General features: G+C 39.5%; 5 protein-coding genes and 1 long non-coding RNA gene across 14 annotated transcripts; 2 read left to right on the top strand and 4 right to left on the bottom strand.

The window, feature by feature from the left end:
* Positions 1 to 30162: 30162 nt before the first annotated feature.
* MKKS (MKKS centrosomal shuttling protein) lies at positions 30163 to 34832 on the bottom strand. The gene is made up of 4 exons (XM_010311527.2): positions 33842 to 34832; positions 33152 to 33327; positions 32342 to 32452; positions 30163 to 31885 (listed from the first exon to the last, which is right to left on the bottom strand). Exons 1-4 carry the CDS (start codon positions 34830 to 34832, stop codon positions 31445 to 31447), a joined length of 1719 nt encoding a protein of 572 aa, XP_010309829.2. The 3' UTR covers positions 30163 to 31444.
* On the bottom strand, positions 34832 to 35212 carry LOC142601176 (uncharacterized). The gene has a single exon (XM_075749781.1). It carries the CDS (start codon positions 35210 to 35212, stop codon positions 35063 to 35065), a length of 150 nt encoding a protein of 49 aa, XP_075605896.1. The 3' UTR covers positions 34832 to 35062.
* On the bottom strand, positions 34832 to 38230 carry LOC142601175 (uncharacterized). 7 transcript variants are annotated; one of them, XM_075749774.1, is made up of 3 exons: positions 38107 to 38230; positions 36206 to 36435; positions 34832 to 35259 (listed from the first exon to the last, which is right to left on the bottom strand). In XM_075749774.1, exon 2 carries the CDS (start codon positions 36416 to 36418, stop codon positions 36227 to 36229), a length of 192 nt encoding a protein of 63 aa, XP_075605889.1. In that variant the 5' UTR covers positions 36419 to 36435; positions 38107 to 38230; the 3' UTR covers positions 34832 to 35259; positions 36206 to 36226. The 7 variants fall into 7 exon arrangements, with proteins under 7 accessions (XP_075605889.1, XP_075605891.1, XP_075605895.1 ...); XM_075749776.1 differs by lacking the exon at positions 38107 to 38230 and adding an exon at positions 37814 to 37840 and having other exon boundaries at positions 36206 to 36431; XM_075749780.1 differs by lacking the exon at positions 38107 to 38230 and adding an exon at positions 37454 to 37583.
* On the top strand, positions 38054 to 115882 carry SLX4IP (SLX4 interacting protein). 3 transcript variants are annotated; one of them, XM_075749770.1, is made up of 9 exons: positions 38054 to 38161; positions 39399 to 39562; positions 43541 to 43589; positions 75383 to 75472; positions 78960 to 79080; positions 96157 to 96234; positions 98970 to 99058; positions 112437 to 112546; positions 114056 to 115882. In XM_075749770.1, the coding sequence occupies exons 3-9, from the start codon at positions 43563 to 43565 to the stop codon at positions 114870 to 114872; spliced, it is 1332 nt and encodes a 443-aa protein (XP_075605885.1). In that variant the 5' UTR covers positions 38054 to 38161; positions 39399 to 39562; positions 43541 to 43562; the 3' UTR covers positions 114873 to 115882. The 3 variants fall into 3 exon arrangements, with proteins under 3 accessions (XP_075605885.1, XP_075605887.1, XP_075605886.1); XM_075749771.1 differs by lacking the exon at positions 38054 to 38161 and adding an exon at positions 38288 to 38401; XM_075749772.1 differs by lacking the exon at positions 75383 to 75472.
* Positions 115883 to 116196: 314 nt separating this feature from the next.
* On the top strand, positions 116197 to 141458 carry LOC142601177 (uncharacterized). The gene is made up of 3 exons (XR_012834809.1): positions 116197 to 116315; positions 139657 to 139762; positions 140669 to 141458. It is a non-coding gene; the product is annotated as an uncharacterized LOC142601177 (long non-coding RNA).
* JAG1 (jagged canonical Notch ligand 1) lies at positions 122725 to 159803 on the bottom strand. The gene is made up of 26 exons (XM_075749769.1): positions 159168 to 159803; positions 157915 to 158220; positions 146989 to 147040; positions 141347 to 141601; positions 140294 to 140354; positions 136265 to 136395; positions 135833 to 135952; positions 135272 to 135385; positions 134624 to 134737; positions 133681 to 133794; positions 133231 to 133277; positions 132481 to 132654; positions 131821 to 131971; positions 131113 to 131277; positions 130502 to 130615; positions 129755 to 129868; positions 129536 to 129649; positions 129295 to 129411; positions 128745 to 128772; positions 128542 to 128627; positions 127609 to 127722; positions 127263 to 127372; positions 126945 to 127181; positions 126467 to 126598; positions 125847 to 125997; positions 122725 to 124689 (listed from the first exon to the last, which is right to left on the bottom strand). The coding sequence occupies exons 1-26, from the start codon at positions 159243 to 159245 to the stop codon at positions 124232 to 124234; spliced, it is 3657 nt and encodes a 1218-aa protein (XP_075605884.1). The 5' UTR covers positions 159246 to 159803; the 3' UTR covers positions 122725 to 124231.
* Between the last annotated feature and the right edge of the window lie 78882 nt (positions 159804 to 238685).

The following is a 238685-nucleotide window of genomic DNA, read 5'->3' as shown; positions in this document are numbered from 1 at the left end:
CTTTTCAGGGAACACTTTGAACTACAGAGTTTGTACAGTCTGCTAAGAATAATTTTATCAAATGACTAACAACAACTAGTGTTTGCTGCCAATGAAAAGTGTTATCATATTTTCCCAGGGTTTTTCTTCCCTATATGGACAAATTATAATTAACTCTGCATGAGTGACAGTTCACTCGTGTCTCACATGGCCCTAAGTCAAAATACACAAAGAATATAAAAGCTTGCATAATTAAAATCACATGATAATGTAGACAAGCTATATTTTCTTTAGCAGCTTTTTATTTTTAGTATCTATTAAAAATTCATTTATGCAAACATTTTCCCCTCTACTGCAAACCAAAGAGTAAATTTCAAGGGAACATTTTTAATCTGCTGACCATTTCCAATCTTGTTCGTTCAGGGATTCTAGTATTTGTGACAGCACTATCATTCTGCAATGTCAAAGCCTACTGAAGGAAGGCAATAATCATACTGGAAAATGCGTCAGTATGGGAACATACAAATACAAGAATATGTGAGAAGGGCAAGAAATGTGTAAGACAGTAACAAAGACGTTAATGGAGGTATTATTGCCATCTGTTTGACAAGAATGCACCCTATCTGAAGATCATACATCCAAAAGTCATTATAGCTGATCAAAACTATAAACCCATTGCTGTGAAGGAAACCACTACGTTTTGACATCAGTTTTTGTCTTGAACAAAGATCAAAACTCAAATTATTGGAACTTTGTGCCAAATGGAAAGTTTAAAAGACAGAAAAATTGAAACGTTTCATTGCATTTGTCTTTGTATCCTTCTCCACTGTATGCAGGGTCTCTTAGGAGCTGGCTGAAAATGACTTAAACTTATTTACTTAATATACGATGTTTTTGAAAATTGCCTTTTTTTAGGATTAATTAATCTCAAAATAATTCAAAGAAAGGCTTGATCTCACGCAGTTTGTTATTAGAACAATCCACTTCTCTTCATTGAGTTTTGCGCACACCAAATCCCCGATGTAGCAGCTGACTCGATAGAAAAAGTTAAACAGAACATTGCCTCAAATGTGGCATTTCTCTTTTTTCTGCCTTTTCTCTCTGGCTGGCCCTGTTTCCCATGATAAGCTGCAGGCTTTCCCTGAGGCCGAACAAGCACAGCACACAGTTACCCTCTCAAGGCTCACTAGAAGGAAAGGGACACAGCAGAGAGCTGGAATTACAACTCCCGCAAGATACGATGGTCATACTGACTGTGGAAACAAAAACCACCTAGACTTTTCTGAAGGAAAAGACTACGTTACATTTTCCAATCAGTAGTTTCTTCCATTGTTGTACCAATGTCATGTGGAAATCCAGGTTTGAGATAAAAAAATAAAAATGAGGGTACCCAAAGACATGAAGCTTCATGAAATATCACTTATTTCTAGACTTTCAATGTGATTTCACCAGCAGTTTGTAACATAGCAAGATCCTCACATTGGTGTTGGCTTGAGGTGGTCGTAGGGAAAAAGGTTTTTTCATATTCTCAAGTGCTGTAACTGAATGAACTACCCAGCTGCATTACTTAAAATTTTGCTTAAAAACTGAAGTCCAACTAAAAGACTAACTTCTGTTGAGCTCTACAAATCCACAATTAGTGACTACTTTAACATTATACATGCTCCTCCTTTCCTTGTCTAGACTGGAAATCGAAATATCAAGATAATCCCAAAGAAGGATATTTGAATGTTATTCCTCAACAGAACAAAATTCATCAGTGTAATATCTCATGCAAAAACCCCCACCTTCATTAAATACCTGGGCTGATTTCAGCAGTGAGAAGCTAATAGAAAACTGGAAAAGGTAAGTAAAATCAAGGTGGCTTATCTAAAACAAACCTTAAAACTTTTAGGTTGTTGATGATTCCTAACATTAGCGTAAACACACAGCCTCTAAACTCAGAAGAGACTGTAACAGCTTTCTAGATTGACACAAATGCAAGAAAAGAAAATATGGATCATACACCGCACTGTGCAGTTTGATAGAGCACATCTTATAAAAAGCAGATGGACTTGATGTAAAGGTACAGAGTGAAAAATATTTGATGAATATTCCTTAAAGATTTGGTGGTATTAATGTATATAACAGAAAATGATAACTCTAAAAACCATGCTGAGTATTTTTAATATTTTTTTAAGAAATGTAAATTTTATTAGCTTACATAAGTTAAATATGATGCATCCTTCATTTCTGAAGAAAACTAAATATGCTGGAGTTTGCATGGCAAACTGTAAAGCAGCACTTCCTTAGAGAGATGCCTGTGCCACATGACACACCTATTACAGATATACCTTAAATCCTCCAGAAATATAGATGAGAATTATTTCCAAAATACTCTGCATGCCACACTAGTAACTGATAACCTCCACAGGCTTTGGATTTGGACCTGAATCTGGAGAGACTGCTCAAGACTTATTCGAGGGATCTAGAGGCAGACAAATCAACTCTCACACTTTTTTTCCCCCTCCCTCTTTCTTCTACTGTGTGTACATATGCACATATAAATCTTTTATTTTAAAGGCATTGAAAAGGGAAGAGACGAGTACTTATTTATAAGGAAAATTATGTGTGTTAGAGACAGCTTAAGTATATGCACTGCTGCTGTGTGCGCCTGTGGGCGTAGGTGCGCAGGATGTGACTGCTGTCTTCTGAGCCATTTTGTTGCCTTTCTAGAGAGAGATGAGGACAGTTTGTTTGGAATTTAGTAGAACATAAATAGAGTATTTTTAAACCTGCAAATAGCTACACGAAATACAGACATGGGAGATAAACCCTGCTGAGAAGTTAGGGTGTTGGGCTGGTTCGATGGGGATGAGGGGGGCAGGTTCTAGCTGATCTATTTTGCCAAATACCGTTAGAGCCTCTCTGTAACAGTACTCAGAGATTATGTTTGTGTCGTCAAGTACGAAGCAGTTTTAATGTGGTTAGTTTCAAATATTATTTTGTAATGTAAAAAACCCCCAAACTAAAAACAAAACCAAAAAAAAACTCCACACAAGATGGCAGTGAGGGAAATCAAAATAAATCATTATGTGGGACCATGTTGATTCCCACACACGCAGGATCTATTCTGAGATCACTGCTGCCCATGCAAAAACTGCACGTAACAGGATAAACCATTTAGTCAAGCAGTGGTCAGCCGATGGAGGGGATGCTCATTTGCCTGGTAGGCTTCACAGCTGCTTGCTGAAAGGGAAGAGTCACAACTAGGGTATCAGGGATCAGCTACTGCCTTGGTTAAAAGCAGTGCCGGGGGGAGGGTGTGTGTCTTTCATGGGAGAGTCCCAGCCTTGACCTGTCTTTTCTCCCCACCTACCAGACCACAGCTCCCTCCACACTGCTCCTACTCTAGTGCACCCTGCACCTCTGTCCCCTTCTCTCAGCTCTCCTCACTCCCTCCTACATCCCCCAGCACCTACCCAACGGCCTGTTCCATTCCCATTTTTTTGTGTCGAACTAGCCTGCCATCAGTCCTGTCCCTCATTTCACTTTCTTCCCAGCCCTCCACCTGCATATTTTTCACCCCCAGGCTTTCAAGTCAGGCTCTCCCCTCCATTATTTTAGAAGGAGAAGCACTGAAGAAACAAACAGCATCCTGCTTTCCAGTCCACAGCTAAGCACCATGCCAGTGTCACCCAGAGGGACACCTGCAAGAAAGTCTTGCTCAGCCCTGACAGTCCCAGAAGGCAGCACATGTGCTGCCAGGGGAATTTCTATCCAAAAGGATCTAAAAAGCCTCCGTAGGTTGATGCAACCAAAGATGTTTGGACAGCTGAGGACAGACAGGCAAGCACGAGACCGGTATTTCACAGGAAAGCACTAACTGAGAGGCCCTCCAGCCTGCTAAATTTAATGTCTCTGGTCCCCAGCCCTAGCGGATAGTAGTGCTTCACCAGACAGCTGGAGAATCTTTTATAACACAGACAAAACAACTCTCCTTCCCTTCTTCCCCAAATTTCATTCATTAATACTACCAAGATTTTTTTTTTTTTTTTTAACTGAAGCTTTTAAAGCCTGTGCTTTTAAAAAGCAGGTAGAGGATGTACATTTCCCTCACCCCACCTAGGATAACTATCTAGTGCTGGGTTATTTAATCCAAAATCCAGAACAGCTCAAGTTGGCATAAGGACGTTAAAATCAAATACTATATCAGAAATGCTTGGGTAAACTTCGCTATAGGCAGTCCTAAGTTAATTTGCTAAGTGTTAACTTAAATACAGGCAAGCTGTAGGTTCCACTTGCAGCACAGTAGGTTTTCCATCTAACTTTGGATCAAAAGTTTATTAAAAGGAACAAAATGGTTCTTTTCCACATTCATGGGGGGTTGATTATACCTCAAAAGCATGAATATGCATAAATCTCACTGCACTAAGGGCATTCTTGGGTATCAAACCCAAGAGTTTGCAAACATGAGCGAAATGTCTTTAGGAAACCCTACCTATTTTGACTTTACCATACAGTACTCCTAGACCTTATGAACAACAATAAAACCAGCTGATGACAGTACTTTAACTACTTCTGATGCTCTGCAGGACCCCTAAAAGCCTAGGTGGCTCTAGAGTCAGTTTTTAAACTCCATGAAAACACATGCTGAAAAGTTAATTTTGAAGAAACAGCACCTATAATTCCGACGTTCAGCCTTAAGCCCTTACCTTAAAACATATTTACAGTGTCCACTGCACATTACTCTTTCTTGGATTAAATTAGAATACGCAGGGAAACTAACCAGAAACATAAAATTTAATGAACTGCTTCTTTCAGGCAATCCTTACAGCCTAACCCTCAGAAGTCAACCCACATTCACTGCCTCTTGCTGGGCCTCGAGGTGAAAGACAGAAAGCCTATTTGCCCTCAGACTAAAGTATAATTAGGTTTGAAACTCCTAAACACACACCAGAAGCACTGGTAAGTCAGACAGCAGGAGAAGAGGAAAGGGCTGGGGCCAGAGGAGGGTGCAGAGGACAAGAAATCAAAGCGGCAAGTGGACACACTAAAAACACACGCTGCAAAGTGGAGCTGCTGCGGTGGATGTGGGGACACAGTGGGGACTCAAGCCACAGCCCTGAGATAGCATTCTGCTCCACGGTGACCTCATTTAAAGACACAGAAAGCAAACAGAGGGTAAGGACGTGATGGTAGAGACCACTGTAAACACGGACGGCTACTTGAGTGAGCAAACACTTGAGTAAGATCACAGGCTCAGTTGATACTAAGTTAGAAATCTGTAGACTGCATATTACTCAATTATGAAATTATTCTAGAATACTTCTGATTATGCTCAATAGTAAAAGTTAAACCAAGAAGAGCAACCTGGGGGAGGGAGAAAACTCTACCAAAGTATCTTGGTAACTTATTCAAAATATTTGCTCATAATTTCCTTTAAAATATTTCTGTTTAAAGCTAATTGGGAGGACTAAAAAAAACACCCCTTAGTTCAACTTCAATCAGTAGCAGTTTATTACAGGAAAGGGTCTGACTCATTACGGATTAGGTGCCAGCTGGATGTTCTCCCTGCCCATCAAATGCTCTGCACCAACAGCGCTTGTGTCACAGCAGCACCTCAAGGCTCTTCCTGAGGTCAGCATCCCTTCGGTACACGCGCACACAGCCCGGCGCTGCCCCAACAACCTTACAGTCTAAGCAGACAAGACAGGCAAAGGTGCAGTTATAGAAAAGGAACTGTACGTAGGCAGTTTGCTCAAAAGTCCGTATCCATATGACAGAGGGAGAAACTGAACTTGCACAGGCCTATCTTCTTTTCTTTCAGTCCTATCTACCGATAAAGGTTCATCTTAGTTGAGTCTGGCAAATATGTTGACAGTGCAGAAGTCAGAGTGAACACAGTTCTTTTTCATGGCTATCTAGAGACTCTGCGAGGATGCAAGTCGTCCTACGCTAATCAAAATCCACGTGCTCTTCATGTTCCAACACATACAGCACATTTCTGCAGAGTTTTAAAAGTGAGAATGCCTGCTGAGAACTGATCTCATTATTAAAGGAGTAATATATATTAAAAATATCATTGCTATGTACCAGTTTCAATTTTCACCCCTTTAACTAATACAACTAAGCAAGTTATTAGTCATTTAGAGTTCCAGTCCAACAAAACACTAAGGAAAACCTGAGAAATGAGTGGGGTTGCAGCCACCACAGGAACCTTTAAGCTGTACTTAAAGCTATGCTCTTCCCAGCCCCTGTTCAATACTGCCTGGAAATGCTCAGTTCAATAGGTCTTGCCTAAGACAAACCCCTGAGGCTCTGAATACCGTGAGGGGTAGGAAACACTTTAACATAGTTTCAAAATTATTTCCACAAATCCTTTGAAATATAGAAAATCTTTTGAATGTAGAGAAAGTGTAAGATGAGGGTGTCAGGACTAGAGATTTTATGGGGGTTTTTTATGAAATCATGATGAAATGCTAAGCAGAGCATTTATTCTCCTTTATTTCCCAAGTCTCCTGACAGTGACTGCTACTCAAGCGTTCAAACCTGAGCCAGTGTGGCAAACTAGTTAGTTTCAATACTAAGTCTGAAATGGGATGGCTCAATCCTATTTTACTTAAAGGCTAACTAACTAGGACACATGACTTCAGTCAATGAAGTGACACAGGCAACTGCAAAATTAATCTGAAAAAATCAAAGAAGGTGCAGGTCCATACCAGCTCTGTAACAGAAGCATCTTCTCAAACAAAAATACTCTGAATGACTGTCACCGTCCCATGAAAACTCTCTAAGATTAAGAATCCACTGTATCTGTTGTACAACATTGTGATACAATCAGCTTTTTATGAAGTTAGTGATTCACAAAGCATCCAAAAATCAACATATCATGGCAGTTACAAGAATTAAATATGATGGAAATGTACAAGTGAATGGTTGCATGACACACAAGGACACTGACTTCCTGCCAGTGAGTCACACAAACAGAAAGTGTTATTAACTGAGGCAGGGGGAAGAAGAAAAAAAAAGTAGAAAGCAAGGTGAAGAAGGGACAGCTCTCTAAACAAGCATCATCGATCCTTTCACTGGGGAGTGGCTGGCAGAACTTCAGTCTACATTGAACACTTAAGAGAACACAAAAATCTCAAACCTCTTGGGTCTGGTATAGTTTTTCATTTTGGCCCATCTCTTACAGAATATCCTTGCAGATATTTTTTCCTCCTATGGGTGGTACTTTCTATAACATCTCTTTCTACTTACTTGAATGACCAGCCACATTAAATTTATTTTTACACTAAAGAAATGAAGTCTTTTGAGCATTTTTTTTTTCTTGTAAGAAGTGCTTCCCCACAAAGAATTTTCATTGTTCTATTAAAAAAAATACAAACCAACAAAACCAACAATAAAACCCCAACGCTTTGTTTAGGCAAGCCTAAAACAAAGTCTAGTAATTTCAAAACTTAAAAGTACCACCACTGATTCTTGTTCTTTTGTCTGAGCTGAATTTCAGTGCTGGCAGGGGAAATAACACACTGTTGGTAATTATAATCATAAGTAATAACAACTACTGTGAGACAAGGAAGATGGGGGGATAGGAGAATGGTGGTGTGAGGAATAAAAAAACCTCCCCCTTCCCCTCAAAAAACCCAAACTAAACCCCCAAAACCCCAACAAACCCCCCAAACCAGAAAGTGCATGGAAGACCTGGACCGCAACTTCCATGGACCAAAAGGGCAGCATTTCTGTGTCAAACACTGTTGTGGTTTTTGTTTTTTTTCCCCTGTATATTTTATCTTGGTTTCTAAGTAACTGACACCTTTTTTTTGTTTTAAATTCAAATTTTTGGTAGGAAAAGAATAAATGTTTTCCAATGTCCCTCTTTCTCAACCATCTCTCAAGAAACACCCAACACCTGCAAAGGCATACACTGCAGTATCTGATTTTGACAGCTGAGAGTAACTTTAGCAAAAAGGTTATTTTGCAGCTCTGAGAGTAAAGAAAATATGCTGTCAAGACAAACTACAGCTGTTTAAATCATTCCTCTGTGAAGCAATGGTTTCCCGCAGGGAGAAGTCCCAGAAGTGTATTTTTGCATCTGCAAATGCCTTAGCACAGCACAGCATGGAGAAAATCGAGAAGATGAAGTCATGCTTTCACGGCTTGCGGTTTGAGTTGTTGTTGCTGTTTTTTGAACAAATATTTCAGAAGAGGAGAGGACATTTCTCCCAGTCTCAAGCAGCCCCACTAAAATCAGCGTGGCTGTACAAGCAGTATTAAGTGTTAAACAGAGCACGTACTCTGGTTATCAATGGGTTTCTGATGTTGAATCCCACATGCTACAGCGTATCACAACCATATGGATGTAAGGATAGCTAACAGCAACACTGAGAAAACACTTAGGGATATTCCATCCACTTTTGCTCCAAGGGACTTAAGTGCCTGGACAGGGGACACCTTTGGGAGATCCCTATGGCTCTGGGACAAATGCTATTCAGAAATGCACCAAATGAAGCTGGAGTTGCTCCTGACAGCCCATAGCGTAGGGTAGTGATTTCTTCTGCACATCCATATCCGTGGCACAGCTTTCTGCCAGGCTGTGCTCTCTTGACTCTGGAGACAGAAAATTGTGCCATCATCTCCATCAGAGCAGTCTCAGGACCAAAATCAGACCTAAACATCTGTATTTGCCAAAAAAAAAATTAGTAAATAATAAGCTCCATTTTTCTTTCCAGGCAGGGCCCAGATATACAGAGCCCATACCACGGAAGTAGGGCCATATAAATACATAGGTAGAAAGGAAAAATTAAGTCAGAAACAAAGACTTACAGGTAAATTAAGAAAGAAAACAGCTTCAAGCCTGTCATTTTCAACAAAGAGGCGCTAAGATCTGTCATAGTGAAAGAAGGGGCTCTGAAGCAGCAGCCTGAAATTCAACAATTTCTGTGGGAGTACAGCCTGAGCTCTTAGCTCTTGCTGGCTCCGCTTGAGGAGCGTATGTTCAGGCGTTCATTGCCATTTAGGAGAGCTCCCTTTCCCCAAATACCAGGAGGCATCCCCTGACAGCAGAGAGATTAAAAAAACCCAAAAAGCAAACAAAAATTCCCTCAGTCTTCACCCCCTACCACCCCCCCAAACTATATTCTTGCAACGTGCAGAAATTCCTGTGACTCCCTGCTCACCCTCAGGGAAACAAACAGGATCTCTGGATAGGCACTGGATTTGGCCGTGCAGGGATGCAAGGACATACCACACACCGCAATCCGCGCTTCCCCAGAGACGTGCTCATCAGGATTTGTTTTAGAAGTCACTCATACAGACTAGGGGCTCTGTTTGTCTTGGCACGTCAGCTCTTTGCTTTCGGTGCTGGCTCTCCCAGGCACCACGTCTACTTGTGTCGCTGTAGCCTCTGCAGACAGAAGGCTGAAGAGCAAGTCCAGCAGTGCACCCCACGGCTTTCTGCTGCTGCCTTTTCCTGGAGGGCTGCGGTCATCAGATATGAACGGAGACTGGTGGCTCTGCACACCCTGGCTCGACCTCCTCTGAACTCTGTGCACCACATGCCATCCAGTGGACCGCTAACCATTAAGGGCTAAGCTGAAAATGCTGAAGCAAGATTTGTTAATGCAGCTCTTCAGGGAAGTGCTGGATTAGCCCGGATTAGCAGCTGAGATTGTGGTTGCACATAATGAATTATGTAAAATGGTCATCTTGTTGTAAATCTGATGTACTACCACATGACTACAGCTGCAGGCACAGCTAGGAATAAAACAGAGTGGATTCAGTTAGAGGGAGGATAAAAAACCCCACAACAAACAAAAAAAGAATTTCATATTCTTCCCAACATGCACTGTATAATATTGCTTATTCCAATGATATTTAAAACAAAACAATACAGCAATTTCAGTGTGGGAAGCAAAACAGTTCACCACTTACAAATAGGGGAAACCATTTTCCTTTGCCTTTCTGTTCACAGTTACACAACTCAGGAAACACCATATGAGCCTCCAGGAACAGCAATCAGCTATAGCCACCCTTGAAGAGATACTGAAGATACAGTCTAATCATTTTCCATTTAAACAAAAATGCTTTCAGCTAATAAGATTAGTCTATGCATTTTGATAACATGCTTCCTTTCAGACTTAGGTCTCCTATCAACTTAAATGAACCCAACTGCCAATTAAACAACCAGCACAGACGTTCATCAGCCAGCAAGAATAAATATGGGAAAATTAACCACTAGGAAAAGGAAAGACAGGACAGCTAATGTTTTCAAAACAAACATAAATGAGATTAATTTAGATTGAAATGTGGTCAACATCCTCTTTAGCTATTACACATAGAACCGTTAATACTTGGAGAATATGAACCCACAGTCCAGTGATATCAGACATTGCTTACCATAGGCAAACTTCACACGAGCAAGTGCTAACTGATGTAAAAATACATGAGGAATAAGGTGTCTAGGTTGACCAGATAAAATGGCAAAGGCATCTAGATACTCTGCAGAGTCAGTGAAGGTAAAAATCGTGTGACTTCAGTGTTCATTCAGAGAAGAGCCCCTCCTTTCTACTCACAGTTTTGCTAGACAAATCAGTTGCAGGGAGCTCCCCAGTTGCTGATCACTACCAAGATTTCCATTCCTGAGCAACCTCATAAAGGATCTTGCCAAACCACAGCCACCAGTTCCTCTACAGTGTACGCTTTAGGTCTGCTGCTGTCTGGGTTTAGGTTGAGACACAGAACTGAAAAATACATTAATATCACTTATGCATTATGTGTTGTCAAAGGAGAGAAGATAGACATCCATCTTCATCTTCTGTGATGCTGCTGCACCATTCGGCAGCAAGAAAAGTGAGAACCTGCTGTGTGTTTGCCAGACGTAAGTGGCAAGGCTTTAGGGAAGGTACTAAAAGGGTTCTAGCCCTTCTGGAGAGAGATTCCTCTCTGTGAAAAGGATGCATGCCCTCCACCAGGAAATTCACTTACTGATCTCACCTGACTCAAACCTTTTCCTGCTCTTTCAGCACTTATATTCAGCCCCTAGATGAGATACAGACTGAGACTCCACTGCCAGCCACATGCGCACATCATTCTTCTATTCCTTTGCGTTATACAATTCACTACTAACACTAGTCATTTAGATAAGATCAGTTTGTGGATGAAGAACAGCCAAAATATCTGAGGCTGGTGGGAAGAATATAGAAATAAAAAGACTTGGGGCGCTTCATGCTAATGGGAGATATCAGTGGAGAATCCAAGAGAGACTCTAGAGATTTCATCCCAGCCAATGATTTAGACTTGATCCCATACTTTGCAGTGTGTTTATACACATTACCTGGCACAGTACTATGACAAAGTATGACTTGATAGAAACAAACTAATGGCTAACTAGCATGGGGAACACTGCCAGCATCAACACGGCAGTTGTTAAGCAGCCAGGAGGCTGGTTCAACGGCAACAAACCAACAATCCTATATTGCCATCTCACATCTGTGATAGTTTTGGCACATGCAAGGCACTACCAAAAATCCCCAAAACAACGACAAAAAAAAAAAAAATCAAAGGGAAAAGAAAATGCTGAACAGTCCGAGCAAAAGAAAGTCTTCATATCTAAGTAAATTGTGACACTACACTGGTTTCCCCCACTCCTTCAAAACCACAATTTGTTTTTTGCCTTTTAAATTGGCTGATTTCAGAAGAACATAATTTATATTTTCAAAGTAAGCATCATCCCCTCTATGGGTATGGAAGAGGAAATAGAAAGTATTATTAATGCTGCTCAGTTCAGAACCTAGATATTCATCTGAAAAAAAGAATAGTACTTTGATTGAGAAAAGATTTATGAACAAGCAAATCAAATGGCACGGAAGTTGCCTAGAAATGTATGCTGCAGCATTTTATATTGCAGCATTCTGAGCTGCCTGTGAGCTCTGTACATTTGGGTGATTTTCATTGAAATTCAGTGCACTACATTGCAGGCAGGGAAGGCTGCCAACGATTTTATTTTTAAGATGCAGCAGCTACGTGACCCATTTATGCCTTCGACAACTAGCAACTTCTCCCTCAAAAGAAAAAAAAATAAAATCAAAACCAGTCCAGATTTGAGTACCTGTCCTGTGTTTTGTTTTCTACCCTTGCCACATAGATGATATGCAAAAGCAGCAAGGATTGACAGCGGACAGCTATTGAGATCTGGCTGTTTTCCTTCTTCGTTCTTATGTTTTTAATCTCCTCATGTCCAGAGGAAAAAGTGAGAAGACTATGAAAGAATCTACTTTGTTAATTGCCAAATAAATTAGCACGTGCCTATTATTTGATAAGGCCCTAACAAAACCAGAGATCTTGTCAGACAGCATCAGGATAACAATGGCATTCACCATCCCCTCCGAAACGGCAGGATCCTCTTCTACCCCTGTACCTCCCAGTTACTGCTTTGGCTGCACGTCAGTCAGCTGGTCTTCTCACTGCAGAGATGGCAGAGGTCTCAGGAGCCTGTTATTTGTATAACGCTACAGTGGAGGAGAACAGACTGTTCCTCAGGCTTGCTCTGGCTCACACTTCCAGGAAGAATTGTACTTACTGCCCACGGGAAAGAAAAAAGGTGGCTTGTCCAATTCCTCAAGCTGGGATGGACATGGCAAAGTCAGAAAACGCAAGGGCTGGGGGTGGAAAAAAAAAATTAACCCCCTTCAGCTACATGACCAACTGTGCTATGGGAAAGTATGTCTCACTATGCACGTCAATAGGGAAAGCAAGTTCTCCTTATGCACCTCTGGGACAAAATTCATCATGACTCCCCACTTGAGTCCTCTAGCACATACACTAATCTAACCCACATTTTTAAAACCAGTATTAGTCATGTCAAACCTTTACTCGCCCTCCAATGCCCACACACTCCCCTCTCTTATAACAAGGTAGACCAAAAGACCTTTTTTCTAGTTACTTTTTCACCCGCTTGGAAACTGTCAGATATATATTTTCAAGCTCCTCTGCACTGCAAGCAGTAAACATGGATTATTTTTATTATTACAACTACTTTTTAATTTTTTTTAAACTTAAAACTGGGACTCCAAGTATTTGTAACTGCAGGAAGAAGCAAAGCTCACAAAAGTTTTTTGTGGGAAGCGCAGGTATGCATATTTCTACTACTTCAAGACAGAAATCTCAAGAGTTAAACTTTGTGTGTCTGCCAAGTTAAAGCATTCTATCTGATTATTTAACACTGCAGTGGAGAAGTACTCCAAGTCTTCCTAGACAAGAAGAGTGGACACTTGCACCATGCTTTACAAGGAATTAAACAGATATACAGTAAAATTCCTGCTGCCAGAGGTGGAACGGCTTGTGGCTATTTATGCACGCTCTAAAACCCGAGAAGACACTCTCGATCAGTAAATGGGCATGAATGTAAGAGCATCTTAGCAGAAATTAAGGTTACAGATTATCCCAAAACTAGGTATTTGTGTCAGTTTTCTTGCTGCACAACACAGAGCTAAGCCTTATTTATGACCAAATATGTCAAAAGTAATATCACATTTTGGACCAGGTTAACAAGAGAGTACTTATTTGATTTTCTACTGTACTCTACTTCTGTTGAGATTATTTGGACTCAAGTTGAGATTAATACTTCATGATTGCTGCTTCTCTTGACTAGAGCTCCAAGCAAAAAACATTTATGTACATACATATATGAAAGCATATTAAAACATATAAATTAGGAAGGCCATTGCAGTGTCTGACTCCCCAGGAATACATTTGGCTGATGTTGTGAAAACTGACAGGACAACATGAAAAAAGTAAAGGGTAAAGTAAAGCAGTCCAACAGAAACAGAGGGAACCCTCCTAGCTAAAAAGAATCTGACTTAATTCACTTGTTAATTCTTGGAGGTTACTTTGGATCTTTACCATTAGTTCCTATCATTTAAGCAACCAGGCTTGCTTGCCTTTTTTTTTTTTTTTTTAAATCTGAGAGTACAGGAACTATGATTTTTTTGTTTGTTTGATTCCAAGAGGCAACTTTCTTAAGAAATAGTAAAACATCTCATCCAAACTCACAAATTTCCCAGTGTCCTGATACAGATCTCAGAGACTCAGTGTTCATTCTCTATCCTTACTCCCAGGGCAGTCTTATGCTCAGAGGCCTTCTGGTCCACACTCTACAGTTGCAGATGTGAAAAGCCCCTTACTGCCTCAGACGTTGCTATGTACGAAATGAAAACTGCCTGTATGCTATTTCCCTATCAGACTTTTCCAGCAACTTTCTACTGTGTTTGCCACTGCAATGGTTCAGAAGCAGCCTTCCTAGGAGCAACAATATACATGCACGATGGGCATCTGAGAATCCAGATAGACTGAACATGACTTGAAGCAGTTCCTTAAAAAGATCAAGGGACATAAAGGTCAGTACAACAGGGCTTGGACTAATAATAGTCAATCCACTACTGGGACAAAGTGAATCAGATCTTCAGAGAGCTTTAAATTTTTTCAGGCTTTCTATACTGCTGAACGTCTTTCACAAAGTCAGAACAATGCAAGGAGAAAAAGGAGGACACTGACTTTGGATTCAGGATAGGAACTACTGAAGTCCCAAAATACAGACAAAATACCTTAATCACTTTAGAGGAAAAAAACCAAAAACCTATAGGATGTAAAAATACGTGCCTAAATTCACAAGGTCACTGACAAAGAGGAGTACTTTAAGCCTTTCAAGTAAAATTTTCCAATCTGGACAGAAAGCAGAAGCAACATAGGCAACCACTTGTAAGAAATAGACTGAAGAATACTCAACAGCCATTTCCCCCAAAAATCAGTAGGCCTGAAATCCTGGTAATTTATTACGATTGCCCATGAGTTTTTGTGTTCCTGGGGATGCAAGCCAAGGAATTTTGGGGTCTTTGTGCATAGCAACCTGAAAAAGCATTCCCCCTCTGTTTGTAAGACAGTGCTTGCTCTTCTTATTTGCTGTTTTGAGATGGAAGAAGGCAAAGAAAGTTAATGGCATAGACTGCGGCACAAATTATTTTGGTATAGTCTCCAGCAAACAAAACCATCCTTGTTTCGGCTGGCTAAGCCTAGAAATCTCTTGATCAACTGCTGGACCAAACACACTAAGGAGTCCTGTGAACAGCAAAACTAAGACAATTCTGTGTCCTGTGATCTCTATTCCTTCTATTTCTGTTCTCCACAAGTTTCTTGCTTGCCTTTCAAACAGAATTATACCAAGACTTTCCATTAACTTCAAATATACCTATGAAGTATGCTTTAAAAAAAAGAAAAAACCTTGTAATTGCTATACAACAACTTAAGGCAGCCACTTAATACTCTCATATTGAGTAACCTTTAATTTAATGAGCCCATTTCAAGTATCTAAATACTGAAATTACAGAGCACCGGTTCTTTTCCTCAAAAACCCCGCAGTAATCCTATTTTCATCATATCCTTGGGTGATCAAATAATGTTTCATTATATCTTAACCTAAAACACACTCTGAAAAGGGAAAGATCACAAAGCAATAGTCTCAAATGGATTCAATCAAGTTCCTGCAGTGAAACTAGTTTAGTTAATGATTACTTTAATCTTATCCATGTTTCCTTCCATGTTAAACATTTATTTGCTCTATGCTACTAAAACAACAACAAAAAGGGCTTTGGCATTTTTACTTTTTCTTTTCCTGTTTGTGCAAAACTCCCCTATTTTCATTACAAGAACTCTTCAGCAACAAAAATACACTTTATTCCTGAGAAGGCTTTCTTTTAGAAAGTAGATTATACACTATAGCATTGAATTCTGAAAGCTGGTTGAATAGGTTACCTCTATAAATTATGCCTTTAAGATTCCTATATTCAATTAACCAAGCAGGTGGAATGAGATAGCCAGGTAAAATGTAAAGACACCTCTTTTTTTTGTAAAGAAAAACTGCTGACACATTACACCAATACAGAAGACATCCAAGCACTGGATCAGCCACAGAGATAAGATGTCCTGGGATCACTGGAAAATATGAAGTGCATACAGAGAATGCATGCACAAAATTGGAGTGCTTATTTTTTTTAGAGGAAACTCTGTTGTCTGGTCCAGCTAGCTGTAAGAGAACTGATAAAAAGCAGCAGGGACAGCCCATCAGGAAGCAAAGAGGCTGGGAGAACACAGGAAGCCAACTAACTACTAATAGCCAACACCTTCCCATTCCCAGTAAACTGAGGACAAGCACTAGCTTGTGCAGAGCTCAGAGCTCACATCATGTAATCAAAATATATCAGAACCAAGAGGACTGCCTAGACGTGAATTACAAAAATACAATGACTAGCATAGCCCTGGGCCAGCCACAGAAGTGCAGAAACACCCCTGCTGTTGAGTCACAGCACCAGGCAGTTGTGAGTAGGTGTGAAGCAGATAGAAAACCACAAAACTACCACAGGATGACGATTTTCAGAAATGACTAGTGATTTTTGCTATTAAACAGTTTATAAGTGACCAGTAAAAAAAAAAAATCTGAATGCTGCCATTTCTTTTAAAAAGATAATGCTTGGCACCTTTTGGAGATCAGGTCCCTTTGGCTGCAGTAGGTGACTAAAATCTCAGTCACTCTACCTGTGCAATACAGGAGGTCAAGATGACTCAACATGAGGTGTCTTACAGGACTTACAGCTCATGACCAGCCACTTCCTTTGTGAGATGCAAATTTCAGTGTTGAACCACAGTAGCAAGTACCTATCGAAGTGATTCCAGTCTTTTTGTACCATTGAAGGATCCATTTTAAAACAGAAAACAAATTATGGGTTAGATGGAGAGGATTTGCTTGAGTCATGGCAATGCCAAGTAGCAAGACACTGCTTGCTGCATGTTACACGGCCCTGCTCCAAGACTACACGATTACCTTTCACACGACAGAGGCATTGAACGCCCATGTAACTTAGTCTTCTGAAGGCCACGACACTCTTAACTGTGCAATGAAAATAAGTACCAACAGGGAACCTGAAAAAAGTAGTTTTCTCAATTTCTCCAAGTACACAAACCACACCTATGGCTTTTTGCTGCCAGAGATGACTCCTGCTAATCCCACCAAAATTAGGACAGACCAATAGGTGAATCTAGCAAATATATCAGAAAATAAAATAATTTGATCAGGACATTTTCAGACATAGTTCACAATGCATTTGCTTGGATAAGGAAAATGAGTTTAAAATTTTGTCTTAAAAATAGAAATCCTGAGACAGTCATGGCCAGACATGAAGGGGAAACTGATGCTTCTGGTAGAAGATGATTTATATATTGCTTCTTTTTTTTTAAGTTGAACTCATTAGATACTCATTTTAGATTTAAAACTTACTGTACAGACCAAAAGAAATAGTTCCTGGCATCCCAAAGCAATAGACTAGCTTGAAGTTTTTAATAAAGATGCTACTCATACCACACTCAGTCATTATGCAAAAAGCTATTTGCATTTATCCTGAACGCATTGGTACAGTGGAAAATTCAAACCAACCTGGCTCTCGAGCTTTTCTGCCTTTAAAATTACAGAAAAAGGTTGTGTTTTGATAGGTCTCAGAAGAACAGTAGCATCTGGATACACTGTGCATGACTTCGTATATTACTTTTACCCACTGAAAAGAAAATGCAAAAAGACTAGACATTTCATATAATGCTTTTCAGCCATCAAGACTTGTTTGGTACTAGGATCGTTGAAACATATGGCATAACAGTACCTCCTAAACAGAGGTATTTATTAAAGAAAATGGTTATAAATATAGATCCAAATAAACAGCTTTCAGTGTGAAAACCCCTCCTGCTTTAGCTCATTTGTTTACCCCATCTAGCTCTTCCTTAGAGCACAGTGTACCACACAGACAGCTAATGGCTGAATATTAATGCAGATTATTACAGAGCACCAATATTGTTAGCTTAAGACTGACTTTATACTTTCCCCTATTGCTGACTGCTCTGGCTTCCCTTTTCTGAGAACAATCCTTGGCCGTCATCTCCTGCCCCCAATGTTACTTTTAGCGTGCTGGCTGCTTTTCTCTAACTTAATCCATTCCACATAAAAAAAACCCAAGCAAAGCAAAAAAACCCACCAGGGATCCCCAAACCCAAACCATTGTTTATTCCAAAGGGGATAATGAGAAAGAGGAAGGATAGATCAACTGCTGGCATGAACAACAGCTTAAAGATACCTTTTCAATGAGCAGACATAGCACAGTGGCTAAGGTTAGCACCCCCAACTGGCTGACCCACATCTACTATACCATGGACTGAAACATCTATGAATTACCTATTGAAATCCTCAATTTATAGCGCAGTATTGTGTTAGCGTCAATGGCTGATGGGTATTAAAAGGCAGCGGGTTAAATGGCTGGAGTTCAGAAATGAAAGCACAGGCACAGGACAGACCACTAGGGGTTTTGCTATTCCCACCCATCCACCAGAACCAAAACATATAGAGAATCCAAGTTCAACAGCTTGGGTTTGTTTTTTTTTTGTTTTGTTTTTGGTTTTTTTTTTTTTAAAAGATTTGCCACAAGTCTTGCATATCTCACTTGCCAGTTTTGTGAACTAATATAAGCAACATTGCAGTGTTTCACTGGTGTATTGCGAGTGGGGGAGGAATACTGCTAAGGCCTGAGCTGCTCTGGAAATAGACACGTCCAATACCAAAAGAAATGTAAAATGTACATTTGCAACCCAACTTTACCACCATTCCAAATTTTACAAGCATTTTGTGCAAATTAAACCAAAGGATTCGAAGTGTCTGCCTTATCACAGCAAGAGGCCTGACTGCAGTCCCGTGACAGTACTGCAGCAAGCCAGAGTAATTGATGACTTAGACTTATCATAGCAACCAATTTTTTTTTTTTTTTATTTTATTTTGCTAAAATGGGATTGGGTTTGGAAGGATTGGACACCTGCCACTTTCTCTGTCCTTCACTTACTGCCCATCTGCAGCCGACAAAAGTGTTAAAGTATACAAATAACAGAGGGAAGAAAAGCAGCAAAGCAGAGAAGCAGATCTTTTCTTCGATTTGCATAGTTACTCCAGACAAAAATTCAGCAAAAGGCACAGATTTCCTCTCTCATGCTTCTTTCCCTCATCCAACAATTTGCCAAAAAGCTACTTCTAGCAGAATGGAGCTTCTCATCCTTTATATCAAGGACATCTCAAAGGTTTCAATCTTTAGTGCAACATGAACTTCAGTATTAACTTCACACTCAGGTACAGGAGAACTGCTACGCGTAGAGCTGCAAAATCCCAAACATCCAGATCGGATGAATTCTTTTTAATTTATAAGGATGTGGATGTAAAGCAGAACATCTTGGGCCCTCTGTTGACAAGACATGAGTTTAGGACTCATGAGACAAATGATCAAATACCACCTCTTCTGACCTAAGGTGTGACCAACTGCATCTTAGATTGGGCCTCCTCTTCTAATCTATCTGGAAGCTGCACCTCTCTACACTCGCTCTGTTGTAAGGAATATCTAATAAAGTCAGCTTAACTCTGCCCTTCATTTTATATACAGGCAGTTCTGACTGAAGAACAAGTGTGTTTGTTTTAAACAGAAACAGGAAATATACATGGGGTTTTTTCTTCTCAAAATACTCAGCCTGGTAGTTAAGGCACTTCCATGGACTATGGGATGCTGCTACACAGCACAAGGATTTTAATTAGATTCTGAGGTGAATGTCCTCATCAGTAAATTAATGACTACACCCAAGTGGGTCTCTCCTAACTTCCTTCATCCCCATTTAAAAAACACCCAACCACCAAATAGGGCTTATTTTACTGTATTTACCATAACTTTGGACTTACTTCCTGTAGTGAGGTCCCCACTGTATATTCAAAGATCTGTTAAATTCACCTTGTGGTCTCTTACTACTAGCACTTACATTAGGAATAATTCAAGGCTGCTCCTGCTGCAGAGGACAGTACTCCACCACGGGTGGTTTGTTTTGCAGGTGTATTTTTGAAGCTGTGTTTTGCATGCTTGTAACAAGTTAGCACATTGATTTACACAGAGCAATGTGACCATTTTGGCATGAGGAACCTAAACCATCTTAAATACTTGCTATTGCAGAATAGCTAACCAGTCCAGCGTACATTTACTACAAAATAAATTTTCTAGGCAACTTCACCTGTAAATCTTTTGCATTCGGCACTATGACTGTTATCATCCGATTCCGTGAGCTACAGAAGAGACGGCATTCAGCATGGGTGGGCAGAACAACAAGGACACCTAGAGAATTTAAGAATTCAACATGCGCATCTCTCAAATTTCTTTCCCTGCTGTCACACGCTAAGGCTGTTTCGATCATAAGCTCAGCCTTCCTGCTCCGTCCCCAAAGTGGGTAAAAGTGACCTCCGTGACCTCATGGTTCTTATGACCAAAGCAGAGCCTGAAAATCTCTCACTAAAACATGACCCAGGGCCTCAGCGACAGTTCATATAAACACTTTTGTATGTCAGCCTACCATTTCAGTATTTTCACTGTGGCTTTTAGGTACTGGTATTAGTCAGAACTAGCCCAAGCAAGGCTCAGCCCTGCACATACTCCTTCGCAGATCTGAAGTCTTAGTTGAGCACTTGCTTGCTTTGTCCGCTTATTTTCTTTTGAGCCAGAATTTTAAATAGTTGCTCCAAATATAGACACACCTAAAGAAACACATATTTAGGCATAACTGAGAAATAGTCCTGATAGCATCTATTAAAACTGACAATCCAGATGCAGCCTGACCCAGAAAGCCCTTAAATTGCTGATTGCTAGAAACTAAGAGGTCAGTCCAGAAGAATTCTTGCTATTCTTCCCTCAGCACTTAAAAGGCACTGTAAAGAATAAAGATAATTGTATCTCATCTGAGAGTGTGCTTACTTTGTCTCATCTCCAGTCATACCTTTTGAGGACAGGGACTATCTTTTTGGTCTGTACCTTGCTTTGTGCCTTCTGAACCCAAATAGCGTCAAGGAACAGACCACATGGTGATAAGGAAGTGTCAGACTTTTCCACACTCCCAGGACAAAGAACAGACAAAAATCTCCTTGACATTCCTAAGATCTGGGCCAAATTTTGAGTATTTCTCTTTTTAAAAGTTGGAATAAAATCAGATTTACAGTTTTACCATACAAGTCACTGTAATCCCCCAATTAAAAAAAAAAAGGAAGCAAAAAAAGCTTAATCAAAGGAAAAAACAAACACAGTTTTCCAAAAGACCAGAATCTCAGCAACTCCAGCTCTTGCAAGCTAAGCTGAGCACACAGCACTATGACAATATCCTCCTGGCACATTGTTTAAGGCCAAAAGAAACCAGTGTGTGTTTGTGCAAGCTCTGGGAACACAGCAGTTCCTACATCTACCATCTGGCTGAAACTGAGAATCTCTTTGGAAGATACTTTTCAAAAAATCTCTAGGTTCCCCATCAAGGTCTGCACAGAGAGCACAGTCTGCCGTACTCTGATGATAACTAGAACCACACAGAACTACGACTGTCTTCAGATTCATCACATGAAGAAGATTCTGTTGAGATAATTTCTTAAACACGATTTATTATCAAACTGCCCCCAAGGATTCTGCCAGGAAGAGGCTGAAGCACAGAGTTTCAGCTTCTGGATGTTTCCTCATGGCAAAAACTTCATTATCTGACTTGCACACAAAGATAAACATCACGTTCAGCTGGTCTTCTACTGATAGCCAGATCCCTGGGCAGGACCAATCATTTTTTTCTTAACTATGACAGCTATAAAGAGTACGCCTGCGTAGGAATTTAGACCAGTTCTTGATTAAACATTACCAAATGTGACAAGCATATTGGACACAGTTTGCCACTCTTTACCAAATAAAGTTTAAGCTTATATATGCAACACACTGATTTTCTGTTCAGCTTTTCTTTCCACTAAATACACAGTTAAGACCATAGTGTACTTGTGTCACAAACTATTCTATGTCTTTATTACCTGGAAATATCTATCTAATTCTCTATTCAGTAGCCTTTCTACACAATTATGATAAAATTGAGTGTGTTCTTTCCCCTTGTACAGAAATAATCTTTTGGCCTGTGGCTCCAAATCCACTCGCTCCTCTACATTTCTTGGCTGTTTTTAAAATTGTGGCTATTACAGCTATGGAATTGATTTTGTGCCTTACAGTTACGGCTAGGTTTGCCAGTCACTATGCCTAGTCATCATTTAGGCTGGCAAATATTCTCTATCCGGAGCTACAAATACAGATAAGGAAGAAAGACTTGCAATTCTAGCAGCAGCAAGCCAGTGATGAATTGAAAGCAAAACTCATAGTAAACCAGGCAGCCTTGCCACAAGGTGTCACAGCAGAACAAAGAAATATATGACTTCCAAAGCAGATTTGCACATTTATTTTGAATCCTTTAGTATCACCTGCCTGGTACCTTGCAACAAACTTACCAAATCATCCTGGCAAATAAACCCCTATTTCCTAAAAATACAAGTAGTCCTTCTAAGGTTGGTAGGTATATTTAAGAGAGGTTAATATTAACCTGTTAGAAACGTAATTACCTGTGACATCTTTTAGTACGCAAAACTTCAGACAAAATGTCTGTCAGCAAAACGTAAACTCACCTCTGCTTTATCTCAGAGGTGGAACTATTCCTAGCAAAGCTCGATGAAGTGTTAAGGCTTGGTTTGTTTGTTCAGTTCACATGGACACCTCTTGGAGACTCAGCATTTCATAGCTAAAATTATGCCCCCAAAATTTTCAGATACTGCTCACAGGCACGTCAAGGAAGTGTGAAGAACCACTCAAGGAATTCCCCCTCCCCCAAAAAATCACGTCTAATGCCCAAGAGTAATTTTCTTACAATTTTTTTTTTTTTAAATGGTAAGTTCAGGTCTTTTCAATCACTTCATGTTGTTGTGGATTTAAACGAGGAAACAAAAAAGGGAAAAGACAATTGAGTTCTTTCCTTCCCACCCCTCTCAAAATAATCACAAAACTTTAAAAAAATAAAGTTTAAGGGTAGAAGAGAAAAATCAGTTATTTAAAATATGAAGAACTAGTAACAGAATTCAGGTTGTGCACTTACCACAGCAGAGGCTGTACGTGCTTGCAAAGCTTTTAAAACAGCAGAACTTTTAATATTACTAAAATTCAATTCTCAGGAGAAAAACTAGTAACTGAGGATTGAACTTACAGGTAAACAGAAAAATTTATACTTTTGTGTGGTGCCAAAGATATCTACAATTCCTCAGCTTTTGTCTTGTGTAACAGCACAGGCTCATTATGTCTAGTTTTCTTAAAACAGAATGATGTGGGGCTATAGTGTTATTAAAAAAAGCCAAAAAAACCCAAACCCCACCACAATTCTTTTCCTGTAAAGTACATTTTGATATTGTAAAATTTTTTTTTCCTTCCCCCAACGTAAGTACGACTCCATCTTCCTTCCCCTAACTCAAGCACTAGATTCAGATGTAGTCCTGGGTGACATTATACCTAAAAGTGTTTTAAGCAACAAAGAATGACCTGTAAAACAGAAAAAACTTGGGTTTTACTCTGGTATCTTTAGAGCCATTAGTAAAGCAGGCTTTAGATCTCTACCAGCTTACAAAATCAAACCAACCAAACTAGCCACGTGCTGAAAACCTCATTGTCAAGATTACACTGAGCACTCACAGCATCTACTATGGAATTTGCAGACGCTTGTGATCCTCTAACTTTGTGATGCAGGGAACTTTATTTTGCCAGCTCACCATGAGATTTTTGGCCTATATTTCGCAGCACACGCTACATATCAAGTCATACAAGATGTGCATACTTAAATCAGCACTACTTCAAGAAACTCAAGACTTTCATTCTGGGCTTCTATACATACAAATTTATTATAAAGTTAGCAATTGTAATGACCAAACTAAGAACACTGAAACAAACTACTCATTCAAACTATTTGCTGTAGTTTACTTAAAGTTAACTTCATCCTGAACTTAAGAACTGTAATAATGCAATATTAAGGCAATTGCTTAAAACAATTCATCCATGCAACTGTATGTTTTTCTCAGTTAATAACTCTATTGTCTTAAACATAAGCCATGCATTAGAGAAAGGTATGCGTTGCTACTCCTTGCCCATATCTCCTCGTAAATTGGTTCCACTCCATGCCAACATGGAGACAGTCCAGAAACACAGTGTTTCTCTAGTGGATAAAACAGCAATCCATGGTTAACCTCAGAAATTCTGTAATGTATTGTATCTATTCCCTAACATGCGCTACATTAAACATAAGAAATAGTGTCAGGCACAAGCTATTCATGTACAGGAGCAAATTCTTCTCTGGCCCACATAGAGAAAGACTGGAGTGACATCTGCTGTTTCGCATGCAGTTTTTAGAACAAGATTTTTCATTTAGCAGCCATTTTGATTAAACAGATGTGATGGATCTCCTTAACACCTAAAACCAGGACACATGTGCACTCATGCTTCTCTCAGAATGCTTCTATTCTGTTGAACACTGACATAAAGAAGTCCTTGAGGAGATTTTACATTCAGATAGACATCAAGTGCATGCAGCTTTTCTTATTTGACACTATAATATTTCAGTGCTCAAAGGAGGATTTTACACAGCAATTTTCATTATTAAAAATCTAAAATAATTTCTCTGCTGCTTTTATTTGGAGATGAATACTTTATTTGGAAAGGCCTGCACCGTACTGATTAAAAAAAAGATGACTGGATTATTCAATGCAGGGTTTGAATATTCTACTTTCTCAGCATTTTGTATTATATTCTTCTAATTGCTAACACATATAAAACAGTTTATTTCAAAGGTAAGAGACAACAGGGACATCTTCAACTGTCTCAGCTACTGCCTGATTAATCATGTTTCAGCTGAGAGCAACTTCTAATTAGAAATGTTCCCAGCTGGGGAACATTAACACATTTGAGTGGCCAGACCAAACACTTCAGTGCCTGTGTATAACACTGAAAAAAGCATAATTTACAGACAAATCCACGTTTACAACTAAAACATCATGACAGGACAGTACAATACCCGACTCAGCAAAGGTATCTAGGCTAAACACAAAGCATGGAAGTCAGTGCAACGCTGGTCACAGAACTACATGATGCTGAAGCAATACAGGGACAGACTGTTTCAGGAGACACTTTCTAGAATAATGATTTGAAATACCCCAAAAGAACTCAGGTACAAATTAAAAATCCAATTTTCCTTTTCTGACCCCAACAAAGAAGAAAAACGGGACACCAGGATTAAGACACGTAAAACCAAGTGAATAATTTGTCCTACCTTTGTTAGTTACAGAAGAAATATTTGCTTGTTTGCTTAAAAATGAAGCAATGGAAAGCAAAAAAGAGAAAAAAGGCTGGCTTAGACAGCCATGCCACACACATCTCCCTTCTGAGTAGGTACAGTGCTGGTGCAAAGTAAATATAGAAAACTCACTTTTTTGAGTCACCTCAAGGATTGCAACACTCACATGATGGCATAAATGCCGGGGGTCGATCCTCTGTCTGTACCACATACACACACATCCTCAGACCACGCTTAGGGAGGCTTTTATGGGCACAGTGGTCTTCCCATCTGAACTCCAACCAGGCAGCCTCACATGAAGCAGCTCTTAGGCCATTCCCCTCCTCAAAGATACTGGGACACCATCTCAGCCTTCCCAGAAAGTGCTTGTTTCAGGAAGCTCCTCAGTCCTTAAGCACACCTTCAAAGCCTACTTTCTCCACAGGTAGGTCCCCGTGATCTGCCTCTTAAGGGAGCATGGCACCCTCTCACACCTGTCTCAGATAACAGCCATCAGCAACCACACCTTTACACCATCTGCATCCAAGAGAAGCTGGGCTTTTCTTCACCCTTGTTGCCTGTTTTTTTGAAGTCAGCCCTCTTGGCTGGTTGATCTCTAGAAGTGGCACACATCCCTCCCAAAGCACTCACCCCACAAGCAAAATCTCTTTTTCCCAGCACCTCCTCTAGGATTAGGCTTTGCTAACATCTCCTCGGCTCTTTCTACCTCTCCAAATTGCTTTAAAATCAACAGTTTTCCCACATCCTTCAACAACTAAGAAAGGGCTCCCAAGATGGCACCCTGTGAGGTATTTCAGAGGTGGCAGCAGGAGTGGCTGTGGGGAGAGGCCGGTTCTAGCTGGTTCCAGCCAGTTCTGGCAGCTGCACCTCAGCCATGCCAGCAGCATCTCTGGATAAACAGATTTAAAAGGTCAAAACACTACTCAGCAGCAAGGAGTGAGGGAGGGAAAGTGAGAGAAACACAGGAAAAAGAGGTTTATCTCAACCCAGGATGTTTTTCATCTTGTTTTCTCCCTCTATCCTGTTGAGGCAAGGAGGGGGCGAGCAGCTGGGTAGGTGCCTGGCAGCAGGCCATGGGCAAACCCACAGAGATTCACCTCCAAAAGTGCACTTGGAATCTAATAAAACATACCAGAAACCCTAAGACAAACCCTGCTAGAGCTTAGGGTCCTGGCACATGACCAAGGGGTAATAAACGAGGGTGTAATAGCTTTGCTTCTGCCTCTCAGTGACAAAGTCTTTCAAGAACTGGAATTACCAGAATTACCAGAATCCCTACAATTCCCTGAGAATCGCTCAGCCGTCACCCTCGAGTACACACCATCCAGCAGCAGAAAATCCTGCGTAGCCCTCACACAAGTGATGACTCAGAGTCTTTCCGAGCCATCGCTACAGACTGGGGAACTCATTTTTCCCTCCAACCTCCCATTTTTATTTTTTTTTTTCCCCCAATACAGATCAGACAAACAATATCATAACCCTTAAGGGAGAAGATCCTAAGGGTGGCTTTTAAAGATTAGAGGGAGGTGATTCAGCTTCTCCACCTGTAAAAAAACTTAATGTTTTATAAAAAGAAAGTTATTGGTAAGGAATAGCTGTTGATGTTGTGGTATGCCACCACACAAATGCTTAACAGACAACACATAATTGCATTATAATAACAAGCAGCTAGTATTTAATGTGTATTTAATGTGTACCTGAAGAGAGCTGATGTTGTCAGGACAGAAAATAACAGACACCAGTAATCAGTTCACAGAAGGCAGACAGTACTCAGCCGAGGCCTTCAAGGCACACACTGAAAGCTTAAATAAAAGGTTTTCATGTGTAAGCAGATTTTAAAGTTCAAGTTTATAAAGATGTTTGTAGTGAGGTGTGAAAATGAAATTCTCCAGGAGGTATATCTACAAGATATTTATATATGTTTAATGTAAAACTAGGTCAAGAATAATGGAGGTCAGCACAGTTAAAGATACAAAGTGCCCAGACCAATCCTGGAACCTATTCTGCAATTAATTTTATTATTTTATTGGTGTCTGGACTAATGACACAGTGGCTCTATCTACACATGCAGTGACTACACTTCTGCTCCCAGCATAAAGAATAAATCTGTATATACTTTTGAGCTTATAATAAGCATGACTAATTTATACAGTGCAATGTATACAGACAAAAAGTGAAAGTTTTTAACTGAAAATTTAATATCGTGGTGTTACTGGCCAAAAAATTATTTATTAGCACTGTGCAGCTTGTCTCTGCTGACAAACAGGTAGAAATAACTCATATTTACATTTCTGGATAAAAGCTGCTAATTTCTTGAAATAAACATTGGAATGTGACTAGCAACTGACTTCTCAAAAAGCCTGTCTGCACAGATTTGGACTCAGCCTCTTTGCAATAAAACCAGACCGTTTCTGCATCTTCAGAACAGCAGTAAATGCAAATCCAGTTAAAGTTCCTCCTATGACATTGACTGACTCACGGGTATTGATTTTTCTAAGACTGAAGAGTGTAGTACTTACATGACTCAGTTCACGCAGCACTGCTGAAAATGTGACAAATACTACATTTTGCTACTCAGCACACCAAAATAAGGGCACAAGTAAAATTCGAAAGTTCAGGTTTTGGGTAACATGAATTGTTTTGTACATGGTCTACTGTGCTTGTGATATTCCAAACAGTGTTTTTCTTACAAGCTTTGACACCAATAAATACTCTCTTCCCTTACTGGAACAGATCTAACACTATAACATCTGGTTAGCCTAATAATACCCACTTCTGAGAAAAATCAGTGTGATGCTACCAATACAGTAAGGTTAGGTTTCCCCAACTCATAAATCTGTTTCTACCCCATATTCAAGGATTAGCATTGTACGAACATCTGGTCTGAAACACATGCAGAACACAGGCTCTGAAGACACAGATGACAGTAAGGATTGCTGAGGTGCCTGAAGTTCAACCATTCCTGGGCAGGGCTTTACGGTCACGTTCCTCTGGGTGCGCGTACTGAAAATGTGAGGCAATAAATTAGGTTATAATTTAGGTTAACATTTCAGAGGAAAACAAAATGCATCCAGGTTCAATATGCAGGGAGAACTGGGGAGTTCTCTAGCAGACTTAAGGACTCTACATAAATCCTGGCCAAAGTTCCCTTAATGAAATGCCTGTAATATTTTAGCAAGGATTTGAGTTTGTTTTGAATTATCTATTTCTTTGTTCCTGCGCAGCAAGTAGTTCTTCACCTTACGTCTGGATCTTACTTAGATCTCTTCACCCACAAATCTCCATGCCTTAAGAAGAGTTACCATCTTTTGTTCCCATTTTATAGATAGGGAAATAGACAGAAAAAGACTTCAGATATGGCTCAGAGTGACTACAAATCCACAAATCAGTAACCGAATCAGTGAAAAGCAGGTATTCTGCACTCTTTGCCAGTGTCAAAACAGTAACATTTAATGATGTGTCTACTTGAAATAGGATGCAATAATAGAAATACTAGAGATCCTTAAATTAATCAGCATTTTCAGGTCTTTTTCACTTTGAAGTTTTAAATACCAAATGGGAACTGAAATACCAAATGAAAAACTGAAATGCTGAACTGAGAAGCAACTATATTAAAGTGGCATCTTACTTAAATATGCTGACCTGAGTGATTATACTATCAGCACTTTTTTTTGCTCCTGCTAGGCCTGGAGCACTAACACAGCTGAGAAGGCTGGAGACGAACATTCTTGCTTCTTGTGCATTACCAGTAGAATTATTAAAATTTAAATTAATAGCCTCTAAGCAATCTGTGGAAGTCAACAGACATGACTGAGGTCATGATCAGAAAACACTTGTCTCTTAATACTTGTGTCATGCTAATTTTTCCTACTGAACAAACTTTAAATTCCAAGGGGAATAGGAATAAAACCAAAGCGGCTTCTCAGAGGACTTACAACTGAGGATATTTCATTTTGTCAATTTCAAAACACAGGGGGGAAAAAACTCACCATTTTTGCACCAAAAATTATCAGGAAACATGAAAGTTCAAAATTAGTTTTATGTTGCTCTTGGATTGACAGTCAAAATTTTATTTACTTGCATTTTAAACAGTATCCAAAACTGTATTCCTCCTACATTACCCACTACAGGTAACACTAACCACTAAAGGTTCAGGAACTGTAGCACCACTGAGAACTGAACCCCAACTGCCCACAGACAGCAGTGCCAGCTGCTTGCTTATCCTTTTCAGTCACACTAGGAGACCAAAAAATCATTCTTATTAAAACTATCTATATATGAAACAATCTTTGGTTCAGGTAGAAATTAATTTTTATCTACTCACCAAAAATTAATATATTTTTTCCACAATTTTCTAACGTGTGATTTTCTTAAAACTGTGAGGAGGGGGAAGAATAGAATCAGAGCTAACAAAGGTTTTATAGGAGCTGTGAACCGACCTCCAGATTCCAAGACAAAAGAACACCAGCAACTACTTCTACTTAAGTATTGTTTTAATTTTCACTTCACAGCTGTAATCACTAAACTCAACATTTTTGCACTGCATAACAAGCTGCTATTATAGGAAGTAAAATACTCTAATTCAACACTCTGAGTTAGAGACTCATAATTAGATGAAGCATTACCCAGGGTCTTCTGTGCCACCATCATTTGGCTTCATTATTCCTGATGTTTTCATATGGTTCATGGTATTTGGGAGGATCAAGCTATGAAAGCAGCCTTTTTAGTAACCAACTTTGAACAGCCTCCATCTCAACCCTTGTAACATTCTTCCACAAATTCCCAAAGGATGCCTCATAGCGCTGGAGCAATCATTTCAGGTCATAAAAAGATAAAGAACTTTAAATAACTTTTCATTTTTTCCAGTAAGAGAATTATTATTTATGTTCTTAAAATGAAAAAGACTTTGTACAAAAAAAGTCTGGAAAGATCTGTTTTTAATTACATATTTCAAAACAGTTATACAAGACAATTCCACTGCTCATACTCAGTAAATATATTAAAAACTTAAGAGACAAGGAAACAAATAAGCACACTAGTCTAACTCGGATGTTTTCTGGAAAAGCATGCCAAACAATCTGTCCCTTGTGACTGAAAACAAAGGGGGAGAAGAAAAGGGAGAAAGAAAATGAGTTTAAGCAAGAAACTGTAACACCCCTTTTGATCTTGCATGCAAACTGAAAATGAGAAGAAGTTTCGATCATTCAGTCAACAGCCTTATTTAAAGATCAAAACAAGCCTGAGCAGCTTAAAACCTTACTTCATTAAAAGAGAAGCCACACACAGTCAAAGAGTTAATTGAATGGTAAGTGGGATGTTTTCTTGCAGCTTTGCTGAAATGATAGAAACATCATTATTTATGAACTGTCCTGTATTCTACAGAAGATAATCGAGGTGCACTTTAGAGAATTTTCCACAGTCTGCCATTTATTTTCAAATCTTCCATTACCTACCCTCCTACCTTAAGATCTCCAGGCTGAGTTTTAATAATTTGCTAAATAAATTATGTAGGAATTAAAATCTTCCAGTCATTTAGAAACAGAAAGCGCATATAGTATATGGTGACAAGATCTTCAAAACAGAATTTGAAAACACATGGCTCAAGATATTTGCTAAGGAAAGCCTTCTGTTTACCTACAAAATTAAAAATACCAGTGATGAAGTTCTGCTGCAATACAAAAGTCTGTTAGAATGTGTAGAGCTTTTGCTGAGACTATACAAATTCTAATCTTTAACATATGTTTTCTCAGCAAGTGAATCCATTTTCCCCTTCCTTTGAAGATGCCACAAGAGCTAACAGAAACATCCAAAACTTTGCTTAATGAAGAAGGAATATCATCCAGGGTTCCTTAAATTCCACACTCATTTACTGAAGGAGAACATTCAAATCTCCCAGGATACAAGAAACAAGTTTTGAAGTGTCATTCACTCGTTTGAATACGCTAATTTGAATACTCGTATGTTACTATGATTCACTGTATAATTGGCTAATCATTTAACCGTCCTAACAAATGCTAAATATTTGAAAATGCAGGAGGGCACAGTAGATTAACAATCAGAAGGGTATTTAATGGTCAACTGTTTGATTTAAAATTTCTGCCTGTTGTCCATTTTCTAACCATTTAAAATATCTTAACATTTTATATTAGCCTGCTTTCAATTAACTATCTTGCCGTGCAACACAATTCACATAAGATCAGAGCTAATTTTGATCTTCAATTACATATGAGAGATCCAAAATCAGATTGGCTGTCTCCAGAGCTACCTGGAGGCCACTACACTTTGCAGCAAAACAGTCCAATGTCAGAAAGTCAGCAACCTTAACTGAGGGCGCTTCAGGGCAGCCCTGTATAACAGGGGAGCCAAACTGGCCTTGCAAAAGCCTCCAGTTGAGATTCTCATTGTTACCATTAATTCCACAGCCACATTTTGAAACTAAATCTGACCAATTAGAGACAGAGGGAAAACCTGATGGAACAAGCCAACAGTGTCCATAAACCATGTCTGTAAGTATTTCTCCACCATCGTGATTCAGAGAGCAAGCTACAGACTCCAGGGAACGGCAAAAACCATCAGCAACCAATTGGTATTGTGTCCGAGAACAATCCATGTCTTTAAAACTGGTGGTGGACAAACTACAACTCTAAAAAAAAAAACCAAAATCAGAACATTAGAACCCTTACAGAAGTAATTTTATACATACATAGTACCGTTTTTTTTTTTAAACAGATGATTCAAACTTAACTAAAAAAATTGTTCATGTGATTATTCCATAATAGGAAAGATTTCTATGGAAGTCAAAGCTGAGTTCTCAATGGTTATTTTTCAGCATAAAAATTCTATACTTTTTAAGTGTTAAAATAAAAATGTAAGCATTTACTATAATATCTAAAGAAAGATTAACAAGTACACATACAGTATTAACAAGTCTGAAAGATGTAATTAGCACCGAGTCCTTCAAACAGACCCTTTGTTTTATATTAGTAGACATCAAATATGCAACATTAATCTAGAAATGTGTTTTAACTGTAGCAGTGATTCTACATAGTCTCGTTTCCTAAGCATACCAAGCAGCTTTAAAAAACCTTGTGTTACATACCTTGTGTCTTACATATGAAGCCAAGTGAGTTTCTGTACAGCCACCTCCTAACAATGCCAAAGGTTCCTTGATTGTTAACTGCAGCACATGTTCTGCAGTTTCACAGGTGCGCTGAAAACCATATGAATTTATCATTAGACCTACCATGATTAATAGGATTTGCCCCCATTGAAAAAGCTACTGGAATAAGATTCTCCGTAGTTTCTGGCACAGACTTCATAAACTTGAATTACATGTGGATATAAAGCTGCTGACTGACTTCTAAAACCATGTTTACTTAATGAGAAATTGTCTTTATTTGTCCACACTCAGCACAGAAAAGCAGAAATTAAAAAAAGCTATACTTTATTCCTTCTTTTTGCAAGAGAGGGTTATCTATAAAAAGTCAATTAGTATCAATGACATTTCTAGAGCAACTATTCAATGCAAAACTCTGCTTGACTACAATTGCAGGTATTGCTGCTGGCCTTCTAGTAGGCAATTTTTTCTTTATGCTCTCATAGACTAAGTAATGAGAAGGGAAATGTTTATCCAGCACTGGCCTCAAGAACAGGTAAAAAATGTTTCTGTCTCTAAACAACTTCCCATATTAAAACAGAGGCATTAAATGAACCTGAGCACTGCAAGGATTTTGAAATTCTGGAAACAAGGGTTTTCTGAATTGCTTTCTTGAAACTGTGTATCTAAACTCTAAACTCCATTTATGTACTGAAAAATCACTTCTCTAAACTCACCGTATCTTTATTTCTCATTACTTTTTTCCACTCGAAATACGACTTTTCAAGAAAGATTTCAAGAAAATTTGCCTACCTTCAATTCATCCCATGCTGTTTCATTTCTGTTACAGAGTATCAAGCTGCAGACAACTGCATCCTTAGGAATTAGATGCACAAAATGTTTTGAAGCAAAACTCTCAATGCTTACATCTTTCAAACTGCCATAACAACTAGGAGACAACAAGTGTATGGAAGCTATAGGCTTTGAACCTGTACAATTAAGAAAAGCAGACAACAGTATGTATTAGCATCATCAGAACAGGTATCTGTTGCATTTCATAAAGCATGAACTTTTTTCCTCTTGGCTTTTTACATTAGATATATTCTTCAATACCTAACATTTCAATCTACACAGGAAATCACAAACAAGAACCAATACATTTTCAAAGTGCAAGACTTAGTGGTAGTTTAAGATAAAAAAGTAATTGGCTTATTCTCATTAAAGAGTTTGAAAATAATCTACATTTGCAAAGTTACTCTAATTGGATAGTCCTCATACAGTAATCAGTTATCACATGTGCAGTATATCATTAGAGCCTGCAAAAGACCAATCTTACCTTAAAAAATGGTTTTCAGACTAGAAAAGAACAACTCTTGCTCAGCTGCAAAGGCAGGATACAGCCAGAAATAAAAGAATCCTTACTTTGCAATGACACCAACCTAGGTAGGTTATCATTAGGAGATGAACGTTAAGGACAATTGTTTAGTACAGAAAACTCGTTACCTGTCATCTGACTCAGGGGTTCCATCAGAGATAGCCCAGCTCTGTCCAGAGCGATGACATGGTTCTCTTTCAGATACTGTTTCAGAGATGGATGGATAACTTTCTGGCACACTACAAGGCCAACCTCATCATTAACCAGCTGCTTTCCTATATTAAGCAACTGATTCAGCTCCGACATTTCTAGAGAAATTCCATGATGGACTGTTATAGTTCCTTCCTCAGGGCTGGACAGGTCTCCTGCCATGGACACACAGAAGAGGGCTACCTTGACCAGGTCCGAACAGGTTCTTTTGACAGTAAGTGGTTTTGCCAAATGAATTTCTGGTGTTTCTATCAGTAGTCCGGGAAGAACTGTAGAATCTGCAACTCTTCTACCTTTCACAGGTACTATTACACACTTTCCTAAAACAGCATTAGTCTCAACATGACATGGAACAGTAAACAGAAAAGCCTTTAAAATCAGCGCAGTGAGATGATCAACTTCTGGTTTATTAAGCATGCAAGCAGGCTTACTTGTTAATACGCTTCGTACCAAACAAAGAAGAGTCTCAACACTGCTAAAATCCACGGAAACTCGGCAACCACAGGCCTCAGATTTGAGGTAGTCCATACACAAACTCAGAAGATGCTTGCTTATTTTAATGACAGTGCAAGGTGCCACATTTAGGCTTTTAAAGTTTTCAATCAAACTACAGCAAAGAATGGCAGTAAATAAGCCACAGTCACTGAAGCGGGATATATGGTTCTGTACGGAGGCCATCAAAACACTTAACACAGGATGACTGACAGACAGACGACCGAGTATAGCTGAGGATTGTGAAGTTGTGCAAACATAGCCTCCCATGCCGTTGTGGAGCTGTTTGAGTCTACCAGCAGGACCATAGCAAGATTTTAATATCCCACTCAGCAGAGACAGTGACTGACTAACTGCATCTTTAGTTAAAGGTTCACGAATAAATAACGGAGGCTTTTTAGCTTCAAGACGAGACATTTTCAGAGTAAGATTTTAATTCTGGCCAACAAAACAGATTTCATTTTGACTTGGATCTATAATTCATAGCACTTCTTAAATTTAAAGTAGTACATTTTAATTCTTTGCAGCTAAGGATTATTACTTTAAATGTGAAACAGTGCATTCCTGTGACAGCTCACAATCTAGCTCTTAACATGAGGCTTGCATCCTATTATGAAATTGATACAGGACAACAGCAGTAAGCTATTTCATTCATGATGATCTTTTTTAGCTTCTGAATGTGATCGAACAGATTTTTTTGCAACAAAGTTGACAAGCATGCTTCCAAAATGGACACCTATAAGTGACAGTCCTGCCACAAGCAGAAAGTTCTTTCTACTCCAGCTAGCTTTCCTCATCTCTTCTGTCAACAGCCACAGATGAAAAGCTTCAAAGCTAGTTATACCTGCAATAAAAACCAGAAAGGTATTAGGATAATCTTATAACAACGTTGCATAGCTTGAACTGCTATTTTATTTTCACAAAAAAGTCACATAAGGACAAATACCAAACTATAATGCTTTTTAATTGAGAAAACCTATATTACATATACAAGCACACAGCACACAAATTATACATATTTGTTAATAACTTCAATTCTGACCATCAGTTTATATACTGTTTTACTTGTAGGTCTAAGTAACAGGCTGTTACAAACTGCACTGAAATGTATGAAATTGTTAAAACTATAGTGATGTTAACCTCTTTTTACTCACGAACACAAGAACTGAACTACTCAGTGCTGCTTCCCAGGGAACCACTTCAGCAACAAAAGCTCTTCATGTTCAAACAACTTTAAGAAATCTCTGCCTCTTAAAGAAAGGTTTCTCACTTCAAGATGCTCAACATCGAAATTTTTTTCAGTTCTTAAACACTTCAAAACTTAAAGGGATATTCATTTACATTTCTATGTAATCTCTAAGGTATTTAGACTTCTCATACTTAATTTTGTTTGTTTTCTATTCCAATTACAATCCCTACTAACAACACAGAATAGGTTACAATGTAAAGCCACAATTATTTCTGCACAGCTCTGAACCTGAAAGGATGTTCTACAGACCCAGTCACAAGAGTTTGACTGTTGCCTTGATGTTATTGGAGTTTGTCATTAAATATCTTTAAGACCCATCATATCATCACTTCATTGCTCCTATCACATGGGATTTAGCAGTAGCTTTTGAGATGTATGATGCATTTTTTGGGTCCATGTAACTACCAGGTTAACTCAGTTACAAAATGAAACTCTGGAAGACTAAAGTTAGAGCACGAATACTGCATCTGTTAGAAAATTCTCATTTAATTGACTCATCTCCTGCCTCAAAGATACAGATACAACTAATTAGGCAACTTACCCACAATACACAGCACTAATGCTATTTTTCTTTATTTTTGTGATCACTTTGCATCACGTATGTCACAATCCCAGGTTCTGGAACAAAGTCCTGTGTCTTCACTTGGAAAATAGGACTGGACTTGATGTGAAACCACCCCCAGTGCACCAGCCCAAGGCTAGTTCCCATAACAATCAGAACTTTGTAGTCCTTCCAGATGGTTTTAAGACCCATTGCAAACTGGCATCTACCTAGGTAAAGACAATTTATTATTTTAAATGTATTCTAGAAATCCTTTCTTTTTTTGCTCTATAATAATAGCACAGAACAGATGAACCTGAATGTTAATATATTTAATTACAGTGCAGCAGATGATTAAAACACAAAATGACACAAAAAATTCTTACATTGTGAACTTCAAATAAAAAAGGCTATAAAAATAACCTCAATTCAGACATCTTGAAATGCTAATTGCTGCATTTACTTCAAGCTTTGGCATGCTAAATCTTAAAGCTTTGTTAGTTTGTTATGTTTATCTAATTACAAATGTTACTGCTTCGGATGGTAAATATTTGAAGTCTAAACCAAAGCAGTTTCAAAATACACCTTTTTTTCCCCCACATAGTTAATAAAATTCAATGACTAACCGAGCTCCTAACAGAATATGGAACTTTTCACTTGCAGGCCAAACAAGCTGCAGTGCTTCTGACACGGTTTTATGTTGCCCAGAGCAGCAGCTATGTCTCAATACCTTAGCTCTCTTAGCCCTTGATGTTCAGAAACTACAAAGCATCAGTACAAACATAATAAATACATCCTTCTCTAAAAAGAACGTGTAAGCCCCTACTTTCTGTGGAATTTCACTAAGTTACCAACTACAGCAGAGAAAAAGATAGGTATACTTTTGTATCAAAACGACTTCTCGTTTTAAACAGCTACAAAGATACAACTCAAAGACTAAGTGTTCTTACACCTGACGGGACGAACTACTAACCACCCTCCAACTCGTAGTATCCTCCTAACCCCCACCCATCACGCTGAGGAGATTCCACAGCTTCACACCACTCGGCACACAGGGCACCGCAACTCAGCAGCCCCACAGCCGGCCGGTACAGGCGTGAGGCAGCTGCGCTCCGCCAGGAAGCTGCTGAGGAGAAGCTGTAGCCATCGGCCGCGGCCCGGCCCAAGCAGCTCGTCCCCTGACGGCAGGGACCCCACCGACCTCGGTCACGCCGCGACACGTTCCCCAGACGACTCCCCCACACCTACCCCCGCGTCCCAGCGACCTTGCAGCGCGGACGCCTGAGGGGGAAGGCGCTCTCCTCGGGCCAGAGGAGGCTGAGGGGGACCGGCACGGCGGGAGGGAGCGGGGTGAGGAAGAGGGACGGGGCACTGGAGGCTCCTCTCCCCTTTCCTCACGCAGCAGGAGGGAGCGGGTAGGGAAGGGGCTGCCCGGCCACCCCAGCAGCCCTCCCGGCGCTCACCTCGGCTCTCGCCCCGGGGAGGCGAGGGGAAGGGAGAAGGGAGGCGAGGGGAAGGGAAGGGCAGACTGGGCTGCCCGACCACCGGCACCTCAGCAGGACGGGCACAGGGGTCGCGCGCCCTCCCCCGCGCCTTTGAACCTCCCACCGGCAGGAAGCGGCCTCGCGCAGCCCGGAAGTGCACCTCAAGCCCCGCCTCCCCGCTCGCACGGGGCTGAGGCTAGCTCAGGGGACGTTCTTCCTCTCGCTCGCCATTGGCTTAGCCCCGCGCCACGTGACAACGAGGTGCGCGCTCTCGCGGGGCCCGAGTACGCTTCAGCCACTCGCGCGCGATTGCCCCGGCGGCCATTTTTCATTCAGGCAGAGTAGGGCTGGCGGCGGCTACAGCCGGCGGCCATTTTGGATAGGGGAGAAGAAGCTCGTGCTCGGCAGCCATCTTACTTGGGGGCAGAGGAGCCGTTAGAACCGTTGGAGGCAGGCGCGGCGCGGGGAGGAGGTACGGCTCGACTATGGCGGCAGCCCTGTAGCAGCCCGGCTGGCACCGGGACGCTCCTGGGGGCAGCGGCCGCTCTTCGGTCTTCAGTCTCGCTTTTTTCTCTAGATAAACGTGTGAGGCGGTGTCCCGGGGGCAGCTACTGCTGCCGGCCGGCTCCCGTCGTGCCTCCCTCAGGCGCTGCCTCGGCTGGTTCCCTCCTGCGCCGCCCCTCGCGTCAGCACCCCCTCCCGGCCCGCTGAGGTGCGAGCCTCTGAAGCACCCGCCAAACTTAAAAATACACGTTTATCACTCTGATTTTTCTTCCTTGCTTAGCTCCTGCTGCGGTCACTCCGCGTTACTTCTGCTCGCACCTGTCTGTGGCTTCCTGCAGGCGGACAGCGTTGCCCTGACCAAGAAAACTTCTCTGCCTGACCTTCTAAACGTTTTTCTTAGCTCTTACGCTATTCTGCACCTTTTCTGTATTCCCTCTTCTCTCCTCCCACTCTGCAGTCGCTGCCAAGAATATCTTGTATTATATTCATGTGTTAACGCATGGGTTTCTTTTTAATTTTGTGTGTAGTTGCAGAGTTTACAACTGTAGCCAAGAGACAAGTTTTAAATGCCTAATCTTCATACAGAAAATATAACAACTTTTTTTTTTTTTTAAGTTGGGTGGAACAGCTGAACATGACATTCAGCTGTTCCACCCAACTTAAAAAAAAAAGGTATTTAGCAATGCCAGCACCTATCTGTAATAAGCATACTGATGTTCCTCAGTCTCTCATTTCTCTAGTTCTATGCAGTTGTGTGGTGAATGGGTAACATTTTTGAAAGTGAATTGTGGAACTTTAAAGGGGAATTGGCAGTTTGTGAATGAAGGAGTGTAGATAACACTCAAGTGGACTTGTGGGAAGAGTAGTTTCCAAAGGTTAGGTGGAGAATTTGGGAACAGTGGGCCTAAAAATCCTGAAATTGCAAAATGTGAAGATTCTGCTATGTCTTTTCAGAACTAGAAATACTTTACTAAATATGTGAGGAGCTAAGTATTACACCGCTTATCCCAAGCGTAGAATCAGCTCTCGGAAACTGACTACAAGAGCGCTGAGTCTGGGCTGGACAGCATTTGATAGCTAAGGACTGGAAAGTTCAGAAAAAAAATTTCTTTTGTGTTGTGATAGTTATTTTTGAACTACAAAACTAGTTGATATTAACTTATTCTAGACAATTCCTTAATCAGCATTTGTGTTGCCTTTTTCAGGTGCCCACCTCTCCCCGCATGCAGTAAAGGCACCCAAAGATGGGCAGAGTGTGAATAGTTTGCAGCTGTTGTGTTAGAAGCTGTTGTACCTTCAAGTGGGCATGTGTGGCAGGAGCTTTCAGTTTCTCATTCCTGAAGTAAAAGGAAACTGCTACTTTGCTAAGGTAAGATGCTGCTCATCAGCTGGCAGAAAATACTTTAGCTCACTCTCGGGGAGGCCATGTTTCCTGGTTTCTCCTCAGTGTCTACCATTTCACTTAACATCAAATTTAGGAAAGAAAGATACTCTGCCACATTATTTTTGAAGTGTGTCTCACGCTAGCTACAGGAAATCTATGCGTTTAATTGTAAATCATGTTTACATGTACAGTCTCTGTATTAAACATGTAGATGTTGCAATACTACAAATACCATATCAAAGCTCTCTCTTTTTTAAAATATGTGATATATATAGTTTCTGAGACAATTTTTTTCTGCCTTCTCTTCACACTTCCTTATGTACAATTTCCTGTAGAGATTCACATTAGTTTGCAAGAGATACTGTATTCCATAAACCAGATTCTTGTTACCAAATAGTCGCAATTGTAATAGGTCTGTATTTCTTGTGTTGGTTTTTTTCAACGCAGAAAATGGCAAAGTATTTTGGCTTTTTTCTTGTACAATTGATTGGTGTTTTCCCTCATTTTCTGATGTCTTAGTGTTGGGTATCTTTTCATACGTGATAGTTCAGTGACTTTCCTGATGGTTCACATGTGAGATGTATTCTTTTTTGCTTTGTAAGGATTTGCTTACATTTCTTGTTTGCTGTATTTCCTTTGTCATGCCTGTATGGTCAGTGTAAAGGATGGGGTAGTCTGTGAACTCCCAAAGTCCTCTTATTCCCACGAAGAGCAAATTGAACCAAAGGTAACTTTTCATTTGTGTCCGTCCCCCCCCCCCCCCCATTATTTTATAATTTGGATTTGGAGAGGACTTCTGTCTGCCAGCAGTCCTCCTCACATCAGTAGTAGCAGACGTGTTGCAACAGTAGTATTCTGGATGCAGATTGTTACGAAAATGAGGTTGGTGATGCTGGAATTAGTTCAGTTGATTCATCCCTGTGCTTTGTTCTGAAGCAGGACATGAGCATTTGGAGAAGAGATGATGCTCTGACATGTTTTGTTGCAACTTTTATTCATATTATTGCTACTGTAAGCATTAATGATAAAACAGTAGCAAATATTGTTCTTCAGCTCACAGGCCTGCAGCACCATTGTGAATTGTATGCCATACTGAGCTCAAGAATTACGGGCACTCACTTTAGGTAAACTATGTTCTGGAAGCATGAGGCCAAGTGTTCTACCCTATCCCAAGGTACAGGTAATTCTGTGTAAGTGTTAGGTTTGTTTGTTATTGTCGTTGCTGTTGTAGGAGCTGTTAGTTGATGGTGCACTCCACAGCAAATTGTGTTTGCAGTTTCCTAACTTGAGGTTATGATTCTAGCTGCTTGGTGAAGAGACTACGGGATTTAACACACTCCTACTTTTTGCTGTTTCTTGCCTACTGTTTTTTCTAATTTTTTTTTTTTTTTGGTTGGGGGAAGGAGGTGGAGGTCATTAGTAAAGCTCTAGATACTAGCCTTTCATTAAAATTAAAAACCCAATCCTGAAATGCTGCTGAGAACTTTTTTTTTTTAAAAAAGAGAATCATGTAAGTCGTACGTGTACAGGTTCTGTGGTGTTTTGAAAGGGCTGTGATATATCTTATTATTTGCCTTTTGTTTTTGCATGGTGGGGTGGGTAGTCCTTCCTTGGAGTTCTTGAACACCAAGAATATAATCTTGTACACTGTTATAAGGAACTGAGAAGCCCAGTTGGTTTTCACTTGGTGGCTGCCATTTCCCTTTAGCATCTCTTCTGACCTAGTTCTAGCAACTGCTGTTTCAAGAATTTCTGAGTTTTATCTCCTACTTCTTCTTCTTGTAGTTGTTCTACTATGTTTACTTCTATAGAGTAGCACCTTACTACCAGAGCACTGTTCTTACATTGTGTTTCTCAAAATTGCTATCGGTAAAGTTGACAAAACTTAGTCCGATAAGAGAAAAAAGTTTCTAGCGCTGTTTTGTGCCAGGGAGAATGATAGTCGTGTGGTGCAAGGCATGGTATTCCAGCTTCCATCTGCATGACTGTTACTTGAAAATTCTATTTGCTCTGTATAACTTTCTGCTTACTATTACTGCGCAGCTGATGAAGGCTCTAACTTTGAGCTTTTTCAGAACATAGTTGAAACATTTTATTAACTATATTAGAGTTTATTTTCAGTAGCTACTTGCAGAATGGTTCTTAGTTGAAACTAATTTTAACCTGGTTACAGTAACAACTGTTTTACTTCTCACTGTTTACAATCCTTTTTCCTATTCCTGTTTCTTACTGCTTGGATATTGATATGATATGTAGGAAAAAAAATAATTGAACTAACTGGGAGTTTTCCTTGAGGTGGTGTATGGAATTATGCCCTTGTTACTTTCACATTTTCTCATAGTTGTTTTAAAATCCTAGGTCTCAGCATTTGGATATTTGGAATGGAAGCACTGTGTAAAAGTGTTTATTTAGTTCAAAATGATTACTGTTGAATCTTAAGATCAAAATTATCTGTGCTATGATGTGTAGTTGTAAAGCGGGTCTTTATCTTGTTTTGCACTGTTTTGATGTTAAATAAGGATAACGACTGCATTTTGAAATGTGTAAGCGTAGGGCCTGACAGAGGCACACATCATCAACTTGACTTGTATCCTGAAATTTTGACAGCTCTATCGCAGTACTTTACAATAACTTGAAGTAGGCAGTGAGAAATGGGTATGTGTTCCTGCATTCTTGCTATTTTCCTATACCATCTCTTACAAAATTGACCAGATTTGTCCATTATTAATCCTTTAGGAAACTTTAGAGTGTAGAATGCAGCTCTGTTCTCAGTGGAGTTTCTGGTATAGTTCGTGTATTGCAGGCACCAGCTACTGACACTTGTTTTCTTTCTTAATTTTGAAGCTTGAACTGTCTTGTTTGGGTACTTTATCTTCTGCCAGTATGCTGAGACCCTTGCTCACCTGGTTTTCTGTCCAGTTCAAGTCTCTTTCTATCCTGTGTGATAACAGAATATATCTTAATTTTTTTTACTCCTGGATTTTTGTAGATATTAATTTGGTACCATAGGGCCTATTCCATGTATCTTCTGAATCCCAGCATTTTGGGCTTAGCTGGAAAGACTTTCATGAATTTATCCTAATTTTCTGCCTTTTGCCAAGTGCATGTTTAGCTCCCATTTATGTGGAGAATGATGAACTTTCTCAGTAGTTTCAGTGATGTGACCGTAATTGTTGTCAGTTTGGGGGAAAAAACCCCAAATGGTTAAAAACCTGAAATCATTGTGGAAGGTGACAAGACTTGTGGTTTGGCTTGCAAGCCAACTTGAAGCTTGTAGTCATATGAATGTTCTTCTAAGGGGGTGGGGGGGAAATCCTAGCAATTAATTGAAGGTTTCTTCTTGGACCCAAGGGAGAGTGTGTTTAACTTCCAGCATGAATTAATGATTCCTGAGTTACTTGGAATGGTCTGAGGCAGGGTTGGGGTCTGTGCAGCTAAATGTACTTCACTCAATATCCCAAATTAAGCAATCTAAATCCTGTTTGGGGTAAATAAGAGGATGTCAAAATTTCACTTCTGTGCAACCACAGTAATGCTTTATGTGAAGCTATTATTTTGAAAGAGAAACTAGGCCAGGAGCCGTATACATAGGGACCAGTGGTTGAGACAATAGTAAAGGAGTATTCCAGGCTTAGTTTGCTGCTCCTTGAAAGGCTTCTTGAGGATAAGTTAGGTGGGTTTGTCTCTTTCTTGGTACTGGTCTGAAAAATAGTTCTAATTTTGTATTTCACATGTTGGATGCTAAGTGCTTGAACAGTTATGAGGTTCACTAAAAGAAACCAACACAGGTAGATAAGTAATTCTCCTTTAAATAAGAGTTTTCCTTGGTTTTCTTAGAGTATAGAGTTTGAAGAACAGCAGTAATGAAAAAACTGAGTAATAGATTTTAAAAATCCTTCTCAGTTGGCGTAGAGATCTGAGTTTTTCTCTAGTGCTGATCACTTTTAATTTATATTTTTATAGGACCAGCTTATACTGACCTATCATGGCATCCAACAAATTTGTTATTAAGGTAAGTAGAATGTCATAGCTTTTCTCTCTCTTTGGAGTAAACTTCTTGAATTGCTGCTGTGTCATGGTAGTATGTGTCTGAGGTCAGCTGAAGATTAAATGTGTAACTAAAAGCAATTAGTTGTGTAGTTAGAATTAGAAACTACATGAATTCCCAGTAAAACAGTATTTGCTACCTGAAATAAAATTCAGGGTTGATTCTTCTCTTAGTGTAATCTTGCGATATTATTTGTGTACTTCCCAGATAATCTATCAGTTCCTGGTTTGGGGCGTGGCAATGTTCTTAAACTATTTATCATGCTTGACTCTTTATTTGCATCTTTTTGGTCTCTTTTTGTGTTTTCAGGGATTAGTTGACTTACATCCAATAAAATGCTATTGCAGTTTATTTTGCAAACAGTCTTTGACTTTTGGTTATGTATCGGAAGAGTAAAAGAGTAATGTTTTTCAAAACATTCTGTAATAAACATAGCACTTCATAATTCCTCTACCGTAACTATATCAGCTTATCAATGAATAAAAGTAGTTGTTCAGTAAAAATTGTGAAACCTTCTCTTTTGGACCCTCTCTCTTGTTTCTGTGTTCTTGTATGTCATGGGTAGTTTAAGTAATGTATACATTTCAAAGTGGTTAGCGCAATATATTATTCTGTTGGAAATGTGTTTTTTTTCCAGGAATTTTCTTAACAGAAGAGACTTTTTTCCTCTGTGGATAAGCTTGGGTTTTTTGGAAGGCAGCTACAAAAACCTTCCTGACTGATCAGGCTGTGGAAGCTGTTGAAACTTGGTTTTGTGGGTAACCAACCTGTTCAACAAGCAGACCAAACACTTATTTTTTGTGTGCTGTGTGTTCTTTTCCAAGGAAAATTGCTGTCATTTAGTTGGCTTTAATTTTTTTGCTGTTTAACATGATTGTAAGCCTTAAATTGACAGTGTCTCTACTATTCACTGCTTCTGAATTGATATAGGAGTTAGGAGAAATACCTTTGATTTTGAGCACATTTTAGCTCATAGTCTGAGTCTATATGTCACTGATGTGGGTAGCAACAGGAGCTGAGGCTGAAGGCATTGTTTTTCTCAGCTGAGAAATCTTGATATCATCAATAATGTAAGAAAACAAGTGGTGTAAGTTGAAGTATCTTCACTAGATAAAAAGCCTTAAGATACTTGATTCCTGGTCTGCATTATTACAGCTTGCTGATTCAGCATGGATACTTCACATTCAGCACGTACCCTGGCAATCACCAAGTAGTTTAATCACTGACTGACATAATTTTTTCAAGGAAGATGCCTGTGCAGAAGATTCTCCATTAAAAGGCAGAAAATATTCTCTCTCCTCTCTGCAGGGGGAGTATAGAAAATAATATATTCTCACTTTTAGGTTCCTCATTTTTGAAGTTGATGGGAGTATTTTACTGTGTCTGCAAGTATTCCATGCGTGCCTCATCTATATTCTTTTAAGTTTTTAGATTTTGTGTATGTTAATCTTTTTGGTTATAGAGCAAAAAGTACAGCTTATCAGTCTTTCAAGTCTTATCTGACTGGAACGTAATTAAAAGGAAAACACCTATAATGTGTTTAATGACTTTGTTTCTTAACACATATTTTATACGAGAATCTCTGTACCTCCCATGTAATGGTCAGTTATTTTCAGTAGAGGGAGTAGTTGGCCTATTTTTGAAAGGCGAGCCCAGGCTTGGTTTTATGGGCAATTAAGAGCGATTGAAATAAAATAATTGATGCAGTAAAATAGCTTTAAACCTTAATACAAAAACTACAGTTAGGTCCTAAACACACTTTCTTCACTTGCCAAGTGACTGGATGCCATAGTGTTGCGATGTGCAATAGATAATATTTTATGCAAGTTAATTTGATCAGCAATTTTCAATTTTAGGAAGTATTGATACTTCATAAAGCATTGCATGTTAAAATGTCCCCAAATCTGGAAAATAAGACATATGAATTTAATTAAACTTTCTCTGTGTGTTGCTAAAATATTTTACTGCTGTTCTGAGAAATAAATCTTCACTTTAATTGGTGAGGCTTAAAGCAAAATCATGAACTCTATATGGATTTGCAAAAATATCACTAGGGCCTTGTTTAAAATTTTGGACAAACTAGAAAGAATTGCTCTTCCAGAGTTGTGTAAATTGACTTTATTCGTACCAAACTACAGAACTAAATATAGTAATTTTTATGGCTGTAATAGAAAAATTTCATTTACTGTTTTCTGCAATTTGTTCATTTTCCAGACACTGAAGACTTTGAGCTATTGAAATGTAGTAACAACTTAACTCAAAGGGAAGCTTTTTTTACTTAGCTGTTTCCTACTTTGAGAAATTAAGAGCTTTGTTCTGTCTCAGATTTGTAGGCCTTTGCTAGCGCATATCTTAGATTAAGATAATTATAGTTTCAGTGTTCCCTCTGGTCATCCAGCACACTCTGCAATAGATTTTTCAGCAGTGTTCCTTGCTATCAATTTAAATTTTTTATTGCATGCTGGAAGTGTATAGGAAACTTTTTGGTCTTTCCTACTTCAAACTTTTTTCTTGCTTTAAATTGCAAGTTCCTTTGAAGCAGCAAGCATATTTTCCTGTGTTGTATTGGGAACAAAGATAGAACTACCGGAAATGATTGGACAGAAAAATGACAGTATGACTGTAATGTGGTCAGTTTTCCCCTTCATTTTGCTTACATACGTATCCTTTTTTATGTTGATGTATCTTCATGTAATCATTAAGATACTGATTTATAACCAAAGACACCTTAACATCTGTCTTTGTATACTTTAGAAGTGCTCTATGAAAGAAAGTGAGCATAGAAAGAATGTTGATTATAGGTCCTAACAGAGGTAGAAGGAAATGGAAAGATGTCTTCCTCAGACAATGTACTAGTACGTACTTACAGCGCTGCACAGGACACTTTAGGATCTCTCACAGACCTGTAGAAGGTCCTACTGTCTCTGGTCTGGAATAAGAAGATAAGCAGCTTATTTTTGAATGGGTCTTTTTTGATATTTCCATGTGTGTTTAAATATGTTACTGGATTTCTAATGCTAAAGCTTCACCGTATCTCTGGCCTTTCCAGAGCTTTCTATTTTTTAACTACCATTTGAAATGTAATACAGTGATAGGATGTTGACAAAGATTTCTGTATCAGATATGTCTGGATGATTCGTGGGTGACATCTAAGTGGGCTAGACAGATTAAAGTTCACATTTCTGTGAAGTGTGTCCATTGAATTCGCTCATCAATATTTCTGTAAATATTTCGTTCTGTGAGAAAGTGGTGTGTTTGCTGCTTCTTGTGAGTTGTTTGTAGAGAAAAAAACTAGGGAGATGAGTAGGTTTTCTTATTTTTTCGTTTTCTCTGATTGCATGTAATGAGTAATGGAGGATAGTAAATGCATTTTGCTGCTATATAAAGTCCATAGGTACATAAATGCAGTGCATAGATACATGAAAGCGAGAATAAGGAATACTGTTTGGTTTAATTTTTTTTTGTATGTTGTGACTGCTCAGAGTTATTAGACTGATACCACAAATGCTTTTTTTTACATACATAGTTTTGAACTTGTTAGCATACTGATTTCTAGTTTGAAAGCTAGAGTGCTTAATTAACTAAAATACAATGTTTTCTGATGTCCATTTCTCTTCCCCGTTGGAAAACTAAGACATTTGTATGTGAAATTCCTGTAGTTGGAGTACTTACAAATGTTTCAATATAAATGTGCTAAGATGAGGTTTTCAGTGACTAGATAGAATTTGTAAAAGTATTTTAAATCTTAAAGCAAGATACTGGTGTCCTCCAAACTGATTAAAGGTGGTTGAATTTTACGTGTATTGTGTGTTCTTATATTTGCTTGTTGGGTCTTAAATTAAGAAATAGCTATATTAACCATTAAGTAGTGGTTTTCTAGAGATGGAGTTCTAAAGCGGCATTGCTCAGAACAACAATAAATATAGGTGGTTGAAATTGTTGTTATCAAATAGCATCATACCTTTCACTCAGCTGTGATGTTCATTTCTATATTAATGTATAAAATATGATACTTGTTTAAAAGGGCTTGAAAGTCTTAAGAAGATAAAAGGAGACCGGGGGGGAATATGATTTAAATTGAAAGTAGAATCATAGATGGAGGGACATCTATTTAGTTCTCTTTCTTAACTCTGTCTTTAATTCCCAATTTCATGGGACCAGATATGGAATGACTAAAGTGATGAGTAAATAAGTTCCAGAAGAAAGAAAAGAGGAAGTTGGGAGGTAGAGGGGGGGAGGAAAATTAAGTGTGCGATCTAATTCTAAACCTCCTGGAGTCAATGGAAGTTTCCTCACTGACCTTGGAGGATTAATTTTCAAGCCTAGGGAAATGATGAGTGGATGAAGAGTTGAGAGATTAAAGTGTTAGCAGAAGGAGAAAGGAATAGGAAGCCAGAGGGATAAACATCAATAGTGGAAACCCTGCTTTCACAGGGATCACTTCAAATAAGGAATTAAAGAATGGTTAAACTTGCATTACTTTTTTTTTTTTTTCGTAATTCAAATAAATCTGATTAGTTTTAAAAGTACTAGTTGTGCCAGAAAGTTAGGTTTTTTCTAATTGTGAACATTATACTACTGTGGCAGTGATACAGGATTCTAAATGCACACCGTACTAAGTGATACTAATCTTTTTTTAGACGTAATTAATTCAAAGATGTAATCTCCATGATATTTGCTATATGCCTTATTTCTGACCAGTGCTACCAGATCTTACACCTCCACTGTTCTGCCTCTTGGAGATCTTGGTGGTACTGCCTGCTTGACCCCAGAGTCCAGCAGTAAAGGAGGGATGGGAAACTTAGAAGCAGACTTCAATCTCTCTGAGTCCAGCAAAACATCAGGGCTTAGCAGAGATGCTGCATGGGGTCACTGAATGTCTTTAGGTCCTGGGAGAGGCTTCAGCTTGCGCTGTAGGTGAAATTCTTCAATTCTTTCCACTGAGTTCAGATGGAGGTTAGTAGACTAGGAGGTAAAGGGATCCACGTTTCATGTAGTACCTGGTAATGTGATGTGCAAACGGTTTAATGATACAGTGATGCAGATTTTGCCCTTTGCGTTAATATCCTGAAAATTTAATATAAAAATTATTGTATTGTTTCACGTGGCCTCTCCCCACCCTGGGTAATGTAGATGGATTCTAGTATGTGGAAATCTGAGTATTTGATATATGAAGAGTGTTCTGGACTGTGGAGTAAAAGGGAGAAGAGAGACTGACGGCACATTTTTATTCTTTTCTTATGTTTCATCCATGTGGTTCACAACTTCCTTAAAAGGTGTCTATTTTAAAAAGCGAAATTATTGCTTAGTTTCAATTCTCAAATAAAAGCTTCGTTTCTGGACGTTTTGTGTTCACTGCAGCACTTATTCAACCATGACTTTGCAGTATTTTTCTTGACTCAATAGCCAAACTCTTCCTTAAATAATGGTACCACAGGACATGGCGCCCTATTTCAGTATTCTGCTACAGTCATTGCTAAGCATGAGCACTGATGATGCTCAACTATTGTGAAAACCCGTTAAACTGCTGATAAAATGATGACTCATGGTCACCTGATGAAAACAGCTTCATTACCATGACTCCAGAAACTTTAGATCCCATGTAAGTGTTTCACTTCCCACACTAGTTCTTCTAAAAGAGATGATGATGCAGTTATTTTCTAACAGTTGACAGCTGCTCAATTAAGCTGTGACAATGTGGTTGGCAAAAACTATAAATTCCAGACTTTCTTAATAATAGTTTAAGGAACTAAAAATCTGTATGAGCTGTGAAGAAGTCACCAACATTATTCGCAGTGTTACTTGGAGTGTTTTCTAATCAGATTATACATCTTAGATTTCATTTACCACTACTGAATTAAGATCTTTTTGTAGTGGATCTAACCCAAACCTCACTGAAGTCAACGGGCTTTGGATCAGAGCCTGTAGGAGTATATTGGCAGCACGCTGTAGCTTAACTAAGGACATACTAATTTATTTCATCAACAGCCTTCCTCAGTTCAATTTATTTGTCTTTTAAAAATGCAGTCTGTCTATAATGTCACTGTCTAAAGGAGTTAGGTTGGAAAAATACTGAAAAGTGACACAGCCAAATAATAAACTATAAATCAGTTTTAATTTCGATATAAAAAGAGTGAAATGAAAACCCCGGTGTGCCAACTTGTGATTATCCAGGCACTGTGAAAAGATGGATAAAGTGAAAATAGAATTGTGAAAAGACATGAAATTGGACTTAAGGTCTGTATGATTCTATGTTACAAAGCAGAGAAAGGTGCTCAACAAGTTACTGAATGTAAGGCAGTCAGAAATGGTACATTCATTCTTAAATAATGATCAGGAGTTCCACAGATGATTTTTGCCTTACACTAGTTTCCCTCTTTTGACTGGAAATATTTCTGTTTCTATCTTGAAATGTTGAGAGACGCCATTCTTAAGAAAATCAAAATATTAAGTGATTTCAAATGTGTACGATTTAAACTTTTGCTAGAACGAATAATGTTGGTGTGTGTATGGAACCAATATAAAAATACTCTTCTCTCTCTCTTTTTAAACAGATGTTGACTAAGTAAAATTCATGCTTGAAAATGTAACATGCAGATTCCTATAAGTTTTTTTTTTTTAGTTATCTTCATTTCTGTTTTTTTTTTCCATTTATTTTCCAGCTGCCTCATTTCAAACTTAGATGATGAACATTAGCTATTTATTCTGTGCTAAAAACTGAACCGTATCTAGTTGAAAAAGAATGATCTGGTCAGAATTGAATATTAACTTCAGATATTAAGAAAAAGTAGAAACAAGATAAATTTCTGAGATGCTATAATTTCAATTATACAAACTATGTCAAGTTACATAAGGGAAAGTCATGGCTCATTTGTTGTTTTAGTCTCTGAATCCCTCTTCACCATTTTCATTAGCACAAGCAGTGTGATAATGAAGGGGCAAAAAGTTGCAGACTGAATAAAGAAATTTAGTAATAATGTCAGAAATACATTTGGAAAATGAACTACAATATGAATTGGTATCTTAATTGACAAAAAAGAATTTTTACTACTGAGGGCGAGTTCTGTAGAGTTTGTCCATATTCTAGTTCTTCTGCTGTTGTGTATTGTACTAAGCTGTTTTTTAACAGACTGTCTACTTCTGCCTTCGTGTGATATTGCTTGGCCAAATGAACAGAAAGAATAAACGTCGTTATATAATGAATAAAAATTAGATTAGCTGTATAGGTTCATTTACTCATACAAAGAAATGGAAAATGAACATGGATCTTGCCAAGCTATGGTGTCTGTACCTTTGCATATCAAGCTAACCTATTTTTTATTTTATGTAGCATTTTCAATGAGGTTTACACAAACGACAACTCTACCTTTGTATTACAAAACACTGTTTGTGGTTGAGAGATTTTCACTTGGGGAAAACGGGAAGAGAATAGTTTGTGGTCTAGATCATGTGCAGACAGTTTTGAACCAAAATCTTAACTTCAGTGATTCGGGTGCTTCAAGATGATCTTTTCCTCTTGGCTGTGTACGCTTTGCTAGGGAAGTATGGTCCATTTATGAATCTTCAAGAGCGAGTGTCATCTTTCTTGGTTTTGTACTTGCTTCTCTTTTTAACTTCTTTTATTGAGGCTTCTTTGCTGTTTCGGCTAGCTGTGTGTTTTACAGACGCATGCCCTTGCTTGAAATCCTGAGTCTACAAGCTTCAACAAAAGAAAGATTTTATTCTTATCTTTGTGGCACTTGCCATGTGCATGTTAAACAGCATTCAAGTGGAGAATGGCTATAAAGATATTACATCAAATGCACATTGAAGAATAGTTAGTTGTTAGTCTTGAGGGAGAGTGAGGAAAAGACCAGAGGTAAGGAAGAATGACATAATATCACTGGTTTCCTCCCAACAAAATGTGACTCAGCCACAGAACATTTTCTTAGTGTTTTCGTCTTGTTGGTGACTTTATCCTCATTTTGCTCTAAAAACCTGTGCAATAACTAAACTAAGTTCTGTCCTACGTGCAAGGTTCACTTTGCATGGCCCTGCTTAGTTTCCAGGAAGTAGTAAGGTGCCTGGCAATATCTGACACCGCTCAGCTGGTGAAACAGTAGTTTATATGCGATACAGTTAAATACAGCCCTTCAAGTTCAAGCCAATATTCTCCTATTTTAAACTCAGAGGGTTGTCTTTGTTCATTGAATATACCAGTGATTTAATAGCACTCATAATTAACCAAATATACACAGTTGTGGTTCATCCTGCTTTGTATCATACAGATAAAGGCAGATAGAAGTGTATAGCTCCGAACGTAAAATATTTCCCGAACTAAAGAGTCAGGAAAGAACTAAGTCTTGGGCCATTAAAGAGGACCTGTTCAATGCCAAGATCCTAGGATTTGACAGTTGGTAAGGTCATGCAGCATATAACTTTCCTTTCTTTATTTTGACATTCCTATAGTACAAAAATAGGAAGGAGAGTAATACAAGTAGCACTACTGTAGTGCCATAATAAGGTAATCTTCAGTAACAGAAAACAAGCTTATAAAGAGTTATTCCCTTTGCGATATTGCCTGTAAGTCTCTGGTTCTTATTTTGCTGGGTGTTAAACTGTCACGTAGTCACAATCCATGTCTCGGCGAATTTACAATTTAGATGATAGGAGTAAGTCTGACGCACCAAAAGTTAAAAATGAAGCCCACAATTTAAAAAAAGCAATCGACAAGAACATATTCTCACCTCAAGTGCTGAATACTGAGTGTTTGTAGTATCATATGTAATAGACTGAATAGCAGTGACTGGTGATTAAATCATCGTTGGCCGCCATGGGCGTCCCAGCAGAGAGAAATCTTACAGGAGGATTTGGAATAAACCAACAGCATTGGTTTATAGATTTCTTCAGAAAATTGTTAAATTTGACATTAGTTTTAAATCTTTATATGTCAATGTACGTGTCTTTCAGAAAATGGAATCGAATATTTTATTTTGCTTTTATTGTTTGGTGAAAACAGGGTGTGTTTAGAGGTGACCTTGAAAGACTTCAGGAAAATGTTAAGGAAAATGTTTCTTTGCCTATATCCCTTCTTCAGCCTGATAATTGGCAGGAATTGTCATTTGATTTGCAGAGCGTTTGGAGAATCCAACTAGGGGTATTTGCTGATTACGGACTGAAAAGAGATGTAATAACAGATGCCCAGCATATTCTACATAGTTCAGAAAACTCTTGACTAATTTGAAGCCGTTTTCTGTAGGGCTATTAGAGATGGTTCATATGTTGTTGCCATCATTGTTTTACAGAGGCCTACATTAAGCATGTAGGAACTGTTAGGATTTAGTCTGGTTTTGTAAACTCCTATTTGAACTATGATACAAATTTTGGGAGGGAAAAATCCAGTGATGAAGAATACAGTTAAAAATATTGTAAGTTCAGTAGTGAAATGATATTCAGGTATCGTTAGAACCTACCTTTTTATTAGAGTATCATTTGCAAGCATTAAGAAATCTCACACTGCTTCAAGCTGTACACGTAGAAAGTCACTGAAAGCTCTGTTGTGGGGAGCTAAACTCTTTGTTAGAGAGTCCGGTCCTGGTGGGGTACGATTCTGGCACTCTTCCTTTGGTGCAAGATGACGTTTGGTGCAGCTGGCCGACGGTATAAAAGCAGCAGGCGCTACGAATAAGGTGGTGATAACGTTAGCGATGGAGGAAGCTGCTCTCGGGCCCGGAGTAGAACGGCCGGGGCCCCCCGCTGGGGCGGGGGGAGCCTTCAGCACCAGGCCCGGCTCGGACAGCGGCTCCCCGAGCTGCGCCTCCCGCCCCGCCGGGGCCTGCGTGCCAGGCTTCATCCCGGCCGGCGTCTCTGGCCGCTGTGGATGGACCTGGGAATCGAGCGATGCTGCTGGCTTTCTGCTCAGCTAACTAGTCCGCCTCTTGAAAGATCCCCTCAAAAAAGCGGCGTTAGTTCGCTTCAGTTCTGCCTAGTTACAGAGCCATACTGCTTCCTTTGAGGAAACTCAGAAGAACCCCTTTCAAGGGTCATTTACTGTTTGTTTTTATAGTGAATTACCCCTCATACATATTTCTTTTCTAATGACTTCTTGATCATTTCTCCAATTTGGGAAGTATACTTTTAAAGACTTTTGGTGACGTGTTTATTTTTCTTAAATGCTTATGGAACAGAAACACAACCTCCTGAGGCATGTGTGTCCCAAATGGAATTAGAATGGTCCCATAGTGTTAATTCTGTTCATCCATTATATCTCTGACTTTTTATCTTCTAGCTTTAATCCTGTAATTTTAGAGAAGAAACTGTTTTGAAGAACCTTGCTTTCCATGCATGCATTAAAAATATCAATAGGGTATAAGCATATGGAAAACTTAATAGGAAATTTCTCCTTCTCCCTTCACCTTCCCACATATACAAATGAACATTAGGGTGAGGGGGGCGGTAAGGCAAATAGAACTAGAAATGTGTCTCTGACCTTTTTACACCCATATCCTTGATTATAACTTTGTACTTTCAATTTGTCTTTTTTTTTTTTTCAATGAGATCTTAGAAATTTCAGCTATGGGTAGTGGGGTGCACAGATGGATGCTGCAAAGATGATGGCCTCTGCTTTTTATTACTACTGTGGAAGGAAATATCAATTAGTGTGAAAAATGTTGAGAATTCTTGTATTGAGTGATTGGAGAAAATAGTTTTTATTTATACTCTATACTTGCCTTTTAAAATTGTATGTTTTATTGCTAGACCTAGAATGGGAAGATGGGGCAGTTTGATACGCTTTAGCTATGTCAGTCTTTAGATGTGTGTGTGAATTGTAAAGCTGCTAATTGATCTCTCTGTGTTGCAGATAGCTTGCATCTGCTTTTCCCTAATGGTTTCACAGTGCTCTCCTTGGTAAACCATGAGAGCAGTAGAGCTTTGTTTTTTATTTTAAAAACCCAAAATAACCAAAACAGTTACTGGTAGTTGTAGAAGGCTTTCCAGTGATTTCTAAGTAAATTAGCAACAGCAATTTACAGAAGAAAATTGCTGAAAATCAACAAATTAGAGATTTAAGACATTCATGTACTAGAACTGTGCTATAATAGTTACAGTTGTAGTAATAATAGAGTAATTTACTACCTCTTACATGCTAAGAGAACATGAGTGAAGTTACCATAGCTTCAGAATGTCTTGGTTTTTAACAATGATGTTTGTTATTTTTAATTTCTTGATTTTTTTCCAAATTCTTTTCCTTTCTAAACAATGTAAAGGGATGAAAAATTAACTTTTGTGAAATACGAGTCCTCTGTTTATTTTTAGGAAAGCTTTGCTTCAGTGTATTTATTAATTACTTTTATAAAAGGGGATAAAGATGTAGGTATATGTATGTTATAATGCTCATTTTAAGAAACTTAAATCTCAGTGCTTCTAATATTGGCAGTCTGGCATTCACTGTAAGTATAATAGGTTATTTCATGCTGTTTCTCTTTATATGCATGGTTATGATACTGAAATGTTAAGACCACACACAGACAACAAGGTCTCTAGCCACTTACGCATGTAAACAGTCTGGCTTTTTACAAAGTGGAAAAATATTTCTTGTGCAGTATTTTAACATGATCAGCATGTTAAAGCTCAATCTGCAACTGTGTCAACATTTCTTTGGCTGTAACCATTAATTCTGTAGCCGCTTGATAATATGTAAAATGTGAAACTGGTTTGTTTACTACTGGGATTTGTCAGCAATTACTGTCTGCATTTAGCTTAGTTCTTTCAAATAGATAATAGATCAAAGAATTATTTTGCATCATCACTCTGGTTTTAGTAAAACAAAGGATTTTTTTTTTTTTTTCCAGCTGGCTTTAGGCTCTTTAAAGGGACATTGGAGCAATAAATTTCATAAATATTGTTCTTGTACCTGTTTGATCTTAGCAGGCAGAGGTACAATACATTAAATAAGAATCTGAACTACTATTTGACATGAATTTAGCTATAGGACAGGAACGTACATTTCTTTCAGGCCTCAGTTATTGTAAGACCTGGCATGGCTTCAACACAGCTTTTTGTTTTGTCTGTTTTGTTTATTTTTTGTAATTAACACATGTTTTCAGCATTCTTATTACTGTGAGGACCTGCAAGTGCATTAGTCATGTGTAATATTATTTAAGCACCATAGCATCTTCATCACAAAGAATTGTGAAGACTACAAGTTCTGATAGACTGTTCTTCATTTGTTTATCGTATGGAGCTGATAAGAATAAGATGGCCTTAGAAGCATTTTTATGGACATCACATCCAGTCAAATAATAATAGAGTTTATATAGTGTCTTCTGTGTCTGTTCTCGAAGTCTTTATTAATATATTTATGAATTTAGTTTCAGTGTATCTCTGAGGTTTTACAGGTAACAAAAAAACCCCAAAACTTACTAAGCATATATACAGAACTTTGGTAAAGGATTTGTCTTGTTTACTAAGAAGTAGACTGTATAATTACTAACTGAAACTTGCCACTGCTCCTGAGAAGATTGCCATTAATTCCATGATCTCAGGGACACTTTGTTAAAATATTTCACCTGAGCTTCTCTTATAAGTTTGTACAAATCTAAAGTATTTGTTTTCCTATTTCAGAGATAAAAATAACAGCATAGTATAGAATGCATACCGCTTTAAAAATCTCAAAACACAGATAGAATTGCAATATGAATGAGCTAAATTAATGAGGGGAAACTGAGTTTTAGGAATAGTCAGCTGATAGAATAAGCTATTATCTGAAACTCTTAAAACCTGTATTTTTAAAGTCACTATTATAAAGTGACTTTAATAAAAATGTCACTATTATTATAGGAGGTTGGTAAAGCTTTCAGTTTGTAGATCACTATCTTTTCATTTTTAAGACTTAAATGCTCTCTGCTACTTAAATTCTCTTACCATTACTGAATACCTCTCAGGCCAAATGTTTTGTATGTGCTAAAAATTGAACAAATCTTTTGCCCAGTAAAAACCAAACATACCATTCTCCCAAACAGCATATGAACAAAGAAAATCAAAGTGTTTCATCATTCATGTTCAGTTGTCTGGACTGGCTTCGTTTCCTTTCATGGAGAAATGATAAATATAAATTACAAAGTGAGGCAGCACATGATCTTTATCTGTTAGTTAAAACTAAATTCTTGAATACCAGTTTTGTTGTCCAAGATTTTAAGCATTTAACTTAAATTGTGAATTCTGTGCAAATAATTTTAGTACAGTAATTGGAACAGAATATTTTTCCAGAACCAGTAGATCACCTTCTAGGTGCATATTATGGCATAGCAAAGGAGCTCCTCTAAAACTGTTCCTAACCATTTTGGGTTTTTTTTCCCCCCAGTGTCAACTGACTACGTGTTTGGCCTCTTCAATATATATATGCATACTGTATAGTGTTTATATAACGTTTCTATATTAATGTATATATTAATACATATATTAAATAAGTTAATTTTTTCTTGCTTTTTCCCTGCAAACGGTAAATTTTGGACATACCTACCAGATATGTATTGTAGTCTTTTGAATGGTAACAAATCACAGGCATTAAGAAGTGACAGTAATTGTAAGTTGAGTTTTGTGATGAGTCCTTTGCTATTGCTTTGGAAATCTCCCCACAAGTTATACACATCTGGGAAAATCAGTTTACATTTATTCAGTAGATTCAATTTTTCATTAAGAAAACCTTCTACTGAGAGTGAGTCTCCTTTGACCTTAGTGGCCCCTGCTGTACTGGAGGTTAGAAGGGTGAAGATGCAGTCTGACTAATTTGAAAGCAAAGAGGAGAAAGGGTGGGATGATTGACTTAAAACAAAAAAACCCAATAACAACAAAAGGCAAACAAACCAAAAATGGCTGCAGATCCTTATTATTTATGGAGCAGAGACTGGGGTGTGGCTGGCATGAGAATGGGCTACAGGGATTCAGTAGCTTAGGTGAAGAACAGAGACTGACTGTTATGAGAGCAGTGGAGCAGGAATGAGGAGAAAATTAATGACGGACATCAACATTGGAGCAGGGATGTCGAACTAAAAGGCTGAATGGAGAGAAGATTAGGAACAGGGCAATAGTCTCCTGCTTGCTTTTTCTTTTTCCAAAGTATGGAGCAGGGGGAGTCAAACACGAATTGGTCATGGCTTGATGATGAAATGAGGATTAAGAGTAGTAAAGAATGTTCAAACTGATGGAAAATCTTGAGCGGCAGGATTAATTGGTTGAAAGACTGGGTTTGGCAGCTTGAAATAGGGAAGAGATTAGGAATATCCAGATGCTGGAAAGTGTCTTTTTTGGGGGATGATGGCACAATTGTTTGCTTTATAGTCTGTGATCTTTGCATGCTGGAAAGAGACCCTAAGGCTCCTGGAGTGAAAAAAAGTTGCAAAATGTTTTATCCTTCTCCAGTACTAATCCAGAGAAAGGATGATAGTTTACTGTACGTTAATTGTATTGGTTCAATTGGCGGAGACTTCTGTGGTGCTTCCAATCCTGCTAATTTCCTTGTGGGAGTCAACGTGTCACTGTATAGCAGATTTTACTTAATCAGTTTTCTGTCTGCCCTTACCAAAGTCATATTCAGAAACTGTTTAACAAATCTACCTGTGGTCATCTAGGAGCATGTATGATGTCCTTGGCCTTTTTTGAAATCTTTCTGTAGTATATTTTGATTGTGTTTTTCATGTATCACTGTTTCACCGTATGCATTTTTCTTACAAGGAGATGAACAGTATCTGAGTAAAGCTGGAAAAATAAAGTTCACTTCAGTGTGGCATTCTTACTGAAGCATATCTTTAAAGGTATACTTAACTGGCATATAGGTAAGCTATTCCAGGAGTCCATTTTTCAAGACTTTGTTAGAAAGATCAGTCCTGTTCTTGAACATTTATCTCCTTGCTATTCCTACTTTTAATCAGTTAATGGAGGATAAAATAAATGTGGATAATCTCCACACCCTCAGTAAAATAGAAAGATATTGCTGCTTTACAAAACAAATCAAGCCACTTTTAAAATAGAATATCTGTATGAATAGATTTTTAAATTTTGATTTTATTATGGTTTTGTCATCTACCGTTATGTAAAAGGTCTAACATTTTATCTAAAAAGTGTATATTTCTCTTAATGGCTTTTAAACACTTGTATATTTGCCTAAATGTTTGAAAAAGACTCAACTGATACAATTGAAGATTTTTGTAGGCGGTTATTTTTCATTGTTTTTCTGTAGTATCAAATACGAATTTTTGGTCTGTGAAGGCTTTTTACTGAATACAATCTATTAATGACCTTTTTTTCTAGTCACGCTTATTCAGTTATTCATGATGTGTTGTATGATGTCAAGAAGATGTAACTGTTGTTAAGCTCAGGATGACTTTTTATCTATTAATTTTTAGTGTAACTATTTCAGAGTAAGCTTCAGCCTAATGAAGGAAGGTTGAAGGCCACATTGAAAACCTTTAAAGCCAGGGCGATTTGGAGCATCTAGCACTTTTGTCATTATAATAATCATTAATATTAATGAATTAAAATGTTTACACACCCTGGTCTCTAGTGTTCTCTTTGATGTTAATTACTTTACAGTAGATCACACAAATTCATTCTTGGTGTCAGACAAGTAAGGAAATATTTCCTCTTCATATAACTGTGTCCCATAGCAACATAGTAGGACCTATTAGTTGATTTATAACATGTATTTTTGCTGTGTTTGTTATATACAAATGCTTGTGTCTCTGTCTTTTTAAAAAGCTCTGAGTGGACCTTTGTTACTAAGGTCAAGCAAAAAATAATATAAAGACGTAAATACATGGCTATATGTAAGTATAACGAAGCTTAACAACATTCTTGAACATGTTAAAGCAAAGTTCTTTCTTTTTTTGTCCTCCTCTTACTAATGCGAATCAGATAAAACGGACAGTGCGTTCACTTGTTCCTGTCTCTGTGGTACTCTGCGTTCCTGATATCCAGGAACTGTAATCTGTCATGTGCTGTCATCTCTGTTTCTTCATTCCTTTTAACAAAGACAGTTGTGAGGCTAGCATACTATCAAGTTTTTTAATCAAAAAATATGTTCTGTTGCTTTGCAAGGGGTAATTCCCTCTCAATCTCTAATGTAGGGGTTTTTTTCCGTTGAAATCCATGGAAAAAAATTAGGGTTTTTTATTTAATTTATAAAGTGTATTCTTTCCTGCATTGGCTCTTTAAAAAGATGCAGATATGTAGGAAGTGAAAACTCAGCCATAGCAGTCCAGCTCTGCAGGTATCGTTGAAGATCCTTATTTGGCAAAGTTTTATCAGCCATTGTCTTTGGGAGGTGCTTTTTGCAGCATGTGAGTGTTCATCCTTTGGTTTTGCTCGTCTGACTTTCACACTTAAAATTGTATGACAGCTGTAGCTTTTTTTAAAGCAATAAAATCATGTTATATTAGCAGCATCTATCATCATGTGTTTTAATATAAAGTTTCTGACTACTGGTTGGCATTGCTTAAGTTCTGTCAGAAATGTTACTGCTGTATACAAAGAGGCCTTTCCATCTTGTCAGCCTGTCTTTTTGAACTTTTTGGGTTTCCGATAACATGGGTACAGGTGAATATTGTAACAGGAAGAAAAGAAACTTTCTGACCTGTAATATGATCTATTGGAAGAATGCTTCATACTCTGTTTATCTACTGCCCACCTTTACACAGGATACTACTGTTGCACTGCCTTTTGAAGAAAGGGGAAGTGTATTCCCTAAAAATGACCCTGAAATTCATGGCTCAATGTCTTGATGCAAGTGGATTTATGCTATTGAAGCTGACTGCAAAGCTTTAAAATGTTAGTTACATGTTTTCTGGGGTTATTATTCATCTTATTCAACTTTTCTAAAAAGTTAATCAGGAATGTGCAACTTTTACTGGATCTGTTTATTTTTACGTATGGGCAAGTTTAAAGATCCCGAAGGGTATGTTTTGTCCTCAAGTGCAACGAATTGTCTCTAAACGTGTGTCTGTAAACCTTTTCTGCACCTATGCAGAGATGTTACAATGTCAGAATTTGGCCTTGTCTTTTAAAATTTGTGCTTTTCTATTGCTGGTACTATTGTTGGTATCCTTTGTTTCTGTAGCTGAGATGGACTTTTTGAATGATAATTTAAATTTTTTTTTTTTCTTAAGCAGCTGTAAACAGAAATACATATAGGAATCTTTATTTGTTAAAAGGGATGGTGAAAACAACGTAATTAACCATTAAGACTGTAGTCTTAAACTGCTTCTGTATTATGCCAAATTGATCGTTAGTTCTACTGTTTCTATATAAGTAAAACTGCCATTGGCAGATATGGTTTACGTGTAGATTCATGGAGAATTTCTAAAATGTCCAACATTTTCTTGTAATACTAAACTGTAAGGATATTTAAAGCAGTTACTATTTCATTTCCCATGCATATTGAGTGAGAGTGCTTTTTAAAAATCCCTGGATAGCAGACCTAAATACAAATCTTGAAGCATTAAAATGTCAATGGAAAAGACTCTGGCAGGTTACATTTCTTTCATACTTTTGTGTTTCCTTTGAAAGAAAAACTTTCCTAGATGGTCACTGCAGACTACTGCATGTGACCAGTAATTTTATGTAAGCATTTAAGTTCATAGCCCCTGTCAGAATTCCTTATTTAGGTTTTGGATTCTTTGCAAAGGGTTTTTCATTTTTTTTACCACTATCTTTACACCACTAAATGAATGCAAGTTGAGGGTAAGATTAGCAAGGTCATAGTGAAACTTAAAGCATGATGGACAAAGTATACTTACCGAGGTTGGAACTAGAAATAAACACACAAAGGAAAGTATATGACCATACTGATAGTTATAAATTAAGTGTCAAGGTTTCAAATCTGGGAAAGTATCATCAGAATTTATAAAGTTCTATTTAAATAGTCCATTCTCCTCACTTCAGACATCTGTTACTGGTTATTGTTTGAGTGACCACCATCTACATTATACAAAAAGGAATGTGTTTTTTGTAAGATCTCTGCTAATGTGGCAGAAAAAATCCCAGTGTTTGATAGCGGTGCCAAAGGGCAAAGAGGTGCTGAACAATATTCCTCATCTTTACCATAACTTTGCTTCCTGGAAAAACACTCTTTGACAGTGGGAAAATGAAGACTGAGATAAGGAGAGGTGGAAAGAGGCTTGGGAACTGAGAGTGATACAGACCAGAACTGTACTTCAGCAAGCAGGGAAAAAAGTCTTCTCCTATGCTGATGCACCAATAGTTATTTTTTTTGTTGATTGCAAATTTGAGTTATATCTCCTTGATACGGTAATAAATTAAAAGGACTAGCAAGTTAAGAAACAGTTGTTTATGTTGTCACGTAGTGTGAACTGGGCCTAGTTTTTACAGCTCTGGCAACTCATCATTGACTTTTTTAAAGAAAAATGCACTGGTTTTATTATTGCAAAATGCTGTATTGCTCTAAGAATTTCATTTTTCAGAGGAGCAAAATCAAAACTGATGAAAATGATTCACCCCTTGTGGGATATGAAGCAGTTGACAGTGATGGTTTTCCTGGTTTTATCGATTCTGAGCATCAAATTGCAATGCAGCAGGTAGGGATTTGTTGCATGTACACTGTATTTCTTTCCCCCTTACAGAGGTAAGCAGGTAGATACAGGTTATGCAAAATTCGGTGCAGACATGTTAAGTAATTCAGCTTTAGTTTTCCATTTTAACATACTGCTGGATAAACATAAACATTGCAGTTAAGCAGGATTTCATTCAGCTAGGTGACTTCTGAGATGCTTGTTATTGGATGGCATACCTTACTTCACTGAACTACTTCTGTCAGTTTTACTATAGCACTTACTCATTTAGAAGATGCATTAAGGAGGAATTGTGACCTTGGCAGGCACAGAGAAGGTCTTGAATGATGAACTTAAATTCATGAAAAATGTCATGAAGCATGAGGAGACCTATGGCAATTTTTTACGATAGGCTTACTCATAGACCAAGGAGAAAAAGAATATGATAAATGTAGAAATATATGTATTTTTGTCTAGAAAATGATTAAAAAATGTTAAGGGACTGTTTTACACAAGATTATGATCTTACAGAAGGTGGGTTGTTTTTTTTTTCCCCAGCAGTTTGGCTCAGTATGGGGGGAATCTGGGAGACGAGTGAAGGAGAATTCATTTTCTGCTGAGGGAAAAAGCACTACCTTGAGCATGATTCTCTCTCTGTTTGTACACAACAGGAGAGGGTATTAAGATGCATTTGTAGAGTTTTTCTATTTACTAAGATGTCATTAAAAAGCCAACATTTTTGAAACAGACACATTAACTTTGAAAACTAATTTTCCAGTTTCATTGTGTTCTTAGCTGCAAAAGAAACAATGGGTTTTAATATAGTTGTCTATTTTAGTTAATTGGTACTCTGCACTGGAATAAGTACACAGAAAGCCAGATTTTAGCATATGTGTGAATAATAAACTTTGGTAAATCTTGTTCTTTTTTAAACTGCCCTAGTTCCATGTGTTTGAGAATGCCTTGTGTGATAGGACTAGAAAGTTGTCAGATCAATGTCTAACACCTGGCAGGCAAATTAGCACAAACTACATTAAGGCAGAATGAATGATGTACAGATTTGTGTAGTACATTAGGAAAAGGTCAAAACACCCATTGTAAGGAGAAGTCATGCATCACAGCCTCCTGGCTTCTTTACAGGAACCGGTGAGTATAAGGGACAGGGAAATCTGGTTGCTATAGCCCATTTAGATTCTCTAGAAGTGATTGACAGGGTGTCTCACCAAAGTTGGTTTTAGTGAGCTGAAAAAGAAGGTCCTTACATAGGTTACCTGACTAAAGGATAAAGGGAGATGGAGGCAGTACTGGAGTCAAACAGGGTACTCTGGGGCAGACACCATTTGTATTAGCAAATGACCTGGGAAAGGAGCTGAATAACAAAGGCTTACAATGAAGTATTGCAAAAAAATCTCAGACCGTTGACTGACAGTTCAATAAAATGACAGATGACTAGGTAAATGCCATATATGTGGGGGTAAGGGAGAACAATTCCAAACTTAGATGCAGGTGATGGGTCCTGAACACAGGACTACCACACAGGGGTGACTTCGTAAAGTTTGTATTTTCTGAAAGCATCAGCTTAATTCACAGCAGTGTTTTAAAAAGGCAGGTCAGTTTGGGGAATTAGTAGAAACGTAAGTAATACCATCACTGCACCATGGTACAAATTAAGGGCACATCTACTTTTTAAACACTACGTATGCTTGTAATTCTCCTTAGTGGAACTAAGGCAGTTAGTGAGAGGTGTGGAACTTCTTCAGTGTAAGGAACAATTTAACACAGCCTGGAAGAGAGAAAGCTGGAGGTGGGTGGGGAATAATAGTGGTCTATTAAATCGTGGATGGCGGGAAGAGATAAATAAGAAATGACTGTTTGTTCTAATTTAACAACCGAGGGTATTTAATTAAACCAACATGATAATTTGAAATGAACGGGACGATACGATTCCTCATGTGCGTGTGATTAGTTTGTAGAACTGCTTGTCACAGGATATTGTGGATACAAAAATTCATGCAGTTTTATGAACCAGTTTAACAAATTCTGGGAGAAAACGATCACCGATGACTTCTAAATACAGATACAGTCTATGGGATAGAAATCCCCGGAATGTCACACTGCCGAATGTCTGATACATCTACTAAGGAAAGTATTATAATTTGCTTATCTTTTTTAACCTTTTCCTGTAAACATCTACTACTAGTTGCTGTCAGAGCATATGGGTCATTGTGGACCTTTGGATTGACCCAATATAACTTTTTATGTATTTAACATGTACATTTTGTTACATAAAATCAACACTATTTATCATTTTAAATTATTTTAATGATTTCCACGTGTGTTAGGATTGCTGCTAATTATTGCTGGAACTTGACTTTTATAAACATAATTGTGGGAAATATTTCCCACATATTCCCAATTAGTAACATAATCCACGGGAAATTTGAAAAAATTGGCTTTGAAATTTAAAGCTTCAACTTATTTTAAATGCATTTCCAAATATCAGTTGAAATACTAGGTACTGATAGTCCTTTTTAACATTACTAAAATTATGTCTTTTTTTCTTTGAGGCAACAGCTTTTTTGATCTCAGTGAAATATATAAATATTTTTTGAGAACAATTCAGTCCTCCTTGCCATTCCCCCTCTCCCAGCTTTAAAATAGGACTTCCCTGAAATCTTGGGAGCATGTTGTTTCTATTATACTTCATAATAGGTGAAAATGAGCAATGTGTTACCCATACTGTCTGTACATTTTATTAAAAAGAAGTGTTTTCCCTTGGGTTTTCATTACTTGATTGATGACATTGATAATACCTATCAATGCACTTAGTGTGAAAAAGAATTACAGAAACTGACAGAACCGATTATAGATTAAACTATGTTTGTTTAAAGTATACACAGGTTGTTTCTTTCTGTGTCCATTCAGTGTTTGTTTTCATGTTAAAAACAATCGCACTTAGTTTGGATTTTCTTTTCCCCTAGTGGATGAGACCTGAGTTGATTAACTCATTTTTACAAATCGTTAGAAGAAAAATGGTAGGCAACCCTACCCCCCTCCACCAAAAAAATGAGTTGCAGAAAGAGGAATATTTGCAGAAGGATTCACCTTTTTTTTGGTTACAAATCTTTGATGTGGCTGTTAGGTGCATGTAAATCCTGATTAACGTGTGTACAATCTAATGCTGTATGCACCTATGTTCCTTATAGATGGGTGATGTGTTACTGGGGGCCTCCTGAAGGCCTGATGTTAGAACAGAGTCAGGTGTACTTTTTCAGCTGCATCTGATTTAAGTTAACATCTCCTCATCTGCCACCTGCTTGTCATTGCCCCATTCTCCTACCAGAGGTTACCACTTCTTAAGTTGCCTAGGAGAGATTTATGAATAGTCACTCCCTATTTATTTCTATCAAACTCAGTAGTTTTTAGTATGTGTTTTAAAACAGATGTTGTATCAAAACTGGTTTAGTTAGGGGACAGTTGTACCTGTTCAATTCTGGAAGAAGTAAGATGGACACAGAATGAGCAAGGACAGACAAATGGGGAAATAGCTTCCTTAGCAGGTTAAGTTTTATTCTAAGTGCCCTTTCTGGTGACAAACACCTCCACCAGGAATCAGTGGTACATTTGCTCCTATTCCTTTTCTATCCATTTTTCTTTTTATTTTGCACAAAATCTATTTATTATATACTCTGTTCAATGCCAGATGAAAACAATTTTTTCCCTTGGATATGGCAAAAAAAATATTCCTTTGCTTTCCAGCTGGTAATTCCTTGAGGTTTTTGCAGATCTGTTTCCATTTTGAAATACCATGTATTCTCCATCCATTTGATTCTGCTTTTCAGCAGTAAGATTTAGAGCTTCACTGGTTCACTTGAAAGGCTCATCTGTTTCTTCCCTGGTACCTTTGTAAATAAAGCATTGATTATTTTGTTGACCTCTCCTCTGCTTTATGTTGACTAAATATGCTACCACTTAATATAGAAGGATTTTGTCCAAAGGGTGTCACTTTTGTAATACGCCTTTTTGAGAAGTGAATCACTTTTTTTCTTGCGTTACTTCTGAAAAAGCTTTCATGCAGTTCGGAAACTTTCCTGGCTTAGCTTTGTTTCAAAGACAAATTAGTTAAAACGCAGAGTTAAAAAGTACTTCTTTTATACACTTGGAAAATGTACCAGTTCAACCATTTAAGCAAATTTAACAATACTAAGAAATTTGGCTTGCTAGTCCTTTTTTGCAAATGAAAAATACTTTTGCTTTATGTATTTGTCTTAAAGTCTGAGCATGTGTAATCAATGTATCTTTAATCTGTTAAATTATTTTGGCATAAAGATTTAACATCTGCAAATATTTTGTAGGGAAACATGGACTGCAGATGTTTGGTTTTCTGTTGCCTCCTGCTTCCCACTTAAGTAGCTGCATGCTGCGGTAGGTTACATCTTTGTGAGAGGGAGGGAAGGAAATTTTAGGGCAGGTGAGACCTTGTCTCTTAGTATATAAAGGAATCGGAGGCTTTGTGAAATAATTGCAAAGTTGGGGAACGTGGAACAGTTTCCGGTGTGGGACCTGCCCTCACTTCCCCATTCAGTTTTTGTGAGGGAACTCGGCCCATCCCTGCAGCTGTTGTACGATAAACTCAAGAAATATCTTACTGGATGCATCATATGCTTGAGAACTGCTGCTCCCTTCATTTTAGTAATGTGCCTGTTACCTTACCAAACAAACACTGTGGCTTATCTCCTCTTCACCTTACAAGAATATTGTAAATTGTGTTTTCAGTGCTATCCGATGGCTGGATTTATTTCCTCTGACGGAGTTTACAACAAAAGATACTGAGGGTGGTGTCTTTTTACCTTAATTTTTATTGCACTCAATTTTCGAGTCATGACCAGCATATGCCGAAACACATAAAATCAGGTGGTATGTTACTGAGCTCCTTAGCCAGCCTGTATGGTGGTTCTTTTTATATGCTTAACAAATACATCAGTAGCCTGCCAATACATACTTGGTGATCAAGTTTGGCTAATTAATATTAAAATACAACATGTAGAGCATATATGTGAAAACCTGTAAAAATTATTTAATGAGTTAAAGGTCTGAAATGGTCCTCAGGTCTTTTTATTACTGGCTGTAATTTCTTCAGAAAATTACATTGTCTTTTTACTGTTTGTGATTTTTAGGTTTGTTGGAAGCTTTAGTCATCCCTTCTGTTATTTAGCAGGACTTTAAGCAAGCCCTTTGGGTATTATGAACTTCTAATCTTTCTAGTTGTTTTAACCAATTGCTAGGCCTGTGATGGTTAGAAATAGTAAACTGAATTTCAAATTTAGCTTACTGTGAGGAAGTATTGAAGAAGCTGATAGTGAAGTAGGTGCTTCTTGGATCTATGGTGCGGACATCAAAGGAAGTAATAGTCATTACCAATTGTCAATATGATATATATTATGATACCTATCACTCTAGTATCTGATGATTACAAAATGAATGATTCGGACGTGCAGAGCTCTTTGTATTGGGTGCCTACTAGTTCCTTTGTCTTTCCACATGGGTAAGAATCCAAACTGCACAGGATGTCCCAAATTCCAGTTTAGTACATTAGTGACAAGGACATTATTCTCATCATGAATCATTCTCATAATACCAAGCTTTTGTTGTTGATAGCTTAGGGTGAGAGCTAGGTAAGGTAGCTCTAATCTTTTTTGCATCCACTTACCAAGGATCAGGTGATGCACAATATTGTGTTATCCTGTGGCACTCCATTGGTGTGTCCAGGCTAGAATAAATGTTCTTAAAATTTACAATTAAGAACTAACTACATTGTGAATATGTTCAGCTATCCAGTAAATGTGGCATCTCACCCTCCTCGACGTATCATAAATGCAGCTTGCTACAGAGATTAGTATTTCTTCATGGCTTGCTAGCTATGATTTTAAAGCTTCCATAGTTTTCATAATAATATTTTACGACAAAAGGGTGAAAGCAGCTTGTTGGAATCTGAAATTATCTTTCTGTTATCTTGAACAAATACTGTGCTGCTATTTCTGTTTTTCTGGATCAGTTCTGACACAGGCAGGGACATGGTATATATCCTTTCAAAACAATGTTGAGATTGCACTGTTACTTGGAGACTTTGCCCTGAGGAAAAAACTTGGTTTTTGCAATTGTTTGAGCTCCAGCTACATGGCTCCTTTCAATATGTAGGCTACAAATCCTCCTACGAAATTGGGATCAGACCAGCAGAGATTGACAACCTAAATTAAGCTTAATTCTCTCATGCAATTTAGGCCTCTTTTTCAACATTCTACCTGATAGAGCAGTTCTCAGAGACCAGTTCAGATGTTTAGATTAACTAATTACTGCTTAGCCTGACTGTGGGTGATGAACTGAAGGGCTCTGTTTGCACTAAAGCATTCTTATGTTGTTAAAACCATGCAGATCCTTTACCTCAGCAGATACTTAGGGTGTTCTTGAAGGAGTTGTCTTGATTAATTTATTTTAAGCTGTTGATTTGGGTGGATCTCTCAAAATTACGTGCTTTAACAACAGCGTATTAGTCCTTAATTTGAAAGTCTCCAGTATTACAGCTCCATCAGATTTGAAACTACTTGGATTTCTTTACATTTTCCTAAGGGTTGAATCATTCACAAGTATTTCTTGTTTTCTTTTTCCCATCATTTCTTATGTTTAATATCCTGTCCATCTGCATCTTTTAAGAGTCTAAAATACTGCCTTGATGTTGCATCCTAGTTTCTTGTGTTCTCAAACCATGTTTCTCAAAAGTTTGTGCTAAAGGCTTGTTCTCTGCTTGCACCTCTTTGCTTGGCATGGGAACATCTGAATGTGATCTTAATGCTTCTATAGCTCACTGATTGAATTTTCAGATAACTACTTCTTTTCTTCTGCCTAAGCACCATAAAATTAAACACTCCTCCCTTTAGGAATTTCTCATACATAAACTATACTCCTAAAAAAGCAAGCCAACCACTTGCAAAGGATTATTTAGATATAACTTGTATTCAGGTTATAAAAGGGGGAATTTCCTCCCTGCTTTTGGAAACTCTGAATGTATTTTAGGTTGTCCAGTTCCTGCTGAATCTGTGTATAATTTAGTATAGCTATCTTTGAGGACAGATCTTCAAGTTAGCCCCCCTTATGCCATTGCTGTTGACGTGCTGCTCCCTTTTTACTCTCGGAGAGTGATCCTACAGATTTTTGAAAGCAAGGGACTAAAAAGATCTAGGCGATGTTAGCTGATGGCTATAATCCTTCTTTAACAAGACCAGCTATTTGTCAAAACTGTTCTGCAACTCTAGTAAATCAAATAGAATCCCGTTTGAGATTTCTGAAGAGCAGCCTGGTTGCTGGACACTCACGAAACTGCAATATACAACCCAGATACTGTAAAGTTTTCTGAAACTTAGCAGAGCTCAGTCTGTTGGCATGAGTTTGGAGTTACTCTTCCAGTTGTGCACATCTTCCATCATTTCCCCTTTTTGTGATTCAAGATCCTGTAGTCCCATTTTGCATCTAGTACAAGCAGCTGCGGATTCCCCAATAATATAGTGAATGGCTCAGTGCTGAGGATGATTTTGGCTTACAACTCATTTTCTCAGAGTCATGCAATATTTATAACAAACGACAAGCTTTGCAAAATTTCCAAACCCAAGCAGTTCTTATCCAGAAAAGAGAAAAGGTCAAAAGTGGAATATACTTTTTCCCCCCTCCTGACATTTGCTTCTTATTTCTCAAGTATTCTGAAGAATGGACTTATAAAATTGAAGGTTCCTGCTTGTGGCTTCTTTCAGAGCTTTCTTTCTGGTCTGTTCTGCTCTCTTTCTGATCAGCTGGTGAGAAGTCCTTTTATAATCGCCAGTTCCTCTTGTTAAGTGACCTTCTGATTAATCTCATGAGAGTAAAACCAAGGTGAACTGTTGGTTTCTAAACGCTCTCCAGAAATTCAAAGTTGAAAAACCATCTTGCTTTGAACAGTAACTAGAGAGGAGCTATTTCTGTGCAACTTGACTGTATGGGGAAGAAAAATAATATCCTTCCTGCCCCACCACCACCTCTTTTTTTTTTTTTTTTCTTTCCCTAGGAGGAAACTCCCCCAAAAAAACCAAGCCCTGGAGATTCTGGAAAAAATATGTGGAAAAACTATGCACATATCAAATTTTAACCGTATCTACTTAAAAGAATGAGAAATATACAGTGTCAGGTGTCACCAAACCTCCTTTGCCCCCATATAGCCATCAGCAGTGGGAGTGGCGTAAATAGCTATCCTGACTTTCCTGTTTATGCAAGTTGAGGCATTTGGCTACTGGAAAAGTGTGTCCTACGGTTTGGGAAACTCTGTATGTTACCTTGAATCATAATCCTCCTAGATACACTTGTAAATGAAGGTAAATTAATTTTGTGTGATGACAAATATAGCTCCTGTGCTGTATACTCAGTTGCTTAAATGATTTTTGCCTGTTGCTATTGATGTAGAAGAGAAAAAGTCAAAATATTGAACATCATTGGTGCTAAATGTATAAACAAAAGGAAGACATGTCATTTTCTTTGGAATCAGAAAGATAAAGGAGGAGAACAAGCTTTTGCTTCTAAAAAGCCTAAAAAAGTGAATACATATAGTCCTAATATAGTTGGCACAGTGTATAGGCCAATGACAATAGATAATTGTACTTAACACTGTAGATGTTTGAACTTGCACAATTGAATGTAGAACATTTACTGGTTTTTAGAAGGAACTTGGAGAAAGGATGGAATATATTTTCTGTTTTCCTGTTTAATATAAGACATAAGAATTTTTATTTTTATTCCACAAAATCTCTTAGCCATGCTTTTGCCACCTGGACACTCATGGATACCTCCTATCAGTTATGTCTTCGGAAGCCCTTTTCAGCATCACGACACTTTTGAGTCGTCATTGGGATCTAGTCTATTTTTTTTTAACTACTGACATCATCTGAGAGTGGAATAAAATTATTAGTGTGACTAAATATCACACCTCTCAGGGAAGAGGTAACAGAGAGAAACACTCCTTATATGCTTAGCCTGGAAAACTAAAGTTTTACAGCATAGGGCATGCTTCTCTCCCAGTGGAACTGGGAAACGTTTCAAAATTATCTTCAATTAAAATTGATTATAAACAAAGCAAGGTTTATAGGGGAAAGGTATTCTCTTTCTGTACACCAAATAATACAACAAACTCCCCAAGCTTTTGCTACTGCAGAGACCATTCTGATCTGAAGCATAGGTGGCAAACATCAAGCTAGCTACTACTATTACCTACATTTGCAGCTATCCTTCTGAAAGTGAAAGCATGTGTGACAGTTGCAGCTCGCCTCCTTCCTGCCTGCCCCCAAAAACTAGCCAAACTATTACATGTTTCCTATTCAACAAAGCATCAATTAATTCTGACCCTATAGCCTGCATCCGTAGAATAATCACAGAAATGGGAAATGCTAATATGTGTCTTGGGAGGCTAGCTCTCCAGTCCTGTCTGGTTTAATGATACAGCACATTTGGAATGATGTAACTGAATACAAACTCACCATGCTTATTCCCAGCATCCCAAGAATTTTTGTTTATAGTGACTCTTGTTATGCTGTTTGAAGTGATGCAGTTTAAAGAAATGTGAGTGCCCATATAGAAGCACCCTGATTGTAAAGATGAGTATGGCAATAAAAATTATTTGGTTGTGTTTATCTGCTTATTGGGGGATTTAAGATTCTAATCCACCATATAATATGTGCTTATCCTAGGCCAAGGTTTTAACAGGTGATGAGCAGATGACTTTCCTTGACTGACTGACCACTTCACATTGGTATTCATTCTGTTTATGTTACATGTCTGGTTATCTTTTACATTTGCAGAATCTATGATGTGTTTGATGTATTTGTATAAACAATTTGATTCCTGAAAATATGTTCTGAATTAGATGCCATTACTGTACAACAATATGCTGACAACATTCTGTGATCATGAAAAGCCCTGTGTTTAATGACAGAGTGAATGTTACTAGACTGTTACAGTAAATACGTTAACATTAACATACAGCTTGTAAAAATGAAGAGGTTTTGAATTCTAGAATTATGGAGGATATCAAATTGGTGCATCTGTTTGTCTTTAATTTTTCAGTGAAATGTTTGGCTGTTAATTCTTGACAAAAGTGTTTCCCATCAAATAAGGTATTCGGTTTCAGTTTTGACAATCACACCTCAAAATAATTTCCAGTGCAAATTTTGAGATTGAGGTTGAAAACATAAAATTAAAAATTTCTGTTCTTTTTATTTGGCTTTCAGTTACAGTATTTAGGAGACATGAGCAGCTTCTTGCAGCCACAGTGACTGGAAACACTTTATTTTCTCTATAATAAAAGCTAGTATTTTCATGGAATTATATGTCTTCAGAATAAAAATTAAAATTATTTATAAACTTTTATAAGATTATCCTTTTTTTTAACATACACAGTGTACCTCTTTCTTCCACTTCCCTCTGTTTCCCACAGTTATTTGTATTGGAATTTAGTCTATACAGAGAACTCTTCCTTTGCTGCTGGAGCAGCTAAAGCTGTATTGAGCTGCTTAGTGTAAATATCCTACATAAAGCTGTACCATGTGAAGGCATATAAAGTATAAATACGGGTGTAGAGTATACAAAGTATTGTATAATTGGAGTGTGCAAAGAAGCCTGCATGGGAGCTGTTGCTTATATCATGTTCAGGACTCAAGGAAAAAAAAAGGGGGGGGGGAGGTAACGAGACCCAGAAAGATCTGCGTTTATACTCTCATAGTCCCTATAATCCTCTTTGTCTGTGACAGTTATGTTTCCTTGTGTCCTGTCCCAAGGCTGTTCTAATTGAGTGGCAAAACTGTTGGCTTTTGGATGTTGGAATAGTTCCAGGTATGCTGACTACAAGAAGAATGCTCCGAAAATCAGAGGGGTAGAAATCTTCTGTTGGGAAAGCTTGTCTATTACAAGGATTTACACATTATTCATATATATTTGTTTTTCTTTGAAGTACTACAAATGTTTCATCTGTTTGTAATATTCTTAAAATAATTTTGAACTGTTCCATTATATAGTTTCAAAAATGGTTATTTTCTTTTTTTCCAGTTGTTTCTAGACTGGCAAATGAGACAAATATTGCCATTAAAAAAAAAAATTACAAACATGATTTCTTCTTGAAAAACAGGTCTATACATTGCAGCTGTATCTATAAAGTTTCTGCAGTCGATAGAAAATGATGCAAACTAACATGTAGCACTTGATAATCTGAATTTTCTTGATGTATCAAATACTTGTTCGTTGTTATAAGTGCTGAACCATGAATAACTTACTGGCTTTCTCTTTATAATATGCAATGTCTACTAACTTTGAAGTTTAGTAGTCAACTCAAAAGTTTGCTGGAGCTGACTAATGATTCACTAGAGATTTTTGAGAGATATTTGTCATCAATTTAAAGCTTGGAGAGGTTTGCTATTGCAGCCATCTGGTAATTCTTGGCTCTCTGGAGGAAAGAGAAGCCTTTTGATAAAATAGATCAAAGCATTCTGTTGTTTCAGTGACTGATACCTATAAGTAACTCAGAAGTTTCTCAAACTGGTTGCACAATGCCTGTCTCATTTGTCAAACTTTTGCATTCCAGTTATGATACAATTTTGGTCATGAATTATACTTTGATTATACTTAAATCATTATTTAAATACTTCTGTTCATAGATAATTTACAGATCTAAGTGGTTTGTAAACCCAGACATTTCTAATTTACCGTATATGCTGTCATGATTAATAAAATCGATGCTAAATCTTGTTGTTCTTTGTACTAACTGTATAGGTGAAGGTACTCTCAAAGACTGTACTTCTGCTGTACCATAAGCCTACAATATAGATGTACCTCTTAAACTGTAGGTGATGTTCAACTATAGTGTAAAATTAAGTATCATACTATTTCTAGAACTGATTCTGTTAACAATTGGAATTCTGGCATGGAGTTTGCAGATGTTTGGCAGTGAAAAGCAAGTGTGGAGAGAGAGAGCGGGAGTTAGGACAGGAAGTGTGTGCCGCAACGTCCACTTGAAACAAGACCAATCTAACACTGGATTGTGCGTACGCGTTTGAGATTTGTCTGGAATCAGGATGTTGTTTCTATTCCGTCAGACATTCCGCATGTGCAATTGCCATGACTGCACATGTCCAGTCTTCTCAAAGAGTGAGTTTATTGCATCACAACCAGCACAAGCAGCCAAAACAGAATGATGGAAATTGGCTTTTACCTTGCAAGTTGTTTTTAGTTAAAGGATGTCTGAGTGAGATTTGGTGCTGTGTTACAGTAGAAGAAAGGGAAAGCATTAGCTTGTAATGCACCGTACCTCTGCACATTAAAAAAAGGCAGTGTTCTCTTGCTAGGGGTGAGTTAGTGCACAGCGGAACTACGGAGACATGTTTGTGCTGTTCACCCTTCCTTCTTGTAGAAGGTCACTGTAATGACTGATGTACTGACGGAAGAAAATAATTAAACCTCGTATGTCTCACAATCTTCAGTTAAAGCCTATCAAGGAATTTCAGAAATAGTTGTGTCTTGAGATGTATCCTGTATCATCCTAACAACTATATATAGTGTTTATTAATAGGTTAGCCTTATTATCATTTAACTATTCAGACTACAGTATTGGCTAACTGACAGATGTCAATGAATATTAGGTAGTTACCACAAGTTTTTCAAATTTGCTGTTCTTTACATTAGGTAGTTCTGAGAGAGGAAAACACTTCTAAAGAGGCTGAGTTTTTAAGAACTAAATTTAAAATGCAGACTAGATAACTAATATGGTACTAAATTCTCAGAAAATGGAATGAAGAGAGTTTGGTGAAGGATGTTTCACATGTTAAAATTTGCTTGAACTCAGATTTAAAAGTGGCATATAGATAGCAGAAGAAAATTCCATGTACTTGTGTTTGTTATTGTTTAAACTTTTCAGTGAACTATCCAAGATAGGTCTGGTGTGCTTGTTTCTCATTAAATCCACAAACAATGGTAAATTTGTAATTCCATACTGCATAATCTTCCGCAGTTTTATGTTCTGCCTGGTGTATCTCTGAATCAGATGCATATGCTTACCTGATTGTTTACCTCCTTGTCAGCTCAACATGTGCTTCCTAGCAGCTACAGTTGAGCATTTTTTTTCTTCCTTGTTTTGTTTTGTTTTTTTTTTTCCAGTGTGGGAACTTTGCTGTTTTGGTGGATGTTCATATTTTGCCTCAAGGCTCCAGTAAAGACACCAGCTGGTTTTCAGATCATGAGAAAGAGGTACAACAAATATCAATTCTACTTCAAAAGCATGTGGCTGCAGGGAAAAAGTTGGATTGCCTTGAACTGTTCAGAATTTTTCAGTGTTATGAGAATATTGTTAGTTATACCTAACTGTTGATGGTTGCTGTGGGACCCCTAAGTCAACCGTATGTGCTTTTTGGGTCACTAATGACCACTTTCAATTTGCCTTTTTAGTAATTAAACTCTGTGTGTGTGCATACATACATGTGTGTATGCTGGTTTGATTTTTCTGACTTAACTTTTTAAAATTAAAAGATATTTCTCATGAATGTAAATTATCCTGAGTGATGTAAAACAGATTGTGACAGGTATCATTTTTGCAGAGCTGGTTGATGAAATATTTTTCTGTTAACTGTTTTTTTCTCATTCTGAGAAGCGTGAATAGTGTTGCATTTAGAGAGCGCAAGAAAACATAACGAGTATGCATGATATACTGTAGTAGAACCGTTGTATCTTATAAAAAGAAACTCCCCAACAACAGATGAAATTGTGGAAAATCAGTGCATCAGTGACCAGCAAAATTATGAATGTAACTTTCATCAGATTCTGCATGGTTTCTGCTACAATCTTGTGATGAGTTACTGACGGTAGTTTTCCCCTGTTTCAGTCTGTGTGGGAACTTGAGAAGTTCCCTATTGAAAACGAATGCAAGACGTGTTTCAGATGCCTGTGGACTTTCCCGCAAGTCTCTGTTACCGTAATTTTCAGCAGATAGCTTTCCTAATAATGGCATAATTAACTTGTCACTACAGAGCATCCCTGAATGTCTCAAAGTAATACATTTAAATAAAATTAAAAGAAACAATAAATCAGTATCCTGAGAGAGTGAAAGCAGAATATTTAACCACATGTGGTTCATCCAATTTAAGCTTTATTAAGCAGTGAAAGAAGAAAACAGGGGAAATCTTTTAGACTTCTTTTTTCTGACTAAATGAATACTCATTAACCCTTCTATTTATAACCGGTTTTACTATCCCGGTTATCTGACTTTTAAGTGTTTTCAAAATGTATTTTGTAAGACTGCCAAAACAAAAGATATGAATTTCAGGAAATTAGATCATGATTGATTTAATAAAGAGGCATGACAGGGCAGCATTCATTACATTTCTGTGACCGCACATTTTGAGTGAAGCACAAAGGTTGCATATTTTGGACAACTGAGAAGTGTGATTCCAATAACTTTACAATTCGCTTCCTGAAAGTCCTATGCAGAGTCTTTGTTAAAGTGGGAAGAAAAAGGTCAGTAAGGTATTATAGGCACATTATGCCTACGTATTTTTTTATGAGAGCTTACACATATTCGTCACAAGCAGTTTTCTACAATTTTGTTGTGTGCAAATTCTGGAAAATCCTAATGCTGGTGCAGTCTTCTTTGCTTGTCTGTGGGGAAAAAGCAGATGTCTCTTAGACCCCTTGTAACACAAGCACAATTTCTGCTGATCCCCTGCTTACCCTGGATGAAAGTCGGCGGCTCTCCAGGGGAGCCGGAGCCCCCTGGAAGGACGTTAGGTGGGTGCGTGGGCAGAGACACTGCTACAGAAAAGGGGTGCCGTGTAACAGAGCTGCTTGGCAGTGCCTCTGCTGACCATGCCACCCAAGAGCGGTGCTGGCCTGTCAGCTGCCAGCTCCTGTGAGAACATGGAGCAGGCTAGGAGCTAAATGAGCGCCCATATGCATGAGGCTGGTGTAAGGAAATAACAGCGCATGTTGTCTAGCTGGGCATCGTAAAGACCACGGTTTGCGCGCTGCTGTCACACGTGTTGTATATAGAGTCATTTTGGGATTGCTGCAAGATGCAAATTGAGGCATTAAGGAGCTTCTCTCTCTTTCTGCCCTTCAAATTTCCCTGTCCTTTCTGTCCTATCTCTTTTCCTCTGGAATAGCAAAGTCAAACTTTTATCTTTGTACTTCAAGGAACATTTATTAAACTGGTTTCTATTCAGGTCACTGCTGTGATCTCTCCGTACGCATACAGAAGGTCTCAGTTACAAGTTCTTTTTAGTGGTAGAACGTATGTAGGGACGGTTCTTTTGAAGGCTGCTCTTGTTTATGCTTTCTAAAATATAGGTCTGTATAGTTCTTTGTGGAGAACTATTTAAATAATATTTCCATAAGCATAACAACTAAAATATTTTCCATGTAAATTAAGAAGGTACATGCTAATCTTTATTGTTGCAGAAGGACCCAAATGCACACCATGTTTCCGCTGCTTTCTAGAACTTTTCATTCTAACCTGAATGCACAGTCCTGTGAAGGAATGTGTAATGAGATCACTTTAATGAGTTAAACAGAAGAATAAGCAGATATAGTATTTTATAATTGTACTCTTCAAGCAGAAAGGAAAATGTATTTCTTACTGTAAGGAGAAAATACCGTTTGTGGTTGACCAATACATGAGCATTGCTTTCATTTAGAGCAATACTTTAAAAATTTGTTGTTCTACATACTTTCTAGATTAATCAAAGGTAAATTTCAAGCCAAGATATTTTATTTTAGATGGTACTAATATAATTTTGTCTATTGTCCAAACACTGTAGAAAGGTAAAATGATATTTTTGTGTGCCACAAAGTATCATTTCTGTGAGCACATAGTTATGCACAAGGGAAAATGAGAATGCTGAGGGAAAGTCTCAAATATGTGGGTATGTATTAATCTGAAAATGTATTCTGGTATTCTAGAGATTAATTTTATGGTTTTACTCCAATTTTTTTTTCTATGGTTATTCTGGCTGAAGGGTTTGTTCTTCTTGAGATGTATGTGGTTTTTATTGTGTTTTGCTGAAGGAAGTACGAAAGACACCAATGATTATGTTTATGAGCAGAAAAATCAAAATGAACTAGTGGAATTAGGTTGCTGTGACCTAATTAGCTCTGAGTCTTTCTCCCCCAAAATTACACTGAATTGAACAAAATATCTCTTGTGGTTTACAAAGATTCTTGCAGAGAAATCTAGACTCTTTCTAGTGGAAGGTGTCCCTGCCCATGGCAGAGGAGTTGGAACTAGATGATCTTTAAGGTCCCTTCCAACCCAAACCATTCTGTGATTCTGTGAAATAGTGTGTTGACAATTCCTGGGAGGATTTTTACTAATATTTTGCTTAAATACCTAATGTTATGATATATTTTTAACACATTTTTTTCTTACGTTGCATACAAATGAAACTGATTTGTTGTTCAAAAATTATTAGTATTGTAATATAATGTATTTCATCTGCCAAGTTGAGAATTTCATAATGTACTTCCTCTCTTGTTTTGTAGCAAAATTACTTTATTGCCCCTCCTTGTTGCCATTCATTCTCTAAATTATACATTTCACACATCTGTGTAATACCTCAGTATTTAATTGCAGATAATGTTTTTCCTTTTTATGTGAAAGGGAGTGATTTTTTTATTGATTTCTGTTGTGTGTCTGTAGACATGTATGTAAATTTAGATCTAAATAGGCCAATGGTTACTCTTTCAGGAGGTCTGCATGCTGCTAGAAGAAGTTGTTGCTTCAAGGGTCAAACACTACTTGCAAGCGCGTAAACGTGGTCAATGGAAGTCAATGGAACATGCAACATCTGGTCCTTTGTTTCTTACCGGTAAAATAAATTATTTAACTTATTGTGAAACAGAGTAAGATAAAGTATGGTGGTAACTGCTATTTATTTTTTCCATGAGAAATTTGCCATAGGGAAAGCCAGTAAGCCTGAAATAGCTGGTGTTTGGGTCTGAAATTACTTCAGGTATGTTACTGAAAAAATTAAGTGGGTTTTAATTTTCTATGTCATTGAAAAATGAGCATAACGCATGTACTATTTGTATGAGAGTCTATCTCTAGAATTAAAAAGAATAAATGATATAATCCTTGGTCCTCTAGCACTGATGGAAATCTTGCTAGTTTAAGTCTCCTTGCCACTTGAACATGTAGTGTAGAAGTTTTCAGTTTAGAAATAGTATCTTTACTTCTCCCTCTTCGGACAATCTGTTCAATCGTAAGAAGTTGCTATGATGTGATAAATGGCATTTGTCTTTTCATGGGTGTTACTGTAGGTTTGGCAGTAGTGTTGATGACCTTGGGAGTAGTAATTGTGCAGAAAAGAGTAGTAGTAAGAGCATTGATAAAAGCAGAATGTTTTTTTTAATTACTTATTTTTGTTGTGTGTGTATGAGAGTGGTGAGACTCATAGGTGCAATTTCAGTACGTGCACGTTTTAAACTGAAGATGATAGTCTATTAAAGCACTATAGCTTGTGCTTTAATGTTAGATGTGCTTTGGGGCTAAATGGCTTGCCAGTTTTTGCTTAATGTTATTTCACTAGCTGTTCTGCTCATCATGGTGGGTTTTACAGTTGATAGGCTTATTTGTTGGTGTTATATCACACAAGCAATTTATTTTTAAATAGTTCTTAAGAAATAATGACCTTTTTTTTATTACCAGCCTGGAGCATGTTATAAACTTGTCACAGAAAAGATAGGCTGCAATAGCTGTGTTGGCTATGGTTTCTCACATTTCCTTAGATATATTGAAATAGATCTCCACTGAAATATTAATTCCAAAATGAATATAATTGCATACTTACAATATACAAACAGTATACTGATCCAAATTCTTGAATTCAGTGTCTGTTATATTAACAGTTTTAATTCTGAACAAATTCTTTGTCTCTGAAAATGTTTTCAGTTGTTGAAAAGGTATACTCCCATAGAATTCTAGTTGAAGGTTGCAGCTTTAAACACTATTATCAATAGTAATAGGTGTTTTGGGCAACCTGGTCTAGTGGAAGGTGTCCCTGCCCCTGGCAAGGGCGTTGGAACTAGATGATCTTTGAGGTCCCTTCCAACCCAAACCATTCTATGATTTTAATAAAGCACAAGTTAAATACTGTATGATTGGCTTGTTATTGTGAAATTTTAGGCATATATAGGAGCCAGATTGTTATGGCATGACAGGAGGGGTTTTTTCCACTCACAAAACCACAATACCACGTAAATAAAAAGTGCTTCAGGACACTAAAGCATTTTGAAACTGTTTTTTTCCTTGCAAGTTGTAACTACATTTTATCCCTTCAAAATATTACTCATGTTTATAAACACGTGAACTTTCAGATCCCTTTACTTTCCTGGTTTTGAGTGAACAGATAGAATTTTCTTACAGTGAAAGCAGAAAGACATTACAGAGGGTGGGATCAGAATTTCTGAGATTTGTTGAGGTTTTTCTGTGTTTTCTTTTACTGAGTGATATTTGTTATTACTTATTTTTTAAAGTTTCCTGCCTCAGTACAAAGTGGGTTTTCAAAAACAATGATCTTGTAAGATAAAACTGCTGGACATAATAATTGTTTTTATATATGCAGACAGATGCAACACTAATTTGAGGGTGCTTGTGAGATTTTAGGGTCTTAGATCTTTTTTTATATCATGCACTTTTCAGTAAAAAATACTGTTATGCTGTCCCAGGGTTGTGAACTGATCTTCTGCTTGACTCTTCCTGAAAATTAAAAACTTAAGGATATGCATTTGAGGAGGTCATCAGTAATACCTGTGACACTTTTAAATTAAAGAATATTTACTTTGGATGAGGCAGAATTACTGTTCCATTAGTTTTCTGCAGTTAATCTCACTGTCATTAATTAACACTAAAGAAATAAAGGAAGAAAACAGTCTGTGATAACGAACATTCATGTTGAACTTAATTTCCAAACCTATCTCTTTCCTCTTCTCTCAGCCTGCTTTGCTCAGGGCTGTAATTTGTAAGAAAGGAGTGCTTTGTTCAAGAATCAAGTTTATTCAAGTTACATTCAAGTCTGTTCTTACCTGAGAAGGAAATAACAAAATAGGTGGGTGTTCACTGGAGCAACTGGGACCTACCTCTGGGACTGACCCTTTTAGGTGAGCCACAGTCTAATAGTCTTTAGCCGTTAGCATCTCTCAAATGTGACTCTAAATGCTTTTTGTATTTTGTGTTCCTCTCTAGGATCACTGGTTCTGTCTGCAGAGTACACAGATACGTTTTTGTGGTTTTTTACAAACAGATGAAGTGCAAGATAGCCGGCCAGTGTTTGGCTTAGTGTTTTGTAGTATACAAAGAAATGCGCAAGCTTGGTATGTGGCTAACTACGTACACGTACTGTAGGTGCTGCTGGTGAAATGTTTAAGCTTGCAGCTATTACTGCATTTGGAGGTTATTAAAAGTTTTTGAGCTCTTCAAACTGAATGTGGTTTCTTTTGCTCAACGTTACGCAAGTCTGTGTCTTGAGTTTCACTGCTGTTAAAACCCCACTGTTGTAAGGAAGAGTGTATCTATAGAAGGAACATTAAGATGCTTATTAGCTGATTATTTACTACTTCAAGTATCCCAGGTCACCATTTCACCCTATTTGAACTTGCATTTTTTCAGGTAAATTTTAAATAGTTTGCTCTCCACATTGCAGGATGTATTCAAAATTTATTAGAATTATTATTACTAGGCCAGTATCAGTAAGATTTTAGACAACCTCTAATATCAAAGTATGTTGTATTAGGATTTTCTTCAGAAATAGAAGCCAAGCTACTTTGAGCAGATCTTGTTCTGCTGTCTAGATCTGTTGAGCAGAGAAGACTGTTGTTAAGCTGGCTACCATAACTATTTTGAAGAGAAAATTTTCACCTATCACAATTTCTTTTTAGTATTAATGTTATACTATGTTTAATATTATTTAATACCACCTCTCAGTTTTGTGGCACATAATATAAATATCCATGCATGTTACTTGTTAATTTACGTTTCTTTTTCATTTAAGTTACACCCACACAGCAGTGTGTGGTGGGTCGCATACCATCTCATTAGGAAATCTGTGGGTGTTAGACACAGGAGAAGAGAGAAAGAAAGAATGGAAAAATGAGAGAAAGTAGCCAAGACAAGCAAGTTCTTCCTATTCTTCCTTCTGTCTGAACAATTTCCCCACCCCTCCCAAATGGCCAGTAGGAACTATTTGCCAAAGTAAGCTTTAATTTAGTCTTTGGACATAGGCTTTGGTATAAACTCTCCATTTCCTGTGTTTAATTAATGTCCAAACGTGTTTGATTTTGGTTTGTTTTATTTTTTTTAAGAGAAATTTAAAGTGAGGTAGATTTTCAAGGATTTAATTTTGCCTGCATCCAATCTGCATGGCCAAAATCACACAAGAAGGGCATCGATCAGGTGTGGTTCTCTTGCATTATTTGAAGTTCAGTGAATGTAACCCATCCAATAACAAACCCCATGTATTAGTGAACTTCTCTTATTAAAAACCACCCTCTACTTCACTTTAGAAATGTATAATCTTTAAAGTTAGAACTTAGGTTTTTATATATATACACCATATGTTTTCACTTTGCACCACTCAGTAACACATACTGGTTTTTAGTGATGATGTCAAGCATCTTAGTGTGTCATAATGCTCAACTACTGTAGACTCAAGCAAGTTAAAAGCAGAGCCTGTGTTTTCATGTTCCACAGCAGGTGGGTGGTTTTGATTAAGAGCAATGAGAATTAAGTAACAAGAGGCTACATAGAGGATCAAGTGGAGATATTTGAAACAGGAGAATAACAAAGGGAAGACCATGGAAAATTAAGGAAGAAGGCAAAGTTTACATGGGCACAGAGGAAATAAAAAGAAGGATGTGAAAGGAGGAGAGAAAGTTTGGCTGGTGGAAATGTCTGTGTTAGAAATGGAAGGAAGGAACAAGGTATCTTGTAAACTGACCTTTTTCCCCCTCTTGAGGGAGGAAAAAGTTAACTATGTTTATCCTACAAGTAATTTTCAGATGTTTTCTTGTTGTTTTTCTTGGCTTGAGGGTGAAACATTTTTGCCTTGATTTCAGATCTTTTTATTGTACGGTCTTTTCTACAGTGAAAATAATCAGAGACCATGCTGTCACATGGCACAATGAGCTCCCAGCTTGATTTTATCTGCTTTCTCTGGGATTGTGTATATTTTTTTTAATATTTTTAACTTAGTTTTCTAAGGAAATGGGACTTACTGTGATCATGTTTTCTCTGTGTGTGTCTGTCCATCTTTCCCTCAGTCGTTTTTTGCAAATGTGATTGAATTTTATTAACAGGTAGAAGTATCAGACATTAAATTTTCAGACATTGACTTCCGATAAGCTTACTAAAATGAGAAACTGGAAGAAGTACCAGTGCTATTATGAATAGTTCAGCCTTACAAAGATCTGGAGTCAAAGTTCACATCTTATGCATTTCTTTTAATACTAAATAAGGAGCCATTTCATAAGAAAATACATTTCTGTTGCTTCTGAAACTATTTTTTGGCTCCTATAAAAACACAAAAAATATACAATAAATCATGATGGTAAATATTCCAAACTGTTTTGGCCTTGCATTTTAATTTGATTGTTATGATGTTTTTAAGGAAAACACAGTTTTCAGACTGCCCTGGTTTGCTTTACGAGTGTTCACTATTACTGTAGAACGTGAATTGTGTAAGATGTTTGTAGGGTATGTTCCACATTACAATCCTGTAGCAGCAAAACTGATTTATTCCCACCCTCCCAGCTGCAAACTCTTATTCCTCTGCTGTGAAATAGTGTTTTGTTTGGTTTTAAACTAGAATCATTTCACCTATCTTGCTTAAAGAGCAACCCCACAAAAACTTGATGCATGCAACTGGAGGGAAAGTAAGCTATGGCAGATAAGCTACCATAGGGGACTGAAGAGGACAGAAGTCTCTTAAATGAACTTTGATGTTTGCAGTTGCACGTTATAATTTCTGTCTCTCAAAAGAATTATATTGCAGCTTCTTTACAATGGACTCATTTATGATTTGTGGCCAAGTCCTGCAGATATTTGTGAACTTTAAACTTACATTCATCTGTCTGTGACAACAGAGCCTCGTAGCTCCCTGAAGTATGCAGTAACTTATGCAATAACTTATGAAAAATGTTTTGATTAGTATCTTGTACTTAATATTTCCTGTATTTGCTTTAGATTACTTTTTTCATTTTTTACAGCCAGCTAATGGGGAATAAAGGTATGTTGTTTTCACCAAAACGTGTTTCTTCTAGATAATCAGGTTTATATATCTGAATTTTTTTGGTGTTCTTTTCTCAGGGTAGAGGATATTTGACAAGAACAAAAAAAAAACCATACTGATGCGCTGTTTGGGTATTTTCTTTTTAGTGATTTTTTTTTTTTCCTTACCCTAGATTATAATACAACAGAATTGGGAAAAGCTCCAAGAAGGGCAACAAAGATGATCCAAGATGAGGAAATGCAATACAGGGAACATACAAAATACAGGGAACAGTTAAGTGTGCTAGGAGTCTTCAGCCTGGAAAATATATGAATTAGGGAGAATGCAAGAGAGATCTACAAAATCATTTCTTCTCCCCTTCTCTTCCAATTTGAGAACAAGAGGGCATCAAACGAAGGTATTGGAAGCTCCATGGTAGTTAGCAGAACCGTGGAACTCTTTGCCAAAGGATAATGGGTATAGTAAAAGCTTGTGCTGAGTCTGCAGAACTGAAAGAGAACACGGGAGAGTAATCCAGGGAGGATACAGAATTCACAGATCTCCTTTGGTTCAATAAAGGCCTGAGCTGAGAGTGCTTGGAGGCTGGGAGAGTATTGGGGAAATAACCACATGCACTTTGCTCTTGTATTTAGTCTCCGCTTGTAGCCATTGATAGTGGCTTTTACATGCAAAGCATTTAGCCATATTGACCTTTGATCTTACCCGGTATGGCCTTTCTTATCATCATACTTTTCTGGAAAAAGCCTGTGCTATAAACTGAAAACTCATTAATATGTCAGAGAGAGTCAGCATGTTGCAAAGATTGTCAGAGAAAGTTCTGCACTTTCTAGATTGAAGGATCTAACTTGTCTTCCTGTTATTAAACTGGTATTTGCAGAGGTTTTAGCAATTGCTGTCCCTGTCTTACGTGGGGCAGCTGCAGCACCAGGTGGATTGAATGTGTTAGCCTTATTTCTTACCTAGTTGCAGCTCCCATGTGAAGTTATTTATGGCCTTGGATAGGAAATGAAATAGTGTATTTATTTTAAAGATACCCTTAATAAAGTGTTTTATATAGTTAGTATTGTATTGAAAAGAAATATCTTTTATTTAAAACAACAGCAGAGGTTTTAATTTGGTGTATTTTTGTGAAAAGAAAGAATCTGGCCTTGGTTTTGAAAACAGCCTTGACCTCTAACCTTTAATTAATATCTGCCTTAATTCATTCTGCTTCTTTTTCTTGCTTCCATCTTGTTTCCATATGTTTTTTTTCATTTTATGAAAAGAAAAAAATATTATGAAAATTACTCTTAAGTGTGTTTGGGGGGGGAAGAAAAGTGTGATGCATGCACAAATGTGGACAGCTACTATCTCGTATACCTGTATAAACTCCAAAGGTCTTTCTATAGCATCCAAGTAGATCTGCATAGTAATTTTGCTGTTAGTACTTAAGTTTATGCAAACACATATTTATGCAAATTAAAAGTTTATCTTTGGAGTTTTATAGCTAATCAAAAAGTCAATATCCTTTAATCGTGTGTATTTAAAATGTGGAATTATGTCTCCTCTTTCAGTTTATCAAAGCTGGCTAGAAGTTAATAGGCAGTTAATATCAGTTAAAAATGAAGTTTAGGATACTAGTTTGATGCAGATGTTGCAAGTTAGGCAAGATGAACCTCACCTTAATTTCTGATTTGATATTCCCTTGAGAATATCAAAGTGACTCTCCTGTAGGCCAGAGAACATACGGCTACCTTTTGAAAGAGCCCTTAGCATCTGTTTGTCCCAAGTGGGAATTCAGCATTTTTGGAGTTCACACAGAGTGATTTTGAAAATCTGTCCCTAAGCACTTGCCATTTCTTATTTGCCTGATTCTTTTTTATGTCTTTAGGTACTTTTTCCTGTGTGCTCTCTATAGTTTTTTTAAAGCTTCTATAGTCACTTGGTAGCAGGAATACAGAGGATAGGATATCAGTGTACAGCTGCTTAGGACCCATTTAAGCACTAGGTAAAGTTGGAATAGGTAGCAGATAGGCTTGGGGTTTTTTTTTTGAGTGCTCGCTCTTTCAGTTGAAATTTTCTGAAGAATATGTTGGACTTTAAATTATCTTCTCCCATCCTTTATGAATATGGCAAATAGGACTTCTGCTAGAAGAATTTTATAGATTCCGTGGTCTGCATTTAATGGATGCTCAAATTCCTTGTATTGGAATGTCTAAAATACCAGAGAAGAAATTATTTGGTCAGTATGACAGACCTGACTTTCCTTAGCTGTCTGACCTTTACAAATATGTGTGTGGGATAGCTCAAAAACTGTTTTGCCTGGAATATGCTACAGATAAAAGTAGGGAAGGCAGTTTAACAAAATATGTGTGTTCTGCTGAAGAAAAGTGTTTGCAAATAATGCCTGAATCTGCTCATATCTTTTGTTTGACTAAAATTTTAGTGTAGTATGAATATGCCTTTAGGACTTCATTTTTTTTTTCAGCTAGAGTACGTATGATTGCATGTATCACTTGCTAACATACATAGTGAGTTGTTTAGATGCGTACCAGGTCTGCCTCTCGTGCGTTACAAAAACCACACACACAGCATTCCTGTTGTGCTTGTTGTCCGTGTGCAGATAATGTTCTGTGTGCAGATAATGCAGATGTGTGTTTGGGACTTCTGAAAGAAACTCTGAAAATCTCTGTGTGTTACTGGGACAGAGGTTCTATGTATTTAGACCTGAATAATCTCGTTGGGCAGTGCTAGGAGTCATGAGGTTGTTGGTATGTTTTAGCAGGCACGTAAGTGTTTACATCAGGACCATTGTCAGCATCTTAGGCTTGAGGGTTTTTCATATAACTGCATGGGAGGGGGAAAATAGCTTGATTTAGTAAAAAACCCCCAGAAAACCCAAAACCAAACCCTACTATGAAAATATAGATAATGAAAGTGAATAAAAAGGGAAGTAGGATTTCTAAGGGGGACGGGAAGACCGTATCTATTTATAAAAAAATTAACTAAGTTTGATAGTTTCTTTTGCCTTTTAACAAATTAGTTCAACTGTGTATTAAATGAGATGAAAAAAAAAGGATTTGATTTTTATTTTGAGATTAAATGTCAAGTTCCTTTAAAAAAAAAAGTACTCTTTATTAAATGTGTCTAAAGAGAGCAATATTGTTTTGGTTACAGTATAAGCAAGAAAGAATAGGGATTTGAAATAAAACCTAAAAGAAATATGATTTCCCTAGAAATGTTTAAAGGAATTTACTTAATTGCAACCAGAAGTTTGACCTGGAAGTGTAACGTTTTGACCTTATAGCTGTCTGATTTCCTAAATGTGTTGTTTTGCTCTCTTTAAACTGTGAGAAAATCTGTTTTACACATCTTTAACCCTTGCATTCCCTAGAAGTCTCAATAGAAAAGTCCCCAAACTATCACTAGCAGTCCAAGAAAAACAAAAATTGTCATTACATTTTAAGAAAAAAATAATCATTATAGGTATGTGTTGAACATTGAAGTCCTTTCTATTTTCATTATAACTGTAAGTAATTGTGGGTGCAATTTTGTGGTTAAATACGAATTTCTTTTAAACTTTCCATGTTACCATATTACACAATAATACTCTCCTTTGTTATTTGCTCTTGTTTCATTATCACGTGACAAAGGTAGAGAGAAAATACAACTTTTTAAATTGCAAACATTTTTGTGGGTTTGTTTATATTTGGAAAATGTTTAAAGGCTTTACAGAAATCTGCCCAGATAGACATGGAAGACCAATTCCTGAAAAAAAGTTTTATGCATACTTTCTTTGCGGAAGTAGTTTCAGTGAGGGCAGTTCTGTGCATTTGATTTACCATTGGGGTACTAGATATGTTGTGTTTATTACACATTGAGTATTTCTATTGACTACAAAGGCACAAGTGACAGACCATAAACAAAACTACACCAGCAAAGCTTTGCAGGGCCTGGGCTCTAATTTCTTAAAAATATACGGATGTAAATAAAAATTTACTAGTACAGCAAATAATAAAGACATTTACTTGAAAAGAGGAGGGGAAAAAAGTCCAGCACAATCTTGAATGTGCATTGTGGGCACTCTTTTTCTTTTAAGATACTTAGTTTTCTTTTCGTGTGTGTGCCTGCCTGTGGGTCATAGGATGTGGGCAATGCCTGTCTGTTCTTTTCTATTGTCTTCCCATGGCACAAGACAAGCTCATGGTTTTTGAACTTTTATACAAAAAGACCTTAAATTTGGTATTTAGAATTGCAAAAGAGAATGTTCTGTGTGCTTTTTTTTTTTCACTTATCTGTTACACTGATGCCAGAAACTGCAAGGTACTGAGCTGCAGAATTCAGGTGGTCCCTTATAACACTGCGCTTGAGTAAGCTAAAAGGAGCAGTTTGTTACAAACCATCTTGCAGTCAGTCTCCATCTCTTTGCACCACAACCAGTGCTTGCTTCACTGCTAGAGCTGAGTGGCGCTGATCAGGTGATCACAATCGTGGGCTGGTCTTGGTCTTTTTGGTGGTGTTCTCTTTGCATCAGAGCTTGTGAGAGTAGAAAGAGGTGGAGACTTATTTGGAACTAGAGCCTTTCAGCAGCTGATTTAATTACGGTCTATTTGCCAGCGTTTAAAAAGAGAAAGTACAGAAGGCTCCATTGTGGTGACTTTCCACCTATTTGCTGTACTCTAGAATTTCCTTATGTTCTGTGTTCTTACAAACCTAAAAGAGTCTGTTACATGAAAAGACAAAAACCCATGAACCTCTGGCACAACTTGCCTTGTTCAGACAACAATGTGAAGCACTTGCTGGTTCAAGTCCACACATGTGTCTTAGAAGTCAATTTCTTTTGAAGTGTCCCCTAGATGATAGGGTAGAAGAAAAAGAGGAGGTATGACCATCAACATCTACCTCTTAGCTCTCACTGGGCTGTCCTAACAGGAGTCCTCAAAAAACAAAGACAAGAACATTTGTTGCTGCTGTATATCAGGATCAGCTTTGAAGAAACTACCTTTTCACGTTCATGCCATCTTTTTAAAGTTCTGCTGAAGATACCTGCTACAAGTTTTTCTTTCCCTCTCGTTGTTTCCCATCATGTCTCCAGTGGCAGACTGTCAGGCTTTTTTCACCAAACCCGTAGGTTTTGTAGCTGTGTGATGCGCTATATTCCTGACATCTTTTTGCCTAGAGACCTTGTTATTGGTAGAAGATGAAAGTCTTGTCAGCTGTGGGACCTATAGGGTTAAACCCCTTTCCTCTTGGGAAAGAAGTTTTGCAGAAGTTATTTCCTATTGCCAGGAAAAAAATAGAGCCTGGAGACCCATGAATGGTTTGACTGACTTTATTTGCAAATCTTTCAGCATCATAGTACTGGCACCTGCGATTATGTTGTTCTAATGAACAATAAGGGGAATCAGTCATGTCTGTTAAATTCTGAAAGGTTGAGGTCCACGTTTTGGTTGAGTGTTTGTGCTAGAGGAGACTTTGCTTTGTAGAGATTCCTGACATGTAAAATACAAAATTCTCCCTTTCAAGTATTTCATGGCATCAGAAAAATTCGTGAAGCTCATGGATATCCTCAAGGAACAAAACCACAGAGACAGGCTGAAAGGTCTTAACTTTTTTTGAGAGAGGCATGTGCTTTAAATGTATGTATTCTCTAGTGCCCTGGACATCAAACTTGTCTGCGTTTCATTTTAGCTAGAAACTAAAGCGAGGAATTCAGTGATGGAAGTAATTGACATTGCTCCATTTGGATACAGCTGTGTCTGGCCAGTCTGGGGGAGATGCTGAGTTTGATGTGCAAATGGGGCATCAGATAGTTTTTAACTAAGTGGTTCCTTCATGACTATGCAGCCACTTTGAAAAGACTTTAGATTCTCTCCTCTTCTGCTGACTTGTCAGACAGCGTTTACCACAGGGTTTGTTTTCCAATTCTTTCTGCCTTTTGGCTGGTAGCAACAGATGCCTTTCTCAGCCTTTGTCTCAGTTGTTGGGCTCCTTCCAGTGGTTAAAGAAGTCCAGGCATGTGGCTTCCTCTGGAATACAGTTTATATGTTCAAAACAGTGAGGATTCATAAATAGCTTTTAGTTCATGTGTTAAAGCCCATCACATGCAATTAATGATATGGTCATTGAGTTCAAGATCAACAAAAGGGTGAAATCAAATCTTGTCTCCTATTAGAAAACAGTTGTCTGCGATAATGGTACACTGACCATCAAATGTATTGCTCTACATTTATCTGCTTGAATGCATTGGCAGGTGGTGCTAGCTATTATTGCTTATACATGATGAATGGGTGTTGAGAGACCTGGTCTTAAGCGCTGTTTGCCAGGACTGGATCAGCCTGCCTCTCCATCTCAAGTATTAGTGAGGGGAAGAAGGTCTTTGTCCTTCAGAGCTGACGTGTTCTCAGGACCTCCATCAGGTGCATCATACATGCTTTTCTTCTCAGTTCGTTCTTCCAGAATACCCATGACAAACAGGCAAAGAAATGCCTTATCCTGGATTATCCTGGATCCAGTTTGGCCAGTATAGTTCTGATTTCAGAGTGAGTTCCACACCTCTCCTGCTAGAGGAAAGCCCTGCAACCCTGCTCTTGGATTTCCTAAAATGGCTGAGTCCAGTTTCACTGTTAATGACTCATATTCTGAAGGTTTTAGATGTGTGCTGTGTCTAGCTATCAACATTCTGATAGCAGAGAGGCTTCTGCTAGACGTATCTCATCCTGTCTTGATTAGATTCATTTAAAGGTTAATATCTGTCTTCCAGTCAGGGACCCTGTTCCCTGACAGGAACTAACTCTTGTCCCCACATCCTTGACGGGACAGATCTCTCACCTATTTGTGTTGGCAACTGGCCTGTGTTCAGAAGATTTAGCAAATAGAAGAATAGCGCTAATACTAATGAAATTGTGAAAGAGTAAGGAGGGGGAAAAAAATCAGTAATCTTTTTTCATCTACACTTAGTTTAAACTGACTGTAAGCCACCCTGGAAAATGACAGAGGTGAATTACATCACTGAATTTATTTGCAGGTATAAGAGTTTGCAAGATCAGACCCTGAAGCAATACTCATCCACTCACTCAATACTGCACCCGAGTTGTTTTGTTTGGGTTTTTTCAGTCCATACTTTATGTATATAAATTTAATGGCCTAAATGTATTTTTCTTCTGTCTTAAACATTTTTTTAAAAGTTTATGGGCTTTATTTTGCGTTGATCAGTACACATTTTCCTGTGTACTTGCTTGTGATTGTCACTTGAAATAATAATAAAATAAAATTCTTTGAGCTGATGGCAGAATGGATGGAAAGAGTGGACGCCATCCTCAGCTGTTTAAGTAGTTCTGAAACCCACTGTTTGGTGTAGAAAAATTTGCACTAGGTGAAGATGCTTGTTGTCATTAACTATGAAGTTCGGGTTGTGGGGGTTTTTGTGTGTGTGCCTGAGATAATACAGAAATTCTGTACTGATTCCGAATACCTGAAAAGGCTCAGGAAGTCTCGATAGCTTCTTGTATCTGCTGACCTGTGTCTGCTGTCCCTGGTCTATCCTAGACTTTGACTTAAACTTACGTGCAAACATTTGATTTTGACTAAATTAGAAATGGCAACCTACCTTGGAGGACATGCTATGGACACATATGTTTGTTTTGGGGAAGGAAAGCTGTAGGATTACCAGTAGATTTAGAATAAAAGGTTCCCTTTTTGTTTTGTTTACAAACGATCAGGAATTTGGATTTGGTGGTGAATAATTTTAAGTGAAGAAATATGACTGCTAAAAAGCAATGTAATAATATGTCTCTAGAGCACTTTGAAGATGAAAAGCTCTATATACTGTAAACATTATTACTAGTATAGCTTAATCTGTGTGGAATAATTAATCTAGCATAAGCAAAATGTAGATTATTTTTTTAAATGTACAATGTAGTATTTCAGAAAGTCTAATGCACCTATGTATTTACTTTCACGTTGTAGCATAAGAAATTCATCCTCTTATTTTTTTAATATCTCTGTGTTGCAATGATTTGCTTTGTTGTTACTTTCCAAATGTAGAGGCAGTCCTAATCCAGAACATTGCCTGTGAGAAATGTGCAGCATCTAGGCTGGGAGGAAAAATAGGTGTGTTTTTTTTAAAGATGGTATAAAAATGCTGTGTGATGAGAAATAGGTGCCTGTCAGATATGGAAATGTTTGGGGGGCAGTTGGCCTTCTTAGGCTTGTACCGTGCCTTCGGAGAAGACTTGACTGAATTTAGTTACGGAGCCACGCAGGTGCCAGATTGTGCTGGGAAGTGAACACCTGCCAGGCTGCTCCAGATAACTCGGCGGCTCAGAGGCATTTTCCCAGGCTCCCAGATGAATGGTCCGTAATAGCCGTGGGAGAGGGCTTCCCACTGCTCCACGCTCTACCACAGCCTCTTCTTGGCAGCCTTTGGGAAGCACAAGTCAGCTTGGCTGTGACTCCTTTGGAAAACAAGTGTTGCTGGATAGTCTTACAGTAAAGAGTCAGTGTCTGATACTTCCTCTCAGTGTCCTGGGACTATGAAACATAACAAGCAGGGCAAATTACCATTCCCTTAAAAAGCAGCACTCACTGGCGCATATTTCAGCTGAAACTGAAGTGTGGCTTTTCTAGAACCACTTTTATTCAGTCACATTTTGGGTTTCAGGGTCTCTGTATTTTGTTGGGTTTGGGGGGTTTTGTTTGTTTCTTTTTGTTTGTTTTTGGAACCTGATGATTTAGGTGCACGGTTTTGAAGTAAGAAAACCAAAACTCCAAATCATTAACAACAATTTAATTTTTATTTCTGTGGTGGTGATCTATGAATGGAACTTTGTCTACGTTGCATGATGAAGAGGAAACTGAAGATTGGGCCAAGTGGGTTTGCTGAGCCTAAGATCAGTGAAATTTCTCTCTGTATTACTGGCTGCAAACCAGTATTTGTAGTTCGAGGTTCAAACTTGTATGGTGTGCTTAAAAGGAGTTAGCGCTGGATCATTCGGTACAGATCACTTGTTCTGTCCTTCCAGATATCATGAACAGGAGCTTTGGTCCTTGCTGAGTATACACTGGCCATCTTCCCTGGAGCATAATCCACAGCTTGCCCAAAGCCAACGTTAGTATATGATAGTATAGAAACAGTGTTGATGGTGGACAAGTCTGGATTTGAGAACAGCCTTCGACTCATGCTGAGTAACTACGTAGAAAGTTTTAGAAGCTGCAAGGGGCATGAGGTTGTCAGAGAAAAAGGTTTTCTTCTGGGGCTTGTTTTTTAGTTTCTTATTTCATGAAGCAGAATAGTTAATTGGATAATATATTTCTCTTGAAGGAAGCAGAAAAAGGATATCACAGTTTTTATAGTTCTGCAGTAACTCTGGCAACTTTAAAACTAGGGAAGTTTTGCAAACTTCAGCTGACTATGGATTAGATCAGATGTCACATACAAGAGAGTTTCAAAATATTTGATGAGTGTAGCTGTGTGATACTTTCAAAATACAGGTATCTTGAATGTAACGCGTCCTAACATTTTCTCACAGTTTGCAATAAGAAACAGCAAATCATCTGTTCAGGCTTTTTCAGCAAAGTCAAGCAGTAAATAATCATGGCAACTAAAATTATTTTCTAGTGTTAGTCCCTCTGGGCTGAGCTTATTAGCTCAGGTGCAACTCCCTGTGAAGGCTTTATAAGACTTTCAGAGTTGAGCTGACACTGCAATAATAGTGTAGAGGTGTCTTGATCTCTTACGTAATTATTTATTTTGTTAGATTTGAGGTAGGTGTTCTCTTCCAGAGACCAGTAGCTAGCTGAATCAAGGGCCTTGAAGAGGAATTTGAAACTTTGTTCAGGCCATTAGTCAATCAAATATGATTAAATACTTAACCTCTCAGAGAATACCAGGATAGCAAGAAAAATAAACAGATAGACATGTCACTGATTCATAGAATTTCAGGAATGAAGTATCACGCTTTTCCCTGTGAAAAGTGAAAGATTCACCCTTTTTCATTTTAAGTTCCTCTCAAGAAAAGCGCATTTAGAATATCCCAGACAAATGGAAGTGGAAAGACTCTCTTAATATTTACTCTCTGATTGACGATTTGTTTGCAAAGTCATAACTTTAGGAATGTTACTTTTTCAGGGTATGGAGGTCACAGTGGAAGGTGCTATTAGCACACTAACAACTTATATGCAGGGCAAATTCTTTGATTTGGCTAACCCTACAAACAAATCTAAAGAATTGTGGATGCCAACTGGAAATAGCTAAAAGTAATTTTCTTTAATTGTGCTCATAAATATACAGTTAATGAAGCTGGTGGATTACATCCAATTTTTTCTCCAGCGCTCATCATTTTTAAGGGATGGTTCAACTTGTCACATCTTGACTTGATCTCTAAAGGGAAGTCAAATTTTAGGTATCTTCCTGAGGGGAAGGAAAAAAAGATGGCTGATAAATTTCAAAGGGATTGATTGTGATCAATAACTGTAGTTCTTAATGAGAGGTGATGCTGAACAGCACTTGATGGGGAGCTCCCGGAGATCTCCTACAAGTAGGAGAGTTGTAGACTGTGCAGGAGAGGACATGCATTTTGGGGCTTATACTTAGAAATAAGGCATGCCTTGGCACTTGCTCAGCAGAGACTGAGACTGGAACAAACAAGCTTTCCTTATTTCTTTGTAAATGGTTAGATTAGAAGCATTTCTAACTCTTCTGTGGTAATTGCACCTAGGGTATCTGACTGTCTTGGAAGCAGCAATAATTTAAGTATTGCAAAACCCATCAGAGTTAGGGGAAATAACACTCTCTTTTGCACGTTCATTTTAGTGAGGTGTACAGAGAGACTATGGAGGAGGAGCCACAGATGCTAACTTTTTTCAATTTCAGTGGGAGTTAAATTGCTAAATACCTTTATGAATCAAGCCCTAACTGATTTACTCAGGGTCATTTAGGAATTTAAGTAGAACAAAAGTAAAAGCTGATTTCCTTAGCAGTAGTCTAATATTCTCTTCGCTGTAATAGAATCCTTTCTATCCTTTTCTGATGCACAGGGATTTTTGTTGTTCTCAGGAGTAGAAACTGAAGAAGCCTCTGTGTATGTTACAGGTATTTGCTGGGTCAGCCAGACTAGCTCTTGTCTACTTGTAGATACTGTGGAGTTTAAATGTATGCATTTCTTACTTAATTCAATGGAATTGTAGATAATTAAGACCTTTTGTATTTGTTTGTGTAAGGGGGGTTTATAGCCAGCATTTTTTCTATCAGCTTTGAGTACGTCACCTTTCCCTAGAAGGCAGTTAAGTAAATGGTCATTTGCAGTGTTCTTGTAGAATAAGTATGAAAACACCACAGTGAACAGGACTCGAGCCTATAGGACTAGTGACCGTGACATTAGGCTACTAAGCAGATGACATCTCTGAGCAATTAATTGATTTAAATTTATTTCTATGGTTGGATACGAGAGCTTGGTGGTTAGTAATTTGTTTAGATTTTCCCTGTTTCAGATACTAATTTCTGGAGACTTCAGTATGAGCAATTTCTTTTTAAAAATATTTCTTTAAAGTTACGTTTTCTTTTGTATTCTTGAGCTGCCGCTGCTTTCTCTCAATCCTGGCTTTGCAGATGTGCGACACTTTGAAACCAGAATGCCCAAGATACCCTTACACTTATTATTATCCCTTTGTTTTATGTTGCAGCCAAGAGTCTTCACATTACTGCCTACTTTATGAAGAGATGGGTTAATCTCCGTTGTGCTGTAGGGAAACATTATCGTGGTAAGAAATCAGTTTCTTCTAGTGTTACTTAGAATTTTGCATTTGTGGGAGAAAAAAATGGACCATGAACTAATACTTTGTCAGATTTTGGTCTACTTAATCAAAATTTCTTTCAGAGCTTGGTTTTGGGTTTGTTTTAGTTTTTTTTCAGAGAATGTTTCACAAAAAAAAAAAAAGTGTTTCTTAACATATGATGGATTTTTTGTTTTAAACTTTATTTTAAATTTGTGTATGTCTTGCCCCAGGGTAATCAGCTAAGCCACACCGAATTCTGTAAGTATGATGAGACTCAGCATTTTACTGAGTCTCTGCAGGGTGAATCAACCAGAGGTTGCAGCATGAATCACTTCATTATTGCTCGAGTGTCTTGTGACATCAACTGTACAGTACAAGTGTATGCAAGAAAAGGCTTTCATTCACCTCAGCGCTATAAAATCTTTACGTAGGTGATGTCATTGGACCAGATCTTTTTTTCATGTTTTCTCAAGCCAAGATGCTCTGGAAGGAAGTGATATCAATCCTATCCCACCAACAGCAATAAAACGGAGCTATAATGATCACTGCCTTTTGTGTTAAGCTTTTTGTATTAAAAAAAGCAATATAAATCAATTAAGTGCCTGAAAAAAATATCAAATATTTGAATGGATATTTTTAAAGAATTTCTTATTTTTGTAGGAATTCATTATAATCGTGAATGTTTACATACCTTTCCAAATGCCAACTAGTTGTTTTCTAAGTCCATAATGGTTGAAGAGATTAGAGTGTTGATTTTAAATATTTCATCAAGCTTGTTCTTCTAGCCTCCCGGAAGAAAAGTTAGAATAGAATAGCAGAATGTCTGCATTGGTATCTCAACATTGGTTTCTGTCTATTAGATTTGAACATTTTTAAAGCCTCAATGAATACCTAAAGACACTTTCATTTTGTTAGCCAGCAAGTGAGATAGTTATAAAATGTAACAATAAAAATGTCTAACTGGAATGAACTTGCCCTACTAGTGCTGCCAAGAAGAGAGGTTCTGATGCTGCAGTCAAAACTTTGCTTCCACATGAAGTTCCTAACAAGAAATAACTTCATTTTGCTGGGTTTCACTCCCAATAAATAGCAAATAAGCACACATCCTCAAAAAATGAAAGAATTTGACACCACTGGTTCCATTCTGTAAGATACACCTAGGACTTCATAAACAAAAAACAGATTTTGAGCCTAATAGAAGAAGAATCCTGCATACTTTAATTGGTGATACTCACTCAATATCTCAAGTAAACTTACCTAAGAGGCTATTACTGGAACCCCACATAACACATTCAGTCCTTGCAACAGTTGTCCAGCTTTTCTTTTGTAGCCCATTTGGAAGATGTCTATAGACTGTTCGCAATTTGAAAGCCATTGTACTAGACCTTTGCGGGTGGCTTTTCAAGTCTTGAGGATACGAGCAGAGAAAGAATAGTCTGGACATAAGGCACAGCATGAATACTTCCTCAGATGTGGTTTTGCTAACAGAGTTGATATTTCTGAAAGGGTTATGAAAGGCTCATACTCATTATCAAGTTATAGTAGCTTAACAAGCTGTTGTGCCAGTACAGATGCAGCTGAGGTCTCTGTGTATGCTTTTTCAGCCAATGGCAAATGCAAGATAATGTGTTTCAACATCCCCATCTTTCGTTGTAATGACTCTAGAATCACAGCTGGTATGCACTCAGAAAGATTTGTCAGATACTAATGGAGATATGCTGCTGTTGGTGAAGCAGCAGTACCTTGTAGAGAGGCAGTCGCCCGTATGGATGACCTGATAGTCACTGGCAAATTGTGTGCATAATGCCTATACTTGATTTGTTATGAGGATATATTGTACCAAAAAAATCTATGAGGTCAACCTCGTGTTTTTTCTGCAAGCCTTGTCTCCTCCTTGTCCCAGAAAATAGGGTGCTATGGCTTGTATTTGAGGTATAACTAACTTTAAAAATTAGTAACTCTCTTTTTATGAAACCAAAACAAAAATCAAAACCAAAAAAATCTAAGCTGAAAGTATGAAGACAGTAATCTGGAAATAATCTGATATATAAAATAACAAAATATCCAGCTGTGCTTTTCCATAGCATTGCTAGGTACTGCATAAAACTTCATCTGGTCTATTCTAATCTGGGAACCCTTCAATTTTTAATTCTTTGTAAATGGAAACTTTGTGTTCACAACAAACCATGTGATCGTGAGAAAAATACGTAATTCAGTAGCAGTTAACCAATTTGTTTAATGACTTCAAAAATCACTGTAGGCAGAGTTTGAAACACATAGCCTTATGCTGAGTTTTTATGCCAAGTCCTGACTGAATATGTTGTGCTGTATTATAAACATAGTTTACAGCTTTTGTGATGAAAAGACTCATCACCAGAATAGCACAAAAGAAATCACCGTTAAGTGGTTTGTCTGTTGGTTCTGTCTGATGTATTTGTCTAGAAGTGCAGGTGGACTAATGTGCAGCCATGACGATTCTCTTGGGAACTAAACTTACTCTGACTTATTGATTTTTTTGAATGGTTTAAAAAAAAAAAGGCAAAACAAAAGGAGAGATGGGATGTTGAAGAGAGTGGTTAAACTAGTGGAGTGCATGAACTGAGTTAGTGTGCAATTTAAAAAATAAATTGTTTACTAAAATAACATATATGTTTTCATTATGTGTGATTTTCAATATGGTTACAATTTTTCTAATCATCTTTTCAATTATTTTTCTATAGAGCTACGTGTGTTTCCAGACAGATTTATAGTTTGTGTCAGTAAACTTGAATCTAATCCAGGTGCTTGGACATGTGAAAATGGTGTATTGGTATGTACAAAACCATTCTATAAATTTTCTGGTTTATTTTATAATGGTAAGATGAATGTTTATATATAGATGTAGTTATTCACATATTTGTGACTGTCATCTTGAACCAGAAAGTCACATTAGTCGTCAGGCTGAAGTATTCAAAAAGACATTCTGAAGCAGACAAAAATGGGAATTTCTGGAAACTCAGCATTTTCTGAGCCACATAAGGCTCAGAGAAAAAGACCACGTATTAGAAAGCTAGGTATGATTTTAGCACCTTGATTTAAGAATGTTTTTTTTCCCTTTATATTTTGTCCTTGTAACATTTTACTTGCCAAGATTATAATGGGCCAGTTTTTAATGTCTGTGGGTTTCTTGTATGTTTTCCTAGCACTTGTTCTGCAAAACAGTTCAAATGGATCAGTGCTAGCCCTGCTGGGAAAAAAAAAAGTCCCCAAAAATGTATGGAGAAAAAGACAGTGGTGTGTAGTTAAATACTATAAACAATTCTACTTAAATATTTCATCCTGAAGGCTTTATCAGGGTCAAAGGCTTATGAATTTTATGCTGCAGTTAACTGCTGATTGTCTCAGGAGTCCTCACATTGACCCAAGTGGCCTGCTGTACGGCAGGCGGTCTCTTCTGTACTCACAGTAAGAGTCAGTGTTGCACGCTGAGGTCTATGTATGTTTTAGTAGTTTATCTTAGATGTATTAAAGTATATTTGACCCTTGGAAAAAGAAGTTCTACTCATTAACTTAGTATTTTTTTAATATCAAACAGGGTATTTTTATTTCTTATACTAAATGGAGATCTTGTTATCTTGATTCCTAGGTTAGTAAGTATTCTTAAATGTCAAAGGATCAAGCAAATGTTTTCTGTCTCAGAAAAAAAACAACAAACACACAACTAACTGCTTTAGAACTGCTTTTCTATTTTGAAAATTATTACTTTCTCAGTATTGTCTTGAAAACTAATTAGATGCTTTAAGTAGAAAATCCTGTCTCTGCATTTTGACTGAGAAATAATTTACTTTTTTTTTCTTGTTTAAGTATCTCTTATGAGATAATCCAGTTCCCCCATTTGGTATTTTTATCTTTACGTAAAACAAAAGATGAGAAAAGTTTTCTTTAGTTTCTTTCACATGATTCTGTCTGGTAAAGAGAAGGCAAATGGAAAAACACAATGTTATGAACTTTAGCTTGACTATTTCAAAATTTAATCTTGATCTATGGAAACTCCTTGTTGCTTTAAAGGGAGTGTAAACACTTCCATGTTTTAAAAAAAAATACATCTCTTGGTGGGATCATAACTTAATCAGTAATAAAGTCTTTGGAGTTTGCTTTACTTATAGGCTCAATAGGTGTGCATAGAACTGGCTGGAACAGTCAGTGTAGCATGTTGGTAGGAGAGAATAAGATAACGTTATCGCTAAGCCATCTGTCCTGATTTGAAGAACTAACAAGATATGAAGAGACCCTCAGCAGATGTTTTTAAGTATCTCTTTAATTCTTGCCACTGTAACGTAAAGAGTCCATTCTGGACTGTTTTGTTGATCCAGAATTTCTGCAGCACATTAGTAATGAATTTGTCATATACTCAGTTCGGTACTTTGCCAAACTGGGGGAGTGTTTGATCGCCAGTGAGAGGTAATTTCAAGTTTTTGGCACTGCAGAAGTAAAGGCCGAGGATCTGCACTTTGTGTGTGTGCTTTTCTCTATGCAATTTAGCAGCGAGTATGCTTGAACTCTTAATGAGACTACAGAAGACCACCCAGAAGACCTTTCCGTTGATACACTCCAGTATATTCTGTCATGGGCTAAAAATGAGGCATATGTTTTGTTTTTCTCTCTGTTGTTTGGGTTTGAATAATTTCATAATGTTGCATGCAAGTTTTTATATGTTTAATCAGCTCACACCCTTGGTTTTGAGGGCCTGTCTGTGTTTTATAAAAGTAGTTGACTATACGTTAATGGAGACTTTGTCGCTTTTCAGTGTTGCTTAATGTCACTGTGATTGACTTGGTCAAGACTTAATCTTTTTTTGTTTAAACTGCTTTTATGCTGTTTTACGGTTTGGGTCAAGCTTTCATTCCTCAGCTTTGTCAAGAAAAGTCAGTCTGAATGCCCTGCTTTCCCATTACTTGGAACCAGTTTTATGTCAGCCTCATACAGACGCATTTCTTTCACTCATTGCAACTCACTCTTCCTTCACCTATCTTCAGCACTTCATTCTTTGCATTTTCACTGCCTTTGGGGCTATTCTCTGTATCTCTGAAATAGATGGTGACTAAGAGTTTCAAGGGATGTAGCCAGATATTAAATGAAATTCTTATGTCCTACATCTTGGGAAAGATCATAAATAGATTGCTTATGAGAGATTCACAAGCACAAACCTTAGCATCAATTGCTGAGAGAAGCCATTTGAAGCCTTCTGTGATGCATCTTGTAAGATGAAGGAAAAGGTGGCTTAGGCAGTCTCTGTCAAATTAGCTTTAAGCATAAACTAATAAAAGATTTGAGGGCACTTCTAAGGAGTAGAGCTGAAATAGAAGGAAATCTATTGCGATGTACTTTTCTAATTTCTAAAGTCTATTTAGAAACAGGTCTTCCTGCGGCCATATCTAAAAATCAGGCTGCAGACAGTAATAATCATTTTGGAAGAAGGAAAATCTCTATTAAATAAACAATACAGCAAGTTATTGAAAATACATGAGCAAATTGGAAGTCTCAGGGAAAAGATGGAAGAATAGCCTGGCTGATTAATGCCAAGTTTAAACATAAAACCATTGTTTCCTGTTTTGCCAAACTGTGTTTGTAATCTTAAATAGTTTTATCTTGAAAAAGACGACAGTTTTGGGAACGTGGCAAAAGAGGAAACCCAGGGAAATATATGAGAGCTCTGGAGAGATTAGTCATCTTTGTCAATGACGACATTTTCTTGATGATTATTATGTAGAGAGCTAAAATGGAAAATTGGAAATGGGTTATCGGAAGAAACAGTGGAAATGGAAATGGGTGGAAGGCTTATTGGAGGCTTGTGAGCATTTGAAAATGTGCTAACAATGGAGTATTCATTGATAACCACATCAGCTTTATACTAGAATCTATGAGAGGAAGCGGTTGTAGGGAAAGCATGAAAGAGGTTAAGCTAATGATGATATTAAAGTGGAAATTTGAAATTACTGTTCATGTGAAATCAGAAAAGAAAGTGGGGAGTAGGAGATCCTGTCTTGATTAAAAAGATCTCAGGTTTTCCACTGACTGAGCCTTGTTAAGTTACAGAGAATATTATACAAAAGGAAAGATTCTTTTCCAAACAGTATATTACCCTTAAAAACAAACAAACCTGGATAAGTACACAAGGAGAAGAAAAGTGCTAAAGATATGCCCAGTGCTTTTTAAATCCTCAACAGAGAAATACAAGCAAACTATTTAATCATCTTCTTACATTTCTAATTTTATAAATTTTGTCATTGTAATATACTTCAGGTACACTAGAGAATTCTCTTTCTTAAAACTCGTAAGAGCATAAATTACATTATTTGCTTGGATTTTGATTATGCTGGGAAGAGGCTTCTGGTTCTTTCATAAAAATGTGCACTCAGCTGTAATCAACAGGAGACTTTACAGTATATGCTGCTGGAATAGTGTGCCTGTTGGAAGGTAGAATGAAAACTTTTTTCAGATAGCAGCAATTTGTAAAGATTAGTAGAATATTTTATGTGGAATTTAGTTATCTTGAATACTTTAAAGACTCTTATTGTTAAGTGATATCAGATTGGGTAGGGGAAGAAGGAAACACTGTGAAATTGCACAATTCGCATTGTATAAGTGCTAATCTTGGCGTGGAGCTGTGTGTGTATATACATATATATAATATCACAGTTAAACTACTATAATAGTGGGCTACCACTGAAAAGGTCAGCCCACGTCCCTTCTAGTTCCAGCTACATACTCCTTTCCTTTCTGGTTACAATGGACCAAGTGATTCTTCAGTTGGGAATGAATTAGTTCATTGACTTGATCCAGCAGAAAATGATTTATTTGTGAAGCTTCTCTCTTTTTTGCTGGAGTATTCGTTTCCTGTCACGTCAATTCACTGAACCAACTCGTCATGTACCCACACAGATGCCTATTGTGGCATAAAAAATGTTGCAGGAGCACGCAGCCAGGGTTTGGATGAAGAGAGGAGGACCACTCCTTTAGGTAGCAGCTGATAGTTACCCTCATTTGGAAGTAACATCCAAAACACATATTAATGTTACATTTGTTGTAATACTTGTCTTGTTGATGGGTTCTGATCTCGTTATCCTTTTTTAAATTTCATAAAACCTAGTTTTCATGTGTCTTCACATAATGTGCTTAATTCTTTTCAGTCATTATAGGAAACATAGCTAGAGGAAAACAACTTAATATTAAGCTGTAGTTTGCTAACTGTATCAGGAGAGTTCACTATTTTTTTTCAAAAAGATAGAAGGAAGGGAAACTGCAGACTAATGAACCATCTCCATGTACCACATAGTGGAACAGATTAAGGAACTGCTTTTCTCTTGGGTGAGTTTTCCCTTTTGACATAGCTTTGTCAGTTTTTTTTTCTACTCATCCTTCATGTTCTGCTCAAGCTGATGCAAGGCTAATTATACTGAAACATGCAGTCCCTCCTGCCTTCTCATCTCTTAGCCATGGATTCTTGTCCTCAGTGTCTGTCATTGTGGGGAGCTGGGTTAATTCATTGATCCCTCTGAAAACAAGGGTGTTTGATTTTTTTGTTTTGAGTTTGGTTTTTTTGTTGTTTGCATGGTTAGCTTTCAGCTGGATGACTTAGGTGAGACTCTCACTGTGTGGCTGTGTAAGTGCTATGTTGATACAGAGACTTGGCAGGACCATATATTGGGTAAGGGTGAGATTTCCCTTTCAGTGTCAGGATAGCTTTAAATTAGCTTGAATCATAAGACTGTTCTCTCTGAGAAACTACATCACGAAGTAATGATACTAATGTCTTTGACTTGGTCATAAAGAACAACGCTTCAGCAGTTTTACAATATTCCCTTTTGTCCCAGCTGTCTGCCTCCTCTCCTTGGAGATTACCACTCCTATAGCAGAGTTTGCCAAAAGGGCTGTGTGCCCGCATCTCATCTTGCTGTGTATCATTGTCTAGTGGATTCATGCAAACCAAACTTCTCTGGTTTTTAAGCTAGTGCATTGAATTGTGGGTGGGAGCAGCTGGGGCGTGTGTGTGTGCTCCCTTCTGCCAACCTTGCAGTGGGGTAGGAACCTCCTGCAAAAGGGGAGGGGAGGACACCTGAGAGTGGTAATGCGGTGAATTGCCTAAGTGAGATTTGTCTGAACTTGTCTTAGTTTCTTCTTATAGCTTACAAACTGATTTATTTTCTGCATGGCAAAAGCCTAATAGATGTCTGCTGTTTTTTAAAGTAATGATCCAGAGAAGTAGACAAATGATGAAATGAAATCAGACACAATTATTTCAATTAGTCAAGACTGGAGTAACCTCATAGAGATGGGTAGAGGGGCACTAGGACTGTAAATGAAAATCAGCTGTTGATAAATACCCAGTATTTTTACTGAAAAGAGCAATTACAGTGTTCATGCATAATGCTGAGTGAATTAACTGTACAATCTCTGGAAAAAGGCCAAGATATTACAACAAGGAACTGATCTAAAAATCTTTCTCCCATAGCATTATTTATCTGAAGAGCAGACAGAGTATTAGAGTATATATGGAATGAAATAAAAAGTAAGACTTAAATTGTCTTAAAGCCAATAGTTGAATACATCTTCAATAAGTGATAATGTACCTCTCATTGTGCAAAATCCAAGTGAAGGATAGCAGAAACACAAAAGGTTCTGTAACTGCAATATAAATGATTAAGCACATAAAATTATTTCCATATGAAGCAATCTTCAAAAAGTAGGGACAAATTGAATAATCTTTTACTGATTTTGGTAGTTACTGCTTATATGAGTGCTCCAGTTGATTTAAATGTAACTACTTAGCAGCGTTCACAAGATCTCATTTGTCAAAGCCTTGTGGTTATTTAAGATATTATCATCTGTCATCATCCTTTCACCTCCCTCATTTTCCTCTCCCCTCTCACTCTGTTGCTGTCACAGCTTATGCTGGTGGTTAATGCGGATTTGAGCTAAGATTCTGGACTTTGCACTGAATGGATGTTCTTTCCTCTCTGCAGACTTTGAGAGGACGGGCACCTGCAACAAAGGTGCAGGGTGGGAAGGCTGCAGTGACAGTGTTTAAAGCTACAGTGAGCTAAAGTTTTTATTTAGCTGATGTGCATCTGTGAGATTTTGACGACTCTAGGACTTTAAAAGGTTTAAATTACTTCAGTTTTTTATAATAATTCTCTGTATTCCTGTTGGGCAAAGAATATTTGACAGATTTTTTTTTAAAATTGTTTTAAAGAGCAATCTGTTCCTCAGCCTTTGGCAGAAATGTGTTACAACTAATAGGAATTTCATAACTTGACTGAACAGTAAGCTGAAATATGTGATGGTAAAGTTCACGGAAGGATTTTTGAACAATTTGTAATGATTTGAAATTATTTAGAGGGACAAATCCCTAGTGTGAGCTCAGAAATCCTGGGGGCTGTGGTGGTGGTGGTGTTTGTTTTGGAAACCAGGCTAAAACATTGACTAAATTGTTGAACAGTAATTATCTCCTGGGCTGTGCAGTTTTGCCTGTTTTACATATTTTGCTTCCGTATATCCAGCAAGATGAAGAGTATGTTATTCTTTCTAAGAGCTCGTACAGTTGTTAAACACTATTGTATAAAGAGAACAGTTGGGTTTTAAAATTCTTTTCCAGATTTTTTTTCTGTAAGAATTGAAGTTTTAAATTATATCATAGAATCATAGAATGGTTTGGGTTGGAAGGGACCTCAGAGATCATCTAGTTCCAACCCTCCTGCTGCGGGCAGGGACACCCTCCACTAGACCGTGTTGCCCAAAGCCCCATCCAGCCTGGCCTTGAACACTTCCAGGGATGGGGCATCCACAGCTTCTCTGGGCAGCCTGTGCCAGTGCCTCACCATTCTAACAGTAAAGAATTTCTTTCTAACATCTAATCTAAATCGACCCTCCTTCAGCTTAAACCCATTCCCCCTTGTCCTGTCTCTACACTCCCTGATAAACAGTCCCTCTCCATCTTTCCTGTGGGCCCCTTCAGGTACTGGTAAGCCGCAATTAGATCTCCCCAGAGCCTTCTTTTCTCCAGGCTGAACAATCCCAACTCTCTCAGCCTGTCCTCATAGGAGAGGTGCTCCAGCCCTCTGATCAGCTTCGTGGCCTCGTCTGGACTCTCTCCAACAGCTCCATGTCTCTCCTGTACTGGGGCCCCCAGAGCTGGACGCAGTACTCCAGGTGGGGTCTCACAAGAGCGGAGCAGAGGGGCAGAATCACATGAATCATGTTGTAGACATCATGTATGCTAATTAATATTCTGTTACGTCATATAACCCATGCTATATCTGGAAGGATAAATACAAAGTTTACTTGAATTATTACTGATAGTTGTTTAGATATCTGTACTGGTTGACTCTGATATACCGTTTAGATTTGGTAGGCAGATGGAGGATCCTCATGTCAGACTGTTAAAAGCTGTAGTAGAGGATTACAGGAATGCCTTGCTTTTCCAGGTACTCATGATGATTGAGTAGTTGATTCCTTCCCTCATGGTTTGTAGGCTGGAGAAAGGGGTCGAGCTCCACATAAAATCCTATCTTCTTATGCTTTAAAGACTTTTTTACAAAATAATACAGGTCTATCTTGCATGCGTGTCCTTTTTCATAACTACTGAAGGGAGGACCCTTAAAATTGATGGAAAAGGCTAGCTCTGAGGATACTAAGACATTGGTTTTCTTAAAAAAAAAAAAATCAGCATTAATATGCTTTACACTTTTCTTCAGTGTCACTGAGAGAAGTTACTTTGGTCGAAAAGCTATTGCCTTTTCCTCTTGTTTCTTATCAGTGGACACTTTCTGTGAAGATAGAATCTGAGTCTTGTAGCATCAGTGTATAAAATCAGAATGATTAATAGCTCAATTACTTAACATTAATTTTAACGCTTTTTGCCTTCAAGCAAATACACGCAGCATGTATCACGTGCTTCTCAGTATGTAAATAAATCGTTTGTTTCAGGAGCACCTTCTGTGGCTTTAAAAAGTGTTATGTATGTTCTTGCTAGCTGTGTTACAGTTGTATATCAATTTTTAAAAAGGCCTCCCTGCAACTTTAGGGGTTTTATGAAGTATCACATTTTTATTAGTCTTATGCCATTTACAGCTTATTGGGATTTCTCTGTTTTCTGTTATCTAGCAAGTGTTCAAATGCAAATTTAGGGAACTCTGAATTTCCTACATTCAGAATAGTCTGGGATTCCTGCTATATGTACAATACTATTAAAATCTAGACAAAAGAGTTCAAAAGCAAGAAGGCATTTTCCTCATAGAAGTCATATGCTTTGAGCTAATCTGATGATGCTCTGGGGACCTTTGGAGTGTTTGGAATTGCCAGGACTTACGTATTGAGTAAGAAACCCGGGTTCACACCTTGTATTTTGAGAAAGTGGAATGTGTATCACAGGGGCTTGTAACAGATTGGGCCAACTCTTGGACTAAATAGTACAGACCATAGGGACTCTAGAGAAGCAAAAACTTAATAGTTAAGATCCATGGTGTCAAATCAAAATTAATTTTGGTAGTAGATAATGAAGACTGTTTTGATCCAGGAGTTAAATTTTGCTTTCTATACTAAGCCATGGGTAGTTCTGCTCCTCACTGGAGAGACGCAGTTTTCTCTGGTTGTTTCTCCAATTTCAGTCTTGAAAAGAATGCATTTTTTAAAACCACCAGCATTCCTTAAAAAATACCTATTTCAAATGAAGAATCAGTACTCCCATGTGTAGCATGGAATGATCCTTAATGTTTTTTGCTGGAACTGACATATAGAGCAGGACAGTCCATTTTAAAATGTAGAGCAACATTCTGCAAGCCCAGCTGAGGAACTGCATTTCAGGTTGAGAATAATACCCATTTCTGTACTTGGAAAACTTCTATGAATGTTTTATGATGTGGTTGGAGTTCATAAGTAGAATTGCTAGGACAGATGCATCACTACATTGGGAACGCTGAAGAATTTGCATCGTGAAATCGCAGGAAGCTCTTCCTTCATGTGGGATGGGAGAGGGCAGACTACTAGACCCAAAGTCCTGTGTCTGTCAGTTTTCTATCAGTTAGATTATAGTGTCTGATTCATCCTTCACTGACAAGCCTCCTCTCTCGCTTTAGGAGCCCTTTTCTGTTTTATCCTGACCGACTTCTCTGATCTGCCAGTCATCTGTTAGAACAGTTCTGAAACCTGAAGCTTATCTTAAATGGTTGAGCTCATGATAACTGCTTAGAGGAACGTTAAGAGAAACCATGCAATTGCAAGCTCACATAAAGCTCCCCTAAGTAACTGTTTCTGTCTGATTTGGTTTACTAATTTTAATTTTATTCACTTGTGTGTGCCTGGGATAATACTTTATTTCATTGCTTTGTCTACATTATTATACTGAGAGTCCCTTCTCCTATGCCACTCTGATACTAAATTTGATTTATTGGACCCACTGATGTTTTCTATTAAGTATTTCTGATGAGCAAGTTGAGCTACATTGATAAATGCAATTCAGAAATAGTGTCTGGTTCTAATTATGTTTTTTTGTTAACCAGACACAAAATTTAATTATCCCTTAGTGTCACTTTATTGATACTTATGCATGTGCAACTGTTATCTTGAGCATAGTAGGAGACAACTAGAAAGTATGAAACCAAACAAGAGGTGGGAAAAGGGGGGCAGCATTGTTCACTTCAGGTATTTTTCTTTCAGCCAGCATCCCAAACCCTAGACTGAAAAAAAAAAAAAATTAAAAAAATCAGTATTTGTACGAGTATTCTTATCAGGCTGAAAAGGCCAAACCTTTCACTCTTCTTTAGGATAATGAGTTGTGAAGATCCTTCACAAGTGCACATCCATGAGTAGTTCTTTTACAGGTATTTAATGCTGTACTGCTGAACTGGGCTGTCCTGGAGAGAGCTGCACGTGGCAGGCACCACATTTACATTTTGGAGGGTTTCTTTTTCATTTTGAGTGAGATAGTAAGTTGAGTAAGATAGTAAAAGAATGAATTTTCAATTTGATAAGCCTTAAAGTGAGTATATTGTGTGCCTAACAGGCATGTTTCTCTGTAGGTCTTAATAGAGGGTTTTTTCCCCAGACATTTCTTTGGATAAGTATTAAGGATCTTAAAATCAGGTTTTGAGAGGCTAGTATTATGAGCAGGTAGGATAGTAAGATTTTGTAAGCTTCATTTCTACAGGCTCTTCTTTGCTGAGTTTTAGTGACAAAAAGGAGCAGGCTTACCCGAGGATTTTAAGAGCACATATTTCTAATAGAACTTGGCAGTTCAAGGGCTAAAGAAGTATTTTAATCTTTTGTGCCCACCCAGTCTCTATACAAATGTAAATATGTCTGTCTTTAACAATTTGCCAAGAAATGTGGTTTTAATTTGTTAGCAGCAATCCCACTCCCTGCAGCTCTTTCAAAGTCAAGTCACAAGTCTGGCGGTGCTTTGACGTTTTTCTCTGTCATGGTGTCATTGTTTATATGATGTCTGCTTCTGCTGTCCTCCTTTTTATGCCTGGAATATTTTTCTTTAATTATTTCACTGCCTAAAAGGAATTTGGGATTACTAGACAGGATGAGAGCAGATTAGCTTTTTTTCTTTCTTTAACAAGTCCTGAAGTTCCCATAGGAAATAAATAGTATTCTCAAAACAGACAGTGTTTTTTATTTTTTTTAATTAACTAAAATTATTAAGTCTAATAAAGAAAATAAAGGAAGTATCACCAATAATGGCTGAGTGTCTTAGTAGTATATGGAGTGCCCATTGTTGTTATTTATGACTCTCTCTGACTTCTATTGTGGACTTATTCCAGCCTTAGGGAGTTTACATCACTCCTAATAGCAAAAGGCTCTCTGGTTCCCACAGAGTCTTTCAAAGACTGACTCATATGCCTTATGTTAATTGTTCAGCTCTCAAAATACAGCACTTACAGGGTGTGGTTCCAAGGGGAAAATCTACTGTACTTAGAGGGCATGTTCAGAAGTGTTTCACATATAAATCATTTTGATTTTTAATTTTTTTAATGCCTTAACCCTTTTCTGTCACTGCTTTATGTGATAAGTTATTAGAAAACAAAATAAAAGGTTGACGACAGCATAGTGAGGGAATCTGTTAGCCCTTCAACTCTGGACCATTAACTCCAGGCTGACTCAACTCACGAGCGACGTGGCTTCGTCATCTCTGCCTCTCTCCAGGGTCTGTTCTTCACACCCTGGCGTGATGGTACGCTCCAGGCAATGATCGTGCACTGTTCACAATCACATGCAAGTTAGAACTGAGGGTTATTGCTTATCTGCAGTAGTGAGTACGTGTGGATGGGAACTGTCCCCAGCCCTCCTCTGGATTTTATACACAGTGCTCCTTTCCACCCATTCTTTACCACGTCTACAGGAACTACCTTAACAGACTGGCGCTCCTCACCCAGTGTGCTGTGTTGATGTCCTCAGCTGAGGACTGAAGAAGATTTAGTAGAATTAGCCTTAACCATAAAGCAGAATAAGGAAAGTTCAAATGCTGCTGCTTGCGCTTCTGCTCTCTGGCTAAGAAAGAGTGCGCTCCAGCTGCTTTGATGCAGAATGATTGTGCAAGATCCTTCAGTCAGAGTTGTGTGAATGTTACTGGAAGACAGACTAATTTCTAAAGACTTTACTCTTTGCGTCTTCTCTTAAAATTAGCTAAGCTCTTGAGTATCTTAATAATATTCCCTTCTTTAATAGTTTACAAAATATGAAAACATATTTAGTCAAATTAGGGGAGTCCATACCTCTAACAAGAATAGAAGCAGCAATTAATCCTTCAGATTAAACTAGTTAGGCTTGATTTCTGAGGCTTAAATCACATTGCCTGTATGTCCCATGTGTTTTCTGCCTGCTGTAAACACACATGTTGCAGCATTAGTGGACAGAACTTCATGCATCTATCAATACACACAAACATGTTTGCGTAATTTGCCTCTGAAAGGAAGGCTCAAAACAGCTGTAGTTTTTTAAATTGTGGAAATGGCTTTATTTCTTTGCCTGACTACCCATTTTCTGCTTACAAAACAGGAAGTTGTTTTCACTGGCTTATTCTTCTGGAAAGAGCGGTGAGGTTTACCCCTTCTCCTTTCAAATTGAAATAAAAATGGGCAGGGCTTGGGCTTAATCCCCTATAAGTGACAGGCTCCTGAGGGGTGTTTCAGGCAGTGGTCATGTACACGCTTTGGCCTTGTGCCTCCGCAGTCTTTCTCTACCTCCTTCAGTTCTTTTGTACTGCCTAGCTTTACTGTGTGGAGCAAGAAAATGGTCTAAATAAGCACTCCCTACGCTTGATGAGCCCCAGTCGGAAGTTGTATCGTGCAGGCTGATGAAGAGAAGTGGTATAAAAGAAAAGGAGATGCACAAAGCCTCTTCTCTTCTTGACTTTGCCACATTTTTTCCCCTCTTCTCCATAGCCTCAGAGATAAAACTTTTTTGAAGTATGTGGTAGTTAGTAGTAAGTCAGCAAATGGCCCTTCTCTCATTGAGATTGTTTCATTGTGAAAGGAAATGCTCACAGCTTGAAGAAAAAGAGCATTTTCCTTCCCTCCCTCTCGCCCCAATCTCATATTATGTAAAACCATGGTGCTGCTGTTAGCTGAGACCAGAAAGAATTCCCCTGTTGTCCTGTAGTAGCCAACCACTACAAGCTGCGAGCGCTTGAATGTTAGTATTAAAAGTTTTAACCCTTGCCTTCTTAAATGAGCAAATAACACTCTGTATATTTTTTTCAAAGTATGGAAAATTATGGGAATTCTTCTGAGAGTAAGTGTATAGACCACTGCGCCAGTCAGTCTCTTCAGGAAAAAAAAAACTGACAAACATGCTCCTGTCTGCAAGAGACATTCCTGGCATTTGTCACAGTTTGAGCCACAAAGATGTCAAATATTTGCCAACAGTTTCCTCAGACGGTTTGGAAAGCTATGTCCTTTACATTGCAGTCTTGTTTGTTTGCGGTATATTTTAGCATAAAAAAATATGTTTGTTGGGAGTCTGAAAGGGGAGGGAACTGACTAGACTACCAAATATTAAAAGATTAAAAATAATTCTGTTTCTCTTAGACTGCTCAGATCAAAATAATGAAGAACATCTGTAAGTCTTAGTATTAGAAATGGAGTTTTATGTTGAATAATCATAGCTTGATGTGTCATGTTTTAAACCTGTATTTTCTTTTGGAGCAGAAAGAAGAACTTTCCAGTGGGACGTCTGAGTATTTTACTGAGTCTGCTGAGAAGAAGCAGCTTCAGATTAGTCTAGATGAGCAGATAAAGCAAGACATCTTGAAAGAAATGTATGTCACTATTCTTTCTAAGGTGTTAAATTTATAATTTGGTAAAATTTGGGTGTAAATAGAATCTAGCTGATGTAACGCAATTTCAAATAACATAAACTCCTTTACAAAGTATTGTTTTAAATTACTAAGAGACTACTACTCTAGTGTGGATAAACACATAAAATGATCGTTGTTGTTTTGTACAGCCTGAAAAAAGCTATTACAACCCACATAGATATCTCACATAGCACTAGGCAGAATCAAAACAGGGTGTTTTTTCCTTGAATGAAGCTCTGAGCCAAAATAAATATCTGATGTTTGAATCTGGTGAAAAACACTTTGCAAACATATTTTTTTGTTCATTTTGAGAGTCTGCAGCGTACCGCGATATTAATCTGGATCTTTGGTCACAGGTAAAGAGTGTCCCTGGTGTAGGGGATGGGGAGGGTTAGTTGGTCAGCTGCACGTTTTAGTGGTCCTCTGCTGTACCAGGATGCCATTCTTACTTGCACAAGCTGCCAGTAGCCCCAGATCAACTGTGGAATCAGGGATTTGCTGTGAACTCTTGCAACTTTTCTTTTTACCCGTGTTGTCTCATCTGTGTTGTCTTTAGAAATGAGATTAGATTTGGAGGTATGCCAGCTCTGCCTATTTTGGAAGGGCCCTCTTGCTGAAGAGTTAGATATGCCGACCTGGGAACTGCTCGGCAGCAGCAGCAAAAAGCGGTCTCAGCATGGGACGATCTACAGTAATATCTTTAGGCTCAAAATCTTCAATACGCAGCTTCAGTATTTGTGCATAAAGTTCATCTTACAGCCTATGTGAAGTCTAGATTTGTAGGTGAGGAGTGTTTATGTACTGACACTCCATCACGTCCCTTGTGATCCCATTTTCCTGTATAATTCCTTTTAGAATATCATCTACTTGCGTTACCTAAGTCCTTCCCAGATGAACGGGCTTGATACTAGATGAGTAGTGGTTAACTTTAAAGTAATGCTTTGAAATGTCCTGGGAAAAATTCCAGAGGAACATTCTAAAACAGAGATTAGAAACTCTCACACAGAGATGTGCACACTGCCTCTCCTTGCCTGCCCCCCCCCCCCCCCCCAATTCCTCTGATATACATTATGCATGTGAATATATGGGAATGGTTTGAAATCATTTAGGCACTTATGAAATAACTATTTTATCTAGCCAGTTTGGGAAGGAATTTAATATACTTATGCAGTGTTGACCTTTAACATCTGTAATGAATCCAGTTCTGCCTCTTGGAATAGAATGTGAACTCCTTCATGGCTTAGTCATTAATAAATAGGGTTCCCCTAGTGCAGTGGAAAATCAGATGGATAACACTTGATATTATCCACACCAGACAAACAGTACTGCTTGTCAAGATGATATACAGGGGTTTTTACCACGTTCAAAAAAAGGGTTGCCCTAATGGTGCTTCAGAGTTTGTAAGAAGGGCAGATTGAGGCTGTTAAGATTCTTTTTTGAATTTAAAATCAAAATTCCTTCTTATTGCAGTGTGAAAAGGACAAAAACAAAGAAAAGTAGCACGAGCAAACCCCCAATCAGCAAGGACTCCAAGAAAGTGTGTCTTGGCTCAGTGGACTCGCAGAGAGGGAACAGAAAGAATGACTGTCAAACTTCTCTCAGTCCTCAAGTTGAAGCGAAATGTAGGAGTACAGGACAGCTAAAGGACGGCATAAATACAGCTGAGAGCAGCTTCGAGCTTCCTGGTTTAGAGCTGGAAAATTATGTTAATCGGAGACAGCCAGATGATGTTAGCAGCCAGCAAAAATCTCACTCTGTGGAGCGGTTGAAGTCAAGTCTTCTAAGCGACAACCTCCTTTGTAGCTCTGAGTCAGCACTGCGAGGTCCAAAACAAAGTCAAAAAGTGACCAAAACACAGGCTCAACAAAAGAGCTGTAGTTCAGAAGAAAAGCTGGAGGATTTCAAGAAAGTATCCTCTGAAGGGACTGCTCTAATTCCTGGCAGTTCAGAAATGAGTAAGTGTGACGATGATTGTTTAGGTCCCTTCCTGGAGGAGAAGACCCCACTGAATTCCAAGTTGTCTTCTGAACAAGACGTGACAAAGACTCTTTCTGATGAGGAGTCACTAACTTTGAGAAAAAACCTCTCCCGGCCTCTTTCTGTGAGGAACAATATAGTGCAGACAAGCCAAAATGAACCAAGCGCAACCACTGAAGAATTGCCTCTGATGCCATCATCTTGTTCAGAACTGCAGCCTGTGTCTTCGGAGAAGCTTATCCAAAAAAGAAAAAAAGAAGTTGAAAGTGGTCTCAGGAAGTTAAAACTGCGAAGGCTTAAGAAGTCATAAAGTCTGAAATATTACGGTGATGGCATGGGTGGATGAATTTGTGTCTGGAAAGCATATGCAAAAAGTAGGAAGCAATTCAAAATAATAAGCAATAACAAAAATACAAAGTCAAAATTAGATAAAACTTTTTAAAGACAATTTAGTTAACAAAGTATCTTAGTCGTTTGGAACTGTAATTGAAGAGAATTCTTTTAAATCTTTAGGAATTAAGCATAAATATTGTACAAACCAGTGTAGTATTTATAGAAAGAAAAATCTCTTATAATATTTACTAAGCAAAATTTTAGATCAACGTATGTTTTAATACTATTAAAGTTGTATCAGCTGGTGACAGCAAAAGTTAAAACCACTTTTGTGATCTGTTAGCAGCTGCGGTTATTCAGTGTTTTGCTTGTTGCTGAATGCATAGTTTATTTTAGTAAAAATTAATCCTTTCTCTGTGTTAGGAAGTTTATGGTTTATTCACATGATCTTTATAACAGTAAGGCAAATTGAGGTTATTTCAAATAAATCTTTAACCAGAATTGAATGTTGCTGATAATTTAAGGCTCACCTTTCCAGCGGGCGTTCAAAATAACTATAGTTTGCACTTGTGCAAGTTTTGATATGAACACATATTTCTAACCCGAGTTGCGGATACAAGTGATCGCACGTCCAGGCTTTGGAAAAATGAAGGTTGGTTTTATACGTGCAGTCACCTGGATGTGCAAACATTGCTGTTGGGAAAAGTTCATACGCACACATGCATATGCATCTTCATGCATTCCCGTTTCAAAATCAGGCTTTGTTTGTCCTTGCAAGGACATCATGCTGGTTTTCAGGTGTTAGCGATACCAGAGTTATTTGTTATTTTAAGATAGAGGTAATTATTAATTGTACAGTGCTTTTTAATACTGCTTTTGTAACTTGTATGCTAATGCGTTCAGGAAATGTAACTTTTTATTTCATGCTTATCTTTTTAAAATGTTTAAAATAAAATTATAAGCCATTTTCTTTCATCACTCTCAAAATCAGCGTGACCACAGACATTTTCTGTGGAGCAATTTTGAAAAAATCTTACTGACATATACTTACAACTGCAGATATCCTCATTTAGGTTAATAAGACGACTCACATCCATAAGCATTAGAGTTAGTAGCGTAATGCAAGTCCTTAGGAGAGTTACCAGCTCGGCAGTTGACAGCAAGACGCTGTCAATTGAACAGCATCTTTCTGCTATAAACAACTTCTGCTTTTGCGATAAATCAAAAAGATTCTGCACGCCTGCTAGAAGACGTTTCCCTTTTTTTCCTTTCAGCCTGTTTGCGTGATGTTTCTCACAGTGCTTTGCAATAAGGTTGTTAACGCTTACCAGTCTTCAGGCTCTGCAAAAAGGTCTTGCCTAGTAACGAGCAAAACCGAGGCTGCAAATGAACCTGGGTTTGGAGGAGGACTTAGCCTGAGGTATGTTTACTGTTGTCTTTTGTATGGGCTCGAGGTACTGCGCCAGGAAGGGAGTAAAAAGCACCTTTTTGATGAACTTACAAGGGGTATAAGGATGTTTAAGTATTTCTCAGAAAGAGTAATTAAGATAGAATCGTTTAATAGTTTATATTAAAGTTTTAGCGTATATTTTCTAGACGGCTTTTTCAAGTGCTTACAGTGAACAAGCTGGTAAAAGGTGGTACAAGCATATATTCTAGACTGCAGTTTTAACTTTCCATTATTTCTACTTTGCTTTTGCTTGGATCTTGGTGAATTTCCCATGATGTTCTTGGGTGTAAGAGATACCTACAGGAGAGGTTTAGAGGATTACGCAGTAACAGACACATGTTGAATTTACAAAATCACTACAGTTCTTTCCGTTTCATTCTGGTTAGCAAAAAGACCTTATACTTGCTTTTCCAAACTGGCAAACGCACGGATTGTGTCTGTGAAAATTGTGGATGGTCTTGAGCAAGTACACCCCAAACTACTGCTGCGAAGAGGTTTGGATTCTGCAGCTTCCCTTCTTCTTGCCTTTCTCCTCTCCAAATCCATTTAACTCACCTATTAGAAACCAGAGGGCAACCACGTACAGTTTTATCATCGCATGCTGTTATTATATATAATAGTTCAACCTTATCATTACAGTTTAGTTTTAATCTTAACTGTGTAACATACCTGCGTGCCCCCTTACAAATGACTGTCGCACACTCATAGGGGGCTTGGGTAGGTGAAATCATTGTCTACGTAGCTAAGAATGCTTGGTTTTTTCCTTTAGGATATTTTGTTATGTTACTTACAATGCTGTTTCCCATCACCTCACTGATACATGGGAACATCCCCCTTTTAAAACAGACATCTCATAACAATAGGAAACGTAGTACTAGATGGATGAAAGGTGCTAGAGCCTGGGGATTCAGAACAGATGCGAGTGGACTTTCTCAAAAGTGCATAGTTGCATCATTCTTACTGTAATTACTGACTCATTAGGTTCCCAGGCTTTTTGGAAAGACCCTCTGCTTTCTAGCTGCTTTTTTAGAGCTTAATTACTTTGAAAAGTTGTCTCTTGGATCCTCTCAGAAATGCGGTTATTCCAGGGAAAAAGCGTAGAATTCATGGTAGTTTCTGGATTTTAGATGGTGTTGCTGCTTAAAATTGGTCATTCTTTTGTCTTTGCAGCAGGCCTATTACAAACGTTTCCCTTCTGCAACCCTTATGGATGCTTTACGTGATGCTGTGACATCCAGGCTGTGTTGTTACTATATGCCTGTCTTATCTCTCTAACTTGAAGCCCAAGATCGTCTTCTCAGCCTTTGCGTGTGTCTATGATCCACCTGCACACAGGTGACTGGCAGAGATGTGGGCTGACAGGCTCTTGAACCACAAACCTGATTTCCTAAATCAGATTTAGGGGAAGAGAAACGAAACTGGAAACTGAGCTAGAGTAAAACTAGCAGTTTGCAAGTCTTGGCCTTGGCTTTCTATTACGCATTTGCTTCAGAGCAGCGTTAGCATACCTTTCTGTTAAAACTAATAACTATTTAAGGCTCTGTTCTGAAATTGCCATTGAAGCACAGAAACTATTTATTTGGTTGTTTTTTTCTCTTGTGTGTGTGTGTGTGTTTGTTCAGTTGTTTCCTTTTTTCCTTGTTTTCAGAGCTTCTCTGAACTTCTCTGAAATATATGTGGATCTGAGACTGGCTAAAGCCCACAATGCAGAGCTCACACTGAAAATATACATGATTATCTTAGAGAAATAACTCTCTATTCCAAACCAGCCAGCTTTGGGTTTTGTGTTGGGGTTTAGTTTTGGTTTTGTTTTTTGTCTAGGAATCATCTGGTTAATTTGGTCTGTGCTGTTTGCTGATAGTGAAACAGTCCTTTCCTAACCAAACACTTTCTAATGTGTGCAGACTATCATTTCCATTATTCTTTACATCAAAGTAGTTAAAAATATTTGTTTAGTGAATTTTTGTGTGTAATCACACATCAAAAGCTAGACCAGCCTTTTGCATATTTATTTCTAAAGAGGAAGCAGGTGGTGTAAAATCTCCCTTGCAGTGTTGATTGGTAGGAAGGTTTTAACTATTGCAAGAGTTATTTTGAGTAATAAGCTTTGTGCTAGTTCTGGTATCATCTGTCAGGTTGTAGTTCTGCATACCAGGGTCTACAGCGTACGTTAGCGTGTTATTACAGTTGCATAGCTGCGTTTCTCTGCTACGCTCGAATAATTTCAAGAGCACCTGTTTGTAACAAAAAAGGAAAATTTTAAGAGCGAAAACTTGCCTTGCCACAGAAAGTTTTGACCAAGTGAGGTGTTAAGTAGCCTTCCGGAGGCGTTTATTTTGTCAGCGTGAACTTCCTTCCCTGTCGCTGCTCTGCATGTGAGTCACATTGCCCGAGTTTTAGTTGACATTTTTATATCGTCATCTCCTTGGCTTTTGACGGGGAAATGGATCCTTTTTAAGGAAAAAGATGGAGGAAGTTATTTCTTTTGTTTGCAGTTGGAATAGGAAAGATGTAAAATATAGTTAGGCTATCCCAGATGGCATGTTATGGGTAGTTATCTGCCTGTATTGGTATCTAATAGAATGTTTCATACGGTATTAAAAGCCTCTAATGCCGGCTTGAGCAGAGTTAATAGTATCAGGAGTCTTTTAGCCAGCAGTGGGAAGTGTGGGTTGGCCTCAGAAATTAGCTTTAATAAAAGGCACTCCTCACTTCTTTGCTTTCTGCTTTTTTCTTCTCTAATAAGCGTTAACTAGCATCCAAAAACTTACGTGAACGAGATGATGTGGGCTGGGGGAAGAGCAGCACAGCGAGCCTTTCATCCAAGGGATATCAAAGCGTTCTGCAGCTGAACCTGGGAGGGATATGACTATGCAGATTTTGAGAGCTGGGACAGCACTGAGGATAAGCAGTTTCTTCAAGGGAAAGCGAGCTGCTTAAGGAACTCGTACTGCAAATTCTGTCATTGACTCGTTCAAGTATTTTTCAACACAGTTCTTCCATCTTGTTCACCTTCCCCCCCCCCCCCCCCCCCCGATAATTAAAGTGGAACCTGGTAGCACGTGACCGTGCCCTTTCGGCAGTGGCAATAAGGTGACATTTGTAGATGGAGACTATTTGTTTGTTTGTTTGGTGTTGGCTATTGCTGAGAAATGATAAAAGAGTTGTGAAAATTATGTAGTGTCATGGGGCATTTCAGCCGTAACCTGGAAATTGCCCAAGGAATTAACCTCCTCTGTCCTATCTCCTTTACTATCCATCTCAAATATTCCAGAGCTAGGAATTGGTTCCTGTGAGAGCAGACAACGCACCTTTTTTGAATGAGAATTTCACTGATTTGCTCCCATTCTGTTAAAGTTAGATCCTTCAGTATAACTGAGACATAGGACCTCGGTAGTAGGAATCGGTAATCTAGCTCCATAACCGCTTTACTTGCTGCCAGAACAATTGTCCTTTTGATTTATGCCTTGGATCTTTAAAGAAAAATGTCTTGAGCTATAGTTCTAGAGATGGGCATGCTCCTTTTTAATATTAATATGATCTCATAGCGCTCGAATGAAAAGAATAGAGATTTATTTCTCCACCCTCTAGAGAAACCGATTGAAACAATTTGCACATCACAGAGAAGGTGCTCAATGGAAGGTCTGGGCTGGAGCCCCGGCCTGATGCCCCGTGTGATACCACATCGCTCCACTGCTGCCCTGGCGCTAGGTAAGCCATCTGCTCAACCTCCATACGGTGGCCAACACACCGTTCAGAGCCTTCACCCCTTTGCTTCTCCTCACCCCCAGAAATGGGAATTCAGCACTGCACAGCTATCTTACTGGTTTTCCCCCTTTAAGGAACAACAGCTAACCTTAAAAAGCAAACTCCGTGTGCAGTGGTAAACAGTAATCAGGATGGCTACTGGTGTCAATACTGAAAAAGAGGAAGTTGAAAAATTCTAAAATATTCTTAAATTCCCTAAGAAAGGGAGGGGGAGCTTACGCAATCACTTCCATCTTCTGGGGAGGAAAAGGCTGAATTTGGTACTTCCCTTGTCAGAACTTCTCATCTTCGCATACACGAATAAAAAAGTTAAGGCCCTGCCTCGTGACTGGTTCCAGAGGGACTCTGCAAGGGCTGTAACCCTTGCTGCGCAGGTGTGTCAGCCAGTGTAAGAACAAGTGCTGTTTCTGTGGAAGGGAAAATAGCTTTGTCAGCAAAATTGCTTGAAAATGCTGGTCTCATGGTTGGGCCCTAAACTGGTTTGTGTTACTCGTGAGGCTTCCGATGTGCGAGCGCTGGCGGGCTGTCACTTGCTCCCCTTAGCAATGCAGAAACAGCTCTTCCCAAGGCTGCCTTCCCCCCTCCGTGCCGTGGCTGTATCGGCGGTGGGGCTGAGGTAAGGTGCACCATCAGCGCCTTTTCGCTAGTTACCTCTACGTCAGATGGGCCCTTTCCATGCGGAGGTGCAGGGGCTTTGATGTGGCTGCGTTCAGCTCGCGGTGAACCAGAGCCAGATCCGACAGGTTCAATTAGCTGTGGGTAGAGCAAAGCTGGGGGTGCTAAGGGGACTCGTTTTATTTGGGGTTGGTTGTTTTTTTTTTTTAAAGCTCCTCTGTGTAAATGGCAGCTGAGGAAGCACCCGTTTTTCAACTCTTAAATGAAGAAGGACCCAAAGACCAAACGCCCGCTTAGCAGTGGGAAACCTCTCCTGACTAAACAGGATGTATCTTCCCAGAGTAGTAAACTGTGAACGGGCAAAGTATGATTTCCACAAAAATAAATGTGCCTTGGTACTCCAGTGGGAAAGCCTGAAACTTCATGTTGCTATTTATTTTCATATAGCAACCCCCAGCTTGGTGGTGGTTCTGGGCTTTGGAAGGCTGTTGTTGTTTTAAATTCACCCGTGTAAATTTTGAAGCTATCATTGAAATGTGAGGATATAATTTAAAAATATCATGATAGCAATTTCACTGAATTCTTTTCCCTCCTCCCGTACAACTTCTGCGGCTCTCATTTTATAACCCTGGGAGGCAGCGATGAAATGAGTTATATGGGGAAAAGTAGGTTGTGTATGGAGAAACCCTGCGGTAGTAAAGCCTCTGCATGGTCAATACGGTACTTTGTAGCACGGGAAGGCTGGAAATGAAGAAATGAATTAATGAATTCTGTGCTCCAGGCTCTGACAAGTAACCCGAGTTTTGCTCTACAACCCGAGTTTTGCTCTCTGAGTCTTCAGAGATCTACACAGCTTTGTCACTACATGGGCTGCTGTAATTAGAATTTCCCTCAGTAGGTTTTGAAGTAGCCTGTCAAATACACGTTCCCAGGACTAGTAAAGCCATTTGGGTTTGGTTTTGCTTATTTACCAGATGGTAGACTCAGCTTTATTCCGACAAACCCAGGTATATTTCAGCCATTTGGAAGCGGTAGCGGGTTTCTGCAGCATTGCATTTCAGACCTAGGTGAATGGCAGATGTCAGAAGATGGTTAATTCAACATTGAACATACAGAAAAGTGTGTGGTTCATAGCAGGAGGAAGACTCTTAGCTGTAAGTGGCTTTTTAGACATGCTGTGTTTGGTTTATTGCGGATTGTAGAAGTCAGGGAACAAAGGGAAAGAAACAGGCATGGGATGTGTTTATTGAGGAATTACTGGAGTGGTCAGATGAAGCTAATCATCTCGTTGGCTTCCCATTCAGCTGGCAGTAGCTGTATTTACTACAAATGAATGATGGGTGAAAAGGCTTAATTTTGCAGTGGGTTGGTTTGAGCTGAAGTAGAAACAGCAGCCTGAAATGTTTTATTTCATTTTTTTCAGTTGAGTTTGTTAAATGCTGTTAATTGTTCCTTTGGCATTGTATTAGCGCCTTACCAAAACAAGCCTGCAGCTTCATCAGGAAAGCGTGCTAAAATAACCCCCGCTTCTGCACAGAGCCCCTGCGTGAGGTAAGCATTAAGAGTCGTTGTGTTGAATATTTTCAGAGTTTATTTTCTCCTTTACAAAGCACTTTTTGCCCATGAGAAGTCAATATAAAGCGTGGATCCCTTCCCACCCAGGTCAGCAGTTTCTGTCTTGCCTAGCTACTGCCATTGGGTTACTGGCTGGTGGCAGCTCATCGGCCCACACAAAGGCAACTCGTTACCCAATTCCAGTCCCATCCTCCCCCTGGAAGCACAGGGAGGTACTGGAGCCAAGCGAACAGGGGACGTGCTGCACTTTGAAACGTGGTATCACCTGACAAAAACCTGACCCCACCAAAAGCAGCAGCAGGTCTTAGAACTGTAAACTGGGACCTGCCCCTGTTTTTGCACAACTCGCTAGTCAGGAGGGCCTCCGAGCTCAATAACCTCCACGCTCTTTTGTGTTTTCATACAAAAAATTTAATAAATATTACTTTTCAAGATTTATTGCCAGGAACAACACATCAAAGATGCATTTTCATATAACACTAATATCACAATACAAGGTATCTTCATGATCTCAGTGGTTAACCACCGAGATGACTATGTTTATAAGCCTTTTGATCTTAAACGTCGTAATAGCACTTTGATTTCCTCACTTGTTAAGGCGGGCAGTGTAATCTATGGCAAACCTACACAGTGATCTTACTGGACATTCTACTGTTCAAGTATTCAACAACTAGCTTATTAGAATACTCCCTAAATGCAGTAGATTACAAAAAAAAAGTCAAATCTACAAGTGGTTCAGTATTACATATTCATGGTGAGAAAAAAATAATCAGAATTTACAAAATAAGATTGCTGTGTTTCCAACTTCACACGCTAATTTGATATTTTAATTACATGCAACCACTCACATTTCATCTACATAAAGTAATAGCTCAGTTTTGTTCCCTTAAACTGCTTCTTAGCAGATTATCTGCCTGTCACTCATTGTTTGTTTTTTTTCAAGTCTAAAGCAGCAAAAAAAATTTTCTAGTCTAATCATCTAAACTGCCTCAGTCAGTACTTACAAATAGTCTTAAAGTGATACTATGGAAGGTGTTTCAAATGTTTGACATTGTACAAAAACCAGCATCAAGGCATGAAAGCCCATCCTATTAAAAATAAACTATTTTAGAACACCTTAGTTTTGGCATATAGGCAACATGTAACAAGAAAATAAATTCAAAATAGAGAAGCCACAAGCTTACAATGCTATCAAAAACCTTCAACTCTAAACACGTACATATAAATAAAAAGGAATGATATTTTAAGGCTCTTGATTATTAAGTTAATAAATCAAATATACACAGTGATTAATAAAAAAAAGAATTATTTACATATCTATACAAACTTCTATTTTTGACACATTTTCCTCTTTAAATTCTTCATTTACCAGCAACTGCTGACAAGTTTCCCCCCACCCGCCCCCAACAAAAATACAATAAAAAAATAAATAATAAACTTTTGATAGTTGCTGTGGTTCCGAGCTGCAAAGGCACTTTCAAATACAGAACTAGTTGTACGTCACCATAAAACCAATATACAAAAAACTCAAATTCAATAAATATAAATAAAACGTATTATTCTAAAGAAACTGTATAAATCGGGACATCTGGCAGAAAAAAAAAAAAAATTAACACTAAGGAAGAGTAGTAAGGCTACGTGATACCTTACGAAACGTTTCCATGATGTATCAGCTACAGCTGAATTTACACGAGGGCACTTTTGACTAGTTTTGCATAGATGTGAAATGCAGCACTTGGTATTCCAGCCAACCACAGCAACTATCATTGCCAGTGTAAGCCAGCTTGTCAAAACTTAAATTAACACAGGGATTCTAAGTAAATAATAGCCTTAGACTCAAATATTACACAACAGTTTAAGAACTACAAGCTCTTGAGTGCCTTTATAATGATATTTAAAGGCCCTGCATGGCAGCACCCCGCTGTCTGCTATACAATGTACTCCATTCGGTTTAGGCTTTGTGCACTTTCCAAGTCTCTGTTGTCTTGTTTATTTGTCCAGTTCGGGTGTTTTGTGGGCGTGCTGTTGGGGGGCTTCTCCTCTCTGTCTACCAAAGTGTATGCTGGCTGCTTGGCAAATCGGGCCTTCTGCTGGTGTTTGTCCATGTCATCTTCCTCCACCTCTGAATTGTGCGTCCTTATTTTGGCGATTTTGGAGTTTTTGTTTTCGTAGTCTTTAATGGGGACAGTATTTGCTCCGTGTTTCTCAATAGGGTTTTTTATCTGGTTCAGCTGCTCCCTTACGTTGTTGGTAGTGTTGTCATCAGACGCCGTGTGAGTGTGGCTGCTCTGCTTTCTGCGCTTCCGAATGCACCAATAAAAAACAGTTACCAGGCAACAGATCCAGGCTACTGTTAGGACCGAGCTCAGCAACGGCACCAAGAAATCTGGAAGAGATGCAAGACCAGTTAACCCCACTGCAAACCAGCTGTGCCAGCCCAGGCTTTCTACAGAGAAACACACTGCAGTTCTTAAGCCTTATTTTTTCTCTGGGGTCTAGACAGTAACGTAAGGAGAATCTCGGCTCTTTTAGCATACGGGACGTTTAAAGTGAGTTTAAGACTGGGGAGTACTGTTTTGAGACCCCTGGTAGGAAACAGCTTCCTCTTACGCACAGAGCCAGGGCAGCGCTGGCAGCAGTCAGGCAGGCGTAGTTACGCTGCCCAGCCACGGCTCAGAGGGAGCAGCATCTCCTCCCTGAGGGCAGAGGGCCCCATACCCGCTACGGGCAGCTGCCGGGAAGATGCTGGCGCTGTGTGGACAGCTCATAATGGGCACTTCTGACCTCAATCCTCAATTCATCACATAGAATCACAGAATGGTTTGGGTGGGAAGGGACCTCAGAGATCATCTAGTTCCAACCCCCCTGCTGTGGGCAGGGACACCCTCCACTAGCCCACGTTGCCCAAAGCCCCATCCAACCTGGCCTTGAACACTTCCAGGGATGGGGCATCCACAGCTTCTCTGGGCAGCCTGTGCCAGTGCCTCACCACCCTCAGAGTAAAGAATTTCTTTCTAACATCTAATCTAAATCGACCCTCCTTCAGCTTAAACCCATTCCCCCTTGTCCTGTCACTACACTCCCTGATAAACAGTCCCTCTCCATCTTTCCTGTAGGCCCCTTCAGGTACTGGTAAGCCACAATTAGATCTCCCTGGAGCCTGCTCTTCTCCAGGCTGAACAACCCCAACTCTCTCAGCCTGTCCTCATTGGAAAGGACAGTGGCATCGCCAGGTCAATACATACATGGGAGCTCTGAGCCAGCTGCTTGCTTGCTTCTTCCTTATTTCTCCATAAGGAGTGCACAAGCACAGCAGCCCTTTTAACAGGTTTAGGCCACCGCTTAAGAGCATTTTTGGAACTTTTCTTTGTTTTTAAAAGTAGTAAGATCCTGGTGCAAAGCTTCTTTGTTGTTCCCAGTTAACAGGGCCCAGAGGCACAGATTCTGCTACAAATCTCAAAAGCAGGAAAAGCTTCTCCTGCTTTGAAAGGCTACTCTAGTCACAGCCAGCGTACAAGTTCTTGGAGACAAGGAAAAACTCACCTGTTTTATTTTTCACTGGTCGCCTTTGCACTCTGACTTCCGCAACTGCGGCAATTAGCGTGTTGTTGCCATCGCGCTTACTGACAAGGTCAATAATCTTATCTGTGATGTCTTTGATTGGGTTTTCATCTTCCCCTATATCTTCTGCAGACTACAGGAGAAGAAGTTGTATCATTAACACCAAATGCCAGATCTGATGTGTGGGTAATTCTGCTATTTATAAGCTTCCGTGATTGGTTATGGCTCTCAGTACCTTCAATACTTAAAAACCAAGACAGAAACAAGCAGAAAGCCTAGCTAACAGGCAGAAACCAATAATGCAGCATTTCTGTCCTCATCTTTAAAAAGACAACACAACCCTCACCCCAGAAGCACTGCTTAAGAGAGTATAACAGAAAAATGTTTTACTCCCCTATTACAGTTGCTACCAGATGGTAGCTTTCGACTGTGTGCATGTAACCAGGGTTTCTTCCCTGTTCTTACAGGGAATCAGGATGGAAACTAAACCACAAGAAGTGCTGACAAAGCCAGGAGTTAGGATTTTTATGAAATCCACATGTTGCACACACATCCAAGCAATTAACTACCAAGACATTTAAAAATATTCCAGGAATACTTACAATAGCAACATGTATTTCATTATTCGCCAAGTGTGAAGGCTCACAGGTAATATAGATGGAATATTCAACAGAAACATTCTTCAGAATATTCAGATTCCTCAATTCACTGCAAACGTGCTCTGTGGTAAGCCCCTGGAGGATACAAAAAAAAGTGTTGGGTTTGGTTTTTCATACATATATATCTATATCTATGCAGACAAACACACAGATACAAGTTATGAGTTTTTTTTGTTGGTTTTTTTTTGCCCTGAAGGAAGAGTTCTCAACGGCAGAGGAGGTAAAATTTGCTCCAGACCAGCTTTTGTTCTTCTCTGGAGACAAAAGCAGTCTGTACTAACCCTTCTATACTTCCTCTTTTCTTTGATTATAAGGGAGCATCAGCTTCTACTCTACTTTTACCAGTCAAGAGAGTCATTTCATGCTCTGGGAAGCAAGCACGTGTGTGTAACAGCACAGCGAGCCACGTTCTGCTACTTACTGGTGCCATCATTTCTTTGTTAAAGGTAAAGGTGATGTTGGCACAGTTATCTTGGTAGTAAGCATCAGAATTGCATTTGCTCTTCACAGGTTGTTGATTCGAAGGCCAGCACTCCCCCACTGCAGCACAAGGGTGAGTGAAACAGTGGTCGTCTTTGACAGGAACGCAGGCGTGTCCAGCTGGGCAGTCGTTATGACCTTTGGCATGTATGACGCAAGGTCGAGGACCACACCAAACCTGGAAGGGAAAAAAATACCGGTAAGAAACCACTGGTTACAGGACAGAAGACGGCATAACCCAAACCGCAGCACAGCGTACCTTAGAACAGGTGACTTTTCCATTCGTACACTGACAGGTATTACAGTCGTCATCCCACTTAGCCCCATCTGGCATTACTCGAACACTGGTAATGCAAGGCCTTCCTGTAACTGGAGAGAGATTGAACAGAGTTGGAAACTTAGGAGAAAAACAAGTGGAAAAACCTCACCCCTTTCCTAAGTTAATCTAAACTTAGTGATAAGTTTACTTCTTCAATAAAGAAAGATACTTGCTGTAAAAAAAACCAGCACCCCCCCCAAAAACCCCATCCAGCCACAAACCTGTTACCATGCAATTATACAGATCTAGCTACAAGTCTTATGACCAGCTATGACATCTGGAATACCTTCTTGGCATCCTGGACCACTACGCCCCGGTGGGCAAATGCAACGGTACCCGTTAATTTCGTCCACACACGTAGCTCCAAAGGCACAGGGTGAAGACTGGCATTCATTGATATCTGTGATGGGAAGGAGAAGAAATAAAAAAGTTACTCTAGAGTATCCTTTTGTTTTGTCAGGAAAAAACCCAACAAACACACAACCATATGAGAGATTTGCCTGCTGGAGCTTTATGTTCATTTTCTAGTGTCTGCTCGGAGATAGATTCTTATAAGCAGCACCAGTATAATCTCAGAGCAAGTTCTTTGAAGTTTCTGCTGTGTGGCACTAGAAGATCAAAACCTGACCCCTATGGCTACTTAAGCTTTTCAAGGGCAAGGATGCATTCCTTCTCACACAAACACACTTCCTCTCCTTTGACATACTCCAGTTTTGTCCCCCTACTAGATTCTTCAACTGATGACAAGGTTAAACCCCTTTCCAGTTGCATTGCTGCTACGAAACTTCTGTTTCCATGGCTGTTATTAAAAAAAGTGTTAGTGTCCTCCTACCTGTAATTATTATTAAATTACAGGGAAGTGCATACATCACCTCAGGGCTTGTAGATGGATTATTCATTGACAAGGTTTTTTTGGCTGGCACGCTTTCATCTTGGGCAGAAGTCTACGCCACACAGACACAGGCTAGCTGGGAAGAGTACCCTGAGGGGCGCTTTGCCCGCTCAGCTGAACCAAGAGGTTTCATCTCCAGCTGAAGGGACTATAAGATTTCTTTCCTTTTTGGTGCGATTCCTGCCCTCCCCAGGTCCAGATACAGAAGTCACAGGACATCTGTCATTAATCTGATCTACCACTTAATTAAGATGATTGTCTCACTACATGATTTGAGCAAGGGGAAAAAAAAAAAAAAATCAAGGTAGAACGCCATTGAACACTTACTGATCCTGCAGTCAGGACCTGCGAAGCCTGGAGCACATTCACAGCGGTACCAGTTGTCTCCATCCACACAAGTGCCGCTATTATAACTAGAAAGAAAAAGTCATTCTATGTGTTAACAAAACTACTACAGATAAAAAGAAAAATCTAGAATTCTAAAACAAACAAAAAAGCAAAAGGAGGAAAGATAAACATATTCAACTTACCAAGGATGAGGACTGCAGTCGTTTGTGTCTGCAAAGCAAAACCAGCCAACATTAAATATGCGGACTTTGGCTAATGCAACTCTACTGTCAGTAAGGAATGATCAAACTTCCCCTAATGCCCAAGTTACACTTAGCTCAACTTTAACAAAAATATGCTGAAATTCTCTACTAAATTGATTCCAGGCTTCTGCCACAAAATTTGTTAACTCCATGGTGGAACACATGTACACAGGAAGAGATCCTTGTAAAGAATCTAATGGGGAAAAAAAAAAAAAAAAAAGAGAGTGGAAGCAGACAGAGCTGCTCGTGGAAAAAGAATGTAGGAGAAAACAAGACAACATCTGTCTCCACTTAGCTCATTTGCAACTTTCTCATGGCCAGGTCAAGGCTCTATCACATAAAGTCATTAAAAACAAAGATTCAGGTGATGCTAAAGCCTACATCAAACAAGCTTTCCCTTCTGGTTTCAATCTTGACTCCAAGGGTGACAGGATGAGCTAATGTTCTCATCGCGCAACACTCTGGAAGAGTTCAAGCAGAGACGACTTACTCTGAGTACACGTGGGTCCTTCCCAGCCCTCCTTACAGACGCAAGTAAAAGAATCCCCGCTGACTACGCAGGTACCACCGTTATGACAGGGGTTTGGCAGGCAGCTGCTGTTCCTTGCTGTAACAGAAACAAAATTTGCCGCTAAGTTGTTAGAAAGCCATCAAAACTGAGCCAAGAGGAAAAACTGAGGTCACGGATTCAGCGCTGCATCTGCTTCCTGGTGATTACACCAAGTATTTACCTATGTTACAAGTGGCTCCTTCCCATCCTGCAGGACACATGCACTTGAAAGTGTCCCCCTCGTCATAACATGTTCCCCCATTGTTGCACGTTGCCTCATCGCACTGGCTGTCACCTGCAAAGAACCCAAACTATCCTTAATACCAGTGCCGCCTTAACGAAACAAGTTTAAGCAGCCTAACAGAGCACGCCTGTTATGTTTTGGAAACGCTGAACTTACGGGAGTGGCAAGTTTTTCCTTTCCACCCATTTTTACATTCACAGAAGAAGTCGTTGACCAAGTCTCGGCAAGTTCCTCCATTGTGGCAAGGGTTTTTACTGCAGTCATTAATATCTGGATATGTTAAGGAGAAAAAACAAGCTAAGCAGTGCTTACAGACTTGACAAACACTTAATGCTTGAGAGGTGCATGTCCCATCCCTAGTTTTGGCCTGCGTTTCAATCATGGATTAAACACTTAAGTCGGTATTTTAAAAAGCTTTAAGTGCTGTCACTGAGATGACACAATATTCCACCACATTCCTCCAGTTTGTTTTCATTTTGTCATCTTCTTTCAGTAAAGAGGTAGTGAAAAGGCCTATTACATAAACTATCCTATCAGTCAGAGGAAAGGAGCCAAACTCTCACTCTTCTAGTCCTGAGACTGCCAAAACACAAGCATGATGTGCAGATATGCCATTCCTAAAATGGTGTTTACCTAAGGGTTTCTTACAGAAACTTATCCAAAGAGCAGAACCAGTAGGCAAGCCAGGTTCTACTCCCAGTCCAGCTTCATAACTTGGGGTTAGTTCCACTACAAAAGCCTGGGACAAGGAGGGGCGGGGGCAGTCCTTGTCCTCTGTGGCCTTTGAAGCAGAGTTTATGTTGAACTGGCATTGGTCACTATCATCTCAAAGACAGTACCAGCCCTTCCTTCCTGATGTTTTCCCAAGAGATCTTTCTGCGTGCCGAAGAATGGATAACTTACTTGTTTCACAATATGTTCCTTCCCATCCGTCGCTACAAATACATTTGTAGGAGTTGATGCCATCGATACAAGTGCCACCATTTTTACAGGGGTTGCTCTCGCAGTCATTAATATCTGCAACAGTTTGGGGGGGGGGGGGTAAAAAAATCAAACTAGAAGTACAGCCACCAGAAGTCATCATCTTATTGCAGACTATTTGATGCTACTTCCATTTCTAAGGCCCTTTTGAAAGGAAGGGTTATAAGCAAGATGAGAAATAGCTGGAAAACAATGCACAAAATGATGAGCCTGTCACTCAACAATTACTATTAAAAACAAAAAAAATCAGGAGTCCTTAAGATCCATGTTAAGCCCCACTATTAACTACCTCAGACCTTGTATACATAAGGTTTTTAAAAACATACAATTCAAGGCCAGAAGGTTCATTACTGTGAACTTTCCCCAAGGCCTAGCAAATTCCAATCTGCCTCACCCAAGCGGGATATGAAAACTTAAAGCAGTTCCAAGGTTCACTGTGTTACAGGAAAGAAACCTTAAAGCCTGGGAGGAAAGGATGGAATCTTTTTCCAAAAATATTAGGGAACGGTAAAACATATCTTTTTAGCTCTTACTCTCATGACAGTAGGTGCCAGTGAATCCTTTGTTGCATTCACAGGTGAATTTTCCACCTGCTTGGCTCTTGCATTTTCCATGAGGACCACAGACATTTGAAGAAATATAACGAACCCCTTCTGGTGTGCTGTTAGAAGTTACTGCCACAGTACAGCTGTCAATTACTGTAGAAAAAGCAGAGACTTGCATGAGGATTGCCCATTCTATCTGATTTCTTAAGCTAAGAGCAACATTTCAATTTCCAGTGATGGATGTTTAAAAGACATACATACCATCAAATCAGAATCATCTAGGTTGGAAAAGATCTTTACAATCATTGAGTCCAACCGTTAACCTAACACTGCCAAATATGCTTGCTGCTTTAAAATAAAGAGACTGTACCAACTGTTTGTGCATAAAATAATCACAGCATCTTGTCTGAAGATTGCTGGACCATGTCCGTGGCCTGGAATAAATTCAGCAAAGCGGGCCATTTGTTACATGTGTTTGTCCACACTGACATAACACTGTCTTTCAAATAGCTGGTATTTACAACTATTACTCATCATCTCATACAAAGAGAGGCATAAAGCACAGGGCAAAACTCAGCCTCCTTTTAGAAGGGCTACTCCACTGATTACATTATCAGAGCTGCATTACTGGTCCAGCCAGGGGAGGGACAGAAACCATTGCCAGTCATTCCCGTTCACCTGCAAGGTAACACAAACCTTCACAGGGAGTTGTGCGGCAGTGATCTTTCAAGTGAGAGCAGTTCTTCCCTTCGTAATCTTCAGGGCAGTTACAGAAATAATCCATAGCGAGATTAAAGCACTGGGCACCATTCTGGCAAGGATTTGGCTCACAATAATCTATGTCCAGCTGTAAGTAGTGCAGAGAGGGGAAAGGGAAATAAAAAGGGGAGGGGGAAGGGGAGAAGGCTGAGTGAAACAGAAGTTTTATCATAGTTTTCCCTCTCTACGACAGGCAGACATTGTGGAATCTGACCTTTTTATCTGCTGCCTCAATGAATTGTTCATAATGCAGAGTTTAGTTAGACTTGCAACTATTTCAGCAGACAGCGCTCTTGATATTAAACAGCCACTGGAAGTTAATAGTGCGCAACAAAACCTGACATGCAAACGCTTGCAGTCTGTTTAACAAAACGAATCCTCAGCAGCCCATGAGGGTTGGTTTTTTTTTTGTTGGTTTCTCCCCCCCCCCCCCCCCGCCAATATATATTAATCAAGCACTTTCTTGGCAGACTGACAGCGATATCAAGTACAGCTTTATACTATGGTTCACTGGATGCAAGGCATTCAGCGTACAGATCCCGACTGCTGGTAGAAACGCCACTGGCTGAGGGCCTGCCTTTCACCCATGCTTTTTACCTGACAGAGGTTTCCTGAGAAACCAGCGGGACACAGACATTGGAATCCATTGATTTCATCCTGGCAATGACCCCCATTCATGCAAGGGTTACTTGCACATTCATTGATGTCTTTCTCACAGTGATCTCCTGCATAGCCAGGTGAACAGATACACCGATAACCATTAACCAAGTCCTGGGAAGGAACAAGAAAGTTTAGAATTAAGGTTTTTTTCCCTCTTTAAAAAGAATATGTCAAAAGAAAAAAAAAAAAAAAAAAAAGAAGACAGAAGATAGTCCAAAAAAATATATCCTCCTATTCTGTCCAATACCAACATAAAATTGACTGAAATTAAAACAAGACAAGAATATTTGGGGGGGGGTGTGTGTGTGTGTGTGTGTGTGACACCAAACAACACACACACACCCCCAACCAGTAGTAATTTATGTTCTTAATTTCCAAGTACGATATATTAATCCACAATTTGAAGTGGAATATCTGCAGTTGTAGATTTTGCACAACAACCAGCCCATTCACTGGTGACACTAGCAGTGAAAAGGAATCATTTATTGCAGTTATATTTTTTGCTCTTGCTGTTCTACACACATACCCCAACGTGCTGTAGCATGACATAACCCCTCCCCACGACTCAAAGAAATGACAATTTATAACGGCTAATTGCTATTTCCCACACTATTTGTATTTCGACTCAAACGGTTTAGCTACTGTTGCAAGTCTCAGGGAAACCAAAATAAACCAAGAATGGCTTACCCGACAGGATCCTCCATTCTGACATTGTCCACGACAGTCGTTAATATCTGTAATAAAATTAGCATGGTTAGAAGGCAAAAATATATTTACATTAGATACAGAGTTCCAGTCTCTCTAAAACTGCAGCTAGATAAACCTTTTGTCAAGTTTCCTGCGTGCTTTCCTCGAGATAAGGTTATTATAATGGGTGGGAACCTTTCGTGATTCTTCTGCTAGAAGCAGTGAAACTTCACATCATTGTTTTAGTCACTTTATCAGAATATAGCTATGTTATGGACTAATGAGTTTGATAAAATTGTGTATTTTCATTCCACATCAAGTACTCTCTCTCTAAAAACATCAACCGCTGGGACCTTGCCGGATGTTTAAATCCGGGCTTAGAACTTGGTGGCATACATACATACACGCACACGGCTGGCCTTTAATAAACCCAGGGATATAGACACTTACTTATATCACAGTTGTGGCCAGACCAGCCAGTAATGCAGTCACAATAGTAGCTGCCAATCAGGTTCCTGCAGGAGTTGGCATTGACACAGGGTTTGCCCTCACATTCATTCGCATCTGAAAAAAGAATGTGAATAGCCAAATGCCGGGCTTGTAGGGCAGGGAGGGAGGAAGAAAAAAAAAAGCCTACAGCCCGTTTTTCACAGCAATGATCAGTAGTTCATTCAGATCTAAGAGGAACTTGTAATATACAGCATGGATTAGCGTGAATTGAACCAACAAAAGTCAATCGTACATCAGTCTCTAAAGTCTCTCTCAATTTCTCTGCAATTAGAACATACAGGCTACGCTAATTATTTGATAATTACCCAGCCAATCATTAAGAGCAACCTCCCCCCACACATACATCTCAACCAAGCATTTTGAAAGAGGAGTGCTGCAGCCTGGTCATTGGGATTAGTGTGTTGTGTAAAGAATGCAGACAGCTCATTCTTCCTGAGATCATCCACATTTTGGAACCCAGCTGTGAACTCCTTGGTCTGGAGGAGTTGACATGGCTGAAGAGATACGGCAACTTTCTCACAGGCTAAAGGAAGAAATACATGTGGGGGCAGGACTGAAGGCATACACATGCACCCTCCCCACTTCAGTTCATTTATGGTTTAAAGTACGTCTGTTTGGCTTAGTTAACCATTTCCTTCAACTACTAGCATGCATCAGCAAAACGACGACAGAGGGAAACCGCTCTATGCTTTGAGACGCCAGTCCTGCAAATGCTGACACTTAATATTCTCAAAGTGCCAGAATATGTCCATAGGCTTCGGAACTATAAACATGCCTAATGCAAAGGGCACGACTGCCCTCGCCTGCTGCGCTACGATCCCTTTTGCATTTATCTTCCACCCCCACCAGAGCAACGCTGGATGAAGAGAAAAGCAGTTCTCACCTAGCTGACACGTTTTGCCAGTCCACTGGGGTGGGCAAATACACTTAAATCCATCAACTAGATCTTGGCAAGTTCCTCCATGACCACAGGGATTTGGAGAACAATCATCAATATCTGTAATGCAGAACAGGGAGAGGCTCAGCGCTGTTACCAAAACAGGCAATGTCAGTAACTGACAAATTGGACAAATGGTCACCGCTCCTAGGATTTGCCCTGAGGAACAGAGAGGCAACAGGACTTCTGCTTGGAATTTTTAAGTCTACTCTGATTTCAGCAAAAGCCTCCGTTAAAAGTAATAGTAGTGTGAAAGGAGGTTCAGAGCACAGGGGAAGAAGTGGCCTTTTTGCATGTGGAAGTCAAATTTTGACCCAGCAAGTCTCTCAAAATGGTATTTTAGCAACTTGCCAGAACGCTACAAAAATTCAGTGTTCTGCTGCTTTCAAGAAGCCGTCGGCTATTCTGTCCCCTTGCATTTAACAAAAACCTTGGTATGAAGAAGAGGTGCACCATGGTATAAATGGCTGCCAAGAACCAATGCTAAAGCTGGGAAAGGTTAAATAGGCTGCCCTGTAAGATTATCAGGAATTAGAAAGACCTATCTAAACCAGCAAACTAGCACATTTTTAATACAATTTTGAAAGGACTTACTATCAGTGCAAGTTGGTCCAGCCCAGCCAGGCGCACACACACATTCAAATCCCGTAGACGTCTCTAAGCAGCTTCCTCCATTGTGACAAGGATCGGAGAGGCAGGCGTGCTCCGCTGCACCGGGACAGAAGTACATCATGGTAGAGACTATAGCAACATCACCAGAAGCCACCCCCTGCTCCCTCTGCACGATTCTGCTCTGGATGCAGCATCATTACACTTGATGTATTGCACTCCTGTGATTTGCTGTGAATCAAAACGCTGCTAGCCAACAGGAAGTCATCTTCCATGCTAAAGCCATCACCATGCTGCCTTGCACCTGCTTCAGAGCCAGACAATGGTCTCTCTGGTGAGCAGAAGGCTGATGTTCAGAGATACCAACCATTCATGATGAAGCATGAACAACCAAGTCTCGATCTTTGTAGCCAGCCCTGACTTCATAATTAATATTAGAAATTGACGTTTCCCCCCAACCTCAGAAAATATATCCAAAGCCAGCCACTAAAAGCTGGCAAGAATTAACTGCCAAGTGGCAGCTCAGCAGCTGCATCAAACACTTACCAATTTCACAGTTCTGTCCCGAGTAGCCCTCGGGGCAGGAACATTGGTATTTATCAGGGCCAGTGTTGCTGCAGGTACCACCATTCAAACAGGGTGGGTGGGTTCCACAGTAGTTCAGATCTGCAAGAGGTGAGGAGCATTAAAGCCACAGCTGAACCGGAACATCACCACTGCATGCTTTGTTCCATATTCTACAGCCTTTACAGAATGTATCCGCACACAAGAGTAAGACAGGACAACGTGCAAAATTAAGCACGTACGCTAACAACGCCAGAACAGCAGAGGAAGCAATGCTAAGTAGCTGAAGGACAAAACACTCCCACCATGTTTCAAGAGGCTTGCTCACCCAGTCTCGTGCGCACTCTCTCCTTGCTAAGTCTGCCGGTGTTAAAATTCAAGTGTTACACTTGGCTATCCATAAGATTAGCATACCTTTGTCACAGAGCTGACCACCCCAGTTGGTTTCACAGAGACATTGCCATGGTTCAATGCAAGTGCCATGGACACATCCTGGGTGTGGAATGCACTTATCACAGTACTGGCCTTGCCATCCATACTGACACCTTCGTTTAAAAAAGAAAAGGGGGAAAAAAAGAAAAAAAAAAAGAAAATCAGAACAGGGAAACAAACCAAAAACCTGTTAGAATTGCTCTGTGTAGATGCGAGTGTGGAACTCCAAAGCTTGCAGAAAGACTGGGGAGGTGGGGGAGAAGGGCAGGATGAGGGGAGAAGCCATTCAAGGTTTGTTTGATGGTTTTTTGTAAACAAACATTTTAGTAGTTTTGCCAAGGTCTCTGTAGCCAGCCTCCTGACAAAAGAATAACTGTGCGAGAGAACCAGCATGAGGCCGTTCAGCACAATAATGGTCTTTTGGAGCCTCATACAAATGTGGCAGAGAGGGTGGGTGTGCACTACAAATCAATCTCTGGACTTTGACAGGGTGCTTTATAAATTGGGGGGGGGGGGGGGGGGGAGAAAAAGTCAGTGGAAACAATAGTTATCCAGAGACCCTCATGAATACAAGGTTCCACGCATTTCAGCCATGCTGGGTTTTCAGGAAGACAAACAAAACCATAAACGCCAAATCTGAGCCCTCGGCAAAGCACTGGCAAAGCACGAGGAGCTCTCTGCTCCATCGGAAGCTAACCTTATTCGGAACTAGAACACATACACAGCAAGTGTGGACTGGGCCACAGTAAGGGACAAAAGAGAACAGCACACATCAGGATTTTACACGTGTTCAAAGAAGATCAGTTGTCAGTGTATTTCAGAGTTTGATTTATGCTAATGTCTTTTCAGGGAATCATTAAAACATATCCAGTTCTACAGAAACTTTAATCTCATATCTGGAGAAGAATTTATTATTATTTAAATTATTTATTACCACTATCAATGAGCTACCTGAATTCTGTACTTAAAAGGAAGATGTTCTTTTAAAGTAAAGCCCCTTTAAGGGAAAGCTCATTTTGGCTTTCATTTAGTTCTCACTAGCAAGGCAGACCAAGGATTCTTCAAATTAAACTGGATCTATAGATAGAAACAAGGAAAACAAGTTGAAAATGAAAAGCAAGGGTTTGTTGAGGTACTGTATTTCATTAACAGGTCCTGAGAGTAATTGATCAGCAGCAATTATGCACTAAGCTGTCACTAAATTATGAAAACAAGCCTCATCTGTACAGAAGTCAGCTAAGCTTTCTATTTATAAAACCCCCCACCATTCTTCTACTGGCAATCTCTTCTCATGGGAAAAAGCAAGAGGGATCTATCCACTGGGTAATCATACACAGCTAGTGGTGAGGCCGACTTCCCTTCTAAAAAATCTCAGGTGACAAACTGCATCCTAATTAACTTTTTTTTTTTTTTAAACTAGCTATTTCAATAGCAGCCTATTCAAAGTCAATGGGAAATTCTTATTAGTTTATGTGGGTGGGGGGGGGCGGGGGGTGGGGAGCTAGTACAACTTATGCATCTTTGTGTGCAAAGAACATGAAAGAAAACCAGATCAGGCAAAGCAACTTCTCTCAAGTAGCTCTTGGAAAATCCTTCTGTATAGGGAATATAAGAAGAATGCACAAAGATCAAAATTGGGGAACATACCCTTTTAATTTGTGTTGCATTCAAAGCAATTTGCCTATGATCTTGCACACAGGTGAAAACTAAGGGGCCTCACCTGCAAAACCAGGTATCCAAATCGAGAATTTTACTCCTTTCTACCAAATCAAAGGGGTATTTTTTTGTTTTCTTTAAAGCAAGCATATAGAGAAACAAGTAATTAAAAAAACCAAAACACATAGGAAAAAAAAAAAAAGCCATGAGCTTTCCTCAGACATCAGCTTCAAAGTGTAACAAACAAAATTGGGTACGACTATGGGCATTAAAAAAAGCAGCTAGATATCAATTCCAGAAAAAAATTCATGGTAACAATTCTTGTTTAATAATATGTATGCAGCAGTTTCTCATGAGAAATTTAAAGTTAGCTTTCCTTGTATAGTGATTCATGAGTAAATATGGTTTTGTTGGCTGGCTTGCATTAAAGAAAGTGACTTGCACCAAAAGGGAAAAGGATATTTTAAGAATGTTTGCAAGTTGTCTATTGTACCAGAACCCAGAGCAGTTTCTGCTGGGATGTTATTTTTAAACCCTGTTGCATTTGTAACATACAGGCTACATGACTCATCAAAACTTGAAAGAAAATAAAATCTTGTTTCTCTGTTCACTTTAAAGATATTGGTCTAACTTGGCAAGCAGCAGTTATCTGAAAGCACCAGAAGGACAGCATTGTTTCAAGACTATGCAAATCAAGTGTGGGAAAGTTGCACCTTAAGTAAATAAGAGCACTAGTGCATGTCTGGGCAGTGAGTGGGAGGTAAGAGACTTAGAAAGAGAAAGGAAAGAAAAAAAAAATCTGGAAACAAAGCCTGTTGTTCTGACCAGGAGACAGCAACCCCTACAAGGCATGTTTATTCTGATGACAGAAGCACAAATCACTGGTAGCCTTGACTGATATACTCCTCTCGCCATCTGGCCTCCCCAATACTTACACTACTTGCTAAGCTTTTGGTTTGGTTTTTTTTTTTTTTTAATTAAAGAAAGATTTAGATTTGGTGTTCTGGGGGTTAACCAGCTTATATCAGTGCTGCTAAACATTAAAGAAATCATTGAACAACCCGCAACAGTCAATCCTGCAGCTTGACTTTCACTTTGCCTTGTCTCTTGTGGAGGATGAGAAGTTACTTCCTACCTTACTTTCAGAATGTTCCTTGATGATTTTTTTGTTTTGGTTTTGAAGCATAGATTACAGGGCCAGAGAGAGAGAACAAACCACTGTGACTATTTAGCCTGACTTCTTATATTATATAGTTTGTCAAACACCCCAGATTTAGTTCTTGTTTGAACTACAGCTTATCTGGAAAGAAAAGCGGTCTACTTCATGCAAAGGTTTCCAGCAATAGATAATCCACCAATATGTTTTTGTTAGGCAGAAAAATTACTTTCTGTTCCTTCAGACTTCTGAGTTTTAATCATGAATACCCAAGCTTCACTTTTAACCCTTCCTATAGGGGATCAATATGAACATTTTGTAATCGAAGAAGCCCTCAGTTCCCTATCACATATAAACAGAAATGATAAAGGGTTACATGAAGCAAGTTACAACTTGTGTATTGATAAAGGGTGTCCCCATTTAATAGCCATTAACCCTCTATTAGTAAAGGAGAAAACTTCCCTGTGATGTAAATATATGCTATGTATTTTGAAGCATTCCAAATATGTAATTGTTGCGTTATGGATAAACTCTGCTTTTCATGGTCTCCTTGCCAGAACAGAACGGACTTCAAAGCATGGGAGCAAAATTCTACATTCATCAGAGCCTACTGACAAGATTTCATCCCAGCTATTAACCTCTCAGCACTTGGAGCCTGGCTCACAATGGTAAAGGAACCGAGAGATTTAACTAATCCCATTCTAAAGAATGCTTGACTTTTGCCCACTGCTGGAAGAAACCAGGGGGTGGGAGGAAGGAAGGGGGAAACAGTGAAAGGGAGAAGAGGAGAGAAAAGCCACACTGTACTTCAAGCTTGTAGTTGAAAAAGCCTATTAATCAGGCTGTTGAAAAAACAACAAAAAAAAAACCCCGCAACAAAAAACATACCCACAAAACATTTGCACTATTTATGCAGAAACAATTAGCTAGTGCTCATTAGGCAGCATTCACACGATTTATTCCATACCCTCCTCCCCCCCCAGTGCCACCATTTCACAAACCAAAAGCTTCTTAAAATTATCAGTGCATTGAAAGCCTGCTCCCCCCCTTATTCTGGGCAAGTCAGCATGAATAATGTGCCTTGGTCAAAAACATGACTCCAAAAACACCCTCCCTCCCCAGTCCTATTGTGTTTAGCATCACTTGCTTAATTATTTGGGGGGGTGGGGGGACGACAAGGAGGGAGCGGGAGCATTTACCTGCACTCTCCTGGAATTGTGCAAGAACCATGCTTAGGGCTACATCCCTGACGACAAATAGCTGTTAAAACAAAAAAGAAGAGTATCAGCATGCTGCCTGCTTCCTGCATCTTCACACTCGTGGGAATGTTTTAATCTCTAACCAGCATTGTAATCCTACTAAATCCATGGTTTTAACAAGTCTCTCCTATCAAGTCTACTGGAAGGAAAACCAAGGTAGGTGGCTCCCTGTGATAGGAAATCTATCAGCTAGCTCTGCAGAGGAATGGTACCTAACACTGTTCAAAGAGTTTTTTCTATGCAAGAAAAACCACCTAGCCTTAGAGAGCTCAAGTCACTTTGAGTTTACAGGTTTCCTTTCTCTGTCTTTTGCAGGTGAACTGGCCACTCTCCCTCCCCTTACATCCAATTCAAAGCAACTGTTAACTACTCTGGATTTACTTTTGAACCATATCTCTGAACAGACAGGATATTAAGATGAGCGTCGATTCAAATTGCAGGTAAACTCAGTCAGCAAGACATGCTGATAGTCTGTTGCTATTCAGAGTCCTCCCTTCTCCTTCTGAAATTACCTAGGAAGTTGCCATTCCCTAATAAACATGTTAAACATCATCTCAGGTAGAACAAACAGCCTGGGACTTTTCAAACACCAAAGCTTTACACTTGCCAGGTCAGCTCTAAAGCGACTCTCTCCTTCCTGCTTGTCTTGAAGTTCTGCACCAAAGGGGAAATCCTTTTTGAAGTCAGCAGCAGAACTCCCATTGAAGTCAATGGGCTGGGTTTTCTTCCCAAGGGCAAAGATGTGGATAATCAGAGAAATAACACATCTGCTAAATGCCCAGTACTTGTCAGACCTCACCAAGATTTTAAATCAAGGCAGAAACTAGTCTTCTCCTCCCGCTAGTGCTCTGTGTAAAGAGTTAGTCGCTGTCCCATCAAGTCCTTAGCCCTGTTGTCTGTACAACCTGACCACTGAATTGCAACCTGGATACAATGCACTCAAATCCCACCCAAGCCTGCTGATCATTTGGGGGTCACGGGTTCATCACAAACCTTTGTTGCATTCTGGTCCCATCCAGCCTTCCAAGCAGGTTTTGTTGCCATTCTGGTCACAGGTATGGTGAGTGAAGAAATCATCTCTTGGTCGACAAAACTTGTTGCAGCCAAAGCCATAGTAATGCTCTGCACAAGTCACACGGATTTGATACTCGAAGTGGGCAACTCCTGCATTATGTTTCAAAGTCTGCCACTGGCGGCTTGGATTGATCATGCCAGAGTGGGATGCCTTCTCAATAATGCGATCGGGATCTAGAAGTCAAAAGAGATGTCAGAGTTAAAATTTCGTTTAGGTATCATTACCTCCCACATCACAGCTCTCTAGCTTCACAGGCAAGACTCTCTGAGGCAGCCAGTTGGCTTTATTAATTTTCTGTTTTAGAGAGCTAGATAAGGCTGCCCTGCAGCTACAAACCATTAACGAAACATGCATGCAGCATTATCAAACAGAACAAAGCTTGAAATCAAAAGGGACTGTTAGGTTACTGCCAATCACTTATCTCTTTTGCACTGTAAGGACATCCAATAAGAATCATACAGTTCGTGATTAAAGAAAATTCAGCTGCTTTTACTTCTAGCTCAAATAGTTTGGTACATAATGTGGTTTTCCAGGCTTCTCCATTCATGATACTAGTTTTGTTTTTAACTGGAATCTTTACAAAAACATCGTACTACAATAGCCTAAAAAAGCAATGTCCACAAACTCAATGTAAGCACCACAAAAGGTTTGCAGCCTTCTGGGACTCTGATGTAAACACTAAATTGAAAACTACCAACTCTGGCATTCGGATGACATCAGTGATCGCACCAGGTTTTGGCCAAGAAATACCATGGAAATTCTCTCTTCAGATGTTAGCTGACACTAAAAAGTCAAGATTACCGGAGCTCGAAGCAGAGAGCTCAAATTACTGCATATATGTGCTCCAGATCCCCCTTTTCTCTACAGAGCATTTCAAAGTTTAGACTTTCTACTTGACATTTAGTTCCAGCAAAACTCTTCTGGCTTTTAGAGCCCCACAATTGTCTAAATTATGGCTTGAAATAATAATATTTCACATTAGCTCGGAACATTGTACACATCTGTGGCATTTCACTTTGTAGTCCAGGTCTTGTGACTTAAAAGATCTGACACTGCCTTACGACCTGCTGCTAGCAAGCACTTGACTGCCGAGTGAAAGTTTATCATGAAACAGCCAAAATATCCATGCAGACACAGTAGAAAAAACAAGAATAAGTACCAGGCTATACTGTTCTGTATATGGGAGCATAATCCAGTGACAGAAGAATTTTAGGTAGAAGGGCAGTTTGCCAGCGATGTGTTAGAAAGTAGCGAGTGTGAAGTACTGGCACATTGGAGTGTTAAGAATTAAAACGTACTGATGTTGTGCTTGTTCTTCCAACAATTACAAAAGAAGGTTTGGGGATTTTACATAATGCAGAGTTGAAGACTAATAAAGTTGCTATATAAAGCTTAAGATGACACAGAGGCAGTTCTTAATCTAAAATACTTTTAAACGTATTGCTAAGGACCTTTGATTTGTAGCTTTCAAAAAGAACTTCCAAACAGGCTTCTCAAGCCTCAGATACACATTATCAATTCACCACTAGATCCTGCCTGCTTGTCTGCAGTTTTGAATAAAGTCAAGTCAAAGTACTTGCTGCACAACCACAGAAACGTGTCAATACATACACATTGTAAGCATTAAGCCATTTTGGGGGGTATTCCTGGCTTGAGACTACAGCATTCATTAAGTGTTTACAGTGTGAAATTAAGGGCAACAACTTCTTATTCACCTTCTGGTATTTCTGGTTCTATAATATTTTCCATTTAAATCAGTTTTTATTATTCGTTGGCACTAAGCCCCCAACCCCACATCTATGCGCAAGACTTTCAAATGCATGCAGGCCTTTATTAATTTAAATCCCATTCACAAGTAATGCAGATGCCTAAGGACTTTTCCATACTGGTATATCCAGAGCAATATCATGTCCTGTACTGTGCAGGTGTAAGGCTCTTAGATCTCATCAACAAGATTACTGACTAATTCTAAGAGGTACTTAAGCAGATGCATATCTATTCGCCTTGAATGGGGCTAGTCAAGCGATTATAGTTCCACTCATGCGTGCTGGAGATGGCTTTGCTGCACTTGCCAAGATTACACCCCGATCTACAGCACAGTTGGAAAGCAAATGCATTTCCCCAAATACCAAGTCTGTGCATAAAGACATCCTGTTTCTTGCGAGTAAAACAACTCTATCTTCTTCTGCTCTAAGTGGCAGAAGAAAAGGGGAACAACACTCAATTTAGTTTTGCAAACCGCCCCCCCACATACACACTCTTGCTTTTCCAGTCTTTTCCTGTTCCCCATTGGGAACATACCACTGACAACTATTTCAGTCCTTGGCACCAGAAAAACAGTCGCCTTGGAAAAAAAGGGATCTTTCCTCTTGCCTCTGCCAGCTCATTACGAAGCATGTCCTTGCTGTACATCTATGACATCTCACTCCAGCCACTGGCTCTTTTGAGCCCTTAACCACAGGCTGAACTCAAATGGAAACATCCTTATTAGTCCACTGGACTTCAATTTTTTAAGGGCCCAGATGAAAACCAACTGGATCACAGCTAAAATGCCTTTCGTTTGATACACGTGATAAAGCTACCACCATATATTTAAATTTGAGTAAGGTCTCACAGTCTTAAGATCCCTTTCCATTAACCATCACCCATAGTTTTCACAATGAACTATTGGCGTGTTCCTTCTTGTACAAAAATTTCCCCGCCCTTCCCTATTCCCACCTGTCAGTACGCACTTACACAAGTGTGCTGACCCAGACTTCAGGAAAGGCATTGCAACAACTCTTCCATTCTTAGCCCGCACTAACGATGTTTTAAGTTTTATAGTAAGCAATCCCAAAGCAGCATTAAATAGTAAATAAAAAGTAGTAGTCAGACAGGCTTGAGAGAAAGTAATCTTCCTAATTCCCCCGACATCATCTGACCCAGAATCCTGTGCTTTGATTGAAAGGTTAGAGGAAATACTAACTGATTAGAAACTGATGAAGCGGAAGAGAGAGGCTTTTCATGCATCTTTAGCTTCCACTCTGCACTTCACTGTCATAGAGTTTGTTGGTTTCATTTACTTTCTGTGGCTACACTTCAGAGCTATTAATCTGTCTTTTTAGTCCGTGAGCAACTCTATCAAAGGTTTCAGGCACAGGGAAATTGGCTATTTTCACTGCCCTCCTTTGCTTTCCAGCGGTCCAATTTCTGGAAATTATAAGTACCCAGCATCAGGAAGCAAATGACAACAACAAAAAAAAGCCCAGACTCCTCTAAGCAGTTTGGGTGGCCAAGGACACCACAGTTATTTTTGAAAGTCTTTGTTTCAGACAACTTCCAGCTATGGCTTGGTTTACATTGTGCTGAAGTCTCTTATGCCCGACTGGAATTCACATGCAACTGATACCAGTAATTTACAATAGCTCTTTGACATAGTTTGAGATGCAATGTCAGCCCCCTTAACTTTATGTATGAAGCGACAGTAGCAAGATGGCATCTAGACAAGAACCAGAGTAAGAAAACCATTTAAGCTGAATCTTGGCTCCAACAAAGTACAATTCTCATCAACTTCAACAGGGCCAAAATTTAACTGCAAGCCACTCGTGGAAGTGAGACGAGAGAGAGTATGTGGTAAAGGGAACGTAGGAGGAGTGGAATGTAGGGGGGGGGGGGGGGAAGGAAGCATCCATTCCAGGATCTCCTAAGGACTGCATTGATCAGAGGATGCTAGAGCTATTGAAAAGCTACACAAAACCTACTAAACCTAGTTTGGGTTGGGTTTTTTTGTTTGTTTGTTTTTACGGAGTCCTTACAATTCAGTGGTAAATAGGGTAAAAGAAAATCCTGGACATCAAAAAAAATGTTCATCACTTTATATGATGACAATTGTTTAGTTGTAATGATTTTCTTAACTAGTTCTTCAAGACTATGGGAAAGCTGCCTGTAAGTCAAGTGATGCAGTAGAAAGGAAAAGCTTTGTGTAGTACAGTGACTGAAGTGGCCTACAGTTGGATATGTGACAGCAAAGCTAGAGGAGGAATGCAAATCAGGAACATATGTAAGAACATGTCTGCACTTGGTCAAATCCACTGCTGAGAAATGAGGCAATTTTGTCTGAAGACAATTGTACTTCCAGAACGTGAAAGCCAAGAAAGGGTTCATTGTGTAGCTTTGGAAATGCAGTTGTTTCATGAAAAAAGATGAGCTCTAATAATAGTAAAAGTGGCAAAGACCCAGTCTGAAAAAAACCTCTCAGATCCTACTGTAAACAAGACCTTCACTTTGAATTCAGGGATCTTCCATTTTTAATACAACTCTGCTGCAGTAGCAATCTATTTTCTGCTCCCCCATAAAACGCTCTACAAGAGCCAAGAAGTCTCTCAGCCACTGCTTGAATGTGGCCGGTTGTAACAAACCGTGGCCATCACTGACAAGTTACATGAATCGTTTGCAATGGACAGCTTCTCTTCTAGAACTAATAGGATATCCCATATATATTTAAAAAATAAATAAATAAAAAAGCAGATCTGTGCAGAAAGTTTCCCAGACTCAAAGGCCACTCCCAAGCAGTGTACTCGTTACAAATTAAAAACATAAAGCCACAGCACTGTACACATTTCTACAAGGCCTTTCTTTCATGAAGTCCATTTCATTACTGTGCAGCTGTCACCTGGCATTCCAAAGTGGACTATAAGAAGCTGTTATAAGATTTGTGTAAGATGGGCCATAGTGCTGCTGCTTCCTTGTTCAAGGACAATGCTTGTTGTGTCAACAAAAGGTTTATGAGTTCAGATTCATAGTTTCTCCTGTGGCTTTTACCACACACTTTTAAAGCCTTAGACTGAAAATAGAGCTAATTTTGCCCACCTACTTCAGTAACAGCAGAACAGCTCATGTGCCAAGAGCCTTTATACAGCTTCCTCCAGTCATCAGGAAAAAGCTTAGCACAAAGTTTCTGAAACCAACCAAAGACATTCCAGGCCAAAGATTCCCACCCTTGATTTCCAGTCAGCTCTACCAGGTGGTGTCTGGTAAATATTTTTCAGGCCCTGAATGTAAGTCCCTAGACATCCAACTCCCAAGGAAGAGCTTGTAGTCACTCCTGTTTCTCATCTCCAGTCATTAGATGGGTATCTACACCAAGTCTTATGGAGATTTTTTTTTTTTTTTAAGCCACATGTTCAGTTTGAGTAGTACTTAGTTTATAGAGAGGTCCCAAGTCAACAAGATTTAGGCTTCTGAATATCACTCTTAATAAAATAAAATAAACAAAAAATCCAAACAAAAAACCTGAAGAACCCCCTTGGCTTTTATTCTCCCTAAGGAGAAAGAGGGAATTAACAGCATCTATTTTTAGGCATCGAACTGTTGGTGCCTAGGTGAGCAAGCTACTCACCCTCTACAAGCAATGTGAGGGAGACAGGCTGCTGCAGAGCCTGGAGTAGTTGCTCCGAATTGTCTGGGGGAGAGCTTTTCCCCCTCCTTATGCCCCACTCACAGTGGGCTAGTTAGACTGCCAAAGGCCTTTCAATGGACAGGAAATCAAGGTAAGTAATAAACAAAAGGAATGAATACTTACTAGTAGAGTTATCATTGTAATCCCATGCCTCAACAAGCAGTGTGTAGGATCTCTGCAAAAGAGAAATAAGAGTTAGTTTCAAAGTCACACATGATTGTTAGGGAAAAAAAATTAATTGAAAAAAAAATATAATCCTAGTCTCTGCCCTAAAACAGAATACTTGAAAACATAAATAGGTAATAGATTATACTTGAGACAAACATGATCTTCTTGAAACCCCATAAGCTACCTTATCCAGTCTGACTTAGAAGACCTTTCACCTTGGATAGCTCATGTTTGTCATCATTAATGAATCTTATGTACTTAACCAGGAAGTACAGCCTTTGACACTATGCTGTAGCCACAATAAAGCACATGCTAAAGAATTGCACATGGAAGACAGAAAACACCAGGCTGGCATAGCAGCATCAAAAAACAAAAAACCCAGCCCAACACCCCCACCCTCAAAAACTGCTTCAAAAGAATTTTAGTTACAGAAAAGTAGTCTTGATGTCCCTTCCCCCAATCATCCTGAAAGCAAGAAGTGTTGCTAAGATTACTGTGCTCTGCCTTGACAGCGCAATCTCTAGGGACTTTGCTTTTCAGCACCCCCTTTGAAAGCTTTGTCTGCATGAGGGCCATCGCAGCTCCCACAAGTATCAGGTAACCAAGAACTGATGGATATGGGAAGGGGGTGGGGTGAGAGAGAAGCATTGTAAAACAAAGGCAAAGATCAGACTATTTGGAAGAGCAGGGAAAGGGAAGGCACACTATCCACCCCGTGTCACATTTACAGACGCACTAATCTGCCAATGAGCTCGCTAGCACTCCAGTAATAATAATCATAAGCATAAACTAACTGAAGTGACTCCATGGGTTGGAAAGATGCCAGCTATTACATCTAAGCCACCTTTATCTCCAATTCTAACTTGAGAACAAGAGCCATTAAAACATCTTCTCCTCCCTCAGCTTTACTCTGAGATATTATTATCCAGGCTATATCTTTCAAAACTGCCGTTTAGCTAGCCATATCCAAACTTACAGAATGATTCAAAAATAAAACACCCCCCACTCCAAAAAACAAACTGAGGTAAAATAAGAAAAAAATATGACTTGAAATGTAAAAAAGTATAATAATAACTATCAATGAGGCAATAAGTGTAATCGCTTTCTGCTGAGCGGAACAATAATAGAATAAATAAAAACTCTCCATAAAGGGTTTTGATGATTTGCCATAGAAGCTGTGTATGATAAGGTTTATTTCTTCTTAATTGTATATGCGCTCAGTCACAGTCTGCTCATTTGTGGTCTGCAATGCTTAACACCTTTTCTGTAATAGAAACCAAAATACAATTCTGAGAGTAAGCTGCTACAAGGTGCAAGTGTAAGGCAGACCTCAAATTCCTTAAGAAGAGCCGGGGGTGGGGGGAAAGAAGAAAAAAGTTAAAGCAGACTGCTTTCTCACGACTGGACACAGCATGCAGCCTCTGAATGAAAACCTAGTTTGTGATGGACACCGACTTGGAATATAGCCTAAATATGTTTCATATTCAAAGCAGACTAGGATTCCATTTCGTTCACTGATAACTGTGGGAAAATGCTTCCAAAAGTAAGCAAAGCTGGGCAAGCTCAGACATGTGCCCAAACGTCTATGCAGAAGCTCCATTGGCCCAAACCACTTCTGGTTAATATTTTATGAAAGTTACATGTTATTTGTTACTATTCTAGACCAAGTTGTCAACTTGAAAGAAACTCTGAAAATAAAACAAAACACAATGTGATCATTTAACACTGTAAGGACTTCTTAAATCTGCTTTAAACACAAGTCAGAGGTTAAAAAAACAAAACAAAACAAAACCAGAATAGAGCTCCTGAGCCATATTACAGATATAGATTGCACTATCTTGGGTGCTTCCTCATCGGTTTAATTACCAACATTGAGAAGCACAAGCACAACATGTTACTGCAAGCTTGAAAAAAAATATTATGATATAAAGAATGAATTATGGCAACTAGCAGTACTTCCAATAAAGTTAAGGATGTTTTCCTTTCGGCCTTGCATAATTGTTTTGGAAGATATTTTGTCTAAACTCATAGCAACAGTTCCCGGTTGGTTCTCAGGACTGTTTACCAACACACCTAGCCCTTAAGGAAAGGAAAGGCTGAATCCTAGCTTTAAGTGCTACTGTTGCTAGATACTTGTGTGACCACTTTCCAACACCACACAGCAGTTTGTTTAAAGAGAGGAGATGCTTCTGCTTAACTGGATGGAAACAAAATGCAGGGGAAGAAGACCTACCCTAGCAATTCCCTTGTTCCTATGTGCCCCCTCTCACCTCATCTGAATATTTTAAATGAAGAATCCCCATCCTGAAAAGGGACGACACAAAGAATGGCAGTTTAATCTTTTGGCTCTGTCCCTCTCAGCACGGGGCAAAGAAAGGACAAGACTTTGTGTTCAAGATGGGACACTTCTAAACAAAAGGCACACAGACACCCGCAGCCCCACAGTAACAGCAGCAAGCCCCCCTCGACAATCCAACTATTGCATACCTCTAGCCAATTCCACAGCCCCTGCCCCCCCAAAGAAAAATTCTGTGCAAAGACTGCACTGTTGAGATTTTTTTTTTTTTAAAGTGCATATCATCCCCACTCTATAGATCAACAATTCAGATATCTCAGGAACGACTACTTACAGCGTGGAGGTTTAAGTTTTCCCATGCCCATAGATGACCTCTGCCCATCTTTGAATAAATATATATATCCAGACACAAGAATTCCACATCATGCACCTTATTCCATCAAAGCAATGACCTAGGCAACAAGGCAGCAGCGAACTTTCCAGAGTCGCACCCAATTAGCCACTGTAAACCTGAGCTTGACCAGAAGGCAGGGATTCTGGCTCGAGAGGAAAGGCAGCTTGAAAGGAACAGCAAGCCAGCACAGTTTGCAGAACGTCTACAGTCTAATCAGCCCAGAGGACTAAAAGGCAGCATGGTCAAATTTAAGCAAACTTCCTATGAGTTAAGCTATGTGAGAATAGAAATGGTTAAGTTCACACTCCAAAAAACAAAGCAAGCACCAATGTGCAAGGGCTATTTTCCTCAGTGACAAAGCACCAGGGTTTAGTCTTGATGCATTGATAATACAACTCAAGTAAGACTTTGAAGACCCTGAAACCCACCAGAAACTGTCCCTTTTAAGGGTCTGAAAGGGCAATGCAACTTATTTTCTGGTTATTTAAATGAAATACTAGCAGCTCCATGTAAGCAGAAGGTGTTTAAAGCTGTCAGCTTGATTACCTTCTTCCCTCCCTTCATCCAGACATCCACCCAAAAGAGGTGGGTTTGTACTTTGGCTTCTAAAGGCATTCTACAAGTCACTGGGACAGAGCAAGATTAAAACTTCAGGCTCATTAGTGAAAGGACTGCCTCCTTTTTGAAAAGGGTTGCAACTAGCCAAACTTCTTTCCCTCCTATCCTTGTGGTTAAGCCATGCAAGAGCTTTGCTGAGCATGTGAAACCATGACTAGACAAATGCAGTGGGAAGTTTGCATTCTGAATGCTGCGCCTGCTCCTCCTCTGCCAAACAAGGAGAGCAGGTTAAACCCAGCAATGTTCTCCTCACGCTCTGCCAGTCACGCACAGCTGTGAAGACCAGTTTGAGAACAGTGCTCGCATCCTGCCTGCATCCTAGGGAAGAAGGCTAGGAGACTGGCACACTGCCACAGCAAATTGCTAAGAGCTCCAGTAATCCCTCCTCCCTTCAGCTGGAAGGGGGTGAGATAGGGAAGAGGAAAACTGAGTATTTCAAAGCGGCAAGGACCAGGGAGGAGGGCATGTCCAAGCAGAGTTAAGGCTAGTCACAAAACCACTTCCTCTAAACGTCAGCAGGACTCTCACTTGGGTACCTCGTTGCCACATGACAAGTCACGATGACGCTATACGGATGCACCGCAACATCGTGCCATGGTCAACCAGTCAACTTTGACAACAGACTATTCCTTCAAAGGAATCGAAGACAACCAGTTCCTCATCCAGAGGAGATACGGATGTACGTGGGAAAAGAAGGGAAACTATCTCACCCTCTTAACCCTTTGCTGAATGCAACATCATCAGGAAGCTCTCCTTTGGGCTAGCCTACATAAAGCTAATGCAACACTCCATAAAGCTGTTGTTTATACACACAGGGTTGAGAGAGCAGAGTCTGAGCTCTAACAATCTCATGCCTGAGTCCATGGCAAAGAGGAGCTAGGCTGAATCTCAAACAGGCAGCCCAGCCAAGAGCCTCATCAGAATATGCCCACATGAAAACAGAGCACACTGTTCCTTTAGTCTTCATTTTGAGTAGTTTCTTCATTGCTGTTAGTGCCGGTAAACACTTCATTGCCACATAAAGGAGAAGACATGAAAACAAATTTAACTATATTAGCAGCTTGCAGGAGAAACTTCCCCCCCATTCTGCCTTGGCAGAAGCCAAGCCAGTAACAGAAGTCAAGACCTTCTCTGCGATGCAACTGCCACCCTCCTGCCAAATGATGAAGGACACAAAAGTACCGCTATCCAAACTATGCATACGCTTAAGCATCCAGTAAACCAGGCTGATCTCTGATCTGGCAAGCCTGCTGGAATAATGAGTATCCTGTGAATACATAATGTGCTGAAGTTGCCATTGTGTGAAGTAAGTCCATGGTTTGTCTGGGAGCCGAGCAATGCTGAGTCTACTGCTGCTTCCTGTTGCTTGTCCTGTATTAGCATTATTTTTGGATAGGCCCCATTATGTTCTGTAATCCTCACTGCAGTCAGTACGGCCACACTATTGTTCTTGGTTAATATTAGCAGTCAATGCCTCTGTCTGGGTGGCCGGACTGCAATGTATTCCAATCATAAAACTAGCATGCGTTAACTGAGCAACGTACTGGGATAGAACGGGGAGACTTGGGGTTCTCCCTCCTCCCCTCCTTGAAAAAAAAAAAAAAAGAAAGAAAAAAGAAAAGAAGAGAAAACAGTATAGCATCTCATTTTTTCTTTCTTTTGAAACTAATGATTTTAAGCAATCTCAGCTACCAGGGTGCATCGTACGACAACAGCATTTTAATCAGCACCTTATCTCATTATGGAGTTATTTTCTCACGGAGCCCCACTTGTCAAAGACTAGCAGGTAGGCCAAGATGTCAATGGTTGCTTTCAACCTTCCCCCAACAAGCAGATTACCTGCTCTTATCAGTCCCCCTACCTGTTTAAAGCATCCCACTGATAATTAAATGCACCAGTTACAAAAGGGTGGCAAGGTTAATAGACAGAATACCTAGTAGCCAGCCAAGCAAAACAGTCAGGTTCACACAGAGCAAGCCTGAACAAGAAGCCTTTCTACTTATTTACCTAAGTGCATAAGAACTGGGTTGAGCTGGTAAAGGACTCTGGATGTTTGACTATTTACAAACCACTTTAACCACTTCTATCCACATTTTACAGTTTCTTCTGAATACTACAAGAATAATGAGCATAATTTATACTACAGAATAGTGACCACAGAACCATGAGCTCCACAGACTAACAAGAAATGAACATAACAGCTTCTAGTTTTGACATCTTTCCCCATGTTAAGGCATATGGGTTACCAGCTAAAATTATTAGAACTGTGTCAGTTAACATAAAACTTCTATTCACCAGCAGAAATGCAAAGTCAAGTTTAGCTTGAATTTTCAAAACCAATCCTGTCATTAGTATTACCTAGACAGAAATACTTTTAAGAACTGTAGCTTAAGGTTTTTGCATGTACCACAGGGCATCACACTTAAGAACTGAAGTTGGAATAAGTGCCATGTATGACAGTGCAAGCCTCTTGTATAGCACATCATCTCAATTAGCTAAGGCCCAACTTTATTAGCTTCAGAACCAGTTTACTTCTATTCCAGCCTTCAGTCCACAATGAAGCGCTAAGTGTCCTTGAGTTAACTAGAATTTTAAGCATAAAGTACCAATTTTATGCAATTCATTTACAGACATGCAGACTTCCAGCTGCATAAATAAGCTGACAGTGCTGGATCTATGTAGTCTGAGAACGTTTAGGAATAGGCTTCAATGCCAGGCCCAATCCAGCTGCCACTGAAGTTAAACTGGAGCAGGCCTTTATTACAACAAAAATTCCGGGAGCAGGCAGGCTGAGGATTTATTTTTAGACATATTATGGTAATATAGTCAAGTAGATTTACCAGGAAGATGAAGTTCTGAACTGACTGGAACATAAATAACTCTTAACAACATGCAAGAAGTCCAAAACCTCTGAATGGATGCATCGCTTCTCTGCAGTCCTGGGAAAAAAACAGCCTTGTGGATGCTAATTATGCTTCAGATGTCACTTAATACTCTCAGCTCCTTTTTGGATAGTAATCCTAGGCAAAACATTGCCCTTTGAGTGCTGAAGATTTATTCTTAAATTATTAGTCAACCATAAATGACACAGCATGGATTTGATTAATATCCATTTTGTTATTATAAAAATTTCTTCTGATCTGCCCATGTTCCAAGATGACTATGCAGGCACTCTAAGAAAAGATTGAACAATATCTAGCATTTGCTTCTACAACTTTTTGAAAAGTTAACTGGAGGGAAAAATAAAAAACAAACTAGTTTTACAACAGTGACATACTTTTTTTTTTTTTAAATAAAAATAGCAGTTGAATGAAGTGATATTTTTCTGTCAGATTCAAAAGGCTGTTACTTTAATATCAGCTGTAGATTAGTATTTTGGAAACCTCTTGTGTCAGGACAGGGAAAAAGTTCATGAAGCTTAAAAAACACTAAAGCTGTTTCATTATCTCTTTCTAGCCAGAAAAAACAACGCCAACCCAGAAAACATATTTTATGTCTTCAGGAACCAGTAGCAGTAAGATTTTTCATTAAAAAGAGGAAAGGTTGACTATTTCATTATTTTTTTTTTTTAGAGTAAGGCTGAAATAAGATGTTCCAAACTCTCTTTAATTGTATTTTATGCTAAAGAGATTTAGATGCTGAAGGGGTTTTTTCCACCTCACTAGTTTCCCGGTGTGTTGGTGCAATTGGCTCCAATATTAGATAATTACAAGGATCATAATTTCAGGATAAACAAGTTGTTTGAAATTGGAGCTATGCATACCAAAGGAATTGCCAAGTTTGACCTCCTTTTTACTCACAGTCTCGCCAAACCCCCAAAAGATCTTTCTTTACATAAAAGCAAAGTTTAGTGCTAAGCTTTGCTTAGTTAATTCATGCACAGATCCCTTAAGGTCTAGCACACATCACATTTTGGATTCTTTAAGAAAGGCAATAGATTTGATTTACATCAGAGAAGAGCATGTGTCTACCATGAAACAAAACTTGTTGAAACAGACTTTGACAAGTGGAACATGGAAATTCTTTTGTACCATACTTTTCTAAATGGCTTCATAAGCCAAGTTTGCCTGTCAACAAAGTCCCTGAAGTCTCAAAATGAATGCAAGAAGCAAGCCTACGTGGGGGGGGAGGTTTGGGTTTTTTTTTGTTGTTGGGTTTTTTTTTTTAATCATCATCACTATTGTTTCAATTTACTGAAGAACTGCTAGCTACTGCAGGGGCAGCTTTCTGATGCACTCTAGTTCTTTATGCTGGTCTGTGGCCCTGTTTCCTAGCAACTTACTCAAGCCTCCCATCATTTAAATTAATTTATAGCCCACCATCTCCCCACCCATTACTCACAGGGGTATGTATCAAAACTGACAAGAGCAAACCACATAAGTTATTAATAAGACTCTGACACTTCAAATCTACATTACAACTACAAGCCAAATCTAACAATCCATTTAAAGCACACCATTCTCTTTTTCTTCCTCTCTTGTGTGATGAATAAAGACCTCTAATTCAATATAACTATCTTTCACAAATGGCATAAGGGGGCACCTTGACATGGGAAGAGATTTATTTAAGTAGTCAAGGCAACAAGACTTCCTAATCTTACTCACTTGAGCTGGAACATCCAAGAAAAGCCTCCCTCAGACAGTAGAACACAAACAATAGAAATTCATCCTCATCTCTGAACATGTAAGTGCAATATGATTAACATTTCAGTCTAGCTCCTATTACCCTTGCTGTAATTTTCATTTGGCTGTATTCAAAGACAACTCTCGAGATTAGCCACATTGATAAATGCAACGCTAGTCTCAAGCTTTTACTAAAGTCAACAGTATTCACCCGTCTAAAGAAATTCTTTTAAGATCTGAAATTGCAGCATCAGATTTGAGTTGACTAATTAAGTTTACCACTTTATCTGTAGAGATTTTGAAATGCCTAGAGTGATTTGTATACACAATTTTAGTACAAATAAGAGCTTTGCCACATTAGATATTCTTTTGTTCAAATGCTATTTGAAAGTCACAATGGCTAGCATAAAAGCTGGGTCCTATGGAAGTTAAAGCTGGGAGGCAGGCTTGATAATTGCAAACAGACTATCATCACAATCTCAAAAAGTGCATTTCTGCATGGGAATATGCAAGAGTTTATTCCAAAAGATTCCAGTCTTGGAAACCAGAGTGTCTGAAGTTGTTGAGTTTTACATATTTGAAAGGCTGCACTGGAGTTTTGCTGCTGCAGGATTCCAGTGCTCAATTAGATTCAGCAGGACAATAGAAGCATTTCTTTTAACTAAGATGCAGGCAAGCTTAAGAAACTTCTCCCAGGGTCCCCACACCCCCCCAAACCCACCTTCTATGTACAGATTTCCCTTCCCAATCCTATGAAGGGAGGGGATGTTAGAAGGAACATGTTCAATATTCACATCATTTTTATATACATACACATATCTTCAGATTCAAGGCACTCGAGTTACTGGGAGCAGGCTAGGGGGCTAGATGAGCCTGACTTTTCTGAAAAAAAGTCAAAATCTGCAACACAAGCACGGCAGCCATTGGCAGAGCTTCAAATACCTCAGATTTTTACAAAGCCCTTTATCCCTTTGATGGCATATTTGATAACAGTTTTATCTCATTTCATGATAAAAAAAAGAGAAAGAAAAGAGAAAGAAAGGAAGGACTTGTTCTTCCAACAGAGAATACTTTTGTTAACTCTGCTATTGTAGTTTGTAATACTATCTCCTTAAAAACGCAGACTTGATTTCACCCTTATGTGTCTCCAGCCCTCAATACTCCAGAAGTCACAACTGACAGAAGAAGGCAGGTAGGAGGCAGCACAGGACATTTCAAGAACACATGGCTGCCTGCAGCACTTGGCTGTAGGACTACAGAGCGGGTGCCTACACTACAACTGGAGCAGAAATGCTTCTGGGGGTGGGCCTTCACCCCAGAAAAGGTCCAGGCCCTCCCAGCAACCAGTCCTTATCTGACTAGGAAGGGCCAAGCTTTGGAGGGAACAAAAGTCTACTCATGCTTCCACCTCACCAGCAGTGATAGTGACAGAGGATAGGATACAAGATTCACCCCTCCCCAGCGCGCATGTGAGAGCCCTCCTTCCCCTTGCAAAAATGACCTTAGGCATCTAGGTTAGGATGACTGGATTTTCAAAACTGCTGAGCACCAACATATCCCAAGGCAGTCGGTGGGAAATTGTCTGCTCAGCACCTTTGGAGAAGGGCAGGGGGAAAAAACAGTTTTGTTTCCTAGGTGATATCCAAATACAAGTTTTAGGAGCATAAATTTGGGAGTTTTCAGCTTTCATATCATAGCATCCCAGAGAGCCACCACAAAAGATAAAGCGTTATGTATGCATAAGAGCCCCCCACACCAGTCATCCTCAGTTTTCACTTGCCCACAGGCAGCACTGCTGGGCACAAAACAATGCATCTCCTGGCATCCCAGGCCACAGCAGTCTTCTACATCCAGAAACCCTATGGCCCTCGAGCCCACATCTGTGGGACTGTCCTGGGTGGTGGCCATTTTGGCAAGATGGTCCTCAGTTTCTGTGCAGCGAGTAGAGGACTCCTCTGCAGAGGTGACCATATCAGAGCTTCAACCCTCTTGAGCACCCCAGAAGATAAAAACAGCACTGAAGTCTAAGCGAGTGTTTTTCACATGACCAAAAACAAAGCAGGCTTCAGCTAACGAAGGGGTCACCCATCCTTTATCTCACCACTCTACAAGACTGACCGGTATTTGCTAGAGTGGGCAACACTGGGAAAGTGCCTGGCAAAGAGCCCCACCTCCTTCAGCCATCAGCTTTTGCACAGAACTAGTGGGAAGCCAGAATCTATGGGACCGCAGAGGCAAGTAGCCAGGAAAAGATCTGTTGTGGGGAGGAGTAGGTGAAATGGACCAAAAGCTAAGGCCAGGCTTTCCTCCGTCTTTACCTTCTAGACTCTGCAAGTACCTCAAAACATAGCAAGTTTCCCAGGAAAGCTGGCATCTACTTCACCAAGAGCAGCAACAGCAGCTCCCATCAACACCAAGCAGCGCAGCGAGATTTCCCCTTGGGAGAAGCAGGAAGCCTTCCCAAACACGCTCCAGGGAAGGAGGCCAGCTATGACACACACTTTTCACACGGGATTCCTCTACAGCCCCTAACCCACTGCTCTTTTGGCTTAAGCCCAAGACTTCACTGGTTAGGAAGAAGGAAAAAAAAAAAGTTTAAAAAAAAATAAATGAACTTCTGACCTTCTAAGTCTCAAGAGACTTATTCATGCTGTAAAGTGCAGAGATACTGGGTTTGCTTCCCTGACCCATTTAGATCCCCCTCACTGCACATCTGACTTTCAAATTTAACAGGCTGTGCATTGTGAGCCCCAGGGAACAAAAACAAAAACACCACCACATTTTACTCATTTCTGCACTGTGGATTCCCGATGCTCTTGCCAAGATGCCTGCTCCCTCCCCAATCCTTGTTCCTTCTCCCCCTGTGCAAGAAGTTAGAGCTCAGCTTGCTATGGCCATCTCAAACAGCACTGTCCAACAGAAGCAAAGCCAGAGCAGGCCACGCAACTCACCGGCCAGGCGAAGCTGAAAGGGATAACAATCCGGTTCTTTTCATTATTCCGGTTGTACTTCAAATTGAAGGTATTTCCTCCGATGACAGGAGTGGATTTGGATCCAAAGCTGCAAGGACCGCCAGCAGTGACCCGTGATTGATACTCCTTCAGGCAAACTTTAAAATAGGTATCACACTCGTCTCTGGTGCATTTTCTATCTCCTGGGTTTCGGGTGCCATCACAGCAATTTCCATTTTGCAGTTCACCATTCACGTTTTGCATGGATAAGATCTCCAACTCAAACTGTCCCGACGCTAAAGTCACCTGTTAATCCCAAGAAAGAACCGGAGGAGAAAAAAAAAAAAAAAAAGAAGAAAACCAAAACAAGAAAAGTTACCTCACTTTTTCCCCCTAAACATAATCTACAACAACTCTGCAGATAAGAGCAAGTAATTTTAAGCATATTTTCAAGAACCACACGCGTTACATTAAAAAAAAACACTCCAAAAAACACGCCAAGCTTTTCCCTATCAGATATCCATGAGAAAGGCTCATAAATCATCCCAACCAAATAATGCCTTTAATGCTAAAAAGGAACCTGAAGTGCCAACTCCAAAAAACACTGTGTGTATGGAAGGCTTCTAAATCGTTAGGAAATAAAACTAAATGAAACCAGAGTAGATACACAGAGGCAAACCCAACAAAACGATGCAGCTACACCACCCTGGAAATGCAACCCCTCTGCCTTCTCTGAGGTGCAGCTGAGACAGGGAAAATAACCTCTCGGCTCAAGGCTGCCCAGCTGAGATTCAGACCTCGCTCATTAGTCACTTCATGAGTGAAATTAGCCCTAGTTTGTTTGGGTTTTTTTTAAAAAAAAAAAAAGGAAAAAGAAGTAATTTCGGAAAAAAAGCGGTTTGCAGTAATTGCAATTTTATTCCCAGGGAATTAAGTCCTGCTGCAAGGAGGACTTTTGCGTTTGCGATCTCTGCAGAAAAGTTAGCAGCAGTAACTCCACTCTCGCTGGAGCAGCTTTGCAAAAGCGCGTTGTGCACCACTGAAAGTTCTGGTTTTTTAAAAGCCATCTACCGCAATCACTGCGGGAGCCGCGTTTCGCAGAAAAGCGGCAAAATTCCTACAATCCGCTCTGCGCGGCGGACTCGAGAGCCTAATTCAGGCTCGTTGAAGTTTTCCCCCCCCCTCTCCCTCCCTCCTCTCCCCTCCCGCGAGGGGCTGCAGCCCGGGAGGACGCGCAGCACCCAGGTACGTACCTTTGCCCGCAGCCCCAGCAGGGCCAGGAGGAGAACGAGGGAGCACGCCGCCGCGGCTGCCCGCCGGGGCGCACGCATGCCGCCGTCGCCGCCGCGCTGCCCGCCTGCAGGCCACCGCCACCGCCGCTCGCTCGCTCCGAGACGGGACGGGGAGGGCCAGGAGGGGAGGAGGAGGAGGAGGCGCCGCCGCTGCTGCCCGCCGCCGCCGCCGCCCCGCTCTAATATACCGCGCCGGCCGCGGCGCGCACCCGCGCCGAACAACGCCGCTTTTCAGGCGCTTTCAATAGCGCCCCGGTCTTCAATGCAAAGCAGCCCAGCCTCCTTTTATTCTCCTTATTCTCTCGCCTCCCTCTTTTCTTTCCCTCTTCTTTTCTCTCTCGCTCTCTTTTTTTTTTTTTTTTTATTATTGCGATTATTATCCCGATCCTTTTATTTCTTTCAGGTCGCCGGTCGCCGGCCACCGCGCGGTGGAGGCGCGGCGAGCCCCCCGCCCCCCCGAGACACACACACACACGCACACACACACACGCACATGCAGCACACACACCGCCCGGGAGCCGGCCGCCCGTCTGGGAACCCTGCCGCCGCTCGGGTTCATCTAGCCCACGGCGGCAGGCGGGGAGGCCGCTCGCCCGCGCATGCGTCTATCCATATGCATGAGGGGGGGAAGGAGGCGGGAGGGAAGGAGGGAGGGGAATGGCAGGAGTAGGGGAAGGCAGGTACCGGCAGGAGAGGAGGAGGCGGTAGGCGGCGGAGAAGACGAGGGTGCAGAGAGGAGGGTTAGCTGGCCGCGGGCGGGAGCGAGCCACGGACGGCGGCGGCTGCTGCTGCTCCTCCTGAGGGAGCTGGCAGGCTTCGGCCTCAGGCCGCCCCGAAGGTCGCAGCCCGCTGCACCGCCCCGTCCCGCCTCCCTCGGGAAGCCCCGCTCCGCAGGTGCTTCCCGGGCTACCTGGAGCAGCAACCTGTCGCGGCCTCGCTGAGGCGGCCCAGGACCAGCGGGCGGGCGCGCGCGTTCCCTCGGCGGCGCTCGCGGCTGAGGCAGCGCCGCGCGGAGGAGAAGGCTTTTCCCGCCCGCCGCTCGCTGAGGGAACTGTGCGGGTCCTCCCTACCCGAGAGCGGAGCGGGAGCCGCAGCCCTTTCCTCCTCACCTCCTCGGGGCTGGCTGAAGCAAAAATAAAGATTTTGGGGTCGCTTTTGCGGTGAAAACTTCCCCTGCCCTCGGCCGGTGGCAGCCTGCAGCCTTCCTGCCCCGCTTTACCTGAGGCGGTGCAGCCGTTACGGGGTGGGGGGGCGCGCGCGCTCGTGCGCTCGTGCCGCGACCGTTAAGGGGGCGGCGGGGCCGCTGAGGTGACGGTGCTCGTCGGGAGCGAGTCTTCGCTCCCTGAGGGGGAAGGACGGACGAACGGACGGGTCTCTGAGGTAGTGGCCGCTGCCCTGGCCAAAGGCTCTCCTGATGGAAGCGGAGGTGGCAGTCGCCTCTGTGGGACTCATCCCCTCAACATGAGGCCACACCGCCAAGGATCTCCCGCGATTCTGGAAGGAAAGTGCTGGATGCAGGATGCTTGTCTCAGCCACAGCTCCAGGCTGATTAATCCGGGGAAGACGGCACTGGCTGAGGTCAGAGGCTCGGTCAGGCTCGCCTACTCCTGGTGCTGGAGATGCCCGTCACAGCTGCCCAGCTTCCAAGTGAGTGCTGGGGTTTGTCAGCCACGTTCTTTCAGGGTCTGGAGGCACATAACCAGGTGGTTACCTGTGGGACTCATTGCCACAGGACACTCAGAAGCCCAACAGTTTGCACAGCAGCAAAAAGTGTTCAGACTAGGTCCCAGGGGAAGAGCCGCACATCAAAGGGCATTGAACAACAACAACAAAAACAAACAAACAAAACCCCACAACCAAAAACCACCCCAACTTTGTCCCTGGTCTGGGAAGTCCCTGAGCTGCTGATCTAGAAGTTCGGCGAGTGTGCTGGGAACTGTCACTGCATCACTGTCCCTTTCCTCCTGAGGCGCTGGAGACAGGAACCTGGCCTACATGACGTTTGGTCTGACCCAGAAGAGCTATTCTTATGTCCCTGTCCCCTATTCCGCCCTGAACTAACACAGTAGATGTGTGAATGTCTATTTCATATACCAGAATGGGTGATACAGAGGAAAAGATTTCTGACCTAATTTTATCTCCTTTGTTTTCATTTCCTATGGCAAAAGCGAAGTGCATGCTTGTTCTTGGCTGTGGTAAGGTCCATCCTGTTACGGAGTGTCTAAGGCTGTGAAGCCGGTGGTACTCGTGCCCTTAACGCTAGAACCATGCTCATACTTTCATCAGACTCCTGCAGATCACTTCCCATTTGTGAGTTCAAAACCTAGATTTCACACCAGCAATTTTGGCATGCCTGTGAGGTGTGTTGTTGCCGAATACTCCTTCCAGCCTCCTTCAGCTCAGAAGTTCTAACAGCATCAGTTGTTCCTTACTTGGAGCCATTAACTTTTCTTAGGCTGGTAAACCTTCATTGTGTTTTATCCACAAAGTGGGTGCAGTTTGGTGATACGAGAACCAGTGCCTCTCTTATTTTTTTCAGTGGGTGTTGGTTAGCTTCCACAGCCTGTTTAAATGTTACTCATTCGCAAGTGCCACACATGTGCTCCTCTGGGCCTTTAAATACCCTGATGCCTGCTGGTATGCTCCATACCTTTAGGGCAGGTCTGGAGTTGGCCTTTCTGCAAAAGGTTACTCCACCTGTTTGACTCCGGTGCTTAGGAAATCCAGAGTTCTGGTTCCCACAGTGCTTGTGACTCAGCAGCGTAGCTGCCCTTAAACAGAATTACTCGTCCAACAACTTAAAATGCTTTGCAAGCACTAATGAATTAAGCCTCCCAATGCCTTGAGATGTGAAGTATTACTGATAGGTAAACCTTGTGCAGAAGTGCACTGCAAACCTTCTCCCTCGCAGCCCTGAAAAATTTTGACCTCATGGAAGTCAGGAGCAAAATCCCCTTAATTTATCAAGGCCAGAATTTCACCCTTGAAGTCCAATCTCCGGCTTTTCTTTGCTGACCTCTCAAGGCCAGATCTTTAGCCACTGCACAGCAGCACTGAAAACCAATTGAGCACGGTGCATTACATAGCCTCAGGATCTTTTTAAAATGCCCATTTCACTACATACCCAGCGATGTACAAATTGCTGCATGTGCACAGGGGGCCTGAATTGTAGTTGCTTTGAGTAGCCTGAGACTGGCACATGTAAAATTCCTGCCAGAATGCTCTGTTTGTGTATGTCCATGTCTCACAAGGTACGGAGCCAACTTGTCTTCCTTTGAGGCCGGTGAAGAACTTTTCAATGTCTGGCACTCAGCTTTTTACATTGCGTAAAGTTACTTCCTGCTAATCTTCCTATTCTGACATAATTAGATTACATCCACATTAGAAGCCGTTATAAACATCTAGTGTGCCAAGGTCCAGCGTTACAGACAGTACTTCGCTTCGGACCTGAATCAGTTCCCTAATATAGAATTAGATCCAGCTTCATTGAAACCACTGGGAGAACGCCTAGGACTTTGGTGGAACAAGGATCACAGCCTTTAGAGGGAGCGCCTGGCTTATGAGGGTCAGGTGTCGTGAAGTCAATTCTTTGTGTTAGGAAAGTTGTAATTTCCTTTTAAAGCTCAGTGACTCATTGAATCATGGCTGTGAACAATCCCACAGGATTTCCTTAGATTTGTGATACCTGAAGGTAAGCTTGGAATGGTGGCCCTGGAAAAATTCTTTGTTCAGGGACCTGATCTATCTCATTTTCAAGTCAGTGACTAAACTATTACTACTGTAATGCAGATCGTGACGGCTGCATGATTGTGGGGGCCTGATGCTGCATCAGCCTTCGATAAACCAGTATAAAGGGCTACCAAGAAAGAATCGGTTGAAATGTGGAATCTGTAGTCATAAAGAATTTGTAAAGCTTGAGAGCCTCATTTCACAGCAAATGGAGAGGCTAGAGGATCCCTTTGTTTGTCCGTAGATTTTTATAAAAGTGGTTTTGCTTCTCGAAATTAGCCACCCTCTGAAATTCATTTGCTGTAGTTTTAGATATAATTCTGGACAAACTAAGTGAAAGAGTAAAAATTTCATCCACTTGGATAATCCTTTATCTAGGAGTTAAGCTTCCCTATTGCACGGAGGAGAACATATCACTACCGTCAATCACAGATGAGTGAGCTTTTAGATAAGGCCTTTCCTATAATACACCCACAACACTTTATTTTCCTCTTGCTGTACTGGAACTGACCTCCCCACTTGGGCGAGTGTCGCGGAGGCAGAGATAGGGACTGTGCCGTGCTGCTTGGCTGACACACATTTCAGAGCAACACATTCCAGCAGATGAACCCATTTGCACAGCTGAGTGATCTAAACTTAGAAAGCTAATTTCTCTAATTACAAAGTGAGACTGAACTCCTGTAAAGCTTTTCATCACCTGAGTGGAATGGGAATTGCACTTCCATAATCATTTAATATTTAGAAACTAATTAGAAAGCGTTTTGTAGAGAGGCCACACCCCACGTTAGACTATTTCACAAATGGATTGGGAGAGAAAACTACGTCTGATGAGAAAGTTGAGCAATTGGCAGAGGTTAGGAAAAAAAGTAGAGTTTACCAAACACTGATCAGTGCATTCCTACTTCCATAAAAGCTTCAGTTCTTCAGAGTCAGGCAATTTATTAAAGCTATATCTCTAGGCAAAGTTTTCCAAATGTGACAAAAGATTTTGGAGAAGAAGATGCTCTGGTGACCAGAGACCCACATCCAATTTGCTCCTACAAGCACTTACTTTCCTCTTTCCCTGGAGCACGTCCTTAAGAGAATTAAAATTTCAAAGCCCTGTTGTGTATATTGTGCATGTGCGTTTTGTGCCTTTGAAGTTCCCACCTTAGTATTTCTGTACCTTGTCTCTCTGGAATTAAAATGAGGCACTCTGAGAACAATAAAAAATACAGACATTGGGGTACTCAGAAAGGACTGTAGTGAGAACCAGTAAAGGCCCCGAAAGAGTTAAAAGTTGTAGAGCCAAAAAATATGTCTATTGTAGAGCTTTTAAGTTTTATCCAGCTGTAATTAACTGAATCCATAACATTATTGCTTTCTGTCACAGCTTAAAATTGAGACCTTACTCCATTCCAGAGAATAGTACTGTTTCTCCTTCAGTTTCCTTTATTTATATGCATATAAAACCTACTTTCTGGTTGTTTCTCTGTTAACCCTTCAAGGATTGGATACCTCCACGTTAACCTGTGAACCCAATTGCTTTGTCTTTCATTTATCCTCCCCAGTGGTGGGATTCCTAAACACTAGTGATGTGATCTCAAATCCCTCCTTTCTGAAAATGGGGAGAGCTGAGACTACAGTTTCAGGTTTGAGTAGGGGTACAGCTTATCAAGCTAGAGTAGCTTCCAGTAGGTGCAAAGACTATGACACTGAGCAGTGCTGGCATGTCTGTCACGGACAAGATGACACTTTCATTTGATAAGCAGTAACCTCAGCTATTCTTGTCAGTCGTAGAAAAGACTGCACTGAAACCTAGGCTGAGCCCTGTCTCCAATAAACAACAGATGCTTTTAAGAGAGCTCCAAGTTTCTAGTAGGGTTTTCCTCACAGCTTTCTGCAAGGGTGCTTCTTTTAGCCAATTTTATTAAGTGCTCGGATCAAGTTTCATTTTCTTGTTATGAAAGCATCAAAATGTCTCAAGTTTTCTTTTCATGTAGCTTGTTTTCTCTTCATTGTTAAAGGCATATGATTGTATGTGTTCAATATGTTCCCAATCACAAACTGTCCTAAGGGTGCAAGACTGAAGAATACAGGGGTGTCATTTAGCTAAGGAAATTACTAAAATAAAGAGGGCTGCAATTTGCAAATTTAAATTTGGGTGTACAATATATGACTTCTTGCCCTTGCCCGCCATTATTCTATGGCTGATCTAATATTCTGGGCCTTGAGTTTCCTTAGTCCTGCATGTGGGATATAAGGGGAGTTGCTCCATTCGGCATGAAGAAGCCTTTAGAGGAGTTAGGATTACTATTACGAAAATCCAGATTGAGCCCAAAATATAAATGTGCCTAATCAAGGAACGAAAAACCTTAACTTAGGGATGTGCTTCGGTAACTTGCTGAAATGACCAGTGAGTTGAGCCTCAAAATTGGGTGGGTGGGAGTGACCCTGCTAATCTACAGGGGAAACGTTTCTCCAGGGAGTTAGGGGTACATATAGTGGCACAATGGCCTGTGTTTATCTAGTCCCTTCCCTGGCAGAAGGAACTTTTTTGTATCAGCTAAGTATTTTTAGATAAAGCACAGCCCCCGGAGGGTGGTTACCATCCTTGGTGGTACAGATAAAGACAAGGTCCTCAGCAAAGGGGCTAAAAACGGCTTTCTCTGTGTCCATCCTTTACACAGGAATTTAAAAAAAACCCCAAACCTTGACCATTATGCATGTTACAACACTGGCATGCAGATGTTACTTGTATGTGCATTGATGGCTTTTCTGTCGCTGATGATGCAGTCAGGGATGTGACACAACTATATGTTAGAGCCAGCAGTGTTCAGAAGAGTCTGAGTCTGTTTTGATTTGGGAGTTTTGGTGTTGAAACACTGCATTTTGAATAGGGTCCATATTAATTTCAGCAGTTAATCACTTGAGCCTCTCCCAGTCCCGCTCTGGAGTTAGCTGTGATCAAAATGCTTGCAACTAGAGCAGCATGTTGCATCTCACAACATTTTCAAACACACAGGAGGTGATTTTCCCTTCAATTGCTCCTGATCTCAGCCCTCAGTCATGGACCACTCCAAGTGTGATGAAGGACATCCCCAATTTGTGGCACTGTGTCAACAAGACATGTTTAGTGAATACCTGAAAGAAAAAGAGCCTGGCTGTAGAATTGGACCCTTAAAGGGTCTTTGAAGGTAATGGCATTACCCAGTGTGCATCCACTTTATGTCTGAAAAGGGCCACAGACTCTCACAGATCCACAATCTGTGTGTTGTCCTGAATTGTTAGGGTTTTTATATATATAATGATGATTTTTATTTACTGTGGCAGAGGGGAACGAATGAGGATCTGCCACAACTTGAATAGAAGCAATTCCACACCTGTCCCTTTAAATGCACATTTGTGGTTGGCTGCCTTTTATTGTCCTCCCTCCTCTGGGTCTGCAGGGGAGTGAGTGAGTGAGCGAGTGTGTGTGTGTGTGTGTGTGTGTGTGTATAGAAGGATTTCCCAGCCTAGTGGGTGACCCCTCATCTTGTTGCTCCAAGCAGTGGCTTCCCTCCTCTCCTTTCTTTCAAATATTTATTGGAAGCACGTGCTAAGGAATCTGTGAGCCTGCAATGCTAATGAGTGCGTGGCACAGAACAGAGCGGGGCACCAGATGCAAAGGGACAGGCGCGTTTCCTAATGAGGGAGTCCCAAGACCCATCTGTTGAGTCTCGTGGGCCCTCAATGAAGTTAGCTGCGCAAGGTTGCCAGAGGAGGTTTTTTTCTCTAATGCTTTTAGTTCTCAACAAGTGCAATCCTGTATAGAGCAGCATGTCATGGGGTTAGGCTTTGTTGTTACTAGCAGATAATGTGACTTTGAAAAGAACGCCCCCACCCCAGCTGAAAGGAGGATAACCCTCCTCTACCCCCTTCCTTTCCATCCTCCTTGCTCAGATCAATAACAGGTCCCTAGGCACAAAGCCTGCATTCTTTTATTCTCAAATTAGAGCAGCTGCAGCAGCAACACCACAGCTCATTGGAAACCTATTAGCTTTTGAAAGACTTAATCCAGTTTGAAAATAACTAGTGTTTCTCAATCCTTCACGCAGTCACTCCTGTAAGAGGCAATATTCTTAGGCTGCATTGAGAGTGGACTGGGCTTATTATTGTAACAACCTGCATCTCTCTCTCGGTGTCCCAAAGGGGCAACAAAGAAGGCAAAATGTCAGTTTCCCAGATTCACACGGCCTAAGAACATCGGATTTACTCTGCCATATCACACCCTATCATTGAGCTATGCTGCCTACCATCCTGCCTTCAATAGTGACCAATACCTTGTGATTCACTCTCCAGTTTCATAGTTTTTAAGGCCAGAAGGGACTATTATGATAATCTATTTGACCTCCTGCACAACACAGACATTAGAATTTCATCCTAGGTGGGATAAAAGCTGGGAGCAGCTGGATTCTTTGATGCTGCTCTGTTGGGCAACAGTGGAAACGAGGGCTTTTTGGGGGGTACTTTTTGCTATAAGGGGAATTTCTTGTTTTTAAGAACATTAAACACAGAGCTTTGTGAATGGGAGCCTTGTGCGTGCTCAGCAAATGCCTTGCTTTGGAGTTAGGACAGCTGATTTTACGTTGAAAGGGTTTGCTCACCTGTCTTGGTTTCTCGTTTAGCTTTTGTATATAATCACCCCTTTATTGTGGATCTCCCTGCAGCAAACCTGTTAGCTAGTTACTCCCATTTTAAAGGTGGGGATCTGAACTTCAGCGAGTGCTATGCCCTTCAGAGACATTTAGGCCACAAATGCCTTGTGAAGATCATAGCAGTGAGGAAACAAAGTTTTCTTGAACAGGGTCCTTAATCTCGTGCCCCAAGTCACACTGGAAATCTGTAGATGATCAAGGAGCTTGTTTTCTCATTTTTCTTGAGTCTCAGCTTAATGTGTTTGCTGGAACATCCTTCTCTGCTCAGTCTTTTCCTGTACTGTGCCAGTCCTAAGGCTTTCCTGTGAGTGCTGCCAACTGTTATCAGTAGTGACGGTACAGATATTTTGCCAGTAGTAGCTGGGTTAGGACCACCAACTGACTTCCTGAAGGCCACTGAGCAGCAACAGCTTTTGATTTCTACTGACCTGGACCAGATTCAGTGTGGTGACCTAGAGCTAAGGGGCTCAGTATCTCATTACTAATCCCTTGAGCTAGCCAATTCCTTCCACCAAGTCAATGTTTTCTAAAGTGTTAAAAGACTTTTCCTGCCTGCCTGCCCATTAAATCCTGCTCTTCTGTCCGTGTCCTTGGATCAGCCTAATCACTGGAGTGGATCAGTTTCAAGTCTTAGTGATGCAAGCTGTGGTACTGACAATGCAGAAGATGGCAGGCAGCGCAGCTGAAGCACTGCATTGCAGGCAGCAGGACAGACACTGCTCTTAGGAGTCTGCTTTGGGGTAACCCCAATCTGCTGCTTTTGTAATGCATTGCCAGCTGGGGTGCTGTGGTGTTTCCTGCTTTTAACTTATTTATCTGAGATTTACAATTTATATATGTTTCTAGAAAATTTAATTCTAGAAAAAAGAAACCAGGTGTTTCCCTGGATCATACACTGGCATTACTATTTGGGTACCTCAAGTACTAATTCTCTTTGATATTTTAATCTTCTCACTCTCTGAGACAGGAACCTGGCTTCACAGAGTGAACCACACAGAGCGCCTTCACTATGTTTTAATGTATCCTTATTATTAAAGTCTTCTATTTTAAAGATACAGAGAAATGTGTTTCAAAAGAGTGCTTACAGAAAGCCATAATGTTTTATATTAGAATCTGCAATAGCCTCATCCACATACACTTAGTAGGAAACAGCTTCCATTTTCTTAATTTTGGATTGGATACAAAGCAGCTTAGAAATTCCAATCTTCTATATATGTTCCTCCTCTTCCAGCAAAGCTTCTTCATAATTCATACAGGCTTACAAGGGTGGACATATACATTGCTCCATGTGTTTGCTTTTTTTACCCCTCATATATATCTGTGCATGAAAAAGGGGACCTATTCTCAGACATTTTAGATACTCATCCTTGATAACTGTTTTCTTAATATTTACTCTGGTGAAGTGGCCATAGCCGTGTTTTTATGAGGAAGCAAGCAAAGTAGGAACACTGTTTCCCCCACTACTTATGCAGCTCTACATGTGGCAGCAGTGTCTGTGTGTGCACGTGCACTTGAATACAAATTTCCCTCATCAATTTTTTCTTAAACCAAAAATTATTCATAGAGAGCATGTCTGCCTTTGACTGCATATAGTACACCAGGCTGCAGATGAAAAGAGCATAAATCTCCAAGCTTCTACACTGCTTTTATAGGAGGAGTTGTGTATTTGCCAAGGGATACTAACCACATTTGCCCTTACTTTCAGTCTGTGGATCAGGATACTCTAATTCTAGGCTATCTCATTAAGAATATTCTTACAATAGCTAATTAGTCTCTAGAATCTTAGGAGGTTGCTCCAACTTTCCAACAGTGGCGATGTCAGTTAATGCTCTGTTACCATTTGAAACTAAGTTCTTAATGTGGAGCTTGACATGAAGGCCCATGCGTAGTAAAGACACAGAAGCAAAATCTGTGTCCTTCCTCTTGCTAGCACTTTGTTTATCTGAATTGTTTCCCAAGTTAACTCCTGTGGCCTAACCCCACAGAAGAGAAGATCTAATCTTTAATTGTCCTCTGGGACTATTCCTGCATGGTCCTTGAAGAATATATCCTGTTTCCCAGTCAAAGAGTCATTCCAAGGATGTGTCCTGTCTTCTTTTCTCATTTGAAGATTGTTTACCTGTTATTTATGAACTGTGTTTTGTCTATGGACTATTCCTAGTGTGGTGGCATTGTGATGCTTATTAGAGAAGGAAGAAGGATTAAAATGGCTCAGACTTTACATTCAACATCACATATTGTATGCAGAAGGATTTACAGTCATATTACAAATGCATCAAAGCCCAGCCAACCCTTGGAGGCAGCCGGAATTCTGCCATCAGTGGAAGACAGATTGGGTCTATAATAGAGAAAAATAAAGAGAATTCATAATTACCTGTTCTGATGATGTCTTAGAGCAGCATGGTATATGTTGTCGGGTCTCAGCTGTGGAACAAAATATCAACCGTTTCAGGATAGTGCTAAAATAAAAGCAATTCAAGGATCAAATTATGCATGAGTGTAAATATTCTAACTCAGCTGTAGCAAACAGAATGCTCTCATTTATGCCAGCTAGGATTACAGTTTGGCAATTTTATTCTAGTATGAAGAGGTCACTTATTGTTTCAAAGAGGGTTTTCCTGAAAGGAAGGCAACCAGCACTGAAGAGCTGAAAGCACTGGGCTGTGCTCATTTGGATTAAAAATAGGTATTTTGGAGCAGCGGAGCTTCAAAATAAGCAAATTCGCAAACCAAACAGTTTTCCTTTTGGTAGCCGAAAAGGAAACCGCACATCCAGGAGGAATGTAGATCAAAGCAAACTCTGCAAATGATGCAGAAACACATAAAATAACAAACAAGGCTGGTGGGAAGAGGGGAGCTTTTGTAAGGAGATAGGTCTGTTCATATTACACTGAAACCAAATGCAAGATTGCTAAAGAAGATACTCGAGAGGGGTATATAAGGCTATAGATTTTTCTCCTCAGAGGATTTTTTCCAGCCTGTTTTTGCATGTCTGTTGCATCTGCAAAGTAACATATAAGGGACGTACTCAGCACTGGATCTCACTGATATCAACTTTTGCTTTTCACCACTCTATCTTATCTCTTACTTTCCTTCTCTCGCTAGCTTCCCTGAGCCTCCCTCTGCCTAAAGTCTGTGGCAAAACATGTTTGTTTTACTGCTTGCCCATAATGCTGTTAAAGTACATCATCAAGTCATCTTCCATAACTAAACTTTCCATATTTAAGTAGTTTAACTTTCAAAACAGAACAATTCTGAGTCTACATAGGTATTAGATGGTTAAATTGGAATGCATTTGTTTAATGTGTTATATATATTAGAGTACAAATCTACCTCAGAACTGTTTTTAATAGAAAATATGAAGAGAAAGTTATTGCTAAATATTTTTAAACCCATTGCTTTACTTACATTTAAGTAAATAGATTGCTGTAATAATCAAGGCTTGTAAAAATTGAATTGATAGGGATTTGGCAATTGTTGCTGTGAAGTTGCTTTTTAGCTTAATGACTTGTCCAGTCCTTTCCTGAATGCAGCTTCATGAAGTGATGGGCATATAAGTCCTGAACTCCGCAGGGTTTTGATTCACAGAATTCTTGATACAAGAGAAAGGACCTTGCAGAAGGGAGAAAAGTCCTTTGCCCAACAGCCATGAAGATACTGGGATTTCTGGGATAGCTGTCTTCTCTTCCGTGGGCCCTGCAGATCTCTCCCTGTCTCTTTTGTCCTGCTAGCTCCTTCCACATGCCTCTCCAGCTGAAGAAGCTGCATGTGTGGCACCTACCTCACTTTTGGTAGGAAACAACTCTTTTCTTGTGCAGAAGGTAATTTTTTCATCTAGGCTAACAAGTGAGAAGGCAACACTTTATGAGCCACATTTCTTTACATAGAACTGAATGTGTCTCTTACCTCTCACCCTCATCTCTTACTTCTGCAGCCACATACCTTTGGAAAGTACCCTGGTCCATATTGCCTAAGGCTGGAGCAGAGCGGGATCCCCAGGGGTCTATAGATGTGAGGACAGGACACAAGCTGGATTGATGCTCTCCTGGTAGTTGGAAAGATTCTATTTCTTTTTTTCTTTTTTTTTTTTTTTTTTTTTTTTTTTAATATAGAGCAGCCCCTTTTCTCTCTGCTTCCCAGAGCAGCCTGCCATCAGGAAGGGCAGGTCCCACTGCACCCATCCTGTACAGGTCATAGGATATACGTCGCACCTTCCCATCTTCCCCTTGGCTGTGCACAAAAAGATGCCTGGTCATTGTGTGAAGGGCAGGTTACTGTAGAAATGCTACTCTTCTGAAGACTGTCACTGGGAGAGCTATGGGGTAGGTGGAAAAAAATGCTTTCCTAGAGGCTTGTTTGTGCCAGACAAAGATTTCCTCTAGCAATTTTTTATTTCTCTAGGACTCTGGAATTGTTTGCCAGTTCTTTGAACTTTTTTTAACATGGCTACTTTTAGCCTGAATGGAGACTAGTGAAAGTTTGAGCTCTATATCTGGGGAAGCTCATTTCTGTGTGAGCACTAGACCAGTCAATAGGCTCCACGTATCAAATTGTTAGACAAAAGGGCAGCCTGCAGCAAAAGGGATGTTTGTACTGTGGCCAGAGTAGACTTCCTTAAAAATAATAGTCAAGGGTAAACACTATCAATTCACAAGTTAGATGCTTGTAAAAAAAATGTCAGCCCCTTTGCTAACCCATTAAGAAGGGAAATAAGACTTGACAGTTCACTATGCTGTGATTTTAAGCATGATGTTTCCCTTAGAAAGAGTGCTTATGGTGCTCTGTAGGCAGGGTGAGTGCACTGCAGTCATTGATGGCAAGTGATTGGGAAGATTTGTTGCTCTACAGAAATTTGTGCATGGCTTGGTTTTAGGTTGTTTCAACCTATCCACAAGTGATAAAATGCAAAGCTGTTAGACCTGAACTGGCAAAATAAAGCTGGCCTTCTAAAGAGAGTATGTCCATACAGTGACTTCTGGTTTTCTACTCAAATGTGGTCTTTATTTTTGTGACTTCATGTTACAAAAAATTGGCAGAGGAGGTGTTGAAAGAGGATTATCCCCAAGCCCAAGCTAGCTTTGCTGAGGGAAACTTGCTACCAGAGGAGGATTTTTGCAAAATTTATTCCCAATATAATGCCTTCCAAGTACAGAAGAAATTTACATTTGTGACCTCCTTTGTTCTTGGTAGATCTATGGCCAGCAGATGTGAACTTCAGTCAGCAGCCTGCATCCAGTGACTAACTGGGTGATCCTGGTCACCAGAAGAGAAGATGCTGGACTTGCAGAGTTTTGGGAGGAACCTTGATGAAAGGCATGGAGTAGACCAGCCCTCAAGTAGGCTGGACAACTTCTGAGTAATTTTATACAGAGTCCAGGAGTTTTATACTGTCCCACTGTATTTAACTGGCCTCAGATATATGGAAAGTCATATTGGAACTGGAATTTTTTTAAGGACAACAAATCTCTTCAATGAAGACCTTGTACAGACATGAAGAGTGAAAGGCTGATTCCAGTATGGTTGTGATGGTTGTGTTTAGCACTGATAACTGGTATCAGAGATCAATTATATTAATCAGGAGACAATCCCTACTCCATAAAACTGAGTTTAAGTAGTTGGGACAGAACAACAGCATAGAGACGTAAAGTGAATTAAAGTGTGTAAGAAAGCCTTCTTAGGAATAAGCACTTAGCCTAGACCTTACACAAAACCAACCCAGGCAGGAAATGAAATGTATAATTTAACATGAAACTGAAGACATCAATTGTCTGAAGTTCTTTTGCTGGAATACCTTGCTGTGTGCCTCATGGATTGACTACAAGGCTAGTCTTTCATTCTGATGACTCAGCCAGTGTTGATAAACACAGCTTGAAAACCGATCTAAAAGGACCTGTGGGGCTTTTATTTTACACATTTTTCATCAGGACACAGCTTTCTAAAACATGATTAAATATTTGATAACTTTGACCACAATTAAAACTGATTAGTCTATAATTCAAGGTTTTTCCAAAGAAAATAAACAGTTGCCCCCAAGCTTCCAGAAGCTCAAAAGTCTGTAAAGAAGATCCTTAAACATTAGAAACAGCTGCTTTTACATAACCAATAATATAGCTATTGCTTTTATTACAGTGTGGTTCCTTCACAGTATCTGTTACACTTACGTATGTTAGCAGAAGAATTGTATTCTCACTCAAAATAGTTGTTGGCTTCTTGTCAACAAAAAGCTATAATCAGAATAATTTTCATGTAAGCAGCACTTTTACAATGAAAGTCCTGCATTCAACATATTTCTAACAACTCTGAGCTTGAAAGGGACTGTTTTTAAAAAAGGAAAATGCTATTAATATCACTTTATAATAGAGAAGTCAGTTACATAAGAAGGAAAGCAATAGAGAAGCACAAACACTGTCATACCAGATAAGATAGCCAGTGCGATAACATTTGTCGGTGTTGGTTAGTACAATGGGCAAAGACATTAGAAAGCAATTAACTATTTGCCTAAAGGAAAAAAATATCCTGAGCCTTTGGTTAGTAGTTTGGATCAGAGTCACAGGGCTTTACAACAATTTAGTTGTATTTTCTCATAAAGAACACTAATTCATTTTGAAATGCAGCATTTTTGGTTTCCCAGTTGTTCTTCTGGCAGACAGTTCCACAGATTCATTATTCATATTGAGACTTTTCTTAAATGACTTTTAAACATTATTTTTCTACTTCATTGGCAGAACCTTTGTCTTTTGTTATGAGAGAGGCTGAAGAGGACAATGGCTCACCTTCTGTATGTTTGATCTGTTTTGTAACTCTCATCTCATTTTCATTTAACAATGATAATCCTAGTGTTTTCAGCCTTTTTTCCCCAGATATTTCTGGAAGCTTCTAGGCACTTCACTTGCCAATCTCTGGACCCCTCGTTTCTGCTCTCTTCTCTCCATAGGAATATGGATTCAGTATTTCAGACAAGGAACTTACGTAGTGACACTATTGTAATAGGAAAGTAATAAAATCTATACTAAATGCCCATATATTATAAACAACCGTCTAGACAAGATTTTACAACACTTATCTCATCCAAGGCTCTAATTTTTTTTAGGTTTAGACTATCAAAGTAGAAGTATGATGAATTCTGTTGCTAAGAAAATGATGGCTTAGCTGAGCCAGGTAGGCATGTTGTGCTGCTACTACTTAATAATTACAACTGAGTGAAAATAAAGATATTTACATTACAGGAGAGCTGCAGCACTGAGCATGACTTTTCAGCCTGAGCATGATCTTTCATATTGCTGCTGGAGGTAAATTGATAGCGACTCATAGCATGGTGGTACAGAAAATATGTTGGTTCAGGGCTTGTGGTCTTCTACAGGATGATCACGTTACAATTTTAATGTTTCCTATAAATTTGGGTATCTTTAATTCTGGAGTATGTGTTTTAGGAAGGCTTGCACTCTCCATATCTCAGTGTCTTGCTGCTGACATGGAGCTTCAGGCAGTGTGAATGACTCATTTCAAGTGATCTTGGTCTATGGTGAAAAGAACAGGAACAAGTCCAGTACACACAGAACAACTATCTTTTGTTTACTGAGTCAAAGCTGTAAAACCATAAAGGGAGCAAAAGCTGAAATCAAGGGAAAGAGAAATAATGGAGTGGGAAGGGAAAAGGAGAATCAACATTTGAAGGTTCTTCCGTATGCAACAGAGATCTGGGTTCCGGCGATGGGGGAAAGGCATTGAGTCATTCTTCCAAAACTTTGCTTGATGCAAGAACCCCTTTGTTTAAGTTTGAATTTGAGGTTCTTGGAGGTGAAGACATTATTTATCAGTAAGAATCCACCTACACCTTCCCTCCCTCTCAGCTTTCAGCTTGATTCATCAAAGCCAAAAAGTATCCCTACGTGATGATATGTATACTCTAAGACTGCTAGCTGAAGCTGGGGTCCTCCCTTGTAAGATGCAGGAAAAGCTTTCTTAAGTTTTATTCTTAAAAAGAAAATGCTTTCAGTGTTCCTGGTGGAGACTTCCCATTCATTGAAAACTATTGCTTCCTTGAAAAATCTTTGGTCTTTTAGAGCATTTTAAAGCAGATACTCTTAGGAAATGCTATTGCTTTGGGGCATCTGGCTTGTAATCAGTCAATCCTTTTAGAGCCTAACTCTTCTGTCATGACACCGACCCAGAGCATGTCTAGTGTGGTCCTGGGGAGCCATGTGCCTTATATGTCCATTGCAACTTGCAGGAGGTCAAGTAGGGGGAAGCCAAAGGATTTGTGCAAATGGTGGAGCCAAGCAGAAGGTCAGGGATGGCATTTTGTGGCCATGGGAAAGAGACAGCTCTTTCTCCTGGGTCGGGATGAGTCTCCGTCAGTGCCGAGTCTCAAAGGATCATGGGGCTCCCATGGCTGGCACCCAGTGTTCTTAATTTTGTGGTGAATAAGAGCCCTGAAAGCACATAATTTAATCCGCCTGAAGATAATTGTTGAAATAAATCATTCTCTTGTTTGAAGAATAAATCTTCAGCAAGTTTCAAGAGAGCCTACAGCACTGCTGATTTTAATCATTACTCTACATAGGGAAGTGTCTATACTGCTTAGTGTTTCCAAACCAGCAGTGCTGCTATTAAAAAGTCAGGCCTGGATTTAGAAGCTATCACAATTCAAACAAAACTTTTTGGAAGATTTCTGAATTCACAGCTGAAAGAGGAGAGGCCTGGTGAGCAGAGACTCCATGGTCCTCATCAGGTTTAACCAACCAGTAAGCCACACTGCCATTTGGTGCCTCAGTTTCCATGTCTGAACACTGGGTACTGTGACCAGTGCTCTGTAGCACATTGCCGTTCTGGAGGCAAGAAGTCCTTCAGGAGAGATGGGTATTTCTGTTTGTTGGTGTTGATGGGCTGTTGCTGGAATATGGGTTGCATATGACAGGAAATGTGCTGTGGTGTGTCAGACTGTACCACAGAGAACGATTCCAGTCAATGGTGGGTGATTTTTATCAGACTGCCCTGTGGTCATCCAGTGGGCTCCCCAGGGCTCTGCTGGGGAGTTTCTTGCTCAATAGCATGTCCTGCTTTGGTTGAAATTTTTCAGGGTTTGGCTGGTCCACAAGGGATTCTTTTTGGGGTGTGAAAAGGATTGGTTTGGGTGAGATGCATTCTAGCAAAGTAGAAATTACACTGGTCAGCTGAGGTCTGGAGAACCATGCTTCACTAAACCTCCCTGCCCTTGATTTGAGAGCTGCACTGTGACAGAGATGGTTCACTACAGAGGCAGGATGTGGGCTGCCGTGACTAGATAAGGTGTTTGTGACCAGCCATGGGTGAGGTAGGGTTTGGATAGACTCAAGTTTCTTTTGAGGCTTGATTGTTTAGTTAGCACTTGGAAATTCAGTTGCTGCTATGACAGCATTCTTGGTACTCTGGTTAGTTAAAAGGTGTTGTTCAGCTTATTTCTGATCCTTATGTTAAGTTAAAGAGCAGAGATATTGGGCCATTTGTACAGAAACTATGAATCCATGGCGGATTGCAAGCAGATTCCTGCTACTTACCCATTTTCTTCCTGGCCACTGGTTGAACACCCAGAGAAAGTTGGTGATCTTGATATTCTCCCATGTTTTTGATCATTTCTCCCTTTTCTTGGAGAGTACTTGGGAATCTTATTTCTGGAGCTTTCTGGGAGTAATGGACACTTCTCTGGTCTTTTCCACTGCAAACAATCCCATTTCTCCCTGTCCTCCAACCTGCGAAGTACTTACTGCTCTACTGAAGCTGATTGTAGTGTTAAAAAATAAATTCATACAGCTTTTGGCACAGCACCATTTGAGTAATTCTACGTGGTTGGGAATTGATTCACTGTGCCATTTAAGCTACTTTGAAGAAGAAGGGATCTAGCTACATTTTATTTTGGTTGTATTTTGTATGAAATGTGTGGAGTTATTGGAACCAGATACATTAATTTTGTCCTAGGCTGATGTACACCAATTAAAAATTTATCTCCTGGCATATGGAATCAAAAGCTGAGGGTTTTCCCAGATACAGATGCCACCCAGCTCCCTCAATTCTAGGTATCCTAGCCCCCTGGTATGTTACTATGTCTAATCAATAGGAAAATGCTGGGTCCCAGTGCTATTTCCATCAAGTCATCCATTTTAAAGGTCTTGGAACTTGCTTTTGTCTGAAGTGAAATATTTGTCACATGTTATTAGAAAGGACCTTACTGTGTAGTAAATCAGGAGTATCAGAAGGATTTAAACCATAGTTAAATATCATATAATCGTAGAATAGTTTGGGCTGGAAGGGACCATTAAAGGTCATCTAGTACAAACCCCTGCCACGGGCAAGGTCATCTTCAAGTAGATCAGGTTGCTCAGAGCCTGGTCCAACCTGGCCTTGAATGTTTCCAGGGATGGGGCATTTACCACCTCTCTGGACAACCTGTTACAGTGTTTCACCACCCTCACCGTAAAAAAATTCTTCCTTATATCCAGTCTAAATCTACCCTCTTTTAGTTTATATGCAAGTGTGGATATGTTTAGCTCCACAAGTGGCGTGGGTGTAAACAGTATGTCTTGAACGATTCTATTGTGTCTGAGTTACAATAATATACATAAATCACAGAAGCACAGGCTTTCATAGGCAATCATTCTTACAAATTTTCATTTGCAGAAAATCTTGAGAGCCATAGATGTTGTTCAAAGTTAAAAAAAAAATAAAAGTAATCTACTTAACAGTATTTGTAAATCAGCCTTGAAAGAATAAATTGTAAAAGAAACAGCACTAAAGCAGAAGTGTGACATTTCCAGCTATCTTTAGAGAGAGGTCTGTTCTACAATACATTTCAGGTGACAAAACACAAATATGATGCACAGTGCCAAGTGGAAAGAAAGAATAGACCCTCTGCTGCTGGGAATAAAAGAAGACTATAGTAATGTGATTATGGTAATGGTCAACAAGTCATAGTCTTGTGCTTTTGTTCACTGTAATTAACTTCTTGGAATGGCACAGTCGCTTTCTCTGTGCTCATCAGATGGCCCTGCTTTTGTGTCCGCAGTCTGTTATTTCTCCTGCAGGGACTGCAAGCCTCCAAGTGCATTACTAAATGAATTCATGGCTGGAACAAAGATTCAGTAGTAGAATAGAGATTGATATCTTTTGTTGTCAGACATTCAATACCATATAGCAATCCAATTACTTAAGCTGTTTCTATCAGTCTTATTACGGCTCACTATTGAGGCATGCTTTAAAGCTGGATAATTCTGTCTTGCAAGAATGTAGTGGAACAGATTAGAGCTTTAATGAGAAGGCTTTCTGTGGGCTACACTTCCATTGTATGTGTTGGGATTGAGGAATCATACCTAGGCAAAGGCCTGGAGTCATTGTTGCAAAGACCGATCAAAGGGAAGCCTGAAATCTGTACAATTGCTTGAAGAAATTTTATGGGTTATAAAAAAATAAAATAAAAACTGGCAAGATTTCTGCCTGTTATTGCCTATCTGATGAGAATCTGTGGTACACTGGAAAGAGGAAACTGCTTATTGGAATTCAGATTGTGGAATGGATATCTCATTTTGTGTTTGAACTTTTCCTCCACTGTGCTATAGGTCACATTCTGTGCTTAGCTGTAGCATTTTAGGAATGCTGGCAGCATAAGTTCAACACAAGACATATTCTGCATACAACTACCCTGGATAGATGTTTGGAGAGGAGGGTTTCTAGTGCACAAACACACAGCAGGAAAGAAAGCTTCAATAATTGCATGTAGAAGAGGAAAGATTAGACTAGCAAGTCAGCCTTCCCAGGTCTGCATCCTTGCTCATGCTCTCTGTAGCACAAAGCAGGGTAGACTGAGTCCCAAGACAGCAGAAAGCTGGAATCAGTAAGACCTCAAAACTGAGGCTGAGGTATAGAAGTGGAAAATAGTTGTTTTTCTGTGAGAAAAAAAAATAAAATCAACATTATAAATATAAACAAGTCTATTTACTTTGCAAATATTTTGAGGGGAGTTTGAATATGTAAACACACCTAAACTTATTGTGGCAAACACAAGAAGTAGAGACTTGGGAGATGCCAGGCTAAGTTTGTATGTCCAGCAAGACAACTTGACTGCTTCTTGAATGTATGATTTCTGATGGACTTTTAAAACATGATAAAAGTCTCCAGCTATCTTCTAGGCCTCAGCAGAAACATCTGTGCTTTAAGTCAACACAGGTTGGACAGAAGCACCTAGGAACTGTTAAGGTTGAAGTAAATTGGAAACACAGATTAGAGTGCTTTTGTATGGAATACATACAGCTTGGTGTCATTTATGAAAATAAGTGTATTTAGACTTGTCTGAAATTCCGCCTTTCTAGATCACTATAGTTTAATAAGTGAGAGTATGTTTTATTTTTTGGTATGATAAATGTGCCAAAGCAAACACTCAGTGTGAGTGGCAAAGCTATGTAATTTCTGCAGGGCAACATTGATTTCCAACAATTTGAGGATATGGCCTATTTTTCCTATTTGCAAAGCAATGTGTATGATTTATAATTTCATTATAATAAGCCTGATTTTCCGTTTCTTATGGTTGTTTTACACTATCAACAGCTAAATATTTCCTCATCAGGGACAAAGTTACAAAGTATTACAATGCACACATATTGTCTGACTGTAATATTTTCAAAGCAATTATAAAGACATTTTCCAAAGGAATTTGTGTTAGAGCTAGGATAAAGATGTTGGGGTGTGAACTTAAGTCTGAGGAACACCTGAAAGTTTATCTATGCATGTAGATTTGTTTTCAGAAACTGTTTGCATTTCTATGTATAGACCACAAACACTGCTTTTCTTCAACAATAAAAGTATGACTCGATTCTGGGCAGAAGCTAAACTTTATTTTGTAGCCTGATGCGGATTGAAGTTAATGTTTCATGAGGCAAAGGACAGCACCTGTTCATTCCAGGAATGGTTAGTGCTAAGATATTTGTTTTGGGTTAGAGTTAAGGTGATTTTTTGCTGAATTATCAGTTTCTTTCTCACTCAGGAGTGTAAGGGGCAATTAAAGATTTAGGATGGCCTGACCTTTATTCTGTTCATTGTTGACTTGTACCAGTGATGTCTACAGTAACTACTTTCTTGTAATTTATTTACTCTATTTAGGAATGAGGGGTTTGGGCTTTGGATCTTCCAAGGGGAGCTTTTTATGTGCATTTTCATTTATTTTGTCTAAATACATTGAAACCTCCAGGCCAGATACTCAGCTGGTGTAAATCAGCTTAGTTCCATTGACGTCAGTGGAGTGGTGCCAGAGGCAGATCTGACCCACTTCTTTAATCTGATCTCTTGTCCATCCCATTTATTTCAGGTTACATCAGAGTGAGCAAAGCCTTACCTCATTCACCATGAACTTGATATAGGTACAACCTTGCAAGTTTTGGCAAAGGACAGTCATCACTGAGAAACATGGAAAAAGCAAGAATAGCATCCAGTCCTCTGCCATGCAGAAACTGCTTGGAGCCAAGGTGTCTGACAGACCCAGCTTTGCTTAATTTCAGACTGTGTGACATAGAAAATTCCAACTTGCTCATAATAAATTATGTTAAAGATAGTTTCCCACAAAACATTAACCTAATACAACATTTATGTGGTCTAAATACCTATTAACTAATTAGTAATATTCATTCAGTGTTCAGGATGCTCTAAGCCACTACAGCAAGCTGTGAGTCTTCAGAAGCCTCAGCATCCCAGCTGTCAAGGCTGTGCTGCTACCCACCTTAGAAATTTCCAAGGGAACTGAGATTTAAGTTTGCAGTCACACCTTGGGTCTGGCACCTCTAACTTGTTCCTTATTTTTTTTCCTGGTTTTTACTGTGATTTGACCTTGGGTCTGTTCCCTGCCATTGTCCTCTCAGATCAGTATTGGGTGGTTAGACTGAGCATTATCTTCATATTGCACACTATTCTTCCAATGAATCTCTGTATTTGATCTCTTTGACTGCTTGAGTGAGCACATTTGAAGGTTCAGGGTTTTTTTTTGTTGGAGGACAATGGAGCTGCCAATACACAGCTGAAGAACTAATTTTTTTCCCTTAATCTGAACCAATGATTGAACTGACTCTTGGATCTTCTGCTTATTCTCAAACAATAATTTTATTCAAATATTCTAGTGGCTTCCAGGGACACTTTCCCAGGAGTGTAAAATACCATGTGCTTGGGATCTCTGAGTTTTGTGTACTGAAAGAAGTTGCCTGCCTCTAAAAGTTTACATTGAAGTCTTCATTTGTTTCTGTACCATAACCTTGCAGTGAGTGTACGCTCTTAAGAAGACACAGGAACATGTTTTTATCACAGCAGATACTTTCTCTTGGTCCTGCTACACAATATATCTCTCTCGTTTATCTACCTCAATGCTTAGTTTACATTTCCTTAGTACAGAGAAGAGTTTTGCTTTTTTGTTGGCTGTTTCCTATGGTCGTTGCTACTATTGACAAGGTAGCACAAGTATTGCTTTTCCTGGGATCAAACTATCATCTTGCACATTTGTGTTCAACTTTTAAGTAAAACAATCTCTTTTCTCAGCAGGCAGTTGATCCTCTGCAGCATTATCTAATGTCCTACAACCTTTTCTGAGATAGTTATGCAGTGACCATTGACTTTGTACTGGACTTTCTCCAGTACCTCCCTTCAAGAGTTTGCAAATGCCAAAATGATGTGAGCCATTGCCGTCGTGGTATCTTTTTCCAAATACCAGATGTTGTCTTGGCTTCTCTTATTCACAAACTATGTCTTGTTTTTGCAGACTCCGATATTTTTGCCACAGGTCTCTTTTTCTGTATGTTGTCTCTCTTATCTGTCAGAACTGTCCCTGCTCCCTGAGTTTCAGTTTGGGTAGAGTGGTTTCCTTTTCTTGGCAAGTTCTAGTTGGGTTATTCATAAATCTTTTAAAAATATTTCTCTCTATCTTTCCCCCCCCCCTACACTATAATATCAACCTGACCCTCATACCAGCTTGTGTTTTCAGCTACCAATTTGTAACAGAATATTTCCATCTTTTTTTCTGTTTCAGTATAGTACTCCTGTACATTTAACAGTCTGCCTCCCCTGTCTGAGTTAACTAAACTATGTAAATCATCTATGGCTTCAGAATCAGCCATTACCTGAAAGGAGACCACATTCCTGTTGGCTAGGAAGGAAAGTTACTGCTTAAACTTCCCTTTTCTCTACTCTGTCTTCCTGAAGGGCTTTGACTTTGGTGGGATTTTTAAATTCTTTCTTCCACTCAGAATATTTTCTTTGTTCACTTTATTCCTATTATTTTATAGTTCTCAGAAGTTGCTCCAAATAAGGGGAGACAGTACTCTGCATAACCAACAGCCTCCTTCACTCCTAATAGCAACATCACTTAATGCTGGAGCCTGATTTACTAATAAGTCTGACAGATATCTGAGCCTATTGAATGTTCACTTACCATGAGCCTTAAATGTGCCATTTAGGCACTTAAACTCTGGGGTATGCATAGTCCTTATGTTGTATGGCCGCTGGGCTCCTTTTTGTTTTTCTCCTTAGAAACCAGGGTAAGTGACCCCTGCCTAAACCTGAAGAACCCAGAGTAATATCTCAAATCTTTTCTTCTGCCCTTTTATATCATTACTCTTTTCAATGCAGAAGAAACATAGAGCCGCATCTTCCCTGCATTCATCAGCGCAGTCTCCACTGTGTCCAGAGAAGCCAAGCTGGATGGCAGGTTTGCTGTTAGAGATAGTCTCACCACATGTGTAGAAGGGAAAATCCATTTTAACAAGAACCCTATATGTACTGGTAAATTTCAGTGAGTGCACAGAAAGCAAGAAGAAAAATCATAGTTGTGAAGGTCAGATGTTCAAGGTGTTCTGTTCTTACAGAAGGCTGTACAATTTTTTGTGGCGTATACGCTTAGGAGCTTTGCTGGATGAGGGCCTTATTAAATTTGAGTAAACTAAATAAATGAAGCAAGCACAAAAATCAATTAATTTTTTACAATACGCTTGAGAGAAAAGCAAGTAGGCAGCTTTTTCTCTTTTAAGATAAAAAAGAGGAAGAAAAATGAAGCAAGTAATGGCTCTTGGGAGCAAGTAGCAAAGCAGACCCAAAATTCAAAAGATTTTTGTTCTGGGCTTTGTCTACTCCGCTGACATTTTGCTTTTTAAATGTTTTTCATAGGATGTTGTGCTTATTTTATTCATTTTTGTAGAGTTCTTTCATAAACAGAATGGAGTCAAATCACAGTGAAGTTAGTCCAAAGTTGGGACAATACTGAGTTCAAGAGGTACATCAGGAATTTAGTGAAGATGCAAATATATATCTGCATTTCGTCAAAAATTACTCTTTCATTTAACAAGGAAACATAACTAAATTAATGGATTTTAGATGAGAAGGAAACTCAAGATTATCTAATATGACTGTGTATTTTGCATGCCATAGAATTCCACTCAGTTATCTCTGCAAAACTATTTCCTGCCAGATAGGGGGCCAAATCGTACCTCTGCTAACTTTAACTACTTCAGTTTCAGACCAGTAGCACTCTCCAAAGATGTAGTCTGACTTGGCTGTTGTAGGTTTGCTACATAAAGACCTAATGGTTCCGAAGTCCATGAAACCTGAAATGAGTGGTAAATGTATATACTCCTTTTGTAATCTCACAATCCGAGAGATTGCTCAAGATAGGGATGAAAGGAGGCAAAGGAAAATCAATGTTTAACTTGGAAATATTTGTCAGTTAACAAGTCACAAGGAAGTGAGTACCTTTAACACCTAAGATAGTTGAAGTAGAAATTTAATTTACACTTAATTTATAGTTCTTTTGTTTTTTGATGGTGGTAGTATTTTAAAAATAAGTGAGCCCAGACAAAAAATCCTCCTCAAAAGTCCTTTTAAGCTTTGTTACCATTGCATTTCCTAAGTTTAGGAATATTCTCTAAATGTATTTGAAGACACTTACTTTATAGAAGGCCACCAATCCAAACTCTGACAACACTTTAATGCATACTGAAATTCATCCTTCTTATGGACAACTTGTAATTGTGTGCAAAAACACCTATTCTGAATAGGGATGCTTTCCTGAACTGGAGATATACCTTATGTGTTTCAACTATTTTAAGGGAGTTCTACTTTCTGGCTTTTTGCTGCTTTGCTTTTTTTTTTCCCTTCAAAACCACATCTGCTTTAACATCCTGTTGAGTTTAAAAGTATATTCTTTTACATTCTCACAAGGTCTTAGTTTTCAAGATCTGGAATTCCTTATACAAGGAAATCTGCTGGGAATCTATAAGAGCTCTGTGTCTATCCTATGATAGGATATCTACTTCACCCTCTAGTTCTGCATCTCAGGTCTTTGTCATAGTGGAAAAGTGTAAACATCTTAATCCCTCTGAGGGAGGAGTCTCTCAGGTATTTCCTTATTGATCAGTACTGTAAAGCGTTGATCTCTGTCTAAGGGGCACATTGATCTGTCTTGTCTAGAGTAGCTGAAAGGTCTTTATGTATTGAATTTTCTCAGTAGTGCTATAAAATAACACATCTTGGCGAGTGAAGCCAGCCTGTTAATGTATGGATTTTCTGCCTTGAGTGATTTTCTAAAATCAATAACTCATTAAAAAGAAAAAAGCCCAATTCTCACAATTCATATCCATGCAAATAACAGACTGACTTCAGCAACAGTGCTCAACTGAATTATAACACTGGGTTTGAAGGATCATGTGTTGTTTGTTCGGATGCCTGATTGCAGTTTCATTTTTGCTTGGTTCTTCTTGAAAAACCCTATTTTAACAACATTATCCATTCATTAATTCTTAAGACTAATGCTCTGTTGGCAGAGTGGTTAAACAGTTACTAAAAATAAGGTCTGCTGGTGAATCCTTTAAAAATATGACTGCATCCCCAGCAAGTAACTCACTTTCAGCAAAGAATGCAAGCATAAACCTTTTTCAAAATCACAATCTTTAGAAATCCTTTATGCATACCTTAATTCCTCAAAAGAAGTGTCAGATAACTTGGGAGGGGAGGAAGCTTTCCATCCCAAGTGTGTAAAGCATTCTAGTCTTTAATTTATTGACTGAATTGATCTGACTTTTAAAAGACTCCCCAACTTGGCATCAGTATTCTGTTTATCTCACATGCAATGAATCTGTCCTTCTGCCCTGCATGTAAGTACTTAATAGCTGTTAACTTAAGAGGACAAGCCTTGCTGGATCCATAAGTATTGTACTTCAAGGTACATTTGGATTAAAGCTTTCTTTTTCTTCTGCTCAGTTCTCAAGTTGCTGCACTACCTGATCTTTTTGATTTTCTTAGTGGCTTGGAAACCATATCAGATGTTTTTCAGAGTGTTAGTCCTTTTTTCAGGGTGATTTTTTTTTGCATCCAGATGTATTCAAAGTTTTTGTTTTTTCGAGTGCAGTGACAGGATTTAGAATGCTCCACGGGATGCTGAAGTCAGCCACTTTCATAAAACTTTTCTGTATGATGCATGTCAGCAGCACAGCTTCAAGGAGAGTCTTCTAATTTTGCTTTCCACTTAGCATGAGTTTAAAAGGTGTCTCAGAACGCCTCTGAATGCGGCAGTGTTAGTGTATGTGATCTGGGAATAAAAAGAGAATGCAGGAGGGGGGAAAGGAAGGTAACTCTGGAAGATGAACTGGTTCCAAAGGATACCTTCAAGCAAATGGTGGCAAAAGAATAAAATTAGGTAGATTTAACTTTAGTGTGAGAAAGAGCAAACCTTGCATGTCAGCAGGGACTCATATGGTTTAATAAATTACTGGAAGGTTAGGAGAATGGGACATGCCCTCTTTAGAAGAGTCTGTGAAAGATCTGAGGGAATCTTGAGCCCGGTAATAAATTTCTCGATCTCAAATGAAAAATGTAGTGTGACGAAGCATTCTTGAATGACTGTGTACTGGATTCCTAGCCCTTTGAGGCCAATGGAAGAACTGACAGAGCAGGAATAGTCCAGCCAAGCGATTAAAATCAGAAAGTATCCTGTTTGTTTTATAAAAAAATGTAAGGAGCTGTTCCAGGAGCAGCAGAAGCTCAGTTTCCTATGGAACCATATCCTCTGTCTCCCATACACCTGCTTCCCAGAACCACTAATGACCAGGAGTGCACAAGGCAGCTTCTGCTGCATCTGCTATGGAGCTATGCATGTACAAATTTGAAGGCTGGAAATAAGCTGATTTGTACTGATTGGTCAAATAACCATTGATCCTACACCTTCAAGGAGATTTTCCTCAGCTGGGGCCACTAATTTAGATCTCTTCCCTCTGTGCAATGACAAGACCTGTAGGAACGTAATTATCTCCAAGTCTTTTGCTTCTCCCCTGACAACTTGCATTGAAATGTGCCAGTGGGTTTGAAAGTTATTAGGGGGAGACATGAACAGACAGACGACATGACTGCATAAGCCTCATTTCCTAAGGAAATCAAGTGGAAATGTTTGTATAGTTTATATACAACACAATATGGTTTGCGTCTGTCATTTTACATTGGAGGTTGTTGTAATTATTGTGCTTTGTCTAATCTAAAGTTTCTAAAAATACTGCTTTGGACCTTTGTGAATTGTTTTCATGCATCTCATAGGAACCTAGGACTGGAAGGGGCATCCTGGGTCACTGTGTCCAGGCTCCTACTGAGCTATATGAACTGTAAGAGTTGAAAGAGAAAAGTAGTATATGATAAACTTCTGGTTGGTACAGTGGGAAAGTTAATGAGACAAATGAAAACTTCCGTGTGGCCTTTACAAAGCTGGAAGTTGCAGCGTGGGGCAGTCCCCTTGCAAATCTTGGGTCATTAGCTTATCTTCTGCAGTAACTGTAAAGGATGAGGATGAGGATGAATTAATTTTCCCTTTTAAGCACAGGAGTATGAAATATTCATGTTTTCTTCAGAAAATCCTAGGGAAAAGATTGTCAGATTTTTTCATGTATAAAAAGAGTTTTAAAATGTTTAACTTGTTTACACAGAGGAAATTATTCGATCCAGGGAGAGGAGAGATACCCCTTAGCTTTTAAATGTGCTTGAATGACAGGAAGGCATGTTCAGCATTCTGTAGGATTTTCTTAAACAAAGCAAGAACCTGGAAGTGCCTCCATGGAATAAGGCAACAGGTAAAAGAAGGATGGCAGTTTCTTATATCACATGGGAATAATACTATCAGATTATTTCTGCAGCTATATTATAATGCTAGAAAGAGAATATGATTTTATATATATATATAAAAAAAAACTCACAAATGCTTGTGTTTCAGAATTTGTGCTGTTTGCCTTAAGACTTTAGCTGTGCACTGATTGTCTGTATTAAAGGCGCTTCTTTAGTGTATGTAGAAACTTGCAGACTGTTAAGGACACTTCTAGAATATTTATATTGTAGAATATCTAGATTGTTTCAAATCTTGGTGATAAAATGCCCTCTATATAGAGTTATAAAACATGCAGCTGCTCAGAAAAAGGCACAGCCTGATAGGAGTAGAAGGACAATAGTTTATTTGACAGTTTCCAGAAAATAAACAGAAAACAAAACAACACTTTGAAAATCTAAGTTTTGCAGTATTTAAACTGTATTCAAAAATAGAAAGATCCTTTTTGAATGATTTTAAATAATTTCCCTTTCTGAAAGTTGAGTCAATACATAATTAAAGCATTGACATTTTAAATGTTTTGTATGGAGTAGCTTTAGCATGAACTGGGAAGACCACTGACTTCAGTGCTGCCTTTGGCTTGATTTGACTGTGTTACAATTTTACACCTATTTGTCCTTCCATCAGAGTTTGATCCAGCAAGAGTAATTTAGGCTCGTCTAGAAAAATGCTTGAGATTGTGAGTAGTTTTAAGCATTTGAACAGACTCTTTGACTTTGGTTGCATTGTTTGTATCCTAGAATATGACGTGTATGCTTAAATACTTCATTGGGTTTGTCCTTTGCCTTAAACCTGAGCTCTGAGCACGGGTAGGACTGACGGTGAAAAACTGAGCTCCATCAGCCTCGTGCCGTGATCACATGCACCCAGAACTGAAGTGTGCAGTGAACTGCATTCTGTGGGCACTCCATGAAATCATAATAAGAAAGATGGAAGTTGCAGCTTTATTTCAGAAAAGCCCATTTGCTATAAAAAATTACATGCTTTAGTAGAATTAGGCAGTTTTAAAAAGTCATTCCAGGGTCTGAATCATTAAACTTTGGACCTCTAAAAATATTTAACTGTTAAACTCCTGACTGAATGAAAACCTATTTCTGGAATGTTGTAGTTACTTTTGGTTTAAGGTGTTTGGAATGAGCCTAGTCTTTTAAACACTATGTTAATGCTTTCAGTATGTTAATTTTTAACAAAGATGTTTTCTTCATGAAAAGCACATTTTCTGCCCAACAGAATTTGATAGTGTTTTCCATTAAAACTTTGAAGACTGCTAAATTTGACACTGCTGCTAAGTTTGCTCAGTCAGGCTCAGCCTTTAGAAAAAAGTCTTCTAACTAGAGGGGGTAAAGGTTATTAAAAATCTATCACCTAATGGAGGGATCCAGACTGATGAAGGTTGCCCTTCATCACTCTGTTGCGATGACTTTAAGCAGGTGTGACTCATTTGTATGGCTCTTTGGCTGTCATGCTGCTTTGGAAAACCAGTGCACCAGCTGGCTTTGGCCTTAGTGGTCTGCTGTAAGCCTCCCCAACACCCATTTCTAAGACCACCTTACCCTTTACTTATCTAATCTTACATCTAATCTTAAATTGTAAATATTATACCACGGTCAGCATTCAGTGACTGAATGATCCCAGCCTGTCACTGCTCATCTTTGTCCAACCACCAGCAGCTAAATCCCTTTCCCCAGGCGCCTATGCTGTACCAGGGCTTTGTCATTGTAGCTGAGCAGGCATGTTGAGATTTTTCCTCCCGTTTTTATTTGGGTAAGTACATTATCTCCCTTACTTCTGCCAGATCAAGCTCAACGTTGCCTTTGTATAAAATATGGCTCAGTCCTGCTTGCTTCGTTCACCTCAGTGTGGAATTTAGTTGATGGGTGGAACTAGTAAAAAGACTGAATTCAGTTGGCCAAATCCTGATTTCAGTTACCATTACATAAACTGCACTGATTCTACCAAAGTCAATAGAAAACACCCAGAATAAATAGATTATATTGACTTCTGTGATAAGTGCAAATTAAAAATTCTTTTTATCATTAGGTATCACGGTGCCATACAAAAGCACTTACATTATGCATCATCAACTTTTGAAGAAACTGAGTCCCAGAAGTATGCCCATGGTCCCATAGCATGTCAGAGCTACAGCTGAAAATTCTTATTTCCCTACCAAGTGCCTTTACCTACTGGATTCTGTTGGGTTTTGAGGGAAATATTTACATAAAGTAAAAAGTAGTTGTGTCTATACATCACACTCAGGGGAACTTCCTATTGAAGTTTTGTCATCTGCATTTAAGACACTTTAAAATGATTACAAATAGCAAGAGAGCATCACTGTAAGCTTTATCCTTATGTTATATTAGCACAATAATTGACAGCCCTATTCCCCAAATGGTGTTTAATATAGGCAATACATTGAGGGGAAAAAGTATATTCGCTTGACGTCCATTACTGTATTTACAATACTGCTTTCCCATGCTTATTTTAGGGTCATTTGGGAAAAAGTTTTAACTCCAAAAAAATGAATGCATTGCTATTCTGGGAGTTAGATTGTCACTTAATAAATATATTTCTGATAATAAAAATCGGTGTCGTTTTCCTTGCAGGGACTTATTCGGAAGAAAGTTAATAAAAACTTCATGGAAAAACTAGCATCACAGCTATTTTTTTTGTTTTGTTTTGTTTGAAATTCCTACAGGAAAGTTAGCTGAATGCAAAAGTATCAAGAGAGAGAGAAAAATTCTATGGCCGTTAAAACCCAAAGGTAAGATTCTTTTAGTAAAGATACTATTTAGCAAGGTAGCTCTGATGAACCTTTTAAATATCTTTCAAGAACAAAGACTTAACTGGCCCTGCTGATGGGAAAGTCATAATGTGGCTTTTTTCCTGACCACTTTCTATTCTTTGTATGTGTGACAGATGTCAATGAAGTTGAAAAGTGTCCATTTCCCAGCAGGATGCTGGCTGTTCCCCAAAATGCCTGGGCAGTTTATAGAGGCCCTAATATCTCCTGATCATGACTGAAGGATTTGTAGAGAAAGCATCCTGCAGGGTAGAGGCCTGCTGCCTTTGAATAGAGGGCAGCCAGCAGCTCTACAGGCTGCAGCAAGACATGCCACTGTACCATCAGGAAACTTTGATTTATTATCTGAGAAATTCACCATCCATCTGCATGAAGAGGTCACAGAAGCAACTTTTCTAATGTGAATCTGAGACCCCCATTATTTCCCACTTATTACTACAAGCATGAAAAATTGTTCCAACTGAGAAAGTTGGACTTTCAGGACTTGTTGCCATGGCTGAATTTATAGGAATATTTAGGAGCAAAGCTTAGTGGGTTTTTCTGAACCTATAAACTCCAACAATTTTCACAGGTTTTTGCTAATTAATGCCACCACTGTGGAAATGGAAGCAGTTCTGCAAACAAGCTGCGACAAATGGGATTTTTATTGCCAGTGGAAAAGCCTAGGGAATAATTAGCAGGTCCATAGAGATCTCTTGATTACAGACATCTGCATTGGTAATGTCCAGACAAAAAGATCTCTGAGGGAAACGTTTAGGGATTTTCACCTTAGGGCACATTTATGTTGTCAGCTACACCCTTCAAACTGCAGTCAGACAAATGTGGGAAAATATTTTGTGAAATGTTAGACCAATGAACCTGATGTTGACTAATCTGGAGTGGGGAAACAGGCTTTGCTTTCCAAAGTACTGTCCAGCAGCCAAGACTTGCAGATGTAATATTTTGATATCTCATTAAACTTGATTTCACAGAGATATTTCTCAGTGCTGCATTTGAGTTGCTGCGTGTTGCCTAAGATGCTTTTGCAGTTGTCACTACTTTGTTGAGTAGGATGAAGAGGAAACAACAAGACTGATTATTAAAAACCACATGACTCCTTAAAAATGAAGCTCTGAAAAAAAGAATTCATGTCAACATAGGATTTATTAGTGCAGGTTGAAGAGTAACTTGATTTGGGATTTTCCTGCTTTCGCCAAAGTGATTCACAATATAAATCATGAATCTACTTATAGAAGCAGTTGAGGTTTTGTCTTTTTTAAACAGCATGCTTTTAAACTGGCTAATAATATATTAATTTCAGGCCTTTGAAGCAGAATTTTAAGCTAAGGGTTTTAAAAAACTTGCCCCAGACCTAGACTGGTTCCTGTTGTATTAAATGCCATATAAATCCCAAACAAAACTCATTCCTTTCCTGAAGAACTTATAGTGTAAAGATTTGGTTGCTTTTACCAATTGTGACTGGATATAGAATTTTAAATAAATTGAATTTACAATGTCTTTGATTTTAAAATATCCGTGACACAATGTAGGTCTGTCTTGCTTAAAATCTGTCTGTGACAGGATCTTCACTCCCACAAGCCTTGCAGCAGAAAATGCCCTTAAATTAGTATTTAAACCCATCCTTCTACAGGAAAAACATTAAGCAAATGATTAATTTTATGGTACATTTCAGTCCCAGTGGCATCATTTATCCTACTCACTGGTCAGGCAGTCACTTACAACAAAGTACTAACCAGACCTAATTCTGGTGGCAACAAGAAGGAAGACTATTTCTTCTGGCTTTTAAGCCACTATGCACATGGTACATATGTAGAGCTGCACCCAGTAATGCACCAACATATAAAGCAGGGGCTAATCACCAGCATCAGGCTGTTGGCTCCTGAAGTCCTCCATCAATAGGATACGTCAAGTGCTGATACTTTGAGGATGTGGATTTGAACTACCAGTTGTGCCCTCGAATAAACATTTCTTTTCCCATACCTTTTTTTCAGAGTAGAAAATTGGGTCGGATATTTCCCAAGATCTCTCTTTGCTTGCTTTTCTGGTCTCTCTGTGAGGAGGGCTGGGGGTGGAAGGAATGAAGGGTTAGGAAGGAAGGAGAATTCAGAATTGCTGAAGAGACTTTTGTTCTCAAATAACTGGAACCTGTATAACACATACACATATATTCATAGGCACTGAGTACTAGAACCCATCCCTTGCTTACCCAGGATATTTAGAGAGATACGAAGTAACCTCAGAATGAGGTTTTTAATAACCTTATTCTGACTCCTTATGAAGTCTTTCCACAAGTCCTCAAAGATGTCTACGATCACACATATCATAGTGAAAGTCCCCAGAGAAGTTGCTTCAGAGAGGTGTTTACTGCTCAGGATGTGGGCTGCAATAATGCTGATTTTCTGGATCATGGGCACTTTTTTTGGGGTGCAAGTGAAAGGACACTATAGCTTACAGTGTCAAGCAGACAGGACTTTCATTTATTACTGGATAGTCTTTCAAACTATAGACTGCTTACACATATAATTCAGATGACTTTGAGCTCAAACTTGGTGCATTTTTCAGCTTTATGTAAGGAAATGGTTTACAGTGGTTAAAGGTATGAGTGTGTGGCATGTATATCTGCTGTTCAGAAATATGAAATGAATTCCTGTAAATAAGGTATTTAAATATAAATGTCTTTGACTGTTTTCTAATGAGCCTTGTTCACAGGCCCTGCAGGGTTAATTAGGTTCTTAGATCTTATCTTTACTCTATTACACAAAAGGCAAAAACCTCTACAGGACCTGAATCCACTCAGAAAGAGCAAATAAACTAGCTCTAAATGATCACAAACTGACCAAGCTTTTCTGCTTCAGCTCCCTGTATGCCTTCAGGCAATTGGGATTTAAAAGCACTGAGATTACAGGACCATAAAAATACACATTTACATTTACATGTGGTCACATGCAAAATTTAAGATTTAGAGAAAGCCACAAAGGGAATGTTTAACATAAGTAGCCAGGCACAAGCTGAATTAATGACACAGCAGCCCCAGCAGAAACACAAGAAAAACATGTAAACCTTCATCTATTATTAGTTGCTGTAGCCCACACTCCAGAGCACAAGGACGCATGGTGATTAAAGTCTGTTCTTTTCCACTACATCTTTTAGCTGCCATGTGAATGGGAGCTGGGCAAGTGCTGAAGTGTATGGAGTTCACATATGAGAGACCTTGTTTTGAATTTTGTTTCTTTGTTGGATGATTAAATCACTAATAATATTAAAAGGGCAGCCAGAACCCTCTCCTGACTGCTGACCAGGTGGGGAGATTCTGCAGGAGGACTCTCCAAGCTATGTCAGACACCCTGGCCACGTTGTGAGGGCTGGCAGAAGGCTGCAGATGGGTCTCAGGATGTGCATCGCCTCCTCCTAGCACTGATGTGAAGTATTTGCATTCCTGCAGCCCCTGGCAGGCATTGCAGACCTTTCTCACCAAGCCTTGCACATCTGCTACAGGCAAACCCTTCCCTTAAAAGTTACACATTGTAATGTAATGGAGGCACACTTCTGATGGAAAGCTTCAGGAATAGACTGGAGTTTTTTTCCACATGTTGGTACAGCACCTAGCATACCGGGTTTCAGGGCTGATGTGTTAGCTTCTTGATGCAAGTGCAGCACAAGTAAATGCTAGATGTGAAAAGAAACAAATTTTCTTTTTAGTTTTTTTTTCTTGCCTTGACTCTGTAGTCTTAGCAGCGTATAGGTATTTTTTCACAGGAGTGTTCTGTCCGGGAATAAGCACTAGAATGGTTTATTTTAAGCAAATCTGAGTTCTGGTTGTGTAATTACGGATCTGGTCACATGCACAAAAGGAGAGTGGAGGAGTTCCCAGGGGAAAAGTAATGAAATCTGTTTGTCTTGTGAAAGCTGCGTTGTATTATAATATAGCAAATGATAGAATGAGAATTTCTCATGCAGGACATTATTCAGAAATTAATTTCAAATAACAGATAAGATTCAGAAATAGTTGACCAGTTGCAAAGCAAATTTTTTCCCCACAGAAGTATTTGCTTAGTTCCTTTGCATATTCCAAACTACTCACCACCTTAGGCAGAGTCTGATCCTCAGCTGGTCTAGCTCAGCACAATAATGGAGATCAATAGCAGTGCGACTTTATACCAGCCCTGTATTTAGAATGCTAATTGTTTAATCTTGCAAAGTGGAACATATTGTATTATTTATATCACAGTGGTAGGAAGCTCAAGCTATGGAGAGGCATCCTACCACATTAGGCACTGCATAAACAAAGGGAAAAAAGGACATTCCCTTATGCTTGCACTTGGTTTTTTGCACCTATTAGACTAATTGAAACCTGTGGAACTATTGGTGTGCTGAAAGTTAAGCATATGCAGAAATCTTTACGGGATGGGGCAATAAAGACATGGATTGTAAGACTGAGAAAAGAAGAAAAACCAGAAGGTCATGTTATTTTATCTCTCACTGGAGTTTTCTCCTAGGATTTGTTATGATTTACTGTCATTACATATTATGTAAACAGTCACTGTTTCCATGAAGTGGGAGGCCCTGTTAATCTTCTGAGTAGCTATTCAGCATTGTTTGTGAGCTTAACTAGTAACGTACATCCTTACTGTAATGGAATGATCAAGAATCTGTATACCCCGTAGCCTCGGGTTATGGCTCTGACCCTATTAATTGTGTAGGTGGGTCTCCCTATTAAGTCAGACAGTAAAGCCAAGGGAAGTCTGAGGCGATTTCCCTGCTTCCTGCTGTTGTTTCCTCTGTAGTGGATGCTCTTGACTCATCCAGATTAGCAACTGCCCAGCCCCAGGGCCCATGAAAATACTCTGGAAGGATACTTTCGTTTTGACATTTAGGAAAGGACTGAAAGGCAGGTGTTTTAAAAAATATTAAATGGAGAAAGAAGACTCCCTTTTTTCCCTGCTTCCTTCTAAATCCTTTACAAAACTGCATTTACTTCATCCCCTTCCAGCAGAACCTGTATTATTTAGTCATACAGGCTGTCCACAATTTCTTCAACAGCAAAGGTAAATCAATTCCAGCAAATGCATTGCATATAACCCTTTGTATGCACTAACTGTTAGTTCTTTTGGGGTCTAGTTTCTGCTTAAAAAGAAAATAAATATATGCAGCAATTCTTGTGTCCTCAAACTGTTCTGCCAGCATATAGGGTACTGAATACTCTGTGAGATGCTATTCCCTTTCCAGGCGAACATAGACTTTCTATGGTAGTATTCAGCCACTTTACCAAAATACAAGCCTCCCCTCAATTTACTGAGGGCTACATGACTAGAAGCCATCTGATATTTCAACAATTTGAGAAACCCAGCAAGGATACCTTTTGCGGATGTCACAAGGGCAGTAGAGTTTGTCAAAGTTGAAAATACCAAACATGCTGCATAATCCCTATCTGCTATGTAAAGGTGACATTTATAAGGACGTATTTCCACAGTTTACTCAGTTTGGTGAATCTCCATTAGCTTGGAAAAGCTCAGCAGAACCCAAATCCTAGATCATATATAAAATTACTGATTTAGATACAAAGAGTACTATATGTGTTTTCCTCTTGTTGAAAAGTCCTGCCTTTTCAGGTTTGTTCCCTCACCTCTGCCCACAGTCTCACTCACATCAGTAGGAGACTTCCTAGGATGTCTGAGAGTAATTTATTAATTCTTCTTTCCAGGAGTGTTTCCTTCAGTGCTGCCATTCCAGGGGTCTCCTTCCATACAATTTGCTACACCGGAGCAGATCCTCTGGCCCTGTTTCCTGTCATTAGGAGTTGCCCCAGCTAGATGTCTGCAAGGAGGCAGTAAGTAATCCACAACAGTCCGCTGCTCACCCACTTAGCTGCCAAACATGCACATTTCACTGGTTCCTTGCAAACACTTTCCTGTTGTGGAAATGTGATATGCCTGACTAGGTAGGCCAACAGCTGTGTGATTGTCCATCTGCTGGTCTACCAGATTAAGTATTAGCCCTTATGTCTCCTTTAAAGCAATGAATTTTCTCCAAATATGGTTCTCAAAGAAGAACATTTCTTCTTCCTCTTCTTCTACACCAGATATCCTGTCAGACAAATGGTACAGATGGGCAGGATCGGAATTTAAGCACACAACTGGCAAAAAGTAGAGCCTATTATTTGGGTTGATTTTTTAATGTAATTGGTCTTCACTGGTAAATGAAAAAAAGTGCACAATTACAGTGAGATGACTACACAGTGTTAGTGAGGGAATCCTGTGTGCATCTGCAGGGTGAAGGCAGCTTGGCTGTTAGCTGGTCAAATCTGCCCAGGAGACATACTTTTCACAGAATTTCTCCCATGAGAAATATTTCAGCTTCATATGGCTTTTGTTGCTACTTCTGCTCTACACTGACAATATACATTTGTTATAGATGTTGCTAGAATTTTTAGTTTCTATAGATGGGTAAGTTTAAGCTGAGTGTGGGGTTTTTTCCAGCTAACAGAGAAAAATATTTGAAATAGATTTAAGAAGTAGACAGAGTCATTCTTAAATTGTTTCTTTAGGGTTTCATTTTCCTCATGCAAGTTATTCGTAACTCCCACTGAAGCCAATAAATTCCTAGTCCTTCATGGCAGGAAAGGCACTGAAGTCAATGGGAATTACTTGTATCCTGCAGTGGAGGAATAAGCCTCCTGGGAAACTGTGAATCTCCTATTTGCCATGAGCAATCCATTACTACACTGTCAGTAGTAAATCATTCCAGGATTTGTAGGAATCCCTATTATTACTTAAGTGTACCTATGCTTTCATTCGCACTCCTTTCTAATATAAAAGTGACTGATGCGAGTTGGGAAACGATGTTAATACATAGATTTCTGCTGACGCTTGGTTTATGGCTTGTCCTTCATTGCTTGTATTATAGCACTTGTTGCCCTGAGAGTCAGTGTTATGTCCAGGCCTGCTGCAGATCTCCTCTCCTCAGAATTTCACCCATTGCTCGTGAGAATTTCAACTTCTGGATAAATAAATGTTTTGGGTCAGGTCTTAAAAACACAGAAGTCCTTATTCGCATGTTGTTTTTGGAACATGCCCATGTCTTAGTGGAACTCTCATACCACAATAGCTGATGGAAGAAATAGAGAAATGTAACTTCATGTCTTGGCTTTGAGGGTCAGAGGGGAGGGGAGGAGATGGGAGAAGGAGTAGACAGATCCAGTGACTGAGCTTTCCCTGCAGAGGAATAAAAAGGGTTTAGTAGTGACAGTAAGAGGAACAAGCACAGTGTCAAATGCATGCATCTTCCAAAGAGCTAAAAATTGTATCAGGCTAAAACGAACTTATGTAGCAGCTCAGGAGGGGCTGCAATAAGCTGAGCTCCCCCCATCCTGTCCCTTTTGGCCTTTTGTTCTGGGAACAGATGTCCCTTCTCTTCCAACTGTCTTCTAGTTTCAGAATGAAGTACTTGGGCTGTGAACTTTTTATTCATGGTTGCCTTCATAGGCTTTTCTATTCCCTGGCTGTGAGAATAACTTCATTGTTATTCTTCTAATTATCAGTCTCTTCCTCTACTGCCTCTGTGGAAAAAAACCAAAAAACAAAAAACTGGGCTTTGCTGAGTTGTTGGGCCTATATTGGACAATCCCCACTGGCCAGATATTTAATGCTTTCCAATTTTCCATCCACACACAAGCAGAAGATGTTTCTAGAGCAGAATACTTCCTGTCTTCAGACTAATAAATTACGTGGTACTTTACAGACAGAAACAGTTTGAAGCCATCTTTAAATAACAGAATTGGAAATTGATCTGGGAAAAAAAATGAGAGCTAATAAAACCTTTGGGATAAAGTGCTTAGCTTTTCATGCCATCAAGAGAGATAAGGTTTTGTTAAATTTATTCATTTTAACAGGTGGTTTTGACAGTGCCAAAGATCTTTTCCACACTCATGTTAGTGAACTATGTCTCATATTACAACATTCTTCATTCTCTTCTGGACCCCTTAAAATAAGAAGGTAAAGATTGACTGATCAGATATCCAGAACAGGCTTCTGGGATTTGGAAAAAATTGTGAATGGGAAAAATCATGTATGATTGGTGGGCAAGCAGAGGGTGTTTGTATAGAACTGTGGTCACTGTGGGCTCAGGTTTGGCGCTTTCACCCTGTGAATGGGTGCCTCTGTGAAGTCCCAATGGAGAGACACACACAGCTTTGTAATCACAGATGGGACAGGCTGTTCAAGGTAGAGGTCTTTCAGGCTAATTAGCAGAGCTTCACAAAATTTTAATGAAGGCTGGTAAAAAGACTTGAATAAGAGAAATCCTTGAAAAACCTTCTAGTTGTCTATGCAGACAATTAGGGAAGCATTGACAGTTGATTTTCTTGGCAACTGAATTAAAGAAAGCTAGGTTTAGGTCACATATTAAGTTTATGGTTTAAAAAAAGAGCCTACAGTTATAAAACACCTTGCAATGGCTTTAATAATGTGATTTATATGCCATTAATTTTTTGAAAAATACCAAATGAGTCAGACACATGATCAAGTCCTTATGAGATATAAAACAGCCATAAGCTGATTGACTTCCTATTGAAGAGTTCTTTGCCTCTCTCATCCTCCAAGCAGCGAGAACCCATGTGATTAAACGCTACATTTCATAGAACAGTGAGATTCTTTTGCATACGTTTTTTGCAATTATTATTATTTTGCTTTAGGCAGCCTTTCAAATGCTTGCAGTATGGAATTGTAGCAGTATGAAATCTGGCAGTGCCCTAGTGATCTGACATTTGTTGCTTCCACTCTGTTATCTTCTACAAAACACTAACTTGTTCATGGGGAGACTGTAGAATATTGATCAGAGCACGGAATCATTAACAGAAAGTAGTTTTCCACATCCTGCCACATAGCTGCTCATGCAGTTGATGTTCAACTTTGGTAATGTAGCATTTGGGATGTGGAAGTCTGTTTTAATCGAATATTACAAAACAAGGGCAAAATCCCCAGCTCCTGCAAATGCCCTGGCAGTTGCTAATTTCCCTTCAGCTACATTGTTTTTTCACTCTCTGAAGAACCTTGTCCCTGAAGCTTATAAATTGAGATAAATACTAGGTCTTACTACAGAGCTTTCCAGTGATCAGTTGGAAGCCTGAGGTCCCCTGACTCCATCTGGGTAATAAACTGCAGATGCTGGATGCCTCTCCACCTGATGAGCTGTCAATGTGCTGGATAGATGAGCTGTCAGGAAACTAAAGAAGTTTCAGGTTGAAATGTTTCTTGATTTTTTTGTCTTCATAAAAAAAAAAAAAAAAGAAAAAGATGTAAAATTGATTCTGTGGAATATCTTGATTTCACCAAATCAGCATTTTTTCCAACCAGTATCGGTTCTAAGAGAAGACAGAAGCCCCGTGAGTTCAGCTGAATTTTAGAACACTGTTACCGTACTGCTTTTGAGTGAGGAGGGTTTGGGGGCTCAGTGGCTAGAGATTGCTTGGTTGCATTGCACAGACAGCATGGTTCAGTGGTGAGTCATGAAGCAGCAAGGAAATAGGGGGAGAGTTCAGTGGGTAGGGTAAAGGCCTTGAAGATGGAAAAGTTAGTGCTAGCAGGGACTCATTTCAGGATCCCTGAAACACTTGGCACTGCAGGATTTTAATGTATATGGTTACGAGGTGGGTGTTACATGGAAATCAACGAATGAAGTGGTTGGTTTAAGTACAGAGTGCTAATGTAACAGACAGTGGGTATGGTTTTTGGAGTTTCCATTAAGGGACTGATAGCGGAAAATGTGGCACAGATTAGTCACTGTGCTGCAGATACTAATTTCAAATGCTCTATTTGGTTTCTATCTGCTGCTGTCTTGATCACTAGTTAGGAAACATTCATGTGAAGGACCTTAAGCGGATGGAACTGGATCTTGCCTCTCTAGAACACAATGGGAGCAATGCTGTTTATTTCATTAAGAGTTAGACTGGGTCTTTAGGAATAGAGAGTTTAATTACTGCTAAAATGGAATGGATCCAGCCCACAGATTTTTTTCCTCAGCTTTGAAAATCTCTCCAGTAAAGGCAAAGATGTTTTTAAACAGAACAAAGCATCCACAAAAAGCTTGAAAAGTTCCATCTCTAAATCTCTCCTTCAAGCATGAAGGTGGCCCTAGCAGATATATTTAATAGCTAGCAGCCAGGATATGGTAAGTCTCACAGCCATGCTTTTGGGCCAGTTGACAGCAGAATAGAGTTCCCGTGTGAATGCTGAGTGCTCCAGCTAGCTCTGTCGAGCCAATCCATTTCTTCAAAGACTAGACAGTGCTGAACTTAGTAACATGAAAAATGCGACTTTTTTAAATTCTATTTTAAGTCCACAGCTGGATTTTCAGTCAATTAGGATGTTTCTTTTCTTGTGCTTTCTGGTTAAAATATTACCTTAAGTCAACCAACTTATGTTTTAGTCCACTCTTAAAATATGGAAAGTCAAGTTTGCATTTTTATGAATTTTCAAGACCAAACTTTTATTTCTGACTTATTTACATAATTTCTGCAAATGGCTAGTGATCAGGATCTGAGATTTCTCTTCTAAACATTTGCTGATTCCCACTGGGATGGAATACTCAGCTAAAGTATCATTTTTAATGTCAGTGAGTTCTTGCAAGTCCTCCAAATAACTGCAAATTTCAGTTCAGATTCAGTTTAGATAGAGTACCTCTATCTAAAATGGTCCTGTCTTAGAAAAAAAACTTATTAGCATTATGAGACAGCTCAAAAAAACCTTTTGGGATCAAAATTAGCCTGTAGAACTATATTTTGGTTTTCTATTACAGGGCACATCGTGTTGGTCTGGTTTTCCCAGGGTTTCAGTTGAACTGTTTGCCAGCAGGCAATTTGAGTTAGACGGCATCTCAAATCAGTGCATTTCCTTATAAAGCACTGAGAAAACTTTGTATCTTCTGCTACAAACAAATACATCCTAACAGAATTCATTTTCTAACAGCATTTCCTTTTCCTCAGAGTAAAAATTAAGGGTGAAAAAAGGAAGGCACCTAAGTAACACTGGGTTCATATTCTAGTGATATTGTCAAAGTTTCTTTGGTAGCCCATGCTCCTAGCACGCCTCACCTGAACAGCTGTAGGGCTACGCTTAAGAATCCACCTCTTGATGCTTCTGAAGTAAACACCACTTACCTCTCTGTCACTGCCTTCCTTCTTTATTGTTGGCTGGGAATTTTTTCATGATATACCTCTGGTATCATCTCCAGGTCTAAGACTTCTTGATTTGGCTGACATCAGTTTTTTCTTTCATTAATCCAAGATTGTTGTCTACATTGAGACTTCAGTGCTACAGATTACTGTATTTTGACAATTTGTTTACACATCCTGTCTGAGACAGTTCTTTTAGTGATAGCTGAGTGACAGATGGAAGGGTTGCACAGCCTTGGACTTGAACTATTTGAGGTTTTCTTCTACAGAGATTTGACACATATTTTATTGCAGGGTTAAAGAAAGGGAACTATATTCTGCAGCACTCTGAAATTATAGTTTGGAGTATTAAGAATAACACTTGCTAGGTAACTTTGCTTTGTTTCATCTTTCTCTGTACATGCCTAGAAATCACACAGCACCATGTTTTACCATAAGTGTAAAAGCTAATAGATATGTATTTCTCTATCCAGTTACATGAAAGTGTTAGTTTCATGTACCAGAGTTAAGAAAGCAAGAAAGGAAGACAGAAAGAGAAAGGGGAAAAAAAGAGAACGTGAGAAAGGGTGGTAGGGGAGAGGAGGAAAGGTAGAGAAACCAACCTATTTTGTGTTAATTTAGGAACCAGAATATTTGCTTTCTAGTAATGTTCGTTGTCCCAGACACATGCACCATCTTTTGAAAGAGAAGTGTCTTTGAAAATAAGTCCAGCTCAGAGGTTTGTGCGTGTCTGCAGTGGGAGCATTCTAAATGACCTTTAACGCAAGGTTAGTAGCTACCTATACTTTTTCATTTCCTCAGCTATGCAGCGGAGAGATTATAAAATATGAAGAGATTATTATCCCAGATAATTGATGGAGATAGAAAAGGTGAGAATGGATATTATATCCTATAGCATCACTGTACACAGAGTACACCACAGTAGCAAGCAGCGAGAATAGCCAAGTACATAGGATTTCCTGTTATGTTTCAGAGAAGTAATTCCAAAATCCACCGTATTTTCCACACTTTGAAAGACCGAGGAGATTTGCAGGAAGGCTGTAGGCCTGTTTCTACTCAGGACTACTCTGTAATTCCAGTTAGCATCTCTATTTCCGGCCACATGAGCAATAACCATTGACTGACAGTGCGACATCTGAGGTATCACGTGTCCAGTTTGGCTGCAGACCCCTCTCAGTCCTTTGTGGAATAGAGCAGGGCTCTTGTCCGAATGGAGAGGTTAAGGGAAACAGCTGTGATACAGGATAACAAATAAACATGCCACATATTAGCTGGCATTAATAGCAAAGGAGAGGCTGTCTCTAAGCCCCTAAGTGACTCCCTCCTTCCACCTGTAAATCAAAGCATGGTTGCCTGAGCCTTATTATTTTGGTGCAGAGGGGTAACATACTTATTGCAAGACTGTGGAGTAGTAAAAGGAAGTCCATACTTTTTAAGCATAGCCATTGGAATAGCATATAGCACTGACCTTTCTACCATTCTTTCTCTGCAGTTTTGGTGGTCTTTCTGTCTCTTTTCAATATGGGTAAGACAGATCACAAATGTGGAAAAATTAATAACAGTGCGCAAAGTGTCAACATATTTAACACTTTGTTCTGGCAAAATCAAAGCATGGGAAGAGAGATAATTTAATATTGAAATACAGTGAAATTCTTAAGGAAAAAATAGCACTAATGGGCCTTATTGGCCCTGCCTGCCTTCCCTGGAGCTTCCGCTCATGTTCCTGCACATGGCTCAAGGCTCCAGCTCAGCCCAGCTGGGGCTGTCACCCGCTACCCCAGTGATGCCATAGGATGCTACCCTGCAGCTCCGTCACAGTCCTGCCATGCCTGGCCACAGGCCCTGCTGCACCAGGCCCAACCTGCAGTCTAATGGCCTGACCTGGCCTCAGCTCTCCATGAACCTGGCTGGTGGTCCGGGCTCTGGGCTGCCCCTGAGCTGTCACCCTAGACCTGCCCTGCTCCACATTGCTGGCTTGTCCCCTGGCTATGTCACCATACTCAGCTTCTGGTCCCTTAGGGAGTAACCGGCCCTCGCTGCACCTTGAGATGGCACTTTCCTTCCCTTGTTCTCAGGGCTGGGCTGAATTGTTCATTCTCAGTCTGCAGAGTGCAGGTCCAGTGTTCCAAAACATTTAAGCTGTGAGGTGCCTCCTTTCTGGGTAAGAAGCATTACTTCTTCTGCTGAAGGTAGTGGTGTCTTCATCGTTTGTGTATGCAATTCATGACAGGTATGTAACCTCCTCTGTGAGTCAACTTCCAGGAAAACAGTGCAAGAATTCCAGGTGGATTGTGGATACGATTCATGGGAAGGTGTATTTGTTACATCTTCAGGGTATTCATCAGAAAACTTCTCTGAAAATGTTTCTGCTGTTCCAGCTTTGTTAATTTTGCCTGATTATTAAACCATCAGTGTTTGTAATACTGAGGGTTGCCAAACAGTGAACAAGCTTTTGGCGTGGTCTCGCGTCGTTTTTTACTTTACACTGGCAAGTATTTAATTGTTTGGGAGTTAGTCCAACGTACACTGCCCTTCCCATTATTGATTGCTAGAGCAGCCAACATGTTTTGTAACTGCCTGTTTTAAAGACCGACAACTGCATTTGAAGTGTATAGTCTGTATTTTGTCAGCTGCAGCAGGGAAACATCTTTGGAACTGGATCACATAATGCACAGACCTGATAGATGGACTCAATTAAATCAACAATAATATAGCAGTTGGCACACTCAGTGTAGCTACTCTGATCCCACTCTAAAATTTTTCCAAATCCTTTTTATTCTCCAAGCCTCTGATCAAAACTTTAGGCCCTTTATAACCCTAATTCAAACATCACTTCAGAGGTTAACACATTTGAACTCCCTAAGCAATGCTTTTAACTTCTATCCTGTGGTCAATAAGAGGCTAACTCTATCTGTAAACAGTGTCAGATGGTGTCTCACACGTTGCACTTAAGAAACTTTACTCCTGATAGTTCCTTGACCTTGGTGGCCTTGCAGACTGGCCAGCTTAAATGACACTGAACAGGGTACCAACGGAGAGATCACACGCTTGATACCGTAAAGCTGACAGCAAACTGGCAGTGGTCACGGTGTGAGGAAGGAGGCAGGAGAGCATCTGAGGGAAGTGAACAATGAAGTCTGTCCCAAAGCAGCAGGTTAAGATAATTATAAGATATTTTTATGGCCACATCCCTATACTTTTTCTGTTGACCATATATTAGCTACATGCATGTATTCTAGAGAATCAGAAAAGAAGATTTATTCCTGGTGGTTACTCTTTCCCTTTTGTGCCTGGCAATGTTGTTAATTACAATAATGTTAGGAATTACTTGGACCAGAAACAGTATTACTGTAGAGCAACACCCTCATTGGCAAACAAAGGCTGGGTCTTCAGCTGGTATAAATATGGGAAGATTTTCTGACATCTGTGAGTGTTAAGTTAGTTTGTACTAGCTGAGGATCTGGTCCAAAGAAGCAGAGAGAGGAATGCAGCATTCAGTTCCTATTGCAAAGCCTCTAAAAGAAAAGTGACTACAGGCGTGATAAAGCTGAAATTGTATGAGAGGATTCAGGTTTGTTGTTTCAAGACACTTGGTTACTAAACAAAATTGTTCACAAAGTAGTGTGCAATGTACCAGTATCCAAGATTGAAGAGTGAAGGCTTTTCATCTTGCTTTGATGAGGATGACAGCACAAAATTTGGGGCAAGGTAGAGTCAAGCCCTTTTCATTCTTCAGAAAGTACTGCCTTAGAAAGTGCTGGATGTAATCCCTCCACATCCAATTTCTATCCCTAGATCTCACGCCAGATTTGTACTGGGTGATTTGTATCAGTTGCAAATATCATATGCTCTGCAGCTGATGTGCTCCTACTGTAGATGCAGCCCCATTAGCAAAGCTCTGTTATATATCCCTTTGTCAAGAGCTGAACTAGAACATGGACAGTTTTCCTGCTATAAATAAGGCTGTAGAAGCAGCTTCTGAAACCCAGCTGTATCCATCAGGATCACTTCTCTTCATGCACCTGATAGATCTAGCTATGTTGACACAAGTCTGTAATACACATGCAGCCTACGATCTATTTCTAGGCTCTTGAGCACAGAAAATATTCATTACACATGCCTCTGTTCCGCAACAGCATACATTTTTCTGTTATATATTGTGGGAACAACTTGAACATGCAGTACCTAAAAGTTTACATATGCTGAGCTGGTGGGAAGGATGAGAGTAGGGGGGAGATACGTTTCTGCCATGCTGACATATTTCACAGGCTCCCATTTCTTAGTGTTCACAACTGCAAATTGTTTGATCATTGAGTTGTTGTAGTTCAAGTTTGCAGAGAATAATACAGTGAAAAAGACTGATTTTTTTTTTTTTTCTTTTCTTCCCTTGCTTGGACCATGTGAGGCCTGTGAGCTCTTCAGATTTAGTTCTTTGAAATTAATCAAAGTATCCAGGGGGACTACATGACAGAAAAATAGGTGTTTGTTTCCAAGCTGCAAGATACTTTCAAATTGCATACAATGTCTATCTGCCTATTTGTGGGTGAAGGGAATGAATGTGGAAAATTAGACAGCCAAGTTTCAGAAATGATTGAACTGAGATTAACTGGCTAAAGACAGTTAAATCTTGAATCAAGGGCTTATGATGGCAACTATTGGACTAGCTTAAATTGACAAGTAGAAGAGTGTGGTGATTGTCACCTTTTTCACATATAAAATTTGAAGATGCTTAGTCAAGATGATGAAGTTTTTCGGTATTTTCCCCTCCTACTTGCTCCTTCATATTTATTACACATTGGGTTACAATGGTTGCCATAACTTGGGTTATTCCTTCTTTGAATACAGTTGCCCAGAAATTCTCTCTGTAGTTGATGCTGTCAGAGGCAGGTAAACTGTTTATACAGCTGATTCCTGTTTAGTGGGTATAATGTTACTGTTATTTATTTTGTAGGAAAACAGTGAAGTTTTTGTTTAACTCCAAGTTTATTTTCTTAGGGAGCAGCTGAAAAGCTTAAATAATAGTAAATCCCTGATTTTGGTTTTTCCAGATATTTTACCTTTGGAAAATCTCATTTCCGAATATCTTTAGAGATGTTTGCTTGTGGGAAATTTTCAAAGATTTTACTTTGCTGATCCACATGTCTCCAAAGTTTTGACAAAATCTTTTTTGAAATATCTTCAATTTATTCCCCAAATGGAGAAACGGCAATATTTTCATCACCTGATTAATTTTTTCCATGTTACGCATGACCAAATGACAGGTTCATTGATCAATTCTTTTGTCTATAAACATAGTTTAAACATCACTTTTAAATGGAAAAGATAGACCAAACAATCTGATAAGGATTCCTGATTGTGTACACTGCATGTCTCCTTGTAATTGCATAGCTCTGGACTCACTGGTTGCAGTACCTTTATTATTAATAACATAAATAGACTCTCCATTCTGTGTTTCTGCAGTTTCTCTGCTGGATTGAATTGAGCATGCAATTTTGTACGTCTTTGGCTATAGCCTACACCTAGATCATCTGTGTCTCCGCTTCCAAATTCACTCCTTTTTTGCTGAAAGGATGCATGGAGCCCAGAGGTGCATTGTGTTCCTTGTCACCCGGGCATGTTCTGTAACGCACAAATAAAAGGTGTATCACAAGACAGTGATCCCTCAGAAGATGAGAGGGCTGTTGTGCAAGCTACTTTCTGATCAAATTAAAAATATCTGCCTCCAAACACTGACAATCAAAACAAAGAATGGGAGAAAAGTGTTCTCTCTCATTTATTCTTAAAATGGCACGGTGAAGAAAGCCCATAGCTCCATCTGCCAATTGATACAAAGCAGTCTTATGTCAGTGTTTGAAATTAAACCCTGGTCAGGCTAATCACTTAATTACAGGGCCACCTTTTCCCTTTTGAATGTATTTTTTTCAATCCTTCCATTCTGAAATGGCCTAGTTTAGGACTGAAAACAGCATGGCAGGAACTAGAGAGATGCAGAACTTTGAGATGGATTTTGGTCTTTTCCTGGTACTTTTCTTTGAAGTGAGCTTATGAGTTTTGAGCTAATCTCTAATGAGCACTACGACCCAGCTAGAGACGAGAGCTCTATTTTACCTTACCCTTCTGAAGGTTAGAGCCTGACCTAGGATAACGGACTTCAGTGCCTCTCCGTGATGTGTGTTCAGAGGGAATGGGTGAAGTCAAGTAACAGCAGCTGTATATGAATGACAGAGGTAGCCTGACTTCCCCGGGAGGAGAGGAAGGTTTCAACCATCCAGGATAAGTGTCAAATGTTTTTCTCACCAGGGAACTCAAAATAAACACCATGATAGTCCTTGTCCCATGTTACCTTGCTGCTTGAGAAAATGTAAAGTAACAGCCATAAGCTGGCCTGGAATTGCCCGCTTGATGCTTTAGGCATTTCCTTGATGAGTGGAGGAGAGATTTGATTGTCTCTATCTTTGAAAGGTGATAGAAGTACTCCAGAAAAGCATGTGCCAATTACATGCATTAATGTCTCCAGGAAAAACCAATTCTCAGCTGAGGATATTGTGCAGACAGCACCTCCCATCAAAGCACAGAACATAAAACAGGATAGCAGGGTCTGACGTGAACGAGTGATGGCTAAAGGGAGATAGATACCTGCAGTGTCTTGTGAACTTCCCAGGGCCTGTCACTGAGAGGCAAAGGCTGTTTAGTGGATAAAGCTGGTGTCCCTGAATCCCTGACCTCAACAGATTTTGTCTTCGTTACATAAGAGTGAGAGTGCTGCCTCTAAAATAAGAAAGGGGAAGTTATTGTGATCACTTCTGACAGCTACATGCAGGAGTTACACAGGGACATTTGACCTCTGGTTGTTTTGAGCAGTGAGGACTCTGTTTTACATATCAGGCCTTTGGAGAGTACCCAAAATTTGAATTTAGTTGTGAAAATTGGGGTTTACATACCTGTGAAAAGATATAGTTATGTTCTGTATTGATGTATGAAGTGACTAGTACTTCTTAGTTTATCTGTCCTTTTATATAATAGTAAGAATTAACACAAATACATAGGGAAGATGTGGCTTTTTCTCTAGTCTCTTAGAGAGTTGCACTGGAGATTAATTAACCAAAGGAAAAATCCTGGGATCTGGCCCTTTGCTGGCATAATTCAATATAGATTTCAATGTATATCAGTTCAGCATCTGATCCCTTCTGCCAGGAGAAGAAGGATTTTATGTCCACCAAGGGTCTGTAACCCTTCAAAATTCTGTCAACAGTCAACAAATTGCAGTTAGGGTGAGAAAATTATTGAAAACTGTGAACTCCAGAAGCAGCCACAAGTGTGTGCAGCTTTAGAGATAAAACTCTTCCCTTTTTTCATATAACAACTCTTGTTCAGTGTCGGCAGAAAGCAGCTCGTTCTGAGACACTTTACTGTTATCCTGTGTTATGTTCCAGAGGGGTGAGTGTTTAGTCCAGGATGTTGGCATGGCTTGTTGGGACAGGCTTGCAGTTTCTGGTGTTTACCTCTGCTTTTCCTCACGAAGGATTTCTGGAGAAGAGTGACGGGTGTAAGAAGCATCCAGCCAGCCTGTTCTACCTGTTACATCCCTGGGTATAGCTGCAGCTGTGGGCAGTGCTGCATTCTCCCTTTCAGACGCAGAGATTGGGTCAGTCTTAAGAGATTCAGTGTGCAGTGAAACACAAATACATCTGCCCTTGGCTTGCGTGACTTGGCAAAGCCAAATTGCCTTCAGTGAAGCTGTGTGGGTTTATAGCAGCTGAAGAACTGGCCCAATAGAACACGGAGAGCTTCCTACTGCAGATGAAGCAATTCACCACCCACTTCTATTATTAGCAGTTGAAGGCTTTTTGAATCAGGAAGAATGGCAAAATTGACTTCCTTTTTGTTAGGCTCTGAAGTAAAAAATGGGCTGTTGTCATGAGCAATGTTGAAAAATACCTCCTGATTTTGAGAAAATATACAGCTGTTGACTTGTATTAATTATTTACCAGCATATTAAGCAGCCATTACTGATGATGGGGATATGTGGAATGTTAGTATATGTTAGGCTGAGAGATTAACTTAGGGAAATAACAACATATTTCTGAAAATTACATTAAAGCTTTGGACAGCCCTGCACTACAATATGACACGAACTGGGACCAAGAGCCTGAGAATCTGAATTCAATTTGTGACTCTGTCACTGACACCCTGTGTGACCTCAGGCAACTTATATAAGCTCTGTGTGCCCTGTTTCCCTTTTGTTAATGGAGAAGAAAAGAAAAACTTTCTGTTTCTCATGTTTGCCTGCTTAGAGTTGGGGCCACTCGTTCTTTCTGTACCACACCGAAAAGAATGAGGCCCAAGTCTCTTTGTGAGGGGGCCAGGGCTCTATCATAGAAGTAATTTTAAAAAGAACAAATGCTGTCATATCCGGAATGTTGAATCCCAATACAAAATTAGAACAAGGCAACTCTGGGCTTGTACACACAATGCTGTATTTTTAATTACTACTTCAATCATTCATTGTTTTTAAACCTAATACAACGATGTTTACAAAATAAGTGACTACATATTTTAGCAAAGTGCTAAAAGGAGAAGAAAGAAAATCATGTAGAGACCTTCTCCAGTGGGAGATCTCTTCGAGAGAGACCTGCAGAATCGGGTCCAGCATTTACCCAGTACTGAACAGTTTAAAGCACAAATGCTTTAAGTTCTCACGGTTGTAGGGACTGAGTGCTGCCCTGCTCTGAAAGCACAAGGGAGCAGTTCTTCTTCTTCTGCACTTCTACGAAGCCTTGGAAGTTCTCTCTCATGATTTTCTTAGTCTGTGCCCCACAAGCCCAACCTCCCCGCTGGGCTTGGGAGTCACAGCTCCATGCCACTTGAAACTGCATTGCCTGTGATCCAGCAAATTGTATGTGTTCCCTTGGGCTCTGGGTGTTTAAGAAACATGTCTTCTTTCCCTTCAGAGATGCTAAATAGCTGTATAGAGCGACCTAAGTCAGTATATCATGAGATTCCCTTGGATGCACAATCGGCCGTCTGCCCTGGATACAGATGGTAAGGGATGAGAGTAAATCCCTGAGGGTAAAGACCCATATGCCCATGTGTGTTTGCCAGTTGTACAGAGGGTCACCCGCTGCAGCACCTCTTTAAAAACTTATCATTAAGCCCGTCTCCTTTGTGAACTTTCTCATTATCATTTCATTGTGCTGTGCAGTTCTGGCCTGGCGCAATGAATATTGACTTCATGCTTGCTTTTCTAATTGAATTACAGGGGAGCAGGCTGAGCCACTGAAGTTTCCTGCCTGCAGTCCTGCTTCCCTGGCAGCCAACTGAATAGAGGCTGAAAGAAAAGCTGTTTGCTTGGGCATTATGGATAACAGAGACCTGTCACAAAGCTGCTACAATGATTTATTAAAAGACAGAAGAAAATGAGAGAGTCTTGCTCACTTTCAGCACCAGCTGTTTGCTTTGCTTTCTTTCTCTTTCCTTCCTTCCTTCCTTCCTTTCTTCTTTCCCCTTTCCCCCTTTCTCTTCTTTCTTTTCTTTCTCTTCTTTCTCTTTTGTCATCTCTTTCTTTCTTCCTCTCCCTCCTCTTCTCTCTTTCTCTCTTTCTCTCTTTCTCTCTTTCTCTCTTTCTCTCTCTCCTCTTCCTAGTTTTATTAAAAATAGAAAGAAAAAGAGAAAAACACGTAATTTGAGCAAACGCTTCAAGCAAAAGGAATAATTTTCCAATCCCTAAATAACATTCCTTGCCTAAGACAGATGTGTTTATCATTATGGTCAATTCATAACAAAGAATACAAGCATGTCACTGCAACTGCTCCAGCAAACAACATCCCATAAACGTCTATAGTGTGTTAGCAAGTCTTATTTAGAAGACCATACTGGAAAAAGCCCTGGACTCCGTAGTTTACCTTTTCTTCCATTGAATTTAATTTGTCAGACTCTTACTGATGTAATCAGGAATGGAGTAAAGCCAGGTCTCAGTGGCTTTGTAAACACCGCATTATATTATGTAGTTAGCCAACAACTCAATTTACAGTGATGCAGCACAACAGGAAGGCTCTAAGGGTTGCTCATGGAGCTGCTGTTACCAGAAAGGCCCATAGATCAGCTCATGGTGCTTGACCAACACAGGGTTCACACTCTTGTGTTGGGTCATCTCCCACAACACTTTTTGAATAGCCTTTTCCCTTTTTATATAGTTTGCACTTTTTTGTTTGTTTGTTGGTTTTGATTGGGTTTTTGTTGGTGGGGTTTTTTTTAAACTTTTTAAAAGTTTAATTCTGCTTAAATAATAAGATCAAGAAGCATAATTCTATTGAGTTACTTAAGTAAAATCTTTAGCTGAAGGCTGTTGGACTAGGGCAACAGCTGGTTTTGCTCTTCATTAAAATCTGTGCTGTTTTATATTCCTTATGGATTACTAAAGGTGGTGTTTCTGATGTTTTGGTAGGGAGAGAAAAGATCTTCATACTCAGCTCTGGTTATGGCTAGGCCACGTAAAAAGTTTCCCTCCAGGCTGTTGCCTTACAAGAAGTTGGGCTTTCCCATGAAAATTTGGGAAGGAGGCCTTTCTTCTTTCAACATCTGCTTCCTTGGATACATTTTCACTCCCTCAGATCAGAAGGTTTTTGTCCAGAGAAAGCTGTGTGCCCTCCCATCTCCATCTGCAGTCCATCCTCTGTTCTTCATAATGCAGCAACTCAGCCATCTGCTGAGGATCCTTCTTACTCAACCTGCCTCTCTGGCACTGTGGGTCAGCCTGTGCTGCTCCCTTGTCTCCAGATAGAAGCTGTGGTGCAGAGTTCACCTTCCTCCTCCCCTGCCTCTTGGGGCACAAGAATGAGGATTTGGCCTTCTATCAACCTCAGTCTAACTGGTTGGTTATTTATTATAGTGTACATTGCAGAGGATTTATTATATAATGCTTGTCTCGAGTTTCTCTCAGAGACACGTCAGAAGTACCTTCAGTGAAATCAGTGTGCTAGACAGCTAGAAAATTGTTGCTGTCTCAATTCTGGGATTGTTTACAGGGAGAACTTACAGTAAGAAACACTTAGCAACTGTTTATTTGAGTGTATGGATTTGAAAATCATAGGAAAATTGTCTAGGATATTTTGAGGAAAAATAAATGGGTTCTTAAAGATTTTATGGTCTTATAATTGATAATAAATCTGGTTTACTTTAAGTTTGATATACTATTAATTAAAAAAAAAACCAGGATAGTGTTCAGCTCTTTTCAAATTACTTATTCAGAGCTGACTTTTCACAGAGCTGAATTTTGTTCCTGTCTTCCATTACTGTGTTATTACCTAAATGTACTCTTTGCTTGGTCATGTCATTATTGTTATCTTTCCTGATTGATTCCCTGTCTATCTTGTTGTTCTGTATTATTTATTTTCTCAGTTTTTATGGCCTTTCACTTTACCTTTCACAATTTTTTAAATCTTCTTTTGTCCAATTCTAGTTAGCCTTAGCATGGAAGGTTGCAATAAATTACTAAAGAAAAATCTCACTTTTCAGTAGCTGGCATTTTCCTTAATGTTAATTTAACCCTTCCCAGTGATTAATGAGGAATTAATCTTTGTTTGGAATAAGTTTATTGGAGACTGCTCTTTCATAGCCACTAAGCTGTTTGCAAATAAAAGGGAGGGTTTTTTAGCGACTTCATTGAAGAAAGGGCAACAGGTGGATTTATTCTCAGGTTTACATGACTTGAAAGGGTAAACATGAAGCTTCAGCCAATGCTTTGCCTTTTAAAGAACACTTCCATGGGGCTTATGTGTGTTTGTTTGGTAGGTACACTCCAGGTTGAAACAGAATGGCTATTGACTGAAGTTGAAGGGCCTTGTAACTTAATAAATTACCTTCTGGCATTTGAATGATTAATATTTGTTGGGAAAAAGTAGATGGTTAAGTTAATTCTCTGATCTGTCTTGTCCAGTTCCTGATTTTTGCAGATATCTGCTTGTGTGGCCATCAGTAAATCATTTCCTCTTTCTCAATCTTCTACTATTTGTTTCCCTACCTTGTGTCATTTGTTTTTAAGTCTTATGGGCTACTGTCCATTAAGCACTTGTCATCAAATACTTGTATTATGAGGTTCCCATTTCAGTTGGTGGCACTAAAATATGAACAGTTAATGCCATTGTAGTAGTAGTCTGGTTTATAAACTGTAACATATGTATTTTATATCTTGTATTACATTGTAATAACAACAAATAGCAGTGTGAGTACTTGTGTTAATGGACACAGGCATGTGCACATATACACAGCAACAGCCAGGTTCTTGGGCTATATTGAGATGCAGACTTATGTAGCTTCCCCTACATAAAACTAGGCACATTTCAAAGATTGTATTTGCCAGGGAGTTATGGTCACATAACAGAAAACTTCTATATGAAGTAAAAGGAGTCATTTCCTCACCTCAGTCGGTGCTGGAACTGGTACCTCAATTGGTACTGGAATTGGTACTGTTCCCACAGGGGCTTGACTGCCTTGCTGGTTACCGTCTCTGGCAAAACTCCTTTTAACTTCACTGGGACCAGGATTTCATCCACATGTTTTGGAATTTCTATAAAGAAAGGCTATTGGCGGCGCATATATCTGGGAGCAAAATGTAGTTATTGGTACCCAGGATTTAAAAACCATGGCATGAGAACCATAGGCAGCTAATGCACTGAAAAAATGGTATTACAATTTCAGTAGAGAAAGGATTTAAGTAAACAATAACAATCTTTCACCATGTTTATCTTAGCTATGTCATAGATTGAAGAATTGAATATAGTTTTTTTCATGGCTAACTTGTTGGCCTGAGTAACAATTGAGCCTTTGAAGCAACACAAATGATTCTGACCTTTTGCTTAGATTTGGGGTCACTGTAGAAAGGAAGTTTTATAAGCCACCTACACACTATTTCCGCCTGGAATTGGTGAGAGAATCTTTCTGGATTATGGGCATTTCAAACCCATGAACCAGCTTAACTTTGCAATTCATTGCATGAAGCACAAGACAGGAACTGCTTTGTGTGGCATTCTCATATCAAGACTGGTACCCATAAATCAAGATGAATGTATTTCTGAATGACTTGCTACAGTTCAACCACAAGATCTGGGCTGGAGGCAGTGACCACTAAGTGAAGTGCTTTGGCCTATGTTATTCAGGAGGTCAGGTCTGAAGATCATGATGCTTCCTCAAAAGGCTGTGAATCTTTACATTGTATATTACTCTGTGTAATGAAAGTGTGCAAGAAGATTTTTAGTTGCTAGTAATTTATTTTCAGCAACAGAAATTATTGTGACTTCCCAAAGTTTGGTATGTTTTCTGAAGGAGACAGAAGGGAAAAAAATCCTTCAACTTTGAAAAGCACAATGCTTTGACAAGATTTTCTTTATGTTGGCAGGAATCCTGTGTCAGAGTGAGTCCTCTGAAAGGCAACCAAATTGCCCACCACAGACAACTGTGATGAATAACATTCCCTGTGTTTGCAAAATGCATTGCTTACAGTACCCCATACAATCCCAGCATCCTGCAACTTGCTTGCATTTGGTTTTTATTTGATTTTTACAAGCTTTTATTGCCGTTCAGCAAAATCAGTCCTTGAGAGCAAGGGATACTTTGTCAAGTCAAGACTCCAGCTGCGTGAGTATGAGTCTGCTCTGCTCATTCTGGAGTAATTGTGAGTAACGCCTTGGATAAACCACTCCCATGAGCAGAACAGGGAACTTGGCTGGCAGGTGCTGGTCCGAGCTCTGTTACTGGCCTGTCAGCTCATCTTAGACATGTAACCTCATTTATTAGTTGCTTTATTTTCCTCCTTCTTTTCGTCCTGTTTGCCCACACTGTCCTGTCCCTGAAGCAGACCTCTTTTCTGTATATTTGTATTGTACTTAACAGAAGAGTCCCTCTCTGTGTTGCAGGTTTAGAATAGCTCCAAAGACAATCCTCAAGAGGTGCTGCCCAAACCAGCAGCATGCATGGCCCTGTATGCAGGTGCATACTCTGTGGGTTACCACGTGGCCCCACAGCCTAGACCTCTTTGCACAGCACGCTGGTGGAAGGAGGGAGGTGTGAGATGGGGCACCCTCTGCTTGCTGCTGCACCAAAGGGCTATGTGCTACTGCAAAATGGAAAACAACTCTTTCTGGGTATCACGGCTGTTATCTCTGGTGGCAGCTAAGCTGGTGCAGCACTTCCAAAGTTGTTTGCTGCCTTTTCCTAAAATACAGTAGCAGGTAAATCCTTGTGTTGCTTCCAGAACAAGGAGGCACAACTTTGTCAGATCTCTGGCATTCAGAACTCCCTGGAGGTTTATTAGTCTGACATCATCGTGTGGGAAACATCTTAAGAGGCTTTGAATCACCAAAGCAACCTCTCATTTTGAAAAATTAAAATTATATACAGTGCCCTCTGAATACAAGTATACAAATGTTTATCAATCCATTTAATTAAATACGTCTTTCTTAATTTAACAAGCTTTGCTCAGCAGGGTAGTGATAAATGCATACAATTTCACACTCCCGACAGGCATGTTTAAAAAGAAGGGAGGGAGGGAAGAAGAAAAAAAAAAAAAGAAAAAAAAAGCAACAGAGCTCCCTAAATGGTAATTCAACTTAATTTTTTAACAAGACTGTTTTGGTTTCAGAGTGATTCCATGACCTACAGCAATGATCAAAGTGGTGCCGTAGTGGTGAGTCTCATGTAGCTAGAGTACTACTGAGTGTGCTGTGGCAGGCTCTGCAGTGTTTAAACAATCTAGCAACCAGGTGCTTCGTTTCGCTCTGCATCAGTGCTGCTGGACTGACTGGATGCTCAGGTCCTTTAGCACACTAGCACACAGCTTGATCAGGACCATAAGAGGTGCAGAGAAGGGGTGATAGAATAGAAAGATAAGGTTTTTAGGTGTTTGAAAGATTGCCTAATTTTACCTTTTTGGGCCATCAGTTAAATATTTGTAGCTGGCCTGGGTTGTTCCATATTGTTTAGATATTTTTTTGTCTAATGGACTTGAGTTAATACTTAATAAGAATGATGTCTTGTAATCAGAAGAGCAATTCCATTTCACACTAAAGGGAAGAGCTGGCTCTGCATGCTTTGCATCTGTTAGATTAAAGAGCTGGAGGACAATCTGTGGCATCACTATCTTGGTACATATTGTAAACAATCCCCACAGTGGTGCTTATGTAATATACTCCATAACCTTTGCAATCATTTCTCAGAGGAGTGTTTCAAGACACAAAGACTGGAGAAATTTAGAGAAGCTGGTGTGTTTTCTCACTATACATGAAAACTCGTTCGATACTGGCATAGAATTGCTCCGTGCTTAGACCATTTATTAAAGTCTAGACGCAACATAAAAGCATGTAAATTGGTTCCAGTTGTCTCTAGTAAAAACTTTAGCTTGAGCTGGGAATTGATTGGTGAATCTCAGCGTAATTAAAATTGACTGTTAAAGTTTCTCCCACTTAATTGGTAACACTTTCTTTGGAAGTCAGTGAGTTAAGATTCTTGCTGGATCATTTAAAGGAGTTTCTGTGTATATGATCAGAACTCAAATGCAGTTTTATGGAGAGGTTTACAGTTATGTTCCACCCTGGTGGTCTTTCATCCTGTATCTTTCCTATTTAAGATTTATGCTGTCATTCACCACAGCCTAATTGTGTTTTGATAAAAATGAAACGATTGCTGACGCATTTCAGACTGAAAGCTGGTGATATTTTGAAGCTTTCAGTAAGCTGATCTGAAATACTGTGCTGCTCAAAGCCTCTGTCTCCCTGCATGTCTTTATTTTTAATTCCAGCATTTGTTAGCCGGTTTTGTATGGATTCTGATAGGCACCTATAACTACTCTCTGAGTGCCCTGCCAGTGGTGTGTTATTCAGCGTGCCTAATGGCTGTCCCATGCAAACTTTTTCATTCTTTCTTTAGGAGGAGAAATGTCTGTAGTGGTAGTCCTCTGGTTTAGATTTTTTAAAATTACATAGGTTTACAATTACGCAGGTTGCTACATTTTATGTTAAAGCCAGTTCAAAAAAGAACATCTTATCCTTTGAGTACCAGACAGCTACGGTTGTAGTGGATTTTAGCTCCTTAAGGATATCCTTCCACAGTCTTGGTACAGACCCAGTTCTGGAGGTTGGTGTTATTCAGGATCGTACTACCGGACGTACTTAGCTCTCTCTAAACATAAGCTGTCTTGTCCTGACTAGCCATGGACTTAATCACAGCATTAACTGTTCTCGTGAATCAGGCAGTAGAGATACACTTAATTCTCCGCACAGTCACAGTATTTTTAGTGCATCACAGCCAGTGCTTATCATTAGTAAAATGTAAATGTGTCAGGGGATCATATTATATCCATAGTTATGTGCACTTGTCCTGCTTTCAGCTGGGATAGAGTTAATTTTCTTTCCAGTAGCTGGTAATAGTGCTGTGCTTTGGATTTAGGATGACGATAATGTTGATAATACACTGATGTTTTAGTTGTTGCTAGGTAGTTGTAGTGCATTTGTGCATCACTTGTTTTACGTGTATATATATAATTATTATTATCATTTGTTATCTTATTAAACTGTCTTTATCTCAACCCTTGAAGGGTTTTTTCCCGTTCTCCTCCCCATCCCCTTGTGGAGGGATACAGAAGTATTGTCACTAACTAGACTTAAGATGGGGAGCTTTCATAACAGCAATTAATGTCATACAGTAAAGGCAGGAAGACACTCAGGTTACTTGGCTGGAGAGTGATGCACTTACACAGTTGGAAATTGTTTTGGAGGACACCGTTAGGTACTTGCCAACATTTGGTAATGCATGCAGAATCCATCCCAGTGTGATAGAAAGAGTTTATTGAACCTTGTTAGCTTGCCATCACAACCATGAAAACTGAGGCCAGTTACACTTTTACACGCCTCGGTATCGCTGCTAATGCACGCATGTATATATAAATATATATCTTAAACACTTCCTATGCCACCATGATGGGCTCAGCAGTGTCTGGTGAACAGGAGATCAAACACTGTGGTCCATGCAGCTGGTGCCAGGGCATCCTGAGGTCAAGCCCTGAAAGTTTAAGACGTGTCCAAGAATAACATGCAGGTATGATCCCAAGCCATTGAAATCACTAGGGATATTTTGTTAGTATCCATGGATTGCAGACGGGCAGTGTGGGTCCATCAGGCTAGTTGAGTCAACGTCCTTCGTTTCAGCTGATTCTAACAAAAACATTTGAGAGTGATGTAAGGTGTAGTTTAGTGTTAAATGAATGCTTAAATCCTCTCGCAAGTCATTCTGCCACCCTGAACAAGGGCCTCTGGCAACAGAATTCCAGAGCTGCATAAATTAGATCTGGACTTCAGAAATTATTTCCATTATGCTAAGGTTAAGCTGCCTAAATAGTCCTTGCTAGAGCAGCTACATACTGCAGTGCTTGTGTTCTATAACAGTTACGTGCATTATACTGTACTGTATTCCTTTCAAAGCCACAGAGCCAAATCCTAGCTCAGCTTCAAGCCACCAAACAAACAATGACCCAAAAAAATATGTAAGTATTATATTTTGAGGTGTATGTGCCATTTATACAGACACAGTTGTCTTTCATTACTTCCATCAACTTTAGATAAATACATTTCTTTAGTAAGTTACAATACCATCTTTATACCTCTCAGTTAAATTAATGCTAAGAAAGGGAACCCAGGTATTACCGTGGACAGAATCTAGGCCTGTAATTTTAACAGTCCTGTAAAATGTATTGAGAGGGATTCCTGAATGCGATTTGTTTCTTCTCTTGCTCGTGCCATTGCAGGGTCGTTCCCAGTGGCTGCCTCATGGCTGTCCTTTTCTGTATGTACATTTATATATACTCATATATAGAATCATAGAATGAGTTGGGTTGGAAGGGGCCTTTAAAGATCATCCAGTCCAATCCCCAAAATCATCTAGGTCAACCCCTATACATACACATACACACACACACACTCTCAAAGACATGCTTGCACACTTACATATTTACTGCATTGGGCTGTTAAATTGTACTCAGATTGAAGAATTATTTCAGCTCTGGAGAGAGAGTAACACAAAGATTGTGTGACAGTATATGGGCCCTGCCATCCTTGACAATGATCCCTTAGTTACTCAGTGTATGAGTGAAATCTTTTTGGATTTAAAATCTATCCCTAGTATATGAAAAGATGAGTTCTTGATTTGGCCATTTTCTCTGCTTTTGACAGAGGATCAGTGGGAGAAAGTAGTGTTGAGCATGCCCAAAGAGATTGCTTTAAGCATATTTGATTTTCTTTTCATGTATGCCACATGATCCAAGGCCTTTTAAGCAGCAAGGTCATTTAAGTGTGCCATGCCAGAGGTTTGCCATTTTCCCCTCATTCAGTTTCTTAAATCTTATTGTCAGCCATGTTCCCTTTGACTAGCAGAGCAGCTGCTTGGGGTCTGCTTGTGTGGTTATAATCCCATTAAAAAGCCCTCCATTATGTTGCTAATATATTTATAAAGAAACTAGTCACCTGGGATTAACGGTTGATTCTTCTCCCTGGACATACGGTACTGAAACAGAATTATTCCCGATCCCCTGCCTTGTTAGATACAACCAGTTGCATTTGTCATGGTGCCAAATTGGCTGAAATAGATTAGTAATTAATGCAGAACATGCTTTCCTGTGTTTGTAAAGTACTTGTAATCATCACTGACAATCATATTCTCATCAGCTCTTTCCTGATAGCGCTGAGATGGCAGATATGCTGGGGCTTTGGGAGCTTATGGTCTTTCATGGGAAATATGAAAGGCATTAAAAGAACATCCTGACAGAGCAGGTGAGGAGTCTGACAAAAAAAGAGCCCTTAAAAGCCATTTCAAAAGATATTAGACTGTAGGTTTTTCTCAGCCATTTCCAAGCACACAAAGCTAAGGAAGACAAAGTGACTGTTGGGGGGGATTTGCAAAATCACTGGATACATCTGTGCTGTGATTTATAGATGTGACTGCAACCATAGGGACACTTCTGAAGTCACTTTTGACTGGTCAGAGTGGGGTACTGATCACAACAAAGCAGAGGTCACGCAGATTCAGCCAAGGCTGCAAAACCCACCTGGGATGGCTGAGTAAGTGCTCAGGCATTTATCCTGTGGTGAGGCTACTGCCTTTATGTGGCCATCAGTACTTTATTGGGCTACTCCCAGAAGAGTTGTAGTGATTCTGCCAGATTGCATTGGCTCTCTTTGTGCAGCTACAGTTTACAGGCAGGATCTTTTTCACTTTCAACATCACCTGAGGGCTCACCAACAGTCTGCCCCTCTGTGAGAGGAATATCTGACCTGCTGCAAAGAACTTTTCCTGGGACCTTAATGAAGCCAAATTATCACCCCAAAACTTCTCTCTGTCTAGGATGGCCAGCTTCAGAGCAAGAGGCTTCTTACAACTTAGCCATCTGGAAAGACTTTCCTTTATCTTTTCATCAGCTCTTCATCTCAGTTGAAATCATATCTCTCTTTCCTTACCTCTATTTCATAAGTTCCTTCTGCTCCTGCTCTTGTCTTCTCTCTGTATATATAGCATTTATGTTCTAAAGCATTTTCAAATCCAGGATTGGGTGATTTTATTTTGTTTCAAGTGATGTTCAACTTGCATTAAACTGTGTTCTGAACAAGTGGCAGAATGACCCTCTGCAGAAGGCAGTGGGCTAGCTGTTAATAAGTCTGGGTGTAATACCCTCCTTTGAGATGGTCCTTAACCCACGGCAGGTCACAAAAGTGCTGTGTGCTTCGCTTGTCCATATGTAAGAGAGGTAATACAGTAGTATTACCTACTAAAACTTGACCTACATTAAATGGGTAGTTCTTCCAGTTGTTGGGGCAGATACATGATATATGTGTTTTACTAGTGCCTAGCACAATAGCATGGGCTCCTGACCTAACTAACACTGGGTTGTGGCTGTCTGCTCCTCTGAAGGCAAGAGGGACCAGGGAATAGCTAGCCCTGCGCTGGGAAGCAGAGCAGCCCAGCCTAAGGAATGATCAGCCTGAGATGGGATACCTCAGGTGGCTGAGAGCTGAATACTGTTCTCGCAAAAGCAGCTCCACTGTAAGAGTATCAGAGCCACATAGACCCCAGTATAGGCCTGTCTTATGGAAGTCCATCTCTCTTGAATCTCTGTTTTTGATTCCTGCTAACCATGCTTTTCTCTGTGCACATTCCTATACTGTTCTTAAAACTGGGCTGTGTCCCTCTGAAATGCAGTGACTGAGCCAGCTAGTCTACAGGAGCAGAACATCACTTAAATACCTCTATTGTATTTTAAGCCCTGTTGTGATGTGGAAATTTGTGACAGAAAAGTACAGTTTTGGAGAACTATACTAAAAGCATTGCCTATAGCTGGAGCAGCGAATTGTGGGGGTATAATGCACGCAGGAGAAGAACAAAGCATTCTGCAAAAAGTAGTAATTCCAAAGTGCAATCTAGCTGCTTTTAACCAAAATGTCTAATATATGGCTTGCCAGTGGCTTCAGTCTCTCTTTTCATTTCCTCTTAGGGGAAACGGTTCATTGGAACTGTTCTGCTCTCCTTGCACTGCTATGTTGGCAGCGAAACCCGCAGAGCCAGCTTCAGGAGCCTCCTGCCAAAGGTGTTAGGAAAGAGTGGTTCGTGTCAGTGAGCTGGGGTACCTCCCAGGTCCCTGAGTACAGCACAGCGTGTAGGGCTTCAGTTATCTCAAATCTGTCATAAAGTCCCCAGGAGGTCCTGAGTCAGGGACACAATTCTGAGTAAAATTGAGGCAGTTCTTAACTGCACTGGAGGTCAAACCACTCTTGCGGGCCACCAGGACTTGAGGTCACAAAAAAACTGTCTTTTACCCAAGCCAGACACTCTTCAGTCATGGGCTGAGTGCAGCTTGGTGGAAGCAGGAGATCCAGCCCAAAGGTCTGTTTGAATGTTTCCATTTCATGTGGCTTGGTATTGTAACATTCTCCCGTGGTTCTAGCAAGTTGTGTAAAATTGTGAAGCCAAAGAAGCATTCTTCCTTTAAAGTTTCAAAATTAAGAAAAACGGTTGTGGGGTTGGAAACTTGGGAGAGATGTGCTGTGGTTATCTACTGGTCCAAGAATAAAATTCCTATGGCTTAGTACAAAAGCACAGAGTAGTTGTCTGTTAAAAAAAAAAGAAAAAAAAAAAGAATTCAAGTCAGGACACCTTTTTAGTGGCAGCTGGACAATGTTTAGAGGATCCGAGAGGCCACACATTTCCTTCTTATATGCCTCTCTGCTTTTCCAGTAAGTCCAAGAAGTGGAAATCAGAATTTTTGCCAGGGGAACTGGACGGACGAGAGGAACAGCATACATACAGCTCACATCATAGCCTGCAGCTGGGCTTTGAAAGGAAATATACCTTTGACATGGGAAGAGTATGGGTATGCAGCTGTCCAGACTAGAGTGTCAACCACACGGGGCCTTTTGGGTCAGGGCAAATAAAATGATCACATTTGCAGCCAGAATATGTTGCAGCATCCTTGAGGGCACCCTATCTGCCTCAAAGGCCCAGAGTTGGACTGATTGTGACCTTAGTGGTGGGTCTGGCAGGACATATCCTAGCAATGGTTATGTTTTGAACATGAAGGGTTCAGTGGCTTCTAGTTGCTTTACCCAGAAGGAAGGGGCCAGACTCTTGTCTTTGTGGGATAAAGGAGGTTACACATTAGCTACACATGAACAGGGTGATCCATTTATATAGGGGGAATCCAGACTCACTATGGGATTGATAAATGACTCAGAGAATGAGTAAAAATAGTTGGAAAAGCTTTTAAGTTTTGTTTAAATTTAACCATCAGAAGTCAAAACATTAGAGAGTGTTTAGAGAAGTGCCTGAAACTTGGAGACCCTGAGAAGAACCAGAAAGGGAATCAAAGAGCCTGGCAAAAAAAAAAAAAAAAAAGGCAAAAAAAAAAAAAAAGTGCAAGAGAAAGAGATTAAGATTAAACAAACCCATCTGAATAAAGCTAATCAGCTGAGATCCTGCTCTGTTGAGATCAACTGGATGTGTATTAGGGCCTCAAGATGTTACTGGAAGGGAGCCAAAAAAAGAGAAAATCTTTATATTTTGGGTTGGCTGGAGAAGTCTAAGCCAGGCCAGATTGGGTGATATCAGTGGAGCCTGCTGTATAGGAAGAAGTAACGTGGTGGTGCTGGGATGGTGCATGTAGAGGAAGGGAGAAATAAGGTCTCCAGCCAGCTACGTATGGTAAAACTGAATAATAGAGTGGCCAAAGGGAAAGGAGTTTTTGGCAAAGGCTGGAGTATTTATGGGAATCCAAGTAGGAGTTTGGAGTATTAATATTTATTGCAGTGCTGTCAGTTGTCAGTGCTAAGAAATCTTCAGTTATATCATGACAACCTGTTTTTGTTCCAGTGGCCATAACTCAACGTGCTATGTAGCTCCCCTGCCTCCCTTGGTTCTCAAGTCACACATGGCGGCTGATTAACTTGTTCAGTACCAGCTGCTCGGTGTCAGTCTTGCAGATCAATGGTGATCTGAGTGAAGAACAGATTTTGGCTGCTACAGGGCCTCTTGCTGAGCCAGTTTCTCCTTCCTCTTAGGTCCCTCTAAAAGATTCGTGTGATGCCAAAGAAAATAATGATAATGTTAAGAAACAAAGACTTGGCTGTTAGGATATTTGTTGCACTCATTTTCTTTTGATATAAAATTAAAAAAAAAAAAGAAAGCGAATTTGGTTTGTTTATCCTTTGTTTGTATGATTACTTCTGTTATCACTGCTAACACTGACCACTGGAACCTCTGGGCAGGGATTGCTCTTTGCATTTAGGGTCCTGAGCTAGATTTCCTTGACTCCAAGATCAAACCCTCAGGCTGAATATTAAGGAATTCCTGCAAAGATTTGCATGTGCTTCATTTTACATGCTGGGCCCAGCTGTTGAGCCTGGTGATGGCAAGGAGCCCTCTTTCTCCCCTGCATGGGATTTTCAGACTGCCAGACCCCGCACAAGGGAAGAGCAGATGTGACCGGCCTGTTTCTCCCCCATGCTCGCGCAGAGCAGGGAGTGAGCGGTGCTGCAGCTCCACCCTCCATAGCATGCCAGCACCACCGAGCCAGTGAAGAGAGCGGGAAGCTGTCTACTAAGAAATCAGAACTAACCCAATACACATCATCCCAGAAGGGACTTGTCCCTTTCCACTGTTTTCTGCTTGCCTTGCCTGTGTCTTGGTGCAGCTATAACATGCCATATGTGTGGGCTTGGTCACAGAGTGCCGGTATTACCTGCTGTCTGTGGATTTGTTGAATCTGAAAGGGCCACTCATGGTGTGTAATGCTAAAAATGTGTGTCAGTCTTCACAGGGTCAGGAGCTAGGTCTGTTCAGGCGTGTTACACATCATAGGTCTCTGTTGTGTTATATTCTACAAATACAATTTATCCTGGAAAACTGACGAGTCAGTGGTGCCAAGAAAACATCAGATAATCTGAAATGTATCTACCTTTATGAGAAGACCATTGTAGAACGTGTAGAGGAAAGAACTCCAAAAGTAATTCCTCATTTCTCATCTAATGGCTTTAATTAACCTGAACAGTTATGCTCTTGAATTGTGCATACTTCAGGGACCAGCTTGATGGCACTCTTCCTGCTGCTAGGAGAGTAGGAGCATGACAGTTCAGTTATTGCTGTGCATTGTTAATATGGTTGATCTTGGTCCTGCTCCAAAAGAACCACTAAGCAATCATGGAAAGTGAAGGGTAACACATTTTTAGAAGGATTCTGGATAATTTTGGCTATAAAACAGGCTGCATAATCTTGGCAAAAAGTGGATGAATTCATTATCTGCAAATAGTGGAAAATATTATAAATGGCAGTAAATGAAATAAATGGGTGTTTCCACTGTAATATGCTATTCTCTGAGCCACCCAGAAAGAATACAGCTTGGTTTACTGGGTGGGTAGTCCTAAATGAAGTGAAAGATCATGTTCATGCTCAAATACTTGTTTGGGAGTGAGATATTTTATGCCTTTGTTATAGAGGGAAATCTATACATTTTTACATTTAAAAAGCTATATTTTATGGCCACATATGGATGTTGGAGTGAAGCTAAAGGTCTAGATGTGCTGTATATCTCTTTGCATTCCTTAGCTAACCTCATTTTCATTTGCTCTACTACACCTTGAGGGTTTGGAGAACTCAGTGACTCACTCTAATGGAAAGTCACCGACCCTCCTTATTAGAAGAAATTGATCTTTGGTATATTTTGGATTAGTTTACAGGCCAGCACTCTTGCTGTGAACACATGGAATTAAAGTCCTGACAGTTTTTAATAGAAAAAAATGTTGTCTGCTAACGAACAGGATTTGGCTGGATGCTCTTCATTCCCATTTCTTTGGCCTTGGGATAGATCCTCCTTTTTGAGATTCCCTTCATAGCAAAGTGCCTAAGCCCATGTGTATCTCTGAGCACGTGACTATTGCCAGCAGCATTTGTAGGCCTAAGGTTACTCATGTCTGAAGGTGTTTTGCTGGATAAGAAGGTAATGCTTGTCTCAGACAAATCGGACTTGACTGCCTGCAGTAACTGTAAAGATAGGGGACTTTGAGGGAGGCTGCAGTCACACCAGTGAAAGCTCTGCACCATGCTCAGGGAAGGCAATCATGGGTCCTGCATTTTGTCATTCATTTCAGTAGGGTCAAGGTTTAACTGCTCATGTCAGAGTGCCCCTGGGTAACTCCAGCATTTTAGTGGGAGCCAGCACCAAGGATGAATTGGAAGGCTGTGCCATATTTTTGTTATTAACCCCCAGAGCCTTTATCAAGCTGAGCTGTTGGGTTTGTCCTTTTGCCCTGCACTCAGGTACAAAGACATGGTGTCAGGTTTTGTTGATTGGAGGGTTGGTTTTTTATAGTATTTGTAGGTTGTTATTTTTACATCTTAATCCATCAGATGGTTCCTGTTCTGGATGATACTTCTGCTACAGTGCTTCCTTCTATTTTGCTTAAATAAAAGCTACCTCCATATTGCCTGTATTATGTACCTGTTAAAAAAGGCATTTTCTCATAATCTTTGAAAAGATCATGGACATTACCACAGCAGCTTATCCACCCCTTTTCCCAGTAGCAAATACTATTACTATTTACTGTTTTGCAAAGAAAAAAATGCATACAAAACCAAACAACTGTCTACACTCATGCTCACATCTGGCTTTTTATATACATGCATATACTTTTATATATGCATATGTATATATATTTATATATATTACAAGTTTGTGCACATGTATATTTGAGTACGTATATCTAAATGATTTTAATTAGGCAACCTTAAGAAGCTCTTACCAGCTTCAGAGATATTACTAACTCTACTGGTATTTTTACTTTAAGGATAGCTTAAATGTATGGCCACTGCTTGTATACATTTATGTACTATGCTATGCATGGACAAATCTCTGTTCTCATGCCATGTCTGCTTTTGCAGCCATGCTTCTGCATTTATAAACAGCTGCACTCATAATCCTGTGAGTACAAATAATTGCAACTAAAGAGGTGAGCATTTATAGCTGGCCTTTTCAAAGGAGTCTAAGGGAGTTAAGTGCCCAAATTTCATTGAATTTGGTTACCTAATTCCTGTGGCTTCTTTGAAAATTCCAGCCTTAAATAACTATCTTAATTAACTAATTCAATCAACTATCTGTGAACCAAGCAGCGTAGTAGAGACGTAACATGCTAAACCTAGTCAGTTTTGGTTGCACAGTAGCTACCTGAAAACTTTTCAATTGAAACTTCACTGTCTTTATTATTGGCTACCATTATGAAGTACTTTCAGCGAATCAAACTGCAACATGCAACATAAGCATTGCCATCCATCCTAATTTTTAGTGTGGCTCTCAGGGTCTTTAAGTTCACTAATTTAGGTGTTTAGACTTGCTAACAAGGATGGACTGTAAACTTCACAGGCTTCCTTTAGGCATCATCTCCACCTTTAGATGCTCCTGGGAATTCCTTGTTGAGACTACAGAAGGGATAGCTCCTGTGAAGGTTCCCACGTCCCCACGTCGGACAAACACTGAGCCGTATCAGTGCACTTTGCAGTCTGTACTTTGGTGGCACCTTAATCCATGGAGAGACGTCTGCGTTTGATGAGGTTGCTGTTCAAGGAAAAAACAAACAGCAAACAAAGGAAAAAACATGGAATGAAAAGCATCTGCGTCTTTGCATTATTCTGCCCAATGCTTATTTCTATCCCATAAAAGCTTTGCCTTCTTGCATTTTTTTTTTAAATCCGTGTTTCAAAAAACTTTGATGTGGGTTTTTTTTTATTTTCTTCTTTGAAAGCCTATTCTGCTCAGTATGGAAAGCTGCAGTTTTAACAGTTCCCCTGTTTGTTCAGAAATAGTATCATTCATATTTGGCATCAGAAGGAAGACTATACTGAAGTCCAAATTTACTCCTATTAAATTAAACCTAATTGAAAAAAGGCAAAGGCATTCATTAACTAGTTAAACAAATGGTATTAAATTTATTTTTTTATTTAAAAGAAGAAAGCAAGCAGCTTTAACTAAAGAAACGTAAGTGGAAGAGTAGCTATTAAAACATGTGATGGAAGAAGTACACGTTGTTGAAAACTTAAGAAGAAACCACAAACATGTATAACAATAAAAGAAATGTACCTTCTTGGCCGTTTCTCTTCTCTGTTATTGTGTCAGATGTTTCTGATTTGAATAAGAGCTTTCCTTCATGTCCCTGAGTTTCTCCTTCCATTTGACTGTACATTGAAGTCATAAACCTGTTGTCATGGAAACAACTGTGACATCACAGATGTAGCATTAACTTCACCACAGGGCAAAATAATGAATGTGATGGCCTGTGAGGAGAACCTTTGTTTGAACCAAAAGCCAAGCTTATCCAAATCTTGGCCTAGAGCCCAGTACCCCTAGAGCCTTTAGTGGGATCTCAGCCCTATGTTGTAGGCACAGAACAACCACCACCTTGTAGCAGAGACCCTCTCTCGAAGCTGATGGTCTCTGTGGACAGGACGTGACACAGAAGAAAGGAAGCATTATCAGCTGTGTTTTAAGATTGGAAAACTGAGGAAGAGAGAGAGTAAGCAACTTTACCCCAGGTCACAGAGTGGATTTGAGGCAGAGCCCAGAACTGTGCTCAGATAACTCAGCAGGAGCTGCTGGAGATGCTGAAATGCAGGAGCCAGAGCCTGTTTTCACATATCAGTTCCTGGAAGTCTTTCCCAAGCCTCTCTTCAAATCTGAGAAAATATGCAAAAGTCAATAGAGCTTGGTAAAAGTTGAAACATCGCTGCAAGCCTTTTAAAAAGTTCAAAATGTCTTTGCCCTCTAGGAAAGTTTGTTTTAGGAAGGTATATATCTCCAGAACCACATGTGGGGTAAAATCTTTCATGGCAACATTCCCATATTCTTCCATGGGCCTGTCTGTGGCTTTTAAAGAGCAACAACCAACACCTTGAGTTGCTTTCAAATGTAAAGAAGAGCAGATTTTTTATAGAGCATAAACATAATAGCTGTTATGGCCAACCCGACAAACTAAATGGTTTCAGCGATTCATGAGTTTTGCTTGCATTATGTTAATGACATTAAGAGGTAAGACGTTCATCTAAATCTTTGATTGCTGCTGCTGTCAAGGGGTGGCACTGACTGCTTGGCTGTGCCTTTGTGACCAGCAGATTGATTACAGCAATGCACCCAATGTGAGACTGCTCTTTAAGATCACGCACAAGTTAAAGCTGGCACGGTGCGTCACAGGTGGCCTGTTTTTGAGAATAGCTACAAGAAGTGGATTACTCCAGAGTGGTATAAACTCCACTTGCCTCATACTTTCAGGAGGAAATCACCATTTGGACATTGGCCCACCAACCTGTCTCCCTGCTGTAGCTAGCCGAGGTATCACGTCAGATTCTTCTCTGAAGTCAGCATGATGGCAGTGACTCGGACTAGATAAGGTATGTTTGCCCACTGTCTTATCCCCACAGACATGCAAAGCCTCCAGCTTTATGAGAGTTACGTGGAAGGGTGCCATACCACACCCATGGATTTGAACTTCCGTTGACTTTAATGAGAGCTGTGTGGCTAAATCCCACGCAACTCTCAAACTGGAGGGGTTAAATCCATTTCAATTTTGCCTGTTAGTCTGTGGTTGAAAAAAAAAAATCGCATGTGTTTTAAATTGTTTTAACTGATAAGTCTGGCCAGCAATGGAGAGTAAATCATGGTATCAGGGCACACCCACAACCTAGCTTGATGTATGTCTACATTTTAAAGTGACATAAATGAGTCATGAGAGCAGAGCTTTAATTAAAAGGATGTGAAGTATCAGAATTTTCTTAAATCTTTTACAAAAAAGATGCACCCCTCCACTACACTTTTGTGGGGCAATGAGCAACTGTGATTTGTATAATGGAATTTTAAGGACAGTTTAGCTTTTGTACTGTGAATGCTAAAGTTTTATTAAGATACACAAAATCTAATGCTGGTACGTTTATCCCAGTAATTGTTTTATCATCTTAAGTTATCAATCTTTGTGACTGTGATACCCATTATATTAGAAGAGGCTTGTGTAACACATGACAGAAAAATAAAGGCATGTCAAAAACACAATCAGAGCATCACAGTACTTCAGGCCAAACCACGTATTCATTAATCAAGCAAAAGTCTTTATGAAGGTGTGTACAGCAATGACTTGGTGAAAGCTGAGGAGTCATGTTAATTCTTGATTTAATAAAATGGTGGCTGAAATAAAATCCTATTGTTTAAAGTTTCAATTCTCAGTGGAGCCACCTTGTCAAAATATAATAGTCTGATTTGCCATGAAGTGTCAAACAGTGAAATGTATCAATCACAAAACTGAATAAACACAATAAAAAACATGATGTTATTAGACAATCAGTAGAAAAAAAAAAAAAAAGAAAGAAAGAAATTATTTAAAAACTAGTTTACACGTGCAAAACTGAGTTTCAGTTGAGTGGTATCCACCATTCATTTACATTTGGTTTATGACAATATTTAGTGCCCGGGGTTTACCATGGAGAATATTTATCAAGAGCAAATGTTAAACTAAAAATTTTGAACAGAAATCCAAACAATATGCCCATTAGATTTTAATATTCCATATTTAGAGATTTCAGCTTAAATGCAGATTGCTTATTTATATAGACAAAAAAGCACCTCTAGAATTAGAATTGATCATGACAACATCAGAGAGAGAATACTGAGCTTCCAGGCTTAAGGCAATACCTGACTGTAAAGACAAGGATGAGTCCTCTGTGGGAATTAAATTACTGCATGTTGCATCAGCTGAGACCGTATCAATTCCCCAGGAAGATCAAATGCTGACCACTCTAAGAGACAGTATACCATGCCAAGCAGATTGGGCCAAATCTTATACTGAATATTTGTAAAGAAGTGTTTGTCAGATAGGCTTAGAAATTTCAGAATCCTAATGAGAAAGGTACATTACAAATTTGAAATAAATAATGTGAAAGTTTAAATGCAGAGACGCTGTTATGAATTTATTTGCTCACCTATAATTAAGGCTTATTTCTTTCCTGCAGCAAAGATTCTTTCTTTAACATGCATAGTCATTGTACTGTGTAATGTATTTTATAGAGCGTGGTGGTATTCCTTGTCAGCTAGAAGAGCAGTGCCAGCTTGAGCAGCCACCTAGCAGTGTTGGAACTAGCAAAGAGTTGCATTTTCCCAACTCCTTGTATGACCTGCAAAACTCTGTGAGAGATCAGCACAGAGAGGTACTGAACCAGTTCAAAGTGAGAATCTGTTTTGATCGTCTTGGCTTTTGGGAAATGTATCTCTCCTGGAAAGCTGGGCTGATTATATACCCACAGTTCTGCAGCCAGCCCTTCAGACCAAACATTGTCTCTATAAGCCTGTCTTTCAGAGCCCCCAAACTATGCTAATTTTATTACTAAAGTTAAACAGATATGTCTCAATTTAAGGGACTTTGCTATCAGTTCCTATAGAAGCATCTGTGTGGATTGGACTTAGATGAAAACATTGCCAGTTGGACAGAGGAAAAGAGGGCATGGAAATATTTCTATTTGGTTAAGAGCAGTTCTTCCCTGCTTACTTTCCTTTGCTAGTCTTTACATAGGAACTAGAGGAGTCTCTGTATTTCATCATTACTGTGTACTAGGGAAAAAGATTATCTGGAAACCGAACATCTTTGCTAAAAAGCTTTTATGGCTTGGAGTATCTAATGGCAATATTCATGAGAGCTGAATCACGGTGAAGGAAAAAACAAAGACCTGTCAGAAGCAGGAAACTCATTTCTTGTATGCTAGTGGCTGTGCCAACATGCATGATGTCCATGAAGTGCACCCCAAAGTTCGTAATTTTTATAGGAAAAGCAATGTATTTATATTGTAACCATCACTGCACTAAGTAACTCACCATGTAGGACCGTGCCAGTTACAGCAACTGGTACTAGGCAGTTATAGGTACAGCTTCATATCTTGGATTTGCGTATGGCCATATGAAAGTAATTTTAATTTTTGTTTGCCATTTTGTGAAATAGAAGCAAGTATTGCATTCCCAACTTCTTCTTGCTTGTGCTACGGATTTATCTTAGTTCATCCTGGGGTTATAGGGCTCCACCTAGAAGTCTGGCTTGTAGCCAGCACTAGAGGGGAGGCTGTAGAGCAAACATCAAGAGCATTGTTGAGGTGTTTATTTTCCTTTACAGGCAGAGGGTCAAAGAAAAAAAAAAATAGATGGGAACCCAAAAGAACATATTGAAGGCTGGTTTGGGGCACCAAAAATTACCTGATGGCTCAAAGGCAGCAATTTTCAAAATAAAGGTTCTGAAAGGAAATCACAGGGTTAAAGAAATGACTCTCTAAGCCAAGGAGAAAGATGGTCTGGCAGAAGACATTTGCAGGGAACAGAGAGGGAAGACTTAACAGAAGAGCATTTAAAAAGGCCATACTGCAATTTTTGGATTTCAGGGAGAAACTTTTGGTCCTGTGAATAAGCCTAGCTAACTATTTTGCTAAATAACCGAACTAAACAGCAAGACTAAAATGGTTCTCAGGCATATAATTTTAAAAAGTACTTTGCCTTTGTCTTGTTTCAGAAGCAAAAGGGTGGCGATTATCACATTCAAATGCTGTTTCTGAGAAACATGAGATAACTCAATTTCTCTCCTCTTCATTTGTTTTTTTAGCAAAACAAGTTTCATGTGGCTTCTGTAATGAATGAGCTGGAGCAAATAAGTAAAGGTGACTGTTTCGCCTACTGCAAAATGTGTACTAACGCAATGCATTGTGGAGAGCTTTGTCAGTTTGGGTTTAAAGACTCATGAAAGTTTTCAGGATAAGAAAAGATGTAAGTTGGAAGCAGAATTACTGTTTCTGACTGACAAACAGTCTGGATATTCTTAATACAAAATCAAAGTATCTGCATATAGTTTTGTTCACCAGTATGGCTATTCTATTTTAAATTGACTCTCTGCCTTTTCTCTGAAATAGCTTTCATGTGTAGAAGGTCTCTAAAAGGGTGGAAGTCAAAAAAAAAAAAAAAAAAAAAAAAAAATTCCCCCAAAGATCTATTCCCTAGTTTGATGCTGTATAGAAGAAAGGAATTGGCTAAATACATAATGATAAACTTAGAAATAAAACCCACAACACTCAAGCCTTATCCACCAAATAGCAACATAAACACTGAAGTCCACATGAGGACTGATCAGTTATCATCTTGTATTGCATTCTTTTGACAAATCCACAGTTCAGTGATGGACAACGTCAGTTGCTCCTGAAAAAATTATCTGTGCAGGCAGTGGGAAACACTTCTTGGAAGTAAAAGTATCATTTCAGTCTTCCCATGAAGAAGGCGGCTTTTTTCTCAGAGCTGAGATGGAAAGGATCAGGTGATGGTTCACTCTGTTGACACAGATCCTTGGTCATGTCATTTAAGGGCTGTCTGTAACCTAATTTACATGAATGTAAATCAGGAATTGCCTCCAATGAAACACAGGAAGCAAGTGTTGTATAAACAGTCAGCCTGCTTTTTTTCTCCTACATCAATTTTCTCTCTGTAAAGTGGAGGGTATTCATGATTCTTTTCTTCAATGGGTTCTTGATTGCTTGTGCAGAGGGGAAATGCTATGGTCATAATCTTCAAAACAAAGCCTACAATTTCCACTTTTTTTTTTTTCATGCTAATAGACTTATTTCATTACTTTATGTAAAGAGAAGTTCTCCTGGTTGTTTTATCCATAATTAATCACAGCATTTCTGGCTTAAAAATCACTTCCTTTATACGTTTAGCTGTTCATTATTGCCCTTGAGTTAGTTCCATACAATGTTTTAAATTCTGGTTAAGTCAATGATTTTTTGTTTAGCAAAAGGTATGCTCAGACCAACGCCCTGAACTCCACAGAGACACCATCCCAAATTAATTCTCCAGGTTGCAGCTGCATGATCTTGCTAAAGAAGTGAGTAATATTTTGACATTTAATATTAAATGAGTTATCTTTGAAAAATGCTTCCCTGCCCCTGGTGTACCTCAGGCAAATGGAAACATGCTTAACGTGCATAATGAAACCTTGGTAATGGAAAAAATGGGGAATTGAAACGACCTATCAGCATCTAGAATCTGCAGGACAGAAAAACTGATGGTAAAACAATGGTGAGGTTAAGACATAAACTAATCAAATTGATTGCATTTAATAGGAGCCCTCTTAACAATACAGCTGTGATTATTCTTAATCCTCTACAAGTCTATAAAAAGATTTTTGGCAAGTGTTTCATTTTTCAGTGTTGAGAATTAGTTTGTGAGATTTTCAATATCACCGAGCACACCAGTTTTCCAGCAACTGACTTCAGGGAGAATTCTGTGCTTTTCAGTTCTTTTTCATCAAAGAGCACTTGCTGTGCATGGAATTATCTCATCTTATTTAGGCCACCAAATGGTACCAGTATTTCCAAAACTTACTTTTAATTTTAAAAAATAAGCAATCCACTGATGTCGCTTGAGGAGTTTTCAGGAATTGTTATTGTTCAGGAACAAGCCCTGAGATTATGGTGGGAATAGTTTGAATGTCATTGCTTATCTGTCAAGTATGCACTTGGCTTAAAAGACAGAGGTTAAGAAAAAAGTAGAGGTCTGAAGTAAGTGTATAACAATTTTTCTGAAATATATATCGTCATCACTCCTTGAGGACATTTTGCATAATTCACTAATTGTGAGCAATTCAGCTTTCTCAAGCCTTTGCCAATGAAGCCTTTATACCATCACATGCCATCATTTGTCTGCAGCTATATCTAGCTTTATCTGCATACATCAATGCTATGTTTCCGGTAAAGAACATTATTGCATATACATATGCATGACTCAGAAACCTGTGGTCTTTATGTTATTAGCAACTCTCTCAACAGAAGAACTGACTCATCTTTTAAAAAAAAAAGTCTGTATCAGAATATCTGAAATTGTTGCAGGGATTTTAAAGAAGTTAAAGGCTCAGTTCTCTAAGAGGTTGAATCCTGAATAGGCTTCAACAGACTGAGCAGGTCTAATTCCCATTCTTTTCCTGAATGGTTGTGATTGTTGACTACTATACCACTTCGGGCCATTAGGGAGTTCAGCTCTTCCTCTTCTGCTAGTCTATGCTAGATAATTTTCCCTCAAGTTAATTGATTGCCAATCAATTTGAGGTAATTTAGACAGTTGTAATGACTACTCCCCAGAGGCTTGTTCAATGCTGCAGATATTTACTGTTTACCCTAATCGCCTAATGGGCAAGCAGCTAGTTTAAGACAGAAAAAACACCATACAGGCAAATCTTACAATTCTTGCCTGCATATGCGCAGTCTTCCAAGGAAAGGGTGTTTTCAGCAGGCAGGAAGAATAGATGCTGTAAAATACTGTAGATCATGAAAAGCATAGTCCCCACCAAACAGGAAGCTGGATAGTCTGTTCCATTTTTGAAGTAATTGGTTAATGTTGCAGAAAGAAAAGCAAAAAAGTTTCTGAAGTTCTTAATATTAAAAGAAAATTGCCTTGTTGAGAGATACACTTTTATCCAGAATATTTGAAGTAAAGCAAAGGTCCTGTCACTGTTATATAAAATTTATGATGTCTGCAATATAAATCTAAACAAGGAGGAAAGGTTGACTGAGTGCAAAATTAACAAATTGTGGGCCTTATGGATTATATTAGTCAGGAAATAAGAGAATTACATGATACAGTGAGTAAGCTTTCAGGCCTGGAGCTGTTCATTTTTAATAACAGAAAAAAAAAACCCCAAAAAACCAAAAAAAACCCCTTAGAAATGTGCTGGGGGGAGCAGACCCTTGGTGTTCATGGAAAATAACCTAGAGCATTTCACTGCCCATGCTCTGGCCCACTGGTATGCACTGGGAGAGCTGGAGTCCCTCAGTGGGAGAGGAGAAAACATTGCATAGGGAAAAGGCCGTGCACTGCTACTGCCTGCCCTGTCCCTCGCAGTGGACTGTCAGGGATCGACTGCTGCCAGTGCCTCAAACTTTGAGAGCCGTTTGGGAATTTCAGATGAATGTGGGAGAGTGGAAATATTCTGGCAGACCCACTGAGAACATTGAAAGCAAACTGGGTCACACAGGGTCTCAATTTAAAACATAATTGGTGGTGAATGTGAACATGCACCCAAGTCTAGAGGCCACAGCTGCTGAATCCTGCTCAAGTACCACTTCTTTGGTGATCCCTGTGAGAAACCAATGAGCTAACAGAGACAAAGTGGACGCTAGATAAGGCTAGCAGTGGGGAATGTATACTCTTACATTACACTTCTGATACTATTGCAAAAGAACTAGTATGTCTCCAGGTTACTCCATTCAAAATAAAAACGAAATAGTAGAGGATGTTATTTTGCTTTAATACTGGTCAATATGTAAATAATTTCCATTTTCTTTTCTGATTATATTTCTTCAGTCAAGGATTAAGTAGGATTGAAGTATTTAATTTTATGACAACTAGAGTCTTTTTTCTGTTTGTCTTAGGGCAAGTTTGTTACAGATTCCCTTTTTACTTATTATGATGGAAGATAGATTTAGTAGGACAGCAACAGTATGTAGAAAAAGAAGCATGCTTTTACCTACAGAACTTACTGCCTAATGGGAAGGGAATTCTTAGCAGGGCTAAGGATAGGACAGTGCATCATTTAGAAGCAAAGAGAGCATTCAACTCCCTAAATCACATACCTGTGATGCAATGCAGTGCCACTGGGAAATGCATCTGGAAACAAAAGTCTGGGCTGCTTCAATAGATGAAAAGGAAAAATTCCCTCAGTCCTGAACTGAAAGATGCAGTAGATAGCTCTGCAACAGATTTCTTTCAGCCAGTTTTTCATTTTGATTTGGTTTGAGAACTCTTGTAGAAATGCTAGGAATTCTCACAGGCAGAAATAAATACAGTGGGTCTTGGATTTGGCCTGTAGGTCCAAGCTTAATAATAATTTTAACAGTAATAATCTGATGCCAAACCTTGAATCCATTAGAAAAAATGCATAATCTTTTTTTTGTGAAAACAGCCTAACTGACCTCTGGGCCTGCTTTGTAATTATCATGGCTAGTTAAAATTTTGCATTGCATTAAATTTCACCCTGCTGCAGCAGCATAGTCCAGGGGTCATTTTCAAGAAACCTCAGCATTTTCATAGTTGAAACACAGCTGTATTAGAGACAATGTGTTTCCTTCCCACCCTAACAGGAGAATTCTGCCCCCCATCCCAATAACATTTCAAATACCAGTGCGCTAATTGTATCCCACTGCTGACTTTTTAATGGCTTCACTTCCATATTGTGTCTTGCATCAACAGGGTCTCCAGACACTGTGCTGACTGAAGTCTCAATCCCTTATTCACATGAGTAATCTGCATTCATACAAGTAGTCACATTGACGTAAGTCACAGAATCCGGTGACGCTGAATAGATGTTTGTGTTAGAGGGAAAGTTGTCTGTGGCATGGTCCAGACATGTTACGGTATGTATATCATTAAGTTGAGAACATTCTGTGAGGACTGGCAGCGTTTCAGACTCACCTTTTCAATGACAAATTCCTTCCTCTTGTCTTCACTAAGACTCTGATGCAAAGTTATTATTGGCTGGGTGAGTAATAGCAGCAGTTGATTCAAAATAATACCAGATCAGAAGTACAAGGTTTTCATTCACCAATTGCTTTGTACATTACCTGTACAGCTAAGCATGGTTATTCCTTGTTTTTTATCATGCAAAGAGTGACATATATCTGGAAGGAGAAAGACTCAAATGTTAAGGTATAAAAGCTTGTGCAGGAACTTCTTCATTAAGGTAAATTTCACCTAAAATTATTGCAGAGAATTCTGAAATGGCAAATGGGAGTGGTTATCAAGAAATATTTCTTGGACATTTTATTTTTCTTTTCCTAATGAAAACCCGCATGAGTTTTGCGCTCCTGAAGATTCATCAAGAAAACTTTAAATTGTAACAATCGAGGTTTTTACATTCTGAAGGCAATTTTTTTTTCTCCTTTTTTATAGCACATCATTTTGAGAAGTGTGGAGAGTTTTGTTAAGTATTTTGATATTAAATAAATTGGGTTTTTTCCAGCCCAATAAAATAACAAAGAGATAAATTTCTCTGCCCGTAAGTGTATCTTCCTTTAGCAAACGGGCATATGGTCAGTGATTTAGATGGCATTGATGACATAAAACAAGGATTGACTGTTATTAATTTAGTCTTCTCACCTCCACATAAGAAAGAATACCCTTTAAGTGTGTGCTGTCAGACACGTCTGTTGTGTGCAATCCTCTCACTACACCCACAGAAAGTCCACAGCTATCGGTAAACCGTGTTCCTTACTGCTTTTCTGAAGTGGCTGAGAAGACCATGTCATGCATGATGCTGTGCATGATACCTCTGTGATTTAATTTCCTTTCTGAGGAGATTTCCATAAAGAAAGATCCTTGCAGAAGGTGATCACGTAGTCTTGC

This window comes from Balearica regulorum, chromosome 3, assembly GCF_011004875.1.
Source record: "Balearica regulorum gibbericeps isolate bBalReg1 chromosome 3, bBalReg1.pri, whole genome shotgun sequence".
Taxonomy (NCBI): Eukaryota; Metazoa; Chordata; class Aves; order Gruiformes; family Gruidae; genus Balearica; species Balearica regulorum.
The sequence above is the reverse complement of the archived record's forward strand: the minus strand, read 5'-3'. Positions and strand labels throughout refer to the sequence as shown.

Coding starts and splice junctions, on each gene's coding strand:
- MKKS (XM_010311527.2), bottom strand. CDS start 34,832: ATGTCTCGTCTTGAAGCTAAAAAGCCTCCGTTATTTATTCGTGAACCT. Junction 33,328..33,841: donor ACCCCTGAGTCAGATGACAG/GTAACGAGTTTT, acceptor TTAATTGTACAG/GTTCAAAGCCTATAGCTTCC. Junction 32,453..33,151: donor CAGCATGGGATGAATTGAAG/GTAGGCAAATTT, acceptor TATGGTTTTCAG/CGCACCTGTGAAACTGCAGA.
- LOC142601176 (XM_075749781.1), bottom strand. CDS start 35,212: ATGAGGAAAGCTAGCTGGAGTAGAAAGAACTTTCTGCTTGTGGCAGGA.
- LOC142601175 (XM_075749774.1), bottom strand. CDS start 36,418: ATGGGTCTTAAAACCATCTGGAAGGACTACAAAGTTCTGATTGTTATG.
- SLX4IP (XM_075749770.1), top strand. CDS start 43,563: ATGGCATCCAACAAATTTGTTATTAAG. Junction 75,473..78,959: donor TTTCAGATCATGAGAAAGAG/GTACAACAAATA, acceptor TTACTCTTTCAG/GAGGTCTGCATGCTGCTAGA. Junction 99,059..112,436: donor CATGTGAAAATGGTGTATTG/GTATGTACAAAA, acceptor CTTTTGGAGCAG/AAAGAAGAACTTTCCAGTGG.
- JAG1 (XM_075749769.1), bottom strand. CDS start 159,245: ATGCGTGCGCCCCGGCGGGCAGCCGCGGCGGCGTGCTCCCTCGTTCTC. Junction 129,650..129,754: donor AGGAAAAACTTGCCACTCCC/GTAAGTTCAGCG, acceptor GGTTCTTTGCAG/GTGACAGCCAGTGCGATGAG. Junction 127,182..127,262: donor GAAAAGTCACCTGTTCTAAG/GTACGCTGTGCT, acceptor TTTCCCTTCCAG/GTTTGGTGTGGTCCTCGACC.